At 39.7% G+C, this 231,382-nt stretch overlaps 1 protein-coding gene across 1 annotated transcript; it reads right to left on the minus strand.

Moving 5' to 3' along the window:
- Window positions 1-28,791: 28,791 nt before the first annotated feature.
- On the minus strand, window positions 28,792-199,641 carry PREX1 (phosphatidylinositol-3,4,5-trisphosphate dependent Rac exchange factor 1). Its single transcript, XM_050907593.1, has 40 exons — window positions 199,480-199,641; window positions 129,853-129,924; window positions 125,409-125,531; window positions 118,466-118,570; window positions 114,973-115,074; window positions 102,434-102,595; window positions 96,882-97,015; window positions 93,346-93,461; window positions 92,206-92,355; window positions 88,105-88,252; window positions 83,880-83,980; window positions 80,134-80,237; window positions 79,376-79,425; window positions 74,887-74,962; window positions 69,378-69,450; window positions 67,906-68,048; window positions 61,088-61,180; window positions 56,605-56,753; window positions 55,600-55,685; window positions 53,138-53,274; window positions 52,515-52,686; window positions 50,999-51,186; window positions 50,095-50,256; window positions 49,327-49,537; window positions 47,852-48,110; window positions 46,592-46,798; window positions 44,063-44,151; window positions 43,585-43,667; window positions 42,868-42,958; window positions 40,986-41,114; window positions 40,223-40,264; window positions 38,148-38,365; window positions 36,960-37,059; window positions 36,162-36,305; window positions 35,395-35,509; window positions 34,884-34,950; window positions 33,925-34,112; window positions 33,141-33,243; window positions 32,517-32,584; window positions 28,792-30,277 (listed from the first exon to the last, which is right to left on the minus strand). The coding sequence occupies exons 1-40, from the start codon at window positions 199,639-199,641 to the stop codon at window positions 30,235-30,237; spliced, it is 4,965 nt and encodes a 1,654-aa protein (XP_050763550.1). The 3' UTR covers window positions 28,792-30,234.
- Window positions 199,642-231,382: the final 31,741 nt, after the last annotated feature.

Raw genomic sequence — 231,382 nt, forward strand, 5'->3', positions numbered from 1 at the left:
AAACTACATGCATTCTTTTAGCCTGTTCTAAATATGGACTCAAAAGAATTAAGTTTCTTTCACCAAGGTTTACTCTAACTGATTTATCTCACATTTGTTATTGGCTAAGATTGTGCATTTGATAATTGTAGTGTAGATGCGTATAGTGTAGTATGTTTTTGATGCATAGTGAATACTTAAATCACAGAAAATTGATTCTGTATCTGCGTTCTGAGGAGTGTTTTATCTCCAACATTTCTGGAGTGGATCAATTCAATTAGAATGACTTTATCTTTACGACAAGGTTTGTAAGATCCGTGGGGATGCCATTCAATTTCTTCAACAAGTAAAACTATGTCCTTGAAACTTTCTGAATATTTAGCTTTGTTCTGCTGTATTTAGTTCTGTTCTTCAGGAAATGCTGTTTTCCAATCCCCACCCACCTGCCTTGCTCCCTCATTTTTATATTCATTTCTACACTAGAGACCAATGGAGAGTTTTCAGATTCAGAAGACCAGCAACTATAGGAACAGGACTGATAAAAGTATATGCTTCCATTACTCCCCATTTCACTAAGTCACATGCTTATGAGGAACCTGCTTTGTTAGGATCTCTGCATCAGTAAATGCTGCCATCTTCATTTGCAAGAAACAGGGAAGCAAAGAGAAAAGCAAATGTCCTGATGCTTGGTTTTTTGGTACATAATGAATTCCTACCCTTCTGAAATGAGCTCTGGTCAAGCAGTTCAACTGGAGGATCTGTTCTGCTGGTGGCATCTCAAATGTCTTTCGCACCATAAACTTTTAGCAAAACTTGTTGCAGGAAGAATCTGATCATTCCCGACAACTCAAACAAATTAACGCTGTTTAAATCTAAGCAGCCTCTTAGAACTGAGCAATGTCACATTCCCAGCAATGCAGCTGAATCATTCAGGATGTTCTATAAACATTGAAGGATGCTAGTCCTATATAGTTTATATAATTCACAGATTTCCTATAAGGCTTAGAAGTACAAAATACTACCATAAGAATGGTAAAGGCAATCCTAAGCAGCTCCTGAGCACTTAAAATGCATTTTCCCTTTTGGGGTGGGTTACCTGATGAGCTAACAGCTGTGCTGTTGGAATAAGTTCTGATAGGTATCCTGAATCCTTGCTGTTAGAGAAGGTGAGCTAGCAGAGGCTGCTGAAACTGATGTTGCTTGGTCACTCTGGGACCCAACTGCAGGTATTCCAAATCCCTTTTGCCATTACATTTCCTGCCTGTGAACTCTTGTTGAAGGTCCCTCTCCTCCTTGGCCCTCTGAGCAAGTGTCTTGTGACTTTTGACAGTGAAGATCGTTATATGCAGTTTATTGCATGTTGAAGACTGATCACTCTGTTCTTTTGGATTGTCCTTTCTCATTCCGCACAGATAACTCAGGCTTGATCTCAGCAGCATATTTCTAGGGTATGGTGTACTCTAGAGCACATATAAACAGGAAACCAGACTGGAATATTTCACCAATACTTTTATAATAAATCTTTAATCATCAGAAATTATGCTGCTTCTGACAGCAGACTAAACTGCAGTGATCAAAGGGGCAAAAAGAGCTCCATTAGCAATGGAAGATCTCAGACAGCCCCTTAAACAGTGATGGGCACACTTATTACTTCATTTCTTTATGTTAAAGTTCTCATGAGGGTGGCCACGAATTCTGTGAAGTGCTAGTAAGAAAGCACAGTCCCTGCTTGTTTAGAGTGTAGAAACGTCTTCATTTTTTAGCTATGCAGCAGTTCTTCCCACTGAAAAGGAGGAGTTAATATTATTTTGTAATCTTGACAGCAGCCACATACATAAATCAGAAGTATATTTCTTGATCTGAAATAAGACTGTGGAACCAGTCAGGCTAGGGAAAGAAACAGCAGAAGCAAAGCTGAGGGTGATCCAGATCTTAGGTAAAGGAAAACAAAGGGGTGTCTGCACAGCACAAAGCAGATAACTGAATTACCACCAGGGAGCTGCCAAGCTTGACTTGAGAAGCCCTGCTCAGCAGAGTCCTTCTCAACAAGGCTATTTAGCCTCCGTGGAGAGCTGCGCTAATATGATTATGTGACTTCCGCTGTGCAGGACTTCTTGCTCAAAGGTACCTAAAATCTTTACACAGGATTAGATCATATGGCATAGAAATACTGTTAAGGAATTGCTTGACTGTATCCGAGGATATGAAAAGCAGGTCAGTGTCCTTCAGTGCTTTGTAAAGCTCAGAGGAGAGCAATGGAGTGTATGCAGTATAGGCATTCTGCTTTGGCTTGGACTCATCCAGTGAAATAAATATGAATTTTGACATTGAATTTGCTAGCAAACACCACCAAAAAGACACTCTCTTGCTACATGTGTTATAGTATATCCTATAAAAATAAAGCCTGTTTTTATTATTGAAACTGGCCATGACAACACCTTAACTGCTTTCAGAATCTTCAATGCTGTTTTATTTTGTAGGCTTGCACCCACCTGGACTTGGGACTTTTATACCAAAGTACCTTCTGCCTTTCATTTATCAGCTTGTGTGGTTTCACAAAAATGATTAATCTTTCTGTCCTATACAAAAACCACAATCTGTAATGACAGTGTCAGAAATGAGTGGCAGTTTGTGAAAAGTAGAACATGCTGAAGGAATGTCTCTATTCCTTGTTTACAATGAAATATGTGGTGGGAGGTAAAAGTGGATCATCACGTTCTTGTGCATAGTAAATGATAATTGATGTATATAACAATCAGCTGCCAGGCGTAGAAATAAGCCCATGTCTTCTCCATAATCAGAGAAAGCCTGCAATATCACTCTTTTCAAATTCTGTTGTGAGTCTCTTTCTCATTCTGTAGGGACAGAGGCCACTCTGTTTCAGTGGAATCCTTGAAAATGCAAAGTGACTTCTTTCATTAGGAGCACCACAATTTTGTTGCATAGCTGAATTCCCTGCCTTTCAATGCAGAGGTGTTGTTCTGTGTTAAGTAATGTCCAGTATTCTGATAATGACAAATAATGACTTGGATTCTGTGCAAGTGCATTAATTGTATCCCTGCTTGAGATTTCCTCTACATGTAGGTCCAACTGACAGATTAACACAGGATATAGTGTTCATAATTTTCCTTTTCAATGGAATGTGGATCATTTGTATTGCTATGTATATAGCTTATTATAACATCAATGTAGTATATCACATGCATCTATCCAAATTTAATATAGAACTGTAACTGTAAAAGTATTCATCCAAGAAAAAAATTGTAAAATCTGGAATAGGTCCGTACACTGACAAACATATCGAGCATGTTAAATGGGCATAAGTGTATGGATATTGACTTTGTGAGTGGGTATGTAAGCATCCAGGCTATTCGGTGTATGCAGTTTCTACAAGTGTTCAGGTGCACTGTGGTATTGTGCTTATGGTCAGGACTGAGCATCTGAGGACAACAGAATGGCACATGAAGGCTTTATTGGTCTTTTACAGCAGGTGGGCTTTCTTTCTGCCTAGAAAAGATCTACACACAGATATTTTACATATAATCATAGGATGATCATTTTAAGTACGATCATATATCAAAGCTATGATTGATACCATTGGTTTTCCACAGGTTCTTGTGAGTGATTTGACAAGGAAGATATGGTACAGCCCCGTACTATCTCTGAGCTTTTTGTCTTGCCTTGTGGTAATGTCATTCTGCTTCTAGTTCTGCTCAGACTCATATGCTAACTTTACTTCCATTCACATCAGCAGGAATGCTAATGGTAATAATGCTAAGAACATATGTAGGTCTTGACAGGACATTAGTCTATGTATGCACAGGATGAAGTGAACATAAGTCCAGGCTTTCAGCATGTTAATTTTACTTGGTGTTTGTGCAGGCTAACAGATTCTGACTTCTGTTTCCACTTCTCAGACTTGCAAGCAATTAAAATAGTGGCAGACATCACTTCACTACATGGGTAATGAGACCAAATCAGGTCATAAGTCATTTGAGACTACACTGATATATATGATTAGTCACGTGTGAACTAATGCTTCACAAATTTATGAAGCAGTTTTGCAATACCTAGAGGGCGGCCACATCCAGCTCATTGACTCTTGTAGAGGATCTCTAATCAGTTACAAAGCCACAGCATCTCTTTTATCCAGCAACTAAAATTAGAATCCTCCAGAATTAGATTGGTACCAGGATTTAAAATCTGTACTCAACCTACAAACGTAAGTGGTGTCCTTAGCTGGTTTGTTGACCACAGAATATAATCATGAACTATTTTTTCTAATTTAGCAGTTGTATTTTTTAGTTTTTGGAGTTATCTGGGAACAGGCAGGGGTTTTTCTGCATTTTTTTAATTCAAAATTTGAATCAAATTTTAGCAATTCCATACAAGTAATGTGGTCCCTTCTTCCCTTCCCAAATATTCCTAAAAATAGCATTAGTGAAAATAATTTATTGTTTTTCAAGAAAAATGTCGTTGCCTGGTTTAAATCATAATCTGTTCAGACACTGCCTTTCTCACAGCCTGGGAGATGTTGATCACTTTTGCATTGCACCATTGCAATGTCATCCAAAGAGACAGCAAATATTGCAGATTAACGCTGCCAAAATTGAAGTAATTACTCTCTGAAAGTGACAGGCATGTTATTAAGGCCATATGGCATTATACATAGTTGGTGTAATAACTAATCGGAAACAGCAGTATTTCTAGGACACAAATGTTTGGCAACATATAGTTGACTAAGAGTCTCAGTATTGTAAATATATGCATTTCTTGCCAGGAAACCACGTATCCTAAGGAGAGAAATCGCATCTACTTTCTAGTAACAGAAAATATTTGTGAGCTTGAGGTAAAAGTGACATTTGCCATCTCTTTTCTGGTCAGTTAGAACTAAGAATGGTCATTATAATCCATAAAGGCAGGCTAGCTAAATCTTTCTGTAAGAATTTTTGTTTTGGTTGCAGTCCGAGAGTGCACAGTGTATGTAAGTGATACAGAATTACTTCTTAATGACCTTCAGGAAAACTGCAGAGACCTCCACTGTCTCAGGCAGCTTGGTGAGCTAGGAGGACAGGACAAGTTTCTTGTGGAATCAGGGCAGTCGTCTTTCTGATCTGGCTCTTAGCACCTGTAGAATAAATAAAAGTAACAATAGTGAGCTTTACTTGTTTCAGATGGGTCTTGTACTGCTCTAAATAGAGTGCTGGTTCTGAGAGAATTTTGTTAACACTGTAATGATAGAAATGCAGTGGGACTGCAATTTCCCCAGTCTGTGCAGCAAGTCTGACCTTATAATGATAGACTAAACATAGAAAAGGAAAGCTGAGTTAACTGCCAGTGGACAGACCAGACTCACACATGGGGGCACAGCACACTGCTCCATGAGATGTTTCTCAAAATTAAATTTCTCATTTCTTCCTCTTCTCTTGCAAATAAGACAGCAGAAAGATGGAAATTTCAGGCCTGGATTTTTTCCCATCCCTTGTATCTGACTTTCATGAAGGCAAGGTATCTTCTGCTTCAATCTAGGTAGCTGAGTGAAAAAGAATGCCTGTGCCCATGTCAGATTAGGCACCCAAGCTGGCACTTTTCCACCTGTAAAATTGGGCTTGTTATTTAGCCTGGGAGCTGTGAGGATCATTTAACTCTACCATTTCTAGAGTACAGAAGAGCTAATATGTATTAGACATTTTATATTCACAGTATCCATGACCTTGCTAACTTATGCTCCTGTTCAGCCCTAGAAAATGGTTAGACTTGTGAAAAGAAGAGGGGAAAAAAAACATTTCTAATAATATTCTTTTTCACTTGTACTTGAATTCAAGTTAGTAAGTGGTCACGTACCTGACTATGCTTTCTCAGGGCTTCAAGATATTTTATTGTTCCCTCAGAGATGCCACAATGAAAACCCTCTGATGCTTTTTTGGCAAATACCTCATGCCACTGATACTTCACGTGTTTCAGCTATGGAATGTTTAATCATGCTTCTAACATGTATTCTTTTTGGCATCCTTTCAACTCATTTGTAGGCACTTAAAATGGCAAATGTTCTTTTTTTTTTTTTAAATGCAAGAAAATGGAGACAAAATGTACTTTTCATATGAAAGAAATCACAGAAGGACAAATTCATACATGCCATTGCTCTGTAATTTGAATGTAGTTAGATCAGAAATGTAAACTCAACCCATGGTAGCTCAGAAAGTAATACTAGTGAGAACAAATATACACAGACAGCTTGGTTTGTTTTTATTGAACTTGCAGACAATGAATTATGATTTTACTCCTATTTGCATATTCTGAGAAACAAAATTGTCCTTTATCTGGGTTGTCGTATCCTGACTACATCCACTTTGAATCCAACATGGTGATGTGTTGCTCAGAACTGAGGCAGAGAATAGCAATTCCTCTGTTCTTAGTAGGTCAGAGAGGGGAAGGAAAACTTCCATTGGAAGACTCTGCTCTGGTAGGACTTTCAGTCCAATACGTAATGAGTAACACTGCTGTTCCACTTGAGCAGGCTGTCGAGTTAAATATGTTTCTGGAATGACGCTTCTGGCATAGCCTGCTTAATGCATATGCAATACATGTATTCAAGTAAAATAAAAATGAAATAAAGTATGCAGTGAGTGTGTGAGCTGGAAAACCTTATGCCATTTTTATGACTGATGTTGATGAGCTTGGGTGTTGCGCTGTATTTCCCGGGAGCAGGAGGAGAGGCCTCTGGTGTTTAGAGTTGTAGCACTAGTACAGCCAGGGTTCCTGGAGACATAAAACAGAAAATATAAGACTGCATGCCTATCCCCTTGGGAATAAAAGGCAGAGTGACAGATGGACTGTAATTGTTCCAGCCTAAGGACAAAGAAAGGACATATTATGGTCTTTTTGCTAATGCAGACATATCTGTGGAAATAAATGGCAAAACCTACATTGTAAGCTGTATGACAAAGAGCCTGACTTTGAGATCCAGAAACACTCACTGTAAAGTGAAAATCTCCACAGGCACCTATGAGTTTTGGACCTGTCTTTTCACAGGTGCGTTGATGTTTGTTCTAGCTCTTAGCAACTGGTGATCAGAAACTGATACACATGCTCTTTTACAACTGATATACAGGTCTCCCTCCAGTCGGGAAAAGTTACAGTTGACTCTCTAGGAACTTACATGAGCTACAAATACGGGAAAGCTCTTCCTATGTAACGCTGTTTTGCCTTGTCGATGTTAGAGGGTTTTATTGAGCACCTCCTACTGTTGAAACCAGGGCTAATCCCTACCTGATACAAGATCCTAGATTTCTATTTCACAGAGAAAACAACTGCACAACAATCCCCTCTTCCATTTAGACAGGTATGAAAAATGCTTGAATGAGGCAGACCAGCTTCTGTTTACTGTTTAGCAGGTGAATACTTTGTATGCTGGATGGCATGATGAGGCGGGGAGGGGAACAGAAAACAAGATTGGAAGAGCAAGGACATCTGCTGCTTAAAGACAAATCTGGTGTAATTGGAGTAACTGAAATGTGGCCAGTTCAGAAAATAGGCTGTAATATTACATTACCCAGATACAGAGTTTAAGGACAGGCAATTCTCACTGAGAAAGGAGAAGGAGATATGACAGTATAAATGAGGAAGGACATTATGCTGAAAACAGAATAACATTCACATGGATGGCAACTCAGAGACACCTTGAACTTGAGGCTAAAGACTGAAATGGTAAAACAATTATAATAGAAAACAATTACTGATCTCCCAGGGCTAGGTGAAAAGATAGATCAGGAAATATTTATGCAGATGGAGGACTGTACTTGGGCTAGGACATTGATCATATGAAACTGCAATTACTCTGACATTGACTGGAATGAGAATTACAGAGGGATTTAGGAAGCTGAAGCTATGTTTATTGACAGATTTTTTTTTTTTATCCTGCAGCTTGACAACCAACAAGATTAGAGGCCATTTGGAAAAAGTTGCAATGGTTAAGTCAGGGAACACATCTGCTGATGCCAGTGCTCAGGTTGGAATGACATTAGCTGAAAGTTAGGATAGAAGGAAATTGATGTTGAGTGTGAGCATGATTCTGATTTCCAGATGTGGGGAACTCCACGTTCTATTGCACTCTTGGAGCCCTAACTTTCGGGTGATTTGAAGTGGATATCATTTTATTGGATGATGTACTAAGTAGTTTTCGAGGCTGTCTGTCCTGACCTAGGTTTGAAATGGAATCACTGACCCTAAAGGGGTTTGGTTTTCTTTGTCTTAAACTTTTAACAATATATAGTTGCTGTAAATATGATTTCTGACTAGGATCAAGGAAGTAGACAGCAAGTATCTGGCCAAAATTGCAAAGGCTTAACTTTTATAAAGGACAAATGAAAAAGGAGAATCATGCTTGTTAATTAGGGAATAGATTACAAAGTATTGGAAAATGACAGGCCTGGAGCACAATTTAAATACAGTTTGTTTTGATTAGACAAAAGGAAAGAACTTGGTGTTTTTAAAGGAAAATGTGAAGAGGTAGTCTAGATAACACACTGTGAAGAAGTAGTTCTGTCTAATGGTCAAATATTAGATTGAGGTTAAATGAACAGGATTTGCTGTCACTGTGACACGTTACTCCAGTTATAGTAATCACACCCAACAAAAATACAACTTCTCAAGCTTATCATCAGTAATATATACCATATATGTGCAGATTAGTTTGCAGTAAGACAGCAATGGACAATGGCTTTTTGGACCTTTTCATTTTGCCTGCTAGTCATATTATTTCTGACATACTTGAGTTGTGCTGTGGCACCTGTCTTTGGAACTAACTGATTCTCTCACTAAAAACAGTTAAGTCATAATTTGTTTGGTGTATTCAAGCAAATAGCCTTGTATTTGCTTTGATGATTTTGTGACTATATGGGGGGAAACCCAACAAGCTGACACTGAAAAAATGAATCTTTAAAACTTCATCAGATACTTACAATATAAATCTAAACCAATATATAATCAGTAATCTAATACTATTATATAGTCAATGTATAATGCTGATAGTGAAGCTATAGGAGGGAAGTATACAAAGAATGTAAAAAGTGTTTAAAGAAACTTCCGAAAAGCAAACTGTGTGAGTAAATACTGGCTAATGGGAGAAAAGTCTTCACTCTTTATCTTGATCAAATAGTGCAGTAATGTTTAACAGTAACACTTTTTAACGTGCATATGATAATATACTATAAAGCAAATATTAATATAAAATCTGTCATTTCTGTCTGTGGATTGTTATAAGACAGGATGATAAAAGCCTAATGGAGAGATAATGCTAACCGCCTCCGTGTTGTTTTCATTTATGCCGTGGCAGTGTGCTTCCATCCAGGTGACACACACTGAGGTACCCAGGGTTGACATATATTTTCAATTCATTAAGAGACTAAAGGCTACATTTAATTTACATGTTATGGCTGAAATAGAAGTTGCCACTCTCCTTAGTGACAGATTGCAATAGCTACTCAAACGCAAGTGCAATCTTTTTGAAGCCAATGAAATAATTCAAAAGTTGGTTCCTCAAAAAACCTTTCAATACCACTTATTGTCTAACTCATTTGAAGGCATTGACAGTCTCTCCAGACAGGGCTGGACTGTTGCTGTCACACAAAACTTCATTGCCCCTTAAGATAAAGAGAGATCCTAAGTGGAGACTGGCTGCATCCACAACTAGCTAAAAGTGGACTGGCTTTTGTAGATGCACAAGAATTATTGCTAGAAAGACAATACCTGTCCTCTACCCTCTAGGTGATGTGAATTTACTCCACAATGCTCCAGGCTGTGCTAATATGACTTTTCAGCTTCTTGGCTTGAAATAAAGTTTAGCCAGCTTGCATGGAGCACACACAGAGAGTATGCTCACATTTATATATGAGATACCTTCTTGACATAGTGTGATCCAGCATAAAGCTATTGAACTTAGGGTGTACTATCTGGAGTGCTTCAGTGTAAGCCTGGAGGACACTATAACCTTGAAGGGACTGGAATTTATATGTCTGGGGGATGGAGGATAGGGTAATACGGAAGTAGCTAATGCCAGCCTGCAAAAAGACAACATGAGGAGTTGTTCTGTCTGGGTAATAGAAGAAGTTTAGACTGACAAGGCAGGGATAAATACTTTTTCTATGAGATGCAGATAACAGCAGAGTTACATGGCTCAGACCACTGAAATCATCACACATACCTATAGAAAGTAAAATGACAAAGATGCAGAGAAGGTCCTATTCCAACAGTCCTTACTTGCATAATCTGTCCTGCAGAATTCTTTTAAAATCCACAAGACATAATTTATAGAAAGACCCTTGCCTTTTCTTACATTGACGTACCGTTGTTGACTAACTGGTGGTGTATATTTGTAATGATGTAATGAATATTTGATGTAAAAAATGTCTCTCATGGGAGCTTCTGTGAGCTGTTTGCCAGGAATATTCATCATTACTTTTGAAATGTTAACTCCTTTGAATGGACAAAGGGGGACTGTTATATTCCTCCACTCATTCTGCCAGATTCTCGATTGGTAAAAATCAGCATACATCCTTTGGATTGAGATTAATGGGGCAGCATCAATTATACCACACATGGATCTGTCATGGTAATTTAATACATTTATAACTCTTATATTTCCAGAATAAATATGATTTTGAAATGTGATTATCATTAATACCTTTTAATAGCCACACCAAATTCACTATATCTTTCATCAGTCCTGCCTGGATATTCCCTCTGTAGAATGTTTATAGAACTTGAGCAAAATGAGGGAAATAAACCATTTCAAAAGAATTTTTTGTACATATGCATTTTGCAGGCCAGAGAGTAAGTGTTTCACGCATAGGCATACAATTCCTACTGCTTCTTTCAGAAGGCAAGCTCAGGAGCAATGCGAGTAGAGTCAAAGGGTTGGCCGAGACTGAGGCAGAAGAGGATTTACAGAACATACCCAGGATATGCTCTAAGGATAGCACAATAGTTGATGTGATCTATCTATAAAGTTGCAAGGAGGGGAAGAGGAATACAACACAAAGGGGCAATAACATGGAGGAGTGCTGCTAAGCTGCATGTTTAGGGTCACAACACTGGTACAAGAATATTGTGCATTTCACTGTGGAGGTGCCTGGTGGGAAGGTGGTCTCTTCTGCATATTCAAGTTGGTTCTAATGTACAAGCTTTTGAGCATATTTTCACAAATAACATTAACATACAGCTGCTGAATGCCAGCTAGAAATGTGTTGTTCTTTCTGCAATATGCTGATGTGATTAGTGCTAAAAATAATACCTAACTGAAAGCTCTGGGAGCTGTATATCTTTCCAATAATTTGTCTTTCTTTTAGACACCAAAGAAATAGTAAAAATAGTCACAGAAACAAGAAAAAGAGCTTAGCTATATTCCTTCTGTTATCTGCAATGTAATTTTATTCACTTAGTTCTAGCAGGCTGTTTTCTGAATTTCTTCCCCGCTCTCCTAAACACCTTGTCTGCATTTCTGAGTATCTTTTTTGCGCTTTCGTATTTATGCAAAGGGAGTTACCGCCATCTCCTGGTCAAGTGACAGAGAATAATAAAATACTTCCACCCACTCGTGAGCTGTACAATCACCCCACTCCCTCGAAGCAGGGATTTTCAGTGGGGATCCTCATGGATTTGGTGCAGGCCATTCCGGTACGATTATTATACCACTTATTTATCTGACCATTCGGAGAAAAAGGGAACACAACTCATTGTAGGCTGGCATTCTGGCCCAATGTGTCCTGACTAGTCTGAGATTTGTACATGGTTCCGTCATAGGTGTAATATGTGAATGGAGACAAGTCAATTATCTGTGCTATAAAAGGAGGACAATTTAAGCATTCTTTCATTAGACAATGTCTTAGACTTCTTCAACAATACCCCTTACAGACCAACAATACCACTTTGTGTTACAGATCAACATAAACTGTGTCTGTACTTTTATTTTGGCTTCCTGAAGTGACCATTTCAGCACAGGCCATTCAAGGGCTTAAAAATCAGTTGGGGTGAATGGCTAAAGGCACAGCTGAATGTCATCCGTTCCTCTCAACTAGTCATATATTGCCAGTAAATGCCTTATGTTTTCTTTACTGTTTAAATAATATTCCTGCGACTGCATGTGAAAGGGGACAAAACAATTGCCTTTCATTTATTGGGAACAATCATTTCTATAAGGCATTTATGTTTCCCTTAAGAATCTAATCTTTGGTATGATTACATCTTCTGTGATCTTTCTTCATCAGAAAATTCTGGCTTATATGTAAGCCAGCTTAAATATTTATTTATCCAAATACCAGTTTGGAATGATCATCTCCTAATTTTTATCTTCCAATACCTTGCCTTCATTGTGACCTCTCAGTTCATAGGTAGAAGTAATTAAAAAAAACACTTAAGTATAGCCACCTTCGGAGTGAATCTGCCAGCTAGTAAAATATAAAGGTTGATCTTCTAAATGCTAGTATGTTGTGGTGTCTGGAAAAGACTAATAAGTAAGGAGGCAAATCTGGAAAGCACCATTACAGCATTTTGAGAGTTTGGCTTGTGTTTTACAAGAAAAGAATCCTTAAAGAATGAGACCAGAGGCCTGCAGCCATGCACAGCATTTGACTTAACATTTAGATTCATTGTGCTTGTTCACATCCTTTCTTGTGCTCTGATTCCACAGCTCTCTCAATGGATTCTGCATGCAAGAAAAATTTTCGCCAGAAGTTGACACTTCTCAACAACAAGACTAGGAGCAACATTTAATCTTATTTTTCATTATTCATAGTTTCCATTCATATTTACAATGAAGTGCAATAGTCTTTTATTTGTGTTTAATGGTTTTCATGCTCTTACCTCTTAAAGAGCAGAGAGTAATTTATGGCATTCTTTCTCATACTCAGTAGGCCTCTGATCATCCCATTAACAGTTTCTAGTAAACAAATGATTTCAGAGCATTTTGTTGTGCCCTGAAGATGCACACGTTTGTATCATATGTATTAGCAAAATGTTCCATAGTGCAGGAAAAACCAAATCCAGCAGAACAGATAATTGTAAAAAGCTTATCACCAGGAAATAATGTAGAAGAAATCAAACCTGACCCCGGTAAGTTTTGGGGTTTTTTTAATTATCTTCAATAGACATACAAGATGAATGCAGATTAAGATTTTGACCTGTCTTTGATATAAAGCCTGACAACAGCAGACAGCAAAGCAGGAATGGTAGCAGATTTAATCATGGATTTTGCCCACATTCAGCAGACCAGCAGGGCACTAATTTCAGAGACTCATAAGATTATTCTTTCCTGCCTGTGAAATCCTCTTGCTGCTTTCTGGTTCACTGACAGCATCTGAAGATGAATTCTGATCTGATGTGGTGTCACTAACAAAGGAATTCTCTCTGGACCTCATCAATGATAGAAATTGCAAAAGATTTCACTTCTAACCTGGTAATTGATCTTTAAACTCAGTTAAAAAAAACATTTGCCAAACTTGCTGAGCTGGGAGTCAGTGAATGATTGCACTTGCTTTCCTGTTCTCTTCTACAGCACCCTGCTTTTCTGTTGGTCAAAGGATGAAACCGGTGAAGACAGCAATAGTTTTCATCCTAACGATTTTCATCCTTCAGGTTTGCTATCGAGACTATACTTTGCTAAATCTCTAAACATCATGTACAGTAGGCTCCACAGTGTTCCTTTCTACTGAAAAATAAATCATTATTGTTATCATCTTTTCGCAGGGTCCTTCACCTAGCTGAACCTCCTTATTTCCCCTCATCTCCCTTCAGCTTTCTCTCCCCTCTCCTGAGGTTTAAAACTGAAGGCCATGATCACTATGCAAAAGATGATGGATGTTACCAGACAGTTTTCACTATGCCTTTGGTGGAGGCACAAGCAGAGTTGACAAAGTTGGTTAGCCATCTGCTCATTGTGTGTTTTATCACAAAAAGTCAGCCCAAGTTTACCAAACAGCATTCAACGTGGGATAAAGTGAGCTTTGCACTGAAGCAGATGAGAAGTGCTGACATGAGCTGTTTGTTCAGATGTAGGGCCCTGAGCTGCAGCAGGGAGGCAATGGTAAGCCCCTAGCAATGGTAACATCCTTAGCTGCAGGCAGCCTTCTTCATAGTAATTATAGTGCCTATGGTTGCACCCCTCAAATGGCCACCAGGAAAATCTTTCCTTAGGTACATCTGTGTCCAGAGTTCCAGAAAGGTGAATACCAGATTTTACTAAAGTACCTCAGAGTGAAGTTACACAGCATGGCGAAGGCAGTACAACAGTTCATTCCTACTGAAAGGAGGACAGCCTGCTTCCCCCGCTCCTCACTCCATGCTTTCTTCTGTCACCTTGTACTGATTCATTGAACCTTGCTGTGAGCTGATTCAGCTTGCTAACTGAGCAGGAAACACACCAGCGAAAGAATGAATAGATTTCTGCTGAGTTAGCGAGTTGAATCAGCTCACAGAAAAGTAGGATGAGTGCCAAAACCGGCACAGGACGGGGCTAGAACCGTGCAGCTGGACCTCTTCTTTTTGGCTGCCGCAGTGGCTCTCCATGTACACTGTGTACCCTTGCTCTTAGGCAACCAATCCATTTGACCTTACATTTAAGCATACATTAACTGCTTTGCCAAGCAGCATCTAGAATCAAAGGAAGGGATTTTCAGGGAACTAAACTAAGTGAATGGAAATCTGTTGGTTTCTGTAGAAGTTTTGTCTAGGGAAAGACTAAAAAAGAGCTAAGGATTTCAGTGTTGCAGGACATGTCAATCACATGGGTGGATGCCAGCCTATCCTCTTCTCACTCTGGTATGTATAAAACGATGATGTTTTGTGGTTCTGCAAATACAGTTATTTATTAAAAATCTCTTCCATATAAGGTAGAAGACTGTGAAGAAACTATAAATAGAAAAAATAATTTATTATTTTACAATCTGGCATATTTTCATCTTTGTTCGACAGCATCGCATATTAAATCATACTGTAGCACTTACTGCAGGACTGAAACAGCTGTATACAGAGTGATCTGAATGCAGGGAACCAAATTCTCTTTCCCCTTATACTGACTATACTTTCACTGCCTTCAGTGGAGACGCATTTTAAAAAGAATTAGCCAAAAGCTTTTAAGATACTGTTGATGGGATTCATCTGTAGGATTAGCTATTGATCCTTCAGTGGTGATTTTAATTTTAATATCAAATGATCATTCTTCCTGTGAGGAAGCTGGCTTAAATGGGAAAAAATGCATCCTGACATGGTTTTGTGAAGCAATCATCTCTTATGGTATTTTCAATCAGGAAATGAAAGAATGTCTCAGTCTTCCCTTTGGCAGTCTCATGCTCTTCACTGTTTCATGGAAAAGGGGGAAAAAAAAAAATCAGGTGATTAAAACATAACATCCCCTTTTAACCCTGCTCTTTCTGAGACTTTTACCTTTCTCATTTTTTTTTTATTGCAAGAGCTGATGAACTGTAAGTGATTGGTAAGAGAGAGAATAGATTGTGCACTTAGCCTTACCATCTGACTTAGTTAATCTTCCAAAATGCAATTTACTCTGAGTGCTAACTGTAGTGAGTTTAATGGAACACAGGGTTAAAGTGAGAAACTGGAAACAAATGCTCTCTATCTAAAGGCCAATCAATAACTGAGTAGTTTGACAATCCCAAACCTCTGCCACTTTAATGTAATTGGAGTGTATGGAAAAGACATTACGTTTCAGCACCTACTAGCATCAACTTCCATTATTGGCAATACTACTCTGAATACATTCAAGTCATACTGTTGCAATAATGTGAAAGGAGTGGGAGTAGAGGGGTCTGCTGTCTTTTAAATCTATTTTGAGGGATTTTGCAGTTTTACACAGATTGCAGTTTGCTGTGTATATTGGGTTTGGGACACACATGGAACCTCTCAGTATGTTTGAAGATTTTTATGGGCTGGTCTGTCTAAAACTAGTGAGGCTGAATGTGTTTGAAGCTAGTTATGGGGAGTCTCTATAGCAGTCCATCATCTGTGGTTTCTCCAGATGAGCAAGGGGGAAAAGAAGTAATATTACTGGAGTGATATTATGCAACAAATCATGTGAATGATATAATGTGCAAAAAGATATGAACAGTGAAATTCATTTTTAATAATCACCCTTAATAGTGATCATTCAGTTGTATCGATCAAAAATTGCTTTCCAAAAACAATTTCCTGTGACTGCTGCATGTTTGCTTCTTACTCATATTAATAAGTGGGAAAATTCATTTGGAGACAGACATACTGGGAGAGATTCCCTTCATTTCCGCTGGCTTTCAGAGGTAAGAAACAATTTCACATCTGTTTGAGTGTCATTCAACTGCTGTAAATAATAGCACCGGGAGGACCACTTTAAGGCAGTTTCAACTAACTTACCTGCTTTGTCATTACAGGGTCCGTTGAATCTTTCTACATAGAAAAGCTGAGTTCGATATGTACCTGTTTTGGAAAGCTCATTATTTTACATGTGTATATAGCTATGTGGATTATTCTTTTGAAATGTCCTACTGACAAAAACCAGCCAATGTATCCCAATTTATTAGTGGAGCTAACTGAATATTTACTTCTTTTCTCTCTTTAGGGGGTCCAACTACTCCAGGCAGCATTGAAAACCTACTAGTATTCTTAATGCATTCTGCTTTCAGCTTTAGATATAGACAGCATAATTGTAAAGAGATACTGGAAATTTCTTTGCTTAACAGTTTGGGGTTTTTTTTAGTTTTAAGTCTGGACCCCCTGCCATTTTTCAAAGTCTGAATTTCAAATTCACATCTAGTATGGCATTAATTTGGAAGAATGCATGTGTCCTTTTATGACTTTCCTTGAACATGAATCCAGAAGTATATTTTCAACTGTGATTAAAAACTTACATAAGTTTAATGGTTAGCTAGTATTTTGCTATTTTGGGAGGAGAAAAAGCCTGCACGGACTGTGTACTGATCACCAGCAACTTTCTGGAAGCCATAAGCAAGGTGGCTTGGCCCAGCAGACAAAGTTTCAGACTGAGGAAGAAATGAATCTTATTCTCTCCTTTGCTATCTTGACATGGTAATTTACCTTCTCTGTATTTAATTTCTCCACATGGAAAGAGGGATAAGGCTGTTTATCAGCCAGTAAATGCACAGCCTCTGTAGTTGCTATGGATTGCTGATGCAGAGGTATGCTGAAACTGTAGCTTTAATTCCACTACTAATTGGAAATTGGGAAGTTTCGTGGAACCTTTATCAAAAAGAGACATACTAAGTGGGACTGTGGTTTTGTAAGTTGTGGCTACTTGTCATAAAGTCTTTCCCCTGCCTGCTTTTATATCTGAAAAAGGCTGTTGAAACCAGCAGGGGTTTTACTTACTGCTGCTAAATATGGATATTTCCATGAGATTTAATGTATTTTACAATTTTGAGTATCCATGAATAAAACTTATCTAGTAATAAGGAATGAAGCTAAAAATATGTGGTTTCCTATGGCTTTTTTTCATCACTTTGAGACCAGACTCATCAGAGCCTGGTCTTAACGATCAAGTTAAGGCAGATTCTAAACAGTATTTCTGACATTTTTTAATGGTGAAAAAAACCCAAACTAAAGGGAACTCACTTGATGAAGGGAGAAGCCCAGTGCTTCTCAACAAGAAGCTTTCTGGGGTATATACAGAGAGGACGGGCAGGAGGAACAGTCACTGAATTTAAAGTAAAGATGGTTCAGTGGTCAGAGGAAGCCTAGGCTCCTGTGAAACAGAGTTATTTCTATGCGGCAAAAGAAACTTCTTGTATGACACTGGCCATATTGCTTGCATGCAGATTCTCAAGGTTCTTCAAAAGCATTTGGAGGCCTAAACCATAAGAATAATTCTAGTAGGGTTTAAGACTCAGGGACACCATGGAATTAATAAGGTTTTCTGCTATGGTTTCTTTTCCCTTCCTAATAATTCTATTGTTCTAGTTTCTTTATGATTGTCACAGAACTCTGAACTAATGTTTCCAGGGAATGGTCCACAAGAACTCTGAAAGATTTTCCAAAGATTAGGTATCAAATTTAAAACCTGACTTTGTACATCCAATGCCTAATTATTTCATGTCACCAATACTCTGCAGTTACTGATATTGAATTTTAGTTGCCATTTAATCAGTTCAGCCACTCATTACTGCAACATTCTTCTGCAGCTCTTTTCAATTGCCTTGGGATTTTGTTATCCTAAATAACATTTTATAATTTGAAATTTTTTCACAAGACTATTTACCCCTTTTTTCAAATCATTGGTGAACAAGTCCTGGCGGATCCCAAGACAGATCTGAGAAGTGTAGTGCTGATCACACCCATCCTGTGTGAAAACTACTGTTTGTTTCCTGTCCTTCAACAGTTTTAATGCAGTCATTTCAGTTAGAATTAAATCTGAGATCTTGTTCTCATTCCCCATCTGTACAGTGGGGAAACAGTGCTTCCTACTTTATAGCGATGCTGTGGACATAAATACATTTCGATATTATTGCAAACTAGTCAGAAACTGCAGTCAGAGGAGAAGCAGATAAAGCAAGTGCTTGATCTCAACCCAGAGCCGGCAATCGCTCAGACTAGGAGCTGGGAGGCCCTCCTAGGTCTAGTACTATAGATAATATCCTTAGTGAGCAAGGAAGGGAAATGTTTATTCCACTGCAGCAAAATGTCAAAGGTAGGCATAACAGCAGCATCTTTGGTACGAGTAGTGTGGTCAAGAGGATGCATAACAGAAGATGAAATATGACATCACCAGTAAATATAGCCCTGTGTGGACTAGCTGGTGGCAAAAGATTCAGCTGAGGCACTCACTAACCGCTAAAGCTAGAGCAATATGTTGGTAAATAAGGATTGCTTGTTATAAGAAGTAGGTGTGAAAACCCCAAAGATCCTGAACAGTTGGCAAACTTCTGTTCTGAACTTTGTAATTATCTCCTCTTTAAAATATAAGCAGACGACAGCCATGGTCTAGACTGCATTTCAAAACCCTGGTGTAATTCTCTAATGAGAAATACTAATAAATGTGGTCCATAAAGCACTTCTGGCTAATGACATTATACTGGCTCCTCCTTTTTATCTCCATCTGTTAAACTGCTTTAAAAGGCAATTGCCTTTTAAAGTTAGATTGCTTTAAAAGGTAAAAATACTTCAACTATTTTCCTAATCTTGCCTTCCTATTTAAGCAAAGTCTTTTAGATAGTTGAACTGATGATATGCTCTTAGTAAGAGAATGCATCATAATTTGTGAAATAGTATATAGATAGACAAGAATTAGGTGAATGTTTGGTCCACACTGTTTAAAAAGTTGAAAACTTTTGTTGGGTTTGAGTTATATACTCAAACCTGTTGGTTGTTGCTGGGTTTGGGTTATATACACTCTATAGCATTGTAATTCCACTGAATTTATGGAATCTACATTTGCTTTACACCAGAGCAGGCAAAAGAAATAAGGCCCAAGGTTTGTTATTTCTTGCAGCAAGACACACTATGTGTTGTACTAGCTATAAAATTGCTTATTATTTCAGAAAAGTTTAATAAAACCCCCTGAAAAATAAAATAGTTCTGAGTTCATGTGGGATCAGAGATAAATGATGCATCCTTTCCAAATCACTCTTTCCAAGCAATGCATTCATGTGATAGCTTCATTAACTTTCGTGCAATAATTTGCAGATAAATTCCATCAAAAAAAGCAAGCATTCAAGCACTACTAACAATATGAATTTGATTTTTGCACATTAAAACTGTGATAAAGCCATACTAATTATTTTTAATTATCTCAAGATGAAAATACGTCACTCATGTAAGTAATTATGTAAGTAATTTAAAGCTGATTAAATAATAATGATTCCTTGCTCATTGCCTTCAAAGTGCTTATAACCAAATTTAATTTTAAGCAGGATCAAGAAAATAATCACTTGATTCAAACATTAATTACTAATTTTAATCCTAATTCATTAAAAACAGACCTATTTTTTTGCAGACTCTGCAGGGCATTAATTGACATTTTACAAAATGAGTCATTATTTTGGCATGGAGAAGTATTTTTCAAACGGTGAATCATGACTGCCAGAAGGGACTGTTAAAGAGCTCTGAGGGAGCTTCAGCTTCTTAGAAAATGCAGCCCTATTTAGCGGCACTTCAGCTTCTCCAGGTTGCCTGGAAAAGGAGTTGTAACTCTTTGCTATTCACACTAGCCAAGGAGCTGCTAACTACCTTTAATTACTGACAATAGGAGAGTAAGCTGAAGAAGAATTATCCTAAAGCAAACAAACAGCTTTATTGAGACAAACTGGAACAGGATAGGGAAGGGTTTAGGTCAGTTTAGAAGTGTAAGAATCAGGAGCTTTATTGCTTTCTTTCCAATCAAGTTGGAAATGGATAGAGAATCTGAGCAATTTGCTCAGGATTTGGTCCTGGAATGTATAGCCTTACAACTATAGGACTGGTTTTGTTGGGGTTTTTTTGTCTAGCTTGTCTATACTAGCTACCCTCCTTTGTTAGGAACTGGGGAGAATACCAACACCCTCCAAAAACTTGACAAACTTCTGGATTGTAAATTCCTTTGGGAAAGGACTACCTTTTTGATATGTAACTATAAAGAGTTTAAGCCAATGGCTAAGTGCTCCTATATGATATATTAAGAAAAATTACATTAATATATCAGTAATTTTTCTCATAGTACATCTTAAGCCCCAGTGGGATTATTATAACCGTCATGTAACATACTGACTAGTATAACCCATGGGTTTTACCCCTTGTTCCTGCAGCTAATTCAATAGCTCGGTTTTGCTCGCTCAAACTGTGTGCTCTAAGTCCCAGGTGATCAGGACTCCACCCAAGGGATTGTACTATCATTTTATTGACAATACTTTTAGGAACGTTTCCTGTTCAGCCTATGTTTTCACACTTATCAATTTCACCCTTCTCATCTTTTTGCTCCTCAGAGAATTCATCTTAATCACAGGCAGAACTGGACACAGCTTCTGCGATTGAAAAGTCAACAGAACTACAGTTTCGACAAGGAATCATTTAAATTGTCAAGGAAAACCAGCAAAAAGGTAATCTTTATTCTTTTTGCTCCACAGAAAAGGTATTATTTTATACTGACTCAAAATGCTGTCAGCCATTTGGACCTTGGGATAAAGAGAACACAACTGAAAATAGAAACTGAAATGTTCAATGTAGCAAACACATTGTCCGAACATCACCTTTCTCTGCATAAATGCAATGACCTGAAATGGGGTGGGGAGGAGAGATATTTTATTGAAGCTGTGTAGATACCAATGGATAAGCCTGGAGTAACTGTTATTTGCTGCTTAATGGGGGAAAATCATGATGTATTCGTTAAATTGTCATTGTAAACCAGAACAACCCATACAAGACAGAGAGACATTTATTTTAATAGAAAGCTATCTGTAAGATGAAAACAGTTAATCACTGAAGAGTACTCCCAGCCTTTTAATGAGCACAGGACAGCAATTAAAAAAAAAAAAATTGGAAATAACACTGAAGATTAAGGCCATATGTCAGCTGTAGCAAAAAACTGCCTAGCATAATGTAGTGCCCAGGTGGAGACTGGGCAAAGAGGACAAGTACTGTGTCTTCCTCCCAAAATCTCCTTCTGTATACTTGTGCCTGCAGGAGGTGGGCAGCCCCTGTCCTGGCAGATTTAAAGTCTAGGTCTCCCTAGAGGGAAAGTTTGGAAGCAGGTGGGCTCTGGGGTGCCCTGGTCCTGGTGTGGTTGGGCTGCTGCTGCCTCCCTGCAGATGATCACAGCAGGCGGAGAGCTGAGCGCAGACAGCAAGTGCAGCACCCAGAGTTTGTCAGCAGGTCTTCAGCATTGCCCCTTGGCACCCTCAATAGCAACAGCAGCAGCAGCATGCCCCTGCGTGAGCCACTGTTACTGGTAGCTGTACAAGGAAAAAGAGTTGTCAGAGACCTTCTAAAAATAGTTCCTATTGCTCTGAACAGGGATTACTCACTCTTGCCCTGTCGTTCTAAGGTGGCAGAATTTTACTTCACATCACTTTAATGTAAGCCATGATGGGGTTAGTACTGGGAGTACAAGTTCTTGTTTTGAAGATTCCCTGGTGCTATTTGTTCTTTGCTCAAGGCAGCTTATGAGTCCAGGCTGTTGAACATGCTGTTAAGACTCTAAGGCAAAGAACTGGCACAGTCCCAGTCCCTGCCCCTCATCTCACCTGAACGGTAAAATGAAAAAAAAAAAAAAAAAAAAAAGGCAGACATCTTGATTTCCAATAAGCAAGCAGTTAATTCCTTTTCTGGTGACCAGCTGAGTGCCCAGGTGATTAGGATCAAAGGAGAAAGCAGGCTGGCAAGAAAGCCAGTCAAATTCACCAGTGAGAAGGACAGGAACTTTATAAAAACCGATGCTGAGAAAGTACGTAGGAAATGTTGGGCTCTTGCTGGGTTGAGAAACATTGGGCTAGGGATCTTAATGCACTCTGTAAGAGTACTTCCATGTCCCTTTCATGATCTGCATTACCCTCAGAAGGAAAGCTTACTAGTTGAGGTCTCTGTTTCTTAATTTGAATTCCTTATGCCTATTTACCTTATTTTTCTGATTTTCCTCTTCCTCCTATGTAGGAGAAGTAGCCTCTGAAACAGAATAGTATCTCCTAAAACTTGAGGTGTGACCACACACCTCTGCGTAACTTGTTAGTGAGAGAGGGGAGACATGCACCAACTACCTCATTCTCTGATTTCTGTCACTTTCTCCAGCATAAAATATTGCTTGGAGAGTAGCCCACTATTGCTACTAACTATGGCATGTAGGCTTTTAGTTTGTTTCTCTTTGTTTTCTGTCCTGGTGTCATATATTCAACCCTTTTAAGGCAGAAACAGGTCTCTTGTTCAGGAGCTGCTGAACCAGTAGCACCTCTTTAAGTTTCTTCCAAGTGAAGTGGAAATTAAACCACTGTTAAAAACTAGAGGCTTGTCCTTGCCTTATAATAATGTTCAGGCGACTAGACTTGGAGGACTTAGGGTGATTTTGGCTAAGAACCAAAACCTAACATATCTCAACATGCAATAATGGGATAAAACAGAAGTTCAGTTTTCACCGCACAGGAAGCCACAAACAAAACTGTTCTTGAATCTCTCCTTTGACATGTTTCTCTCTATTGCTACAAAGAGAAGGAAGCCCAAATCATAGCATCTTGATCAGAGGCATGGATGAAGGGATTTAACTCTTATGTTACTCTCTTCTTTCTTGGAAACATATCAAACCCTCTCAGGTGTGCAGATTAAATCTCTTCAGTTGATTCTTTCAGTGAATGGAAAGTGTCCCCAAATATAAGCCCCTGGCTAGACAGGAAAATGAAGAGTTCCCATTCTAAAAATAGCTGAGAGCACTGACAAGCTGAGTGCATCATCAAAGGCAAGAGGTATTTATGAGTAGAGTAAGGCGATCGGGTAAGTCTGGCTGGCTGTCCAGAACTTCCTCATTCTAACTCCTGGATTGCCGTGCACTTGATGCAACATATACACCATGGAAATAATAAAAGTTGTAACAAATTTTGGTATTCTGAATAAGTGTCAGAACATACAAAGCTGAGTGTAACACTCTGAGGGAAAACTCAGGACCTGTCTCACTTTCAGGGTCAAGGGAAATTTTAGATGCACAGGTGGGGGAATCAAAGGCAGCAATGCATTTTCCTGGTTCCAGGTTTTGTCTTTCTTTTTGCAGAGGAGGGGAAAGAGATCTAGTTCTTTAATTCATGCCCTAAAAAGACAGAATGCCATTTGCACACAGCAGGAAAGAGCTCTTTTAATTGTCCCTTGTCCCACAAAACAAAAAAGGATTTGATCATCAAATAGTTTTATTTTTACTTTCTCAATCTGCTTAAAGCCATAGCCCAAGCATTTTTAATAACCCAATAGAAATGTCTCCTGTTCAGATACCTTTCAACCTTCCAAACCCAAGAGGAGTGCTCTGAATCCTGCCTGATAGAAGACATGTTGTTATGGCCATCTGGGCAGTGTTTTCTGAATGGCTTCATTTCAACTCTGACACATACAGCATACCAAACACACACAGATCAGTAATGCTAAAATGACAACATGGATTAGACAATACAACACAAAGTTGAACAAATTATATTAAGACTTTTATCTTAATGCAGGATACACGTGCTTAGTTAAAAATACAGAAACATGAAGAAAAAACATAACACTATTAGTACACTAGAATCCCTCAAACTTAACTGGAAAAACCCTCTCAAATATTCTGTACATTTTTTCTTTTTACAAAACAATTGAAAATGCCAATCCTATAAACTGATATAAAAAAATATCATCTCTGGAACATTTTCCTAAAACCATGAAAAGTTCTGTTCCATGCAAAAACATACTATACAACTTCTGTCATTTCAGAATTGCCCCCCTGCCCAGACGAGGTAATTGATCTTAGGTGCAAAATGAGCTGTAAATGCAGTAATGCTATAGCAATCTTATTTGAGCTCCTATAGCTGATCATCAGTTAACTTTTAAAAGCCTTTTAAATTTGGCCTAACCTATGGTCAGACTACTGTGGCCTTTTTTTTTTTTTTTTTTTTTTTGTAAAAAGGGCAAAACCAAAGGCCTTTCAAAAGTTCTCTGTCCTCTTCAATGAGTTGTTTACTCTATGGTGTTGTACTAGTGCAGTGATTTTCATCTTGCGGTCTGAGTTCATTTAGAAACATCTGTGAAAGGTTAACTACAAAAAAAGCAAACCTATTGTCCTAAGGTAATCAGGTCCTTGGTCTTTAATTCAGCACCGAAGCCAATGTAGGCTTCAGAATACAAAGGCGTAACCCCTTCAACTGATTGGGGTCCAGGTACCAACAAATCTTTCTTCTGGTACACTCGATTGCAACAGTGCATCAGAGCCTGAGTCTCAGGGTATATATGCTGACAATTAGAAGGACCTTAAATAAACAGTATTATCCTCATGCCAAACTGTGTGATAAAAGAATTATCAGTTCTTTTACAAACTAGAAGGTGCTACTCTGAAATCCAAATTGAGTATCTTCTTGCCAAGACCATATTTTTAATATATTATTCACCTAACATTTACTTATGCTCTGAATTCTGATATTCTTCAAATCAAGGAGTAGGAACTGCTGAAGATAAGGGAGTCTGAAGAAACTTCACACATAAATATGAGTTTATTCTTTTCCCTAATGAGAAGAGATATGTTATATTAGGTTCCTTGATGGTATTAATGCACAGTACATCTGAATCCTGAAATGGGGCAGAGCAAGTACATCAAATATAGACTCAGTCATCTTTCCTTATACCAAGTGTTCTCAATTAATGTATTTATGGAAACTAAAAGCAGAGATTTTTATATGTGTCTTTCTTTGTGATGTTTATCCTTTTTTGCATCTAGTTTCCTGGTTTTCAAGTCATTAGAACTATATTATGTATGTAAAGCACTGTCAGTTTTCAAAGCAGTTTACAATTTTTCTCCTTTGAATCTTCACAATACCAGCGGTAAGAAAATAGTTCCCCAGTTCCTTCCCCAAACTGCAGCAGGGAGGAAAAGTGAATTGCTCAGTATAGCAAAGGAAGTCGGGCACGGCGAGACAGAGTGCTCAGAAATTCATGTCTTGAGGACACTGGAATTTTTTCAGTTTATATTAAACAAAGTCTCCTTTCGTGATGTAGTGTGGTGACGCTGTGACGGTACCATCAAAGCTGCTATTGCACTATGTTATTTAACACGCAACAGAAAGGATTTTTGCATAGGAAGGAACAGAAGGATCAGAACCCAATGGCATGCAATGGTTGCGTGGTGCTAATCAAAGCCAGGACTCTCATTCTAAAAAGTGGGAAAAATACCTTTTGCTGTTTGAAGGCTTTTCTTCCCTGTTAAGATCAATAGCTACTGCAGACTTCTCTGAATGGCAAATTTGAAATTCATATTTGAACACTCTAGTGCTACACAAACACTAGTTTTAGATACAAATTGTACTGGGTAATTTGATTAATCAATGATATCTTATCAGTAAGTCTACGTGCTTTTGTGAATAAGCTGGTTTCATGAGCTGTTTGTGGGGTCAGGGTTTTTAGTTTTTTGGGTTTTTTTCCCTTTTACCAAGGAACAATGACCAGGTGCTTAGAAGCTGCATTAGACAGCCAAGCATTATAATGCCAAGTGTTATGACAGATGAAATACCATACATGCTGTTACGGAAGTAGGAGCGTTTCAAATTATTTTTACATTGAAATTCTGATTGTTAGGCCTTAGTGGTTTGTATCTTCAAATCACTTTAGAACCATGAAATAATTAGTGCTCAAAATAGTCCCAAGTTAGCACCATTTGCTGATAAGAAAATATGACAGAGGAAAAAGGATTTGCCAGAGTCCAGGTGGATTTTTCTTTTTAATGTTTTTTATTTTAAATGGAAATGAGATGTATATTTGTCTAAATCTGTGGTTTCTCATCTAAAAATCCCAGTATTTCAGTCTGCAACTGAATACTGGAACATGAAAATGTCTAATGCTAACAGATAGCCAAGGCCTGGATTTGCAAAGCAGTTTACACCTTTGCAAATGCCATGGACAAAGTCCGACAAAGCAGGGACTGTTCGCGCTATCTCCTGTCATAGCCAAATACAGCTGCTGCAGCCAAATGGGGCTGGGCCGCCCGCTCCGAGAGGCTCTCCTGCGACCCTAGGCACCACTGCTTCGTCTTTTACAAGCCCCTTTGTAAAAGTTATTTCTTTTTTGTCAGAGCCTGATTGGGGAAAAAAAAAGTTTCTAGGGTCCAGAACAATTTTCAGCCAATATTTATCCCTGATGGCTTGTACTCCTTTTTCTCCTTGTGGCTATATTTATTTTTAGATTGAACTGTCTTTACCTTTCTCATTATTATCTTCTTATAAACACATCAGTTATACTGGTGTCTTAGGCTAAATAAATCAAGCTCTCCTGGTCTTATCTTGCAGAATTATATCCGCTTTATTGATACCATTTTACTATCTTTCCTCAACATCTAGCTACTGCAATTTCACTTAATTATTTGGCCTCTGCACAGTGGCTTGAATACTTCTCTATCCCAGCTGGAAATTTGTCTCCTAGTGCAGGCTGAGCTTTCATGGTTCTATCAAATTGCATCTGAGTCATCTTGTGACAAACTCTGTAACCAAGGCTCTTTTATTACCCATTAACAAGAAATATAGCAAAATACTTTGTTTAATCTTCAAGTGCACGAGCTAGTATTTGTACTGTAAAATTTCATCCCATTCATTTCATCCCCTTCAGTGTTCAAAGTCTTCCAGGGTTTTGGTTTTTTTTTTTTTTGTACCCTGATCCTTCTCTAGATCAGTGCCTCCCACCTTAACATCAACCCCAGCCTTGTAGTATCTGTGCTTCAGTGATTAATGAAAATGCTAAGCAAATTCAGTTACAAGACTGATACATAAGAAATTCCACTTGCAGCCGCCACCCAGCCCCCACTTTCTTTTCAATGTTGCCTGCCTTCCCTTAGCCAGCTGCTTCACACCTCATCATCGTGCTGCTAGTTTTGATTTACTCCATCTTGACTGTGTTTTCCAGATTTTCCACACTTCCAGTGTATCAGATGCTCCAGATCTATGAAATCTGCACTTGCTCAGTTGTGGCAGGCCTGATTCTTACTTTGCTTTTAGCCATGGAAATTCTGCAGACCTCACCTACTCTCTTTACTTGCAGGCTGGCTTGTGCATTGCCCTCTTACTTTCCACTTGAACCTGTTTTTTCCGGCACTGGATTCAAACCCGGCAAATTTTACAGCATCAAAACATTGTTTCTTTTCTACTTTAATAGGAAGTCTGCAGTGAAACCGCACCTGTAGCCGACACTGCACAAACAGGAAGAGTTCAGCACTACACTGCCAGTTTGAGCTGGTATCAAAAACAACTTTTCCCTTACAGTTTAAACTGTCGACGCCTCATCGCTCCATACAAATATCAGAGCTTAAACTGTTCAGCAGAACTTAGAAAGCTCAGGAACTAAAGGGTATAACAGAAAATAAGATCATACCTTCTTTCCTTATAATATAAACCAGCTTTTAATAATAAAAACTTCTATCATGTTTTCAATGAGAATAACATATACATGTCAATGTAAAACAGTGCACAGTGTAAATGCCCTTAGATGCTCTTCTATGCATCTTCAGTGTTTACAGTGACTGTGTAAGTGTGGGCCAGGATCCTCACCAGGCTGCGTAAATTGCTGCAGTTCCGCTGAACAGAGCTGATGGATCTTGGCCTATGTGTTCTTTTTATTTTCGAGTGTTCCTACAGTTCTTATAGCACTGAGTATGTTTTAAGTTGAGGATTCAGTAAAGAAACAGCCATTTCTTCCTCAAACAGAAAATGCCAAGAATTACTCTTCCAAAATTAAAAAAAAGTGCATTGAAATAATGATGTGCTCATCTGGCTGCAGTACAAAATGGATACTCAGTAACAAACCCCTGTGTCCGGCAGCTGGCGATTGATGGGTTGTCCTAGTTCCCCGCAACAGGTTGCTGTAGGTCAGAGGAAACAGTTAAAAGTAAGAGATTAAACAAAACACCTTCCTTCCCCAAAATTATTTTAGTCTGTGAGTGAAGAAAAAAAAAAAATTTAAAATTAAGAAACAAGGTTCAGAACAATCTGCATCCCCAAACTTGTTATAAGCCATTTTGTGTTGAAGTGTAGATTAAAAAAATTTAAGAGACCTTCATATCCAAATGGAAAAAGTCTAATTTTAGGTTTTGAGTTGGTTTGGATGTTAATAAAATAAAATTAAGCCAGCTAAAAAACAAACAACATCACAAATAAAAACCCCAAACCTTTATTTTCTAGAATATACATCACTGCAAAGCGCTTCTGGATCTCCTAACTATGAACTGTTTTAAACGAGGCTGTGGAGAAACAGGGGAATGGTAAGTTTCCTATTCACCCTTCTACTGACACCTGCTACAACTGAAATTCGTTAGGGATGGGTGGTCATATTAAGGCACTCACTCCAAAAGAACATGATTTCTGTCCTGAGACTGCTGACATGTTTCAGTTAGTTTCAGCCAGTAATTTGGAAAAAATTACTGTGCTTAGGATAATACTGACAGAACGGAGAACAATTTTTCAAACAAGAAAAAATAAAGTACATTATATACATGATTCCTTTTTTCTTTTAACTTAAAAGCATCCCTAATACATCTTAATAACTGTATTAAAGACTACTTAAATATTGAAAGATTTTAAATAATGTAGACTTTTTTTTTTTCAGTAAACTGGGAGTAGCTGTGTAATTGCCAGCATATTGGTCCCATTTTAAACAATATAATTTTTATGTAAATCTTGTATATATAATAACATGATCGAAAACACATATTCCACTCCACATAAATAAGTATAGTTCTTCTGACCTGTTTTAAAAACTACATCTGTTCAAATAATCAGATTGTAAGACTGTATTTTTCCTTTGCAAAGTTTCCTTTAAAATCCTTCACTCCCAATCTCTCCTCTTAAATAGTACTGTATTTCCAGAGTACATAATAGGGCATTAGTAAAAAGAGTTAATCAAAAACCTGAAAGCTACAGTAAGTAAAATGAAGTAATGTTAAGAAGTATTATGGAATGTATACTCTGCAGCATAGAGAGATTGGTTCTCACTGGGCTGAAGTGGAAAATCACTCCAGAAGAAATTCTTTATGTTCATATTTGAATAAACCATAGATTGTGCTATTCGTTGTTCAAAAGTGCAGGTCAGTTCATGAAAAAGTGGTGTTTATGAAGCTACTGCTCAAGGCCGCTGACCAAAATTATGCTGGCAAGTAAATGGATGCCAGATGCAGTACAGGGAGAGAGATATGCGTCATTCTGGATTTTCTCAACCAATCCGTATCTTGAAGTCCACAACTTTTAGGTGGCAGCACAAACAAGTCATCAGTAAAACTGCACTTTCTTGAAATATAATAGTCACTTTTCCAGGCATCTAGCAAATGGCAGTAACATCCATCTTAGCTCTGTGGTGTTTGTTTCAAGAATTTCTTCAAGAAGTCAAAGCAACAGAAGAATCCCTGCACGTGCTGCAGGAGTTCAAAGGCAGATTCTCGGTGCCCGGGTCCAGCAGGTTCATCTCCTACTAAATTAGAGCAATATCTCTTCCTCTGTTGATTCAGCACCATCAGTGTCAGTTAGCGTGGGTCCTCAGACAGGGCTGCTCACAGTTGAATGCTTTAATGATGCTGCAATGTAGGTGCCTCTATCACTTTTATAAATCCCCATCTGTAGGTGGCTGGCACAACCTATAGAGTCTTTAAGGCAGACGAAGAGTACAGTATTAAATATCATAAGAATGATAACATAAAGTTACTGGCATACATATATGAGAGTCAACTTCTCCTTTATCATTCTGCAAGCTTGAGAGGTAATCCGATATCAAGAATACCACTATTTTTAATTTTAATAATGGCAAATTTAGAAGCGTCACTAATAGTTTATTAACTAAAGTATTTCCAATCATTGTTCAAATACTATTTGAGACTTTCCATCACTCCCTTTTAACTTTGGCCCAATTTGGGTCTTCAACAGTCCCTTCTCTCTTTTTTGATTTCGTTTTAAACCCACTTCAGCATTTTTCCTGAACAAAAGAGTTCACCCCTCATACAGACTAGGATACCAAACAGATGAAAGAACGTATTTGCTTGTTGACATGGTTGAACAAACTTTAAAATAAGTAACCATGTTTTCAGAGCAATTCTTTGAATCACAAGATTAGCAAATGGAGGCCAGTGGTTAAACCTAAGCGCATCTTGACTGTCATTCATATACGACTGTTTGTGGTAGCTTTTTCTTGGCTTTTTCTACTTTACATTTGAACAAACTCAAGTCTTTTATAACTTCTCTTTCAAGACCGCTACTACAGAGTTTGACAAACCTCAATGCTAGGAAATATAATTCTGAGAATTAACATTCATTCACCACATCTCCTTTTAACTTTGATCAGTCTTATTTCACATTATGATGATGGAATCCAGTAGGAACACATGTATCTGAGCTTTATTGCCCTGAAATAATCCAAGTAAATAGTCCTGGAACTTGTCATTGTGATTTAGAGTGTATACGAAAGAAGAGAAATGCCTCATCTTACGATTTGTTTGTAAAGCTGCTTCTTTTTGAACACAGCATGCTGTTATGGTCATAAAAATGGAACCAAAGTAATGTACGGCCATTAATAAGGCAAAATAACCATGCTGCTAACACACTGATGTATGACACTGGGAACATGGTACGGGAGCCAACACTGACTATTATTTTATTCTTTTTTGAAATAGCAATTACAATCCAACAGAAGGATAAGGTTCTAAATGCAAAATATTGTTCTTTTTAAGGTCTCTGAGAAAATAAACCAAGGCCAGACTGTTACAGTAAGCATCATCACAGTCTCTAAAGTTTAAAATCATTTCCTACAAACATTTTGAGGAGCAGATAGGAAAAAAGAAAAAAAAAAAAAGAGGCAGGACTTGTTTAGACTAACTCAGAAGTCTTAATGGGTGAATAAGATACCAGTGTTTTAAGGAAGTCTTCTTGACGCTGAACTACTGTGTTCTTCGGAGGGCTCTAGCACTAGCAAATACACTCGCTCTGTCTGACGGGATGGCACAGACTTTACTGAACCTTTTCTGATGCCGATTCCTGCATGCCAGAACTCTTTTGCCTTCGTGTAAACAATGCCACTAACAAGAGTAGAATCAGAAGTTCCTCTGATACTTGTACAGACTGATTCTGTATATATTGTCACCTAAATCATGACCATTGTTACTACCATTGTGGGAAAATGCTGTGTTTGAGTTTATTAAAGAATATTTTCTTCTCTCTGATATATGAAATTGGAGGAGATTGGCCAGAAAGAGATACTTTTCTTAAAAATAAAAGTATTCTTATCCTGCAGAGAGAGATGATGAACATCTCTAGCTCCCGTTAGGTGCAGTAGGATTCACAAACGCACAGTGCTTTTCAAAGTTGTCTTCTAGACAAAAACATATATAACTCTGGGCAACTGATCTTCCTTAGAGCTGCATCACTGGATGGTTACTCTGACTTGAAGTGCTTGCTCTTAAACCTGCTCTGCCATAACTAAACAGTCAAGCTCTTCTAAGGACACAACAGTATTAGCCTATGAGTTATCTTTGCATATCTGCAGTCAGATTTGCCATTCAGGAATTTTTCCTTCTAAGCATTCCACAGATGGCTGTCAATCACTAGCTTTGCTAACTCACAGCAGCAGTCCAAAAAAGACCCTTCTCTCTGATCAGTTACGTTTTACTCAGACAATGCGGAAACCTTTGAAGTTAATGATCTGCAAATTGTAAGCAGCAAAGCTGATTAATCTACAGTGCACTTAGTTTAGTACAGTGAGAAAGAAGAACAGGATTTTTTTCTTTTTTCCACTATTGCTACTAAGGAGATCTTTGGTTATAACAGCAACTCCACAATTGTTACAGAAACATAAAACCAGCACTCAGATAAAATGCATAATACATAATAACCTACCGAGGTGCACACTGTGGCATTTGGTCCATCACTTTCAGATTCTTGGCAGAGATTTCAACCCTTGGTCCCTAAGGAAACAGAGAATTCATGGTACTGACAGTATCGATAAAGCACCTGATCCTTAGGGGAAAATACTATAATGGGAGTATGGTTTCTATTTGAGAATCCATTAACTACTTTTAGAAGATTTGGAATCCACTGGGTAGATACATTAGTCATCTGTGTTTACTTAAAAGATGGAATTAGTCCCAAAGCACTTTACAAGCACTGCTGTCTAGCACTAGGGCATTTCTACTATTTAACACTGTGATTGAGACTTGGGTTTTCTGTATACAGAAATTGTCTTAAATATACTGGATAGTCTCTACTTTCTAACCATCAAGGCACACACTTTAAATAATGTACACTGAGGCATATATTTTAATTGCTGTAATGGCTGTACATGCAAAAGTTAATTTGTTCCTGTCAAATATATGTGTAGCTATTCAGACATTAACAGAAGTTTGGCTATATGGGTTTGTAGTGCACGAATACAGTGCCACATCGAAATAAACTGGTGTTTGTACAATGATGTTACTGGAATGAAAACGGTGGCGTGCAGCAGACACACATCCAAATACTTACTTGCTTTCGCATGAGGTCTGTAGCTTGCATGATACACTTGGGCAAGAGTCCATGACTTCGAGCCAGTATGGCTGCTTGCTCCAGGGACACACTCAATGTACTTCTGAACATGGGAACAAGAGATATTAAATCACAGATCATATTTAAAAATGCACAAATAGGTATGTACAGGATACTTACCTCTTAAGTATGACTTCTGTTAGCTAGTGTTCTTATATTTACTTTTTTAGGTTTTTTACTTACAAAACTATAAAATGACCTCAGTCCGGCATTTCCAGTCTCATTACACCCAGATACTGCAATTGTTTGAGTCTCCAGCATCATTACGACAAGGCTATGTTTCACTGCTCTTCTGCACTGATTCATACAAAGTTATTCACAAATGAATCTTTTCTTTACTCAGTGGCTTTCAGACAGTGGAAGAACAGTGGTGTGTTTAGAATCGGTGCTTGCACGCACCAAGATTCTAAAGCTATTTTTGAGCAACTCCCTACATTTTCAGTGTGTGACTGAAGACAGTGTTGACTGAAAGTTATATGCAATGAGATCACTCAGTCAGTTGCACTGAAACATAAAGTTTGTGCGTCAATACTAATTATTAACAAAAGTATTAAAATTCACAACCTACCCTAAAATAAAGATGGCAGTAGATTCAGGTCCTTAATATATTCCCTTACAATCTACCTTTCTATTGCTTTGAACAGAATCAAATATATTGCTCAAATCTCTAGAAAGGACAAAAGTTCTCATCACACCAGTAACACACAGGTTTCTTAAATCTCACCTCTGCATCCCAGTGCCGCACATAGTAATCTGACAGGCTCCAAGTCGATAACAGAGCTCAGAGGATATAGGTAGCAGGCCAGCTCCTGATGGGTTACTGCTAGAATATCCTGGCTGGGTTGGTTTTGTATTAATGAAAGACTTCATCAGCCTGCAAAGCTCATCCATTGCATTAATGGGGCGAATAAGCTAAACAAAGCAATAAAAAAAATGCCTCAGTGGCATACTTACACCTTCAGCTATAAAGACATTTACAATTCCTTATCCTATGTCTAAGCACGATAATCTACACAAGTGTAACTGCCACACAGTAACAACTATTTAGAACATATATGAACTTTGGAAGTGGAAAAAACCAAACAATTACTTAGGCTTGGGGCAATTTTTTGCAATTATCACAAATCATATAGATTGTTTACAATGTATATTACAGTTGCAAAGATGGTCTCTGATTTTGTCTTCCCTGCAGTAGTATTTAATGCCTTAAATGCATATATTCACATATGTCACCTGTCCCAGTTAGACAGACTGCCTTTACATGAGATGCTGGGAAGTACTATTTTCCTGTTGTTCTCTTCTATAACTGCGAACAAAGCATAACCTGCAAATTGAACGTTTGTTCGTTTTCATGCATCTGTGGGAGAGGAAAATTAATTCATTCTGTCTACCATCAGATACCGTATTTAGCAGGGGCAGTCAGGGTGATATGAAGTCTTATTAGTGCCTAAGTTAAGGCGTTTGTGTCTACCCCGGTTCTGCACATTTTCTTCTAAACAAAAGAACTGTAGCCGAGCTTCAGAGAAATTCAGATCACTTCTTTAGGGTAGGGAACATTTTTTTAAATGATGTTTGGGTTTGTACAGATCTGCCGTATGGGTATCCCACGACCAGGATTTTAGAGATGTAGAAATAATATTTCTATGAGAGAATTTATTGTAGAAATAACCACAATAACAATACCTGGTCAATCTTCACTGCAGTAGTATTGGAATCAGTGGGCAAGTTTGATCTCTCTAGGTAAAATGTCCTGCAAAAAGGCCAGCAAGGTCTACATTAGTTGGTGTGTCTCATTTCAAGCACATATATGTATACTATCCTGTATAAAACATCTGAGACGGCTATGCTAAATCTTGTACTTCAAGATCTGCTTTCTTATTGAACCATTTTGATTGCAGTAATTTACAGAGTCTGTACTAAAATATTCCAAAACACTTTTTTAATGTAATTTTAGCTCTGCACAAAATTCTGAAGTCACATTAGATGGGAATTTCACCCTGTACAGTGCATTACTTCAGAACAAGCTTGACTGTGGGAAGAAAATTAACAGGTTTCCCACACAATGAGGATCTCCAAAAATCATATTTGTACAAGAAACCATCAGGAACAGAATCTCTTTTTCATTAATTTTTAAGGTCCTTAGCAGGAGCGCTCTTTTCAATGTCTTTTAAGGCAAAAGAGAAGCACAAAATACCTGAGTTTACGGTAGTATTGCTGCACTTTTTCAAGTGAAATACCATTAATTTGCTGTGGAAGTTCTTCTAGAGAAGAGCCAGCTGGTTGCGATTGTCCCTCCATACTCTCCAGAGCTGAAGAAGAAAACATCTTACTAAACCTATGTTATTAGTTTTCTTTTTATTCATTTATTTATTTATCTCTGTATCATCTCACTGCTCAGCAAATGACTGCTGGATCATGTCAAGGCTGATTCTGTCACTGCATAAATTTAATGCATTTCCCAGTATGGAAATATAGTGGTAGTATCATAAAGGTGAGCTTCACAGAAAGCAGTTCTATCTAACAGCAATTGCTCTCCATTAATATCCCCTTGAAGGAAATTTCCTGTACTGTATTTTGGTGTGAATGTTTGCTCATCAACTCAATTTCCAGCCCAGACGATTCTGTCATGGTGTACGCTTTTAAAAACACTTCTCTGTAGCCTGGGAACATCTCCTGATACCATACTAGATGAAATTGTCCATATAGTCCAATATAATGTCTCTATGGCCTTTACAGGAAGGCATAAAAAAGCCCCAAACAGGCATATCTTGTTCTCATGACTGTGTCCTACTCCAAAATCTAGCACTTGCCAGGTCTTCCTAGAATAGAAAACATCTGCTTCTTAAATATGTCTGTGGTTCTCAGCTGCATTATGTTAAGAGCTTCATGGTCATTCTTTATTTTGAATCTTTCAACATCATCAGTTAGCTTATTTTTCTCAAGAAAGCTTTTTATAGACACCTTTTGTAAAGAGCACCGTGTGCAGTTTCAAGCTTCCCCCATTCTGAAACCGAGAAGGCAGTTTGGAGAAGTAGTAGCTGTCAAGATAAAAGATAACCTTCAAGGCCTGACGACTTCCTTCGATGTGGTAGAAGACAGGAGTATCTGAAGAAAGAAAGATAAAACACTTGCTGCTTTACTACAGCAGGAGAAATGCAAAACCATTGCTATCCGAGTTTGTTAGATTATCTAATGACATTTCACATCTCCACCATTAGATGAATAAGGGAGAGCCTTTACTGACGCTCTGAAATATTATACTTAAAAACATACACACTTAGCATGACCTAGTACGATGTTTAATGCTAATACAATAAATGTGGTTAATAATTAAAATCCCATCTTGTTTCACGACATCTCATAGTCAGTAAGCATGGAGAGAGATCTGGCAGGGTGGGACACAGGGCACAGAAGAGCTGGGGAGGGACAGTCCTTCTACCTTAGGTAATGTCGTGAATTACAACCATCTGTCGGGAACTGCTCATCACCTGTCATATCTCCCTGTGTGCGAAATCACACAGGTAAGGTACACTGCCACAGACCATAGTTGCAAATCACAGAACATGCCACCAGCATCCCACGATGTCAGTCCTGCTTTTTATGCTGTGTGTTTGCAATGGAAGCTGAGGGAATGCAACAGTGCTTCAGAGAAGCTGCTCAGTGCTCTCCAGGTCTGACATGGTCTGTTAGACCACGGAGAATATTAATCCATAAAACAAACAAGAAAAAAAGAGCTTCAAAGAAACAGAGAGTACTCACTTGCTACAAGACTTTCATCCAGCTGCTTGAAATAGAAGGCAACTTTGTCCAGTTCAGTCAGAGTGACCTGGATGTCTTCCAGCATGGTACGCTCCTCCTTCTGTAGAGCAAAGGAACAGATATAAATCCGTTATAATCTGCCAGAAAGAGATCAATGGCAGGAAGGTACAGTTGTTATGAGCATGCTTTGGTTCAGGAGACCTAGAGCAGAATGTGGAGCTTTCCATTAACTCCATCCCATTAGGTAATTACTAATGGCTCTAACTCGGTGATACAAGTTTAGTTACCCTTTGCTTAGATGTCATTTGATGTGATTCACAAAGACTAGAGAGGTTTAAGGACTGAATAAGTTTGAAGGGATCTCTTTCTCCAAACTTTACTCTATACCTACAAATGTGAAGAACAGCCTATCAGTTACTGTGAAATAAATGTCCATACATTCCATGCAATGTGAAGAAATAGCAGCTACCTACGTGTATAATTTGGATTGTATTTAAAAAAAAAAACAAACCCACTCAATCTACAATGTTTACAAAGTCCAAAACAATGTCGCTTCTCTTAGTGTCAGAGCTACTTGTCTTTTTTATGCTCCTTTTTTCTTAACATTTTTACAGTTACAGTAGCTTATCTACTGTAGCTGTGGCTTATCTGTTCATTAGGTGCAGATGAACTATGCAAGACCAGCTCCTCTCCTCCTTGGACATGGTGCCTCAAATACCAGCACCACGGAAGCGAGGGAGAGACTGCAGTCTATCTGTTCTATAAAAGCGTCCAGTGTATGAACAAAAGCCTGGATTTTCATGTTGTCCGAACTCTTGAAATACTCAGAACTTTTCCACCTATTTGTTGAAATGTGTGTTTTCACCAGAAGATGGCAGGCCACACATGCGTCACCAACTACTGAGCAGAAAAACCTCCCTAAATGCAGCAGCATTACTCCAAACGCGAAGGCAGACAGATTCCTGTAGTGTTCTAGTGCGACAATGGGTCCAGTATCTGTGAGGAGACGAAAATGATGGGATATGGAATATTGGCACATGGTTGTCAGCAGCAGGAATCTCCAGAGGTTGCTGCAGTGAAAGTCTAAACATGCTGCTAGAATGAAGGGCTCTGGCTGTGCTGTGAGTGGCAGAGAAGCATATGGGCAAGTGTGAGTGGACCCAAGGGTGCCACAACTCTTCATCTTACCACAGTGGGGGACAGAAGAGACTGGTAGTTTAGTAAAACACCAGTGGCTGCTATCTGTTCCAGCCATTTTCTGCTGGCATCTCTGCTGCTCTCTTCGTATTCCCCATTGTTGTTGTATCGATAGTTGAGAGCAGCCAGTAACTGCTCTGAAAAGGTGCAAATAGCAGCCACAAGAGACTGACAGAAGATGGAATCGCGTCTCAGCTGTAGCTCGGTATCTGCCAGAGAAGGGGAGAGAAGCACAAAGAAGCCATGAGTATACTTGTCTTTAATCTCACTGCCAAAGCGGCAGTTTGTGTGTCTGTGTGTGCATGACATTTGGCTTCTGCTGAAGCTTTGCACAGACTTAACAGATAACCTCTTCTTGCTGTGTGACCCGGGTGTGCAGATAGACAGCATAGCTGGAGTACATGCATGTTTGAAAATGTTCTGGTCCACTTAACTGTTTATTACTACCTCTGCCATCTGCATGCTCGTTCTTCTAACTGGGAAGAGCTGTAACGCCTTAGTGCCATATCTGGACTGATTCCCTTCTTTTTATGTTTACAGAAGCAAGAGAATTCTTGAAAGAAGGTCTCTGCCATTCCTTCTCTCCTGGGCTATTAGAGATTCATCTTCCCCCATCCATCTGTATTTTGTGGGCTTCCCATATGCTTAATGCATTAACTGGGCCTGCCCATACGGTACCAATTGGTTTATGTTTCCTGGGAGAATTTCCCCTGTGTTAACTTTGCTTCCAGTCCGCCTGCCAGGCAGCCACATGCTGGTCAAATCAACCTCGTCACACTTAAGGGGATTGCAGGCCAAACAGGCACATGAATAAGTGAAGAGCTACTTCCCAGGCACCCTGGGCTCCTCCAGCAGGCACTGCAGTACAGCAGCCTCTCATTGTCAAGGCAGTGTTCCCCAGGGAAAGAAGCTGAAGACATCACCCAGAGGCTTTGAAGGTCTGGATTATTTTTATAAAGCACTGAACACAATAGACCGACTAATACACTCCAGGCCCTGGGCCATATTCTCAACTTAAGGGCAACCAATCCTTCTAGCGGTACATCTCTGTACTGCTGGCAGTAAGGCAAAGAGAGTTTAGGACTGCCCTCAAGGCAAGGGAATCCCTGGTGCCATAAAGCTGCCATAGCCAGTTCAGTGCCATCTGCTCCTCTGTTCTTTCCAGAGGATGTCCATGGAAATGCTGCAGCGTGTGGGGCACAGGTAGAGACTTAGGGAGTCGTTACATCCGCTATCATTAAAAACAGCCTTTATGGACACCAGACTGACACCACAGGCTGGTTTGGACAGACTCGTGGACCAGCCCTGGCAGGAGCCGAGAGGTGACTTAGAGCCATACAAATCTCTCATCTTCATTCTGTGAAGACTTGAGAATCAAGCCTGGCACAGTGAAATAACAACAGCCTACTCCAGTTATTTATTACCTCATTTTCACACAGAAGTACACCAAGTAGGTGTTTCACTCACAAAAAGACTGCACATTCACTCCTGGGAAAGGCCTGTCCCTTGATCTGCGAGGACAATGTTTTGTGCATGGTAACAGATTAATGATGTCCACAGTGTATTTAGCTGCTGTCTGCATATTTAGGTTCTTAGTCTGCTCCTGGCTAAAATTTCAGTATACACAATCCTAACTCCTAACACGCCTGCTCTGTTTGGAAAGATCACAGAGTCCATGGTCTCACAGAAAGTTGTGCAATAGGTCTCATTTTTGCTGCATGTTCTCACCACAGCAGGAAACAGTAAAGGCCATCTGGGAAGGGGGATTGTACAAAGGAAAAAATGAAGACAGTAAAAAGAAAAACAGTGCTTGTGAAACACCAGCAACCAGCCAGGTAACACAAGCAGCCTACAGTGCATTGAAATAATGTAAACTGAAGAACAGATGTCAGATGCATGGAAAGGTTGCCCTAGATGCAGAGCATGAGAAATGTTAGCATAAAATGCCAGGGAAAAACCTAAATGCTAAGGGAAAACATAACATTCTGATGTATGCACATGCATGCACATAAAACTGTGTTAGGGACTTCTGTATATATGATGTTGAACAAATCAAAACCCCTTACCTGTGCATTTTAACAGGGCCAAAAGCAGCTGATTCTTCCCATCTAAAACAGTGAAGAAAAGGAATGCGCCAGTCAACATGATACCAAGGTAGATTTGACTGCATTTGGTTAACAGCCGCCTCATTCCCTACAATCCCTGGCCCCTGCGTGGCCATTTCTATTTACTCTAGTAGTCCTTACTCGTATAGACATTTTAATGACTGAAAAAGAAACAAGGTGTAAATCAAAGAATTTTACAGGCTAAATGCTCTGTTAACTACCATGAATTATTGGAAACAAATTGCACATGTAGACGAATCCCTAAGGAAGTGATTTCTGTCCAGTGCTTTGCACTGGACTGTAAACATCAGATTCAGGTCCTCTTCCAGTTCAACCAGACTGCAATGGTTTAGGATGTTGTAGTATCTAATTAGCATTCATTTCATTTTGGAATATACCAACCATCTCTCTCTCCATTTTCTAAAAGGGTAAAAAAGAAAAAAAAAGGCACAGGGAAATAGATCAGTCTGATATCATTCTGTCTGAATGGGCTGATGAAATAAAATAAGAAAGAGAAAGTTCTTTGAAATTGCTGCACAGGTGAGATTTTACCATACAGCACTGGGACTCTGCAAACAATAACCTGTTTTACCTGTTCTTCTCTAGAGCCCTGTACAGCCTTATTACAAATTGAGATAAAAATGATAAAATAAACTGCTAAACTTGATTAGATCAAGATCTTTTCTCCCTGAAGCCGATAACAAAGTTTTCCTTATTTACAAACCTTCCACATGTTTCTGTATGATTTCAACAAGGTTCTTGATGCGCAATGGAAGGTTCCATGGATCTTCTTGAATGCTGGCTTGAATATTGTTCCGGCACCTAACTGTGGTTTCTTCCTTCTGTTTAAATTCTAGGAAAAATGGAGTTTGTTAGCCATTAAGGAAATGCTACATAGCTGAGAGTGGCTCATGAGTTATAATGCGTATACAGATGAAAGCAGAGATACAGTGTCAATAGCAACAACTGTGACTGAAAAAGGTTCTTAAACAGATCTAACACAGAAGGAAAAAAAGACTATTCCTATAATCTCATGATCAGCAGTCTCCTAGCATTGTTTTCAGGATTGTGGACTAAAAGTTACGTACATGGATGACCCGCACAGTGAAAGGAGCTCTGCACTACTCACAAAGCACAGAATTCCCTTCTGTTTTCTCTGCCTTTAATAATGTGCAGGCAGCTATATCGGGTAGATCTAGAGTCTCTGGCTGTGCAGAACCAGATCAACTTTCTGGCTGCAGCTGTCACATCCCATAATACTGATGAGACGTCTTTCACCTGATGGAAGCTAATTATTTAATTACAGAGTAGAAGATTTCTTCTCCGTGACTTAGCTATGTAGCTGAGCCAAATACCCCATTGTTGGTGATAAAATGCATAAGCAGACAGAGAAACACAGAAAAACTGTGCCAAATAACTGCTGATGAACAGAAATGGGACAGCATTCAAATCCACATCCGTGACTGAAAGGTGTCTCTGGTAGCTGTTAAACAGACACTTTGGTCCGGGATTCCAGCTGAATGTAAGCAGGGTTTGTCTGTTCCTTAGTGTGATGAATGTGGGATCTTCAGTTAACTTCAGTTAACTAAAAGACTCTCTCAATGTCATTAATCTAGTTTTAATAAATGAGATTCTGTTTAAGCAAAATAAAATAAAGGAAGTTGAACGCAGGGTGTCTGTTATTTCTTCACTTCATTCAAACAGTGCATGGAAAGACTAACAGATATTCTACATAGATGTGAATGTGTTTGTAGAGGTGAGTTCATGTAACAGAACTTCGTAGGAGGTATTTCTGGAGTTAGGGAAAAAAAGCAGAAAAAGCCCTCTTCTGAAGTTTGCCACTGTAACTGAAAAATAGATCTTGTCAAAGGTTAGAGTGGGGGGGCATGGCTACAGCACCTGAAGTATAGTAGGAATAGTAGGAAACATTTCAGATTTCAAGTGGGAAAGGAAATGCAGCAAATGTTCAGAAAATAAAGTCCTGTGTATTTCAGTGAGAGAAGAAACCACATCCTGGGCCCCAAAACCATTAAGACCAAAGTCTCATCATGCTCCCTGAGGAAAAAGAAAACACGGTATCATTTGTTTGCTCTCTATGGGAATCAGTTTTCAAAATAAGTGTCATGTGAGGATGAGTTTACTCTGGCAATTATTCTGCTTTTCTTCAGATGGATAAGTCATTAAACAAACTCAGGCAGAACCTTTTGGTGCCTCAGATCTACAGTGCCCCTCATCAGCTCATTAGCCCCTCATCAGCTTATCAGAGTGTTCATTTACCGTGTCTCTGGCCTATCTCTACCTTGAACTTTTTGAGACACATATCTGGGTTCACATCAAAGGATAGATTTGGAGACTTGTGAAAGAGCTGTGAGGATGCAGCAGCATATAACAGAAAAGTGTTCTGTGTGTTTCAGAAGGAACTCACGTGAAAATGACCTTTTAAGGATGCAAAATTTCAATGGTCAGACACGGTACCTGCCATTAATGTATGACTAGGTAGACTGCATAGTTAAGTAACTCTGTGTGGCCATATAGCATATGTGCATTCATGTTAAGCTCTTAAGTCCTAGCAAATCACTTTATTAAACACAATCAACCTTCTTTACCTTGCAAACTGTGGTCCATTGGAAAGTGCTTGGTTTCTTCAAAGGCCTTAGTTATTACTGGTCCTTTTAGAAGTGCATTGATTGCATCAACCTACAATTGGAATGTTTTCAATCAGTGTTAGTAAGATTTGCAGAAGAAAATCTGAACAGAACTCCTGTGGAAAAATGCAAAAGCCGTTACACTATTTGTCTTTTGGAATGATTTCTCGTTGACAAATAGCATTAAGACTTTCTAAGGATGAACTGCCCTCAAGAGCCTCACATTGAATACAGCATTTTGCACAATGATGATCTACATGCTGATGAGATAAAAGACAATACAAAACAATTCTTTGGTGCTATACATCTATAAAGACATCTGTTGGCTAAACTTGCGAGGACTTTCCTGAGATCTGTAAATGTGATCCATTTAGATCATACAAGGTATTAGAATTTTGTTCACCTTTTCCTTTTTTTCATGAAAGCTTTTTTCCCCTTAGTCTAATGCCTGAGACAAGGCAGGTCAACCTTGCTTAAATCACACAAGACAACGTGCATGTTGACAAAATTGATTCCTCAAACTGTCCTATAATATACTTGCTGACATTGTACCCCAAAATCTTGATAGTTTGCCTTCTCTCAAAATATGATTTCATTAAACAATTCGATACTTCCACTTTCTTGTATTGACATTGATAAAGAGAAAGCAATTCTGTGTAAGAGTAATGCTTTACATACCTGGTTAAAAAGATGTTCCAGACAGCCATGAAGTTTGTCTTGTTTGTCTAAAGGAATCCTCATATCATTGGGAAGCTCATCTCCTAATAAAGGAAAGATGAAAAGCTTTTAACTGTCTTGCAAATGTAATCTGTGATGAGGCCACAGATGACCCAAGCACACCTTCACACTGGAGTGGGTGAAAAATGATTGCTGCTTTATCTCTAATTCATAGATCAAAATACTCATGATTTTTCATATAATGCAAATGTCCAATAACTAAAGAAGCTTATCCCTGCCTAAGACCTCTTCCATACTCCAAATTTACTGTGGTTCATTAGAAAAAGAACAAACCTCTATCTTTACGTTCTTGTGATTAGTTTTGAAGAAACCACATTTGCAACTTAAACATGCAAGTGCTTATAATCAGCGAAGACTTATCAGCTCTACTAAGGCGTCTGGTATGAGAAATATGCATGTAACCTATGCATATACTCACCTGATCCCATCTCATCACTGCCCAAGTAAGAGCTATTACTCCGTACACTGGTGTATGACAACACTGAGTCCCGGTTACTGTTACATTCACTAGAACGAAAAGCAAAGAAGGTGATTGAAAAAAAGCTGTCCTTACACCCAGTCTCTGCTATCCTATCATTCTGGCTTTATTAACACTGCAATCCCCAAAACTAATTCCGTTACGCATGTACAAAAGAAAAACTAATCACATGCAGAACAACCATTAAGCAAGGCCTCTGGGGCTGGCACTGTAAGAGGATGTCTTTTTCCATTTCTGGTGACCACTCAATGCTTAACATATCACCTGGATCCTATAAATAATGAAAATGGACTTCCCACCATGGACCTTATCTGGGTCGCATCATTAAACATGCTCTATGAGCATTGAGTAGGGGAGAAATAATTAAAATCTATGAGATTGAATCTCCACCAAACTCAACATTTGTTACCAATTCTCAGGTTATTACAGCATCCAACTCCAGCATATACTGAAGCTGCAGTAGCACAGATATTGGAAATGGGAGAGGAAACTGAAGGCATCTATACCATCAGAGAATCAGGCACTGCAGATCCTAAAATTATCTCAGGAAGCAGAGGAGTCACTACCATGACTCCTGTGTGAAGTCATTGGCTTCACACCAATGTTGGCTCATGCACACCTGGAAAATTCTAGTATCAATCTCCTCTGTTTAAAGTTCACTTTACGCTAACCATAACTTAATAAAAGTAACCAAAAAGGCTATGGATCTCAGTCTGTCCCCCTCCAATTAAGTGACACAGTGTTTTTAATGGTACAAGCCCCCCCAAAAGCCTACAAAATTCTCCATATTGTCTCTTCCTCTTTTTATTTTAGACTGAGATGAGAAAAAAATACAAGAGCAATTGAAAGAACCCTAACCGGGGTTCTTGCCTGTCCTTTGTTAAACCTATTATCAAAGAAATCTATTTTTTCTGAAGAAGATTAATACTTATGGCAAGTACTCTGCAGTATGAACCGTTACGAAGTTTGAATTACACCTCCAAATGATCCCGGAGAAAGAAGCATGGCTAATGCAAATGAGATATTTTCTTATCTGTAATTTGCTTATTTTTGTAGCTCCTCAGTAGTTTTTCAGATCAAAAACCATCAAAATACATTTTATTCCACCTTGAGTAACTATTATCTGTAATATATGCTTAATTCTCTGCCTCCGTCTAATAAAGATAAGACAGAATAATCTTTCTCATCTTACATTTATGTGTAGAATTTTGGAACAAGTGACAGATCCACAGAGACTGTTTGTGATGTCACTTTGTTACCCAGAATAGATTAGCCTCAATTACAGAAACCATTTAAACTAAACAGCGTTCATAAATGGGATTTCTATTAACAATGCAAGAAATACAGCACATTTCAATAAAAAAGCTTCAGAGCACACGTCCAGATTTAAATCTAGCACAATAAATAGATGGCACAGATCTCAACTTTGTAAGTGCTGGTTCTGTTTCTTTACTGACTTCATACTTGCTGTCCTTGGAGACGTTCAATATTCAACTGGACAAGACCCTGAGCAACCAATCTTGCTGGACCTGTTCTGAGCAAGAGGTTGGACCTTGTGGGCTCCAGAGACCCCTTCCAATGTAAACTGTTCTGATTCTGTCATTTCTGCAGTCCTGCATGAATGTAACGTATTACTACTTACACTGCTACAAAACCAACAGCAAGTAAAGAATCAGGCCTGTAGCGTGGAAGTTTCAAAGACACATCATTCATTCAGGTTACTGTAATCCTCCCAACTCACTGTGAAGTGTCTTTACTCCTTCATATAGGCAAAGTCCTATGGCCTTACTATAAATGTAAAAATGGCCTATTAAGGATGTAAAATTGCAATGGTCAGACATGACTGCAACTTGTTATTCCATTTCTTCTGAAGCTGAGTTTCCAAATGTTTCCTCCCAAGAAAGATTTGGAGTGTGTGAGATTTCCTTTGGTAGCAAATATTCCTGGAGAAGCAGCAGTCAATCATGTCCCAAAAACAAGATTTTGAGACACCTGAATAAACATTTGCATTTGTGGTTTCAAAGGCCCATTAAAAATAAAAAACTCAATGTCCATTTCTGTTTCTCAGTGTCTTAGACTTTTGGGAAAATTGTTTGCAGAACTGAATGGAAACATCCTCTTACAATAGTAGCTATTATAAGACCAAGCAGTCTGTAAACTCTGCTGAGCTTCTGTAGTTTCCAGCTATACGATATAGAAAGGGAAAGTCACACTAGACCTATTTATTTCATTTTATTCAATTTTCTAGAAGCGTTAGTATTTTGGCATTGTTTTGAGGAAAGGTTTTTTGCTGTATATGTCTCCATGGTAATAAATGTAATGAAATAACTACAGCTAGTGAATACTTTACTAAGTGAATATAGAATAATTGACTGACTGGAAAATAACCTGCTTGTTGAATCCATACCCGGATTAGAACTTCGAAACATTATATCAGTAAGGTAGAAGTGGCACAATCTTCAGACTAACCTGTAGGAGTCTCTGAAACTCATTGTGTCATGTCCAGAGTCTTCCTGGTCCTCCTCAGAAACTTTGAAACAGACCTTCTTGATTCCACCATGCTCAGCTTTGTCAGGATCGCTCTCTTCTGTTCCCAGGGAAGGTGAAGATGTCTCCTCAGTAGATGGTGGCTCACAGGCACCACCTTCTGTAGGTTCTGTTATGGTGGACAAAAGTCTGCAAAAGCAGAACATACAGCTCTCAGGGACTGGTGGGTAGGCTTACAATGACGTATAATGACTAAGGCTGGAATTCAGCTACGTGAAATCAAAAGCAACCTTGCCTGCACTCTACATAGACTACAGCTATGTAAAATTGCGAGCTCTGAAAGAGGTTCATTGAAATCCATGAAGCTCAGTTCACAAAAGGTCCTGTTTCCATAGGCACCCTACCTCCACAAGGTATAGCTTAATCACTGTAACCATGGTGGCCTGATAGGGCTCTGTTTTTAATTTGCCAAAGTCCTCATGTTCTCCATCCAAGGCGCTGGGTTTCTCCTCTGAGGCAGTGCCTCAGCTCGCTGGCTCTACCCAGCAGCTACCACCCTTTCTAAAACATGTTTGAGCCAAGGCTCCACATGCTTTCCAGTCACTTGGAGATTTTGGTGGACGATGGGCTGTTCTGTTTTGTTACTGGGATTCCTGGAAGTGGCTGTGAGTGGCTTAGGGCATCTTATGGCCTCCTCCCACACACATCACCCCTGCAGTCCCTGCTACCAAACCCCTACCAGTTATGCACAGTACACAGACGCACTACTCAAATCCTTCATTACTGCTACTAGGAGACCCATGATGAGAAAGAGAAAAAGAAAAAGACAAACAGAGGAAAGGAAAACATTGGTGCCATAGCGAAAGCTGCCTGAAATCACAAGTTTTGCTTAGTCTCCCTTATGACAGACAAAATCTCAAGGGTAGGGACTATGTCTATATGGAATTCCAAAACCGCTGTTGGCACCAAAAAGATTCTTATATTGGAATATATAGTAAGCAAACCAGTGGCTGTTGAATTCAGGTAGACTTTTAGGAGCAAAGAACAATAAATACATTGGTGGATCTGCACAGGAGTAGGTTTGACACAACCAGCAAGGACCTGTCATGCGAGTGCATGTCTGAATTAGGTGAGTATAAGAGTGTAACAGCTGGGGCCGACAGGCACAACGTGTTTTCTGAGCTTAATGCCTCCATTTTATCAGAATTGCTCTCTGCAGTGCATACAGGATTCTTTACTCACTTATTTATCTGAATGACATATTGCTTCATTTCCTTCACTGCAATGTCAAGTTTGTTAAAAAGGTGCAAGTATGAGTCCTGTATCTCCCGATCTTCCTGTTTCAGCAGAAAACTGAGTCCCCTTTCTTCCTGAATTGTTCCTCCATTCTGCTGGCCAAAGCTACCATCAAGATCTCCATCCTCTGGGGTCAGACATCTCCAGGATGGTGCAGCCATAGTGGTGATGCAATGCTGAGTATATGAGACTGGATTTAAGGTACCTGCTAAACATTGAATGGTCTAGTTAGTATGGCTCTCATGACTTTCCCCACTCCATCCCAATAATGATAGTTTAGGATAGGTGGAATTTTAACAGGAAGAAATAAAATTTCACAGAATTATTTTATATAATTACATTCCATGACAAAAAACATTCTTTAAAAAAAGAAAAAGAGAAAGTGGTTTTTTTCCTGGCATGCCAACTAGATGTTTTGAATCTACTGCAGTCCAGAAACAGGTTAAATTATGGAAGTGAGTCCACACATATACTCATATACACAACATGGACAGTATCTAAAAGCATTTGTTGAAATGTTAATGAATTCAGGTTCTCAGGAGTTGGTCTGTGTTATTATTCCAGCTTTACAAACATTTACACACACACACACACACATATATATAAAGAAAGAGGATTATGTCCTTACAGAAGATAAATAAAATTCCTTTTCATTTAAAAATACTAACTGTTTTGGTATGGTACTTTGCTAACCACCTTAGCTAGCATTAAAAATACTATGGAATTTTAATATCTTCAAGTGAGCAGGGCTTCTTTATCAACCTCATTTTGAATAGTCAATGCCATTCTTCAGAAGATTGGTTAGTCTACACTTCCTTGTGTCTCTTCCAAACATTCCTGCACTCTGACCTTCACAAGACAATGAATCAGAAGCATATTAGGAGAGATCATGATGCAGAAATTTGGAACTCAAATAATCGGGTTGTAGCACAAATGCTATGTAGCAGCTATTTATCAGAAAATAGATCCCCGTGACAGGGTAGAGGCTTTCAGCTCCAATGCATGGAATTTATTTAGTAATGACAAAAGAAAAGAGCACTACAATCTGATTGACTCATGTTTTCCCCCTGAATGTAGCCTCTCTTCACAGCACTAGCATGACTATCAGCCCCCATTCACTTTTCTTTTCATCAGTAAGCCACGTCTACTAAGTGCAAACAATACTCCAGGACACTTAACTATCATGAGATGACCGCACTGCTTAGCTAGTAAAAACATTTGACCTGAAGCCTCTCTATGCTTAAAGGTATTACTATTTTACAACACAAGGAGGCTGTCATTTTACTGTAAAATTTTAAGGAGGAAAAAAGGGTACCGGCAAGACTGTATTTCTTTGGAACTTATTTTGACCTTGCTGGGCAGTGGAAAGACACAACATTTTATGCAGATAAAATCAGGATGATTTGAAAGTTAATTATCACCTTGTTCTGGATCAAGACCAATAATAGAGGGTTTCCGTCCAATGCGAATGCTGAACGACCTCCCTGCTGAGGTAGTGTTTTTGGGGTATGATACCTCCATGAGGTTAATATGGCAGTTGGTGGGGCAGAAATCCATGCTGTTGAGGGAATGTGGTTCCATGATGGCTTGTTTGAAGGCTGGGCTCACCTTTGTTTTCAATTCATCTGCAAACTGGGAGAAATAAAGCAAGCGTGTGCTACTTCACTTGCAAAAAGTTATGATGCAATACAGACAATCCTTTTCTCTTCCTGCCTCCTATTCCAGAACCATATGATTTCTGCTGCAGCTGGAATAACACATTAAAAAAAAAAGCTCATAAAACAACAAATGAAAGCAATTAGCTATAACTTCTAGGACTTTCTTTCAAACAGCTCAGGTAACTGCACAAAAAAGCACACATAGTTTGTTTACACTACGATACACGGTACTTATGTTCATGTTAAATCAGACACTGATCATTCTGTTGTCATATTTATTCACTGATATGGTGGAAATGAACCTGCAACAATATGTTATAACCCACTGCTCTGACAAGCTGAAAGGAGTGATTTACAGATAAGGTCTTTTTTCCTCAAAACTTGCAATTTCAGTAACTTGCAGAGCTGTTTTCATGCCTCTAGGACACCTACCTCTAAAGCAGTTTGGATTCATTAATAAAGAATACTAAGACCCAGTTATCACAATGAATGACTGTCTTGAGACTTCACCAATAACTAGTAGTGTTGTACCTCTTGGTAGTTTGCGAGCCTTCTGCTAATGCTTTCCAGCTTAGTGTCACAGATTTGCCGGAATTCATACTGGGGCATGGTGGCCACAGCACTGCTTAGGGATATAAGTCTTTTGCAATTCCTTACGAAGTGATTGTCCTCTGCAGCAAAGGCCTCTAAAATCTAAACAAAAAGACAGGATGTCAATGATATGAGACTTGACAGTGAGGGAAAATACACTTTTCTTCCATTAAGTGACAAAGCCCCCATGCTGTCATGGTTGAATAAAGCTGCCTTCAGAACAAGGTGCCTTTATTACCACCTGAGAACCACTATCATGTCTAATCCCCAGAGTCATAAAACATTCCTCAAAAAATTTTAGAATAATTGAAGTGGATCAAAATATCCACTGTGCACTGTCAAAGTTACCTGCTCTGGCGTACTTTCATGGGACATAACAATAATGTTACTGGGATGTGACACAAACATTTACTATTAGCTCATTATTGTCACAGACGACCAAAATACTAAGTGCATTGCTGCTTTCCAATAGCAGCAGTTCTACTTGATTCCTTTAATGACCCATCCAGCCTATCAGATGGGAAAAAGCTGCTTGATTTTCTTCCAAGGTAAAGCAAATTCTTGCCTGAAAGAGTATGTTACCAGACAGATAAAAGCGAGAATTCCACAGCTGAGGGTTCCCCTCCCTCTACCTTAACAGCTGAAATCCTGGAAGCATTTGCTGACTTGCTCATACCAAACGAGCTATTATAACTTGGTGTATTCTAATTAAGAAAACTCCAAGCAGGGTTGAGAAGACCATGTGCTACCTCATCTGAAGAGCCAAGCCACCAGAGAAATGCCTATATTATTGGCTTCCCTGTTCTGTTTAGGAATGAAGCTGGCCATGTATGTTTTCCAGTACCTTTGCAGTGAGATTGAAGCAACCTTTTGGTTCCACAATCTTCTCCAGGACAAAGGATTTGATTCCTGCACTGCTGACATATTCGTACACCACCCCATGCTCCAGGTGGGTGTTATCCACAGTCAGGCTAATGAGAGGTGTTTCTTCACCAATGACCAGTGGAGAGCTGATGGTCTGTGGTGTCTGAACTGGAACCAAAATAAGTCATTAGAGGTGTTTGGCAGCACACATGAATACAGGCATGCATAGGGAAGAGAAACCTGTTGAGAGGTATTATTAAATGCCAAGACACAAAGACACAACCTTTGGCTCAAGGAGTCTCTGAACTATATACTGCTAGAGGCTGGGAGAATATTCTGAGGAAGATACTTTCTGTTGGCCACTGCTGGAGACAGTCATAGAGGGTTAGACAATCCACATGCTCCAATCCACATTCTGATGTTCTTCCGTGTGTGCATGCACACATCCATGCACAGGACACTACTTTCAGTTCTGTTCAGCATTCAGACACACAGACCCCAGCAGAAGCTTTCAAAGGGAAGTATGTTAATCTCAGAGTCTTGTTTGCAATGACCCTCTGGAGGACTGCCACTTTTCTGTCCAATTTTGGGAAATGGTCCAGATGCATTTTCTGTGCAGCTCTAAGACTGAGATGGTAGGGCAGGGGTGGGGTGAGGAGATAACATTTTTTACACACAGCAATGCTATTGTCACCAGAGAACGGATTTAAATTATAGTCAGATTGAGATTTGCCAGAGAATTGCTCACATGCCTCTACCAGGGCACTGCTCCAGCTGTTCCACCATGGAGCTGCACTGTTTGACCATTAGATTACCAGGCTCATCAGACCTTAGATGGGATCCACGCAGATGTGCATCTGTTCCCGGAGAAGTTGCCAATGGCATTCAGAGAGTCCAGGCTCAGCCCTTTGGATTGAATCTGGCTTCAGTATTCTCCCCTAACATCTACTTTTCCGAATAAGCTCTCAACATGAAGGTAAAGCAGTGGTTTTTTTATGAGTTACACTTTTCCGAGTTGGAGGAAATACACGCACACCTTTTGCTGACACAGTGGTAAAATGCTCTGAAAACTGGCTCCAAATCAAGGTAATTTAAAATCTTAATCTTTAATCTTAAATTACAGAAAACATAGATTATTCTAGGTGGAGTCACTTGTAGACCTTCCCTCTCCAGCTGCTACTGCCCATAAATTCCTGGTTTGCAGGGGCTACCAAATGATTCTAAAAATGCTGAGCCTTTTCATTCCAGAAACTGGCTCTCTTGTAAAGATCAGAGAGTCACAGGGGTATGATTTCTATGTGTATCTCAATTTTTTCTTCTCCTGAATAAACTGCAGCATAAGAGTACTTCCTCTGGCAGACGTCATTCTATTACAAAGCTTTACTAAGACAAGAGATATTCTAGAATAATAATTACACTTTATATTTCTACTGCAGCTTTCCTTCCTGAAGCCCCTGAATCGTCCCTAGGTTTCCTACCCCCATGAGAATCTTTACCTGATTCCTGTTGGCTATTTTGAAGGGGATCCAATTCTGCACCTCCTTCCAGTGAAGAGTCTTCTTTGCCGGAGCCAGGATGACTGCCATTCAGATATGCAGTGGATGCTGCTTGCTGAACTCTGTCCTCTTCAGCGTCTTCATGTGTTCTGTACACCCACTGGTACAATCCCTTTCAAGAGATATAGGCTTCAGCTACAACTTTGTAAAAATGCCCAATCTTTATATGTTTGGACTACAAAGGTGAATCTAGCTATCAATTTTATATCTTCCAGGTTGGTTGAAATATCAACATTCCCCCAGCTTTCCTCTGAACTTCAGAGACTATAAAATCTAGATCTATATCTGGGTGAACTTCTAGTTTTAGCAATAGTTAATAGTATTTAGTACTGTGTGCAGTGTATGAATTGGCATACATATTATTTGTAGATGTTTTGCAACTATAGGCAACTGTAATCAGCTCCCTCAGTTATACTAGGACCTTGGCATGGGAGTAAATAAGTCAAGAGAGACACGTATACATTGTTTTTCTGAATATTTAGTAAGCATAAAAGCACAGAAGAAGGAGAGGACAGAAGAAAGGCAGGAATTAATGTACTTCCTTTGAGGTTTTGTATTCATACCAGTGCTTCCTGTTGTCTGGTCCTATAGGCTGTAAAGTGCTCCAGAACTTCCATATAATTTCCATGTGTTGCATTATTCCCATTAACTTTCAAAATACACTGCCCCGGATGAAGGCCTACAGCTGCAGCCTCAGAACCTGAAAAATCAACGGGAGAGGAGTTAGACAGTAAAGCCATCTGACTCTGGAAGAGAAAACTGGAAAGTTTGCAAAGGGTTTCTGGTTAAGAAGAGTAAGAAGAGCTAGTTGAATGCTGTCATGCTTTTGCTACTAAGTATATTCTGAGAGCTTTGTTGTATAAGGAAAACATCATGCATCTATCCTTCATATTTTCAGTAGTGCTGGGAAAAACAGAGACCTCCTAGATCTAAATGCATTCATGCTAGAAATTGAAATTCCTGTGGGAAATCATTTGGGATTCTTATATGGCTCTTCTAGCCTTATGATTACATTAGCTGAGGTCTTGCTTAAATGTAAACAGTTATATTTGTTTCAGTTTGTTGCACTTGCAAGATACTTGCATGTTATGCAATTTACCATGGTCTAAGAAAAAGACTATGATGTACTTAAAACTAGAGTAAGTCTAGAGTGCAATAACCAACTTCAATGGATTTATTTCAGATTCATGTGAACAACACTCAGAGCCAAATCCAGCTCCTAGAAATCTACAGTTAAGGTGATTAACTTTTTTAAGGCGTCATCATTTAAAATTCACACAGTTTTATTCCAAATGCAATTTGTCTTTTGCTAGCAAAATCCTGAAAAAGGAGAATCTAGCTGGCACTTCTAGTTTGCACTCTTCAGACTGTTAAAAAGTGGCTATACATCCTGGTTTCGGCTGCGATGGAGTTAATTTTCTTCCTAGTAGCTGGTACAGTGCTGTGTTTTGGATTTAGTGTGAGAATGATGTTGATAACATGCTGATGTTTTAGTTGTTGCTAAGTAGCGCTTATCTTAAGTCAAGGATTTTTCAGTTTCCCATGCTCTGCCAGCAAGCAGGTGTGCAAGAAGCTGGGAGGGAGCATGGCCAGGACAGCTGACCTGAACTAGCCCAAAGGATATTCCATACCATAGAACATCATGCCCAGTATATAAACAGGGGGGAGTTGGCCAGGAGGGGCGGGTCGCTGCTGGGGCATCGGTCAGCGGGTGGTGAGCAATTGCATTGTGCATCACTTGTCTTTTCTTGGGTCTAATTTCTTTTTTTTGTTATATCCCTTTTCATTACAATTATTATTATTATATTATTATTCTTAGTAGTGTATTTTATTTTACTTTAGTTATTAAACTGTTCTTATCTCAACCCACGAGTTTTACTTTTTTTTTTTCCTCCTCCTCCCCACCCCACTAGGAGGGGGGAGGGGGAAGCGGCTGCGTGGTGCTTAGTTGCTGGCTGGGGTTAAACCATGACACTATAGGTGCTGTTATGAAAGAGTGTAATAAATGTGTCTCCCTGAGAACATTGTTTGTTGCATTTGGGTGCTGCCTGTTGTCTGTATACTAACGGCACGTATCTGGATATATGTATTTGTTCTGAAGGAAGGAAGTGGTACATGTCTGAAAGGTCACATTTTCTGTATCTGCTGAAAATAAAGGTTAGAGCTGTGCTTTATTTGTAGCTCAGTTCACATTTCAGTTACAGAAGTAGTAAATATCTCTGTCAAACTGTGTTTTCTCCTTTTAAAAAGACCAAGGAAAGCAGTTCGCCTCTATCTTATATTGGTAATTTACAGCAGTATAAGCCAATGTAACGGGAGAAGTAGTCTTCAAGTCCTATATCATACTTTGTGATGTCCATTAAGAAACATGATCTGCCTACCAACCTGCTGATCCCACAGCACATTCAGAACTATGGTGATCCAAACTGTGGCTGACCACAGGCAAAAATGTTGAGGAAGCAACAGACAGCGTTACACCTCAACTTTTTCTCAGCCACCTCAGTTTTAAATTTTTCTTCCCTGTGGCTGTAAAGCTCTATCTCAGTAGTCTTAGAAGAAACAAGGTTAGGTTCACTAAGCAAGCACATTTCTAGCTTGCAAGAGCTCAAGTGATAATGCTTTCTCAAGAGTCTTTCCACAGTATCATGCATTGCAGTATCACCAAGTTTCTTCTACTGTAGAATTAAGTTATTCCTTGTTTTGTGTTGATGGGATTAGTGACCCAACACTCAGTTCATAATAACGATACCATTTTCTTAGACTGTATTTAGATTATAGGCACTTTGAGGCAGGAACTATCTCGTTCTATGATTTTATATACGAGTGTGATCCTTCTCTATGACAGGGGTTCCTAGTCATTATGGTCATTAAAGTAAGTTGTCAGAACTTGTTTAGAACAAGTTTGACAATGAAACCTGGATCTGTCTTGATTGATAGATATATATATACACACACACTTCATATACACATGTATATATATTTAGCTGTACTCCAAGCTTAACTGTACCACAGCCTTTCTACTTACCTCTTCCTACTGCATGAACATATGGTGGTGCTGCTCCCCGTATCTGAAAGCAAAGTGCTTCAGGACAATCTGGGATTTTAATAATCCTGCAGGTAAATCACGGAGAAGAGAAAGCAGCATTTTAAGTTAGGCTGCCAGAGCTCTGGGCAGTTCTAACAGCATCTTTCCCTGGCATTCACAACCGTGTTTTGGATTAAAGAAAGCACCCACATAGCTTAAAATAAATAACAAATAAATAGAACTGAATAAATCATCCACTCCATTTTCATTCTCCAAGGCAGACAGGAGATTCTCTTTGTTAATTAAAAGTTGGCACTTCCAAATTTATTACATCTTTAAGTAAATAACACAGGACAGAAACTTTCTATGGTATTTATATTCACTTCCATTTCTAGGCAAACTTCAGTGCAGCTGTGCTGACTTATACCAGATGAGGATCTTTTCCATTAAAAAAAAAAAAAGACTGGACAAGACACCCTGGACTAGAATTCAACACCAAGTGCTCATTGAGACGTTGAATTCTATGGCAAATTCTGGGATTACAGAATCTAATAATTCACAAGACATTAACAGGGCCAAGCCTCATTATAAGATACAATAATGGACTGAAAAAACTCTAAGGGTTGATATCGTTAAGAGTCATCCAAAAATAAGCCAAGCTTTAATGGGGTGGAAATTACTTTCCCTTGCACATATATTAGAGTCTGGGAAGCTTCACACCTGAGACAGAATGACAATCCTTATGATTCAGTTCTGTTTGTGCACAAGGAAGCCAAAAATTAACTGCAGTATAAAGAGAATATATCCTAACCTGTTCTAGAAGCACAAAGTTCATCACTAAAAACAACCTGTGACTCTTGTATCTTTCATTTATGTCATTTGTTTTCCCATTGAACAGCTTCTGCATAGCAAAATGTTTACAGTTTTCACTACAAACTGTAAGAGAAATATGTAGTAATTGACATTTCTAGATAATCTTCTCTGTCTGCCCATCTTGGCACTTACTCTTTTGATTTTGTGGCTACCAGAAGCCTAAGCGGCCTTCGTGAGCAGAAGGACTGGTTTAAGATGGCTTCCACTTCTGAAAACGGGCGTAGAAATATTAAGTCCTCATTGATGGAATAGATTTTTCTTCCTGTCTGCAGGCCAGCCATCTGCAAATGAAACAAACACCACAGAAAACTTTGGATCATTGGCAGCACCTCTGAAAGTTCAGGCTCCAAGGTTCAACTGTCCTCTACTTACGGATGTTCCTAGGATTATTGTCACATGGAATACCGTATATACAGTGTTAGTTCACCAAATCATTTGTCAGTCACCCTTAAAGTTGTCTGCATTTACAGAAAACAAAGAGATTTCACCAATATCTGTACAAATATGCCACTCCACAGATATATCTTAGTTTGCAACAGATATATCTTTGTACTTTTCTGCTACAATTTTTTTAATAGGGGACTACTAAAAAAGGAGACTATAAAAAAAAGGGGGGCAGGACTAAAAAATAGGGGACTATAATAGACTGGCTGCGATACCCAGTGAGATACAGAAGTGTGACTTCCACAACTTACAGCTCAGGCACAGGGAGCCAAGAACATCGTTTTCAATCACTAGCCATGCAAAACCAATCTATACCTAGTCACATAAGTAAATGTAACCTGTTTTTAAGTGGTGGTAAAAACCTGTCTCCGCTTTAAGTGAAGTACTTCATCAGCCTAAAAAGCTACAAGATTTTCATTTTAATTCCTAGCTTTTGCACCTAACTTTAGTTACTTGGCAATGGTCACACAGGAAGTCAGAGACAGATCCAATGACAGAATCGAGATCCCCTGTTCTGCCCACTGGACAATAACCCTAAACATACCTCTTGATGACCTATACCAGTTAAAATGTGACATAGCAGCACTTAGACTAAGTGCTAGGATATCAAGGAAATATAAAATTCCCTTTAATGGAGTAAAAAGAAAAAAAAAAAAATTATTAACCCTTCCCAGGTCAGAATTACTTCCTATCCCTTCAAGGTCCAGCAGTTGGGCTTTCTTCTAAATGTGACAAACCCTTTTCCTATTCTGCCTGGAATCCATTGACAAATTTCTTGACTTGGAAAAAGGAGGTCTAAACAGTACGACTCCCACATATGAAATTTGACCTGTTGCAAAAATGAATCTGGAAATGCAGGACTGGAAAACCCTGCTGACTATGTCTACACATGGCTTGGGTTTTCCTAAATATATTTTGTGGTCTGAAAGTCACAGATCAGTTTACCTACAAAAACCTTTTTTTCTCATATCAAAGCTATTAAAAGGAAAAACTACAAAGTGCCCTCCTTGATTTAATTCTCAAGCTCTCTACAGTTGACAATGTCCTCTTCTGTGCCTGGAAATAACATTTTTCATCTTTCTTTTTTTGTAAATAAACTCTAAAGTGGATAATAGGGATAAATAGCAACAGAGATTTTAACTTAAGATAGAATTTGACAAACTTTGATTTATAATTCAATGGAAATGTTTCTGCTATTTGCATTTACTTCCAGTGATGAGTTTATTATAAAGTAATAATTATTATATAAATTTCTAAAGTCGCTACGTTTTAGGCCTGATTTTCCGACAGTAGCTCATGCGCTTAATGTATGTGCAATTAGCTAAACTCTTTGCATACCTGCAATCATTCTACCTGTGGATGACCTCTTTATATTCCCAACTTATTGCTTGTGCATACAGGACACCTATCTGCACACATAATCGCAGCAAATCCACGAATGTATGAGGTACAAAGTCGCATATTAAATCCTACAAACTAGCAACTTTCAAATAAAAATCTGCTAGTCTACTGGGATATAACCAACCAGGCTAAGGAAGATTAGAGAGCATGTCTCTGTGATTAAAGACCCTACAGTGTCACAGAGCTTCTGAATAACGGATGCTCCTTATGACAGCTCAATGCAGTTGTCTGGATCCGGGCCACTGTTTTTTCCCAAATGCCAGCAGCTTGCTATTTGCTATTCATGTACACAGCCATTAGCCAAACAGCTGCTTGCTGAACACACTCTGTTCAAACACTAGACATCTGCTTGTCAGTTGGCTGTTCAGAGTAAGACAGCAACCACACCTCCCAAACGGATAATTTTTTTCACTGTTGCTTCCTTCTGATGGAGTATCATTCATAAACCAGCTCCACTATTAAAACCTGTGGGAGTAAGCCCAGCTACAATTAACCTGCAAGTGAGCTGGCTTAGAAAGGAAGACAAGGTACAAACTGAGGAGACATTGACTTTCTGAACGTCTTTCTGAAGACACATGAACTTGGGACAGGCATGGGATGTGCCACAGTCCACATCAACCAACCACTGCTATATGATTTTTTGTGACCCTCCATCTAGATGAGCTGAGCAAGTGCTAATAGTCACAGGCAGCTGCTGCCAGGAGCACGGGGGGACAATTCCCACAGGTAAGAGCCCTGGGCTGAGCGCTGCTCATCATTCAGGATCAGGAGAGAAAGCGCATGAGTAGTGCCCACTACGGCACTATTCTATCTAAGGGCCAAAACTGAGAAGCTGAACACACACGTCAGGTGAAGAGTTCCCAAACTGCAGTTCAAGTACCCTATCAGCAAAGGAATTTGATGTTCCAGCAATTCTTTTCTTAACAACTTTTAAACACAGTTTGGGGACTGCTTCTGGCATAGGCAAATCTAACAGCTCACAAAACAGTTTCTAAAAAAATCTTGTGAAGAAAAAAGACGCTAATAATAGAAAGAACAATGCTTGGCAACTCTGATGTTGAATAAAAACCCCGAAGACCTTTGTTGCACATGCATGAAGTTCAATGCTGTGTGCCGCCACAACCTGTGCATGACAATTTTGTTCCAGGTATACCAGGAAAAAGAGATCACAATCCCAAACTCAAACAGAATGTGTTAATCTTGAATAAATCCATGCAAGTAATAGATTTGTTCCCACTTAATTGGTGAACCTGGAATCTTATTCTGGCCTGAAGTCTGAAGTCCTAATGAATGCAATGCACTGTGATGGGCACTGTGAAGCAAAGCTGCGTGTCTTAATTTTTGTCCCTAAAGAGTGTGACAGCTGGCACAGGGTCTCTAAATGGCCTACAGCTGCTGAGCCACACAGAACTCATAAACACATACACATATACATGCTGGATATCTTTCTAGTATCACAAAACAATTAAAAAAGCCCAAGAAGGTAATGAAATGCATTACTGCTGGACCTCGGGTCTTTCCAGAATGAGCTGACAGCCCTCTGGGTTCAGAGAGATGCAGATTTAATTCTTTTCTGGAGCAATATTTTAAGATGAAGTTGAAAAGATGGGGTCATGGTCAGAGATAGTTTGTCTTGGAAGATCAAGAAAAAGATTCTTTAGAAAATTGTGTGCTTCTGTTGTCTTAAAACACAACAGATTTGCAGGATATTCCACAGGCATCCAGCCAAAGAAAGGGCAGAAGGATTATCTGGCAGGCAATGGTTCACAGCAGAGGTTTAGATTAATAAAATTTTTGGCCAACCTATGTTGATTTTGAGCATGAGGTAGGGCATAGGATTGGTTTCTTTGGTGACCATAAACAAACGAGAATCAGGAATACTGAAATAATTTTATTCTAATATTAAACTTCAGTTCAAAATTCCTTCCCATTTGACGTTCTCAACTTGCTAAAATCAGTCTGTCCACTTCAGCTGTTTGCATTGGGCTAGTCATCCAGGAGTTACCTGTAGCCTAAAGCAGTGATCAATGAACAAATATGGACATTAAAAAATTCTGTAATGGTTGTCCTGGACTTTTAATTAGAAGTACTGTCTGTGTGCCACCACAATTTACTGTGAAACCCTGGACAAGTCATCTAGTCCTCTCTTATCTTCATAGGTGCTAAAAGGCACCTCTGTCTCTGCCTTATTTTGGTAAATGGAGGATCACATTGTGTTATCCACTCAAGGGTTTTGTACGGATAAACAAATGATTATGAAATTCTCAGATCCTATGACATTTGGGCCATCTATGTGCCTCAAAGAAACAAAGCAAATATATTCTGTAGAGCTCTTAAAAAATACCAGGGAGAGAAATGAGTGCATGATTTGTGCATGATTTTTAAGGAAAAAATACAAGTCTAAAAATACAGCTGTCACTCAAATAAACCTGTTTCTCATTGAACATCTTTGCTATCCCAAAACAGTGTTACTTTCCCTCCCTCCTCACATCTAAGTTGCTAACAAATCTGAGGTACGCTATCATCACACAGAGATACTGCTGTTGTCCTATCACTTATCAAAAATATTCAGCAAGTCACCCAAAGATGCCAAAACACTTAGCAATTTACAGAAACAGTTTATTACCACAGGAATTGTAGAAGATACCCAATTTTCTATTAGCTGTCTTTAAAATGAAACAGACTTTAAAAGGATGGGTTTGTACCTTTTCAAAGCATTGAAATATTCTTAGGTACCAAGACCAAAATATTTACGAATGTCAGGTCTTACCTCTGCAGAAGACCCTCGTCGAACTGACTTCACCACAATCGCTTTGTTCTTTTCTTCTATGTCAAATCCATAGTCATCCTCTTCTGGTAAAATCTTAAAAAGAGCACAAGGTAATGCTTCATAAATATGGAGTTAGCTGAAAAGCTGAAGGACGGAGATGAGAAATCGGACTTTTCATTGCAAGCCACGATTAACATAGATTTGTATATCTTAAGGCTGAAAGGGACTACTAGGTCATTTGGTCTGATCTCCTGCATTACATAAGTCATAAAATTTAGTCTAATTTCTGCACTGAGCCCTTACTATACGAAAGCAGAATTTCCAGAGAGTTATCCAGTTATGATCTGCAGTCTTTAAGTGAAGAATCTATTCCCACCCTTGAGAGTTTGTTCCAATGGTCAATCAACTCTTCTATTAGGAACTGCATTTGATTTTAACTTCTAGCCCTTCGTTCTTCCTTAGATCTTTCATTTTTAGATTACAGAATTCATCAATATTCAGTATTTTCCATTGGTCAATGTACTTACAGATCAAAGTGTAGTCATTTATTTATTTTTTAAAATACATCCCACATACCCAATAATGAACAATCTATGAGTCCTTCTTAGCTATCAGTTTCAGATAAATTGGGGATATCAGGCCTATTTGTTATAGATAATACTACACACTACATAAATCCACATTATAACAGTTGGTCTGCTGACTAAAATTCTGGATGACAAAGGAGAGAACAACTTCTGACATCTATAGGTCCTTTCTCTAGAGAACAGGCACATAAGCTTTGTGTTAGGGAAAAAATACAAGACATGTCATGTGCTCAGTTTGCACCTTTTATGGTTGACAGAAGACTTGGTAGTTCTTGCTATTGAGAATCTGCTGCTTCTTATTTGCACTGAGGTCACACAGACCTGCCTTATAAATATTTTTTAAAATCGTATCAATCACGGCAAATATATGTTTCACTCATCCTTTTCTAGTGGTTTATTAAGAATGAAAAAAAAAGCTTAACAACTCACTTCCCATTTTAAAAAAATAAAGCAAGCCTGGCCACTGGTAAATGGACAAATGGAAATTCTACCAGATAAACATCTTGCATTTGAGCAAACAGTACACATTTAAGAATCATCTGATAAATTAGAACTGAGTTAAAAGGAAAAACAAAGCTATCTATAATCTAGCATGCCACTGGGGAAAAAAATTACTGAGAATTATTTCCTTGATTCTGATGATTCCTGCACTATTTTAAAATACTGTCCTTTTCCTATTGAAGTCAATGCCACCAGCTTATAAGCTTTGTCCTTTTACAGGAATTCATCTTAGAAAAAAGTTAAAGAAATAGAATCATCCTTTCCTGCAGGAGCCATACAGCCATGTTAAAATAATGCATGACATAATATATCTCTGCAGGGAAAAAATCCTCATCACATGACGTTCAGATTAAATGATGGACAGGAAACTAAAAAGACTGAAAGGTAAGTTTGCCATTCTTAGATATTTCCAACAAAATATTTTCAGAAGCAATGCTATTTATGCATGTTTAATAAAACGACAGCTTAGAAAATTGGGTATATCACTGGTTAGATTTTAGTTAGTGTTGCAAGTGTAATAAGTTTCAGCCCAACACAATCTGTACTTTTACCACTTCGTATTTGGGATTAAATAGAAAATTTCTAGGATAGCTCTCCCCTCCAATTCTCATTTTGCATTTGAAGGGACTGTTCAGTTTCTTTTGCTGGATTTTGAAAGCATATGTGAAAAAGATATTTAAAAATTTGGAGGCTTTGATTTGCCAAACTTAAGAAGCCAGCAGCTACACAAAATTATGTGATCTCTTGGGTGCAGCTACCATTACTATGCATGAAGATCTTTTATATGCTATCATTTTTAATATGATACCTTTCTCTGTTCATTAGTACTGCAAAAATGTATTGTTTGAAAGCAAAGAACCAAAATCCTTTTAAGAAACCCCAAGTGCATCAACATTAGGAACTTTATCACCATGCTGTAAAGAAAGAAATCTCACATTCTGTATACTGATGCTCCTGTACCGGGGACATTCTCTTATGAAAAGGTGGACTATGGATAATATTCAATATGCAATACTTGGAGAAGGCTATGATTCATTCTTTATTATAAAGTAGTAATACCTTGCAATTCCACAGCTGAACACCATTCATCCCTAAGGAGTCCAAAGCAATTAACTAACATGCCATCTACAAGAATTATTTCTGTGGCCCTGAAATCCAATCAGTTTTTTGAAAGTAAGGCAGCAGCTGTTTAATCTTGAAAGACAACCATGTTAAAAAGTGAGACCATAGAAGAAATAAGCATGTTTAATCAAAACCAGAGGGCAAATGTAGTCGGAACATATTCAAAGAGAATTGGGGGGGGGAGACGAAAAGCTATGCAAAGAATGGTCTATTACACCTGTATCATGGAGAAGCAGGAACTCTCAGCCTAAACTCTTGGGGACATCAGCAGCAGAAGAGGCAGCATCAGCAGACCAACCACCATTTCCTAAACTAGGGTCCAGGATACACATCCTTCTCTCACAGCCTTCCCTACAGCTCTCCAGCATAAACTCTTCTCTGTTGGACACACTTGAACAGTCTGACTTGGTTAAGAATTTCTTAAGGAGCTATGACTTATCAGATAATGCCAAGTCTGAATGCTTCACAGAACTGATGAGGTTTCTGTGGCCCTCAGCAGCATTCATTTGAAGAGAGCTATTTTCCTGCCACTTCACCTCCCAGGTTGTTCCAGTCTCCCCAGCCTTTCAAAGGTCCATAGCTCTGGGGCACTAAAACAAAATTTGAAAAGACAAAATTTCTTTCCAATGAGAAGCTCCAAAATCTAAGTCACCCCTACTGCTATTATCTTTAAAGGTATGTTTTGCCACATTAACAAAATAGGCTTAATACATACAAAATGACTCAAAGTTTCTTCTGGTTTACGAGCTTTGAAATTGAGCACTGAAATGGAACTGTTCATTCTGAACAGTGAAAGATTTACAGCCTAAAGGATGTTTTTCACTTCAGAGTTCACTGTAATTTTTAGCATCTGAATCCACTCAAAGCCCTTATCTGGCCACATACACCTGGATGATGGATGCCTCTTGTTACTGACTTGCCAGCCTGTCTCCTTGGAAGATCAGAAATCCCTAGAGGATGGGCTCTTATTAGTCGCTCTCTTCCCAGGGGTGTTTTAAATCAATGATTTGAATTCTCAAGCTACAATAGCCTGTGGTACGCTAGTACAGTGAAGAACAAAGGGAAATCTCTTTTTTGCTCTCTGCTGAAATTTTGCAGTTAGGTCATTTTATATTAGCACAACACACAAAAATAATCCTCTTGGAATGATTAAAGATGGAAGAGATTTTTATTAAGGACCAAGTATGGCTTTATTTGAGTAATACAAATTATTATTATTATTTATTCATTATTAGAATAGGAGAAATGCGTTCTACACTTTTATAAGAATTTTAAGGTGAATGCTATGTTTATTGGATTAGCTGGTTTAAAATGGAAAAGACATGAACTCAAATGATAATACTAGCTATTATCGAAAAACTTGGTATCTGAAGTGCTGAACTATCAGGACACTTTCATTTTCAAAGCTGATTCTAGATGTAACAGCAGTAGAAGCCCTATGGATAGATGAGATTTAGCATCCTAATTTTCAGATGGTAAACTGAGGCATAGAGTGACTTAAGGTCTTGCCTAGGCCACACAGTGAGTTCATGTGAGAAGTTAAATTAAAACCCAGGTAGCCCTGACTTCTGTGCTCAAACCATTGGCTTTCATCGAATATGCTACAGTACTCAGGCCCCTGCATGAGTTGAATTCCAGGACATGCCACAGCCCTGGCTGTGAACTGCAGTGGGACATGGCAACTACACTCTTCTGCAACTACTGCAACACACTACTGAGAACAAGAAATACGGGATACCCTGGAGGAATGTTGGAGATATCACAGGTCTGGAAAGTTGATGAGGTTTAGACTTACAGTCCAGATCTCCAATCCAGCACGACAGTTTTGAGAATGCTACATAAAATGTACACAGGCATCACCCTTAGAAATCACTGGAAATGCTTTTCTTTTGAGATCAGATAAGTGATACACTAGAGTCTTCTGGGGACTCTAGCATTGTGTGTGCATTAAACCTCTTAGGCAACTTTGATGGAGGCCCACCTCTATAGGCAACTATCCTTGTCTGATATTCAGCTCTAAGCTACGGGCTTTAATTTGTGTTGTGGTTGGCTTGGGCTAACAAGTAGAGGTGCTGATCACAAGTTAACAGCACACCGCAGTAACCAAGTCACAATGCTTGGAGTCAATCCAACATCCAAATTCTCTTCAACTATGCAAAGAATGTTGTATATTTTTTCAGTTTGTCAAGATTTATGTCCTTCAATGAGAAACAATTGCACAAATAAATGAGTATTAAATTTGGTTTGAAGTGCATTTTTTCAGACTGAAAGCACTTTCTTCCTTGGCATTTCTAAGGATCTATTTGCCAAAGTTTCTGTTGTTTTCTGTTTTCAAGGGTAAGCTCTACTGTGACAGAGCAAACTTAGATGAAGGGGGTGCGGGAAGCTGTCCATTAAACAGCTAGGATTTCATGGCAGTAGAAAAGCATGTTTCAAAAGCCAGTGCTGAGGAAATTCCATTAAACTTCCTATGGTGGGATTGGAGGATGGGAAGAATCAATGCCCTATCGTGAGTGTAAAGAGGCAAGTAGTGATGTTCCACAGACAGCAAAGCCTCAGGATTCCAGCTGCTTATAATTGCTAAACACAGAATAAAATAGAAGTCAGGCACATTTTTTTTTGTGGATAGGTGTAATGCATTTACTGTACTGCTATTTGTGGGGTCTTCTTCACAAACATTCAGGGGACTGCTAATTTATTTGTGAAAATGAGGGCAACTCATAACTTTAGCATGACTACCACTCATTTGACAAAAATCTGTGCCCTCTAAGTAGGAGATTTCTTACTCAGCATGTGCTGTTCATTTCAGATTTTTTACTTTTTGAGATGGGACTGTATTTTGACAGAGGCTGACTTATGCACTTCAGAACTACAATAATACTAATATTAAAGTTATTCCTCTTGTAAATATTTCAGTTACCAAATTATGGAGTGACTGGAAGGATCAATTAGGGATTACGATTAATCACTAGCAAATAGCCCATGTGCAAGGTTTGCTTGTTTGTTCTGTCTCTTTAGTGAATACTAATAAATGATTATTACATTAACAGAAAACAGAATCAAAGAACTTTAAACCCCTCATTTCACAGCTAACATATTACTGTTGAGTTTTGGCATTTTAACAGAGGTGCCTTGAACTGACAGAAAAAAGTGGAAGAGACATAGTAGTCAATCTGTTTCCTCAAACTGTCTTGTCTGGATAAGGTGGAAAATTAAAAACACCTGAACAATGGCAGTTCCCACCAACTTACATGAAACTGATCTCTGAGTGCTTTGCAAATCACAATTAAAAAAACCCACAAAGTGTATGACCTTTTAACTGCTTCCCTTTATCCAACAACTCTCCATGAGGATAATCACATTAACCTGACACTCCAGTCCGTGGCACTGGCTGCATAGAGGAATAATTTTGAGGGACCATGGTGTTTTAAATATTATTTCTGGCCACTGAGACAAACACAGATTGGTCTCCTGGGAGACAAGACAACAGTGAGACAGTGAAGTTTGTGTGAACCACAGGAAAAAATTTCCCATATAATGGACCTCTGGATCTTTTCCAGCAATTCTGCTTTTGTAGTTTCTGACCCAAGTTTTTATCCTGCTCCTGCATTCTGCCAGTGTTCAGAGGGAGAAAAAGATGGGCCTGGAGCCACGGGCAGTAAACAAGGATCTCAGAACAAAGAGTTTGCACCAATCCGACTACCAAGTCCAAACAGTGTTAGAATAATCCCAGTGCAGTAAGGACCGTGATGGCATTTAGTGAGGCGGGAATCTGGAGATAACAGTAATGTTGCAAAAGCATGAACATAAAGTGTTTTTTGGAAAATGGTTTCCATAAACAAAGTAAAGTTGATACTTGATCCAGTAATGCAGGGCATACTCATATCACTTAGACAATGATGTCCTGAAATATCTGTGTTGTTCTCAGTCTTTTAACTTGCATCCGAATCTACCTGACATATAAGGGTGTTTAAACTGTGTTTAAACTTAAACTGTGTTTAAACTTGATGGCAGACCTCTCCCAAGATAGTAGTGCCCATTACTTTCTCCTCCACCACACCAACACTGTGGTGCCTGCTCAGTGAACTCAAGAAACGTATGGTGCCTGCTAAGACAACATCTCCAGCTCCCAGCTCACTTCCAGACTCTCTCAAGGGCTTCATGGGAATAGAAAGGGGTTGGGCTGTGAACTGGATGAAACACTCATATCTCTGAGTCTCTTCTTTTCTTGAGATCTATCAGAAATAGGCAGGAATTTACATGCATTTGCACATACATGTGTGTGTGTGAGCTGTAAATCCAAAGCTCCCAAGTAGTGCAGTAGGATGGTCACATGCTAGAGAAGGGAGCCTGCAACTTACAGATTTCCCTTGCTACTAGAATAAGCTACGTAGTCTGCCCAGCTAGAAAAGTCAGAGCTACAGAAGTTGGAGCTCCACAGCAAAGTAGCTCAAGAATTAGTAATTATGCAGTGAAGAAAAATCTAGCTACAGGTGCAATTCCCCATTTTAATTCTACTCTATCATAATTTTCCTTCTCATTCTCCTGTAGTATAAAACAATACCAGTTTCACAGGAACGTCAAGGTTTACGTTAACATATTTCTTACCAGAATACTCTTTCCCAGGATGTTTTCCACAAGCTTGAAGTCATTACGTAACTGTTTGCTCTTGGAACTGGTGCCTTCCATCTCCTCATCAGCATAAAAGCGGAAATATAAGGATTCATCCTTAAATTCACTTTTCTCCAGGACTGGAAACAATATATATGAAATACATACATGCATTTACACAGAGAAAGAGAGAAACAAAAAAGAAAGTTAAAGGAAATCCTAAATATTTCCCCAGTCTTTACAGAACAAAGATCAGATGCATCCCTATCAGTCAGCTATTCAGCTCTATATTTTTCAGCTACTACTGTATTTTATATATACAGTACACTTTTCATCACAGTGCATAGTAGCTCATGATATGATATTTGACCTCCCTGGCATGTAGAATGCATAAAAAATGCGAAAGATCCTCTTGGAAGAAAGATGCTACTCAAAACCTTATGCTCCTTTCCCATGTCAAAATGAATATGGTAAAACAATAAAAGGAGCAAAGAGAGGTAAAATGACTGTTTAAAGCTAAGTGAGATGGCTAAATAGACTAAGGGTTTTCAACCTGAAAAGGAATTGAGATGGAAATGAGATCTATAAAATTCTGGAAGGCGTGAAAAAGTTCTTTACCATGTTTTCAAATACGAGACCTGGGGGCTTCAAAAAAAAAGCAGCAAGTGACAATTTCAAAACCTGAGGAACAACTTCTTCATTCAACATGTACTTATGCAAAGGAACTCCTTGCCAAAGGATGCTACGAATGCCAAAAGTTTACATGGGCTCAAAACAGATCAAAGTCTTTGAAGAAAAACAATTATTCTTACATTTTTATCAAGTACTACGCAAATTCTCTGTTAGATATTTACAATAATCTGCTCTCAAAAACACTATTCAAAATATGGAGAGCAAATGTTTTTTATGACTAAAACTGGATGTTTCATTGGACAAACTATGTCTTAGGACTTTGCATATGCTATTTGATACGGATACAGATGTGGTTTGTTTACTTCCCCAGTTTAGCAGCAGCATCACTGAGGGTGGATGATGTCGAACTTGGCAATTTGGCACTTCAGATTTGGAAGCTTCAGAGATTCAGCACTGAGCATTGTGCTTGTTGTCCAAGTGGCAAGAACTAGGCAATTCTACTTTGTACCTGACATTTCTTGGTGATATTTCAGGACAGTACTTGGCTTGTGCATTGGTTTGATGGCTCTGAAAGAGATGCAGTGAAAAAACATGCCCCTTCTAGCTTGTCTAATCACTTCAGGGCTCATCATAACTATTAGCAAGGGGATTCACCTGGGAAGGTACTAGGCTTAGACATTTTGTGTAAGCTTGAAGACTGCTTTTTAGATGCCTGCAATTTTATACATGTCAGCATGTATGGCACAGCCTATAGAAAAGGGAATTTCAGAGTCAGCTAATCTGACTGAAGCAAGAGCTCCTTTAATTGGCTGTGGGAAGTAATATTGATGCACTACCATGATGCATGAAGCCGTTATTGCAGAGTCCAACACCCAGTGCGACAGCTTCCTCCCGAGTCTGACAGTCTCCCTAGAAACAAGAGGATAAATATTACATCTCAGACGACTTCCTAAACTAAATTATTCCCCTTTCCCACTGCATAGCTCGTGGCTCTGAAACTAGCAGGATGCTCTTTGTAGGGAACAATAGCAAGAAATTAAAACAGCTACCCCATTGCCCAAATCGCATTCATTCCTGTATATAGCATCTCTTGCCTCCTACAGGAACTAGGAGGACAAAGACCAGGAGTTGTTTAACCCACAAAGGGACATAATATCATCTCAATGTAAAGGCATTTTATTTGCAATCATAGTGTCGGACTTTAGGACCCATTAGCCACAGACAATAAAACTCATTCTTAGAGAGAGAAGTTGAGAGATCTTATCTATATTCAACCACAGGGAGAAAAACCTGGGTAAACCCAGAGTATGTGAACTCCAAAGGTCAGACTGGTTAAAACTGCAGTGGTATTCTTTTCTTACACAGCAGACCTACAAACAAAGGCTTCAGTTTCTTACTACCTGAAGCCTTGAGTGTAATATTTCAACAAGGTACCAAAGGCGACTTGCAAATTTACAAATTTACCTGAAATGGCAGCATTAAGTTTTGCATCTACAATTCAGTTAAACACAAGAAATGCCTAGTTTTCTCTACTTATCTGCTAATTTGCAGCCACAAGTGAAGACTTTACAAACATACTGGTTGTACTTTTTAGGCAGACATATAAATTCTAAATAGTGCTGGTAAAAATCAGAGCAGGCACTACTGGTCTGAACCAGATGAAAAACATGGTTAACACTGGTCATTTGATGCAAGATTACCTGCTTCCCAGTCCCCAAACGGGCACAAGAGAACCTGGGATCTGCTGTCTCACTAAGAGCAGTTGGTCAGCTCATTCCAGCAGCTAGGGGACCTGCTGCTTTGGAAGAGGAGCAATTTCAGTGTATTACTTTCAGTCCTACTAAATTAGAAGCTGTACCTTACACAAGTATTATGCCTTCTTTTTTCCTCTCCATCTGGAAAACTAAATATCCTGAAGTTCTAGCAGCAACTGCAGAGTAGCGTACTGACTTTGTTTTAAGCACACCAGCTTGCAGACCAAGAGCCCTCTGATCTTGTCAGCAGAAAGTCAGTCCTACTTCAAGTCCTACTAAGGAGAGAAGTAGCTATTTGCCAGGCAAATACTGGCAAAGAACATCGCTATGGTGTAAAGATACTATTTAAATACAGGATAGAACAGGAACAGCTCTTGCCAATCAGCAGCACTACTGGCTCTTGTTGAAGAGACTTTCTGAGAGCAAAAAAAAAAGGCATGACATTTACAAATTAAGAACTAAATACTGTTGTCTTGGTAGGAAAAAGACCAAGACAGTTCTGGAGGAACTGCATGATTATGTAATCACACAAGGAAAGCCAAGAAAAGGGCTTTAATAAACCTGAAGTTTAACTTTTACTATAAACTAATTTCAAGTCTTCATAAGTCTTTCCTCATTTTCAACATCCTGTCATGTGACGATTCTCAACACTCACTTTGTATTACTTTATGGGATAAATGAGCAGTTTATTTTACAGAGGCTGGGACTTAAAAACCAAATTTATTCTTTCAACTGTAAATAAACTGCAGAAGAAATGCCTTCTAATGTTACTCTCTTAACCTTTAGGAATCTACTTTTGTTTTAGGCAACAAAATCTTTGTGTAGGAAGGCTCTAAACCAGACTTGGCTACTCCTGATGATGTTAACTTGACCTCAAAACATTCCCCTAGCAAAACAGCATTCTCTAATTATAAAATATAACTTAAAACAGATCATTTCAGCTCACCTGTAAGCATTTCTACATGTTATGTAGCAATTTGTCCAAATACAACGAAAGCACTTACAATCAACAATCTTGACAGAACATCTCTCATAACTTTTTTGTACAGAAATTGGATGTGGAACTAGATACACTAGTTTTGACAAGATAATTTAGGTTTATTGAAATACAGTCACTGAATTTGAGTCAGCAGAATTATAGAAACAGTTTACAGTCAGTACCATAGTGAAGAATTATGTCCAGAGCACACTATTATTATTACTATTACTACTGCCACCATTACTATTACTATTATTATTGTCTAGTTCTGGTAATGATATGATGTCTAAAGCCCTAATCATGGTCCATGGCTGATTGTTTTGAGATGCATAAGCCCAGCAATTAAGGTGGCTCTGACCTAGATTGTTTACCACCCACATGTAGGAGAAAAGAAGGCAGATGAACACAGGTAAGTTAAGAACAGCAACCAAACCACTTTTAAATATTTTGTTGATATTGTGGAAAATGAGAGTTTTAAGATTATGAAGTGCTCCTTCCAAGTGGGAAGGAAGCCTAAGGCAATGCAATGCACAGAGGTGCAATATATACTGCAATAGAAAGAAGGAATGGATGGATGGATGGATAGAGATAAGAGACCCACTGGAGCAGAAGACCTAAACAATCCTACCAGCAGGTTTCTACTTTGCCTTTGTCCCTTTGCTTCCATTCTACCTTTCATAAAATTGCCATTTGAAGTTTCTTAGACTTAGGACTGGGGATTCAACTGATGAGGTTTTATCACAGATCATTTCTGGAGGTCTGGATATAAAACTTCAGCCAGATGACAAGAGTACTGTTTTTGTGGCAGTGCAGTCTTTTAGTGCACCCTCAGTAGCACCTAAGATTCTGTGAAGTACAAGAGCTCTAACATTTATGAGGTCTGTGTTCCTCTTTGTTCTCAGCCTATTGGCAGTAGAAGAAAGATTAGGTTGTAAAATGAAGCTGAGAGGGTCCAGAATCAATGAAAGAATGGGCCCCTTCCCTTCAAGGATTACCTCTAAATATATGTAGGGACCATAATATAATTCACAGACACTTTCAGTCTAAATCCATGGATATGGATCAGATATTTCTCCTTTCAGGCTCTGACTGCTGAAACCATTTCTCTGTTACACACAAAGGGTCACTAAAGTAATAACTACAGAGAACTCTTAATAGAGCATTATGTTTTCCAGGATTTGACTTTGTGCCTCTAGAAGAGGCATAAACACTTCCATCTCCAATCAGCACTTATGCTCATATGTGCTTCTCTCCACCATCATACTTAATGCTTTATTTTAGTGTCTCATGCACAATTTGCCTAAGACATACTATGGGGATAACTGCAATAGGATCCAGCTATTGTGAAGAGCTATAAACAATAAAAAGACATCAAGCAAATTCAGCATTATATCTCCAAGTCATTAGGAAATCCCTTGACCATCCTCTCTCACATGCAAAAACTCCCTTGTAGTGAATAATCTGTGCCACCATATCACAGGGCACTTATTAATAAACTTGATAGTGAGAGATGCTCAGCTCCTGCAGAACCCTGACGTCTACAGAGCCACAAATGCATTGCACATCTAATAATAGAGCTCTTACTGCCTATCCAGTCCCAGACTCTGAGTGCATGCAATACATAGGGGATAATAACATACATCCCATTTGAATACAACTGTTCAAATGTACACAAGATTAAGCCTCATTGAGGACCCAACTTATCTCGTCAGAAGTATAACAGCCAACAATTTCCAGGTAGGAGGATCAGGGTATGAAATACAATTGACACCATTTCTTTGATTATAAAAAAAGTTCTTACTCTTTTGCTCTGTTCAGTCTTATACGTATTTGTAAAGGTCAAGGAAATGAAAAACAGTTTTCTCATTAGGGAGGGCTCCCACTGGCATTTATAGTCTAAATTGCAAACAGAAATGAGAGAGACTATCCTTCAAGACAGTCATCCCTATGTCAATAAATCTAACAGACAATAGTCCTCACTTTTTTTGTGCACCATTTCTAAACTAAAATCATGATGCAAATTGATTGTCAGAAACAGAAGTAAATATATCCCAGCATTTTTATGTAACAGGTAGTTATCAGATCAGATACCATCACCAAGATTTCCAAGAAGAGATGCCGAAAGTTAAACTGAAATGTAGATATTTGAGCAGTTAAATAAATGCACTACTCTGCAAAAAGCTGAGTATTCATTAGCTCCCACTAAAATCTGTTGTTAGTTAATATGGCCGAAGTATGAATGGTTGCTAGAAAATAGTTCAATCTAGTATGAAAACTCCAAGCAAACCCCCATGAAAATTACTGTTTGTAAGGATCTACAAGCAAAGACTGATTTAGCCACATAGACAGGAATTCATCTAAGTCATAGATAGTGATGTAAATGTTTAACAATGTTCCCCTTTAACGGAGTACAGAAGAAATTCCCCTCATCTTTGCATCTGTATACATGTATGTATGCACACATCTACACAATATAAATTACAGAGTCTTCTATATCTCCATATCTGGCTTTAGTACATTCTGGTTGAATCTTAATGTAAAGTTCAGTAAACAGGAGAACTAACAGCCACACTAACCTACCAGAATGAAGAAAAATGGGGAAGGAAATGAGCTACCTTTTCCAGACCAAGAGCTGATGTTTTACTTCGCTATCTGAGACTTTCTGTTGCCTACAGCTCTATGATTAACTATTGTGTTGGCCAGATTAGCCTGATTACATCTCTCTTCTTTGGCCAAAGCAGACTTTTTTCCCCGCCTCAGCTTTCCATGAAGAATACCCAGTTAAATCACATGTAACTGCTATGACAGCCTCAATACTAATATCCTTGCTCTCCTCTATGCTCTTAACAGGAAAACAATTGACTACTCCGTTCTCATTCAGTTATTTGGCACAGAACAACCTTAAATCATATCAATCTTATTAATGTAGGAGGATGTCAAATGCAATTGCAGGAAACATTTCTGAAGGACAACATTCCTGGTTGTCAGAGGCCTGATTCTCATTCAAACCAGCCTCCCTTTATGTCACTTTGGCAGTATAGGACTTGGTATGATTGTGAATCAGACCATCATTTAAGACAAAAACAGAATGTGCAGTTGACCCTATGATGGTGAACAACATGGCACACTCTCCCTTTAGATTGCTTTAGACTATCAAAGCTAAATTTTTAATTTCCCAAGCTACAGGCTCTTCCCTGTAATTGCAAGGTAAATGTGGGGCAACTACAATTTCTAAAGACAACGGTGCAGTTGTTGGTGTAAAACTTTAGATTCATTTTTCAACAAAATTGTACCACACCTATACTAGATTAAATGAGACCAACACTGCTTTAAATGTCTTCCAAAAATCACAAGAAATAGAAAAGATTCCCGAGAACAGTCAGTTCACCACTCCTAGGACTAACAAGGAACTTTCTTCCTCTTTATGCTGCCAAATAACAAGTTTTCAGCCAATGAACAATAACAGAAAGCATAAGATTATAAGTTCAAAGAATCAGACTATGTTTAATTATGTTGTAATATTCTTTAGATAAATGTGTTTTATTTACTCTTAAATGGAACTGAAAAATTAAGCTTCTTGTCAAAGACAGCAGTATCTTAAAATTTTCTTACCTGTGCAATAAGCCAATCCACTAGTTTACTTGCAGGGATTACTGATTTGTAGGTCTTCAGGTGGTAGTCACGGTCTCTAATTAAGAAAGAGAATTCAGGGAAAATCAGGACAAAAAGGTAAACATTTCTTTTACACTCCAAACCTCCATATACTATTGTGACCTACTATTATTAAGTTGAGGAAAGAAGAAGAATTATAGATAGGGAAAAAAATGAGACTCCCAGCCACAAATAAATAAGACAAAGAATAAGAAGCAGATATCCTTTTTCTCTAGAAGAAAGGACTAGTTTTTAAACTTTTCTAACAACTTGAATTAGGAAGGTATTTCAGATCAATACAGAGCAGTATTATTTCAAATTTCTCTAGATGTTGTTTCAAGCCATCGTCAGTGAGCTCATATTCCTGCCAGAGGCAACCAGGACATTCTTTTCACAGATGTACTGAGCTGCTGCTTTAACTCAGGTTAGAATATTGCCACTATCGGTTCTGTTGAATATCACATTCTTCTGGTGGAAGTCATCTTCTAGTTTCCATCCTAAATCCATTCATGTCCTGTTTACATTTATTGGCTCAGTGCCAGCCCTATCTATAAGCTTAAATAGTTCTTCTCTAGTGTTTACCCATCAATGTATTCATAGACGGTGACCCTACATATTCCCTCTGTGCCCCCTTTTTGTTAGGCTCACTGAATTAAGCACCTTTTAGCCTACTATGTCAAGACAGATTTTCCTGATTCTCCGCACCTGTTCAGAGTTTACTTCCTTCAGCAAAATATCACAGAGTAGCCAGATACAAATAGAGTACACACTGTTCTTTTACGGCATTAGATAATTTCAGCCATTGTAAATAAAAAAAAAGAAGTGTTGTATTTAGGTCTTGTAACACAACTTGCACCATCTCTCACACAGCCCTTGTAGAGAGCAGCACTGTTCCTGAAATAAGGAAAAGAAACCCTATTGTAACTTGCTGCTTTTTGCAGTTTTCTTCCATTCCTCTTCTCAGAGCCATGGAGATAATTGATGGTTTTAGTCTTTCATAAAATACTTCTGAAGAATTTTGATACAAATATAAGAGGACTATGTGGCTCAGGACATTGGGCTCTAACATCTTTCACCTCCAGGTCACTGGATTTAATCCAGCTTATGAAAGAATGAAAAGCTCTTTCCATTTTAAGGCTGTTTACTGGCCTGTGTGAAATAAGTTTCGTGGTCTTGATCCAGTTCCTAGTTCCACATCACAAAAGCCATTACCACAATTAATTTGCATTAATTGGCTCCCTCTTGTTGAGAGTCCTAGTAGAGAGGCCAAATGCTGAATGAGCTATGAAGAATTAATTCCTCTCTCACCCTTGGAGGTGGTCCTTCTATTTCAAGCTTGAGGTCCGCTGGCATGACTGTGGAAGGAAACTTTCACAGCCACTGTGACTGTTTTACAGTCCGGATGTATCTATACGGCAGCTCAAGAGAAGACTTTATTCTTCAGTTCTGTCAAATCAACTTCTTTCATTAGCACCACACTATTTGATATTTCCTTTTTTCTAAAAATGTAACATCAAACCACCATCTAAAATTCATCCTACTCATGTTCCCTTTACTAATCATCTACAGATACAAATACATAGTGACTGGCTTTTGTAAATAAATGCCACAGAAATGCCTGTGTATTTGCAGAATGCAGGGTGTAAGAAATCAGAAAGGGAAGCAGAACTTTCAGAACTTGAGGAACAAACAAACAAACAAACAAACAAACATGACAGCATTTCCAGAAATATGTGTCCTCAGAACAAAAGCTTTCCTCATAGTGCTTACACACATTTTTCAACTTGTCTTCCAGTAATGTGCTAAACTCAGCACAAAGCTGTGGGAGTTTTCTGGGCAGTTTTTCCCCTCTCACACTCTTATCTTGAGAAAATGTGCTTTTGAAATGTCAGAACAATAAAGGAAAGCATTAAAATACTGATAGTAATGAGTAGGCTTCTCCAGATTGTGAGAAGCAATTCCCAACATTTTCATACAGATGCTGACATAGAGATAGAGTTTTGAATAAGCTGGCATCAGGATCTTGGTCCAAGGCTCAGACTTTCACTGCTAGTAGTTAAATGCTTGTCAGGATGAATATTTCAACATTAGTTCATTGACTTTTCCCCCCATTTCAGTCTAGCCTGAACAAGAGTAGAGAATGTTGTCCAGAACATTCAATCCATTCTATCCAATCATAGAATGTTATCCAGAACTATGAGCTGCAGGTGAATAGTCACATATAGATGTGGGAACCATTGAAATTTTGGCAGAACCTTGCTGCCTCATGGAAACTAGAGGAATGTAATGTTCTTCACAGGGTCTAGCCCATCTATGCACTGAAGTATTGTCCATCACATGTGTTAAGTGGAAGCAAGTTCTCACACCCTCACAACTTCCCCGAAGTAGATCACACACATATTCAGAACGTTCTCTACATCTAAGATTTTTCAAAATGCTTTACTGTTTATGTATCAACCCCCAAAGTAGCATGCTTTGTTTCCAGTGGGGTATATCATCTTGTTCTCAAAGTACAGCAGTGTCAGAGTTTCCTTAAAGAAAATTATAAAGGCAAAGGCTACACGGAAACTCCCAGGTTTCCAGGGAAGACAACTAAGCAAAATTACATACCAAGGTTGTCAACAAAATAATTGAATTTTGAGCTTTATGATTCCTCTAGGTCCTCTTGGCACATGCACCTGCTACTCCAAGCAGTTTTGCCGATTTTCTAGAAGGAAGGTTGCACCAGAAAAGTAGGCCTCATCAACCTTGCTAGCATGACTGCTGGGATCAGCAGTCTGAAGATGCCAGATAAAGCAGTGGTCCAAAGGCACAGCAGAAAGTAATAGGCTTTGCACAACTAACTTGGCTAAAAGCTAGCTCCTTTAGGCTAACATTAGGCTTGTCAGAGGCAAAAAGACATGATAAGAAAACATGAAAGGATGACAGCCTAGAAGATTCAGTTTTCTAACAGGGAGATAAAAGGAAGAGTGAGTAGGAAAGAGAATGGCGGGAAGAAGAGCCTAAACATACTGAGAATGTTAAGTCTCTCCAGAAGGATCCTAAAACTTCTGAGAGTCTGCTATTTTTCACTGGTCATATACCGTTTAGATTCATGCTGTCACTAACACAGATTAATCCTGATATTAGAAGATTCTCCAGCTGGGATTCTATTACAAAAATAGCACATTGATAAAACACCACAAGACAGGCCTATGGTAGTTATTTTGTCCTTGTTGATTCCCTAAAGCGTAACACTACTTCCCTTTCAGTTTGTGGGTACCCTGACGTCAGTGAAATTTTTTAAGCTTCACTTACCATTATTCCTACTCTGCATGTGAACTGCCATCTTAAGGGATGAAATGTGTATGTGCAAATACACACATGCATATACATAACCATTTTGCCTACCAAGGGCTGCATCATGCTTTCTTGTTCTCTCCATACCCTTTAGGCTAACTGAAATCTGTACTATTGTAGAACGGCTATTCTGGGGAAAAAAAACAGAGATCTAATTAGGCAAATTTATGACTGATGAACTGTAACTATCTTTGCAGCTCCTTTTAGCATGACAGTGGCATCTCTCAGTGAAACATCTGTTGTACAACTCAGGAACAAGAAGTCAGTTTTGTTGAATTTAGGACTCCAGCCATGCCCACCAGAGGTTTTCTTCTTCCTCAGCAGCTTTTTGTATGTAAAAATGAAGTTCTCCTAAGTTAAAATGCCTAATTTTCAATCATAAACACCTTCACAGAACACCTACATGGGTCAGGGTGGTTTCCATTATAGGCCAGAAATGTTCATCTGATGTCACAGTAAGGCAACAATGTCTGAAAATCACCTCCTGGGATCTGGGAAGAGAGTTAACTAGCGCTTGCAGATTATCTCAGTTCTTTAGCATTTATTAGTACAGAGCCAAGTTCTGAAGATTCCACCCAAGACTTTCAGGGTTTTTTCAAATTACAGCTTCAGGTTTTATTCCACTTCAGATTGGTTTTTGTTTGTTTAGGGTGCTTTGAATGAAAGAATCCTAGCATCACCCTGGAATCTGTTTACATCACTTTAGCATCTGTTTACATTTTCTATAATCCAAATAATGCAGCAGCTACAATCACACCACACAATCTGCCCTGAATCAGTAGTCATGTCTTAATCATACCCACTTTAACTCACAGAAAATGCCAGAGTAAACAAATAAACTTGTGTCATGCTAACAGCTCTCATGAACTGAGAGGAAGCAAATGTCAGGAAGACTATAACACTAGCACTCTCCCAGAACCCAGTTCCAACATCCTCCAGCAGAAGTACAACTACAGATCTAAACTGTGGAGATAGAAGGGTAGTAAAAGAGCCAAGAAAATACAGAAAATTACTGTTTGTCATAAGAAAGAAGAATGATTTCAATAGTAACATGTCATCCTTTTAACAAAGCCAGATAATATATACGAGGGGATCATGAAGGTGAACTTACTTTACCACTGGAGTATATAGGCAGTGTAGTCGGCAGTAGAGCCTTACACCCTGAAGAAGGAAAGATGCATGGCATTATCAGATTTTTCCTTTTCAAAGAAACACTGACTAGCTAATGCTAGCAAAACCTGGACACTGATGTCTCTACTCAGCTGGAATTATCTATTGATTAACTGTTTTTCAAAATAGTTCCCTTATCCTCTCTGTCAAACATTCTTTCCTCTTTCCCTGCCTCCAGAAGCCAAAAAATCTGTTCTTTTATCTCTAATCACCTCCATTCCAACATTTTCTCCATTAATCCTTCCTCACAATTAACCCATGAATGAAGTCCATAAGAAGAAATCCAATTTATTAAAAGGTATATGGGCAGATATGGGATCAACAGAACTCATTTGACATACAATTATCAGGAACAGCAGTTAAATATTGATCTCTTCTATCTCCCTGAACCATAATGCCCAGATTTTCAGCAGACATGCTGTATTATGGCCTACTGTTTTCTTTTAAGACCTTTTGTTACTATATTAGGATTGTAATCAGCAGTCTTGGGTGCAGTCACAACTGTACTGTTATTTATTGCTAAGCTCTGCTTCCTCTCCCTAGAGTGAATGTCTCCTATGGCATTAGGATGGATAGCTTAATACAACAAAGATAAACAGCATTAGGGATCTCTTGTACAACAGGTCAACAACATTCAGAGGTAGAGTAAATTCTTTTGATGCAAATCACAAGGTTCCAACTAAGAATGATAATACAAACCTTGGACATGATGTCTTCCAATTCACTTCTTGGCTTGTATGTTCCATCATCATAGCGAAATCTGTACATCACCTGCTCATTCTTAAACTGGTGCTTATCTGAAACTAAAAGACCAGTATGATAATTAAAATTAGTCTTTTCTCCCCTGCCATGTTCTTCATAGGCCAGTTGGTATGTCTACACCTAAGTATTTGCTGGTATCTATCATTTTCTGAAGAGAGGACTCAGCTCTTCAAATTTCCCCTTACTGTGTATATACATGCTTATGTGCACTTCTGAATACCTCCACCAACAAAAGCAGTTTTCTAAAATACTGCAGCTCCAATAAAATTGAAATTTCTTCCTTTTACACCAGATTCAATTTATGTAAGGCTTTGGAAACAACCCTAGTAAAGGTAATTGGGACTGTCTGACTTTTTTCAATAAGTTTTGAACAAAGTGCCCACAAATTCCCACAACAGTTATCACAGCACTAAAGTAATTTTAGCGGTTGCCCAAAGTTCTGCAACTCCAAAAGCAGAAGCATGCTGGTGGGAGGAACTACAGCTGTTAGAGGTATTCTTCTATCATGGTTCTTGTACTTATTAGTGAGTTCCTTCTAAAAATTAGTATTTTTGAGAGACTGCTTTTTCACCCAGAATAGCTATTCCACAGGACAGCAGTTAAAATCTTATTGGGTAATGCTATATACTGATAGGCTTTAAAGACAAGGACACAAAAGATGTTTCAGTGTCATAAGGAACCATTTCAAAAGAAGCATTGCCAAAATCAGAAAAGATTTAAAAACCATACCAGTTTCAAACAGATTTATCCAATGCGCCAGACTGGAAGAGGGTTGAAGTCTATATCCAATTATATGTAGGTTTATCCTGTCTCTATTCTAAGGTAAACTATTTCAGTAGAACATGGAGGTGGGAAACCCTCATACTGAAGGTAGTAATTTAGTAACTAGTATAAATTATTTGTTTCACTGATTAGTAAGCGGTAATTATAAGTAAAAAGTGCCAATGACTGTTCAAATTCAAAATAAGTAATAAAGTATCTTCCAGATTTTACAGTATGTAGTACAGAAATGCCATTGTTCACAGCTTAATTTAATGGAGACCAGTTACAACTATGTAGAGAAGGAGGAGGAAATCTAGAGAAGAGCAACCAAAGTAGACAACAGATAAGGTGGGCAGCTTAGTCACTGTAATCTTCCCTGCCTTTGTCAAGGTAACAAAACCATGGCCAGATCTTTGTGCTGGAGCACCCTTGAATATTTTGGATGCAGCATTTCATAGTGTAGGCAGAGCATTTGATGAACTGAGAGAAAATATGGATTTATACTATTTAAGATGCATCTTAGCCTGAGTTTGATTAACCTGAGAAAACTGATTGCACTGGATGACTGAAGACAATTAAATTGGGTTAGGCAGACTCAGAAGTACCAGGACTCAGTTTGAGATTTAGTCTGCCCCTTGCAGAGTGGGCAGGATAATTGTTTAGAAGGCAGAGACCTTCCCTCATTACATAGGACATGCTGGTCTTTAATTAAGATTCCTGCTTTTGGTGATATTTTTCCTTAATTTCACAGAATAAAACAAAATTTGCAGGATCTGGTGTATATCCTTTTGTATACGGTGGAATCTCTAAGCTGTGTAAGCTATTGACTACTTTGAGTGTCTGCACACTCTGGATTTTGTATTTCTAAATCCAATTGAGAATCGAGTCTGCAGAAAGCGTATTTTGTGTCTGGCACACAGCAGATCAGGTTCTGATCACTTCTGCTCTCTGTGACAGGTACCAGAACTTCCACATCAGCAGTCCCAGATAAAATAGCCAGAATTAAAGGAGATACAGAGGAAATTGCGTGATAAAACACACAGAGCTCAGCACTTAGCACAGAGCTCAGTATTTAGCAATCTTCTATGGCCCTGCTTCTCAGGCAGGCTGAGAGATCAGCAGTTTTCACCTGACAGTAATGTTACGCCAAGTGAAAACAAAAGATAAAAGATATTGCCTAATGTAGAATAGGGGTAAGGGCTTCATTATGGTGCTTAAGTTTTAAGTTCTTGCTACATTAGGAGACACATAATGGGATACTTTCATGTTTAATGATTTATCAAAATCTCAAGGGTTATTTCCCTAAGTAAATGCAGCATTGCAAATACCTTCCAATGTCTAGCAATAACTGTCATTGGAGACACTAACATCAGGAACTCTAACTAAAGGTAACATTAAAACCACACTGGATGCAACTTACTCAGGGCATTTGAATAAGGGGAGCAGTAAATATAACAGCACAACTTTCTTTGAGCTGTAAATTTGTGTTTAGAGAAAAAGGACACTGCTGAAAGTGTCAAAATATGAAGTTATGGCAAGGTAAACAGTCATCATGAAATAACAAGTCTCAGGAGAGCTTTTTGCACCAACAGTGCAAGTGTACACATTCAGAACATAGGCAAGTAAGGGTGTGAGCGCAAAAGAGCATTCTTCATCCAAAGGGGGGTCCCTACACATTGGAGCCAGAGGGTTTCAGTTCTCCAAAGCCACAGTTAGGGCCAAATACTTGAAAGTGTTCACTGCTTTTGAGCTCATGCTCAAAGCCCTTCAAAATCCAAATGTGCCTGAAAGTATGCCTTGGTACCTGGGGGTGGAAGTGTATGTGCATGAAAAATTACAGTAGTGCTCATATTAGATTTCTCTATGTGTTAATTAAAAGAAGATAACAGACATCATTTCTTAACAGTGTTATTGTCACCTGAAAGACAAGTTTGTGGAGCTGAGTTACCAAGAGATTAAAGCAAGACTAGCCTAATTAAATGGTTCCCCTATTTAAATTGGTTTCCACAAGATTGTATCGAAATGTAGACCACTGGTGACTTAAGACCTATATACCATATTCCTTTGATGTGCATTTTGCAGCTAAACTCACCTGAATGTTGAAATTGGGGCATTTGCTGTTTAACTAGAATAGGACTATGTTGCTCTGTCTGCATAACGTAATATGAAAACAATAGGAAACAGCAGGACAAATCTGGATTTAAAGGACGTAATCTGGAGAAAGACCTTATTTTAGTAGAAACGCAGATAGAACAGAAAATTTTCAAACAAGCACCTTGTGCTACTTTGGTCATGCAGCACTTTTGTATGCACTATCCTACTCTTCTAAAATACCTCTCATCACAACACTTCAAGGTCATCTGCTGGGTGTGATGAAGAAATATGGTGCATCACTACTTTAAAGAGAGACATTCTTGCCAAATGAGCTGGAAAGAACAAATCCCACAACAAACCCTCCATCATTTCTTTTCTTTATGACAAGCAGTCTTATTAGAAAGAATGACCCATCGTCTGGAGCCCCTCACTCTGTTTGTACCTGGGCCCTATTCTAAAAGAGCACTGCTTGACTATCCTCTGTATTGCTGATGTCTCATTTGGAAAGCTATATTTATTAATCACTACAGATTTTCAAACACGTAAGTACAAAGGAATATACACCTGATATGGTCTGCAACAAAGATGTTGCGGAGAAATCAAGCAACTGCAGGTATAAACACTTTCAGGAAACCCAAGTCGTCCTGTTTTCATGACATAAATTTGTCCACTCATTAATCCTAAAAGTCATTAAACATTTTAAGGATTTGATGGGTATGGGACAGGAAAGTATTTGAACATCATGTGAACAGCTGCAGTCAGTTTTCTACCCTCATTTCCAGGGCATTACCAAAATCTGACATCTCTTTATGGCATGGAGCACTCACCATGATGAATGATTCCATTTTCCAATAGTGCCTGTCCCAGGTTGACCCCTTCCTCTGGTTTGCTTATCTCTCCAATCTCTGTGAGCCATGATACAAACTCACTGCAAAGGGAAGCAGAACAGAAACAATTAGCTTTTTCGCTCTGAATATAAGCAGACACATGCCTCTGCAAGTCATCAGCCAACCACAGGAGACTTTCTCCTGGAAGCAAGGGTGAAAACCGCTGTAAGTGATGACACCTCTACTAGGTGGCTCCATTTCCTACATTTCTGGAGCAAACACTCTGCAGAAGATCCAGATCTCCTATCTGTGGGTCTTCCCACCATTCCCCTAAGCTCATCATAATTAGCATGCACACAAAAGGAAAGACGACCTGGCTGGATCTATAACGATGCTGCAAATCCTTATTTTATTGAGCAATCCAGACATTCGAGGGGGAAAAGGAAAGCAAGATTAACTGATGACCTTAAAAACAACAAGTTGGACAGTAGAGAAAACAGCTACTTCTATCCAAACTATCCCTCCAAGCAGTGTTCATGGTCTGACTTAGTTACATATGCTCACCTTTCTTCACCGGGTCTGATTTCTGCCCCCTCCCCTCTCCCGCAGTAGTGTAATTGCATTGGCTTTAATGGAATCACAGCAGGACTTAGGACAGAAGATTCAGCCTACTGAATTCAAGCACAGAGCAGTAAGAGAGCACAAGTCCCACTGACAGGTTAATTTAAGGTCATTTACTGGAGTTGGTGCCTGGCAGATATATAAATGATACTTCTAATTTATAGACAAAAGGTGCTAAGTTTGTCTGCTCATGCAGCACAAACCAAAACCTCTCTCTGTTGAGGGGCAGAGCTGCACATATGGGCAAAATAAAAGCCAAAAATGGATAGATATGTAGGATGTTACTCAATTAGAAACAGTAAGTACAGAAAAACGGACATTGCAAGCCTGACGAAGACAGCACCGCCAAAGCCCTAGGGGGCTGAGCTGTTTGCCAGGTTAATTAGCGACTATACTAGAAATGTGTTAAATTCATAGAGAAGAACAAAAGGAATATATGAAAGTAGAGCGAAATATGGGAAATCTGAGTTCAATAAAACACTTGGGTGCCTGCCAATGTGCAGTGTTGCTGCTTATCAAAACCAGTATCCATGCCTCCACTTGTGGGCTCTAAATGAAGTATTTTTAGTCTCTTCATGCTTATCAGGGCTGACTCATCTAGGCCCTAGGTGGTATTTGCATTTTGCCTTTAGAATAACAACAACAACTTCAGTACTGAAAACTTAGGTTTGCTGAGGGGCTACTCTGTAACCGTCACAGTGTAGAAAAAGCAGCAGAATCTATTCAACTATGCCTGGGGAATCCCATGGAAACCAGTAGAGTTTTGTAAAACTCCTAAAGCCAGAATACTGTAGTGATGAGTCAGACTATCTCCTAAGGAAAGCTCATTCTCAATTTTCCAGTGATTCTGAACTGTTTCTAGAAGTATTTAAAAGTTGAAACAGAATATAAACTGCAGAGGGAGGAGAAGTAAGAATGATCCTCCCCACTCATTACTGAGAATACAAGACACACACTCTGTGGAGTGCTCCATCACAGACATGCTGGCCAATGACTGTAATCATGTTAAGTACCCAGGGTAGATGCCCAGTTGCTATACATTTTTCTATCAAGTGCAATGGGTCTATGGCAGTTTACAGCACTTAAACAGTTGCCCAAAACTTCAGTGGAACACTGCTACCCTGTTCGCTTTCCTGCTTCTTTTATTTGGAACTGTGTCCCTGGAGTTTTTTTTGGATTGTAAATGTAAGGCAGTCTTCTTAAAGTTTGAAATTGTAAGCTGAAAAACGAAACTAAATGAACACTACTCTCACAGCCCTGAAGCTTCAGAACCATGGGATGGTTTTCTTAAGAGCTACTTTGAGACTTCTGTGGCATTTGATTCCATTTTAGGTACATGCTGGACTGTTGTTAAAAAAGCATCAACTCAAAAAGTGGATGGCAAAGCTTGATTTGTTTCCTCGTCTTGTCCTAAGCAGTTATCCAGTATAACTGAGAGTATCCTCACTTCCCAGTGCTGCCATGCTCAGTTCTCATCTGGCATGCAAGTCAGGACACCATCTCCCAACTACACCTCTGAAATTAAGGGACTTAGAACAGCTGGGTTTCTACTCAAGAAATACACAGGAAAACCCAACCCGTCCAGGTTTGTGCAATCTGATCAGATATGTCTGGAATCTCCTGAGCTTAATAGATCCTCTCTATTACATGCTCAATACAGTTCAAGGTTTTGCAATCAATTTAGTGCAGTGCTGAAAAGAAGCATGGCAAGCATATCATTTACACATATTGGCACTAACACACATCTTGCCCACTGTATCACTAGTCACATGCCTAAATGCCAGTACACCTGAGGAGTGGTTAGGAAAATAGATTTGCACTCAAGCAAGTCAGTTGCTGGAGTTAAGTTCAACAAACAGCCTTATAAATAAATGCATGTGATATTTCTGAAGATATTAGGATTAGTTGATGCTTTTTTTTTCTGCAAACATTTTATCTCTTGAATTATTAGATGCTATCTGATATCCAAAGGCCAAGAGAATTACTTTTTGCGGCCTTAGTGTTACTCTCAGCTGCATGTAGCAGAAAACCACTAAGTACATCTCAGCACAGTTATTAGTGACTCCCTTAGGCAGGAATATCTGAAAAAATGAATAGGTCACAGCCAATATGCATTGCTCAGGGGAAGCCCCAGGAATGATATGAAAAGTCTGCAAGTCATGACTGGATTGTACTGACTGAGTTGCACTCAACTGAGTTGGCCAGGACTGTACCAACAAATGACCGTTGAAAAGATAGCAGAGTTATTTTCTATTGGGAAGACTGGAACATTAGTAGAAATAATGTTTTTGTCAGAGACCAGGATACCTGTAGGTATCCCAGTCTGGGCTCAGTTACCCATTGGCAAAGTTAGGTCAAGTCCTCACTACTAGAGTGTCAGGTGGCTGCCAAGCAAACTGAGGGCAATGAGCCGGACAGATTGTGGAGCATGTAAGAAAACATACATTTTAAAAGAAAAAGGAGTAGCAGGAAATCCCAGGTAAGACTTGAGACTAAGCCAAATATCAGGGAATCCACAGACTCATATATATCAGCACTGGAAGAACGTAAGTTTCTGATCTGGTACTTCTTGTTGCACAGAAAACAGGAAATGCTGTATCATGCCTCCAAAATCAGAGCTTAAAGGTTTCAATTTGAATCCAGCAACATCGGGGGGGGGGGAAGTGGTGAAGAAGAAAAAAGCAAACAAATCTCCAAAAATCGAGAATTTTTTAATAGCTGAAATATTGCCAGCCTGTGCTACCAGATCACCTTCTGTCAGGCAGAAAGACAATGCATCATTTCCACACCCTGTACACAAGGAATGCTGCCTGCAAACTGCCGTTACAGAGACCAGGGGGAGGGAAGGGAAACGAATGGATAATCTGCCTCTTGGAACTTTTTTTCCTCCCACAGCTGATCATTTCAATCATAAACAGTTGAGGTGGAAAAGTCTTCTCAGGTTAACTAATGTGTCTCCCTGTGTGCCATGTAGGATATTTCCCTACAACAGCCCCACTGCTACCATATCTAATCTCTGATCTGATTCGTCCATGGGTGTCTCTTCTACTGCCTCACACATGTCATTCTTAAGAATTATTTTGTAATATCTAGCCCGAGTGAAAGAGGTTTTCTGCAGCCAATAAAGCCCTATACTTCTAACAAATGCATCAGGTCTCCTGATGCACAAAATTTCATTTGTGTCTGTTACATTGGCAAACAGGAAACTTCTAAATTCAATCCTGAGACTTGGACAGTTCTGCTGGATTTAAACATCACCTGGTAAGCATTTGCTTGTATACAAAAGAGGATACAGGTTAGGCCACCAACAGCCCTGAGCCTGTGGGAGTTAAGGTATTTTTTCTTATTCCTTTTGCCGATTGGAAACAGCTGTTATGAGTTACTGTACAATAGAATGTGCTGTCACTATACAGTCTGCGTATGGCATAAAATAGAAATCAATGATTAATTTTACTAAATCACAACTGTAATGGGGGTTATGGCCTTTCTAATTAAGCTGCATTAAAGCACATCTGATTTGACCTCACAATGCCATCCCCAGAAAATCCAGAGTCCGTTCTTTTAATTGGTATGAAAGGGCCTTTTCAATTCAAATGCCACTTACTTGCCAAGAAAGCACTTGGGAACAGTACTTAATTTTCTCCTCCTGTCTTTGATAAGGTTCACTTTTTTGTTCATCATCATTTGGTACAGCTTCTCTCCTTTCTCTGCAATCATGACATATGCATCCCTCTCCATTCCCAGTTTCAAACCTGGAATACAAAGCAGAAATTCCTTCAGATCCTTAACATCAGATAAAGTGTTTGCTCAAAGTCAAAAGCTGAGGCCAAACAGAAAAAATGGTAGAAACACAAATATTAACTGACTTATTTTCTAAATAAGGGGGAAATTGGGTCATTTATTTATCTGAGTACAAACTGTCATTGGTGAGTTTAGCACCACCGAGATGCTTGCAGCTTTTCTTCTCCAGTTTAAAAAGTAGCTTTAAATTTATGCTTATATCACATCACACAAAGTAGAACGGTTTACAGAACACAGAGAAGTTCCAGAGCAAGTGTCGTGGTTTGACCCCAGCCAGCAACTAAGCACCACGCAGCTGCTCACCCTTCCAGTGGGATGGGGAGCAGAATCGAAAAGTAAAACTCGTGGGTTGAGATAAGAATGCTTTCATAACTAAAGTAAAATAAAATATAATACTAACTAATAATAATAATTGTAATGAAAAGGAATATAACAGAAAAAGAGAAAGAAAACTCAAGAAAAGACAAGTGATGCACAATGCAATTGCTCACCACCCGCTGACCGATGCCCCAGCAGCGATCCTCCCCTCCCGGCCAACTCCCCCCAGTTTATATACTGAGCATGATGTTCTATCAATATCCCTTTGGCTAGTTGGGGTCAGCTGTCCTGGCCATGCTCCCTCCCAGCTTCTTGCACACCTGCTTGCTGGCAGAGCATGGGAAACTGAAAAGTCCTTAACTTAGGATAAGTGCTACTTAGCAACAACTAAAACATCAGTGTGTTATCAACATCATTCTCACACTAAATCCAAAACACAGCACTGTACCAGCTACTAAGAAGAAAAGTAACTCTATCCCAGCCAAAACCAGGACAGCAAGATAAAACATATACCTTCTGAAACTGATTTCCTGTTGCATTTCACTTTTGACCCTGAAATAACTGCCGGCATAAGACTTGTTCAAGGCAGCTAAATGCTTAACAGAGCAGATGTCTTTTTGAGTGTTCTATTACTTGAAGCCAAAAATACAAAACTGCTGAAATCAAAGTCACATCCTTAAATAAATCAAAACTAGATGGGAACATTATTTTCTCATCCTTTCTTAATTAGCCTATTTACTAATACCCCTAGGCTAAAAATACAGTTTGACAATCATATTATCCAGTCAATGAAAGAAATACTGGATGATTTAAGGAATGATAGATAATTGGGTATAGAGAAAATTTCACATCCACTTTGTATGAGTTTCCACATAGCTCATGTTAACTCGAAAATTGCTACAGTCAGTAGGATGATCTCTGAAAACGATATGTGTCTATGTTACAACTACTGTCATAACTGGCATTTTCTGGCACTCTTCCTTTTAGATTCCCTTTGCAATTTGCAAATTGCATTAGAAGGACAGCACATGAGAAAAGCTGTTTTGCTGCTGTAGATGTTTTTTGTCTCTTCTAGCCTGAACAAATCAGTTTGTTTTCTGGCTATGTTATTCTAGAAGTTGCAAATCTAGGCAATGCTGGAGTCCAAAACAGAGGCACAGATTTTAGACCTCTCTTAAGATTAGCTTGAAAACAGGCAGCCTGAACTGGTCTTGTACTTACGTGCCTAATTTTTACAGAGATTGACATTAGGCAGAATTTAAGTGATCAGTGTAAGGCTAGAAAATGAAAACTGTACATTTTTTGGGAAAAGCAGCTCACCCTAACTGGACATAAATCCTGTTGCTTTATGGTAAGATACTGAAATGAATTAATAGTCTTCTGTGTCATCAGAGCTGCTTTCTAGCTTTTTGAAAATGCTTAATGCATTTGTTTTAGAGGCTTGAAATGCACGTTCCAGAAATCAGACTTGCGCAACATTTTGTCTGTCAAACACAGTATTTCTTTCATGTGTCCAATATCTGGCTAAAGGTTTTGGCTCCGCAAATCCTCTGGCTTATTGCCATTATTCTTCCATCCTCTTCCCCCAATACTGTGATCCAATTCAATGCGAATGCTGACACGTGTAGCCGAGGCTAATTTGCAACGTGAACTTGTGATAGAAAACAGCCTGTGTAATAGTATACATGTTTCCTGCTGGTCTTACATCACTGAATTCCCCAGGCTCTGATGTAAATGGCAGACTGGAATGCACATTCTACCCAACTCATCCTACAGAATTGGGAATCTCACCAAGCTTTCTAATCCAAACACTGATATCTCTGTGACTTTGCAAGTACTCTGATCCAAAGGAGATTTTCCAATAAGGCCTGGGATGTCTGCCAGAGTATCTATGCTTATCCTGAGTGCCTGTCATCAACTGCCACATCATAAAACTATATGACAAAAAGCATCAGAAAAAAACCACTCTTACTAGCCAATGCTGCATGGAAAACTTTGAGAAACTTTCTATTAAGGAATAGTTCTTTTCCCTTCCTAATATTTATTTCAGTCACCTCCCCATACTCACAAGCTGCCTGTTTATATACAGTCTGTTTTTCTAGTCCTGTCTTTTTACTTCTTATTGAATCTTCTCTCTCCTCACACATTTTACCTGATGCACAGGAAATTCCACAGAGCACTAGTGACCTCACAAAGTGAAAACTCACTATGAAATGGAGACTCACTGGATCTTTTAGAGATATGATTTAGCACTCTGAGGGTAAAAGTAAGAGCCAAGAAATGTATTTTATTAAAAAAAAAAATATCATGTGGAAGATCAGGACCCTTACAGTAGAGTGGGATGCAGAACTGGCCAATGAGCAAAAATCAAAACTGATTCTCTCTGTTGCCTTCAGATAGTTCTTTTGAATTTACACCATGCCCAATCTACATTGTGAAGGTAGTATGCTTGCTATTATCAAAAGGTGTATTGGGGTTTATATATGATAAAGCATGTTAAGAAATGTTTTGTATTCTATGGTAACGAATAACACTGCAATGTGCATTGTGTTCAGCAGACTAGATGCAAAGTATTGTAACATAAAAACTAAGGTTTGGATTTCAAAGGACATTAAAGGACTTACATTCTCTGCTTTCATTAAACTTCAGTGACAGACCTGTAACCTTCTTAAAACACATTAAAAATCTAAAGCATTATTGCTTAGCGAGTACAAGTTCTGAAAACACACTACTAAAAAAAGGTTTCAGACTGACCTCTTTCAATATTAGCATAGATGAGCAATTACATCTTTAATGGAGTTGTGTGTGCAGAGAGGGGAATCCCTTCTAAAAGTCAGGCACAGAATGTTTTACAATAAGTGTCATTTTCTCTGGCAATGAGCTATTATTGTTCCCATTGAGCAAACAGGTTCACTTGTGAAAGATAGTTCCAACTTTTAAAGGAACTCAGAACTTTTATCACCCACCCTGATTCATGGCTTTGTGAGCTTGCTTCTATTGTACAACACCGTTTCAAGATAAGCTTAGTTTTTGTTTCATTCCACAAGAAAAAAATAAAAGTGACAAGCATCTGCATACATTTGTCACTGTTCTCAGTCTAAGTGTAATATTTTTAGAATTTTTCTCCACGAACTGTTCTGTTTATTTCAAGATCATGGAGGCCGAGTTCGTGAGAATGAGTTTGTGTCACTGCTTCTGGAAAAAGGCTGTGAGGTGGATTGTCTTCTTTCCTTTTACTGATAAATACGATACAATTTTATCTTATTTACAAATAAAAGACCAAAAAATGAAATTGATAAAATGTAATTCTTTCACAGTAATTCAATGCATCAAAGAAACTGACTCTGGTCAGTTATTTATTTGATAAATATACTGACACAAGTCCATAAAAACCCCAAGGTACACATTCAGAAATATTTGTTTTCAACCACTTGATTTTCTTTGTCATTAAGGATAGATTTTAATTCTGCCATTGGAGGAAAAACTGCAACCTTTCCTTTTTCTCTCAGATACTTATACATGCATATACATTTCTCCTTTGTACACAGGTTCATTCAGTGCATTAGAAAATACATTATCCACTTACTCTCTCTCTGCTCCCTTTCCTTGATTATAGCATCCAGCCATTTCTGTTTGTCCTCTGCAGTCTTGGCCATACAGACAAACCATTTGTTTTTGGCTGTGTTGTGTATCTTCCAGCCATTTGTCACAGTGTAGCCGTTGCTGTGGTAATCTGCTGTAAAAACCCAAAGCACAATACACACAGTGAACAGAAGGCCTGCTACTTTAATCAAATCAGTGTGGGACACCTTAATTAAAATTTTCTTCTTTGAAGAACTTGATTTCTGGAGGTGCTCCTCATGTATCAGTCTTACTGACTGTCCATGTGACTGGTTGTTACTTACCACTCTGGAAGTACAAATATTAATAGAAGCATCCATGGCTAAGCTGTTCAAACTGACTGAATGTTTCAGTCCTAAGAGTGACACTTTGTAATTTCACCTCAGAAGAAGAACTAAAATATTTTAAATACAATGACATCAGTGAAGAAGTCTATGATGTTTGTTCAGGTTATTTGTTCTGAACTTTCTGGGGACATGCTAACTTCTTGCACTGTAAGGAATTTTGCCCACAGGACACGGGAACTCTTTAAGTGTCAACTGTTTAAAGGACATAATATTAATTCCTGACTTATTACAATAGGAGCGGGGGCTGGTGTGGCCTTTGTGGATGAAATCAGAAACCCATCCAGTCTTCCTGCCTGTGTCAGAACACAAGAATTGTAATACAACTGCTGTTCCCATATTTCGTTCACGGCCACATTCCATGCTACTGATTTGATGCTAAGACTAATATTTGGTAGTATTCTAAATGAGAAGAAGATCCAGAAGTTCTGTTATTATAGCTGTAATAGCTTAAGATGTAAGAAAAGAAAGGATGGAAAGAAGATAAAGTATCTTTTACTAAATTAACTTGGATTAGGAGAAAAAATAGACAAACTTCTGGGTACACAAACTCTTCATAAGGTCATTTCAGAATGAAGGACTAGTGCCTGAAAGCATGTGTAGTCTTTCAACTATGTAAGTTGGTCTAATAATGAAGGCATCAGAAGTTACACAGCTTACTTAAGATTTCATTAAAGAAGATGGACGAGTACTTTTGTACCAACTTCCAACACAAGATCTGGACTTGCTGTGTTGTTAAAAGACAGTATTTGGTCTCTTACCTGTTCCATCTTCCACATTCTCCACCTCCATGACTTCTGTATTTATTCGGCCCCTGAAGATATAAAGGGACCCGTTGATTGACTTTGTCCGTTTAGATGTTTTTTTCCCAGTAACTCTGCAATTAGGATTTAGACTGTTAGCAACACATAAGCAGTGTAACACAAATATGCATAAATCAATCTGGGAAGTGACCATTAAAAAAGGATTCCAATGTAGAGTTTTGTGGTATTTGACGACGTCTCTGATTTTAAATAACTGGAATACTCAATCAGCTCACAAAGACAGCATACAACAGTGTCAGTACAGCGATGAAGAGCTTATTTTGCAAGATTATGTGAAGACTGGGATGCCTTCAAGATTTAAATTCTTGATGACTAACTGATTGAAATGCCAGTACAACTGAACTGCATGTGGCTTTGGGATGAAAACTGCAATATCACCTGACAGAATGTTACATTTGTCTCCTTTGTTTGCCTTAAGCTTTGATAAATTTGTGGTATGTGTAAAAAATTTCAAATATGAAATGAAACACGTAAAGAGGCTAGTGTCACATGGTCTGTCATATGTGTGTTAAATGTCATTGTATGTGGCATTTGTGAAAGTGCTGCTGTGGCGATTTTGCACCAAAGTTTACATCCTTATCCATAAGCTTTATAGTGTCTCTGTTGAAGTGTCTTATAAAAAATTTCAGGAAAGCACTTTTCATTGCTAGTTATGTTCTGATTTTTATGTCTAGAATAGGTTTAAAACTATCCATCTGACACCTGCTGAGCTTTAATATCTAAGAGCAACCCTGCTATGTGAACCAAAACACAACTGGTCAAATGATAATCATTTGAGATGGCAGGTGTCCAAACTCTGTACAGTGAAGGGATTGCTGTGGCAACTTGCAAGGAACTCATAAGATTCAAAGAATATTGCAATAAAAAAATAGCTGGGGAGAAAATTTCTGTCCAAGTGAAATATCTATGATAAAATGAGGTGAGAGGAGAATCACCGAGTTTTTCTGAACAATTTTTCCTTTTACAATTAGCTTGTGACAAATAGACATATAGTGATCATCATATATTTACATCCAATCAGATTGACAGGGACTGAGATCTTGGAGCTATTACATCATTTCCTAAAGACAACTGTTGGAGTCAAAAGAAAAGCTGTAACTGTTGGAGTCAAAAGAAAAGCTGTCCTGGCAGCCTTAGTGAAACCCTTTAAATACTCAGCCCATTTCCCCACATGAAACACATTGTTCCTGACATCAGGATTCAATTTAAACAGCAGTCCATGATCCTGCCAAAAACACAAAACAATACTGAGCCCTGAAAATCTATGTCATCAGTTTGTTAGACTTCCCTAAGCTTCTGCAAAAGATAAGATTGCAGTCTTAGATCTAAAATCAGATCTAATTCTGATTCTAAACACATCTTAAATTGGTCCCAACAACGCTACTCCTAATTTATGCTATTGTGAAAAGATATGATGCCCAAATTCAAATGGCTGCATTGTTGACTACTTATCAAAGATTGAGGCCTGAATTCTGATTGCACTTTTCAGTCAAGAAAAACTCCAGTGATTTCTACAAGATAAGCATAGCATAAGTGAGATGAGAACCAAGTCATTCAATTTCAAATTAGGAACAGACACAGACAGTTTTTTGGTGGTTGGTTTTTTTGGGGTTTTTTTTTTTTCAAAATCTGTGTCCCACTAACATGTCATTTGTTTGTCAAGCAGCTGGCCAAATGATCACACCAGCACAACTGGATAGACATCAATTTCCATCCTGGACTAATTATAAATAGCAGCTAGACAGGAGAAATACCCAAAATTAAAGTTGCTCAGCGATCCCTAAATATATCTTTTACATTAGGCAATTCCCAGCAGACCTAATAAAATATTCTACTTTTTAATGGAAATCAGATTCTCAACATTTCATCAGTTCAAGCTACATTATTAGACCAAGATAAACAATATCGATCCTTTGGGAAAATCAAAGTGTTACAGCAGCCTCCTCCAAAATCCAGCCAAACTACAGAGTAGCTCAGTAATATCTCCTGTACAATAACAGAGAGTTGCTTAAAAGTCAGCAGAACATTTTGTTTTCTAAATCTTAGTATTCTGGGAAAAATGCCTGGACAGCATGGGAGGGGTTAGGCTAACCTGAACTACAAACAGGACTAGAAAACTAGTTTCTAAGAACTCTGAAGAAGTAAAAGATTAGGTATCAAATTGATTTTTTTTTTTTTTTTTAAAGGAATAGTTTTCTGTTAGAAGACACAAATTTCTGAACTCTGTTTCATACGGAAATTTGAATTTTGACAAATCTGGTAAAGTATCAAAATGAAATCTTTCATCTTTCTTGCTTCATTTCAGCAGAGTCAGAATACTTCAGTTAGATAATACTAAAAGCCATATAAGATCGAATTCTGTAAATTTTTTTCAATTTAATTTAAATGTTTATATTACTTTCTAATAATTTCTAATGTAGATTTCAGCTAATAATTTGTATTTATGTTGTACAGTTTCAGCATTATCCACACAAAAACTCTGAACATTACTGAAATTATTTTTTCCCAGCTTAATGGTTCCAAAATTTCCATTGAACAAAAAACTGGAAATAAACCCAAATTTTGAGATATGAGAATTTTCTTTGGAGAGAACACTCTGGTTTTTGAGAAGTTCTAATTGGGTTGGCCATTCTACTTGGCCATCACCAGTAAAGAAGTATAACTTGAAGAAGGGGGAGGGCATTACAGGAAAGGGAGGAGGAGGAGAATCTGGAGTGTAGAGAATGCATTGTGAATTCAGAAAAGACCAAGACATGAGAATGAGACTGGAGTTGTGAAGGTGAAAAGCTTAAGAACTGAAATACAGTACAATTGCTACAGAAGCAAATTGCCCTCCACACTGCCAATGCTATTTTAATACTAACCAGTAGGTGTTAATAATACTTAAGTTTTATAAGGTGGAATGATGCAAAAATTGTTACTAGGATAAGGAAGACAATGCACAGAACACATGGGCTGCAAATGCTGAACAGCAACTTGCTAATCTTCCTTTCTTCCTCACTCCTCTGTGCCCTGCATCTGTTTAATGTTTTCTTAGTCTTCTACTTTCCCCATTCTTGGCTTTATATCATTTTTCACGTCATCTTCTTCTGCTTGGAATAACCTCACAATGAAAGTTGGCAAGGCCTCCTTCTTCACATCACTCCTGGAGACCCATCTGCTCTGGGAAGCTTTCCAGCTGTAAGAACGAACTCTGTGTTTTTTCTGCAGTGTATCAACTTCTGTCTTTGGATTGCACACTTCTCAGGGTGGGGACCCCATTACTGTCTGCCATATTTGTCCTACCATATAGTGACTTCTTTCTCATATAGTCTAAGTAATAGCAATAGTCAAGAACAGAGGAAAGTCACACCTGTGACTCAGCCCTACAGAGCAACAGGGAATATAGTGAGTGATCAGTAATTGATCATACTTTCTACTTGCAAAACTTCTGAATGGTCCCATTATAAAACCATAAAGACACAGGGACTCACCTGGATTTCCTCTTGCAATAGACCAGTAGATTATCGAATAGAAAGAACATTCTCTCCTGGATGTTTCCTGCTGAGATTTTTAACAAAGTCCCTTGGAGCAAGAGTTGTGTGCAGATATCTGTCAGATTTGACCCCTGAAACATCAAAAAGATATATTGTTTATTTTTAACTTTGTGTGTGTGTGCACAATGAAGGATTTTTACTAAAATGCTGTCAGTTTATCTGCATGTTATTAAACTGTGAAATAAGTGATGCATTCATAAGGAGGAAGTCCTCAATTAATGTGGCTAAACACATCATGTTTTCTCTGGACTACAAATATTTTTTTGGAGTCCTCATACACTACAATAAATCTTTCCCCTATTAAACTCCAGGAGACTTTTTCCTGAAGAAATCTTTCACTCTCAAAGCAGCTGTATTGTAAGTCTCTCAAGACCATCAGTCTTCCCTTCATACTCTGAGCTATCATTGCAAATATCACAAGTGATGGCTTTAGGAATGCTTTATAAAAGAATAATGGTGTTTCCCTACCATTGTAGCTCTGATACTGACATACGTCACTATTAACCATCTCTCTGCAAAATCATCTCAGTGGTGATACGTCTCTCCAACTCTTTTGTTAGAAGTATACACAGGTGCTCTCCTTTCTGGAGTTCTAATAAACACATGCAAGTTAGAAACATAGCCATGAAAATCAGAGGTTGGGTCCTGGACACTGTGCTAGCTGCTACGTGCAAGCCATTATATGCACTAGATAGCCAAAGAGATAACTGAGCTTGGTGCTCAAGATACTTCAGCCTATGAGGATGCCCAGAAGCTGAAAACCACAGCAGATCACTCTCAAACATTCACTTCCCAAACTGTTACTCAGATTATTCCTAGGAAAAGCAATCATACCGTCCTTTAAATGGGGTCCTTCAGAATGAAAGCAGTTGGGCCCAAATGAAAAACAACTATAGGACTGTCCTAGGTTGCTCTCGGGACAGGCAAACTCCAAGTGACCTCACATTCTGAATGCACATAGCTGGGAATCTGCTCCTCAACTGCTCCATTAACCAAACAAGATGGCTTGGTTAAACCTTAGGCACTAGCCTTAAATTCCTTGATCTAGTATTACTTTGAAGGTACAAAAGCATCCTATCAATAAAGGTCCCTTTTCAGAAAAATACCCTGAGGCCTCAGAAACCTTTACCACCCAGTTCTGGATCACTTACTAGTTTTTGCATTTCTCTTTGAGTGAGTTGGAAGGAAGAACAACTTAGGGTAACAGTAACTTCCTTCCACAGTCAGCATGCAGATAAGGAAGTAAATTAGATGATATGACCCACTGCCTTGAGTCTTACTGGAAAAGAGAACTGACTTTGGATTGCAAGACGTTCATTATTAACAAAACTGCTTGATTTCCAAAGGTCCATTAATGCTATATTCACAAATAACAGAAAAATTTTGTAAAACACAATTCATTCCACTTAAAGAAACGAAGACGTCTCTGTGTACAGGCATGAAATCCAGCTCCATCTAGAAAGACACCCCAGAAAGATCTGTTTGAATGATTTTAGACATTGCATGAGTGTTGGGTTTTGGGGTTTGGTTTTTTTTTGGAGGAAGGCACAGTCTGCTGCCATCAAGCTATTCAGGGGAAATCACTGAATTGAACTCAGCCTTTCTAAAAGCAATGCAGTCACCCTAAAGGTGTGAATGAAGCTTTGATTACATCATTTTCTAAATCGAACCTTGCCAGCTGTGCTGTCCATGTCTTGCTTTTAGTTAACAAGGGAAGCAGCTATTCTTTAAAGGCTGCCAAGTATGCAACAACAATTTGTGTGTTTCACATATGTGTTTCTATACATTCTGGATAGAATGATGCAGGAACTAGCTAGATGCAATAGTTCCATCTGCTGTCCTGATATGTTTTTATTTTCTTGATCATTCTACAGAAAGAGTTAATACATGTCCAGAAATGAGCACTTGTTAAATTGAAAATGACCTGTTGTCCATTACTATCTCCAGGAGAAATCACTATATCTCAGAATTATGACCCAAAGGCCTACTAACAAATACACAAATAGGAACAGACACCAACTGACTGCACAACATAAAAGCATGCTCCTCATGTGGTTTGCCCATACAGAAATCTAGGCTTCAGAGCACCTCAAGTACTTAATTTTCCGAAAGATACCCAAAGACAGCAAAAGCAATAAGCACAGTGACATCAGTAATTGGAGTCAATCTTTTACTGACACAGGAATCACTGGGTAAAATTATCTGGCCTATTTTGCACAGGAAGTGAAAGCAAATGATTGCAACGGTTGCTTCTCGCCTTAAAATCTAAGAATTTTATTTTTCCATCAGACCCATCATGATGGTATCTAAACACTGTTGATGCATTTCCTGTTTGCTGTTGACCTAGCTACTTCCCATTTATACCCATTTGAGAGGTTTTTCAATAGTAAGAAACAGAGTAAAAAGATTTATTTGGTATTTTCAGAAACAGCACAGAATTTCTCATCTTTTTAAGTGGGGCCAAGCCGCGGGGGGACACACACACGATGACGGGACACACCCCCAAAGAAAAAGAAAACATCATAGCTGGTAGAATTGCAAATTACAGCCAATTATGAAATTATTGATCTGCCTAAGCACTAACACACATCTTACAACTCATGCTGTTCTGTGATGGGGGTTTTGCTTCCCTATGCTCAGTAAAAATAATTCACAAGGTCTCATGAGGAGGAGCTCTCCCCACAGAAAAATCAATACATAATTAATAGAAACAGCATATTAACTTGTTCTTCACTAAGCAAACAAAAACATTATATACAAAAGTTGGTCTTCTCATGCTTCCTCTACTTTTCTTTCCCCTTTTTTAAACTAATCTTTGTTTCCCAGAAGGATTAACCAGAGTCAAATTGACCTGCCTGAGACTAATCCATAACATACATATACAAAGATTCTGTGCATTCCAAAAGAATGAATCTGAGCAGAGTTCATTTTGATGAACAGACCTCTGATTAAGCTGCAGGCCTTCAGCAGCTTCCCACATTTGGCCTACTTTAACATGTCCCCCATTATAATCTGTCTCACGAAGAGACTGACAGGATGATGCCAGTATGTGCTCAGTGTATGACAGTGATAGTGACGGTTGTATTAGAGAGGGAGACGCAGATTGGTGGGTGGAGATGTTGAAGAAAAAAATGTTGAACTGAGGAAATTGCTCTAAAAAACAACTGCTGCTCTTAGTGAAGTTACAGATGACTCTCAAGAGCAAGAAGAAGAGACTCTGCAGAAGCAAAATGATGTTACGTTGTTCTTCATGTTGGAAATATTGAGGGTGGCACTGATGGCAACAGGACGAAGATCAGACCAGGGACGGTCCATTGGGACAGTTGGAAGGAAGTGCAAAGTCATAGAAACCAGTGAAACTGCTGGTCTAATTAAACAGAAGCATTAGACAAGGTGGAGCCTGCTCCAAATTATGTGAACAAATTAACGCCAAACTTCATGCTGGGCTGCTTGCACACTCCCCAGATTCAGGCTACATCCCTTATAATCGTAAAATACTTGGTCATAAGTAAGCTGATCTTCACTTCTTTTTGACAATTTAGATGCCTTGGATTAAAACAGTTGGAAGCTGTAGGCCTTGTCAAATTAGCATGTATGGTATATAACCATATATACAGGGCATCAGTGTTTCAGAATCCATATCCATGCTAACAGAAACGGGAAATTTTCTATTTCATAGGAGAGACTGCCATCAGATAAACTAAAAATAGGCATAAATCTGCCTTACAGACTTGCTCCTACAGCCAGCTCTGTGGCTTATAGCACTGCATTGTTAAGCTAAAAATTTATTTAATTCAGCAATTGCAGTTTTCCATAGATAGAAGTTAGGAGCCCTTCTCATTAGCAATAAACTGTGAAATACATCTGAAAGAACTAAAAACTGTTATTTACAAACATAGCACTTTGCTCTAGAGTCATAATTTATAAGACCCCTAGCACTGTGAAGATAGGAAACTGTCAATCAGTTTCAAACTTCTTTGCATGTACAGAAAAAAATGCCATCATGTTGAGCATTGGCCTGTATCTGTGATGTATAAAGCTCATTTTCCTCCTTTTAATGTGCCACTAGAATAATACAGAAACGTTCCACAGCTTACCGGGAGGGAAAAACACTTCTTCCTTTTTGAAATTTTGAGCTGAGTGACCTAGGTGACTTTGTTACAAAACAGTGTATATAAACAAATCCGAAAGGGTTTTCAGCCCCAGAATGTTGCTGTAGACAAGTTAAACCCTAAAAAAATAGCAGTAAGTTTGGATACCACTTCATTTATGGCATCATGGACACTGTAATAGTCATGCTTCAGGCTCCAGAGTTCAAACCATGCCTCTTGCCTAGATGACCCATGAGTTGCATTGAACCTGAAATGGCTTTAACTGCTTCTAGAAGTCTTGCTATATAGAACGTTGTATGACTTTGTTTGCTGAGCTTGCTATCCAAAAATTACACAGCTGGATATCTGGGTTGTTCTCACATCTTTAGCTGGATGCCAAGAACATCCTTCAGGGAAAAAATGAGCAAGGTTTAAAACATACACAAAAGATAAAAAACAACCCAAAAGAGAGTCATGGAGAGCACCCAAGAGTCCGAACATGAGGAAGTTTACATGACCTCTAACAAAATGTCCTCAGCTAAGAAATCCTCAGCTGGCAATGATCAGCCTCGACATTTTAAATGTCAGTCTCACTAAACGCCGACGCCAATCTCTCCATGAGACCATTTAACACCACTGACTCCCTATGGTGCACCTCCCAGAGGCTTCCAACTCCACTGATTCAAGGGCCTCAACTAAAGTCATCACAAGATAAGCTGCCAACCCTTTATACACCATCCTGACTTCCCAGTATTTCTACTGAGTGGCTCTTGTTCCAGACTTCTTCTTGCCCCAAGCTTCATATTCTAGTTTTCTCCCTCTCTTATTTTTCTCCCTTCCATAGTAAATGTTTCTACCTACACAGATCCACCTGCTGATAAACACATCACTAGAAACACATCCATGAGTAACTTAACTGGAGCAAACACAAATATACCAGTTTCTTTCTAATCTAATGCTTGCTAATCTAACCTTTATCTTTGATACAGGAAATCTGTATGAAGTTAAGTGAGCTAACTTTCAAAGCTCCCGGAAAAACTAAAGACTTATAGGAATGAAATGAGAAACTTCTGTTATTTAGACCAGTCCTGATTTCATCTTCTAGACTATTTGTCTTTCAAATGTGATCTGCCCATTTGAAATTTCAGTCCATTCTAGCTCTAACACCTTCCTTTCTTTCATAAGCCATTTGTTCTGCTACAATTTAGCAGCAGCCTGCACACCCAAAATAAACACTAAATTCTAAACTTGTCAGAGTGATGCCATCCACACCTTTAGGAGCATTTACACATCATGTAAAAAACAGAAATCCCTGTATACCATATGAGTCACTAAACTTCAGCCCATTAAACTGTGTAGCGAACTGCCTCCAGGGAGCTTGCTAGTCCTACATCATACCTCCCATCCTTCAATGTGGGACTGCAACTGTTCAAGGGCTTCCAGTTTCTCCATTTGTCTCTTGGTCTCGTTGATATTTGTGCAGACTGTCTTCATCGCCTGCAATGCGCTCTGGACAGCTGGGTGATCAGGATGCTTAGAGGGAGTCCTCTTAGCTAATTCCTTTAAAAAAAAGAAAAGAAAACATGCAATGTAAACTTAGAAGTGGCTCACGGAAAGTCACAAGCATTAGTGTGCAATCCCAGAGGAAAATTCCAGAACCACCACAAAATTAAAGAGAAGTTGTGGGCACGTTACTGTAGATGCTGTTCTCTGTTCTTCATCTGTGCAGGGTTGCCATTTTATGTGAATGCTGCTCAATAAATGAAGCTATCGCTCACGTTAAATATGCCAAATTAAGAGAGCTCAAGCCAAATATGTTTTGCTGTGTCACATATGTTTGCTTCTAGTGTGAATCAAGGCCAAATAAATTAAAAGATTACATAAAAAACACACTGTCCACTTCAAAGACTGTTGACCTACCCATGGTCTAGATGCTATACCAGCCCCAGTGATGTGCATCCAGTATTTCAGTGATGCTGGATCAGGCCCCTTTGATCAGATAAAAATTCTGCCTATAGAGGGTCTTATCAGGGACCACTAGAGCTATGGAAGCGGGGTTTTCCATGAACTATGGCCTTACGGGAATAATGCTAGGCTGTATACCCCACCCACAGTACTTACGGAAATGATCAGGCGTAGATTAATCCCAACCCACATGAAGCTTTAGGACCTAGGTTGTTTGGATCTATAACCAGCAGAGAAACGCAACCAAAGCGCAAATCAGATTTACCTAAGAGTGGAACTGCCCTCATGAGAAGCCTGTCTCTTTCCACTGACCAAAGAGGGAGTCCAGTGAAACACCTCTCCTAACTCAGATACCTCAGTGTATCGGGTGTCTGCACCCAGGCGCTGGCGGGGTTGGAGGTGGGGGGGGCTGCAGGGACCTCTGTGAGGAGAGCTGAGGGGCTGCCCCACGCCGGTTCCAGCCGGCTCTGCAACAGACCCGCAGCAGGACCTGGCTGAGCCCATCGGAGAAGCTGGCGGCGCCTCTGTGAAAACGTGTTTAAGAAAGGGCAAAATGCGGCAGGGCAGACAGGAAAAAACATGTGAGACAGCCCCATGAGCACCAAAGCCTGAGAGGAAGGCAGGGAGAAGGTGCACCAGGCGCCGGAGCAGAGATTTCCCTACAGCCCCTGGAGAGACCAGGCTGGAGCAGGTATCTCCCTGCAGCCCATGGAGAGGACCATGATGGAGCAGATATCCACGCTGCAGCCTGTGGAGGACCCCACGCCGCAGCAGGTGGATATTCCCTGAAGGAACTGTGGCAGGTGGAGAGTCCATGCAGGAGCAGGTTCTCCTGACAGGAACTGCAGCCCATATAGGACCCATCCAGGACCAGGTTTATCCTGAAGAACAGCAGCCCATGGAGAGCTCACACTGGAGCAGAGAAAAGCATGAGGATGAAGGAGCAGCAGAGAGGAAATGTTACACACTGACTGCAATCCCCCATTCCCCATACTCCCTGCACCACCCAGGGCTGGGGGGAAAGTAAAGGAGTTGGGAATGCAGGAGTGAAGTTGAGCCTGGGGAAAGGAGTGGGAGCTAGGGGGAAGGTGTTTTTGTTTCTGACCATCCAAATATATTTTAATTGGCAATAAATCGAGTCAAGTCTGTTTTGCCTGTGATGGTAATTACTAAGTGATCTCCCTGTCTTTATCTCGATCCACAAGCATTTTTTTCATCTTATTTTCGCCTCCACCCTGTCGAACAGTGAGAGTGAGAGAGCGGCTGGGTAGGCAGCCAGCAGCTGGCCAAGGTCAACCCACCACATGTGGATAAGCACCTACAGCTCTGTGCATGATGAGTCTGTGTCCAGAAATTGCAGGGAAATTCACTAGCCACAGCTGTCCCACGTTTTTATGTGTCAGGAAGTATAATAATTGTTTTATGAAGGAGGAAATTCATTTACAGAAGAGTGACTTGTCCAACGGCAAGTCACTTGCAGAACCAAGACTTTCTGGCACTCAGTTCAGTGTTTTAACCTCCAAGACAGGCCCATGGCAAGTGGAGAGGGCTCCCCAAAAGGCAAAGCGGGAAAAAGCGCTGGACTAGGAAAGAGAGAGGCCAAGAGAGCAGCAGGAGTGTAGCAGAGACTCTTCCCCAGATTAAGTTTAGGAGGTTATGGCACATGTTTTGACTGGAGAGATTAACAGAGACATGAACATCGTCTCTGCTCTGAAGGAGTTCCTAAGAGACTCTGCTTCACTTATTCAATGCACAACAGCCCAGTTAAACACTGCCCACTGAAAAACAGCAGTGGGAAAACTTGGGCCTGGCAATATTAACCAGTTTGGCAAAAGGGGTAACCACTGTCAACTCATAATTAATAATTTTTTAGACCAATACTATTTTATAGTCAGCCACAATTGGATAAAAATACACTAAAGAAACCTTAACTAAGGCTGATAATTTCATCTTGATACATAATATGGTGTCTAAGACCCACATTTTTAGATTGCCTGGAATATTTAACTTTTTCACTATGTTCTATTTTGCCTCAACATGTTATTTGGTTCTTTAAAGTCCTGTGTCTAAATGGCAAACTGCTGCTGAATTGCATCATTTTGCATGAGACACAAGAATGAGTTTGAATATAGCCAGAGAGCCTGCACAGCACTGTGGTCTGAACATAGCTAAATTGCTTCAATCCATAGTTCCCACAGCTAAGGGCAAAGGCAGCCTGTTACAGTTGTTGTTCATCCAAGATAAATGATTACAATCCTCAAATGCCTGTTATGGGCTCCAACTAGGCTTAATCTATGGTCTGATTTGTCTTTTGCTTCTCCATATCAGCATGTTAACCTCAGCAAGTGTCTCTTCACCACAAAAAAATTTGCCATATTGGCATTAATTTAAAGATCTTTGTGCAATGCTGTCTTGCTCGGCACTGACATACTCTGATTTCAGGTATGATCCTGAGTATTACTCGGACTTGCCTTGCCTGAGTTTGTCGCACAGCCTGTAATACAAGCACTGCTCCTAAACTGACTTATGTCCACACACAACGTCTAGATCAAATTAACTGGTACTTTTAGGCTCAAGTTACATGGCCTGTCAGAGAGTGGAGGGATGTGGGCTGAAGTTCAAGTTCTGCTGAAGCTTGCATTAATTTATAGTGACTATAATAGCTGCTAATTCAACCATTTTGCTAATCCAGACACTCTGAACTGCTAAATCAAGGAACTTTCTCTGTCCTAGTGTTGATTCATAGATCTGCTCTACAAACTTCTTTAGACAGAAGTCACCTTTAGCATGTGACAGGTTTGTGCATACCTAACTGTACTTTTCTGCTAGCAGGAGTAACTGTAGAATAAATAATTAGACTGTGAGGTGCTCAGATACCAGCAAAATTGGAAGGCATATTTGAAAGGTGGAAGCTAGAGTTAAAAGTAGTACAGATTTGTCTCCACCTTTGCACAGACCTTCTCAGTCTGTGACCTCTCTGCTTCCTCACACTGGTTGGAGCAAGACTTAATTCACTAGCACTAGTAAACTATCTTGAGACCCAGTGTTACAGAAGTGCAAAGTATTTTAATTATTTATTTATTAACTTCTCGGTTTTGCAGAACCTTTTAAAGTGAAATCTGCATCTTGAGATTAAACTACTTGGCCACTGAGACTCCTTTAAGTAATGCAAGAGACAGGTCTCATGAGAATCAAAATACGGCAATGCGAGGTGCTCTCATTCCCACATAGACAGATCCTGGACATAGAAAGGCCCAAACGAATGGATGGGAACGTCAATGTTTGTCCAATGAAATACAACTATTCAGTTCTTTGCATAGATTTGGTATTTTGAGCAGTTACTCATAGCTACAATTTCTCTTTTCAGAAAATTATAAATGGAGATTGACAATGGCTCTTGTCAGATGGATGACAGAGGAGATGGGTAAAGTGCTGACAGCTGGGAATCCCATTAAGAGAGAGGGGTTAATGATCTTAAACTCTCAGTTGATTTACAGAGTAACACATGCACAGGAAAAAGAAGCTGGCTGCTACAAATGCCAGTTGATATCACAAATTAAATTCCCCATGGAAGTTTTTACTCTACTTTTGCTGAAGATAAGGCCAAGGAAAGTAAGTGTTCAAAAAGAAAAGGCAGGAGAGAGGTGTTGCGCTTTGGTGACACTTGCCTCTGCTCCATGCTTCCGAAACAGAGTGCAGAATTTTTGCTACATGACTCTCATTAAAAATCAATGAAGTTCTGCAGCTCAAGTGTCACCCACGCTGCTTTGGAAACAGATACGTATACACTAGCACTGTTTAAACATCCCTTTCTGAAATATCATCAAGACAGAGAAAGAACTCTTCATTCACAGCAGGCCTCTGCTGCAATAAACACAGTATCTTCCCCACTCCTGCTACCTGCCTGCAGTTCTGCCCAAGGAGCAGGAGAGCAGGCTGGAAAAGGCAGGGAGGGTGCTGGCTGGGGCAGTCAGTTGCCTCAACAGCATAAGCAGCACAGACAGTCAGAGAACTTGTTCTACCACTGCCTGGTCTTAAGCCATCTGAGGAAGAGCCATGCTGCTCTGACACTGCCATTCCCCAAAAGAGCAGAGCCTAGCACTTCTGAAATACAGTCAGGGAGCTCTGGGTACTTATTTATTTTAGTGACAGATTTACGATGTGTAAATTCTGAGAGCATTTGACAACATTTTGAAAGGCAGCTGAGAGACAGACCAGATGGCAAACCTCGGGTATGACTGTCTTGTCCTCCATAAAGCTCATATATATTGTTGTCTGGAATTACTATCTTATGTATTGCAACTTGTGTACTAATAGGGCCAGGAAATGAGGTTTCTGCCACTTGCAGAAAACTATTCCTTGCAAAGAGTTTCTTAAAATAATTCATAAACATATCTACTTTCTAGCTACAGACTTGTTAATCCTTCAGACTAACCAGCAGTGGAGAACAGAAAAGCTGGTATTTTTCACAGCCTCTACCGTTTTCACCATTATCCTCTGACTTTTCTCTCTTCTTTTTCGAGGGGGGTGGGGAGGAAAGTTGCAAAGGTATTCTGTATCATAAGCTGGAGGAAAAAAAAATTATCTCTGTTCTTTAAAGAACTAAGAAATGGAAACTGTGTCCTCTGGGCACAGAATTTTCCTTTTATTTCACACCTCTTTCATAGCTGCAAAGATTGAGGTTGTGCCACTTGTAACACCTACACACAGAACACAACTCATTTTACAAAGGGAGTAACAGAGCACTCCAAGACACCTACATCCAACTGTAGTGTCCTCCTGAACAGAATACAGAAAGGAAGGACATCTACATCCGATCTACTCAGAAATGCCACTTTTTGATTATGCAATAGAGTAAAAGGATCTTCAACTTAAGTATTTCAATCTCAGAAGCAGCTTTAAATACCTTAAGGCTAAAAGAGTTCTAAACATGACAGAATCTATCTATAAGAACTAAATCACATCAGTAGTAAGACATATCATCTGCTTATACATTTGTCTATTCACCAGTTGTGCTTAACCCCAAAAAACCCAACCAACCAAGCAAAAAAACCTGTGAGGAGAGAACTCAGCAAAAAGAGCATTACACAGGAAGATAGAAAGAGGTGGCAGGAGGGGTGATGAGCGAACAATGCAGGCAGGCAGAGGAAACTAGAGGGTTTTTTAAATGTAAACACAATTTTAATATTTCCTAGAAAAAAGGATGTTATTCTGCTTAACTGATCTTTTTTAAAAAAGAAGTCTCTGTCATCCTTCCCCATGTCCTCCCTTGCCACACAAAAATGATTGTTACTGTACTTAAAACTGACAACTGAACACATATTTTGCAGCTGAAATTTACAAGTCTCTGTATTTTAAAAATTCCTTCCTCCTATCTTTATACTCCTGAGGACACTCAGACATGGCTTAACATGGATTTTGCACAATGAATGTTAACATTGTGCATTGACTGGTGCAAATCATTTCTTGCCAGGCTGTCTCGCTTTGCACTACAAACCAGTGCATACATAACATACGGTTTCAGAGATACATCCGTTGGTTACCTACTGAACATCTCAGGATTACAGAGATAACAAAGACAACATATTTCTTTGCTTATCAGTTCAAAAAGTTGTGTTAATAAACAGGTCAGCTCCAAAACGTGCATTTTTTTTTTTTAAAAAAAAACAAACCCTTTCTGTGAATATGTTTCCAGAAGTTTTGTATTTGTATTTTACAGTTTTTAATATTTGCTTGTATTAAAATTTATTTTCCACTTCAACTAACCAGAAAATAAATGTTACACCAGGCTCTGTGTACCTGCCAATCATAGTAGGTTTTTTTATTCTGTATATTTTTAAAATTTGTAATTTATGTCAATGTTTCTGCAGGGTAAAGACTAGACAAGCAACGATAAATCAGTAAAACAGATTACATTCAATGTGCCATCAAATCTACGACATATGCTAAATTAAAACACAAGAAAAACATGTTTCCAATTTTATAAATATTACCAGTTATTTGTGATTATATATAAAAAGCATAGAAGACAGAAGTATGATTTATAAATTGGCAGTGTTCCTTACAACTCTGTAGGGTATATATAGTTTTTAATGTTGTGCTACATAGAGTTGGATTTCAACCAGGCAATGTCATGAATCTAAGAGCAACACCACTTTTCTTGGGGGAAAAAAAGAAGGCAGGGGGGGAACCAACAAAAAAACAAACCCCCAAAGATTAAACATATTCAGTTATGGCCAATTAGAAGGTTCTGTTCCTTAAACACCTCCGAGAGGAATGGAGAGGGAGAAGAGGGAGACAGTGAGTTAACCTTTCTTCATCATGTTCTGTATCCACATCACTCGCTTCCCATCTTTCCCTTTCAAAGTCCAGGCACTGCATTTATTAAGGCCTTTGCGTGCCTCACTGTTGGGCTTTCCCCTTCAAGAGGACTCTGAACCTGGTCACTCAGCTTTTTGCATCCAGATTTTTCTTTCCCTCCTAGGGCCAATGAGTCTTCCATTACATGAAGCAATACATAATTACTGCCCTAAGTCGTCCATGGAGTTGTGTACATTATGAGGTATTTTTAAAGGATCAGAGGTGGAATGTGCATTTCTGGCTAGAGTCAGAGCAATTCCTTAAGAGAATAGACATAAAACAAGAAACAACCTCTGTGACATGCACTGGGCTATCAGGAGCCCGTAGGGGTGCGGCTATCATGTGCTGCACATTCCTCCTGTGTTGGGAGGAAGGAGACAGAAATGACTGCTCCTAATCCCCACCCCCAATGGTGTGATTAACTCATGATCACCACTCCCCCAGGGTTTTCCTCTTGCTGACATAAATGCTCTTTCTTAAGGGAAAAAGGCTATTTTTGTTCAGAGATTGGTTTACACAACAGCTGCTTCTACTCTTAAGTAGTATGGTTCACACTAATTAATACAGGAGTCATACAATTATTATCTGTGAGACAGAGCTGTCTTAATCCAAAACGTTCTGCTAGAAATATTTACTCGGCAAGCTTTCCAGTGTACTTACACGCACTGGACTTTTAAGTCGCTCACACAGTGTATGCTCTCAAGGTCTGTGCATCTATTTGCCTTTGCTTCTTTTCTTCTTACCAAATCATAAAGCCCATCACAGCAAGCACAGTTTTGTTTTGTTCGAGCCTAGTCCAAGCCCCTTTCTCACTTTCAAGGAAATTTTATAATGAAGCTCATGGCTAACAAATATTTGGAACTCCTACATCCCTCCCCAAATAGACTTCAAATAATTTGCTGAAGTTTCACAGCAAGAAAAAGAAGTGGAAGTCACATTAGAGAGGTTTTGGACTGGGGATAAAAATAATTTACTGACCAACAAATTCTGTGCTAATTTTCTTGCATGCTGTCTGAAGCAGACAAAAAAATGTATTAGGGACAAAAATATTAATATCATTACTTCTCTGTTTGCACAGAGGTTATGAACACCATGGCTAGGTTTGAGTCCCACCCTTCAAACCATATATAAGGCTTGCAAATTGGACAGAAAGCAAGCAACCAAAATTTTAAAACTTAAAAAAAAAAAAGGAAAAAAAAAAAACCCAAACCCAAAAAAACCATTTAGTCAGTCACTCCAAAGCTGCAATGTTTGGTTCACAAAAAATGGAAACTATAAATAAAATTGAAATTTATCAATCACCATCATTTGAATCATTGTTTTATCTCCATCATTTGTTAGTTCAAAAAACCAAATAGCTTCATCAGAGAATGAGAAAACATAAGATCACCAATTGCACGATGCCATACTTTATATTGGAAATTATTGGTAATATATGCTTAAAGTGTATCCGCACTTGGAGATATTCCAGGATATTATTCCTAATTAAGTAATCCAAATTACCTCCATGCTAGATGTTATTATTCTGAAGAAGAATACTCACATATGGTATTAATGAAAAACAGTTACAGTATTTTAAATATGTGCCTTACCCTACTATTTAGGTTGGCTTTCAAACACAGACAAGTCTGAATTACTTTGTTCATACTATCTTTATCAAACCTAAATACTTAGCTATACTAAATACTTATGCTATAACAAGGTCATATCAAAGTTACCAGAAAATCTGGATGTTCACAAACTCTTGCTAAAGACAAAGTAAAAGAGGAAAGTAGGATAGCTCTGGTCTATGACTTTTCTAATCAGCTGGAATACAATAGTATCTGTTTGCCCTGGGAATTAGATAAAATAAGATCCAATCCCCATGAATACAAAACAGCTATTTCAGGAGCAATAACTGCAGTTCAGTAGCAAAGGGAGAGCAAACACTTAATTTGAGGGTTGTGTTATTTTTAAATCTACTTTTTTTTTTTTTTTCCCTCTCGCTTGGAGAGTTGCATTTTCCTGGTCAGCACTAACAGAATCAGCCTGTATTTTCCCTTAGCTGTTCTCATGTCTGAAACATGTGTGTCCACTCCGATAATCTCGTGCTAGCAAGTATCAAACAAGTCTTGAATGGGATACAATTTATTCACTATGAATTCACTACCTTTGAGAATCAGCATCACCTACACTTTCTAATGATCACAGGTACTTTCTGAGCTGAACCACCTCTAGTAATTGCATAATCTCACTGACTGAGGCAGACTTGTTGCCTAACCAAAACGAAATTCCCCTCAGCTTTTTCTTAAAACTTTTATTTCCTGTCCAGGAAATTTCAAGTAGTGAACAGCATGTGATTTGTATCAGCCTGTATACAAAAGGAAATCCATAGAAAAATGGAATGCAACATCATGAGATGCCTTGTCACAGCTCCTCCCGTTTGCTCCCTTCATGGCTATTTGTTCGACAAGTACGCATGGGTCTTGGTCAACCGCACCAGAGCCAAACACCGGAGTCCCCACCCCAGAAGGTGGGCACAGTGTTGGCGTCAGACAACAAATTTATCTTTATTCTACCCCACTGTGGCTTGAAGGCAAGAAACAGTTTCAGTCTTAGCCTTCCTGGTCTTGGCTTTGGCTTTCAAAGAAGGGAGGTTTGTGCCACCAGACCTTTTGACATATACAACTGTACGCATGTGAGAAAGTGGAAACCACCAGTTTATTTCCACAGGCCAGTATTTGATCCCCAGAGCCCAATGACTTCAGTTGCCATTGAAATTGGAAAGACTTGAATTACAGTTTAGAAATATTTATTTTGTTCTAGTCTTTTGTTTACTACCCCCTTGCAAAACAAATTCTTAAAGAAAAGCAAGATAAACTGGTCCATTCATAGCTCTTCCAATCCCTGATACAGAACCTCATACTTTCTGAAAGACCTGGCCTAGAATGGTACAGAGGAATAGGAAAATTTAAGCTGAGGAATATCAAAATGTCATTGCATCGATGATGCTACTACCTTGTAATCAAAGGTGTGCGTTTCTTTTAGGTGTGTTTCCGTAGCCAGCATCCTCATGGCATTTGAGTAAAAGCCCTGAGATTTCAGGAAAATTTGTAGTATTGGCAGGTTCTGCCATTCTAATATTTTGAAGAGCTTTTAAAACAGAATAGAGATTTTAATTTGCAAGTCAAGCTTCTGTCAGTAGATAAATCTACAGATTATCCAAACTGATAGAAGTCTACCACTCATAATCATGTTTTCCAAAAAGTTTAGAAATTAAGCAGGTCTAATTAGCAACAGGTGATTCAGCAACAAAGTCACACTAAAAAGAGAAAAAGAAGAGGCACCAAGGTGCAGAAGAAATGTAGGGAGTTCTCTAAGACAGACATGTGCATGGCTTAGAGCTGAGATCCCCAAACTGTGCTTGAGAGATGACTGGTGCTCCATATACTGAGTGGTCAGATCTGATACCCGAAACTACATTGGCTTCATAGCTACTTCAAGCTTATCAAGGACACAGAGCAAAATATAAGAAATACAGAGTGCTAACAGTGATCTTTTGGTCCAAAAAGTTTGGAAAAAATTGGGATAAAACTGGTTAAACATCACTTTTAGATAAGCATAGCAAGGGTACACCACATATTGACCCCTCTGGCTGGATTAAGATGTCTCCAGCATGGAATAAATAGATGAAGGAACCTGGTCTTCAGGCTCTGTACCCATTAACGACTCCCTTCATACATCTTTTAGTAACAGCACAAATATAAAGATCAGTTCAAAATTAAGAACTCAGCCACTATTTCCTCTGGTTGAAGTTTCTTGGAAAATAGAAAAGGGATCTCTGTAAGGAATCAAAAAAATCTCTGATTTTCAGTCTTGAACACACAGCTAGATAACAATCACAGAACACATCACAGAGTGAAAACAAGAAAACATAAACACTATCAAAATACTTGGTCAGGAATGCACATTTTAAGGTCCCCACATCCCCTGATCTGTTTACCATATTGGATACCAAAGGAACTCCCTTTCTGTGCACATGGATGTTGCTCACAGTCATCACGCAGATCCACAGACTGAACAGGCACCAAATTCTCTCCACACTAACCCCAAATAAACACAGTGGACTTAAACTGGAGCATCATTAGGTTTTTAATTATCTCTACATAACCAGTCCTCTCTGAAGATAAATCAGAAGCTGGAGCCACTTACGTGCTTTCCTGATCTAGGCATCCTTGCCCTGTCTTGACTATCATTAATACTGTGGAAGAAACGTTTGTAGCAGTCTCACACATTAGCTTCTCCTTCTATGTGCCTAAATTGCATGTGCTTTTGTTTGTTCAAACTGTAAGTGGAGTCATGGATAGACTGACTGGACTGATAAACTAGCTGTATACACATAAATCCCAGTAGCTAGGTCCATAAGGAATGGTGCATGAATGTCTGCTGTAAGATGGGTTTGTGCACAGCTGCGTAGACAACAGAATGATTCCGCCTTTAGGAAAGGCATATTTTGAAAATTCAGCTCTGAAAGCTCCAATTGGATGGAAAGAAATAATTTCAACATTTATCAGATGAAACAAACAATTTTAAATGGAACAACAGATCAGTATTGAGCTAACCAGCTTGTACCTACGAAAACCCTTAATCATGCTGAATGTATGGACACAGCACTGCAATAGCTTTACATGACATACAGTTGATTCATGTGGTCAGCGGGTGACCAAGAGCACCAGCTCATCACAGAATTCTTACTTTCTGCCACAACTCAGGAAAGGACCTTTCTTTCAAAATATGAGGCAATTTCTTCTTACATTTTTTATTAATTAATTTTCTTCTAGCAAATGTAATTTACTGATTGCAAAAGAGACTGATGTCACTGAAGATTGATGGCTGTTAGCCACAGAGTAGCTACAAGGCCACTGGTGATGCAAGCTCTCCCAGAAACTGCTTTCTCCTTTTCCCTCTCCTTGTCCCCACCAGGCGTGTGACCCAGCCCTGACCCGGAGGGATGAGAGGCAAGTTAGCTCTTTTTAGGTCTTTTATTCTTTAGCTCCTACAGTAAGAATACTAGCAAGGGGGCCAATTAGTGCCAATTGCAGTAGTCATTTCTGCAATGACACCTGTCCATTGGGAACTCGTCTGAGACGACCAAACAGTTTTCAAACAAGCCACGAAACAGCTGTCAGATGATACAGGATTTTGATCATTACTGACCTGAACACACTCAAACTAGAGACCTCGTGATGAAAGCTGTATCCTATTTAGAGTCCCCAGAGCCATCCAGTCCCTCAGAACACTGATACAATTCTATCTGAACACGGCTTTTCAGGAAGTGGCTAAAAGAGCACTCACAAGCCTTAGCAAACATCTGAAGAGAACTGAAGTCAAAAGGCATTAGTTAGTAAGTTACCCTCTCTGGTCTACCCACACCATTACAAGATGCAGCAGCCTGTCAGCATCAGCCAGCTTTTTGACTGTACCTATAAAAAGCCATTTTCTTCAGAGAGGATCCAACTTTTAGAAGTGCAAACCAGGAAGATAGTAGTGACAACAAAAGTCAGAGCTAAAAAACCTGCAGAATCACTCCAAGAATAAAACAACCATCTGGAGAAATACTTTCTTTGGTTTACCTTAAGCAGAAGTGGATATTTGCAAATTCTCTGAATTGGAGTCAGCAGATAACCCTCTAGTGGAATGTCTGTCGTCTTTCTCCCTCCCAAAAGCATGCAACCCTATAATCAAAAAAGGAAACAAATGTTACCTCAGACATAAAGCTTTCAGATGCTCTTTGACATGATTTTATATTCCTATAACACGTATTACAGTCAGAAAGCACTTTGCCACACCTAAGATACAGGAAATGGGACTTCATTCACCACTGAAATACAGCCATCAAGCCTGCAAAGTTCTTTGTGCACAAGCAAAAGAAAATTTGCTGTGGATAACAGTGGCTGTGTAGAAAGGTATCTTCCCAGAGAAATATTATACAGCTGGTGACTCAAAAAATGTCATAATACGATGACAATCAGCAAACCTAGATGCACCATTACCTAAAAGAATCCAGCCTACCTCCCAACTGATACAACCATTTGCCTTCATTCACTATGCAAAGTTTGCACTGTTGGTCCAGAAAATTCTTGAAGGCTAAAATAAAGCCTACTAACTAGTAATCATATAACTCTAGACCAATCCTTATGTCTGAAGGAAATTGAAGTGCAATTGAAATAAATGAGTCATCTGCATCACATCCACCAATTCTCTGGCAAAACATTATGTCTAAGCACAGCTGGACAAACAGCATGGGCGCGCTGGCTGGCTAACCAGCACACATGTAGCTCTCAACCAGTCACAGCACATGTTGCTGCTTGCCCAGCAAAAAAAGCTATGGGACATGCAGGCAAGGCTACCTTGTAGGTAGGAGGTGCAAGAGGCAATGACATTTAAGGAAATCAGGTTTCATTAATTCTGATGCTCATTTAAAAAAAAAAAAAAAAAAAAAAAAGGGTTTCAGCTTTAATTTTGTGAAGCTCTGCGACTTCCAAACAGAAAGAAGGTGAAGGGCATTTCTCTGCCTAGAAAAATTACTACTTTCCCAGTGTTGTTTAAACACAGTAAGGAAGGGGACAAGTATTGGACCAATACACCAAAGAAATCCAAGTCCAAATAGATTTTAGGTTGAGGAACAGAACTCATTGCAATACTCACACAATGAGTTCATACAAATTTGCAGGGACCCTGCATTCCAGGAGAATAATTTCACAGATAAATTTGTGCACACTACCTCAAAACAAGTGATGCTCAACTTCTCAGTAGATTACAGAAATTAATTTCTCAGGATTGACATGGAAGAGTAGTATAAGAATTGGGTATAGCATTGAAAAAAAAATCTAGTCCTTGACCTGTCCTTATTTTGTCACAGTAATCTGTAATCTCTGTGTGATACACAAATACTGACCTACTGTAAGCTTTTTATACATTTCCCTGAAGATTCTGTTATTGGCTACTGCCAGAGACAGGTAGTGGACTCAGATGGACTGCAAACCTATTTCTGATAAACTAGTCTACATTTCTGTGTTCGACCATGAATCTGGACAACTTTGCTCCAAAAATCACCCCAGTTGCAAACCTGTCCTGTCAACAGAAGCTGAAGTTTAAATTCAGTTCAGCCAAGATGTGCTTGCTTTGGGGCACCACTGATAACGTTTTCCCCTGTGAAATGTGTGCTGTGGCTCAGACACACTCTGAAATTTAGTAGGTTTTTGGCTGTAGTTCAACAATCCTCCTCTTCAAGGAATGTTCACAGACATCATACATAAATCTCATTAGTCCTAACTGGTATTTTTACAGACAATTGTCTGTAAAATAACCCTTCCCCAGGCTATTCTAGATCTGTGGCGTTGGCTACCAGCTCACAACACTCCCTGTCCAATTTTCCAAGTCTCGAGTGATTCAGTCCTTCCTATCTCTTCTTTCAGCCCTCTCTCTAGCTCTGGGCTCAAAACTGCCCTTTAACACTTACTGATTTTTCAAACACATTCCCACATTCTATATTTCAGCAGCTGTGAGGGGGCAATCAGGCCAAATCTATTCTCACAAGCAAAGCTTTGTATTTTAACGCAGCTTTCTCTGCATGGTGGCATTATAGCATTGGCTTGAGGAGGCAGTGGAGAAGGGAGGCCTGAAAGAAATTACAGCAGCCACAGCAAAGCAGACACTTCAGTGTTGCCTCTCCTCCCATATTTACTGCTATTTTAAGAGTCTCTTGGATTCAGGTGCTGTAGCAAGCCACAGCAGACAGTGTGACATCTTTTATGTGCCTCGTAATCAGTTTGCCAGCTGCTGCCAGTAACACAGACAGGAGGCTTTTGCCAATCCAGTGGAAGCAGAGAACACCCTGAATGTTGGGAAGGATGGTGTTTACATGCACTTTTTTTTCCTCCTCTTTCTCATTAGTTTCCCTCAACAGAAGCACCCAGAGGAACTCACAAACAAGAAAAGGGTCATTTGGTGACTCAAACTAATGGTTTAACATGGTTCATTAAAAAGTCAGACATGACAAAGAGATTCTGACTACCCAATAGCATAGGCGCTTGCCCCTGCTGCTCCCTCCGAGGCCTATATTTTGTGGCTAAAAGAATGTTCTGGCCCTGCTTGTGACAGACATTTATGCAGAAGTTTTCTTTTGCTGTACTATATTGGGAAAGAGCAGACCTTTGGCAGAAAGGAAAAAAGAAGAGCAGAAAGAAGAGCAGAAAGAAGAGCAGAAAGAAGAGCAGAAAGAAGAGCAGAAAGAAGAGCAGAAAGACAGCCTTTCTTTTACTTCATAGCATTTACTAAGAAAAAAAGCTAATGTGTTGAATTAGTCCCTCACCTACGTGCCAACCCCATTCCAAATGCCACACATCCGTGGCCAGAAAACAAGACATCCAAAAATCAAGCAGAATTGGGGTGAAGGCTAGGAGGAGAAACATCCAAGAAAAGAAAGAAAAGTAAGGAATGTTGGGCAGAAAGCACTGTCTATTGGTTGTTTCTCCTCCCAGCCCAGCTTCTATAGAGGCATTTGAAGGCTGTATGCCACAGTCCCTCCCAACATAGATACTAGTACACCATGGGTTGGATGGGGAGTTAGGTCATTTTGATACAAGCAGCAATGACGCAGTCAAAACAATTCATCCAGACTACATTTCTTGCCCACAACTGGACTCATGGGGGAAAGGGTGTCAGAAGCAGGCCACATTTTTCTGGTGCGTCTGCAGATGGTGAACTGGTCAGAGAACTGAGCAGGGAATCAGATCCACTGGGAACTAGTCACAGCCCTGCTGCTGACTTATTGCATTACTCCTTTCACAATCTTTGGTCAAATTTTCTGTTGCTTCTTTTTAAAAAAAAAAAAAAAAAAAAAAAAAATCTTCCCTGTTTCCACTGAAATCACTCATACCAGAGCTGTGCTTAGTTCTGTGCCTGAACTCATCAGTGATTTCAATACCTATCCATCCTGAGTGCTGCATACCTGGAATGGGTAATGTCTGCAAAATGCCCGGCATTCCCGGGATACCAAAGGGTTATTATGAGTACAGAGCAAAGTCAGATCATTAAGTCAAGAGTGCTAGAGAAGGTGCTTACCAGGAGGAATGTTCTCACTGTTGGGATCTTGTTCAATTCCATCAGCAGTCTGAGTGCTTTCTCGTGGTTGCTACAGTACTCCTCGTACACAAAGAATTTGTCTTTCTGCAAGGAAAAACGTAGTAACTTATTGACTCAGACAAAACTGGAGTGACTATTTTGTCACAGTCTGATACCAAATTCTTTACAAAGGGGTGTGCACTCAGAGTGGCATTAGGGTTGCAGTTTACATGAAGCGCATGATACTCCTCTAATGTGAATAATGTATAGAGGTGTTCCACTAATTCCTAACTTACTCTGCTGTAAGCTAACATCAGCTTTCTGAGCACAGACTTCCAGCACTTTTCCTCTTAATTCATCACTGAAATAATATATTCTTTGCTGAAAGAATGGATTTTGCTATCTCAGGGATACTTGCATGTGTGTCAGGATATTCCAGCAGAGCAGCCAGGAGCAGAGTAAAGCCAGGAGCAAGGAGGCTGACATTTCTGAGCTGTGCTGACCACTCCTGCAGGAGGAAGGAACAGAGGTGGCTCGGAAGAACCAAGGCCTGGAAGAAGCTCAGAGATCTGGAGGGGAACTATAACACAAAGCAACCAGCTGGAAATCCCCTGCCTTTGAAGGCTGAGGGGGATGCCCCAGTGAGTTGGCTGGTTCACTTTGTGTTCTGAAACAAGCAGACGACTTCACTGTTTCGATGCAACACTAAACAGTGGGTCAGCTGTCCATAACAGTTTCCCTTAATGGAAGAATTTCATCAAATACACACAAAATAACCAATATATTACAGAAATTAAAGGAAGGGAAAGGTAGCTTCACAACTAGATAGAGGTACTTGCACTGGAACGTGTCACACCCACCAGCACATGCAGTGGAATGAAATCCCCTGTTAAGAAACAAGGGTCAGCTGGCAGCACCAAGTTCTGCTTTACTGATCTCCAGAATCAAAGACAGTGCAACTTCTTCTAACTAAAATGATCAGAGGTGCTGAAGCCATTGCAAACATCAGATATCTGGAAACACTGAAATGATTCACAAAAGAAGCAGTAACAACTATTTCCATGCCTGAGCAGATCACGCAAGGAGTGAGTTGATCGTTTCAAGGCTGTTGGGAAGGGCTGAACTTCAGCAGCTATGTTACGAGATTCCAGTATTGCATTCACTGGAATAAAAGTGAGGTCAAGAGACTGTTTTAGGCTTTAGTCAGGTTAAATGATTCAGAGGCCAAAAAGACCCATCATTTTTTGGGTGCTTCTCACAATAGTAGTTTCTTTCCCGCTTCTATGCCACAATGCAGTGCCATGCTGAGGTACTCAGACAAGCTACTTTGCGTATCAAAAGTAATTTAGATGCATTAGCGTGGCACTCTGCCAGGGGTAATATGCAAGGCCTTCCAGAGCTGGCATCTCAGGGCACCATGCCACGTAGACAATGCCCTCCAGAGTTTGTTGTGGCATTCACATCATTGATTTTCTATTTAGGATCCTGGCCTGAAAACATTCTATCTGAACCTTTTCATCTCCCCAGAACTAGGAGGTTAATTTTTTTTTCAGTTTTGATTGGACTTCTAGCACTCTTCAGAGATGCAGAGCTTCCTGTGGTAGCTGAAGATATCTGCAGCAATCTGGCTACTTTTAAGACAGCTCATAGTGTTCCAAACAAAAACTACTGCCAACTGAAGGAGTTAAGTAACATGAATCCATGGGAATACAGCTGCACTCACTGGGCATTCCCTTCACTATTGTCACATGGAAAAGAAATTGTGTTAATATTAGTTTAGGAGAATTTCACATTCTGGTCAGATGCTCAATGGCTAGATGTACATGCTCAGAGACTGTAAAATGTTTTTGGGTTTGGTTTATCACTAATCTGATGAAGTTTTTTTCCCTCCTTGTACTTCCAAAGGAAGAATTGAGAATAAATAGATGTATGTCCAAACACAACGACAATGGTACAAAGCAAATAAAACAGCAACAACCAAGAGTATGGTGCAAAGAGCTGGAATGCAGATGTTCGAGACTTTTATCCTTCATCTACAGCTGTTCATATTAGTACTGGAGTTTAATACTGGGAAGCTGAAAAGAAACAAAGGCTTCTGACCACCAGATGCAGGAAAAGGCAGGGCTGGGTCCATAGCATGATAGAAAAGAGGCAGTTCAGAGGCATAGGATCGTTTTCAACCATAAAAACTGGAGAGTTACAGAATGAGAAGACAGATATATCAGTTTCTCCTGCATTTCCTCCTCTCACCTCTCCTCAACTCCCTGGATGCACACAAGCAGCATGCTTGAAACTAAAAATAGTAACCATTAACACAACAGCATCCGTTACATCAATGCACACAAAATGTCATTGCTCAGGTTTCTGACTGCAGCTTTGAGTGCCTGGAGTTTTGGGAGGTTATATTTAGATCATGACAAAATCCCTTTGCTAAAGCTCAAGTCAGTACAATAATTATACACACACCAGAGTGCTTTCATCAAGTCTTTTCCAGCTGTCCTTCATGCATGAGACCCACAAATATGAGAACTATGCTTTAAATTACTCAGTGTCTGAAGTGTTTAATTTCCTCTCTGGGTGACATTCAGTCCTGGACTCTCCCATCCCCTGGTGAGGAAATTATCAGTTACGTAATTACAGATGTTAGCCCAGGAATTCTGAACCTGCAGTTACTCTATATTAAAGTGCAATTATGGTCAGAGATGTGACCACATAAAAATGCCACCTTCTTACTCAGCAAATCTGCTGGATACACAGCTAGACCTTCTGATTTTGGTGACAGAAATAAGCCTACACTGTTCTTAGTCTGGTTAAAATAAACTTTAACTAACAGTTTATTCTCCAAATATGTTATTTTGGGTCCATTAGAACTGTCCGCAAATTAGTGCAAATTTGAAAATAGTTTTGACTAGAAAAAGCAAACAAGACATTTGGAAAATTGTAACAATTTTATTTGGACGTATTTTTAACAAGGCACGGCATTTTCTTGTTTCAAAGCAGGCTGAAACCAATTTTGTCAACATGAAAAACCTAAACAAAACAGAAGATATAATTCTCAACAAAACAAGATCCCTAATGACTTAGACAGCAAAACTGATCACTCATGCAACATTGCTCCTAAAAATGAGAAGAAAACATGTTTCCCTCAAACAAGTTTCTAGCTGTTACATCACCAAACCTCTAGCAATATGGCAATATCAGAAATGAAGCATCCATCAATTCTCTGCCCTTCTGCTCTGCAGACACTCATACGTTTCCATGACCTGCACAAAAGAGCCTATGCTGATGAGGAGTGATTATTCCAAGTTCAGTGTATATGCTCTCTTTGATGTTAAAGACTTGTTCTACATTCCATTTTGTTTAAGGCTGCAGATCAGTTTTGAATGCATGTTTAAGTATGTTCTTTACTGTCTGTTATGGTCATACTGAACTACAGCTCCAGAAGAAATTCTAGCACCTAGCATCAGACAATGAACTTCTCATGATCATCTGATTAAATGGAGTACACTAGGGTAAACAATGTCTGTCTTCCGAAGTAAACCAATTTTTCACACCAGACTATCAGAGCAAGTGCATTTCATCACCTGTTAAAATACTTCAAAAAGTCAATGTGCAATGACTGCTCTTTTGGAACCCTTGCAAAATCTGCTTGCTTGCTTGCTTCAGCTGTTACTCAAGATCGGAATCCTTCTGAACTGGAGATCCAGGGGAGAATGTTCTAGCATTATTATAAATGGATCAACTCTGATCCTAGAGGCTCATATCAACTAAAAGCAGTGTCCTGTTTCTGAAGATCAGTGGCCTGTTGTTGAGTGAGACTCTTCTAAGCCAAGGTAAACCAGGAAAAGAGTCAGGCCTATGTAGATCAGAGGAAATTTAGCATACATATATCTCATGAACAGGACCCAAGCACTGCGGTCTGGTGGAACTCCACATGGGGAATCTGGGGATCTCTATCAAGGATATATGATACAAGGAAACTTACAGAAAACATGCACCACTAAGAAATGCAGTGTCTGGAAAAAACAGTGCTTCAGGAATTCTCAAGCTATTCACCAAATTCATGAGCATTTTTAGCATTGAGTTTCTGAAGAAAAGCACCTGTGCTAACATCTGGCTGCTGACAAGGACTGGGTTCATAATCAGGACTAAGAATGACCTTGCCAGGTGATCATGATAGAAGATACACTGATACATTCAAGATTCATAGGCCTTAAGTCACTTCCTCAATGCAAACTCCCCTGAGGATACACCGTGACCTGATGACAATGAAAAAGCAGCACTGAGGGTGTTCTTCCTAGCACTTCTTCTAAGCGCATTGCAACAAGAGAACCTTACCCAAAATGAAAGACCAAAGAAATATGTTACCCATGTTTTCCCTGGGTAAACTGGCTAACAACATGCACTCTGAAAAAAGCTCTTCAGCCATGTTGCAGGAGTGCATCACTGGAAGAGAACTGCTGGCTTTTTCTCCAGGAAGCCTCAAGTGTGCTGCAAGGGCTTCTTGTGGTGGCAAAATACTGTACACCATTTTAAAAAAACAACAGTTTCAGCACCATGGAAACACCTTCAGGAGTACTGTTTCTGAGGCACAGGGTTTTTTATGAATGCCTCTGCTTCATCAGAACAGCCCCAATTAGGGAAATGGAAGCCTGAGCAGAAAGGAACCGAAGACTCACTCTGAACCACAGTTGCCACTGGCATCTCCCTGTCACTTGCTGGAGACTCACTATGGAAGCCTTTACTGTGACAGGGCACAAATCACACCTCCCTCACTCCCAAATACCCACAGTGAAGCTTGTCTTCTAAAACCTAGGCACAATCTGCATGCAAGGACAGATTATTTCCTTCTCTCTTGATAATCTTCTGTTGACTGTTCCTTACTCAGACTTGAGGTACCACAATGCTCCTAATGGTATTCCTACATTTCCTGAAGGTAATTATGGATGAGACCACCTTTTTCTATATATTCTAAATCAAATATATGTTTTACTTCCTTCTGCATAAGCTGCTTCTTCCCCAGGGGATCATGAAACAGTTGATGTACACATTATTCGCAATGGACTCCACAGACAGCAACGTAAGCTGATCTCAGTCAAACTGCCTCTATCAGAAGACAAATTCTCACCAGCACTCATCCCTATGCATTACAGTTTCATGACTCCTGTATTGTTGCATGTTTGATAAATAAGGAACATTACATAATTATTAAATTTAGCAGTAATAAAGTTACAAAATTATATGTTCATATACAAGAAAACACTACCAATAACTACATATACCAGGCTTGAATTCAGTCAAATGACAGGATGTTAACATTTCTGGTTATTCAGTGCCACTCTGAAACACAGCAGACAATCTGACAGCATCACTCAAAAGCCCTCTAGTTTTGAAACCCTCGCTAATGAATACTAATATATTAGTACAGCACATCTTGTTGGTAGGCAATGATTCTAGTGGGTATTCAAGGCTTTAAGTTCACCAGTATGTTTTTCAGCAGCTGACAGTCAGTCCTCACATCTGATACAATTTTTGGGCATGGTCTCAATATAACACTTTCCAACACTATTTTAATAATTGTCACAGCATAAATAAAAATTAAATAAGGTGGGGTAGTTGGTAAAGCTCTATAAGTAATGAATGGCTGTATAATTGCCGCCCACTCAAACCTGATGAACTGTGAAAACATGAATTTTGATTATGAAAGCGTAATAGAACATATTTTGATAGGAAGTTGGCCTGTGGCTTAAAGCAGTTAATAAGAATTTGAAGAAATGGCTATTATACACGTGCTTTCTAATTTTCAAACATCTCAGGAGGGCTGCTCCAAGTGAAAAAAATGTGCAACTTCAAATTATTATACATATAAATTAGGTAACTTTGCATTTAAATGAGTCCAGCTTGTAACTAGGTATATATAATAACTGATCTTGCATATACAGTATGTTCCACATACATATTAGTCAGAGGATGGCACACATACATAATTGAAAATCGGGCCAAGTTAAAAACAAAACAAAACAAAAATCTACCACAGGAAGAATTTCACAGTATAAGAGAAAAATTACAATAAGAGAAGCAATGGTAGGGTCATAAGCTGCAACTGCATGATCCTTAGTATGGGTCTGTGCTTTCCTGGATCACCTAGCAGTACCAATCTGACTGGATCAGGTTGGCACACATGATCATATTATGGATGTAGCAGGAGAACAAATAATACAGCTATTAGGCATAAAGTCAGATGACACAAAAGTAACTTGTCAAAATGTTCTAAACAACCTGGAACCGGCAGAGTGAATTTGTATCATAGGACTACTTCGCATTTTGTACCTCTGGCATTCTTGAGCTAGCATTATGAGTCCAAAAGCCAAATTTTATTTACTTTTGAGCTACAGAATGCAGGTACTTGTTTATTCCATGGTAAAAGGCTGCGTGTTGTAACTTGTGCTGCACTTCAGCAAGAAAAGCCATCTCACACTACCTTTCATTTACTGAAGGATAAATGTATGGACAGACACTAAGTTCTGTAAATGATGTATTGTCCTTTGTTTTTAACTTTGATCTTTGTGGGTTTCATTTTTTTTTAATTTTAAAATACAAAAACTATTCATTTACTTGAAATTGTGCTGCTTTTTTGAAACATTTGGAACGAAAGCAGACAAATTCTCAGCAATAAAAAGTGATCAGCTGGGTAAGAAAAAAAGGAAAAAAATATTCAATGGGAAAAGGAAGAGTTTCTAAAAATACCTCTTTATTTAGCTGAGTTTGATGTGGTTTCCATTGTTCTAACCTCATTCACAAGTTTTTTCCCACCCTACCTACAACTTTCATACAAGACACGCATTGTCATAGTATTGCCACAAGCCTTAGAGATTAGGGCTGGGGCATGGGAGCTTATGACAGGAAACTGCATTTTCAGATAGCGTTAAGTGATTGTACTTACAAATTTTAAGAAAACATTTCCCAGTTCATGCTGAGACTGAGGTTCTGGTTGTAAACAAAATTCCAGGGCAGCCAGGAACTCCTTGTGAACACCAAGAATGTCTTCGATGTTAGAAAATAAGATCTGAAATATAAAGAGAAAAACATTGCTAGCTGTTAATACATCTGAGAGTGTTTTGTTAAAGTAGTAGCACCAAAATATTGTGGCTCTAGACTTGCCGTGATAGGATCTAAAGCACAGACAGAATGAATTACACTGTATTTGCCCCTGTCCTGGCCCCGTACAGAAATCTTTATTGCTACTGAAGTACCTGCTGTAAATGAAGGTTATCTTTTCAGATACCTGAGCATGATGAATGTGAGCAACGTGAGCACCCTCTTTCAAGTCTAGAGAAGAATTCCTATGAGACCAACTAGGTGAATGGAATCACAAGGGCCAAACTCACTTTGCAGGAGATAGAAGCAGGAAGTCATTTGCCTTTCCTTTCCGTGCATTAGAAATCACCTTCTGGAAGAAAGGGACTTGAAGCTACGACACACAAAGATGTACCTGTAAATAAGAGACCAAATCTCTGCCACGTAGGATCTAGAATTTCACTGGCACGAGTACAGAATAGTGTAAAATGCTTGCAAACCACAAGAGCAGCATTTTCGAGTTCCCTTTCACTGATCTCAGTGGTTCTAAAAGGCGTATGTAATGGGATAGAGGCCCCTTGTTTAGATGTGTACTAAAAGGTAATTGTGCAATCTCACAGTAAATGATCCCTAGTGATTTGAATATACATGTGCTAAGGGGAATAAACTGCCAGGGTGAAAGCTGCTATAAACGCATAAGCTTTATAAGTCTTAATCATTTTCATACAAAATATGAGAAGAAAGTGTGAATACACATATAGGAGATGGAATGCTGCCTACACAGGGGGAGAAGTCCTGATGCATGGTGACAGAGCCATCAGTATTGACAGCCATTGCAGGAAAGCCTGAATGGGCAGAGTAAATCCCGGAGTCTGCAGTGACATACATATTGCAGACAACATTTTCTATCACTTTGCTTTAACTATGCCACTTGCAAAGAGAAGATCTGCAGTGCAGTCAAACCAGCTTTCACATTGGAAGCAGCCTCCCAGGTCTTGCACAGTGAGTGGGTGACACTCCTCTGAACCCCAAAGCATGCAGCCTGACAGAGCCAGCCTTCATCTTCCTGGCATTTGGTGTGAGAAGTGATCGAGCCTAACATCTTCCAACACCTCCCAAAGTACCTTATTGTAACACTAAGCTTTTCAACATCATACAGTGCAATTTATTCACCAGATGTGACACTGATTCAGCCTGGTGGCTGGTGATGTGGCAGTAATTCAGAAAAACAATAATCTGTAAATTAAGTCTAATCATTAAAGACAGGAATGAAGCCTCAATTCCTGGTTTAAAACCAGTTTCTCTCTGGTGTTGCAGGGGTAGACAAGATCAGGAATTCAAGTAGCCTTCATCTCTGCCTGTACCCAGGTTGAACTCTGTATCTTCTGTTATTCAAGGATGGGCAGAGTATTTCTCTCAAACTCCTCCTGCAAGCTGCCTGCATGTGCAGAGCAGAGCCTGTTGCATCTGCCTTGTCTTTGCTCCCCTCTCACTTCAGGAATACTAAGATATGGTAGTATGCACCATCATTAATGCATACTTGTGCCTCATAGCTCCTTTCTAGCTCTGAATAAACTAAAAGATTCTAACACACTGCATTTGCACTGATGGGCTCTGAACCAAAATAAAGGACAGGGAGCTAGGACCATTTGATTGCTTCCAGAAAACTTCCCATGCTAATTCAAGCAGAGCATACGATGGTTTTGTCACATGGCTGAAACTGATGTGATGACACGGTAGCCTCTGTCTGCATGGCTTTGCCAGAAGCTGTGCCAAAAGGGGATTAACAAGGAAGAGGAAAACATCTGTCAGGGATGATTTTATCCTTCAACAGCAGTCTTCGGGGGGTATTTTTTGATCCAAGGAATATCTGTGTAATCTAATGAATTCCGTGGTGGTCGGTAGAGCTCTGCTTGCAGCAGAATTAGCAGATAAGAAGAGTCACTTGAAAAATCAAGGCAGCAGAGAGACCTTGACTGCATGTGCTTCTATATCTAATACACAGTTATCATTTATAAACCTCACGCAAGGATCTATGTCTGGCAGCTTGCATACGCCCTCAAGTTGTACTGCCTTCAATCTACTGTATCAGTAAAATTACATCAGTGCCCTGCTGTGAATGTAGCATAATACTAACGTATCTATAGAGTTATTCCCACATGAGGCAGCGAATAAACTAAAAACTTTTTTTTATGATGTTGCTGCAGCTGTTAGTCACTGAAGTACTTGTAAAATCTGGGCCTGGCACAGGACTCAATGTGGCCTTTCTGGAAGGGGATACAGTGGCCAAAGATTACTGAAATCTCCAGTGCTTAGTGCCAGCTGTAGGAGAAACCTGCAAAAATAATACTGGGAGTAATAACTCAAATTATCCTAAAAAGCACTTTTCTCCTTTTGCTCTGAGGTGAGTGAGTGCCAGAATACCTATTTTCCTCTGGACAATTCTGCAGCATGAAGAAAGAGGGGAAAGATAGGCTTCTCCTTACATAAGCTGCCAAACCATTTATACAGTCTCTGCTACCATCTTTGCTGCTGCCAGTCACCTCACAGCCCTCTGGTGACTCAAGATACATAATATTAGCAGGCAGAGTTATCAGAAGCCTCAACACCACCTTGCTTGTCCGGCTTCTACCATCAAGGAGGGAGAAAGGAGAGGGAAAGAAAGAACAAATATCTTTCAACTGCAGGAAAGACAATGAAATTATTTGGGGGAGGGGGAGAAGGGTGGGGGGGAGGGGGAGATAATATTGACTCTGATGAGGAAAACTGTGCCTTTGTGATTCTATTTCACCAGCAATAGGTGTAGGCCTTTTATTACTGAAGAGAAGCTCTGTTATTGAAAGCTGGGTATTGTAATAATAAGAATAAATGAGGTCTCACAGTGGCCTCAAAAAGACCCCCCAGGCACTTCAAGAATGACACAAAAATGAAGCGGTACTTCCCCAGAGGAGTGTGATGAAACTTCAAATACAAATACATTTAAATCAGCAGAGAAAATACGGATTCTTCTGCACAGGCTTTGTGGGCACTGCATCTGATTATGTGGCAGTCATAATTAATATTCATTTTGATGATATATGAATAATGATAGAATAACAACTTTCATCAACATCTGCAGCTGTTCATCAAATTGGCAAATAGTTGTGTAGGTTTCTTTCTCATGCAGGACTTACTTTTTGCACACTTCTCTGCACACGAGATCTATTGTCACCAATCATTAGTCTACTTTTTCTTCAGCCACCCCTAAACTTACTTCAGACTCTAGATGGTGAGTGTTTGGGGAGCGGGGACTTCCAAATTTGAAGACAGCAAGAGGCTTAGCTCCACAAAGCTGCCAAGCCATCTTGCTACCAGCCCCTTCTGATGCCAGTCTGTCAATACTACAGTATTGCTAGCCTGTAGAATGAATAGCAAAAATGGGGGCTAGAGCCCTGCTAGGATCTCTATACATTCAGATAATACTAGTATGTGAAATGAAGGAACCAGCCTTGGGGAAACACATGCCAGCTGCAGTAGCGCTGGCTGGTGCGATATACCTATTATTGCTGTGCCCTGCTCCCACAAGTGTAAAGAGCAAAGTTTCTGCTGATTAGGAGCTACAGGATCAAACGCAAGCCCAATAAGTAAGCCTCTAATGGCAAAAAAACTGCTCTGCCAAATTACTACAAGAAAGTGTTGCTTGTATTTATAAAAATAACAAACAACAAGGTCTCCTGTGACCACAGGCACTAGAGAAGCTAGCACCTCACAGCTCTGTGTTCTATGTCCCTTATCTCTTTCCAGTGCAAAATTCATTCAGGAACCTCCTCATGCAAGGGTCTCATGTTACTTAGACCTCCACAAGAACCCAAATTCCTTCCCACTAGAACACAAAGGAATATTCCTGCCTCCTTCTCATAAGCCCTATCAATTTTAGGTTTGTAAAAGACAGCAGATGCAAATTGGCTAACTGAATACTGTCAAGCAAAGTAGACAAGGGCTGTGCATTCCCTGCCTTTCCTCTCAAATTCACTGAAGAGGCCTCTCTGTCCTCTACCCACCATTTCACAAATCTTGCCAAAAGTTATTATCTCTGACAACACTGTTGTCAAATTTTACTGAAATTAGCTGGTGGGATGGAAAATTGCTGGGAGATGACAGCTATACGAATGGGCAAACAGATTGACAGATACAACTCTTTTCCTTAGGGAACCAGTTTAATAATAAGCATCAATATGACATGAGGATATTTGATATTCATATCCCTGAATCTAGCCTTTCATTACGTATCATTTTCCCTACCAAGAAAATGAGGAAGATAGAAGAAATACCTTAACATTCTCCTCTGTTATGTACTTCTCAGCTTTGTCCACAGCATTCTGGCGGAGCCGGTGAAGAAATGCCTGCAGAGATAAAAAAGATTATGTTCAAACGGCTTGATACAGTTTGATTTCACTCTCTTATATCCTCTAGGTTCCCATCAACACAGTGCAGCTGATTACCTTTAAGACTGAAAGAATGTAAACATTTACCAAATCACCACCACAGTTCTTAGACTCAGGGCTGCATTCAGGGCAACACAAAAGACATTTCCTACAATGTTGTTGGGCTTTGCCTGGCAATAAATGTCTTCCCTCTGTTGAAACTTTTAGACTTCATTATCTGTTACTACCAATAGACTGCAGCGAGGGTCTGTTTGGTTTTTCTTTGAAGGTTTCCCCTCTCTCTAAGATGCAGCTGTTTTAACTTCGGAGGCAGCATGCCTGATGCACATCAAGATGTATGTCAGCAAAAAGGACTGCAAAGAATGACAAAAGGACATTCATGCTGCTGGAGCCGAGGCATGTCAGAGCTATGAGCTAGGGTTATGGACAAGTTCAACAGACTCAATACATGGGGAAGGGAAATGGAAATTGCCAGACAGCGCCTGGGACACGTTATCCTGTTCACTGTATTTCATTTGGTTAAAAACAGACAAAACGACGCTGGAACTTTTCATCTAGGCCAGGTTTCCCCTTCCCTCAGCTCTGCACACCTTTGGCTTTAACAGGCAAATCAATAAAAAGCTCCAGACCAGATACAAATGGACAGCGATCCGAATATCAGCCTTCAAAGCATAACTCTGGCTACTGGAAGTTGGGACCTACTTGCATTTGCGCTGAACATACCCACAGCATATTTGATTCAGTGGGAAGGGTTTAGCAAAGCACACTACATGGGATTTCTACCTCAAGTCTCCACTGTTTTAGCAACTATTGGCTAAAGGGCACTTCTGAACTGAGAGCAGGGAATTTTACCTTCCACAGGCATCAGCAGAGAGAGATGCAAATACCCACAGGTGAGACTGAAGGGAAGCCAGTGAGGACAGAATCTGCTGTGATAAACTACATGACCCATGCACAGAAGGGTAGAGGGCTTTCCTCTCTGTTCTTGTTAGTGGTTTCTAACTTGCCTCCCACACAAAGGAGTGAGGCCTGGGGAGTGCTGTGAACAAGGAAGAAAGGAACTTTTCTTACCCACCTGAGACAGAGAGGGGAAGAGGGTCATTTCTTTGTATTTATGGTACAAAGCAGCTTTGTTACAGCTTGAAAATAAAAGGCTTTTAGAAGTTGAACTATTCCTGAGCAATGCGTATCTCAGCTGATGCACACTCAGCTTTTTCTTTTTTCCTTTTGCCTGTTGGGATTGGCAGCAGCCTACAACCTGATAAGATGGCATGTCACTGAACCAAACTTAGAGCTTATGGAATGCCTTCGCTTCTGGTATTTTGGTAGGAAGACAGTGAGCATGTCGCTCTGTCTGACTTCCAGCACTACAAGGGGCACACCTCTGTTTCTGCTTAGCCACGGCTCTCTGACACTTCTCAGCCATTCACACTTTACAGGACAGGCACCAATAAAAAAGGAGATTAATTAATGAGGCACACAGACCCTACATTGTTTTTTCGGACCTGGATTCTCAACCTGCTTTTGAAAAAATTTCAAGGACTATAATAACGTTGCTCGTCTTGTATTGCTAAACAGGAAGGCAATCCTGGCTAGATTTCAGCTAGATATGGAGAGCTTGGAGCAGGTTGTGTGGACTAAGAAGTCTGAAGAACAGATTCCTGCATTAAAGGGACAGGACGTGTGTGCCAGTGGCAGAAGAGGCATTTTATAAAAACCAGCCAGTCCACCTTGCCAATAATCTGGCCAGGAACTGCTGTAATGTTGATGTACTGCCCAGCACCTTGGCAACAGTCAGGGAACTGTTTGAGATGAAGTGTTCAACATGATGACTAATGGCAGGAGGATTGACAGGAATAGCTGTTGCCCTCCCACTTCAGCGTTGGGTGTGATATCTGAGCATTAATAATCAGGCATCTGATTTATATGAGGTAGCACATCATATTAAAGTCACTCATTCTCAAAAGATAAGCCAGGCAGAGACTTTTCCTTGCTTTAATCACATCTCTGTTTGGAGACAACAAATCCAATTGGAATGATTAATTAATCTACACAATTAGCAGCTCCACTGGTGACTAATAGTTACCTGCATATTAGTCCCAGTATGGTGGGTCTAATAATAGAAAGCTGGTAAACAAAAGTGCAAATCACATTAGCTGTTACAGGCTAGTCAATAAAAAAAGCAGTCTGTGTTAATCTAAAAAACAGCTTTTCTGTGATGCTTGTCTGAAAAGATCATTTAATGCGAGCGTGAGAAAGGGAGACAAGGAGAGAGAAAAATCAAACAAAAAATGAGAAAGGCATAGAAGCAGGGAGAGAGTAGAAAGGATGAAAGACGTAAAAGGGAAAGAGGCAGTCAACTTTGTAGATAGTTTGTCAAGTCTCCTACAGCCTCTGATTCGTCTTGATGTGCATGAACAGCAGTCTCTCCAGTAATAATAAAATAAGACAGTTACAAGAGGTTTTGGTCCTAGAAATTTAGTCGTCTACTTTCCAAAATGCAATCCCCCCAAAAATTTCAAAACTTAGTGGATGCAGAACTATGTGTTCCCCAGTTTTCAATACCTTCTCATGCACAAACAAAATCTTTTGCAACAGTCATTCAAATAAAAAAGCATGATAAACACAAGCTATTAAACAGCAGAGCTGTTAGAGCTAATGTTGCATGCCCTGTTCACATGACACCACCACTTTCCTTCCAAACCACTTCTAGCTTGGAAAAAGCAGCCCTTTTCTCAGAGAAGTTGTTCAGACATCCAGGTCAGTGTTTTCCCAACTTCTCAAGCGATTTTTTGTGCTACTGGTTTTACGAGGCTCTAAGCTCATCTGTATCAACACCATCCCTCTATTCACCTGGTGACACAGACTCTAAGACCCATTACACAAGTAGCATGCAACTCTCCTTGGGAAACATAGCTACAAGGGAGTGTTATGAACTTTTATTAGACCTATCGATTTATCTGGAAAATCAGACAGGAATTTGGGCCAGGACATGACAAAGGTGATGAAAAAAAAGAGAGGGGGGGGGGTGGTGAATATTAGAAAACTTGCCATGCCCATATCTTATTTATATTCCAAAACATTGTTATTAAAGAGGAAGTAGTTGAAGGGGTAAAGGCTTTTCTGGACATCTAAAAAGTCACTGAGGCAAATGCTCTCTCTGGCTGCTCCAACCTCTTCACACTCTACACAACTCATATATGAATTCAAGGGGTCTAGTCCTTGACATTTTCTATGAGGAACTTTCAGGGACCCCTCAGTATAACCCTCTTCATCTGCAACACTTTCGATCTCTGCAAAAATGAACTCACTATCCTCCAGGGATATGTGGAAGCATAGGGTCAGCTTTCTTGGGAGCTCTTGAAAAACATTCCTAGGAGTTGAGGACTCTGAAAATCATTCCTAGGACACAGCAGGATGATCACAATCACCTCTCTGCTGCAAACAAAAGCGGAACTCTCTACTGTGGCACGCTATTGGTTTCCTACACTTACAAACTATCAGGGATTCAGGGAACGACAGCAGCTTACGATATACTTATACTGAAACAACAATCACACACCAGATCAGTAAGACACTGTTGAAGAGCTAGAGATGAACAGGCAACAAAAGTAGACTGCTCCCTTCTATCTGCTTGTATGCTGGTCAGTACCAATACAAGGTTAAAAATTTCACAAAAAACGGAGATAAGAAGATGGCAGATAACATGACATCTTTCCTTCTTATCCCCACAGATGCTACATTTGCTCTCTTGCCATTTGTAGTGTTCTGCTGTGCTCACACTGGGCCAGGTCTCTGAGCAACCCAAGCTGTATGGTGGACTACTGCTTGCACAACAGAAGAGGGGAGAAGGACTGGTAGAGCCCATGGGTCCAGAACAAAAACAGGTCACGGCACAATGTAGGGAACAAATGGGAAACCAGGCTGATAAATTTTCATTCTCCTGACAAAAGGTCTGTGAAGGTCTCATCTTCCATGCGTGTGTGCTAATCATTAGGAAAACAGCCCACAGAGGATTTGGTTTTGTTTAAAATTCTACTGCTGCATCAACATAACATTTATTTGTGCACTGTGACTTGTTGCCCTAGAGGTCTGCCGCTTCTAAACTCAGCAGGCCATGTCTGATGCTCCTCATGTCATGCATAAACATGGTTCATAGTTTGTCTTACAGTACAAATGCCTTGCAGGATTCAAGCAAATCTATGACAAATTAGGATGAGCAGAGTGAAATGCTTCTTTTCTGCACCATGTCATGTTGGGTAAGTTCCTTCCAATAAATACTAATACAAACACATTACAAATCTAGAATGCAATTTAGGTATAAAAGTTCATTTCAGTAAATAAGTATTTTAATGGCCCCTTTTGGTGAAGGTGTTTTGTTCTTCAGTTCACTATCCTTTCAACCTACTGTTGCAATGAAACCTTGTTGCTTTGCGTGTCTTTGCTGCACCTCTGAACCACAAAAGCACGAAGCATACTTTAAGGAAAGAATCTGCTAATTGTGAGTTGTTCTCACATGAAGCAGACTGAAGCAGCTGGGATTTCTCTCAAATGCTTTTCAAATGGCTCTTGTTGAACTTTGACTTGTAGCCTTAACTTCATTAGGGAAAATTAGTGTTTACCACCTTCTATGTAGCGTAACACATGGCAAATACTAGGGATGAGGCAATGATAGTTTGTTCATGCCCCTTCTCAAAATTCATGTCTAAGGCAGATACTTCCTCAAATGTTCAGAAATAGCAAGAGATTTCTGATTAAACAGCAAGGCAGGCAAACTGTGCATAACCCTGAGGGAAACGAAAGGGAGAACAGAAACAGACAATGATGAGGCAACTGGCTACCATATCCAGAAGGAGCAATATCTGAAAGCACAATCCTGTGAAACCCGTTTTCTGAACAGGTGACTGGAATTTCATATTGCTCTTAAGAGACAAGCAAGACAATGTTGTTAAACTCGTCAGTGATCAGGACTGATTCAGAACAACGTAGGGATCTAGATGAGCCTAGTGTTTTCAGTGTTAAACTGAATAAATTGCTTTACACTTGTGCAATCGTTTAAAGCTTCTTGCAAGTGCAGACATTTTGATTCCAAGAAAACATGCTCACAGTGAAAAACAAAGAGGCGACATGGACAATGAATTCCATCATTTGACCATCACTAGCATCTTCACCTTGCAGCTACAGCATAGGGGCTTTGCATTAATCTGTCTCTGACAATACAGAGTAAAACTTGTCATAAAGATTTGAACAAGAACTTGCAAGTGTAATTTTAATCTCTTTTTTTTTTTCATCACTTGAATAAATGTTGCCACTAAATGTGGCTGTTAGATAAGCCTTTGCCTCCACTGCAGTACAGGTGAGATACCAAAAAACTCCATTGTCTTTAGCAAAGCAGCTTGAAAGTCCTGTGGGAACACGGCTCTACTGAAATAGCCTGATGATTTAAAATGAATGTTTGCTGAAATTTGTGTTTTAAGAGCAGGTGCATCCTTGCTCATGTTACTCAATTGTTAGCTTTGAACCTTGTCATCCTGATTATGTTCTTTTGCTATCAGATATGCAGTTTATAAGCTAAAGCTCTACACAAATGACAGGAAACATAAATATCCTGCATCCTACATGTGAACTGCAGTTCTCACCTGCACTGAAGTCTGAAAGACAATGCAATAAATAATCTCAAAATAACGTAACAATGACTGCACAGGGCTATTTATACAAAATAAATCCCATCACAACTTTTTTTTTTCCCCTTCATAACAACTAAGTGTGCATTTCTATGGAAAACTAAGTCTTTCAGCATTTCCCTTTAAGCATGTTGTAAATACCTGAATGCAGATCTTTCACTGAATGCTAGCACAGCTTTGGGTTACCAACCAATTGGGAATCAAGTCACTTCAACTGGAGGTGAACCTACTTCAATTCTACTGTTCCTAGAGTGGCCTGCAGTACTGTGCGCTGTTAACCAAGATCTACTGACTTCCATCCTAGAGACAGCTGGATTTTAAAGACAGATGAAGTCATTCTTGTGTAAATTCAGACAATTGGTTTTCAAATATCTCTTACCTTTCTGGACAAAAGCTAGCATATACACGTAGAATACTGGGCCTGATTCAGGTTTTTCAGTTGTGAAATTTCAGTTAGAATATTGGAAATCAGAAGCAACTCCTTTGACATCACTAGCATTACGTATGTAAAATGGAGCAAGACTGAAGCAACTCTACTACTTTTAACGAGTGTATTACTGTACCTCTTACACTGTAAACTGGCAATCCCGTATTCACCCATTGCTCAATTACTGGCTGCTATATTATGATTTCTACAAAAACACATTTTAAATTATCAGTGTCTGGTAAAGGAAGAAAGAACTTAAGCATCAGATGAGTGCTTTATACTGAAATTCCTGCATAGAGTATTTCACCTATGAAGAATATTTTTCTCTAGATCCTCTTAAAACAATAGAGTCACAGCTGCGCGAGAGAGCAACTCTGCAAAAAGTAGCTCAGATCTACAGCCAAATTAATTCATCAGCAAACAGCTGAAACAGGGACTTGCCTAGTAGGCAGAGGTGTTTAGTAAGAGGAAATAGCATCAGAAATACCTTTTATTGCCCTAATTTCAGGCTTCCTGTGTATCAAATTGGCTTTAAAGCCTCAAAGCTTATTGGTACATATTTATTTTTTGATCTATCCCCTGAAGAGGAACTAAACTATTAGCTAACCAAGATGATTTAAAAAAAAAAAAAGTCATGTACATTACAGAATATCAAACACACCACTCTGCAAACAGTTCAGGCAGTCTGAGCTGTAAGCTTGCATGATTGCCTACTGCTAAGCAGAAAGTCAAACAGACTCTACTGTACAGTTTTTAAAATGACACGTCTTTTTCAAAGGTTACAGCCCTTGCATAATCTTGGGCTATGTTAGACATGAAATGAGGTGAACTACTTATACTGATCACCTATGCTCTATGATACTCATTTCACTATTTCTGAAAGCAAATATGAAGATCTCTGTCTTCAGAACTATTACTCCCATATCCCTGGGGACAATGTCTTTCTTGTTCATATGCCCCAACTCCATCCCCCACACCCACACTTCCTTCTTTTAAGGAGATTTTTTTCATTCCAGTGTTGTCATATAGAATAACAATCATTTCACACACACAAAAGAATGGATGTTACAGCATGAATCATCTCTTCCCACAGAAGACTGCATGACCATTTGCAAAAAAAGTAGACTCCACCTCAGGTGAAACTGCAAAGACCATCAGAAAACTAATGCAGCTTCAGTTGCAAAATCCAGATGTATCTCACAGGGGAGAGATCTTTTTATCTGAAGCTTACTTTCAATGGGTATTTTTTATAATTGTACAGATATATGAGCAATAAATACATCTATACATATCACAAAACCTCCACTGATACTGATAATTTAATAAACGTTAACTAAGCACTCATCATGGCAATTTGAAACCTCTTCCCCATTTCTTAGTCTGACATACAGTGAATCCTGATAAACACCAAATGAAATACGGGGAAGCATTCAGAAACTCAGCTGTTTAAAATTATGTAAGTGTATGTATGAATAAAATGCTTGAATAAAGTGGATTATTTCTTTATATACTACATAAGAGAAATAGCCACTTCTTATGTAAGCTATACGCCTGAGATATTTCCAAAAATCAAACTGATTTGTCCTTAACCAATCCTGCATTTTAAGGCTCATGCAGTTATGACCACACTTGGCTGATTTATCCTACATCTGCCTTGCCATTGAGTGTTATACTGTCTATAACATCAAAGCTAATGAAAAACAGTTGCAAAATACTGGCATTGCATAGCACTGGGATTTTCAGTGGTGCTTGAGGGAGTCAGACATTCCAATTGCTTTTTACTTACTTTGACTCTCTTGACATGGGTCCACCACAAAACGGTTTCTGTTAACAAATCACTGTGGCTAGGATTCACATCATCTAATTGCACCCATCTAAAAGTTGAAGCCTACCCTAAGTTAGCGATACAGGTTGCCTCTACAACAGAAAGCAATGGGCAGGCAACTTCAGAGGATGTCACTGCACTCTAGGAGTGACGTTTAAGGAGAAAGGCTGAATTACGCTCTAGAAATGCCCTTCTCTTTCCACCAAGAGAGAGCCTGGGTGACAAGTTTAGATTAGACCACCCTTCTTGCCTGTACCAGTTTCACAGCATCTGCAAATACAAAGTTCCAGGGCAATGAGTGTTACTGAATCGTTTCTAAAACTGAACCAGTGACTGTGTCTCTCAGCACGGATGCTACGAACATGGGGGCATTGCAAGTTGACACATGCAAAATTAATGTGCACAGACATTCTCAGCATGGTAGTATTCTGGGACTCAATTGATCTAGCAGCACTTCCCAGAAAAAGTAATTTACAAAGAAAGCTCCAAAAAGATCCCTGACTGTATCTGTATTTCCAGGGTTCTGATGTTTACGCCAGAATTTTGCAACAACAAAAAAAAGGTCAGACCAAATTCATTCATGCATTGACTGATGAAGGAAGGTGAAACCAAAGGGAAGTGAGAGTGAAATATGTTGCAGTGTTTCTCACTCCAAAGAGAGATCCCTTTCTTAGGGAGGGTTTGTATTCATTTGAATTACAAAAAACTTTTTGTGAAGCGAAAGAGAGGCTGGTGCTGCAGAGGGGTCCATTGTCTCTTCTCTATCATTGCCCTGACCTCTGCTATCCCCTCCTCCCCTCAGTCACTAGTATTTGCATCCTCAGGCAGGTCAGAAGATCCCAATTCATTTCAGGGCCTAACAAAAGCTACATTTTTCACCTTTGAAATCCTTCAGGACTCGTTTCTACTAATTTCTTCATATCTCTCATACCCTGTCTCTCTTGACTCCTCTTCATGCTCTCCCTCCTCTCCAACACTACCCCTAAATCACTTTGAATATTCTCATTAATGTAGATTAAAAAAAAAAAAAACCAACAAACCTCTTCCCCTTTGCAGACCCACAGCTTAAGCGTGCTCTTCTGTGAATATTTACTCCTGTATGACTCCAGCCCATTTTTAATATCAACAGAAAATGTATTTGTTTGGATTTTCAAAGGAGCTTAAGAAAGTTATGTGCCTAATTCTCTCAAGCCTTTGGAATATTCTCCCTTTTATTGGCCTCTTCATGTCTTTCTCCCTGTTCTACAATCATAAGATGATTTTGATCATCTTACTGCACCATGGAACTCTTCAAAACGCTTTCAGGACATAGTTTGTTTGAATAGTGTGTTTTACTTCGTTCCTCTTTTATGTAGAGCAATAAATCCTAACAAGTCTGTGTCTGCTTAGCCTTTATGTTACTTTAACAAAAGTTTGTTTCAGGAGTAAGGGCCCAGTAAACAACATATAAATACTTCAGGATTTGACCCATATTACTTACATTCACTATGTCCATAATGGAGAGAAGCCTGCAGACTGCATCCAGTTCTAGATTAGTGATGTCTCCAACTACTAAGATCCTATCAGTACCAGGGAATGTTCAATCAGGTTTCAGGCTCTACACAGTTACTCCTTTTTCAAGAGGGAGGCAGAAGCATCAGAGTGACTAGAAACATCAAGTGGTCCCCAAAAATAGTAAAGTCCAGATGTTGAACGTAATTGTAGCAAAAATTGGAATTTCTTCAATTAATATTTCAAGATTCCAATCTAAGCTAAAGAACTTTGATATCAGAAAGATTATTCTCTCCCTTTTCTACTCTTCTTTTCCCAGTGATGGTGTATTAATACATTAAACACTAAATAGACAAGATAGAGAAAAACTTTAAAATTAAATCTAGTGTCATTGAAGTCCATGGAATTTTTTACATTAGTCGCAACATAGGCTAGGACTTCACCAGTGTAATCCCCTCAGCAAGTAAGGATCATAGAGAACAGATAAAAGCTTAAAAAATGTTGAATTTTGTCTTGCATACTCAGTTTCTGAATATGTGTAATGAGCTGATCATTTCAGAGCCAAAGTTAACAATCTCACTTTAAGTGAATGGTCAGGCAAACAGAACTGCCAAAATGCGCAGGGGTGTAAATCCACTTAATTTGACTGATTTGCACGTGAGTAGACCCACCTGACAACCTGGCCCTTAGTCTTCCAACTGAGTTTATGTGATGATGTTGAATAATATCAATTTTCAAGCTTAGATTGAATCTCTGAGCTAACCGAAGCAGACCAGTTCAGCTTACTGCTGTCAGGTTCACTGACACTTGCTCTAAATTACGTTGTGAATCTACAGTGTGCCCAAGTACCATGATCTCGGGTGACCCACAAACTTGATCTACATTGCAAACATGTAACAAAATCCCAGGATCCTATTTCACTAGGAACATTTTTTTTATGCCCAGCTGATATGTACTTAGAGTCTCACAAGCCAGTTTAGCATCAGACTTTGGATCTAAATATTGAGATTGCTTCTATGGGTATCTTCTCAAGGAGATGTCTATCTGATCTCAATTCATGTGTATATAAGTGGCTAACAAGCTGAACGAACAGTATTCCATGCACAGACTTACACATGATGGGTTTCTATCAGGTTGTGTATCAAATCAAACTCTTAAATGCATGTATAATGTATAAATATTTGCGCTTGATTCTTAAATTTAAAAGGACCCAAGAGTGCAAGCTGACTGAACAGAATTGTACCTTCTCAACTGATAAAATCCAGAGCTATAAAAGAACCAATCAAAATTCCAAAACTAGACATTTTACCTTAGAGAGGTCCTCGGAAGTATTTCCATCAGATCTGTTTAGCACTGAGAGGTTTTGTATTAATCAGTCTTCATAGCTGAGGTAAAATGGGAAGCACTGAAATCTGTAGGTGCCTTACCCAGAAAACTAGTATGGGAATTGGCAGCAACTACTAGAAATCCCAGTGAAACCGTCCTGATTTCAGGCATATTGGCCACCAGATTTTAGGCAGCTAGGAGTAATCACTGCATTTGAGAATCTCCATGCAGGTATACTAGACACAGGTGCAGTCACGCATCAAGGGACTTAAATTCCAAAGTTATTTCTAGTTTAGGAGACTATCCTGGTATCTGCCTGTGCAGCAACTGCAGTCATCTCCCCTCAGGCTGCTTACAAGCAGCAGTGTCTGTAGAGGTTCCCTGGCTGGGGCTGTAAATTCTTATGGAAGTTTTCCTCCTTCATAACCAGCAACTGGGGCTCTGGTGCAGCACACAAGTGTTAGCATTCCTGGCCTTTGGAGCTTCAAGTTTCCTGCTGGGAGAAATCTGCTTAAGTGCCTGTGGTGTGACAATGGGGAACGCAGCTTTCCGTGGAGGCAGTACAAACTCCACAAAAGGCCGTGACGTTCTGGGATTCTCACCACTGGAGCCTAAGGAGAGCAGCTGTTTATCTGTAGCCTGTGAAAGGTTTCCAAGAACTTCAAATGCATGGAAAAATATGTGATTTGGTGAAAAGGAGTAGAATCCCAGAGGGGGGGGGGGGGGGGGGGGGGGGGGGGAGAGAGGAAGAGGGAACTCTGACTGCCCCAAGCCTTTTCTGTTAAAGGCAGGATGGACTGATGTTCATGGAATCAGTTCTCTCCCTCTCCTACCGGAGCACACCAGATAATGTGTGGTTCATGCAGCTTGGGCTGCTTTCAAGAAGCAAACAGAATGTGAAGCTATGCCTGCTATGAATTCTCCCACCTCATAAAACCAGCAGTTAGGGTATGTTTATTTGTGAGCTAAAGGATTAATCTTCTACAGGTAAATGGAAAGGAAAATGAATCTCAAGAAGGACGCTAATCTGAATTTTCCTCTTCCCCACGCAAAGGCCACAAGGCAATGTGACACATCATCCCCTCTGAAATCAATGAAAGCAAAGTTTAGTCTCCAACTTATTGTCTTTATACAAACTGCTGGTTAGGCCATGCTATACGTCTTCTGAGAAAAGAAAGTATCTGTTTACAGAGATATCCATTTCTATGTTTTGACTAAATAGTAAATATTTGTCTGTATTACAATTTCATAATTCACTAAAGAATAATGCTGTAAATAAGAATGAAAGGTCCCTGGTCTGTGCTCAGACCACCAACCTCTCTATAAGTAAGTACAGGTAATAAGTTTGTGAAAGCTACCCAGCATTTAACGCACCTTTTCTACCCAAGCAACTCAGGCTTTTTCACTCAACTTTGATTTAAAAAAAAAAACAGGGAGTTTTGTCTGGTTTCAGCTGCACCATGATTTCACCTCAGGAGAGGTATTTCCAGGCAACACAGCAGGAAATATTTCAACATTTGACTAAATCTAACTAGTCAAAAAAGCTGTTAATTTAGAGTTGGGTTGTTTTTTGTTTTTTAAAGAAACACAATGCATTTATACTTCCTACCACAGAAAAGAAAGGAACACAGCTTCAGAGCTGCCACTCTGCATGTGCTTTACCCTCAGTTGGTGCTCACACACAACCGCTGATTATGCTTGCATGCAGAGAAAGACGGGTTGCACACACAGCTGCACCTTGCAAAATCTGTCTTGATGTATTTGCAATTATTTACACACAAAAAAGAGGAAAAAAAGAAAGAGAGTTTTTCATATATTGGTTTAAAAGAGGAATTAGAAAAGTTAACCTCACAAGCACATTTTTCGTCACTAGCCCTGAGCAGGAACAAACAGTTTAGCTGATGAAAAGCTGCTTGCTGTAAGTACAGTAGCTGATCTGAGCTAGTTTTCTTAACTGAGCCCAATCTAACAACGTCTGCACCGTTTTAAAGTGTGCACCATCTGACTGCAGCTGATCATGGTGATGGCACACAGTGTTTTCCAGCCTGGAATAAAGTAGTAAGCAAAGACTGAACTGGACAAACAGGCAGGAGAAAGTCCTCAATTAATTATGAAATATGATGCCAAAATTTTAACCAAACCAGAAATCTCCCCAAAGGCAGACAGTGTCATTCATGGGCCTTGCTTTTTTTTCTTCTCTTTCCCAAATAGCACTACACCCCTAACCTCTACAGAGAAGCACAAGCCCGCTGCAAAGTGCTCTGGAGCCAACCTCTGTCCACAGAGTACCTCAGAAACATCCTCAGAGGGCTTATTCATGTCAGGGTTCCTGCCCAGTTTTACAGACTTAAAATATTTGGGCTATTCAAAAAAGCACCAGTTTGGGGTGGCTAGCCAGACCTAAATTCTTCACTGCATCCAATACTCAACAGTAACCTGTCCCATTCCTTCTCAGACAAGTGGAAAATTATGCCATTTTGCCAGGTCAAAGAGCTAGACAAGAGCACATTCTAAAAATGTCGCCTGTCCTACTGCCCCAAGCCAGCCAAAGAGATGAGTTTCATAGTTCGCCTTCACATACATTTATTTTGTTGTGACAGACTACAGAAAAGCTCCCTCTCATTGTGGCATTTCTTCTCTGCACACATGTTCTTGCAGAACACAATCATATCACACACAGTCTTAAACCCCAGCTTCCTCTGAATCAGAGCAAAGAATTAGACCATTATATTTTAAACAGAAAGGGGAAGTTGAGAGAGAGTGAAGCTTGCTAGCAGACCCTGAACTGAATGGCTCCAGCAAGCAGACTGCCTTCTGCTTTCTCTCCAGCATTCCCATGGCCTCTGACTTGTTTTGAATGTTTGCGAGGACATACTAGTACTGCCTGGGTATGTATGAGGATGGACAGGGCTCTCTTAACTATAGGCTATATTAAAAGGTCATCTTCACTTGGAGCTATTTGGAACTGACAGGTCAAATGTTTTGTGCTGTGTTAGGAGGGCAGTGTTGAAAGTGAGCTAGCAGTTGTGTTTCTAATGTATGTATATTCTAGAGCAAAGCTAAAAATGTAGTTTTGGTATCCATTTGCTGTTTCTTTACAGAGGTGCAAATAGATGGGAAAACTTAAAAGGATTTAAAAATTTTAAAAGGAATTAACTATAATTTTAATTTTACTAGAAGTGGCTTTGTGATCAAAACAGTTTGTTCAAAGTATTCTGATGTTTTTAAATGAAAAACAGCTAAAACTTGAGTTCCCTTCATCTGAAGTCAACTGAGTTACATTGCTGGGAGACATGAAGCACATCTCTCCAATTCAACTTATGTTTCTGCAACCTGCTCTTTTCTCAATAATGCCACAGGTTTCTCCCTTGCATTGCAAAAAGAATGATTAAAGCAGCTTGGGGCCCTATCACCAGGACAGTCCTCTGAAAACTGGAACAACTATTTTTAATGCAGGTACTTCATATCTGCAGACCTGGAGCTAGGATTAGATATGGCTTTGCTCACCACCCCCATCCAGCCGTAGGAATCGTCCTTGCTAAGAAAAGGACATTGACCACACCGCCTACGTGCCAGTGCACTGACTGGTGCATTCAGCAGTCCATTCATTCAGGCTGCCATTTTCTCTTCTCAAATATTTTCCCCTCAGCTGCCTTTTCATTAGAGGCTGAATAGTAGCACCTACTGTCTAGCCAAAAAAATTTCACACAAGGAGTTCCCTTTGGAGCTGATACTCCTGCCATTCATCCTATCTGTCAATGCAGCAGCTCCCCATCCAAGTCCATCGTCAGTCACCTCAGACACTGCTGGCACTACTTCCCCCAATGACCCATCTCTACCAGTCCAAAGAACAAACCTCTAAATATGCTGCCAAAGCCCAGGTCCATGCTGGGCCAAAGCAAATAGCTTATTTAACACTTCATCCACCACGTTTACACACTGGATTGAATTTAGCCTTTGCAAGGATCCTAACCGCATCTGTGAACCCAGCTGATTGCCAGTTACTGAGCGCTCACACATAGCAGGGCTTTTATTTGTAATAAAATATTTAGAGTGGAAAAACACCCCAGAATTTAATAAAAGCAACAGTCTCAGATTGCCAATGACTTGTGGTGCATCTATTCAGATGCTCGGAATTCCCTACATAAATAAAGCTGGACTTTCAAGTTCTGCCAATTAAATAAATGCCTGTTTTAACTCAGTTTTGTATTAAAACAGTAACCAATTTTACTTATACAAAATAAAGTGTGAGGTCCTGGATTGTAAATAGGCTCCATTTGTGGATGTATTTTCACATAGTTACTTTGCCTAAATAGCTGACTGTTCAGAGAAAAAACACATCCAATTTGCATACCTAAGCACAACTGCATAAGCCAACTTAAAGGCAAAATGCACATACAAAACTGCATTTAGACATCTGAGTTTTAAAGAGTTGGTCATTCCCATAGAAAATACAATAGATATAAAAGCTTTTTAGGAATAAGTGTTTATAAAAATTACCATGAAAGCTTATAGAGGCAACATCTTTTCTAGAGAGTTTGTTTCAGCCTTCTTGTACAGTCAAGATCCCAAGAAAAGTATTCTGGATGCTCCATCAACTATCACCTCAATACAGGATCCTTTATTAAAACCTTTTTTGTTTTCATTTGAGCCATGTACCAAGTTAAGGAACTGTGTTTAAATGCACTACAGATGGTGGATAAAGCAGAGACAGGAGTAAAAGTGGGACTGCAACTCTTCCTTCTCTGCTAACAGCCCAAGTAGAGTTGCCTGCTCTCCGTAGTCTAGGGAATCACTCTTCTCTGACCTGGAAAGAGCCCATCTTCCTGGTTCAATCTATTGACACTGAAAGCTGTCCTGTGGTTTTCTCCAGCCCAGGTATTAAAGAAGCAATACAAGGTGGAAATAAGGGCATGATTCCACAGGCAATTACACCAACCAAAACCCTGTCTGCACCCAGTCCCTGGCTGCACATTCCTATCCTCTGCCTTGTACCAACATTGCTGCTTAAGCAATTAGGCAATTGCAGCCTGATTGCAGCTGGCTGAGGTAACTCAAACAGCCAAACACTGACCACACAAAAATTAAGTAATTCCTTTACAGCCACCTTAGCTTCCTGAACTGCCTTATCGTCCACTCACCTGAGCATTACTGCTAATATACATAAGCAAGTTAGACACAAATTAGAGCTGTTTGAGCTACTGCACCCACAGCTCTCTTCGTGCTTTCTAAAACTTACCCTGGTGAGCACCCATCTTCCACTATAACATACTAAGCTACTCCAGTTAAACTGGGGAGACAGTGAGGATGGGGCTGCAATGCTTGGTCTAAACCGGAGTTTAGATTTACATCCTGTCTTTGAAGCCCGGTGTAGCCCAGTAGAGCAGGACAGTTGACTATTCTGCATGCATCAGGCCCAAAGTGACAGGAGAACTTGCTACACTAATTTACTATTGTGTACACTTTTGGACTATAAAGTAAATAACAGAGGCTTAAGGGTTTCACTGTAACATCCTGTGGCTAACACCCCGCTGGTGTGTGCATGAGCAGAAGTGTTAATTGAGAGGCAAGTACATCTAAGTAAGAAGCATGGCTTGATATTCAGGGAGGGCACAGGGTTTTTCTCAAAAATTTTCAAAAGCAAAGACATGCGGCTTCAGTGTCAAGCCTTCTCCAGCCATCCACTCAAGTAGAGAGAGCTGCTTCCATTTCAACACTGTGGCTTTTTTCCCTGTTAAAATGGCAGCCTGCTTGTCCTTAAACTAAAACAAGTAGCAGCAGTTCAGCTGTGATGAAGCTACAAACAAAACCTGGTATCTGCCTCTCAGCAACCTAAGGACCTTCCCTGCACTTAATAAACTTCCCCATTTTATTTTATACAGTGCCACCTGTGTCATTTTCCCTGTTGTTTTTTTTCCCCAAAGAGCACACTAGGCTTCTCGACTTTGGGACGTGTCTCACTTTGTATCTGTTCAGCTGGAGTGCAAAGCAGTGGGCAGAGAGTCAACAACTCCTGAAGCATGCTTCCTGCTTTCCACATTTAAGCACAGGAAAGACTTGGAGACATAACTTGGGTCTTGCCTACACTGAGGGATTTGTTTTGGTCATGACCATCAGCAGCCAGACCCAAATCATCCTTCTTGCTTTACCCTAATGTATACAGGACAACCTGCTGCAAGCCTCAGTTGGCACTGGAGCAGCTTACTCTGGTTTTGTCAGGAAGCCAGTGCAGACAGGAACTTTTGCCACTCTGCAAAACGTTTGCACTGGTGCAGCTTTGTGTCTGCTCAGCAATGGCTCTGAGCTGTGCAAAGTCATGCCCTCGGTGTGGCCAAAGGCATAACTTCTGCTGGATGTCTTGGGAGGAAAGCTCAGCCAGAAGGAAAATATTCCCTGCTAGTCTCCCAGATAGGAAGCAGAAGGGAAGCAAAATGAGAAAAAACTGAAAAAATCTTCAGGGCACTTAACTGAACCTTGAAAAACCAATACACAGCTCTGACACCAACATTCCTGACAACATAAAAACAGCCATGCCAAAGAACAGTGGCTTGCTCTTGCTGTCAGCCACCCACTAAAGACAGAAAGTAGGCGATACAAAACACCCATGCTAAACACCAAGAAACCACAGCAGGAAGTAATAAGCATAGGATGTCACAAGAAGTCTTTATATTTATTTTACTTATTCTTTAATTCCCCTCCAAAAAACCTAAAACCTCCTTCAGGGCAATGCACATGCCTGCATGCTCTACTGAAAAAGCCTCACAACTGGAAACACGTCACCATTATAGCTAGGTGCCTGTGTACGGTTCGATTCTGATGCTTGCTATCTTTTCAGTTTTGATAGAAAATATGGTCTGTCATGCTATAAGTGCCTCTAGATTTGAGTGGAACCTGTAAGAAGTCAGCATTGCAATCCCTTTGTATATACCTGGCAAGGTGGCTGTTTATTTTTCTTTTGACTTCCCCCCCCCCAGTGGCACAGTCCTCAAGGCCATGCAAGACACCTCAATGGGAAATGGCTGCTGCCTGCTCTAATACTTTTCCAGTGACTCCTGGCTCTCTCCACCTAGGAATCCAAACATTTGTTGGCTTCACTTACTGCTCTGGAAAGCAACATAAGGCAAGATGTTATTACCCACAAAAGTCTATATGCTGTTTCTTGTGTTATGACTTCTAGCAACTGGAGCAGAAAACAGTAAAAGCAAAGCATTTTATTACTGCTTGCTAGATATAGAAACTGTATAGAGCCTCTTTATTTATTAAAGACTACTGTAAAGCTATGCATGACAATATAGTTTCAAATGTAAGTGCAGGTGGACTGGTTGCACCGGAGGATCTTCAGCGAGTATCCATCCCGCCAGTTTTTGTGAACTACAAACAAGAAAACTGGGGTACAAGAAGAACATGCTGTTACTTCTGCATAACTCCATCAGAATGGGAGAAGTTCCTGAGAGAAAGACAAGGAGAGGTCACCTATCATATTGATCAAAAGTGAACACTCTCTTTCAAAGAAAGAATCTACGAACTCCTCAGCGTGCCAGCACTGTATCTCAGCCATGCTGCTTGAGCCCTTCAGCGCTACAAACAGATTAAGAGGGCAGTGTACCACTTCCTACATGGGGATTTCTCTCCAATAACAAAAACAAGGCTCAGCCTGTAATGTACAGATTAGAGAGATCCTAAGACTTTCTTAAGAGGAAGAGTCTTCCAGATTCTCTCCCCTCTCCTTCGCCTTCTGGTTTACTTTCTCTCCCTGTTCTGACAAAGGGCTTGGTGCTCTCCTAACTCTGCTGTGTCTGAATACCAGTAGCATAACAACGCAAGTGTGAAATGCCATTTTGGCATGCAAAGGTGTCACCAAAATACGTACTATTTGTTAGTTTGAAAAACTGCATTGGTCAGATGGAAGGACATATTAAGGGTAATTATCAATACAGATGCACAGAATGAGACACCACAGACAACATGAATTACTCCATACTGTATTGACTCTCACTTAATTGGTTGCTCTTCCCTCCTTGGCACCATGTAATAAAGGATCTATCTGTTTCAAATGCACATGCTCATTGAACTGGCATAATTCTACAGAATTAAGAAGTGTTGACCTCAGCCTTAAAGGTGACAGGTCTTCCTACTGCTGGGATTTCTGGCTCCTTATCATAGTGCTAATTTACATAGCTTTCATCATATCGCTCCTGATGCCTTGTCAATTCCTGAATGTAGAGGCAGGCTGGTACCTCATCTTTATCTTACCCCTTGCCCTGGAGCTGCCAGCAATGCTTCTAATTACAGAAGAACTGTCACAAACCAAACTAAATCTTTAGGGCAGAACTCTTAGAGGAATGAACCATGCATGCAGGGATGCCAGAAGTCTTCTGAGATGTAACCCATGGCCCTGAATCCAAGGTCCTCCTGTGCATTATAGAGCTGCTAGCACTTTATATGGGAGGCAGGAAGCTAATGGCAATGACTGTTCAAAATCCAGACAATTAATTATAGTCCCATACTTACAAAACCTTCCCATTATCCTAGCATTCCCTTCAAAATCCATTGCTTTTAATTAAATAACATTATAGCTTTACTACTATAACAAATAATATTAAGCCTTATTCCCCAAAGTAGAGCAATTTCGAGGAAATGCCTTTCTTCCATCACAGAACATGCTGACATTTTTTATTTTCTAAGTATTTTATTTAATAATCATTTCCATTTAATTCAAAGAATTAATTTTTGAGATCTGGATGCTGAAGCCACAAAATAAGCACAGGGTTATTACAGAAAAATCTGTTTTAAGTGCTTCTTGGTTTTATTATCTTTCCTACAAAAGCTTAATAAATCACCATTAATTTGCAAGGCAGGGATGGTGTTGTTCAAGCAAACTCTATGAAAAATATTAGAATATTTCAAACGCCTCTGTAAAACAAACAGAACATTGATCATATTAAAATAGGTAGAAACTAAGTCTTGTCAGGTAATTGTGAGAGGAACTTTCAGCAGAAACTGCAAAACAAAGTAAAAAAATCATAGTACAGCCAGGCATGGACAAAGACATGTTATAGATACCGAAGCCCACTGTTCTCCTCAAAATAGCTTCATGATACCTATATATGTGTTTCACATTGAAATCACAATAATCCAAAAAGGCCTGTTAAAAGGAGGTACAGCTCAAGTGACAATTTCCTTCCCAGAATTCAAACTTCTTTCCTTCAGCCTTTTCCAGAAACAGCAGAAGGAACAATAGAGAATATGGGTGAAGGAGAAAGGCAGACCTGTAAAGACGTGAAGGAGGTGAATAGAAGGTCAACGTTTCCTTACAAAGTTTCACATACTGCCCTGGCATAAGACAGCACTGGAGTGCAAACTAGTCTACATCTCAGTGGAGTGACTGCAGAGAACCCTTGCTTAAAATTTAGAACTTGCCTAAACGTTATCCCAGAAATTATTAATTAATTTTGACCTAAACCAGAATTAAATGCTGTCTTTGGTATGATAAAAAAAGTTATAGTGGCAATATGGGCACTGCCCAGGAACATACTCCCATACCTTGCGAAGATTTCTATGCTTCATTGTTTCTTTTCTCGCTCTTTGATAACTCTAGCTATAACATCCTTGCTTTTGGGTTTACAATATATGATAGGATGCTTCGTTCTAGTTCAGTGGCAAGAGGAAAGCAAATACATCACTTCTATATCAGAAGGTAGTTGCTCTCCTGATGGGACAGTCTCTTCCCAGGCCTCTGATGGGACAGTCTCTTCCCAGGCCTCATGAGGGCAGGAAACACAACCCACACTGGCTCCATGTGGTCAGTTCATGGAGGTCTCTTTGAAGACAGCAGACACACTTAACTGCTCTATGCCTTTTGGTTCACATTAGTCCAAGATATGCTCTTGGGTTTAAGATCTGGCAGGATCTGTTCCTCTTGGTCTTGGTGTCTCTGCATTCTCTTCATTTGGATTTCCAAATTTCATGCTAAGCACTCACCACCTCCCTCTTTCTCAGAAAGACATTTAACATGGGAACTCCCTGTCAGTAAGACACCATGGGACAGGGCTTGCATGTCAGACCACCAATGCAACTTAGAACTGGTTAAAAAGGATTTTGATTTTATAGAAACCAAAATACCTATGGCTTATACCAAGACTTATGGTTTTTTGTATTAACAAGTACACAAGCACATATACATCTTCAGTTCCTCTAACCCTCCCTATACTTTCCCTCTCTTCAGTTGTCCAAGACTTTTGTTTGGGTAAAGAACTTCACAGGAAGTATCAAGAGACTTTTCTCATTTGCTTCTCTCCTGAGAGTCCAGCTATTTCTTACCCTTTTTGTTTCTTGTGTATAGTTTCTAGAGACTTCAGCTTCTTAAATCAACATGACTAGCCCAACAGAAGGGAATTACTTCACCCCCTGCCAGAATACACAGGATTGTTTAGAGAAAAATATTTTTGCATTGATGAAAAGGTCATTGTCTTTCAGTGTCAAGGGTTAATTTTTATTGTTCTCTAATCACAATCTATTCAGTGTTGTTAAATTTAAACACAGAACAACAAACTAGCAATGCCTGAATTTAAATCCCACCAATAAAATGTTGCCGCTTATAACCTGGAATAAACTACAACCTGCAGTAAATCACTTCAACTTCTCCACTTGTATTTCCTCATTTGTAAAATGGAAACAGCATAATTTGTCTGCATCCTCACTGTGCCAACATAAATGTTATATAGATTTAGACAAAGCCTATCCATCCTATCTCTTACAGTGGCAAGGAGCAGTTGCTTAAGGAAGAAGCATAAGAAAGCAAGTACAAACTGCTCATTCCACCAGCATACTCTCCTAGTTTCTGATAATTTCCGGAGATGACATTCACATCATAATGTTTAATACTCACCAGGGCACCTCTTCTCCATGTACTTGGAATCCAATTTTGGGGGATGGATTAGTTGCTTTCATGTGTGAAATACAGGTGAAATCCTATCAAGTCAATGGGGCATTAGGTATGTCATTGAGGTAAAAAGTTCTCCCCTAAGAAAGCCTAAACTCTGACTAAGTCTCTATTATTGTGTTTCCTTTACCCATTGCATCTATGACCTAGTCCCCATTGGGGTTTTTACGTGTCTTTTCTAATGAATATTAGATTTCCATGAACAGTTTTCCATTTACTGCATTACCATCTTGGTTTTCCACATTTGACCCACTTTGTACATATAAATATTAAAAGAACACCTACTCAGATATATGCTTTTAAACTACGTCAAAGCTGGAGAAACTACACTAGATGGTAAGCTGACAGTCATTAGAGAAACAGGATATGAATAAGCTAAACCCTTCAGAGAAACCACTGTGATAAGAAACATCCTTGTGCAGAGCTGTCCTTAAATTATGATCAACAGAGAAACACGAGCAGAGCAGAAGAGACACCAGCCTTGTGACAAAATTCATACTGACTTGAACACAAGCCATGGCAGTGACCACCTGTGAAAACTGGGCACTGGCTATAGAGGCTGGACAATTAAAAACGGAAGCAAACTTGTCATGAAATGTAGGCCTCTGAGAGGATTACAAAGTCAAACTACAAGCAAGCAGCAGGGCTAGAATTAGAGTCCAACCATTCTAATCACAGAGCCGTTCCAGCCTCCAGTTAGTAGCTGTCGTGGTTTAACCCCAGCCAGCAACCAAGCACCATGCAGCCGCTTCCCCCTCCCCCTCCCAGTGGGGTGAGGAGGAGGAAAGGAAAAAAAAAAAGTAAAACTCGTGGGTTGAGATAAGAACAGTTTAATAACTAAAGTAAAATATAATACTAACAATAGTAATAATGAAATATAACAATAATATAGTAATGAAAAGGAATATAAAAAAAAAAGGAAGGGGGGAAAAGAAAAAAAAACAGTGATGCACAATGCAATTGCTCACCACCCGCTGACCGATGCCAGAGCCGTGATCCGTGCCTCCTGGCCAACTCCCCCTTGTTTATATACTGGGCATGACGTTCCATGGTATGGAATACCCCTTTGGCTAGTTCAGGTCAGCTGCCCCGGCTATGCTCCCTCCCAGCTTCTTGCACACCTGCTTGCTGGCAGAGCATGGGAAACTGAAAAGTCCTTGGCTTAGGATAAGCGCTACTTAGCAACAACCAAAACATCAGTGTGTTATCAACATCATGCTCACACTAAATCCAAAACACAGCACTGTACCAGCTACTAAGAAGAGGGTTAACTCTGTCCCAGCTGAAACCAGGACAGTAGCTTTTGTTTTCAATTACTTATGTTCTTAAGGGAGTGGTTTAAGATACAGATTTTGGAGTAGACACAAATATTAAGTCCCTCTAGTTTTAATTTTTTCTGGCACACTGGCATAGAAGAAACCCAGTAAGGGAACATGAAAAAAGGATCCGAGAATAAAGAATAGAAAACTCACATCCTAGCAATGGATAAAGCATCAGATATTAGTTGGGGGTCGGGGAGGATCAAAAAATGTGTTTCCAGGATAAGGGAACCAAATCAAGGATAACACAGAGCTACTCTTAACTTCACAAATGGACACAAAAATGTACATCTCCTGTTAATGGAGCTGTCTTGCACATGAAGTACCTTCTATTCATGACAGCCGCCATCAATTTTTCATGGAGTAGCTTAAGTACTCCTTATGAAAGCAGGTACCAGAAAGCTGCTTGATCACAATGTGGAAGTTGAGCTCTTCAAAGCTATTCAGCAAAAGATTAAATTAATCAGCATATACCTTATGATATACCACTGAGGTATATACCACAGAAACATCTAAAGACACTGGCAAATATACTTAAATCCTTTCTCCTTACCATTCCACTCACCAAGAACAATTAAGTCTAACTTGCATTATTATTTTTTCATTGTAGTATCCTCAGGCTGGAAAGCAAAGCTCTTAGAGATAAAAATCATATGCCTGAACTACATAGCGATAGAAGCCGATATGGCTGAACTGCAAGGCAACAGAAAGCTATCTGCCTAAAATGTGCAGGGAAATACTGCTTCCCTTAAGGGGAACCTTCTTTGCTGACTCTCACCTGACATTCAAGAACTAAGAGCACTGTTTACAAAAAAAGCCTCTTCTATGTGCCACTTCCTTTTGAGTCATCACACCAGTCACTGACACCCTTCAAATTCAGCAAAAAAGTAGTAATGGAAGAACAACATTTTCCAACTGTTTTCCTTCAAAAAAACTTCACATTAACAGATTTTAAAAGATTCATTCACATATACTAGTGTAGGCTAGCCTCTATCACATAAACCATAGAACAAATGGTTAAAAGACATACTCTATTGTCCAAAGGTTCATTATGGTGACCATTAACTATGGGAAGTTTTATGCCAGGTAATACCAGTGAGTCATGCAAGGATGTTTTAAATGCTCAGACTCACCAGATAAAATTTCAATCATCGTAGAACCTCTTGTCCTACCTAAGCATGTTCCACTGACAGTTCTGTGACTGGCTGAATATCTCACAAGTTATTCTTTCCATGTCCTGTATTCTATCATGTTACGTTTTTGACAGTTTTTGTAGGACATGCACTTACAATTGGCTCTTGTAAATCATCTTTCAGGATTGACAGATTGGTTCTGAACTGGCTGCATGGACAGGGAAGTGGCATTTTTTTCTGCAAAACACCCAAACCCTCTACACAATGTACACCAGAAATGACAAGCCTCTCGCAGAGATTTACAGCTTCTTTGTATAAAGCAGGTGCTCTTAAAATCACTGGTTCTACAATATCCCTGGGCTCTTATTGATACCATCAACATGCTGGCTGCTAAAACCATGAGCCAACTATATTCTTTTCTCCACGAAGTGTACCAGTGGTAGGATAATGTAGTACCGAACTCCATTCACATCTTGTTCCACTGTCATGAAGACAGAAATATCTTATCTACGATCTACGTGGAGAACAGAAGAGATAAAAGCAGGTATTATTACTCAGAGGTAATACCAGCTGCTGGAATGACTCTGTGCTTTGTATTGACACTTGGGGAATTACTTCAATTCCATGACAATGTCAAAAAAAAAAAAAAAAAAAAAGTTCCATTTCTTGTTGAGTCTGTTGTCAGAGGTACTCAAGGCATTTTATAAAAGCAGTGATCATGTTTTTACAGCCCCCAGCCCTCTGCAAAGGGATTTCCAATCACAAACACAATAATAAAAACAAAATAATAACAAGATACATGTTGCTCTTCAAATAAGGTACAGAAAATTAAAACAGTTTGCCAAAATGAACACAGTTAAGTCAATCAGAGAGATCAGCATGGACCCTTTCAGCCTGACAATTACAAAATATGAAAGAGGAATAAAAGTGATACCCTCCTAGCATATTCTTTCCATATTTGGCCCTGTGCAGAAAACCAGTGAAATTATTTTCTTTGTTAAGAGCTCAGACCCTCTAGTCTGAATAGTTCCAAGACATTTTATTCATTGGCACATCACTGAGTTATCAGCTCTGCTGGGCTGCTACTTCTGTTATTCCACCTTCACGGCTCTACTACAGGAGTTGGGTTTTTTTGCTGCAAGTAGTTCCACACTAAGTTTGTAATGGGAAAACACAGGGCCTGCTCTCCAATGGTGAAATCTATCCTTGGTACAACATTCTGCAACACAATACTCTGGTATACCTGGGATCACACGTTCATGTTAGGGGGAAGTGATTCTTCTAAAAGAGAGAGGTCTTTTGCTCAATAAATTTGCAGAATCATGATTTAGCATTTCTAACAATTATTTATTCTGCTAATAAATTTAGCATGTATTATGAAAATTATGTAGATATCTGTATGAATTCTGGTCACCACCATCAGCCTCACAACTTACTAACATTTCCCTTTAAATCAACTATAGCAAAATGCTTAGTTATTTGACAAAAACAGAAAACCTCAAGGAGAGTGTCAAACATCAGAGCCATTTCCCTTCCAACAGAAAGGGAGAGAAGGGAGTGAATTTGAACTTCAGCATTTCCAGAATGAAGCAAAAGTAGCTGAAATCATTTGGTGAAAATTCTGCTCAGAGAAATGCACCTCCTGCAGGAAGATCTGATGGACAGATAAAATTTCCAATAAACCTTCTAAATAGATGTTACTTTTTAAAAAAAGAAAGAAGAGTCAAAGACAAAACACAATTTTGCAACTTATACAGTTATTTCCCTCCAGCAGTGAACTTCCATAACATCTTTGTGACTAACGTTTTTAAATAATACAAATCCAGAAAAATTTACACTGACAATGCCAGAGAGGAATCAGCATCCCAGTGAAGCCAGTTTTGTGAACAACCGCACCTTCAACAAGCAGGTACAGGACAGCTTTCTCAGAACCCAAAAGCAGTGAGGGAATGAAATTAAGGCCTGATGACCAAAAAGTCACGAGACCTAATCTTCGAGATGGAGCCTGTGGTCAACATTATTTTTGATTGCATGATGTTCAGTTATTTTTTCCCCGTCTTTACTCCTTTAGTTCATATATCTCTGAGCTCCAGTGCTGAAAATGTAACTACAGAAATACGGCAACATCACAAAAAAACCAAGTAATAATTCATGCAATTTCTAGTCAAATTTTGCAACTGAGAAAAGCCCAAAGAGGCTTTAGCTAGAAGCCACTGAACTCTTGAGTGCTTATCAAAATCCTAAACCTCCTTAGCTCATCCAGTGCATGTAAAGAATTATTTGTATGCAAGTCTGCACTGGTTTAATTAAATTAGTAAAAGTCCTTCACCAAGCTGAAACTAGTGTTTCACTGCTTGGGTTGCTGAGGAAGCTAAGGCTAATGCTTTGCAAATGTTTAAGTTTACTGATGCACTGATCTGACTTTGACAAATACTGGACAGTAGGAAAGAACATAGTTATCACTGAGGCCAGAAATGAGGCAGTTAGAATAACTGAGCTGAAGCAACCACTCCTATCTAGACTTTAAGTGACAATGAAGAAGTATCAGATTTTTCAAATGTGGTGAAAGGACAGTATTTTGACCTTGTTGATTTAAAGGTATTTAGTTAAGCAGGTGCAAACCTCCATGTAGACACTTTGATTTCTATGGAAGTATCTTACATCAGGTTAGTTTTAAACTGTTCCCAGTTGATCTAAGCTAAACTGCAAACAACTACTGCTAAAAGATATTTGCACAAAAGCAATGATTTGGTTTAAAATCACTTCTCGGGTTACATGAGCACATCTGTTTGTGTAAACGAGGACTAAAGTGACAGTCTGCATGTAAGGAGAAAGAGTGGCAGTGAGGTTGGGAGGAAACAATTCAGGGAAGAAATGAATACTTTTTCATACAGGGCTACATGAAAATAATAAAAGAAGTCACAGTCCAGCTCTATCCATCCTTTCAATGTCTGCTTCAAGTCACAATGAGAGCACCAAAAAATATGAGCCTTTGTCAGCCTGACATTTGCATAACATTGCCAACAGTTCCTTTGATTCAAGATTCTGCTCAAGGCCCAGTTTCATAGCTTGAAGTAACATATATGTGTGTGGTGATTGCAATGATGCTGGCTCCCGAGGAGCTCCAATTCTAAAGTGCCCCATAAAGGTTCTATTTATGGGGTGAAATCTGAAAAGGCATTTTAAATAGGATATGTGATTTTACTGCTCAGGTATCAAGTGTGACACTGATGTCACACAGCAACACAGGGATGGATTCCAGCCCTCACTCTCACATAGCAACCATTATAATTGACGCTACGTACAAACCCTCTCTTAAAAAATACAGTTGCTTCCTCTTTGTTCTAAAGCTCTTTTGTTATTCATTAAGGACCACATATTCAGATGGTGAAAAATGATGTTCTATTTCTAAAATCTGAGGGTTCATGAAGCTCTCACTCCTGAATCTCCAGCATTCCCAGGATTTGGGGTATTTAACTAACAAAATGAAAGCATCAGACCTGCCTGATTGGCTTTGGACATTTATCTGGAAGCAGAACGTACCCAAGTTAAGGTCTCGTCAGTGTGCCTGGTAGTTCAGCAACTCTCCCTTCTGTGAACTAGAGGAATGACGACATGATCAGACTGTAACTCCAGGATTCCCGAGAGCCTCCAAAGTTGTTGCCACATTAAACAGTGCTCTCTTCAGTATTCACCCACTAAGAGGAAACATGAGGAGCTGCAAGCCTCCCTCACAAAGAAAGATAGGCTCAGTTACCAAAGTGTCACATGGCAACATAAGCTGTCACTGACCCAGAAGCATCAATTTTACATTGCAGTAACTACAATGAGGTAGTTACTGAGACTAAGTCTCCCATTGCAAGTAATGTTCCTAGTAGTATTTCTACACACAGCAGACTTTTTCACTGATGGCTTGCATTTATCTCTATTTCTGAAGTCTTATCAACAAAAATGCACTTATAACTTCAGTACCCACAAAAGAAGCCACAGAAAATCTGACTATTAAATGCAAGCAAAATTACCAGTGCTTCACGTACTTAAAAGGAGAAGTGTGCATGCTATTTAAATTTTGTTATAAATAAGATGAGCAACTGATCAGCACAGATGTCCCCAGAAAAATCAATTCTACTTTCAAGAAGCAGTGTTATAAATTGTTCTGGTAATCAAACTGAGACATGCAAAACTATCCAGGGATTTTTAATCTTAATGTACATCAGATGACAGAACGTTAGTCAAATGCTCACAAATCTCTTAATTATTGCAGTACAGTGAATGTAAAAGAACCCTGAAATCAATATAAAATGTTACAGGCAAGCAACACAAGAATGCAGAACTGGAATGATTAAGGTCTTTGTGTTCCTAAGGAAACCAGCCGCCTCTCACCCCCTTCCTTTCATTAACATCTCCCAGAGAAATGTCAGCTCCAAGTTCTTCCCAAAGCATTCAGTAACACTTGAATCTTGGAAACATGCCTAGAAAGTTGAATCCAGTTCTGATGTGAGGGGTCTCCTTCCCCAGAGATTTTAGATTTGCTTGTACATAAGGAATTCCACTGCACTGTTAGTATATGGTCCCAGAATGAGAGGATTGGTGAAATTATATCACCTCTTTCCACAGTGGACAAGAAGGAAAGTTCCTTTGACCCAAAGGGATAGTGTAATAGCGAGACACTTTAGGCTTTCCCCTTAACACAACAATTCACTGTCCTGGACTGAGCCCAAGGGCTTACGTTGCATTGCTTGCTTCTCACATTCTGTTGTCCTAGTTACTACATAAGCATTACAATGTATTAGTTCTGTGCATCAATTATCTGTAGCAATAACTCTGATTTTGTAAAACATAAACACTATGATTAAAAAAGAAACTATGGTCTAAACAGATACAGAATCATGTTGCAAAAGCCTTAAGAGCTGTAGCTCCTGGACAGACCTGACTCGTAACCCATCTCCACAATGAGCAAAAGAAATGTTGATTCATCCTCCATGTTAGAACCAACTCCTCTCATAATTAGAGCTAGCCAATTAGTCCTGATTTGGGATGAGAGGACTTTCTGAAATACTAGAAGTTAACATATAAGAGGATCTATCTGAATTGCAGGATCTGAATTTCAACCAGCCCTGCATGTAGGATACTCAGTCTGCTTCATAGCAAAATGCACTAGAATATGTCTGAGAACTGTAGAGAGACACACAAATTTCCACAGATATAGGATTCTTAGTTTTATCCATTCATCTTGAAAATAAATTAAATCTGACTTGTCAAGGCACAAAACTCTACTTATTCTTCCATCTAGTAGAGAAGACAATTTTGGGGGAAAAACAATTAAAATATATTTAAGTAGCAGCCCTTAGGATGAATGCATCCAAAGCTATATATTGCTACTGCACTTAAAAAGAAATTTGGATTGATTTATAACTGTAATCTGGGATTCTATTAAGAGCTTTGCTTTGTATAGATGGTACTAATGACTGAGGTTCTTGTAATAAGCAAATGCAGCTGCCCTTGACAATGGACAAGTCTCTGGGGAAGAGATGAGGATTGCATAATAAAGTTAATGAGGTTAGTGTAGAATGAAACTCGAATTCTGTAAAACAAGCCGTGGAGGACACAATGTCTTGTAGAGGATCCATGTGGAAGCACATACAGTCTCTCATCTCAGTAAATGCTATAGAATGCATTCATAATTAAAAACATTGTCAGGCCCTAAAGTATACACGTTTCACAAGAAGATACCTTTTTTAATAAATATGAAACTAGTACAAACTTTTCCATTACTTTTTTTTTTTTTCCCTCTAAAAGGGTCTTCACTGGACAACAATAAGACTTCATTCCTCTCTCTCTCTGTGTTCACCATGCACTTAAGAAGAGAACACTATTTTCAAGATGCAAACCTTGTTTCCATGATAACAAAAATATTGAAAGTCAGTATTAATGATGACCTGTAAATTTTATTCTTTAATACTCAAAGTTGTGCTAATAGATGTGCTGGTTTTGGCTGGGAAAGAGTTAATTTTCTTCACAGTAGCTAGTATGGGGCTATGTTTTGGATTTGTGCTGGAAACAGTGTTGATAACACAGGGATGTTTTAGTTACTGCTGAGCAGTGCTCACACAGAGCCAAGGCCTTTTCTGCTTCTCACCCCACCCCACCAGCGAGGAGGCTGGGGGTGCACAAGAAGCTGGGAGGGGACACAGCCGGGACAGCTGACCCCAACTGACCAAAGGGGTATTCCATACCATAGAACGTCATGCTCAGCATATAAAGCTGGGGGAAGAAGGAGGAAGGGGGGTACATTCAGAGTGATGGCGTTTGTCTTCCCAAGCAACCATTGCATGTGATGGAGCCCTGCTTTCCTGGAGATGGCTGAACACCTGCCTGCCGATGGGAAGTGGGGAATGAATTCCTGGGTTTGCTTTGCTTGCGTGCGCAGCTTTTGCTTTACCTATTAAACTGTCTTTATCTCAGCCCACGAGTTCTCACTTTTACCTTCCCATTCTCTCCCCCATCCTACCGGGGGCAGGGAGTGAGCGAGCAACTGTGTGGTGCTTAGTTGCTGGCGGGGGTTAAACCACGACATAGAGAAACAAATAATAACATAGAAGCAAGGGTTTAGGCCAGCAGTTTCCAAAACAGAAAACTTTCACTTGCTCCAATCAACTTCAGAAATCTATCTAATTTTCCAACATCCTGAGTATGCGTTTGCTCAGCGACACCAGTGATACCTGCTGGACACCAAACTGCTCTGAAACTCAGGTAGCTACTCAGATAGATCTTGGATGTTTTTCTTTTCTAATATGGAACACCTTGTATGACTCTGCTTCCACTGAGCTGGGTTACACCATCTGTCCCCATTATCCACTGGCTCCTGAACACTTTTGCTGGGGGGGGAGAAAACCAGTGCAAGACATCAGCTGCCTTCACCTCCTACTGCCTTGGCAGTGAAAGCATGTTTCTGTCTCTTAAAGGGCTACGTTGGAATACACCATCCAAATAACTGGACCATACTTTGTTTAGAAATAAATGGTGGGATCTCCACATGTGATCTACTCTTGGTACCAAGGAGATGCTGCTCACAGTAAACTCTGCAGATAAGTCCTCCTCTTCTTTCACATCTCAGGAAAAATGTTAACACAGTTGCCGTTATTAACAGTGTCCTCACAGTTAGTGCAGCACTTAGATGTCTGACATAGTTCAAATCCTCAGATCTACTCTTTCAGGTTGTCTGCAAACTCAGAAGTATGTCTGTGCTGCATTTTGCAACATATGAGTAGCCATACTTATGCAAACTGAACTAAGTAGTGCAATCAACAGCAGTCTGGTCACAACAGCTTTTAAACTATTTTTTCTGCTATTCCATGAAGTCAATCATACTGTAAGCAGACTCCCGTACAGACATCTCTAAACTATGTGCTGTGATGTTCTTTTTAGTCACACAGAAGACAAGTTGTGGCTTATTTTTAAACAAAATGGAAGCAGATGCTGTCTAGGACAGGACAGAATGGTGAGGGCCGTGGTGAGATCCAGGCTCTCACAGCCAGCGCAGATTCATATGGCTTCATCCAATGCTATGTTAGTTCTCAAAAGGGCCCTGGGGTCTGACTAACTGAGCAAAACTTTCTTACTTTGCTTGTCCTTTCTCTTCAGATGGCTCCTCTGGCTTACAAGTCAAGGATCCATGCATTTCTCTTGATCTCCTTTAGGTTCCTTAATTCACTCATTTAAGCATACATATATTGAACATCTTTTTATATTTCTGTCGTTTGTAGCTGTTAATTAAATTTTGTTTTATAGAATTGGCTTTTGAGTAACAGATCCATTGTTTCTAGCAAAGAATTGACCTTAGAATCTGTTGGTAAATATGACACCAAAACACCCTTTGAGGAAGACAGACATGCTTATGTCAATTTATCATTTTGCTTTGTTCACGTTGTGCCTGTACAAAAGCTCCCATTCAAGTGGCTCCCTGTTGTGAACATTCTCTCTGCTTTACTAAAATCCATCTTAGCTCACAGGAAATCACTTCCAGAGGAAATCGGAGAGGCCCAAAGATCCACAAAATGGATTCATCCTCATCCTATTACGTGCATAATCACACATTTGCAAGGGCTGCACATACAGAACTGCTCAACCCGACTTCATACACCTAAGTACACGAGACTTCTCTTTTCTTTAGTTAGGAGGAAAAAAATCAAGGTTATCTAGAAAAAGGTAAGATGACGCCATGAGTTGCCTCATTGACAACTAGAATTCCATGAATATCATGGCCAAAATAATTTCAAGATTTTCCCGTAAAACCGATGGCCTTCATACCTGAAAAGTGACATCTTTTCTCGATGTCTCTGCCGTGTTCTGGTAGCCAAGACAAGAAGCTCTGTACCAGCACAATCAGCTGATCACCTTGGCACTACCCAAGTACCACAAACCTTCAGTGATATTTTGTAGCATCATTTGTCCAACAGTTTACTTTGATCTCCCTACTCCTTTTGGAACAGGGACTCTTCCGTAATTTGGTTATTTACCATCTCAGCAGCAAGGCAGTTGTAATTCTCATCTGGGGCAAGACACGTGAATAGAAGACACAAGCTGATACATCCTGCTGCTGTATAGCTGTTAATCAATTACAATACAGGGAAGAGAAGACTGGGTACTTCAGGGGCTTGGAGCTGGTAAAGAATATTTAAAATATATTAATCGAAATTATTTTTATATCATTATATACAAATTTGGTCATCAAGTTGAATTTAGTTCACTCTAGTAATGCCCTAATCTTTTTCTCATTTGGCAACCGTGTGAAAAAAGTTCTGTGGGTCACAAATTAATACTTCCAAAACCACCACTGCTGTAGGCACTCATCTGCAATCTTGTTGGTGGTCTAAGTAGAGAGAAATTTAACTTTCCCTTCAAACAGAGACTAGGTATACTGCACTGAAGGTTAAAGCGTGCTGCTACTGCCTGTGTTTGCCCTGCTGCAACAGAAGGCCTCAGTCTCAAGAAGTGTCAAGCCCATCAGCCTCACCAAAACTGCATGGAAGTGAAACAAATAAGATACCAACAATGTCTGATTGCGGATATATTTTTCAGACACATCTAAAACATTACTGTGGAAGGAAGTGAGGGAGAGTTACTGTCTACCTGACTTATTAAGTCCTGTACAATTCCTAATGGCATCACGGTTAATGTTGTGTTTGCTTTCCAGCCTTATGCAAGCAGCCATGTGAAGCTCAAGCTTCATGATGCTGTAGAGGTTAACTTCTTGGCTTGGCTAGAACTACAGCATTTTGTGGAATTTAACACTTCAGGAGAAGATGACACTCTAGTGATGCCTGTAAAAACCAAGCCAGATGTTCAGCCTGTAATGCATCACAGCCCTAAATGGATTGGCAGGGAACAGTGAGTCTAAAGGCCTCCCAAAACGAGTAACATCCATGCACTCACTGCAACACACCTCAACTTCCTTCACCGCAGCCACAATCGTTCCTCTGAACCAAGCAAGACACCGAGTATTTCAATTCTCACATAATATTCAGAAAATCACTAGGCCTGATTCTTCCCTGTGTCACTCCATTCTGCCCATGGGATCTTCAAGGATCACAGGAGAGTTACACAGGAAAAAAGCATGGTCTATCCTGCCCACTGTGTGTGCATCTGCTAGCACAGACACAAACAAATGGCAGCCATGTCAGCTCCTCTTTTGCCCAAGTACAGAATGGAATAATAACCTAGATTTGCCCCAACAGAGAAAAGATCAAATCTCTCTGAGCAAAACATTCTGAGCTAACTTCTGCTCTTAACTTCCCTGAGGATAATTTCTACCCAGTCAGTATAACTACTCTGGATTCTTCCATAATACACTAGAGGAACTGATCTGGGTTCTTTACAGTTTAGCTTCTTTTGCAAAAGGGTACAGCATTGCTTGAGTCTGACTCCTTTCAAAGATGCCCAAGCCGTGCAGTCAGTTGTATGCCCCAGAAGTTAGCACTGTGCTGTTCCTTTCACTCTCATAAGAGATTATAGATACCTGTGATCTATAGCCCACTGATCAATGTCATCTAAATCTTCCTCTCTTCTTCCTCCCTCAAACTGCTAAATTACTTTATTCTGCACTTCATTTCCTCCAGTGTAACACATTAACCAGTACTGTTGGGGTTAAACAGGGAAGTACATGTTATGGAAGTCTCTCCTTTCCCTATCCTTTCCAACCATGGGAATAGCTTCAGAACCACACCTCTAAATTAGGGTTAGATTCTCAGGATACTCCAGCATCGCAACACTTCTATTGATACCACAGTCTATGATGTGGCATTAAATATATGCATGTAGGTCTAAAGTGCTGGCACTCTGAGGCCGGTTCCACCCAGTCATCTGCTTCAGCAATTAGGCACTGTGATATCTCCCACAGGATAACAGAAGGAAAAGGAGGCAAAGGTACCAATCGGTCTGACGGGCAGTCCTTGTGCACTTTCCCACTCCCCACACACCCCCCACCTCCGATCTACTCCACCCCCTGCTGAAATTATGTAGAAGCCTCAGTAGCAAATCTGCAATGCCAATGAAGTGATGAGTATCTACAAGGACATTTGGATCTATCAGCAGAAGCGACACAGAGAGCGAGACTGCTAGACACTGCCTAGACACCAATTCAGAGATAGCGTTGTTCCCTGTATGCAGAGTCTGGCCAAGCTGTGAATAATTTCAAACACAGAGCTCCACGGGGGAGATAGTAGCACTTACCTGATAGGTGTGGGGCCCTGGATTTCAGGCCTGTTTTCATTTGAACTGAGTTACTAGTTGCAAGAAATCACAAAGAAGGACTCCCCCAAGCAGAGATGTGACACAAAGCAGTTCTTGAGAAATCATTTTTAACCCTTCAGGGTGAGAGGACTTAGATTTATCACAGTAACTAGTCACACAAAACAGGAGGGAAGGGTGCAGGAAACCAATTCCAAAACTGCTGTGGCAACAGAAAACCTCCAGCTGGCCAGTAGCTGGGGCAGCAGCTCCTGAGGGGATTGCCTGGAAAAGCCTTGCACTGTTTGATGCTCTAAGCCAGAGGTATTCAACCTCATGGATAGGTAGGCTATCTGTCTTCTTTCTGTGTTTGGAAGCATAGGATTTCCTTTTCAAAGCCAAATTGGAGTAGCATGCAAGAACCCATCGCTTCCTGGGAAATACTGGCTATGCTGCATGTGTACAGAAAACCCGATGCTTCTGGGTAGCCATATTTCTTGTCTTGCATGTTAAGAAAGGCTAGTTCAGAAGAAAAGGCAAAAATAGGTAGGCCATGAGCAAAAGCCGTGGCTCTGTGTGTGTGTATTCCCTTCAGCTCCATTTCTTTTCTGTCACTTCCTAATGGTGTGTATGAAAAAAGGAGCGTGTTCCCAGTCCATTTCCCACTGGTTCACCTTCTCTATCGTTTCATTCCTGACTTGCTTCTTCCTCCTAGTGCCTCAGTGCAGTTTCACTGTCATTCCAGCCTTTTGCAAGCATGCATCTGCACTGCAGAGGCAAACACTGAAAGTCAGTCAGTACTATAAAGCAGGCCATTTGGTTACACAAGATGTGCTGAATTTTGCCTCAAGACTGCCACATGAAGCTCCTTCTAAAGGAATTATTTGCAGTCTTTCTGGGAACTCCATCTGATCCAATAGAAGGAATACAGAAAAACAGGAAAAAATAAGCTTTTATCCAGAAACGATGAAACCCCAAGTGGTGCAAAATAATCACACAGAAAAGTGATCCAAACTACAGCATAATTCTCTTGCTGAACTACAGAGCACATGAAGTCCAGTTTCTTCTTTTGTTGCAGTAACTACAAGATCACAATCCCTTTCCAGTAACTAATAGCTCTCTGCTAAAGATCATAGATGAGAAGGTCCTATCTTTGCCTGTCTCCCTCCCTCCCGGCTACTAGGTTGCAAAGAACATGTCTTATTCATCTCTAGCAGCAACATACAGCAGTCAAAGCAAGGGCTGAACATCAACACACATGAAATCAAAGCTGTCTATAAAAGCAGCCTGCAGGCCACAATATGATTTAGAATTCAAACCACCTTTTTTTAATTCTGCCCCTGGAAACACACGATTGATCCAGAAATTATTCTAGTAAGATACATGAATGCAGGAAAAAGGGATAATGGAAGACTGAAGAAGGCTCCAAAATTTCTGTGGGCAGCATCCTATTTGCTTGATTTCATTTGACCCAGTGAAATGATGTTCACTGGAATTAACTCAATTGCAAGCAATAAAAATGTAAAATATAGGGGCTACATAATAAAATGACAATGATGCAGGTTAGCTCTGTTTGCATATGCCAATGTTATCATTACAGTAAATATTTAGCACCTACACTGTCTTGGATGCAGAACAAGGCTGCAGATATGAAACCATCCTCCAGCCCAAGTGACTACAAGAGAAAGCAGTACACCTGAGAACGTCAGTTAAAGGTGAGATCTAGTCTGTTATTATACGAAATATCCCCCTCAGTATTAATGGCTGTTAGATGAGATCTTTAGGTCACTGACTGGACCCAGATGCCATATTCCTTTCATAGAAAGGGCTAATTATGAAGTGACATTTAATTCAATAGTTGACAAAACTTCTTCAGGAAGACTACTAAGCCAAAACAATCTTTTTTTTTCCACCAAAATAGTTGCTGGTGAGACTGTGGTACCTCACCAAAGAGATGTATGTATTAGCAAAGACAATACATAAAAAAATACTGAAACAACAACACATAAAGAGACACATCCCACCTGTGATGTTGTTAGACCAGGATGTAACGTACATATCACCTTCAGACTTCCTATAGCTGCCCTTAGAATCAGTGCCAAAACTTCCTGGTGATCTCAGGCTGTAATCAGGGTTAACTCTTTAGTTTTCTGTTTCCTCTCTAGACTTAGATACTTCTTTAGACTTTAGATAGATAAATCCTGTGAGCAGCAGTGATTCAGTTCCAAACTCTGGGGTCTTGCTAAGTATTTTTATTATTTATCATTATCTTTGCAGACACAGCTTTAAACCTTGTAAATGCTGCATTAAACAACTACAAAAGGTCTTTAAGATGCAAGGAATATATGAGGATTTAAAAACTCCTCTGCATTATTCCTGAGCTCACTTTGATTTGGTGTCCGTAACAAGTAACTTATGAGAAGGAAATGCAATCATTTTGAGCAGCTCCTCTCTGCAGTGGTCTCATCTGGGAGAACTTACTATCAGCCAGAACCATCTCCTGGAGATTTGCCCTCATTTTCTTCCTGTGAACTTGTATAAAACTGTCTCCACTCGACTGCCTCTGAATAATGTACAACAACAGATGAGCGACAGTAAGTGCCAAGGGAGCTCCAGCCAACAGCAGCTAAGTGAGCCCATTGCTGTGCTTCAGCTTTCAAAAGCATTATGGGAGTATCAGAACAACACAGATTCAGTCAAGAAAGATTCAGATTTGTTAAAAAATACATGTGCTGCAAGAAAAAAGAACATCTGATAGTTCACTCAGAACTGAAACAAAATTACTAAATCACATTCTGCTCACAGTTTTCCCAGCTAAAATCCAGGTGACTCCAGAACCTGTACCAGACATTACAAAGTGAAAAATTTGTTTTCTTGACCCTTTATATTCCACTCTACCTCTCTCAGTTACTTCATCCTTAGCGAAAACTCTGTTTGGCGACAGATTTCATAAGAGTTTTTTAAAAAAAATTTTTTTTTTTGAGAGGATTCAAGTGTTGATAAAAGTGCTGGATTCACACTTTAGAAAATTAAATCCATCAAAAGGGGAACACAAGATTCACTCCACTTGCACTTGAGATCTCAAGACTGCCCAGCCAATATGCAGCAGCCCTGCAGTCTTCAGGCAGAAAGACGGATGTATCTGTTCTCACAATAGCCTGAACTTTTTGTACAAATGCCAACAAGACTAATAGTCAGGACCATTTTGAGGAATCACTGAAGAGGATCACCTTTCTAGAGACAATTGGGTTAAGGTGTTTCAACTGGAAGATTTTATTCACACATCCCATATCAGTGAGGCTGGTCAGGTCTACATAGGCAAAAAGATGCAAACTACCAGGAGAAAACGAGGGAGTCACAACAGTCATGGAACACAAAGAGCGCAGGAAAGACATAATGCACACCATGGTGTGATATTACTAAGCTCCACTGAATCCGCACTTGAGCTATAACTTATTCCACCTCAGATACGCTGAGTTAGGATGCAGATGTGTCCCTTACTCAGTGTTCCATGAACAGACAGCATTTCCTCTTTAACACTGCCTGTCCTGGCTACAGGATACTCAGCCACGCTAACTTGCAGTGCTAGATCTCTCTCCTTGTATACTATGACTGTGCTTTGGCCTCTGACAGAAATAGTTCCTTCCTGAAAAGCGTGGGCCAGAATCATCTGTCTGCACTGAATCCAACAGAGAATTCAGCCAGTTTACAGTAGAGGATAATCTGTCACCATTGCATCACTTCACCGAACCCAACTCTGAGAGCTTGCCCTAGCCTCTCTACCAAGAGGTTGGCTGATACTAATCAGCTTTCCTTCCCATCTTTTCTTACTTCTCCATTTAAACATGCACACATGTATATGTTTTTAAAATGCTGGTGTTGTTACCAGGAGCATTTTGGCTGCTGCATCTGTTTGTATTCTACACTACATTACTCAGAGTCCTGCTAACATACAATGCAAGTTGTTACTGTGATACTATTTCTTTACATTGGACTCTTACCAGCTTTATGGTCTATAGAGAAAAAGAAATATTACTCAAACCAAGAAAATAATTCCTGTCTCCTTATTTTGAAATCCCAGTGAAACATGAAGAATGAAAAGGGGCATCTGTTTACATTGGGGCAAAAGAGTATGAGAGTTCAACTGAAGGTAGGGACAGCTGGAGTTTGATGTATAACTCCTTTACAGTGCTACCATATGGCTGTTGGTGCAGGACTGCGACAAAAGAGATCTCTGACACATGTCAATTCCAGCTGCTAATGTGTAATCAATCTTGCTAGGAACAAAAACGTTTATTTCCTCTACCTGCCCTTGATTCCCACCTGAATCTAAAGTCTTGTTCTTTTTCCCATTGTTTGTCCTGTCCTCCCATGAATCTGCTGTCCATTTCCACCAGTCTCTTTCTGCTCAAGCAAAGAATCACAGGTTACATACTGGCCAATTGGTCACAGTAACAGAACTAGAACTAGCCACTGGAACTGAGTGTTTCAAGAAACGGTCAAATGGCTGCCTGCCACGGGGCAATAATCCTTTCCAGGGATTTGGTTTAGGCAGCAAAGACAACTCATGCAGCAGCCTGAAAGGCCTCATGAGATAAAACGTTCATGCCGGCAAAGCACAATGCAGTCCCAGTAGTTTGTGATTAAATCATGGAGATGACAGTGCCGAGTAAATTTATTCAACATTGTTTATTCCACATTTTTTCCATCTGCTTGAAAACAGAAAGGAAAAAATAAAAATTATAAACAGACACTTCTTCCCTTAGACAGGAATCTTTGCACAAGGGCCAAATCACCAAATTAGCCAGGAGTACTGAGAGCTGGAAATGATGGGAGAGATGAACTACTCTAAGTAAAATTCCCACCAATGCTTTCCCTAACCACAAACAAAAGTTTGGGAGACACAAGCACTCTCAATTTGGGGAGCTGCTTTATTTCACATTCCATCCAAGTCTGACAGTGTTGATTACAAGCAGTAGGCATATATTGATAGCATGTATTTAAGACACATCCTGTTCTGTGATTACTAACCCAGTTCTTTGGCAGACCTGAAATGTTCCATAAAACTTTTAGGGGGCTCCTCCAATCCAAAGAAAATGTTGTAACATGCTTAAGACTGCAAGTCGTTCCCAGACTTCCAATCATTTCATGGTTTGTGATCAAAGCAGTTGCTTATATTGATACAAGAGGTGAAATTTTCAATAGGTTTTCCCAGTCATGCCTGGGTGCACCTTGTTGGTGAGAGAGAGCATATTATGTGGATAGCAAGGTGCGTTGGGCACGGAATCAGAAATTCACACAAAGCTGGTCCCACCATACGTCTGTAATTACTAGGAATCTATATTTGATAGCGGGCAGTGCAGTATGTTATCCAGTGCCAGTATACTTGACTGTGAGAAGTTATAAATGCAACAGAGAGTTAGTTAACAGCTACATTGGCATTGTAGAGACAATTTGCAGACAACTGGTATCGGGCAGCCAAATGTCTCCTTTGCAACAATGCCTAATCCACACAGCACTATAGTAACAAAAAGAACTACTAGCTTTGCAGCAGCTTTCTGGATCTCTTCCCTGCCAAATGATAGCAGGAAAAACTGCTTGTTGTCCCTTCCACAGCAGCACCAACACAGGTCAGCCTCTCAAATCCAACCCTGCACATGTGAAAGAAATAAAATAACCTTCTAAACAATTCCAAACAATCAGACACAAGCTGGGGAAGAGAACCAAGTTAAAAGTAACTGGCAGAATGTTATGACAGTACCAGTCAGAGGCTATCAGAATAACCACACCATTCAAGGGCTTCCCTCAGCCTCATTTCATATGCTGAGGCAAATTGGTGTTGGAGTTGTAATGCTACAGAGGAGTCAGAATGACCTACTTTCACTCTCTACAAGCTGGGACACATCCTAGTCCCTATTAATAATATACACACTTCAGTTTAAATCATGTGCTATAATTTGAATATTGCTTTAGTCCTTAGAGTAATAAAAAAAACCCAAAAACCTAGTTCACAGAAACATCAAGCATTTCAGATGCTTGCCACAGATTCATGAGATAAGGTTTGATCCCAAAGAATGCGTTCACTTTCTGTTGAGTCCTTATTGAAGTTAAATCTCCTTTACTTCAGTGAGTTTGGCAGATTATGGCACGAGAACCCCCATTCTGCTCTCACAGATTATGAATTTTGTAGATCAGACGTTGCTGAAGTCAGCAAAGCATCCTTTGTGTTCCACTAAGGTCTTCATAAACATTAAGAAAACCTTTTCCCATTCCAATAGTCACAAGGTATATGGCAGGGGAATAAATGTGATAGCTTTATCCTATCCTGTCAAATCACTGTCTGCCCCTGGTTCCCAGGAACCTCACACACACACAGCATCTTCCAGCCTAAAGAATTCCAAAACGCTTTCAAAGCTTTAGCTGCTGTTTCAACTATAAGATTTTACCTTCTGGCCAGAAGCAAGTAGTAAAATGGACTTACAGGCATAAGTGGGGATTACCTCTCACCAGCCAGCAGAGGTTACTAGAAACATGCAATTACGTGCAAACTGTCATTGAGTAGGTAAGCTCTTACCCTGTAACTCAAAAGAAAACAAAAACACTTCAGAACCGTCTGTCCAGCCCACAAAGTAACAGTCCTGACTCCTTTTGGGTGTCTCCATACTGTAAAATAATCCAGGAAAAACTGATCAGGTACATATAATTTTCCAAAGCAAAACAGGAACCAGTTGAGGTTATCTAGGCAAAAGATCAAGAAAAATTCAAGCAGCAAACAATGTACTTCCAAGCCAAACAACAATCAAGGTTCACAGAGCCTTTCTGCAAAGCTCTCCGAGAGCTTGGCCTGGGGAAGAAACCCTTCGCTTAGTAGAAAGAGGCCTGTCGACTCAGCACCATGAAATTGAATAAAACCTCTCTTTGTGGCAGCATCCAGGGGAGAAGGACAAAGGGCCTCTGCCACTGCAGTCTTTCTGAATGACAGAGGCCTCCAGCACCTCCAGCACTCCTCCCACCAGCAGCAGAATCCCAGGAAACTGAGTGCTTATTCATGACTTGGGCTCTGTCCATTTTCTGAGTTTCCCCCTGCATCCTCCAATGCCGAGTATTTAACAATATCTTCTTTTAGCTTGCCTCTTGTCTGCCACTTCCGCATTTAATTGCAAGTTCATGGGTATTAAGTGGCCTGCACAGCTGAACTAAGTCATCTTGATTTGAAGGCTCCCTTTCCTCATAAAAGGGGAAACAGTTCTTTCTCTGTCTTTCTGTCTGTCTCCATTTCCCTTTCCTTGGCCGCTTCTCCCCTTCCCCCTCCCTCCTCTCCAATTTTTCTCTTTCCTGTTCCCTTTCCCATCCTACTTTCCTTTCTCTGTCTCCCTATAAATCAAATTCATGCTTCTCAGAGATGTTGATGTGTGCAGGGAAGGGAAGGCAAAGCTCTCAAACGCTGGCACCTGTTCTTAAAATGGCTCCCAGGCTTCCACAGGAATTTCTAGTCTGCGTCAAAGTCTGTGGCAGAACATAACAAAACAACCCACTGCTATCCTTCATGCTAAATGCATGGGCGGACTGCTTTGTGTTAACATACCTGAACAGCAGTTCACCGATAGCTAAAACGTTGCAAAGGTGGGATATCCTTTGTGTTGTACAGCAAGTTTCAAAGGAAAATATGTAAACCGAAGTTGTAACTTCTGCAACAAGTAGCTATGGAGAAGCAGCAGTAAGGATAAACAACGCACTCTGATTTCCCCATTGCAACATGAATTCTAATCGCAGTGATGTCACTTTCCGCTCCCACTTACTGGGCAAAACTAGTTTATTAACACTGTCTGTACTGTGTAAAAAACAAAAAAATAAAAGAAGAGATGAAATAAATATGGCAACAGGTGTCAGCTTGAAAGGACCTAGAGTCCACACTGGACTCTTTTTTGACAGTTGCTACATCAAAAACAGGAAAATCCGGTGCCAAAACCAAGAGCCATAGTAAAACAACCATTGTCCAGTGAAACCCGAGACACAAACCCCCAGAGTTAATTAGTTAATTGTGCCACATGATAAACAAAATTTCACCTCTCTCTTCCATCTCCCCTCTTTCCAAGCTCTCCAGACACCTACAATCCCACGATTTTATGCAAAAATGGAAACCCTTACTAAAGAATCCACCCAAAAACATCAAAAAAGGCAAATTCACGGTGTACATACATTTACTATTGTACTGCTCTTTTCCACTGTCATTCTGCTCATGATGATCCTTGTTCACTGCATATCTGGCTCACAAAACTCACAACACTGATGTTAAAACTTACCCTCCTGCAGGACTTCCAAAGATACACAAGTATATTAAAGATAAGAATTAAGTAGGCTTCATAACCACTCTGTAAAGTAGTTATTATCTTGTTTTACAGAAGCAGGCACAGAAGAGTAAGCTGCCTAGCCTAATTCATCTACCAAACCACTGTGAGGGCAGGAAGAGAATCTGATCATGAAACAGACTATGAGTCTGTTAAGTCAGTGACAAAACTGCTTTCAACCTCTATAAGATCAGGATGCGCAGCCCTCCCACCCTAGCTCCCAGCATCTGAAACTCTAGGCTCCTGCCCCAGCCATTGTTGAGAGGACATTCAACTGCAGTGTCAGCTATTAGAAAGGGCTCCTAAATCATCACCTGCCAGTGTTAGAGATAGTCATCTGACACAAGAGTTCTCACAAATTTGGGATTAAATACTTTCCCCACTGCAAACACTGAATTTACTGAAGTTTAACAATTCATCAGGAAAATGCTGTCTTCTACTCACAATATTCTTTCAACACAAAAATGTAAAAAAACAAAGCTTTGAACCAGAAGTCTGAAATTAAACTAATTGTGTTGTAGGAAATTCCTGGGGTTTGGTTGAAAATTTTCATATAGAGAAAGGAATGTTATGATCTGCAGAAAAAGAAAAATAATAAAAATCAAGAAACATCTTAGGTTTCAACTAAGCTATACATATGATGATAGGATGTTTCATTTCAAATACCTTACTTGGAAGGAGCAATTGAAGAATCTACTTTATGGGCATATGGATGAATATTTGCCCAAAAGAAAAATCTAAAGGGGGGGAAGGGAAGCAGAGAAAATTCATCCATTGTTTCTTTCAGGACCTTCAGAAAGTTTCCAAAAATATTAATGAAAGCAAGACAACTTATTCTGTCAAATCAGTTAAAACAGGGCAAACCAGGCACCTCTTTCTGACCCCCTTCTTTCTTTCACATCCTCAAGACCCCGACAACTCAGCCCTTGCCCCAGCAGCTCGATAAGAAAAGACACAGCATGTGGAAACTAGTTATGACTTCCCTGGTAATAACAACAAAAATTATAAAAGCTATAAGCAAATTTGATTTGAGGACATAACCAAACCCCCCCATTTTATTGTTATATTTTATTCCAATTAGTTAAAAAGCAATGCAGAAGGGAGGAGGCCTTCTCAGCAAGGGTTAGTACAATACTGAGTGTTCTGCTGTGAGAAAACATAGTTGTTGATATTTTTAATGTGGCTGTTTGAACCAATATTGACATGGAATTAGAAAACTCTCCCCAATTTTGGAGATCTATGTGATTTACAACAAACATTTACAAAGGTTGCTTAGCAGAACACTGCACAAGATACAAAGAAAGGACAAGTCTGTATTTTAAATATCCTGCCTCAGCAGTCTACTAACACGAAGACGACTTGGAGCAGTAGAGTCATCTCTTTGCAGAGCTGTAAGAGTAACAGGGTAACACCAGAAGGCAGCCTAATCAGTTTGCTTGTTTGTTCATATGTTCTCTCTCTCTGTGCTATACACTCATCTCTTCTGACTGGGAGCGTTCATGACATACATATGACTCTTCACAACGCTTCCAGAGGTGCACACAGAGGGGCAGTGACAACAGCAAAGTCAAACTCCTCCAAGGAACAAATTTCAACACTGCCCTCAGTTCACATTATTTTGTTGTCAGAAGAGTGAATTTTTAACAGTTTGTCACTGCCAGGATGGTGACTCTCAGTAAGATAGATGAAGCACAAGTAACTCTTCTCCCAGTCCTACATACCAATTTTGCCAAACAATCAAGTAGTGGTCCACAAATATCAATGGTTTCTGGTGTCACAACTTCTTCCAGAGGCTAGTCTTATTAACATGTTCTCTGAAGATACATGCCTTGCTTCTGTGTTGGAAGGTTATAGAAAGAGAACTATCAAAAAGCTGCAATGCCAATGCAAGGCAACAGAACAACTGCCCTTCTGCTGCAGGAGTGCACTCCAGCCTCTCTTTTACCAAGCACTTAACACACTGTTGAGGTTTTATATCCAGTGAAACAGAGAAGTCAAATTGCCTCAAAAATTCTACACATCAAAGCATGTATCTGTTCAGTAGTTGTCAACAGCAGCTGGAGGTCACGTGAAAGAGGCTTTGGGTCAGTGTCCTACATGTTTTGTGCAGTGTGGCACTAACACTCAAAAGTAGGTTTTGCTAAGTTCCCCGACCCTGAATTTGTGGAAGGTGATGGTAAACCATTTCCGTTCTGCAAGTCTTTTTTTCGCAATGCAACCACTGTGATTTGAAAGGTCAGGACAAAAGCCATTCGCATTATTCCCCCCCCCCCAGGTCATTAGTTATTCAGTCTCCTCAAAGCCAGCTACTAATGGACTTAAATGTATGGACAAACCAGAGCTCTGTCCCATGAAGAGGCACAGTTCAGGCCTACCATGGAAGAAGACATTGCCACCCATGCTCCTCCTGCTGAACTGCCAGCATGATTTCTACCTAGAAGAACAAGCAGCTGAATCTGTAAGCTGACAATTATGGACCAACAAATGAACTGGATGACAAATGATACAGAGCAGAGGCCTACCAACCGTAAGAGTTTAGCTGTCTTTAAAATCAAAAGGGTTTTTTGGTAGGGTTTTTTTGGGAGTTGGGGGTGGTGAGAGTGGTATTTTAATTCTTTGCCTTTTGAGTTCTGAGCCTCTCAGTGCTGGTACATTCTTATTCCACAAGCTGGTCTCAATTTGACTGAAGCACAGACTTCACCATACTTCATTACACACCTCTGCTGTACAACTGTGGGGTTTTTTATTCTGCTCTCCAGAGATCCAGCTTTGTAAAATTGAAGTTGTCAGAGACCTCCTCAAGGCCTTCTGCGATAATTTGCGTCCTTAAGAAAAAATGCTAAGGCACACTACGCTCCAAAGATGATTTTTTTTTTTTTCACTTTTGAGAACAAAGGAATGTAAGCACGTAAAGAGATAACAGAGGGAGAGAAAAGGAAAAAAGGCAATACGAATTGTATGAGATTAAGTCTACAAGAGAAACCAAGAAGGATAGTGTGCAAGCTGCAAGTGGTCTTGGGTAGCACATGTACCATTAAATGTGGCTGGCACTCTGCTATGCATTCTGAGAAACCACATCCCCTATTATAGCTACAGCTACTGTCAAATGTCTCTTGATACAAAGCTAGTAATTATTACTAATGGTATCATTAATTGTCATTTTACTACATACCATAAAATAATATTTTGTTCTCATTAAGCTCAAAGAGCACAAAGACTCTTGGAAACAATTATGACAAAATAACAATTAAGTCTAAGCAGCTTTTAGACACTGCCTGTGCTGCTGTGGCAAACAAAAGGATCCAATCCCACTGACTCAAAGCATTTAAGGAAGCACAACTTTCATACTGCAAAAATAACCAGGAGTCCTGAAAGGAGATCTCCTGAAAACAGCCAATGAGGCATATGCTCACGTATCTTGCAAACAGATTTCAGAAGCAGACTTTAGAAAACAGCACCATCTGGATCAAATTTGCAACTCTATCCATAAATAAGAAGGGACAGCTTATGGCACCATTGCAAGCATATTTATAAAGTGTGGGAATATCGGGCTGAGAGGCAAGAGTGCTAAGGGGAAAATGCTGTCTACAAGAGTGAAAAATGCAGCTGTACCACTAAGGAAGTGGTGTGAGGAAGCCACTTCACAGCAAAATGAAACTAGCCAGGACAAAGATGACTGGAAATGAGGCAGCTAGATGCCAAGAACATTCAAAAAAGGTGAAACCAGCCAGGTTCTGGAGCTAAATTGTAACTTATGAACAATGGGCAAAATTCTTTCAGCTGCACAGCAAACCTCCATCCTACTATGGAACTCCTCTGTGCAGAGACAGCAGAGCCAGTCATGTAGGGAAAGCTGACAAGCAGTGTCTAGTTCCCCCAGGAGAACCTGGAAAGAGAATTTCAATGTACAGTTGAAAATGGTCTAGTGATTTATACCTTTGAGAACGCAGGCAGACAAAACATGCTGTTACTCTTTTGACCCAAGTGACTAGCCAGAAATGTGAGGGAGTTGCACACTGTCCCAATTAGAAGGAGAAAATCCTTAATCAAGTTAGGTGATTTTGCGTATCTACATAAATATACAAAGGTGTAAAACAACTAACGGTGTTCCTCATATGACGGAGGATATTAGTATTCTGACAGTCACGTCACAAATTTATAGTTTTGCCTTTTGGATGCTAAGGTAGTTTAAATCCAGCTGATTTTTTTCAGGTAAGAATGAAATAGAAAAGGGAGGGAGTTTTCTGAAACATTCTGAATTTAAAATATATAAACCAGCTTACTTAAAGAGACTTTGGCTAATTTTATACAAGGTGAGAGCTTCCCAACATGATATATGGATTGCCACAAAACCTTCAGGTCACCATATTTGCCGGACATATTTGAAACCAGAAAGAAAAGAAATTACCTGGCAAAAAAGGGAGGATCTAGGCAATAATTTCACATGATTAATCTCCCCCAAATGTGAAACATCCACCCAGTATCACAGGATGTTCCCCATGGTACCCCTTCCTACCATTGGTAACAGCATCATAAAACTGGATTCCACATTCTGACTTTGGAGAAATTTATAGTTCCAAGATTACTTTTGTTTCACTTGTTTTTACTATTATTTTTCAGAAAAAGAATCTACACTTTTTATGTGTCTTTAGGGATTTGTTGTGTTTTTAAACATGCTTGGCTTTTGGAGAAGTTAGGGTAACTTGTTTAGAGTGGCTTACAAAGCTAAGTCACATTTACTTTGCTAAGGACTGGAGTGATTTAGGACTTCACCACCCCTTCTACTTGGTTACCACTTTGCTGCTGGAAGTTACTGTGCCTGCTCTCAGCCAGCTTGTGTGAGCTACTCCTTTGCTTCAGCATGGTGTCAGCCAGCTTAGTTTGAGGCACCAAAGGAAGACTTCAAGCTAACTCCCTAACTTTTCACTCAGATATATTAAAGAGCCCTCACAAATTTCAATGAGACCAAAAGGATAAGGGTTATGAATACATAAAGTAAGGTAAGAGGAAATAATCAGACAGGAAAGCTGCCTAAAAGCAATTAAAAAAAGTCTGTGACTAATTCCTCTCCACTGTTTAAAATGAAGGAATGAAGGAAATCAGGACTATAAGAGATCAGAATGCTACCCTGTACACCAAGGCAGGCGCACAGTAACTTTTACACTTCTGTCAGCAGTCTGTCTCATTCATTCTCAACAAGAACTAGTTTCAGACACTTCACAACATTCCCTTTATCTACTCCACTGCTTCATTATCCTGACTTTTTGAAAGCATCTCCTAATTTTCTCAGTTCCTGCAATTTAAACCCATTACTTCTTGTCCTATCAACTATGGATACAGAGAAGAGTTTACTCCCTTCATCTCAGCAACTTTTTCAGCCTGAGCAATCCAAATTCATTCAAGTTTTGCTTTAGAACATTCCTGTTCTTCTTTTCTGGATACCAACAACTTGGGAAACTTATACACAAAACTAGACATTGTCCTGTTTAGCAAAGAACTTCAATAATAAAATGAATAATTTAAGAATTCTTTCAGTTTTAGCTGTACAGGTGTAAGAATTTATTACTTGTGCCTGATTTTTAACAGTATCAGATTAATTCAAAAGAGCTTTCCAGAATTTAGTCATTCTCGCTTTATAGCCCATTAATCTTTTTCCCATGTCCACACTGTCTCCCATAGCCTTCCTTGTCCTCCTATATGATGATTATGTCTGTCATGAATACAGATAAACAAAAAACAGACTATGGTATTCAGCTGTTTATTCAGTAAATGCTATGATCACCATGCTCATTTTCTAAGGAGCAGAGCCAAGGCTGCATACACTGACTAGCACGGCATCCAAGCAGTACATTCTAGGTGGCAAATCCAGACAGGGAAACATGGATTGGCTCCCTGCTCTTGTATACAAACACTTAGGGTTTGCACACAGGAAAGGGTATGAAGTAGTACGTCAGACAAATGGCATTTCAGTTTCTTCTCATGCTAACGGCTCTTCAGTTGCTTTTTAAGGGAAAAGTAGATCTCAGTTCCTGAGTCTTCTGACTGGATTTTTAGCCTTTTTTTTCTCTTTTCAAAAATCCTTTCTTTTAATTCTCTTCCAGAGGTGCCCCTATGCCTTACTGTGCCTACTCTTGGCTCTGCTGTGAGCTCATCTGTTCTCCCACAAAGCAAGCTATTACCCAGAAACAAAGAGAAGTGCTTTCTTGTTGCTCCCTCATACCCAGCCCTTGGAGCAATCATGTTATTCTGTTCTACTTATTTCTGCCTCTGAAGAACTGCTGGCCTCCGTTTCCTCCACTCATTTGTAGACTCCATTTTTTCCTCTTAAAATTCACAGCAGCAGGGACTGAAGTTTCTACTGTCTTCCCACCACTGAAGTGAATCTATACCCCCCTAACACTTTATTTAATGAAAGATTTACATAGTAGTATACGAAAAATAGCAAATTTTTTGTTGTTGTTTTATTTTGATTTGTTTTGTTGAAGAAACAGCCACTGGAGAATTCGAGACCTGGAAAGCAGATATGAGCTGCTGAGGAGGAGCAGCAGCATCTAATATTTAACACCACACTCTTTATGCATGAATACCCTCCATAACTCACTCCAGACTCTGCCAAGATTTCCAGCTCATGCATGCTTTAGCAGTTGGTACCACACATCAATAGGTTATGAATTTGGAGTTATGACTGCTATGTAAACTCATAAAGACTCCACTTGAATCAGTAATAGCCAAGAATTCACTACCAAGAAACAAGAATCCCATAATTCTGCTATAGTCTAGAAGATACATCCCATTAATAAATGGGCAAAGTATATGTGTGGAGTGGGAGGAACTATCCTGCCATAAGCTGTAGAAACTAAAACCATAAACACATAGAAAGCAGGAAACTGCTCCAAACTAGCAGCAATTTACTGCCAAACAAGATGCTTAGGGAGGATGGTGCCAGTATTCCAGCCAGGCCTCATCTTTTACTCTTCCTGGGCAGTAAGCAGGGTGCAGTACCTTCCTGCTGCAGAGCATGCGGACCCCAGGCCCTGTGCAGGCAGGGACTTGCACACAACACCTCTTTTTGTGGGGGTACAAACCTAACTGAATCCCTTCCCTCTTCTGTTGTGTATTCACCACTTACTGCACAGAAAACTAATTTCAGAGGCATTTTAGAAATATTATCACTCCTGCTTTTGTAATACAGCCTGCAAAAGTAAGTTTTTACATATATACACAGACTATAAATTCAGCTGAATCTTAAATATGTAAAAGACATTATTTTTCTAATCTGTTCTCTTGCCATCTTCTTTACATCTTTGGGTATATACTTCCTTTATAAGCAAAATGACTGAGAACCTTTACATGAAGGAAAAAAAGATACTTTATTTCTCAGCAGTTCACACCCTTCTGTTTATCACCTTGAAGGTTAAAATAAGTACTATAGTCACTCTGAAAATAGTTCTGGACCCATGGAAACTTTCCTAGTTGATGGTATCTGAGATTAAAAACTTTCATATCTTTCTGTCTCGTACAAACCCTCCCCTGCCCACACCCATATCTCTACAAGAAGAGACAGAACACGTAGAGAATTGGCATTTCATGGTTACTCTCCATCTCTCTCCTGAAATATATTCTGCCTGAAACCAATGAGAACATCTTCATTAGGTATGAAATTCTGGTATGCACAACATGCACACCTCACATAGATCTCATTTCAGTGCTGATTAAAGAAAGATGTGGAGAGAGAACTTGCTATAGGATTTCATTGCACATCAGAACTTTGCTCCACATTTGAAACTAATCTGAAATTGATATATATCTTTTCTCTTCCTTCTTCCTCACTCCCACAAACAGAATAACTCCACCAACAAGGACGAAGTGTGATAAAAGGACTGCCTTATCAGGCACAAACAGAACGCCCATTTTCAGAAGGGTGCTGTTAATGAGATCTATATATCACAGAGCCTCAAACCTTTTTCTTCCAGGTACTCCAAAGCAGATCACTCCTTTGGAGAGGCATCCCAGGATCATGACAGCATCCCAGAGCCTCATATGAAGAAGTATGTGCTGGAAATAATGCTGGTTGTCTCTACTTGGAGGGACGTTCCTGGTGGATGGCATTGTCCGTCCTATCCAAAAGCTTCTACAGGCAGCAGAGTTGCCCCAGAAAAACAGGGAAGTTTGACAACTGAGTATCATGTTACCAAGACACACAACATACAGGGGGATTTGTAACTAGTTCATGTCACTGCCTGGTGTTTAGACTGCTGGGAAAGAGAGACTTTTTTCCTTTAAGAAAAGATTTACATAATGATGAGTGAAGACAGAAATTATTCATTTAGCCAAATTCCACTTAAATGCACATTAGAATGGACAGGTAATACATCTCTAAGTAAGAAGCTTTGCAATGAAAAGATCATGAGATTTCTGTCACTAGTGCCACAGCTGGTGTATCATTAGTCAGAAAAAAGTACACTTAAGCCCAAATTACTCCCCACATACCAAAAAAAAACCCTAGGGAATTTGTTTTCACTTCATCCGAAAGTCTCAACCCTTCTGACCAATTCCACCAGCTCAGCTGAAACTTGCTTACAAAGCAAATACAAGAAAATAACATAAGCCTAGAAAACAGAAGCAGAATAAGACAGCACGTTTCTCTTCCTCCTTTGAAATTATCACTCAAATATCATCTGTATTTAACATTTCTTGATTCCAAATAGCAAGCTCTACTCTTATGGTGGAGATTCATTGCAGGTGACTTAGGTGACCAGTAAAGAATTGGAAGAGCCATCAGAGCTCAGTCTAGATGCAAGCAGTCGTACAGCAAGGCCATGCCTGAGCTCTTCTACCCTCACAGCTACTGCCCTCACACAGTCCAAATAAAACCGATATCAATAGCGTACCGTCAGCCAGCCCAGGTATACAGCACCAACTCAGACCTCCAACAGAGGAGCTCTGGCAAATGCTGTGTTTGAAAGTCCCCAGGTATCTTCCCCAACATTTTCCTAGCGTTTACTGTGTCTAAAGTATACGTGGCAAAATAGGCAAGTACCTAATCCTCAGCCACTCCAGTTGCCATCCTACAGATAACTATAAACTGTTAATTAACATGCATTTGGGCTAAGGACTGTGACTCTCATTTGCAAACTGATTTAAATAAGATTGCTGAAGCAATTATTGTCCTCTACTCTCTGTTCCTTCCTCTCCTGAAGGTTACACCTCTGTCTCAGACAAGGCTGCACAGAATGTGCATCTGTTGCTTAAGCACTGCCCTCTACAACTCAACATTTAAACATTTAAACAAACCACTGCAGCCTTTAGTCTGCATTTACACATTAAGCTGTAAGCTATAGCAGCCGAGGATACAAACCTCAGACATCCATTCCTACCATGGGACTTCAGCTTCTAGGGATGTGGCAGGGCAAACAGGCACGGTGATAACTGTCATGGTCACCCCACTTAAACATGCTTACAAACATAAATCAAAGCCCTAAGCAGTGAATCGGAATGAAATTGGGGGGAATATCTTCTGGTTTGGTCTACTGTACTCTAAGATAATGATGTGAAACAGGGATTCCAGGATAACGGCATATCACATACACTGGCATTTCCAATTGTTTGCAGTGGCCAGGAAATACTGAAATTATAATCCCAAAGTATCCACAATATTAACGTTGTGTTCTGCTCTGCACTAACCAGTCCCAGTGGACCTTCGCGTGTCCATCTCCTTTGAGCCGTGCAACAGCGTCACTTCCCTGCTCCGGCAGTAGGTATAAGGAGACTGAAAACTCCTCTCCTTCCCCTTGGACAAAGGTACCTTCACCCTGCCTCATAAACTGCTAGAGTGGAGCAGAATAGAAATATATGTGGGGACAACCAAGAATTTGTCATGTGGGAAACAAGACACAACAGGATGTTGTACTGGTGCAGGGATGCTGAACTGAGTGGAGAAAAACAGTCTAACACCATCTTGGGCTACAGTATCCATCGTACCAGGTGTCTCATGCAAAGTCTTGGCTTTCTAGAAAGATCACATCAGCTGGGGTGAGAGAAAAGGAAAGTAATATTCCTATGAGGGCATTACTCCACCCCTCCCCAAACCACTCTCCCCCAAAATCTCACCAATCTCTTATTCAAAAGGTTCAATAGTATCATGATTTGCAGAGATATGTTATGCTACTGTTTTTATTTTGGTACTGTGTTAGTTTGAACAAGGCAGTAGTGGCCTCTGTTAGAGTCAGAGCTGGTGAACAAAAGTCTTTCAGGTGAAAATAAGGAGAATTAGAACACCCCCCAACAAGGGTGTTGATTGAAGATATGTCTTCAAAATTAATGAAAAGGAGGCAGCTGAAGCCTTGGAAGATCAGAAGTGTGCAGAGAGGTGCAAAACATACCAAAAATAAACCCTCCTGTCCCAAAGGTCAGGTTTGTGCAGAGAATTTCAGGATTCAACTACTTCTTTAATTCGCCTTCAAACCTTAAGTCTGAACCTTGGAGCTAAAAAATTAGAGGAAGAAAATTCCTTTCTGTGGCATCTCTGAAGTTCCAGCTCCTCACCAAAAATCAAGAAGCGCAGGGAAGCCACATAAGTGAAATGTTCTATATACTGACTTTTATAAGGAAACTTTTTCCAAATCTCTCCTTGGATTCGGTTTGGCCATAAGACAGTTTTACTTTGCTGGAACAGACTGGCTTTTCCTAGTGAACACAGGGGCAGCACCAGCAGTGCATTCAAACCACTGACATTTTCACTTGATTTCTGTCTTTTACACCCTTTGTGCTCAATGCGTGCTTGATTGCAGAACTCAGGCTTGCACTTACTGCTTTAAAAAGTACTTCTGCATAGTGTTGAGAAGAGTTAGTTTCAGCAGCTAACACATATACAAGCAGACTAGGCAAGTGTGAAACAACCAGATGTCTGAGTGTTTGCACTTGCACTTGCTGAGATTCTAGCATAAGCACAACTGTTCAGACAACTGTCACTGAGTAATTCTGAGACATAACATAGCTTCTTTATTTACATTTTTATTACTCACTGAGAGCAATGGGAAGCTGCTGATTGGTAATTCCTGAAGAGCCAAGACTTACATTCTACAACATATGTTCACATAGGACTACAGCAGGAAAACTCTCCTAGCACAGTCTCTTGCATCCAGCAGAGGTACTCCCAGAACGGAAAATTGTTAATGCCTCTTATCCCCATTGATTCTTGGTCTGTGCACAGAGATTGTCAATACTGCTTCTGGTTATGCCTAACAGTCCCCCTAAAATTGAGCTAAGACCACCAATTCATCAAGCACCAGCTGCCAAGGATGTGTCAGCTGGTTGCCAGAAGACTGAATTAAAGAATTAAAATTTTGGTGCACTTTTTCCACAAAAAAGGCATATAGCTCATGTGACATCTTTTGCTCAGCTTTTTCACCTAAAAGAGTTAAGGAATGAAGACAAGACATTTAGCTTCAGTTGCTGACTCTGTTAATTAGTTCCCCTGCAACCGTTGGACAAGTCATTTTGCCTTTCTGTGCCTCAGTTTCTCCATCTGCTAAATACTGGTTTTCTATTTTGAGATAATACAGCCAAAAAAGTGCTGCATAAACACAGACTAGTATCTTTATTCTTAATGCACTTCAAAGCAAAATCTTCTTCTTCTCTAAGTAAAATAGCCTGAGACTTTTCTTTCCACTGGGTTAAGCTGTTTTTTGATACCATGCTGCCCCAGCAGCTCACCCAGAACCACATTAAAAGAGAACTGATGTCATGCAGCCTTGCGTCCAAACACACACCACCTGGACATAGCAACTGCTGCCACTGCAATTTAATTCTTGCTTGCTGATTGCAAATTTCAGTTCCTCTGGTTGTGTGCTGTAAAAATTTTGATTCATGCTTTACTTTCCAAATATCGTGGCTTTTCTTGTGCAACTGCTTAAGAAAGATGCACTGGCCTCTGTTGTGCAAAAGGATCTCTTGTGACACACGCGTATACACTGCATACACAGTGTAACAGACAAAACCAATCAAGAGGCTACCTGTTCTTTCTAGCTTTATTTTATGTCAAGATGCATATTAAGCTGTTTTTAAATGGGGAAGGAAACAGAGGTCAGAGTGAAATTCCCAGATGTACCTTGCTGTTCATGATGTTCATATTCTATACACAGAAAATGCTGATACTGCAAGGTGATAAGCACCTGCTAGAATAGGCTGAGCTTTCCCAGCTCCTCCTGGCTTGAGCGCCCCGCAGGATAAAGTCCATAGAGATAGCAGAATTCTCAAAAGGTGCTCTACTAGACATAATGCAAAACAGAGTATCATCCTAAGTAATCTTTCTTTTTTCCTTTTCCGCTGCTACTCAGTGTAACCGCAGAAAACTACCAGCACCCTTCACCAACCTATCCATCCATAAAGCAAAGCTTCATCAGCTTGATCTGTTCACCATGTCAGAATCAAGATGCAGCTGAGTACATTAAATATTTAAAGAGAGTCTTAACAGTTGAAAAAAAGAGGAAAACGCATTCCTTCAGGGAATGTTTTGCTGAGTAAAGAGTAAGAAAGTTTTGCCCCATTTGGCAAACATACAAAAAACCCAAACCCAACCAACAACGAAAACCAAAAGCAAAGTAATAAAAACTGTGGACAATTTTTAATTTATAACAACAGGAGCTGCCCACAGCTGATTTTTTCAGAGAACCATCATAGTTGGTGAATAGTGAAAGACTATGTAATATGTCTGCAATGACCTGTTCTAATTCCAGAAGTACTGATCTGTCCTTCTTTTTGACTTCTTCTGTTCATCTAGAACCAATACTCCTTCCAACTGTATTTAGTTCAAAAGCCTTGACTATACATTAAATTTATTGGTCCCTTTTTGTTTCCAAATGCTTTTTGCTCTTGCTCCCTAAGTGCAGTTACTCTAGCAAATACTACTTGTAAGTGCTGAACAGAGAAGGAGGAATGCACCGAAGTGAAAAAAAAAAACGTGCAGTAAGATTATCTGTCCTTGTGCAATGGCTTTGCAATCCGCTGCAAGGGAAGGCAATGGTGAACCAGGAATGCGGGTGCAATGTGAAGGCCAGAGGACTGAATGCAGCAGAATTCTAGAAATTCACTGGTGGCAAAGCTGGAGGTCTGACTCAGTAAAAAGCCCAGCAAAACAGATACTGCAACACTAAATGCACTGGATTTTGTGTGCCCTGTGCCATTTAATGACTAAGTTAAAAACTCCAGTGGTATTTTTGTCTTGTATAAATAACTTAATTGGTAAATCTCACTTTTCAACTATACCTCCCCAAAAAATCATCTTTGTTCCATATAGCCTGAAAATCATTATTTATTTACTGACAAGTTTTCAGAACATGTTCTCCTCACGTGAACAAAACACTTGTGCCAATGCAAAGAAAGAGACATGTATTTGCAACAGGGATAGTTTCACATTTAAAGTTTTAAGAGCCAACAAAGGAGACAAACTCTGGGAAAAGTGTCCTCCCAATATCCCTCTCTCCTTTTCCTGTTGAGGGATCATGCCTCTGACAACTGAATGTTCATGGCAAACACACTTCTGCAGCTCTCTTTGGAAATCTTCCCCCGCTGTTCTTCCCTTAGTCTGTGTCTTGTCAACACCCTCTCCTCACAAACAGCTGCTTCCCATCTGAGCTGAGCACAGTGTCGGTAACACAACAGAGACGGAACCACCAGCACCCAGAGGGATATGAGCTAAAAAATTATATGCAAGTGTCCAGTGATTATCATTTGAAGCCTTTGATTTTCCACAATAAAAAGTGAAGTAAATAAAACAGAAATGAGCAAGCGGTACCTCATGTGAAGGACCAAAGTGCTTTCAGTCTACGATATCTCAGCTCACAACTGCTAGTAATGACACTCAGAATTAGGTAATTAACATCCAGTTCCTTTTCACACTGTCCTAAAGTAGTCCCCACCCATTCAAACTGTATTTCCTTTCTGTCTCCTCCTCCACAGATCAAGAAAATATAAGACCTCAGGTAATGACGACAACAGAGTCAGTAATGACAAAAAATCTAAGGAAGGCTGACCAAACATATTTCCAACACTTCTAGCCTGGCATCTAGAACTTTCACGTAACAACAAAGCATCAGAAATAAACCCATCCGCACCAGCCACCAACACAGAAAAGCTAGCACTGAGTCTGAGCGTCAGCTCTGCCATGGGCATCACTGTTCTACCAGAGTCCTATTTTAGCAAGATGTGCCACAGCCTAGGGTGGTACCTCGGGCTATGCCTATACTAGTAAGCTAACAGTGCCAGGACATGGGCCTGAGCCTTGCAATTCCGTTAGAAAACTGTTAAGAGTATTTCCTGGCACCCTTTGGCCCAGGCCTACTAGCATTCTCCTAAACAATTCTCAGGCATGGTGCCAGAGTTAGGATAGGCCAAGGACCATTCCCAATTGGCAGTCTGAATGCAGCCATCCTACTTTGAGACTCAGAGAGTTCAGTGGTACAAGACAAGACCAGATCATGCCAGTTTGTTTACTACATTTGTAGCCTAAGTCTCTTGCTTAACAATACAGGGCATTAACCACTGATCAGATCTAACGAGACAGAAAAACTTTTGTCTCCATGCCTTCTCCTCTGTGACCTACATATTAAACAGCACACACCCTACTCATATGTACCTACATTAGGCTTGCCCATTGTTCCCACAACCACCTGGATTCTGTTTAAGAATCAGGTTTCAGAGTCCGAAATATTTTACCAGGTCAAAAGTTTTACAACCTTCTGTTATTGCCCCTTCAAACAAAATGAAAGGGGCTTCTTTAGCCACCTAGTGATGAGGCTAACAGCAAACGGCTCCCTGTGAGGTGATGAATTCAAAGCAGTTGTCAGATCAGACAGAAAGTCCCATGGGACCAGAGACTTTGCTGTGTAGCTAAAACCCACCCACCTATCTGAGATAAGAACTCACTAAAATGCAAATTCTTATCAGGAGTCTGTCCCCAAAGCAGGGCCCTCCACCAGTGACACACAACAGTTTGAATATCAGGGAACTCCTCTCATTGTCAGCTTCTTCAGCCTCCAAAATAATCCCCGAATGCAACCTTTTATGTTTTCCCCCCGTCCTGACATGTATTTCCCTCATGTATCCCATGGCAGGTTGTTCCAAGTTACTCAAACCACACTAGATGCCAGAAGCATGAGCAGGCAAAACTTTCAAGACGAAAGTGTTATCACTGAAGTGATTTACTGTAGATAAGAAAAAGTATAAGAAGACATGGATGATGTTGGTAGGCTTTTTTAAATCTAAGCCCATTCTATCACGTACAAAGGTAAACATCTGACAGCCATCCAGTAAAATGAGTTTCACAGGTTCAAAGCTGTTTCCTAATAAATTGCTCAGATCACAAAGACAAGCATCACTCCTTGGTGGCAACCTCAGCAGTCAGGGTCACCAGTTGCAAAGGACTGTGCTAGCCTCTCTCTTTAAAAGTGGTCCACTCGGGCAAGCAGTGAGCAGCGTGACCTTTCAGCGATCAGTCATTCTGACACATTAGGGCAAGACACATTAGCAGAAGAACATGGTTTTGGTATCACTGGTAGTGACACTGGTTCACAATTAAACCAGCAGCCTGATTTGTCCAACTCAAACTCCTAGCCCAATCACATCAAGTTTCACACCCAAAACATACAGCCAAGCAGTTCCTTATATATGCTTGAAGGAGCCCTGAAAATGTTGTCCCTAACTCTTAGGGTGGCCCAGTGGCAACTAAACAACTGACAAATCTACAGGGAATATATAATTGGCACCCTCCATACTAGATTGTTTGCTCCTTTTTTTTTTTTTTTAAACTGAAAGTGTATTACTGGGTCAACTAAATGATGACTAGTCTACAAAGATTTTTAATGACTAAAACAGAGTGCTTGTTAAAAAAAAAAAGTGCCCTCATTTTACATAAGCTAAATGGTTTGGGAACCAACAAATTAACCTGTTGGCACAAGAACTGACCACAAGCAAAACCAGAAGTACAAAATGAAAGTCGGGTCAAGAATGGTCACAAAATTTACTCCATGAGTCATGAGACATCAGATAAGTTGCAGCACGGTATTATTTGTATGGCTGATATGCTTCCACAAAAATAATTATAGCAATGGCAATAGCAGTGAGATTGACCCAATATCCTTACATGAACATAAATGTTCCTTTAACTCAGTTCCACAGTCCCATCATCTCAGTAACCACCCTAATCTTTAAATAATCAAGGTGTAGAAATCTATTGCCCTCTCTGCAACTCAAAGATATATGACATAAAATTGCAGCTGTTTCCGGAACTGTAGAATTCACATTGCCAGCCGGTTTGTGACAAGTTCTAGTGCTATCAGCACTCGGTGAAAAAGCAGGTGGGCTTTCATACATAAGCATCATGATGCCCAGAATGGTCAATACCTGTCTTTCTGTCATTAGGTTTCAAGGGGCCTATCAGAGCTCCTATTCAGCTTTGCGCAATCACTATCTCATGGCTTGACATATGGCTATCAGCTGTGTAAGCAGTGAGTTATTCTTCTAAGGAGGAGGGCTCATTAGGAAGAGTGAAGGAACTGTTTTCTCGCCACAGAGCTGTTTTCTCTTACTCTGGTCTTGAGATCTGCAGTTCAAAGGGAGCCAAGGCCTCTTCAGATGAGTGGCTTCTACAGAAGGGTGAAGGAAACTGTATATGCAGGAGTCAGGCATTTTAGTCCAGATAACCACGCTGAGGTTCTCTCCCAGTACAGACGTACTGCAGTTCTGAATGTCCGCTACAGCTTGATTCAATCATATGTGCAGAAGGCAGTGTTAAAGCTTTAATCAGGCTTGGCTAGGCAATCAAGCAGAAATCTTCATCTGCAGTAATATTTAAACCCAAGACTTTGCTCAGGTCTTAGGCACGCTGTTGGTGCAACCCCCAGTCCAAGCCTCAGTTTGTCATCCAGCAGGGAAAAGTAATAAAAGGTAGCATTCAGTCTCTGTATGAGAGATGGCTTTGCATGAATTGCATTGCTCCACAATGAAGTGTCTGTAGCTGATTGAGAAATGACATTGTTGCATATTTCAAATCTTTTTCTTGCCTCTAGCTGTTAAAGGCTGAGAATGCTGCACTCATTCCCACTGCTAAATGGGAACTCTTCAAAATAGATAAGAAACATGATAAGATAGTAATGCTTCCAGTCCATCCTTCAAAGAGACAGGACTGGTTGCTTCAACACAAGTTGAAAACAGAATGCAAAATATTGAGACAGAAACAGAGACAAAAAGGGGGGCAGAGGAGGAATGGATTGAAGCCACGCTAACAGAGGAGGAAATAGCAGCCACCCTATGCCACAAGTCCAACGGTACTTTTTACATCCTTAATTCCGACAACCTTCATGCACTCTGAAACAGCATCACCTTTGATTGCACTAATCAAGGGATCATCTGTCAATTCAGAGCATTTAATGGAAACACTGCTGTGTAAATATGGATTAAGCATCCCACCACAATACAAAGACAATGGTAATAAGCAGCAGCATTAGTGAACTACGCATGCTTTCACATCATCTAAAGCACAAAACAAAAGGGCCTGGCTGAAAGACGACTGCAAAGAAACCTTGCCATGTAGTCAGAGAAACTGGGAGACACAACCTTCCAGGACAATTTCAAAGATTTGAACCACAACACAGATTTCTGCAATCATGGCAATTGCTATTTGCAAATGAAAAAAAATCTTCATGAACTAGATGAGTCCACAGAATATATTTCTATTTACTAGTTTCAAGAGTATCTCAAAAAAGGAGATGAAGTGCAGGAGATTTGAAGGTCTTTGCCACAGGAAAGGCCTGGCCCAACAAGATCCGAGAGGTCAAATAAGGTTTCTGCAAAGCTTTGTCATTAAATCCCCATTTCGTGCAAGAAAACTGATGGTAGTCTTTGCAGATAATGAAGGCCTAGGGGATAAGCAGATATATGTGGGTCAGCAGTACTCTCTCTGGTGGTGACCAGTACAGACTGCCATTGCACAGTGATTCCAAGCACCAAAGTCAAAACATACATTATCATTTACATCCTAAAATACACTACAACTGTGCAAGGCCTTTACCAAGAAAACACCCATTGCAGGCTGAGAATCCATTTGAGGCTGGAAACAAAAACAACAGAAAAGGGATTCTACAGCTGGAAAGAAGAGGGAAATTCACACATAGTCCCTTCTATTTTCTTGCAAGTGCCTGAAGGAGACAATAGGCAGGCAACAGAAAGAAGTAGTTTCTCGAAAGCTTCATCTATCATGGACTCATCTGGATGCCTGCAGGCAGACACTGCACTTGGGAGATCCTACTTTTTCAAGCCTCAGATACCCTCTCAGAGTGGGATGCCTCTGGCACTGCCAGGATCTGAACATAGGAAAGCTGGCTTGAAAACACATCACTCCCTTCCCCTTAAGGAGGGTTCAGTGTTGCCCTTCCAGGGTACATCCCAGAAGTCTAAATATTAGACTGCTCCCATAAATCCTCTATGCAGGCACCTAGTCACAGTCACTGCTATGAGCAATGAGTTGTCCTCAAATAGAGGTACAAACTCAGATAAACCTTTCTTAAGGCTCCTGTGCTACAATAATACTCCTGTATAATGTACAAAAAATGTAAAATAATCCATTCTCTCCCTCAGTACTGCTAAAGCCTTGGGACTGTCTTGTGCCTGCATTTTGGGCACTAGAGTTCAAGAAACATATAGATTAGAGAATCCAGATAATAGCACAGGAATTATCAGAGGTAAAATTAACTAGTTTTTGAGAAAAAAAGTTAAATAATTTGACAATTTAGTCTGGTCTGAAACAAAACGTGAAAACATCCGTGAAATACTTGAGGGATTGATGCAAAGAGAAAGACATCACCTCTGTGCTCACTGCAAAAAAAGACTAGACATTATGTCAGGCATTAGGAAGATATTTCTAATAATAAGGACATCTAAACACCAGGATAAATATTCAAAAATGACCCTCCTTTCAGATCAGAACATGATGGGATGGTTTCTCAAGATCCTCTCCAAGACTATTTTTCATGATTCTATGATATGATGTAAAATTGTAGAACCACATTTCCCACCCCTGCAAAGCAGTACTCCTGCCTATAGCACAAACACTGTGTGACCTGGGAAGTGGAAAATTAGCAAAGCTTTCAAACTTTTCCTCTTCCTATATTTAGGGACAAACAAGCTCCCATAATGCGTATCAGTCTGCTTCCTGCAAAAATCAGCCAAAAGTTGTGTAAAATCAAACATGCATTCAGCTATGTGTGGAGCAACTCAAGTAATTTCTGCTATCTGTGATGCTTGTTTCACTTTTTGATCCACATGCCTTTTCCTACCAAAGCCCAGGGTCTCTGTCCCTCCCTTCCACTCACTCAGCTCCCAGACTGCTATTGCAGGTGAGTTTTGTTGCAGAGGCAGCAGCATGGGGCTGGGGAAGCACAGGGCAGCCAACCTCTCCCTCCCCCCCCAGAGATCATGACACATGTTCAGACAACAACTGGCGTCCCTGAAGTGAGAGGGAGGGACAAATGGCAAAAGGGCTGATTGATGATATCACTGCAATTGAGAGGAGGGAGAGATGCAGAGCCAGAGTCAGGTCAAACACCTCATTCTGAAGGATATAACGAGACCAAAGTATGCTTGAGATAAAGGATAACAAGGGTCAGATGCACACCAAGCTGGAATGAGCTAAGGGAAGCAAAGAGAAAGGAGGTTTAGTTCTCACCTGGGTGGCAGTAAACTGGTGAAACTACATAGGGGATTTACTGATATTTTCTCATTGTGGAGATTCTGTGAGAGTGCAAAAAGAACTAAACAGCTTTGTTCATATGAAAAATCTGCTTTACTCCTATATGCCTTTGATTTGTAAAGCCTCGCTGCAAAAGACATGGGCTGGTCACGCAATTTACCAAGTGAAAAATTAAGCTCAGACATGCATCTCAGAGCAGAAGAGAACCTGGGAATTCTGCATCCTCCATCCCTGCTCTTAGACCTGTGGCTTGTAAACTGGGCTCTGCAGACCACAGGCTCAGATGAGTAAGTATTTTCAGAACTTTCTCTTTGCTTTGTTTTGCTTTTCTGTCTTTCACTTCCAGACTGTTTTCTTCACATTCTCTCTTTGTATCCAGAGCAAAAGAACCTTTTAATCTGTTTGCATTTCAGCCTTTAGCAGCTGATTGTGCACTACACTTAGTCTGAACAGAAAACTCTACTAGCAGTATTGCCAGCCCCAAATATTCAAGTCATAACACAAGCCCCTAAAAAACTCATGAGCATTTATGTTTTGCTAATCTTCTATCTTCAAACTTTGCTTTACAACTAGAAGGGCTACAAATGTGCCATTTAAAATGAAAGCTGTGATCTTCCTCAATTTACATATGTCAGGAACCAGACTTTTAAGAAAAATGTCCCATGTTGTTGGGATTCAACAGTAGAAAATCTTGATCATTCACAACTGACCAAAACAACAGAAGAGCAAAGCTAATTTAGATCACTTCCCAACAAATTTCCTTTTCCATCTCCTTCCTTTCCTCAATTGCTCTTTTAGCTGTCTCATAATAAAAGAGCAACATTACCCAAACCATATGTTTCACCTTCCAGAATCAGAGTTTATCTGTATCTACTGATGGTGAAACAGGCAGAGAACAGGGTAGGACAGGAAACCACACCTCACAGCTGAGACAAATGGTCTGTTTGCTACTCTATCTGAGCACCAGAGCCCTAATCTTGGATGCAAACAAGATTGTGAAATATATATAGAAAAAAAAAAAAAAAGCCTGTGATGCTTATCATATTTCAAGATGGGTGGAGTGCAAAATCCAGAGATACTAGATCAATTACAACTACAAAGCAAGTAAGAAAAGGGAGCATAACATAAATATTTTGAGTCTGTAGGATGTGGGTTAATTTATCTGATGGCACGTGTCCTAACATATTTATACAATTGATAAGATGGAAAAAGACTTCCAGTGTTCATATAAAAATAAAGGATGGCATAATATTAAAACCTAAAAATAGTCCTGATACAACTACTTATCCAACTTGATACCTGTCTGATAAGGACAGTTCAACTTTCATACTGTTTTCATGCCTGCACAGAACACACTGCAATTGCTCAAGCTAGAAGCACATCCTGTCATTCTGACATTAAAATTTACAAGTCGGTGGTTTGTCTTTGGAAAGATGAAAGAGCCGTATTTATATACAATGTGGAGAACAATTTGGCTTTATATACTTGCAATTACCTGACTAAGTTGTGGGAGCTGCATGTGCAGGTTAGAGCTAAGTGTTCAGGGAAATTAAAGGATGGCAAATAAAAAATGTGTATGCAACAAAATATCTACCTTTGCAATCTAGTGTATTGGATAATTACTGTTACTACACTTTCACATGTAATTCATATGATTATATCTACAAACTGGTAAATCAAACCTTTAAATACTGACATCTAACTGTTGCATACCCACTATTCAATCTATTTTTAGAATGACGGTCAATGAGCATGTCTGAAATTGCTCAGGGCTCCTGTGTCTCCTTACTTGAAAGCTGGTCTTTAATTACTGCAATATTAGTATCACAGATTTGAGTGGGATTCTGTGGAATGACCATGCGGCATTCAAACAAACCACAACCTTTCTCTTCTCAGTGAATTGTCTGTGAGTTTTCCATACAGATCGACAAAACAGGCAAGAACAGATACCTAGAGAATGGGTAAGCTTAAGGGCTGCAATGTGCGGACATTGCACCTCAGTACCCAAAGACTGCTGTCAGCCACATTTTCATGTGCAAGACTGCGTGCCACCAGACAGATGCTTTGACATTTACCCAACTGGTCACTCAAACTAAAGTATCACCTGGTTTAATTTTGTCACATAGAAAAGAAATATTTACAAGATCACATATAAAATCTAAACATTTCTGCATATGTTGCAGAGAGTTAAAAGAGGCCAAAGGGAGGCAAAGGATTAATTGAATCTTGAAGTCTGGAGACTGAAAATCCTTCTGGTTTATGATCTCACCAGAGACTTACAACAGAATTATCTGCCTTTATCTCTTTGAAGTTTATCTTACTCCATCAGTAACTTTTAGTATAGCTTCTGACAATTTTCCACTTTGCTTCTTATTTGATCAGTAGTTCTTTAATGACATTGGCAGCAGTATGTTTTCATCCATTCCCTGTAGTTCTCCCTGCTGCTTAAAAGGTTTGGCTGTGTAACGAGCCTTTATTAGTAAAGTTAGTAACATATCTGCATAACTGCAGTATTATCTATTAATACTCCTGTTTTACACAGCATTTCTTCAAGGAGGATTCTGTATTTTGCAACATCATACCTGCCTAACAAAATGGCAGATAAGACAGGACACAATACAGCATGTGCATATTCATAATTAAATCAGTAACTTCAGATCATCAGCTGTGAGCTGGTAGAAAAGAGTTTGCCCTCTCTCAGCATGGTAAATCATCATTTTGAGGCTTAATCTAGGAAAAGTAAGACTATCAAAATCATGCTATGCATGCGAGTATCATATCTGTATTGTATTACCATTTAATATAAAATCCAGACTCTGTTTAAAAAAAAAAAGCTATATCCCTTGGAATTGATCATCTCATCTTGTGACATCCAGAACAAACCACAGAGAAAAGCTACTGGGTTTCATTCTCTCCACAGTTCTGATACATAATACTGTAAGGCAACCTATCAACAGGAGTACTGGAAACTGAACAGGAGCAAAACTGACTAGGAACACCTTCTTGTGTCCAAAATTCAATGGAATAAAAGTGTTACAAACAACATACACAGTGAAAAATTAACTGTATGTATTAAACCTAACAGACTGAATAGCCTAATTTAGCTGTAGTGGCATGGGACATCTAAGTTAAATTTGCAGATATAACTCCATTTGTCAGAATTACTTGAGGTATGAAATATAACAGATTATAGAGACTAAATTTTATTTAAATAGGTAAACATCTGGAGCATTATTATTAAATGAGTACAAAACTCAGCAAAATGTTCTTCTTGGTGACTAACACAATCTTTATTGTAAGAAAAGAGAACTCCATGTTCTATAACTTTAATGATACCCACTTTATTAATCTATGGAAGCAAAATAAGGACCACAATCTTCTAGGCAAAGCAAATAAGGATTGAGTCCCTATGTTTATAGCGAACCTACTTTCCCTGCAGCTTACTGGGAAAAGGTTTCTAAGCATACAAAAAAGAAAAGAAAAAGGAAACCTTTCCTTTAACATGGTCACATACTAGTCTTCTAAAAAGGACCAAAATACTCTTAATAAATCAAAGTTACTTTGATTTATTTGCAAATCCATAGTATTAAATACTTAAAGAGATTCTTTTACATTACCAGGGAACACAGGAAGCTGCTGCTAGCAAGCAACCTCAGTGCTGTGAATAAACCCATAGAATGGAGTTGTTTGCTTTTTAAAACATTGTTTATTGAGAATACTTAATGAGGACTAGGGCTTCAATAGCAAATATTTAACAAAGAGCACGAATTCCCTCACCTAACCTTTTTCTAAAGCACAACTGTCCCATCCTACTTGGGGAAAACTCATTCTGATGATAAAAAGATATGAGATTTAGCCTTTGTTTATTTATCAAAGCTATTAAAGTTTCTTAAGCAAAGGAACCTGTACCCCGCATATCTCTCATCTCATGTTTGACAGGAACAAGTTCCCATAAGATCTGGGAACTGCAGCTGTCCTGCACAGAGGAACTGCAGTCTTTTCTCCACTACAGCCAAAATTGCTTCTGCAATATATGGAAGTATAATCAATTTCAGTAAAATTCACACTACCAAAAAAAAAACCCTAACATCACCCAACTACGTTTGCATGTTAACTAGGTGCATTACCCCAGGAAGTGTAATAGTTTACATTTATTTTGCACTGGGTAAGTGCTACTCACACAGAACACGAGACGGTAAGAAAGAGACCCATGGGGCAGGAGCAGCAGTTCCTATGCAGTAACGTCAGAGCACTCAGAAAAACAAACTAATGGGAGTAAAGTGGACTTTATTTGTGAGGCCCAAGTAGATTTGAGAATTCAGGGTCCCAGTGCTACAGCATTACTTTTATTAGTGTCATAAGGCAAAACTTTTGCCCTATAACTGCCCGTAATTCCAGTGACTATATAGATGATATTATGCTTGCATGTCATGTCAGCTGTCCAATGTGGGAGGCAGGGCAGAATTCTTTCCTTTGTGATATCTTGTTAGAAGGTATTAAGTTATGGCCATCCACCAAATTTATGCAGAAAATATTTCTCACTCCAAATTTTATTTTTAAAAATTTCATCCCACTACTGCTCTTTTTACCCTCACATACTGCAGTAGATCCTCACTTTCCTTTCCTTGGTCCTAATACCATTCAGCTATCTGAATGCAGTTGTATAGAGATTCAGCCCGTAAGAACTAGGTCAATGATTGAAGAAACTGTCATTATTTAGGACAGCACATGAACATTTGACACATGCTTAAACTTAGGCCTGTGTGTGAACGCTGTTCTAAACCAAGGCCTAGAGATAGGAAAGATCCTATTCCTCAGTGCTTTATTCAAACATAATTACCAAAAAACAAACTCCATAGGGGGGTAAAGCTGCACTATCAGAATCAACCCCCCAAGATAATACTACAGCCAATCTACACCTAGTAGCTAGTAACAAAGTGACTGTGAAGGGCTCTGACTGTCTGCAGTGCCATCCTGAGACCACAGGCAAGTGTACTCTGTCAGTATCTTCTCCTGCCATTACCTAAGGCATATTACCCACTACTGCTCTCATGAAAACTGCCAAGTTAATGAATATAAATAAATAAAAAACTTGTTTTGTTTTTTAATATATGAAAATCCCACTAGTTAACACTGTGAATGCATTTAGCTGTAAGAACTGAAGCTAAAAATATATGCAGCTTGAATCTGCATTCCAGCCTGCAGCTGACAAAATCTCAAATTCAGTACTTAGGACAGAGGAGTTTTCTGAGGGTTTTGTTTTGTTTTGTCTGTAGGGTGGGGCATTTCTGCAACTTGCAGCTTTTTAAAGAATCTCTTCACAGTGAGACAGAATCCCAGTTCTAAAGGAAGCTAACTGGCACTTCAGTCAAAAGCTTTCTGAAATTAAAGACTCTGAGTTCAACTATTCGAGAGAGAAAAGGAGGATTTAAGTAGAGACTAGTTCATAAAGCAACCACATCCTTTTCATTTATCTTTTATGCTAGACAGTTTGCCACTTGGGTGAATCTGAAAAACACTGAAGACAAACTGATTTTAAAAAACAAACAAACAAAAACCTTGCCAGAAAGACAAGTCAAAAAGGGTCCAGGGACTAAGCCCATTTAGATGAAATCAGGGTTTAGTACTTATCTAGCAAAACACCAGAAAGAATTTCTGCCTTGTCCAATCTTTTAGAAATCTCTGCAGAGACTTCCCTTGCTTTGATTCTTGATCTCTGTGTGATCAAATAGTTTATTCTTCTTTTTTTTTTTACGGCATATCTGTTATCTAGTAACTTTTACTGCAGGCTTTTCTAGTTATTTGCAGGAGTGTGGTGTGCTGATGAATTCCACATCTAGAGCCTATATAGGAAAAAGGAAATATCCAGATGGAGTTTTACTTCTGAACTAGTCCGTGGATAATTTCAGAGGCGGGTATAATTGTCTCCACATGCACAGACACACCCGGCCCAATCACATATTTGTGTTTACCATTAAAGCAACATATATATAATATTTATTTATAAATAACAGGCAGTAAGGGTAGAGTTTCCAAGTGGGTGTAACGGCAACTTCTGAACAACAACAAAAGGGATGAGGCATTCTGAAAAGCAGACTCATTTCTGGATCCGTCCCTGTCACCCCCCAGCGAGGCAGAGACACCCGCGTGCTTTCCCCCGCCCAGCGGCCAGGGCACCGCCAGGATGCTACGAGATCCGGCACTTCCATCGCTCGGGCGGCAGGGTTTTTCCTCACCGGAGGAGAAAAGGCGGTTGCTGGCGGTCCCGCTCTGCCCACGGCGGACCCACGCCGGCCCCTCGCACATCCCCCCTCTCAGCCTCTCGAGCAGAAGAAACTCCCCCTCGGCGGAGCGGGCCTGGCCCCAGGCACTTCCCACAAGTTGTGCCAAGCGCTGCCGCGCCGCCGGGACGCACTCGCAGCCCCCGGCCCGCCCGGGGAGGAGCCGCTCCGCGCCGGGCCGGGCCGGACCAGGCCGCCCACCCAGCCCCCCCCCCCGGTGCCCCTGAGGGGGCTTCCCCCGCCCGCGCCCCGCGGCGCCGCTCACCGACTGCAGGAAGTGGAGGGTCCCCACGTAGTCCCGCTCGGTGCTGAGGATCTCGTTGAGGACGCAGAGGCGGAGGCGCAGCTGGCGGTCGGTGTCCTTGGGGCAGCCGGCGGGCTCCGCGGCGCTGGGGGGGCCGGGTGGCGGCGGTGGCGGCGCCTCCATGGTGGCGGCCGCGGGGCGAGGCGTTCCGCTTCCCCGCCGCTCTCCTCGGCCGCCTCAGGAGCCCCCCATGGCCGCGCGGTGCCCGGCGCGGCTGGGCAACGGCACCCCCTGCCGCCCCCTCGGCCCTGCCTCGCCCGCGGGTGGAGGCGCTACAGGGGCCGGTCGCTGAGGGGAGCCCGGCTGCGGGACATGCCGGGGTAGCGGCGCAGCGAGCGCTCAGCGGCGAGGCAGCGCTGAATGAAGAGGGAAGGGAAGCCCCGGCGGCGGGGAGGGCGGTGGGGGGGAGAGAGAGGCGGGCGGGGAAGGCGGGACGGGGAGGGCGAAGGCGGCGGAGCCCGGCCCCTGGGGGCCTGGCCTGGCCGGGCCGGCGGCGGGCAGCGGCCTGACGAGGCGAGAGCGCGGACGGGCGGGAGTCAGGCGGCGGGAGCGCGGCCTCACCCCCCACACACTCCCGAACGCCTACACACACAACTCTCACACCCGCGCTCCCTCACCTCCTCACCCCGCGCACACATACACGTCTCACACCCCGCACTCCTTCACCCCACACACACACCCGCAGCCCCTCACACACACCTCACACCTGCCTCACACCCGCACTCCCTCATCCCACACACCCCCCTCACTCCCTCGCACTACACCCCTCCATACACAGCTCACACCCTGCACTCGCACATGCCTCACGCACACCACACACCCTGCACTCACAGCCCCCGTTCCCACGCACTTCACACGCCATGCACTTGCACCACCCCCTCCCCACGCTCACACACCACACACTACATACACACAGCACACCCAGACACTGGACTCATACATACACCCCACACCACATTAACATAGCACAGGGAGATAAACACCCCATGGCTACTTGCACGTACAGAGAATTGCACCCAAATCTATGGACCCCCCTCCTCTGCACAGCCCTGAGGGGTGGACGCACAAACACAACTCACACACAGAAGTACGTACAGGAATACACACACCAGAATGTACACAAATATGCAGAAATAAGCTGTCGCAAACTTCCATGCCAACAGAGAATATATACGACAAACATGTTTCATTGCTGTGAATCAAAATATGGGGTTTTTTTAAGTTGGTTATAGCTGCTTGTGCAAAGTGAGTGCAAGGCATAAGGGCGGGGGCGAACGAGGCAAATTGCACACAAAAATAGACCGAGTCCTGCAATTCAGTGCTGCTCCCACTGCCTTCCAAAAAGCTAACTCCATTCATACCAGTGGAGATTCTCCCAAACATCTTCATTACACCATAAGAAAGCTGCCAGGCTTTTGTCAAACTACAAATACATATTTATTTATTTTGAATTAAGAAAAAAAAGTTTCAAGAGGAAATTTTAAAAACGTTAATAATGTGAACTTTTAAGTGGCATAAAGATAGAGACACTTATCGAATCTATTACCTTAAACACTAACACAAATAATGTAATAAATCATCATCTTCCTCAGGCTAAAATAAAATACCTCTTTGGGTATTTTACCTTAACAGTGACTTTTTTCTGTCTTGACTGATCTTCTTTATTCTAGTCATTAAGTTTTCTATTCAGGAGAAAACGATGGCAGTATAACACACACAATTGTCATCTTGAAGGCTTCATGAATATCATGTTACACGAAATGAAAAAACAGCTCTTCGGTCAACGTATAGTTGCAGCAGGCTGCAGGTCTGCAGTATAAAGAAAATATCTAAGATGCTTTCAGTCCTAGGTGTGGAAATTGCCTTTATCAAGTAACAATAATATATTACTTCACCACGTCTCCTTAAGATGTAGCCTTGGGTCAAGGTGCACACCACGCACCTTCACAAACATGACTCTCGTGATACGTTGTAATACCACTTTCTGCAACCTCATCAAAGAGAAATGTTTCCTTCACTCTTAAGTCAGTCTGAAACACGATTGCTCAAAAGGGGAAGGAAAATGTGGGAAAGCTCTTGTCTTCCTAAATGTAGGGGGTCTGAGGGAAAAGCACTGAGGGGAAGCGAATAGCAAGGGATAATTCTGGGTTTTATGCAGATCTCAGCTGTACTGAGGAGCGCTATGGGAGATGGAAGAGCACCACACCGCAGGCCTGAGACAAGGACAGGGAAGCAAAGTCTTCAGAAGGTCAGCTTAGACTAAATTCACTGGTTTTCTTTCAAGTTGTTTATGTTTGACCTTTTGTTTTCTTCTGAAAGTCACCACAGCATTTTCATTTATTTACTCAGTGTGTCTCCAGTTGATGTCTTTTTAAAAATCATCAAAACTTTTTTCTGTTTGGGGCAAGTGGCAAGACTCTTCTAAAAGAGCCTAACTGTTTAAATAACAATACACTCTATTAGGAAAAATCAGCATCTCCAAAGCTACGCCCCCACCCTGTGGCTGAATGAGAAAGTTGTTAGTTTTAGTTAATTTGTTAACTCTGTCTCCTGTGTTTGCCTCAAAAGTCTTACAATAATTTCATTTCCGTAGCAAATGCTGAGACAGGAGGCCGTCATAGAATCAGTAGGATGTTATCTGAGCAATGCCTGAACTACTGTGGTGTGCGTGCCTTTTTGTTGACATTATGTATGAGCTACATTGCTTCAAAATACTTTTCTAGGTTTATTGTCAGCATTAGAAGCATTACTGTGTAAGGATTTTTAAAAGGATGTTACTTGTGACTGGAGAGATTAAAATGTTAAGAAAAAAGTTTACATTAAAATTAAAGGGAGATTTTTCAGTCTTTTTAGAAATTGTTTTCTTTTAGCTGTAGGAAAATTCATTTTGGTGAAGTCCAAATTATCTCAGACATACACATAATCCTTACTTTAGAATGGATATTTTATTAGTTGCTAGCATAGCTTTTCACTTTAAAGACAAAAATTTGTAATTGGCCAGCAAGCTCTTTTATTTTTAAAGGAATATTGTGTATTAATTGAATGAAGCTTCAACTGAATATACGTTCCTTTCAGCTTGTTTTCTTTTTGCTTCTTTTTCATTTTTTTATATTTTTAAAAAGGAAGTAGTTTACAACTACTGTTCAGTTTTGAAGAGAATTTTTACTGCCAGTATTTTTTTCAAGTGAGCACTTCAAAAGCAAACAAAATATGCTGCTACTTTGTTAAACAGTCAGGAAGTCAATTATCAGGAGGCTGACATATCAATTACCATGAAATTCACCATCTTTCATGAAGATATAATTAATTTACATGGGCTTGTAAGTTGTTTGGAGCTGTTATATTTGTACATTGTCTACCACAGTAGCACCAAGGTGGTAAGGTCTCTACATGGTATCACAATACCAAAGAAAATAATCATCAATTATGTGTTTGTCTGCATACTGGCTGTATTCACTCTTGTAGGAGAAAACATTCACTGTTGGCCTGCTGAAGGCTCTAGGAAAGCTCCCAGAAAGTTGTGTGGGATGTGACTGGGACCCTATTTGCTGTAGAATAAGATTTAGAAATCCAGAGTGATTGTAGAATTTGTTCGTTTATGCTGATATACCCTTTAGCCTCATCAAGGAAGATCTGGTAAACCACCCACCTGCCTTTTCCCCACTGTTTTTTTTTATTCTCCTTTAACCATTGTTATTCCTTTCTGAAAGGAATATCTGTTCATCAGGCTTCTCAAAAGCATACCGTTCTGAAGTTTGCTGAAGTTAACAGATGTTCTTTCTGCTAACTTTAGGAAATTTTTAATCAAATCCCTATTTCTGGCTTATCAAAAAATTGCCGTTCATGCTTAGTTTCAAAGTGACTTGATGACAAAGGCAGATGTTCAAGTGTGTTACACATTTTGCATGACCCTTTGTCTGTGCACACATTGTATATATGATTTATATGAACCAATCCCATACATGTATTTATTTTTTGTGGTGCTAAATAAACTCCAGCCTCACATGCTTTGATTTATGAAAATGTTTATACACCTTTTCAGTGGAATTTAGTACACCACAATTTCACAGTTTATTGAACCTCTCTGTGGTGAAGAGCACGTGGACAATAAAGAGTGTGGGGTACAGTGTGCATCTAAGAGACCAGGTATCCGAACACTACTTTCCTGTATTGATCTCCACTGGGTCTTTGTGTGTATGTTCTTATTGTTGTGTTAAAAGAGCCACTGAATTATAGGTTCCTGTAGGTTAGTGTACCAAGGTGGTTTGTCTGGATCTCTTGGTGAATATGGATCTCGAACAGTCCATGTATGGCAAGCTAACTTTAAGAGAAGCTTAAAGCTGGGAGTGAGCTTTGTGTGGAGCTGCATATGAGCTACTAAGAAGTGCTGCAGAAAGGCAGGCCATCACAGAGCTCTTGCTCACATGATCACAGTTACACTGTTTCCAGATCTGGTACACGATGTCCATGGGGCACCCTAAATTTACCATCTTTGTTCAGCATTTACTAATCCACAGCCCATTTCACTGAGCAGTACAGGAACACCCAAGGACTCATGGGAAATCAATAGGTCGGTTGAAACGTGGTTCCCCAAAACAATTTTGGCACTCAAGCCCTGTGTATGATGTACCTGGCTCAAGGTAGTTTAAGGATTTCCTGAGCTAGAGGTTGTATCTGGACCATTGTTTTTAATAGTCACCAGTGGGCTATTTCCCAATGAATGTTCCTAAAGCCTTTTGCACACATTTAAGCTTTTGGCTTTTCCAGGATCCTTTAGCAATTGGTTCCACATTTAATGATGTACTGTATGAAAAAAAAATATTTCCTTTTGCTTCAGACCTGATAATTTCCTTGGTTGCACCTTAACTTTAGTATTGCAAGAAATAGACCTTAATCATTGTCCATGCTTTACTCACCATTTAACATTTTGCAGACCTTTAGTATATTTCCCCTCAGTGGTCTCCACATCAAGTAAAAATGCCTTAATCTGTTAGACTCTCCTCATACTGAAGCTATTTTACATGGTTGACCATCTTTATTGCCCTTCTCTGTACCTATAGCAGTTCTACTATATCCTTTTAGAGATGGCAGTAATGGATTTCTGCAATACATTAAAGATGAATGTGTATCAGAGATTTGTTCAGTGGTACCATGATGTTCTGTGTGCTGTGTCCATATAGGTTCTAAAATGCTGCTTGCTTTTATGGCTGCTGCTGAGCAGAGAATAAACCCTGACTCCAGGAACTGTTTATTGAATGGCAGTAGCTAATTTAAAACCCGTCATTGTATCTGTAGATATGCAGAGTAATTCTAGAAACTTCAGTCAAAATAATGTAGTTGATAGAGATTTCCATCAGTGTAATTGAAATCAGATTCTGGCCTGTGTGTAGTGGACATGAATCACCTTTCACCTACCCCTGTATAATTCATTGCAGCTTACTGATTTCACTAAAGCCACTGCTGATTTATGCTACCTAAGAATTAATCCCTTTGATTTCTACAAATGATTTATCTTCAAGCAAGATATATAGAGGTAGTTTGCAGTGAGCTTTGCAGAAATAATTTCTCAGGTTCTTACTCTCCAGGAACCTAGACTGCCAGTGGAGCATTTGCATTTCTTTTCATTTCTTTTCTTAACAACAGCGTAAAAATAATTTTAGAATAAAAAAGCTCAGGTAACTTGACTGCAGAGTGACTTGGAACAAATAGAGAGACGCTTAGAGTGAGCATGGAGAACAAAGAAACAGAATTGCTAGGCAGGGTTGGGTGGAATTCTCTTTGATTAGAGGGTAATATTGTACACACATTCAGTTAAACTCTGAAAGCACTTAATTAGACTCACGGTGTGTAGCAGAAGGAGGTAAGTATTATTAAGTCCATTTGAAAATGGGGAAACTGAGATATAGACAGCTGAAGTGGCTGCCCAAGAACACAGTGTCAATATGTGCAAAACTGGAATTCAGGAATTCATGGTTCCCGGCTTTGACTTACAGAGCCCACTCAAAGGGGCCCTCACGATGTCACACGAGTTTCCAGTCAGCAACTCAGATTTTAACCATGGTGTTGTTCAGGCCATCTGGGAGTGTGATGAGGCAGCAGTGCCTGAAGCCTGTGCTTCTTCTTGGCGTCCCCATGTACCTACTTATTTGATAACTCTAATATCCCAGAGAAGACTGAAGGTTAACACAACTTCATGACAAAAATGATTCAGGATTTGAGAAGAAAGAGGGAGATACTGTAAACCATATCATGGGATGTGCACACAACATTTTGTAAAATGTTGTATCACAGTTTCACTTAGCAGAGGGACAGCACAATGTGAATGGACAGTTGTTTCCATCATAAGGTCAGGTGAGATGGACAAAACTTTTTGAACATATTCCTGGTATTGAACTCACTAATTAGTTGAAAATGCAGCCTATTTCCTTTTCATAGGCTTCAGTGAGCTTTGTGTCAAATCCTAAACACATATAATTGAGGAAGAAGCATGTCTTATTTCAGGCATTCTATAATCAAGTCAAGACATCCAAATTTTGAAGACATTCTGGGAGGAGGTTGTATTTGTTATTACTCACTTCTCTGATACCTCTTTTCTTTCCAATTCCTGATTCACCTCTTTTATCATATTTCCCCTCTTTTGCTCTTCTTCAAACATACCCACCTACTTAAAACTAATCACGTACTAAAAAGTGCATAATTAGATTTTCATGATGCTCTTTCCTGACATAATTTTTGATTATGTAATTAAGGGTTCTCATTGGGCTCTTGAATGGAGAGAAGATTTTTGGTTTAATTAATCAAAAGGTCTTGCTCAATTCAGGGTATTTTTAAGCAGTTTTGTGTTTAAGTAATGTGCAGAAAGCATTTCTATTATTCCTGACATATAATGTTATATGATATGCTCTTTACCCTCTGAAGTCAACAACAGAGAAACATTGTCTTGACAGCAGGCTTAGGCACTTTTATCTAAAGCACCAGAACTAGGTGTGGGGAAAAGAAGATGCACCAAACTTCAATATCCTTGAAGTAGGATAATTTTTTTATCATTATTTTGCAAATATATTTTTTTTATTTTGCAAACTGGAAGTTTGTCAGATTTTGATGAAATAGTCAATTAAACTGGGGTTGTTCCAAGTGATTTTTTTCCCATATGAGACCATTTACAAGTTTGCAATTCCTGACATTTTTTGCTGACAAATTAACATTCTTATGAAATTTACTGTTTTGGGGGAGTACTAAGAGAGGCTGCTGGAAGTTTTGCAGATTGTATTGCAAATAAGTATTTGCCCTGAGCTAACGCAACCAAGCAAAAGTCACTTCTTTTATTTTTTTCTCTATAAGTACATGAAAAAATAACACGAATGATGGTGCTTGTTTTTGTTTATAAATTGCTTCTTCCTAACTGCATGTGTATTATTTTCAACCATCGGTACCTCTTACAGGAAAAGCCACCTACCTTTGTGTCAGCACAACCAATGTGTATAAAAAAAGTAATTAAGAGGTGGAGACTAGAATTATGCAGCCACTTGTAAACTTGTGTGGTTTTCATAACTAGAGCCGGAAAAAGAGTCTCCCTCATGGAACAGAGATTTGAAGATCAGACTGAAAATGTTTTATGAAATACATACTATCCAGCAGGCATCCATCCATCCGCTCTTCTTTTCTCCAGTTCTATTCTCTGCTTTCTCCCATGCGCCTCAGTGGTTTTGAAGATGTAGATCTTGATTTTGGGATCTAGGGATTGGCAATAGCTCAGCAATCTGTCGTCTGCTGGCTTTCAACTGCAACATGTGCTTAAGAGGTTTGATGGATCATTCACATGCTTAAGTTCAGATCATGCTTAAGTGATTGACTCAGTTGGGGCCTACTCCCTGTGTTGGTGTAAGGGAAAGGAGCAAGACATCATATAACGTGATGCTGCATTAGCTGCTTCTTTGACACTCAGTGCTCCAAATGTATTTGAACAGAGATGTAATTTCTGGTTTTTATTGTCTGCACCTGTAATTTTGGTCAGATAGAAAATACCTTTTTTTTTTTAAATACTGGGGGACATGAGTAACCTAATATGCATTTGTGAGATGATATGTGAACTCTTCTCCACTAAATACCAAGAGTAAGGGAGGTCTGCATTTGATAAACTAAAGATCTTTTACTAAGGATGGGCTGAACCAGTTAGATATCACATTAGCACAAAATAGATAGCTTTGTCATAATACATAACTTTGCCATTTACAGTCTCCCTGGGCATCTTGTATTCAGGGTAAAACTCTCTCCACGGTTATTGTAGTGCAGATATTTTATATCCACAGAGCTGAATTAATGTAATTGGGAAAATTTAGTCCTGTGTGTAGCTTAGACTGTGGTTTTATGGTTGAACTGGAGTCAATCTAAGTGTGAGCTACCCTTTTTCCCCTTTCTACATTGCTGCGTGTTTTCATCACCTCCTTTGTGACACTGTGGTGAACAGGATCAGGAACTGATCAGCTGATCCAGCTGAAAATTAACCGGAAGGCAAACAAACAAAAGGTCCTTTTTTAGTCAGATTTGCTCCCTGACTGGCTCAGTGTGCAACCCCCGAGAGCTACTGCTGGCATGAGAAGAGGCATAAGGTCTTGTGGTAAGGGCAGGGCTAGGAGAAGGATGGGACTGCCTCCTTTGGCAGTAACTCACATGCAGATCAGTTTAAAGCCATTTGTGAAGCTATAGCCTTACACTGCTTCATGCATCAATGCTGGATGCAGTCCATGGAATTATAACCACTTATACAAGGTCAGTGCATGGGCTGTGAGCTCACAGTGTAGGAGTAGAAAGACATTCTGGGAGATCATCACCCAGCTCTATCAGGATACTAATTGACTACAGCAGTCCCACTAGAGAATGGGAATCAGACTTTTTTTGCCTTATTGTTTTTTTCAAAGGGGCCTTTTCTTTTTCTCTTGCTGATTTTGCACAGAAACATTAAAAGTAGGTGTAGCAATAAAAATGCCGTTAAACTGACAGTATCGCTCATGAAATCACAGAACACTTTCACTTGAATTACAGTGTAAATGCTGTACAAGTCATAACAGGAAGCCAGTGATAGCAGATTAAAGTTAGGAGGAGGCCTACATGCTTTGCCACAAAAGATGGAACTTGGTGTAAACACTAATGGCCCAGAACACAGCATGCAGAAGGTCTTAGACTGAAAATGGAAGGAAACAGGGCAGATCTGCTTTTCTTGCAGCTTTTCTTAACAACCAAATTGCATTAACAATAGCAAAATACTCTTTCCTTTTCAAAACTGAAGAAAAATATCACCATGTAGACTCAATGCTATGCTGGAATTGCTTTTCAGGAAAAAAAAAAGTTAATTTGAACTGAATGTAGCTAACATGCTACAGAATGCTTTGTTTAAACAAAAAGTACTTACCAAAGTCTAAGGTGTTTGTCTTCAGCATGCATGAGGTTTGGATTTTATAGCTCATAGGTGCACCCTAGTGTTAAGTGACTATAAAGTATAAAATGCTAAGCAGGATTTTCTTTCCCTTTCTGAGGATGTTGACTTGAACTAGATTGTGCAGCCGATTTTACATTGCTGATCTCCATGATGATTTATGACATAAATAGTCCCAAGCCCTCAAATGGGCCTGCACAATTCAGACTTTTCTGGAAGTCCTTGCAGACTTCAGACAGCAGCCCTAAGCTCTGCCAGTCCCTGGGGAAGAAGGCAAAATGCCTTTTATGTTTGCTTTCTCCCAAGCATAAAGAGAGGAAACACCTCTTTAGAAGTGTGCAGACAAAGCCTTCTCTTTGAATGGCTGATGCTTTGGGCATGGCTTGCACTAGAGCTGTATTTTCATTATTCAAGCACCAAAATCTCTGCAGAGCCCCATCTTTCCTGTGCTCCTCTAGAGGGGCAGAAGTCAGTGTTTTGTATGTGAAGTTTGGGCTTTGGCTAGATGTCTGTTTGGTATGCACCAGGTCACAGCAACAAAGAAAGTTCGCGCAAGGTAATCATACAAATAGGCCAACTGAAGTCATTGACAATACCCATGTGCATAAGGGTGGAGGGGGGTGGGTTCAGTAAATCTGAGTCTCCACATTTCATTTGAATGACCTCTGATATGGAAATTATTTTTCCACTCTACTGGCTGAAGAGATTACAGAACCATTTCAGTTTCAAATAGAGCATGCTTCCTAATAACACCAGACCAGGACCGTTAACAGCTTCTTTCTTCTATGTCAGTACAACATATTGCAACTAAATTTTTGTATTGGAAGTTTCCTTAAAATGGTAGCTGGGATTTAAGTAACGAAGTACAGAGATATAGGGGGAAGCTAGAGCACTAAAATACCAGTTTTAAAAAGAACGCCAAAAGAGCCAACATAATGATGAGACAGAGACATTCAAGAAGGTTGTGGAAAAGCTTCCAGTGACAACAGCATAGAAAAATCATTGTGCACTTTATAAACCGAACCAATCCAGAGGGAGAGAGAAAGAATCAGTCCCATACCCCCAATTTCTCCACATACACACTCTTCCGTTTTGTCAATATGTTTCTTTTGTTCCAGTAATATTTAGTCTCATAAAGCATTTGGGAAACACTGAAAGGATAAAGAAAATGAAGCTTGAATAAAATAAGGGTGACTGGAGAGCTCACGAGCCCTGTTGGGTTACACATGTTAATTCTGGCCCAGTAGGCAGAAGATACAAGAGGCAAAACCAGAACAAAGCTCCTTTTGTCTAAATGGAGATTCCTCTAAAGAATACCTAACAGCAAATCAAGAATAAATGAATACAGTAATGAGCAGAGAGAGGAAGCCTTTCCTGCTGAGAGGAAAGGAAACAAGTCTTTTAAAATCTGAATCAAGGAGCCAAGGAACTGTCTTGAACTAGCTTTGTGAAAAGCATGAAGAGTTCTGTATATGCATGAATAAAATCTGTACTGTATGGTAAAAGCCAGGGACATTTCTTGATGACTCTCTGAGTTTCTTACAAGAAATGATGAGATACAAAGATCAGATGAAAGGTCAGAGAGAAGGTCATTTATCAATTTAATTCCTGGTGCTACTAATAGTTCTTCTTGTGACTGAAGTCACCCCACTAGTAAGCAAAATCAAGGCTTATGCACAGGCATGTGTGTCAGACGTGACGAACAGTTGCTAAAACCCTATAAATCTGCAAACATTGTTCAACCCCTTTCCGTTTAAGAAATTCTGACAGGATTTTGTTATATTGTAAACCAGGATCTTCGGTAGCTTAGTATTCTGCTTCCTTCATTTTTACTGAATACAAGGTTTCTGTCAACAAAATCTGAATAGTTACACTATTACCTATGTGAAAAGCAAAACACAATGCAAAACAGGCTTTTCTGTGCACAAGATGATAGAATATGTAACAAGTCAGTCCTGTGGTATTCAGATACATGCAACTCTAACTAGCAGTTGCTTGCGTGGCAAATAAAGTCTCATTATCACCTCGCAGACAGGGAAAATTGGAAGTGAGTGATTATCCAGCCCTGGGTCTTCCACCTCTCAGGCACTTCAGGGTGTGGGAGCTACTCAATTTCATTTGCGTCTTTCCACTCAATTAGACTTCTCACTCTGCACTCAAAAGCAGTGATTGGCAAAAATATTTTTCCCATCTGCTCTCTCACTCTGGCTGCTATTTTTCAAAAATAAATACATTTCTTTTTTTAAAGACAAGTTGTTTCTAATGTTTTTATATATTTAGGTAATTGTAGGCTTTTCTGGCCTAGATATGGTTCTGAAGACTATAAAAGGAAAATAGTCTCAAATTTTCAAGCCTGAGTATGTTAAGCTTCTTCAAGTGACTGTTTTTAGGGCTGCTACCCACCAGAAGCACACACTGATGTCAGTCAGTGGGAGCAGTGGGTGTTCAGTAAAATAGTTCAGTAAAAGAGGCCATGAAGGTAATCATATTTGGATATGTGAACACTTTGATTTAAAATCTGATCTTCAGATTCTATTGCATCTCTGGTTGTGTAAACACTGTTATGTTCCTAACAGATCCTATTATTGTTACATATTATTTGTTATTATGTCAATGAACAGAGACTGCAGTTCAGGATCGAAGTGTCTTTATTTGCTTCTGTATAGTACATCTGAAGATGTGGTTTACAGTACTGAGTCATGTGAGTCTTGTATTCTACCTAATAGGTACCAGACCACTACTGATTTCAGTAAGGAGCTCTTTCTGCCAGGACTACAAAAAAAAAAAAAAAAAAAAAAAAAATCTCTAATTTGTTTTTGATTGAAATGTGGGATTTTAACAAAATTATTCTGTGGGAAAAGTGCCTGCTTTCTTTGGACATGTTGCTGATCCTTTGAAAAGCAAAAAATATGAAAACTGCAGATTTGGGGTGTAGCCAAAGTATTAGTTTTTCAGATTTTTTTATAAGAAAGTCCAGGTTGTCTTGTGAGAGAGAGAGCTGAAAATCTGATCAGTCCTGTTGGCTTTATAAGGAAAGAAGAATTTAATTTTTATTGACTTAGAATTGTTTAAATCTCACATATTCCATATATGGCTATTATCCTTTGTAAATTACTTCAAGGTAAAATACTAAGGTAAAAGATAAAATATCAGCACTGTGCAGAAATACTGATGTTATTTTCAGAGGCCTGACTGTGGAGGTAGAAGAGTATCCTTGTGTTAGTGGAGTGCTCTGTGTGGAGTAATTACAGAAACAGCTGGTCTAATGTGTCTCGCACAGCGCTGTGTAAATACAGCTATATTGCCTCTCCCATCAAATGATTTTTTTTTCATATCATGACATTGTCCGGTGCTGTTTAGATATATTGTCAGTGTCCTTTTCTCAAATTACAGAGCTTCCCTGGGTAGGAATTCAAATTCAGTGTGAGTGTGCTGGCAGTAAGTTGGTCAGAAAGATACAGAAGGTCTGAGATCTGGATTTGAAGAGAACAGTGGGAATGAAAGGGAGAGAATTGTATATAAACCTTATGATGAAATGTCTTGCTAATACCACCTGAATACTCATGTAAATACCCACTTAATAATTTGTTTTAGTAATCCTTCAGTTACCTCAATTATACTGTTAGCAATGGGAGAACACTTTACCATCTGGATTTATTGATTTTAGGGCATGCAGTGTTGAACTGGAAAAAATTTAGAGAGCTGAGACAGTGAATCAAATGTGGAGTCCCCTGGGAAATCCACCAGTAAGTACATTACTGGACAGCAGAGAAAACAGCTAGAAGCCAAGCAGAATAAATAGAATCACTCCCTATGGAAATGATTAAAAATGAGCAGCAGAAGGGAAAGAAGATCTACAAGGAATTTCTGCTAATGCTGGACTGGGAACTGAGCTACTGTACAGACCAGTGCTGTTTTCCCAAGAATTTTCCTGTCCATTCTGCATCTTTTCTTAGGGTGAGGTTTCCTTCCTAATGCAAAATATGTAGCAATATGCCAGTGGGGGAAGTGCTGTGAGGTTAGCCCTATCAATCAGTGAGGAGCACCTGGCCCCTGGGCAGAAATCCAAAGAAACTTCTTGCCAAAGAAGTAGCTTATACAAACTGTGAACTGTGTCCACCTGTTAGGCATTGTATACTCTTGATTTATGTCTTGCACTACACATATATTTGCTACAACTAGCTCTTTACATCAGTTTAGTAGTAATTCTTGTAATTGGCACTGAATTTACTTGCAAACACATACATTCAGATACATGTATTCTTTCCCTGTTTATCTGCCTTCTGTTCTATTTGAAAGGCTTTCTTTCCTTGTATGCCTCCAACCATAAATACACATCATGCAAACTCTGTATGTAGCACAGTGCTATATTCAGTAGTAATGTTGAGCTAGTCTATATTGCTTTTGAATTAGCCAAATAATTCACATTCTCCCCTCAGAAAATCAGCTAATGTGATCTTAAAATATTTTGAGAAAAAGAATTAAAAAACATTGAGAACAGTTCTGAGAATGATACCAAACCCATTATTCTTTCACTGCAGTTATTTGCAAAATCTCATTTCAGTGTGATGAGAGCACTGTTTGCTGAGTGTGCCTAATTTGACATTAGAACTGTGTGTCTTGTGAGATTAAGACATTATGTGGGCTGGAAGACATTAAGACATTATGCCATGTGCTGGAAAGCCCAGCTGCATTTGGTGCTCAGGTGAAAGAAGCCCTCAGTGAGGCACTGTTTGAATGTAATGTAGACTAAAACTTTTTTTAATGATATATCAAGCAGGTAGAGACTTATCAGGAGGGCAAAGGGGCTCCACTAATACCATGTCAAACCACCAACCAAAAGCACCCCTAAACATGTAAAGGGCAGAGCTCTTAGTCTCTTCCACCATTACCATGTTGATGGCTATTCTTTCTTTGACAGGCCAACTTCATGGCCCCATTTTGACATTTTTGCTTTTACTTTAGAAGACTGTAAAATAGACATACTACATTCATGTGCAAATATATATGTATCTGCCATATTCACAGTGCTGTTCCTAGCAGTTTGATTACCTGGTTGGTAACTACTAAGTTTGAAGGCTTTATATTATTTCTTCCCTTTTTTGGGATCATAAACGATTATTTGCAAAGAAGGTTGATGTGTTGCTTCCCTGTCCTGCTTGTTCTGAAGTTCCATAGAGGTTAACCATGGGAATCATAACATTGTCCTATCTGTCATTTAAAAAATAAATGTTTCCTGTTTTCCCATCAAAGTACAGAGATGTTAGAAGAGTGGAGGAAAAAGAGTATGTGATCACTTTTTTATGAGATCTCTGGATGAAATCATTCCAATTCAGTCTCCCTAGTCAGAGCTATTTTGAGTGACATTGTGGTTAGAAACAAGCAATTTCTAGGCTTGGCTTCACATATCCTGTCATTGACGATATGCCACTACTGCTTTAGGACAGTAGCCATGATTTGTGAGAGCATTTCTTTCATTTTCAAGTGGATGCATAGCTTTTGAGATTGGAGAGAAAATCTTAAAAACATGAATCCTTACAACCAGAAGGCTAATAGAGAACATACCAGTTTTAAATTCTGTAAAATCTCATGCCTTTTAAGGCAATCTGATAGTTTGGGAAGCTGTATTCCTGCTTCACAAATGCTTGGATTTAGCAGTGTAGAAAAAGCTAACCAGTGAACAAGGCTGCCAGGTTCTCACCATAGAAAAGTACCTTCTTCAGCTACCACAGTCGTCTTACCAGGACATGTTGACTCAATCTTGCATTGGCACAGAAAGCAAAAGCCTGGGACATATTTAATATTTGTCTTTGTATATTGTGCTAAACTTTCATATGTGTTACAATGTTAGAACAGGAAAGAGATTCTGATCCTATTTTCTGCTTTCTGTATCTTTAAATGAACCAACTTGCCATCTGCAGACAGAAGCTGTAAGTTGTGCTACACATAAACTACAGGTATGTGTTAGAGAGGTCACATAAGAGACATGTATTTGTTCTCTGTTTCCTTCCTTAATCTGGAGTAAAATAGTTTGTAGACTGACATATCAGTGTAAGGTTGTGGCATATGGAAAACACACCCAAGCCACTAAGGGCTGAAAGATAATCTTACAGGCTGGGCATTGACATACAAGGATAAGCCATAATCAAAGTCATCCAAGCCATGTTATCAGCAAATTTTGAGATTTCAGACAAAATATGAGCCAGATCTAAATGAGCCCTGGCCAACAAATTCTTTGGCATAAACCATTCTCCCACTCAGCCTCACTCCAAGCTCTCTCCATGGTTGAACAGCACTACAGTGTATGCTGTATTCCAGTAAAGCCTAGAAATGGTTTTATTGGGTGTCCTGGTTTTGGCTGGGATAGAGTTAATTTTCTTCCTAGTAGCTGGTATAGTGCAGTGTTTTGGATTTAGTAGGAAAATAATGTTGCTAACACACTGATGGTTTTAGTTGTTGCTAAGTAGTGCTTATACTAAGTCAAGGATTTTTCAGCTTCCCATGCCCAGCCAGCGAGAAGGCTGGAGGGGCACAAGAAGTTGAGAGGGGACACCGCCAGGACAACTGACCCAAACTGGCCAGAGGAATATTCCATACCATATGACATCATGCCCAGTATATAAACTGGGGGGAGTTGGCTGGGGGGGCGGATTGCTGCTCAGGAACTGACTGGGCATCGGTCGGCGAGTGGTGAGCAGTTGCATTGTGCATCACTTGTCTTGTATTGTTTAATTCTTTTAGTAGTATTATTATTATCATTATCATTATTTTTCCTTCCTTTCTGTCCTATTAAACTGTCTTTATCTCAACCCACGAGGCTGGTTTTTTTCCGATTCTCTCCCCCATCCCACTGGGTGGGGGGAGTGAGCAAGCAGCTGTGTGGTGCTTAGTTGCTGGCTGGGGTTAAACCACGACATTGGGCTGAGGTAAACTCACATTACGTGGCAGTGGGTCCTTATTAACTCATGACCAGCTGTACTGTTTGTTGTAGTTCTCTTTGGCTAGCTGGATTGCTAGCAAAATGTTAGGTCTTGCAATTGGCGTAGGAGACAAAGCAGATTTGTGGGAATGCTAGTGAGATCCCCAGACTTCCGCTTTCTCAGCTTCTGAATGCATGCAACAAAATTACAGGGGATTTCACTGCTTATGAAACCAGTGTGCACTTTATTTTCTTGTAACTGTGGATCTCTTTCTGCTCAGACCTCACAGCTCTCTGAGTGATCACTGTGACCTGGCTTGTGCCCTCTTCACAGAGCAATGGCAATGCACCCATGCTTTCTGAGCACGTGAAAATCAGGTTACTCAAGGTCTTTCCTATCTGATTGACCATACTGAAAGGCATAATGCAATGAAATTGTTTGTCTCCAAATGTCTTGGTTGTGTTTTGGCTTTGTTTGAATTAGCTGGTGCAGAAAGGAAGTAATGCTTCTTTTTTTTTAAATCTCTTACTTCTGCTTTTTTATTATTTATAGTAAAATATTACTTAACCATATGCCTGTACTAAATGGATTTTTAAATTCCCAGTGCTGCATTTTAATATGGCAAGCATATGAAGCCATTGCAAGCATTTGACGTTTTCTGTAAAGATAACACATAAAACATCACAGACACATAGTGGTCTGAAAGAGGCGGGGACAAGACACACCAAAAGTTAAGTGTCTGTCTGTTATTATGAGAACAAGTATCTGTTTATCTGGGAACTGTTAAAACTTTTAGAAACAGAAAGATATATCATATTATATACTAAGAACAAGGCAGTGCTTTATCATGCAGGAGTTTATGCAATTTACTGTAAGAAAGCAGCCAGAGTACACTGATAAGGGATCACAATTTTTATTACACACATGTGTAACTGGAGGCAGAATCTGGTTTTTGTTGTATATTTCTATAGTGCCTGGCATGGAGCACAGTGTAATTTGGGTACATAGTTGCAACATTTTTATTTTTTCCAAGTCTTTCTTCTCGCCCCCAAGCAAGATATCTAATAGGCATTTGGTTCAGGTTTGGCACTCCCAGGCCATTTGGTTAGCAAATGTGTCACAAGCAGCCAGTGATGGTAAATTTTGATGATTTACATGTGCTGCCTCCATAACCCTGTATGCAAATCAGATATACACTCTTCTGAAAATCTTGTCTTTTTTCATACGTGCTGACACGAGTGTCAATGAAAACAGCTCAGTTGGTTTAAAATTACTGGGTGAATACAAGTCACTGATCAATACTGGAGTTAAAAGGAATGTTGATTAGATGAACCCACTGTAGACAGGGTCCAGTATACTGCAGGTTTAAGGGAACGTAGCTGTCTCTCTAGCCTCATTTATTGCAGTGTGGTTTCCAGGTCATGTAACAGGGACAAGGTTGTGCTTCTGCTTACGTTCCCCACTGTGATCAGTATCATAGACGCAGCCACTGTTGACAGTGCTGTCCTAATTTCCCTGTGTGCAGTATAGGAGGACATGTTCATTGAGTATCTCACTTTTCTCTTCCCAGGAGACCCAAGACAGTTCAGGATCTTCAGATGATTTAGCTCATTCCCTTTCTCGCCACTTTCCCTTACAGTTTTTTTCTTCATTGTCCTTAATCACAGACATTCTGGAAATGCCTTGCTTAGTAGAAAATGCCGATAACCATCCCACCTGTCAAAGAGCATATAAGCACATTTAGAAGGAGCCTTCATGCTTCTCAGTTTTGACAGGTTTTGTGCTCATAATCACCTGCCAGCTTTCCATGTCCACTTCAGTGAAACCTGGGAATTCAGGTGACCACACAGAGCTCATTGTTTCATAGCTAGTGGGTGGGAAACTAGCTTCTCTAAGACAAATTGCTTTTCTATAGGCAGTCAGTAGGCCGGGCAACTGAGTAAGCCCCACAATGAAGGAGGGAGACTTACTCTTCCACATGCTCACCTCAGTGTTTGCGCTTGACTACATGGGGACTTAAGCCATCTAGTTTTTAATAGCATAAATTAGTAGAGGGAGGGTCATCTGGGACATATGCCTGTCTTTAGCCCAGGAAGTAGCAGAAAAATGTTAGCAATGAAATCAACACTGAAAGGACCCACAGTTTACAGCAGCCCTTCATTCAGGCTCTGATTTTGCATCCTGTCTTGTTGCGTTCTCATTTATATAGTATTGCAAGCAAAATCAAGCTAAAGCTGAAAAAATCCAGGAGGACAGAGGGGTTTAAAATATCTGAACCCATGGTGGGAAGTACTTTTCTAGCTCAAACAGACTGTAAATGTTTCAGATGAACTGCCAGATTATTCTTAAGCAGTAGTCATATAAATAGTTACAGAACGTCATTAGAAACATTTAAACTGCAACCAAGCACATCAGTATGACCAATATATTAGTCATATGTGATCTAGCTATGAAAAGTGGCTTTGCTTATGACATCAATGGAATATTGCTTTTGTTACCTCTTGAGTTTAGCTAGTACTTTACAGCTTGAATGACAATTCAATTGTGAAGAAGTGACAGAAAGTAGATGCTCTGCTTATAGATCTTTTAAAAAAAAAAAGAAAATAAAAAGACTACTTTGTAGATTAATGCCACAAAAAAGCTTTTTGAAAAGGAGAAGCCAGAGAGAAGAGAAAGATAATCTGAATGAAGTGAACTCTTTAAGTCTGCGAGAGGACCAGATCTGCTGCTGAATTAAACATTAACTCCTGGAACTAAAATGAGCTGAGCGGTAGCTATGAATTTGGACATATATGGATTGGGAGGGACTAGGATCACATCCGATGGAGGTAAATACAAACAAAATCTTCAGATCCCTGTTTAGCTTAATGGGCTAACTCTGGCATGTATCTGCTCACCTGTGTGGAAGAGGTATTGATCACAGAGGAGCAGATATGACACTCTTCTCCTGGATGAGTTTCTGGTCATCTTCTGATCCAAGGCAGACAGCAGCACATGGCCATCTGTTATGATCTGTATGACAATAGTCTCTGTCCACCTCTAGCACCCAAGATTTCATCAGGTTAATAGCTGTAACTAAAAATAATTATTTACACTGTAGTGATCCTTTTTTTTTTTATTTTGGCTTGTGATAATTCTGAGCAGGACTGGTTGGGAACTCAAGCAGTGCATTCCCTTTCCGGAGCTAGGCCTTTAGCGCCCTCAAGTGACGAAAACTGGTTTAAACGAGTGCTAAGATTGGAAAAAGCATAAACCAACCTATGAACGCAATTCCGAAGGAAAACAATGGTATAATCGGAAACAGTGCATCTGACTCAGCATGGGCGTCTAGCTGTCTTGGCTTTTTCAAATTAGTAAGTCCAATGCAGATGTGCTCCCAGCTACTAACAATACTTCAAATGCAACAATACTTCAAATACTATGATATCTGACTATTAGGATAAATTCAGATAGCATTTATGACCACCTAAATAACACGCCTGATCTTCAAAGAGCCAGTTAGTTGTAACCTTACACTGACATCAGTAGGAGCTATGAGCAAAGGTTAGCAAGTAAGTCAGAGGGAATGCTTTGCTCATGGGTGGTGCCCATTTTTTCTTTCCATAGAATGCTCCCAAGTAGATGTGATTTTAGGCAGTCTGTCAAATTCTTCTATTAGTTTTCTGCAGGTTTGGGGGCTTGGTTTTCACTCCACGTATTGATTCCATAATGTGTGTTTTTTCTCTATGGCGCCTGAAGAATTGGGATTTATAAGTGAAGCATGGTTTTCATGATGATACACTTGTGAGGGGAAAATATATATATATTCTGTCTATAGATCATTTTCTATCCATCACTTTCTGTCATTGCCTCCATCTCACAATTGATGTTTCAAATTCAAGCTGATCATGTTAGTTGGTTATGTAAATTGCAGGGAAATGTTTCTATTCCCTAGCTGAATGAATAGATTGCACTCAGCAGAAGCGGTTTGAAAACCCATAAGGGCAGTTCAGGCACGAGTAGCAAATAAAAAGGATATAAAGTGTTTTAGAAAATATGAAAGCTTTTCCTTTCTGCACTGTGCAATCCCTGCGGACCCTAGAGAATCAGGCCATGCTGTGGATTGTTGGCTTGTCACAGTGTTGAATGGAATTTATTCTCATTTCATACCCTTTGGTTCATTGCATTTTTGTAGCATTACTTGCAAAGGTGCAGGCAGATCCCTCCCTGTTTTGCCTCTGTTGAAGCATTCTAGTCAAGAAGCTGTAGGGAAACTTTCCATTAGCTGTGTCAAGCAATGCTTTCTCCAATAAAATGCATACTACTCCCAGTGTGAATATTGAAAAGGAGTTCTGAGTGTTTTGTGCAAATAAAACTAAATGGTTTAATCTGTGTGGCCTCTGAACAGCAGCCACAAGACTGGCTGCGGCCTTCCATTTACATGGCTGCCTCACAACACCTGATCATAGATTAAGGACATATTGAACCACTCAGTCTGCCTGGGTAACTGTGTTACCTGCAACATACCCTCCAGTTGACTTTTGGATCAGTCCTGCTGACTTGCTGCAGCATGAACTGTTTTGAAAGAAGACATGAAGTGGCCCATAAAATACAAACTAGAGATACCCATGGATTCCAGTTGGGCAAAGTAAAACTATCTAAATATGTGAGCAAGAACTAGTTTCTTTAGCAGTAAGTGATGCTTCAAACAGGCAGGGATGAGAAGAAAGATCTGAGCCTTTTGAAAGGCCAATGTTGTATGCAGGCACCATTTTTTATTCAGTAGCAGTCTGGCTGTGTGAGCTTATAGTCTTAAATTTCTGACGCTCTGACAAGGTCCACCCAGAACTGACCAATCTTTCTGCAGCTGTTGTCCTTACATTAAATGAGCATGGAAAATGCTTTGTGGGAATTAATTGTCTCCAGTTATGTGTGCCCAGAATATTACCCAGTGAGAGAAGAGAGCGCCTCAGGGAACACCTCAGAATAATACCCAGCCTAACCTTTTTTGCATGTGAGTAATGGAAAAAGGTCATAATCTCTCATAAAGGCTGCATCCATGGGGTTGCACTTTCTTTTGAATTACAGATTTTTAAAGGAACTATTCTCTACCTCTTCCACATTTTCTTTCTTGAATCCTCAAGGAGTCTTTGATCTAGTGAACTCATTAGTTTGGTACAAATGATTCAAGTATCCTTGGCCTCTATATCCAATTGCATGCCAACTCCTCTTTAGCTGACTTATCAAGGAATGTGCTTGTATTTTAAAAATACTCAAATTTCTATGAAAGAGAAAAAGAGAGAAAGATACAAAGAGGAAGAGGGCTCTATTTCAAGAAAACAGAAAAGAGAGTGATTCTGGGTTGTGGGTGGGAGTTCCTAGCATGTGATCCCTGTCACGTGTGCACAGTGGCAGACCTGTAAGAGCCCAAACAAGTGAGAGACAGGGCAATAATAAAATAGGAAAGCATATAAATAACAGACCTGCTATTCTTTGTCATGGACTCCAACCTAGGCAAAATATCATCATGGGGGCGAGTGCCTTATTATGGCATAAATACTAGTATTTTTGAGTTACTTTTATTGTGGCTGAGGAAAGCCCTCTGCTGGAGAGCTATCTTGTCCCCTAGGTTTTGTAAACTATGCTAGTGCTGAAAGGGTTTAATTTACCTTTGAGTTCTGCTGCAGATCACATTTCAGTGCCTCAAATTTTCTATTTTATTACATTTGTGAGAATAAGCTATAGATTCTTACCAGGTGTGCTGTTTTGGTGAGTAAACAGCAGAATAAGTTTTCTTAGGCCATTGAAAGTAATACAAAAGCAAACGGGTGAGAAAATAGAACAGACTGAAGAGAAGTCAAGCAGAAAGAACAGGTCCCATAAACAAACTGTATGCAACATATAGGATCCAGTGTACTCTCCTGGGGCAAGTCCAAAGAATTTGCTAGGGACAAAAGAACACCTAATATTTTTTATGCCTGTTTCTAGAAAAGAAATTTGCAAATCTATTTCAGATGCCTAAATCTTCTATATAGTGATACTTCCAGCACATGGCACCCAGGGAGGAGTGGCGTATATTATTTTTTTCAGATTATACTGCACGTGAGAAACTGTTTCCTGCAAGATGTTCCATTTGGCATGGATGACTGACTGTCTCTTTTGGTTTAAAATAATGATGATGTTGGTACCATGTATAATAGGAATTGCTAAAAGGATGTGAGGCGCCAAACTAGTTATGTTTTGCTGACTTGTAACAGTTAACCTAAACTGAGGGCTAAACTCAGCTGTCCCTTGTAAGCTCTGACTCTAAGTACACAGAAAACTTTAAGTCCCTCTTCATTTTCCAGCTCATGCACTAAATGCAGTTTCCTGGGCATTTAAGAGATCACCTTACTGATATTTAAACTAAGCTCCATCCTCCTTGTTGATAACTCTAAGCAAGCAGTACTTCTCCTCCACAAAATTAATACTACTTCTTCAAACATCTCTTAGTTTATCCCAGTAAATGAAGGCCTGATCTTAGCTCATCTTTCCTAGCAGATTTATTATCTAACCCTAATCCTAGCCCTAAGTCTAACCTCACTGTTTGCTCTCAGCTAGTGACCTATAGCAGTCCGAAAAACAATTGTTCATCAACACCTGATGATATCAACAGTAAACTTGTCTGCTTTTTTAATACCTTTCTGAACAATTCCTTGTATACTCAAGAGAATCAGAACCCTACCCCAAACATTAACCCCAGTCCTAACTTTGACTGTTATGTTAAACCTAAGGAGGAAACCCATCTCCAGCCCCCTCTAAAACTGAACACAGTCTGCATCATCCCAATAGATCCTGCTGTAAATTTCATGTAGCCACCCCTTTCAGACTCAGGCCTAACCTTAATTCATTTCCCTTGATGAGTCTGAACTCTAACCCTAATTCTACCTTGACCATAATTCTAATGCCAACAAAAGACCTTTATCATCTCCAAAGATGAATGTAATTGGCAAGCCTTGGTGGTATGAGTGCTACTGTGAACCCAGAGATCTGTTATAAACTCTAGCCTAACCTCCCTTAAGGAGTCAGAACCCAAAGCTTAACCTGCATCCTAATCCTAAACCTATTCTCGATTCTCTTGTTAAGTTGAAGAAAGCAACTGCTTTCAGCCTGACAAATATATGTCTGTAGCCACTGATACCAGCCGTCAATTAATGCAAATTTGTCCTTGTGAAATGGGCCTAGCAAAAACCCCAGTGAGTTTCAGTCCTAATGAGAATCCTGACCGAAACTCAACCCTTGACAAAGTTCAAAACTAAATATACTTCAGTACCTATTGACGTTTCCTGCCTTAAATTTAGCCAAACAGATGCTTGGAGACCAGGTCTAACACTAGCTCTTCTCTCTTACAAGGGCCTAACCCTTTCCCTAACTCTGAACCTCAACTTATTATTAATACAAAGCACTACACTCAAGAGTGCCTTCTCCTCCAGATCTAACTTTAGCTCCACAACTCTAATCCTAATCACAGTAATGATTCTGTTGCAAATCACAAGGGGAGGTGAAAGTAGTCTGAAAACTAAATAGACTCCATCTCCCAGTGTGAGCACTTGTTACTCAGTGGAAGCCCATAGATAACTGTCCTTTAACCTCAGTAAGTCTCAAACTCGAGCCTACCTATAACCAAACTTTAAATAGGAGAGCCTGCCATTCACCAACTTCATGTTCTTCATATGCCACTAACAAAGAGCTCATTGTAACTGAAGCCTAGTATTGATTCTTGTCTTTTTTAAGTCCAAATCATAACCTCAGTTGTAACCCTACACCTAGGAATTCAGATACTACTATATGATTTGAAAGACAAGGTTTTTGCTTGATATACAAATTAAAAAAAATCTCTGTAAAACTGTCTGTTCAATCCATTTCCTAAAAACTAGCCTATATCCATTTTGCTTCTCCCATGGAAACTAATCCTGTTCCACAATAAAAATCCTAAAATCAGAACTGATAATTTGGCTGACAATACTTGAAGAACTTCTGCCGCTTAATTAGTTCTGCAATGCTCCTGACAGTAATGACAGCTTTTTTTGTGTCAGTAACTAAGTCAGCATCCCTCAAAAAAGATTCAGGGCCTTATTTGCCTTTTAGTTATGTCACTTCTGCATCACTGTAATTTTACTGGTAACAGTAGAATTACCCTTGATTTACACTAATGTAAGTGAAAGAAGAATCAGATGTATAGACAGCAATAGCAAATGCAGGCAGTTCTTGGGGAATTGTTTTTCCAGTCACATTTCTGATTGTGAGCATATTTGAAAAATATGCATCTAAAAATACTAGCATGTGGAGGTGTAATGTATCAGTACAATAAAACAAACACTGGATCCCTATATAGCATTAAGCAGAATCCTGTATAAACCACACAGCTGGCTTCAGAACTTGTCCTTCTAACAGTGAGCAACTAAATTCCAGAGGAATACGCTTGCTCTTCACTGCAGATATTGGAGGTGAATAAACAAACAAATCTGTACAAGGGACACCAAACTATATATATATGTTTACCTCAGTTGATGATCTGTCCCAGTTCCTTTAAACTAAACTAAACTAAACTAAACTAAACTAAAATAATATACAGATGAATGAATTCTAGAAAACAGAGAACTGGGGGGAATCAACTACTTAAATCTTTTAGCAGATACGTCAATTATACGAAAGCTCAAAATGGATCTCCTTGGGCTAAATTTTACTCTGACTCATATTGCTGTAAATCCAAAGTCCACTGAATTCAACGTAATTTACTATAGGTAGGTCAGTAAAGATGTTACACAGCAGTCTTATTGTTAAATAGTTCAGGTCTACGCTTAACAAGACTTGCGATGAAGTACAATCTGTGATTGATAGAGCTATGCTGGCAAAATTTCTTATTGTGGTTAACATTATAAAGACAAAACTATACTTTGCTGTTAGCTAGAATGCATTGCCAGCAAAGCAGTTCTAGTGGTTCATCCTAGGAATGCTTTGCTGGTACCACATGGGTGTGAATTTATCAGGGAGGGGCATAATAGATACCTCATGTCATGGAGCTGTGTCTCTAAGCTGTTTGGGCAAATGTTGTGGTTTAACCCCAGCCAGCAACTAAGCACCACGCAGCCGCTCCCTCACTCCTCCGCCCTCCCAGTGGGATGGGGAGAAGAATCGAAAAGAAAAGTAAAACTCGTGGGTTGAGATAAGAATGGTTTAATAACTCAAGTAAAATAAAATATAATACTAGCAATAATAATAATAAAATATTATAATAATAATAATAATGAAAAGGAATATAACAAAAAAAAAGAGAGGAAAAAAAAGGAATAAAACCAAAGAAAAGACAAGTGATGCACAATGCAATTGCTCACCACCCACAGACCGATGCCCAGGCAGCGATGCACCCCTCCTGGCCAGCTCCCTCCAGTTGATATACTGAGCATGATGTTCTACGGTATGGAATATCCCTTGGGCTAGTTCAAGTCAGCTCTCCTGGCCATGCTCCCTCCCAGCTTCTCGTATACCTGCTTGCTGGCAGAGCATGGGAAACTGAAAGATCCTTGGCTTAGGATAAGCGCTACTTAGCAACAACTAAAACAGCAGTGTGTTATCAACATTATTCTCACACTAAATCCAAAACACGCTGTACCAGCTACTAGGAAGAAAATTAACTCTATCCCAGCCAAAACCAGGACAGCAAACGTAGCAGATTCATTGCTTCAAGACCTTCACCATTAATATCACTGCTAGAATTACCCCCATGGTATCCTGATACGTTTATACTGCCAAAGCACGTTGTGTATAGACTTGGCCCTGGGTTCAGCCAAGTACCATCTGAATTCCAACAGCTTGGGGGTAGGTTTGCTAAATTGCACTCATTTAAAAAGTCTGTTTATTAACTTGTTTTAGATTTGATATTCCAGTTAAATAATTCCAGCAGAGACTAAAAGTTTGTGGGCAAAACTAACAAAATATTTTAAAGAATTATAACAACTTCTGTTATGTAGTTATACAACTTCTGTTATGTAGTTATAAAGCCTTAGATGATCTTTCCAACCTATTAATTTTCTTTCCCTTGTCATGTTGCTTATTACTATTTACATCCATTGTGGTCCATTTCATTGTTTTGCAATGTAATGCTGTGCTGTTTGAGTTTCAAGTACTGAATGAGAAAATTTAGACTACTCCATTCTTTCCTCATCATTAGATTTTTAAAATTAATTTAAAATTTATTTTATTAAATCATTAAATTAAAATAAGTTTTGAAATGTTGTAGGATCATTTTCGTGCCCATTACATATGATAATACCTAGAAAACAAAATAAGAACCCAAACCTGTACTTTACCCAGGAGTACCTCATTTCATCCCACCTATCATTAAGCACTTAATTGATACGCCTAAACGAGGAACCTATACTATTTTGAACCAGGATTTGGATTTAGGGGCTTCAGTCACTAACCTCCTGCATTTAGGTAAGATAAATCTGAACTCTGATAACAAACGCTCCAAACACGAGCACTTTAAAGGAGATAGAATCCAAAAATAATGTCTTACTCCTATTTTGCCACTTATCTGCACATAGAGAGAAGGCTTCCTTAGCAGAACTGGATTGGTTTTGTTGAGACAGAAGTAGTATCTGAGTAAAGCTGTGTATGAGTGGGAGGACCTAGTCAGTTTACATCCCAGAGCAGTAATTCTGGGGGTAAATTTAAAGAGAAACAGAAAAGTTTCTTTGAGGAGATGTCCTGAGAATGGTCTGGCTACTTGCACTGGTACATTTCAGAAAGGTCTCTTGTCTGTGAATTCTCATAAAATCTAGTCTTAGGCTACACAGCATGCAATCAGTTGTTGATGGGTTAACTATTTTGCTGGAAAAATATGTTAGAAGTATTGCTATCACATATGCAACACCAGAGAACAGGCAGTTCCAACATGATTAGAACTTTACATTTTGATAATAACAGCTGATTACTTCAGCCAAGAGAAACAGATCAGTGTGGTATGTTAAGCCCCATCGCAGAAATTTGAACTCCAGGATATCAATTTAATGCTGCTGGCCTGGAAATAAACTGTCCTGACATTCACTGCTTCTCATATTAACCTCTCCCTCCTTACATGAAGTCATGCCCGTCAGTGCCATTTACTGCCAATTGACAGACAAGAATTGGTATCATTGCGCTTGGAGTGAGCTGAACATGCTGCAGCATCTCAAGTTGCTGTGATCAAAGTATATTTTGACCTTCTGGTAAAAGTCCTTGACTAGAGGCATTAAACACAGATGCACTGAGCTGCTACCAATTCCTCAAGCCACTGGACCAGCCTGGAAAACTGAAAACTAAAAAAGCATTGAAAGCCCTTATTTCCATTTCTATAGACTACCATGGACATATTTTTCTTGGTCATTCTCAAGGCTCATCTGCATCTTAGCATGATTCACAGAAAACATCTTAATAGGTTGTGGTTTTTCTAGTTTTCTCTTCTCTGAGAAAGATGGTTTTTGTTTTCTTTTAGTTTTTTTTTCTCACGGATATTACATCCTGTGTTATCTTCCAAGACTCTGTTGGTTTGGGGATATCAGGATATTTCTGAGTGGGCTGCATCTCCAAGAAAGAAGAAAGATCATGATTCATTTCCAACTCCTGTCGCATGTAACAAGACAGATGCCACAGGCAAGGTATTCCACCCTCTTTTTCTTCACAGATTTTGTACATTTACTGGTGTCCTTTCTGCCTGCTCACCCAAATGGAGCAGAATATTTCTGTGTCCTGCCCCTCAACATGTCCAAAACCTGCAGTGCATCATTACATTTCAAGAATGTACAAAGGTCTCTCACCAGCATTTAGAGAAGGAAAATAAAGATTCTGTCTGTACTCCAAACCTCCTGGGCAGTGTGAGATCATTGGTATTGGCAAGGAGACAGTTTAGCATAGATGACAAGCTATCTGTTTATTCCATATGGATTACACATGATCATACAAAAATCAAAGGCAGGCATTAAGCCTAATCAAGGGAAAAAGTACATTTCTGCAAAAAAGGGTTAGCAATTAGAACCATCTGCCACTGTGCCTGGGACCCAGTGTTGATGAGGGAAGGAAGGAGACTGTTCCTTGGACAGCTTCTTCAGAAGCTAGTACTAGCGGATCAAGGAGCAGTCTATACCCAGTTAGCTCTGACAATATATCTTGCATATATGCATTTCTCAGGCTGTGTTGGATAAACTTGTATGTTTGAAACAACAGTGTGGTCAGCCGTGACAACTGTGCACACTTCGGTCTGTGCACAATCAGTTTGTGTCAGGAATCTGCTTCCTTTTGCCTCAAATCCTACAATAATAAAAGGCAGGCAAGGCAAGGCCATCCTAGATGCTAACAAAGGTCTGCAGAGACTTACCTGAACATTATCTGTAACAATAAAGGATGAGCTTCTTTGGAACCTTCAGAATATAAAAAGGACCTGTCCGTAAGAATGTAAATAATCATAATAGCCATTAGTGTAAATGGGAATGAAAGCCCCCCTTTTTGAATAAGCATCCCTTAATTCTTGGGCTCTCTGCTCCTTTTCTTATTCTAATAACCACACATTTTATCTTGTTATGGCTGAACTCATAGCTTTTCAAGAGATAGGTCGTATTTCCTTAACATTACTACTTAGACTAAAAACTTAGTGGAAGCAATAACATTCTGTCACCTTCCCAACACGACTATTTTTCACTCAAGTCTGACTACTGGTTAACCTGTATTAGCTAAATCTTCCCTTCTAACTTGGCCATCATGTTCTCCAAGGCATATTCTTACCTATACTGAGACTGTAGATTTCAGCATTGAAATGAAATGACTCTTGAGTCCAAGCACAATCAGTTTGTCTTTTGACTTCTGAGCTCTCAATGTCAGTACTTGACTCTGTGACAGGTGATCTTGTTCTCTCTTTTTTGTATACTATTTCTCCATCTCTCCCTTTCTAATAGACAGGCATTATTAGGGAGACATATTAAACCTTTTCTTATTTTGGATGTGCTAAATTAAACTAGCTAGAAGAAATTTGATATTGTTCCTTTTTGTCACTTTTTTGGTCAGTAATGAGACTCTTAAGGTTTATACTGAATTTCTTGCCCTTCAGAACAGAGTAAATTAAATTAGATGTTGCCTGGTCAGTAAGACAGTCAGTGAGATGCTCTGTGGAGAGGGTTTGAGAGCCTGCGATATAGCAGAGCTACAGCGGAGCTGGGAGTAGGAATTAAAGAAGGCAGCTGAGTCATGAGATGCACAGCAAGCCACCTTCCTAATTCCCTCCCAGAGACACACTGAATCAGCATTAACCTGAAAAGCCTGTTTTTCAGACTTTGCCTTTTGGGAACAAGGTTTTGAAAGCTACAATTAAACCCCATAAGACTATCTGTATTTTAGTCTCTAATGCAAATGAATTCAACCACCTGGCACGTAAACCATCTCTCAACCCCCTGATACCCAAAGTGGTTTACTCAGAAATGGCACACTTAAGTGATCACAGGCATACAAAGATACACAAACAGGGTTTAAAACCTCAAGATGTTCACAAGCCCAAAGGATATTATGAAATATCTCATAGAACGGGATACCCCATACAAAATACTAGACCACATAATGACTTAATATCCAACACTTTTAGATGTGTAACATACTTTAAAAATAAATAGCAAATATATAAAATGATTACACAGCTGATACTATTTAAAAATAGTAGCATACTGAATCCTGCCAGGAAAACCCCAGGAAAAAATATGGGCTACTTCAGCGTTCTGAAATCAGCTGCATTTTTCTAAATATTTAATGGAGTTAGTTGCTACTAAAGAAGCATACCTTACATGGTTTCACTATATTGTGCAATGAAATTAGTACACAAGCATCAGTGCAAAGATTGAGGATGAAATCTGCTCCTAGTGTAAAAACAATTATGTTACTGAGGCTACAAGAGGAGTGAAATCAGTCATCTATATGTGAACAGGAATGAATGTCTTTTGTATAGGAGACCAGAAACTCAAACAAAATACAGGAAGAACCAAACCGTAAGACACTTTCAGTAGAAAACAAAAACGAAACTATAGTCACAATCTGGAAATGTCTTCATTTGTAAAAAAACATTTAATACCCTGATTTCTACATTATTTGTCTCTATTTTTCTGATATTCCCATCATCATGATAATAGAGTCCTTCCATCTGCTAATGGATAGCAGTTAACATCCAGACCAGATATTAGGAAGAATTTCCTAATTGGATAGTTAGCAAAACACTGGAGGCAACTAACTGAAAAGCTGTTGAATCTCCTCTATTAGAGCTTTTCATGAAGAGGCAACATTCTGCCTTTGTGCTTGGAGATGGACTAAATGATCTATTGAAGTGCTTCCCAGCCTCGCATTTCTGGGATTCTGAACTGGAATAGCAATTCATTCTGAACGTACATTATTCACTTAATGCAGAGGAAAGGTCACGTCAGTTGCCTTACAACAGCTTCAGCTGACAAACTCTCAGAAGGACTTTAACCTTCCAACAGCGTCTCACCTTTATTGCATGGTACATTTTCTGGTAGCAGAAGAGGCAGAACATACTATTACTGTCAAGAGAACAGATATAACTGGCAGATTTTTTGAGGCAGTTGTACCCTGGTAAATTATGATTTAATGACGAGCCATGAAATCACACTCATATCACACCCATACTTGAACTGCTGATCTCCAGGGAAAACTCAAGTCTTCAGATACTAACAAACCTTAAAAATTGTTTCCAGATAGAGGCCCTTCCCTGCTTCTTATCCGGCCTTGTTATAATTGCTGATTTCCCATCCTCTAACTTGTATTTTTCCATGCAAGTGGAGTCCTCAGCTCTCTGTGAACCAGTCCACATAAACCTCTGGGCAGCAGAGGTGATCCCAAAGCACCTGTCCACTTTCCCTGTGAAATAATACTAAGCTAATGCTTTGCACAGCTGTTCGGCTTTGGAGCCTTTGTTAGTGGTTTCTAGGACAAAAATCACAGCTCTTGACAACTTGACACTAAGGATCCATTAATGACATTTTAAAGAATTAGAGTCTTGCTGCTTGGAAAATAAGGAAATAAAATTACCATCTAATGTGCCCCTGTATTCTCAGTTAGATGTGGTCATCTTAATTTGAGTAAATCCATTGTGGAATGACATAGAAGAGATGACTGCATCCCAGTGATGGTTGCCAGATTATGGTGGAGAGTGTCAATGGAGTAAATTACCTCTACAGATTATTTTCAAAGATTACAGTGGCTTTCACAGAGTCCAGAATTTGATTTTGGGTGTAAGGTATGCTACCACGTAGGCCAAAGGGTAAAGGGAGAAGACGCAATTGGCCATAAGGTTATTAAAGCAGACTCAGCTTCTGGGATTTGAAATTTAATTTTTAGTGACTCTTCTTTAACAGACAACTTTGTCTGGGTCTTTTACACGTGTACTTTCTCAGTGCCTCTTTATAGGACTCATTCTGTGAAAGTTAACAGTGATAATGCAAATGTTGAGATGCTTACATTA

Source organism: Gymnogyps californianus, chromosome 17 (assembly GCF_018139145.2).
Source record: "Gymnogyps californianus isolate 813 chromosome 17, ASM1813914v2, whole genome shotgun sequence".
Lineage (NCBI taxonomy): Eukaryota > Metazoa > Chordata > Aves > Accipitriformes > Cathartidae > Gymnogyps > Gymnogyps californianus.

Bases quoted from the DNA above. Each gene is read 5' to 3' on its own strand.
- PREX1 (XM_050907593.1), bottom strand. From the start codon at position 199,641: ATGGAGGCGCCGCCACCGCCGCCACCCGGCCCCCCCAGCGCCGCGGAG. The intron at 79,426-80,133 runs GTTTGTATTATC...TTCCTTCTTCAG, and splicing joins TGGAAGACATCATGTCCAAG to GGTGTAAGGCTCTACTGCCG. The intron at 44,152-46,591 runs GTTAGTCTGAAG...TTTTCGTTCTAG, and splicing joins AGTTTCAGAGACTCCTACAG to TGAATGTAACAGTAACCGGG.